The sequence below is a fragment of the Chenopodium album genome, chromosome 3 (assembly GCF_948465745.1).
Source record: "Chenopodium album chromosome 3, dcCheAlbu1.1, whole genome shotgun sequence".
NCBI lineage: Eukaryota > Viridiplantae > Streptophyta > Magnoliopsida > Caryophyllales > Amaranthaceae > Chenopodium > Chenopodium album.
Window position 1 is genome coordinate 76251758 of NC_137836.1, and position 288358 is coordinate 76540115.

General features: G+C 36.8%; 17 protein-coding genes, 3 long non-coding RNA genes, 1 other non-coding gene and 3 pseudogenes across 28 annotated transcripts; 16 read left to right on the top strand and 8 right to left on the bottom strand.

Moving 5' to 3' along the window:
• Window positions 1–99439: 99439 nt before the first annotated feature.
• LOC145624243 (quinolinate synthase, chloroplastic-like) lies at window positions 99440–108483 on the bottom strand. Its single transcript, XM_081677250.1, has 7 exons — window positions 103768–108483; window positions 102399–102683; window positions 101791–102009; window positions 101384–101563; window positions 100356–100871; window positions 99940–100101; window positions 99440–99837 (listed from the first exon to the last, which is right to left on the bottom strand). The coding sequence occupies exons 1-7, from the start codon at window positions 104500–104502 to the stop codon at window positions 99772–99774; spliced, it is 2163 nt and encodes a 720-aa protein (XP_081533376.1). The 5' UTR covers window positions 104503–108483; the 3' UTR covers window positions 99440–99771.
• A 4074-nt stretch (window positions 108484–112557) lies between these two features.
• On the top strand, window positions 112558–112629 carry TRNAQ-CUG (transfer RNA glutamine (anticodon CUG)). Its single transcript has one exon. It is a non-coding gene; the product is annotated as a tRNA-Gln (tRNA).
• Window positions 112630–116022: 3393 nt separating this feature from the next.
• On the bottom strand, window positions 116023–119746 carry LOC145624244 (serine/threonine-protein kinase AFC2-like). 2 transcript variants are annotated; one of them, XM_081677251.1, is made up of 12 exons: window positions 119531–119746; window positions 118675–118864; window positions 118363–118389; window positions 118126–118279; window positions 117963–118011; window positions 117756–117870; window positions 117458–117549; window positions 117151–117307; window positions 116998–117062; window positions 116813–116910; window positions 116587–116689; window positions 116023–116487 (listed from the first exon to the last, which is right to left on the bottom strand). In XM_081677251.1, exons 1-12 carry the CDS (start codon window positions 119630–119632, stop codon window positions 116341–116343), a joined length of 1299 nt encoding a protein of 432 aa, XP_081533377.1. In that variant the 5' UTR covers window positions 119633–119746; the 3' UTR covers window positions 116023–116340. The 2 variants fall into 2 exon arrangements, with proteins under 2 accessions (XP_081533377.1, XP_081533378.1); XM_081677252.1 differs by lacking the exon at window positions 118675–118864 and having other exon boundaries at window positions 119531–119718.
• Window positions 119747–121459: 1713 nt separating this feature from the next.
• On the top strand, window positions 121460–128924 carry LOC145617360 (uncharacterized). 2 transcript variants are annotated; one of them, XR_014107717.1, is made up of 8 exons: window positions 121460–121602; window positions 123370–123564; window positions 125633–125803; window positions 125948–126043; window positions 126175–126549; window positions 126682–126735; window positions 127213–127250; window positions 128667–128924. It is a non-coding gene; the product is annotated as an uncharacterized LOC145617360 (long non-coding RNA). The 2 variants fall into 2 exon arrangements; XR_014107718.1 differs by lacking the exons at window positions 121460–121602; window positions 123370–123564 and adding an exon at window positions 124617–124643.
• A 10737-nt stretch (window positions 128925–139661) lies between these two features.
• On the top strand, window positions 139662–141734 carry LOC145624247 (cytochrome P450 736A117-like). Its single transcript, XM_081677254.1, has 2 exons — window positions 139662–140762; window positions 140963–141734. Exons 1-2 carry the CDS (start codon window positions 139821–139823, stop codon window positions 141572–141574), a joined length of 1554 nt encoding a protein of 517 aa, XP_081533380.1. The 5' UTR covers window positions 139662–139820; the 3' UTR covers window positions 141575–141734.
• On the bottom strand, window positions 141437–163455 carry LOC145624252 (uncharacterized). 3 transcript variants are annotated; one of them, XR_014110406.1, is made up of 10 exons: window positions 163318–163455; window positions 163088–163208; window positions 155062–155450; window positions 154815–154961; window positions 153875–153974; window positions 150731–150802; window positions 145352–145789; window positions 144252–144395; window positions 143221–143313; window positions 141437–141570 (listed from the first exon to the last, which is right to left on the bottom strand). It is a non-coding gene; the product is annotated as an uncharacterized LOC145624252 (long non-coding RNA). The 3 variants fall into 3 exon arrangements; XR_014110408.1 differs by lacking the exons at window positions 153875–153974; window positions 154815–154961; window positions 155062–155450; window positions 163088–163208; window positions 163318–163455 and adding an exon at window positions 151322–152844; XR_014110407.1 differs by lacking the exons at window positions 153875–153974; window positions 154815–154961; window positions 155062–155450; window positions 163088–163208; window positions 163318–163455 and adding an exon at window positions 151109–151290.
• On the top strand, window positions 143901–145972 carry LOC145624246 (cytochrome P450 736A117-like). The gene is made up of 2 exons (XM_081677253.1): window positions 143901–145069; window positions 145187–145972. Exons 1-2 carry the CDS (start codon window positions 144101–144103, stop codon window positions 145799–145801), a joined length of 1584 nt encoding a protein of 527 aa, XP_081533379.1. The 5' UTR covers window positions 143901–144100; the 3' UTR covers window positions 145802–145972.
• Window positions 147988–149794, top strand: LOC145624248 (cytochrome P450 736A117-like). Its single transcript, XM_081677255.1, has 2 exons — window positions 147988–148964; window positions 149082–149794. Exons 1-2 carry the CDS (start codon window positions 148020–148022, stop codon window positions 149685–149687), a joined length of 1551 nt encoding a protein of 516 aa, XP_081533381.1. The 5' UTR covers window positions 147988–148019; the 3' UTR covers window positions 149688–149794.
• LOC145624249 (cytochrome P450 736A117-like) lies at window positions 162008–166626 on the top strand. 2 transcript variants are annotated; one of them, XM_081677257.1, is made up of 3 exons: window positions 162008–162928; window positions 163119–163655; window positions 166424–166626. In XM_081677257.1, the coding sequence occupies exons 1-3, from the start codon at window positions 162029–162031 to the stop codon at window positions 166472–166474; spliced, it is 1488 nt and encodes a 495-aa protein (XP_081533383.1). In that variant the 5' UTR covers window positions 162008–162028; the 3' UTR covers window positions 166475–166626. The 2 variants fall into 2 exon arrangements, with proteins under 2 accessions (XP_081533383.1, XP_081533382.1); XM_081677256.1 differs by lacking the exon at window positions 166424–166626 and having other exon boundaries at window positions 163119–163927.
• A 16-nt stretch (window positions 166627–166642) lies between these two features.
• Window positions 166643–172335, bottom strand: LOC145624253 (uncharacterized). Its single transcript, XR_014110409.1, has 3 exons — window positions 172192–172335; window positions 172029–172088; window positions 166643–166775 (listed from the first exon to the last, which is right to left on the bottom strand). It is a non-coding gene; the product is annotated as an uncharacterized LOC145624253 (long non-coding RNA).
• Window positions 172336–174128: 1793 nt separating this feature from the next.
• Window positions 174129–175139, top strand: LOC145624250 (chlorophyll a-b binding protein, chloroplastic-like). Its single transcript, XM_081677258.1, has one exon. The coding sequence runs from the start codon at window positions 174201–174203 to the stop codon at window positions 175005–175007; it is 807 nt and encodes a 268-aa protein (XP_081533384.1). The 5' UTR covers window positions 174129–174200; the 3' UTR covers window positions 175008–175139.
• Window positions 174751–177648, bottom strand: LOC145624251 (uncharacterized; annotated as a pseudogene). Its single transcript, XR_014110405.1, has 4 exons — window positions 177336–177648; window positions 176587–176622; window positions 175592–176199; window positions 174751–175509 (listed from the first exon to the last, which is right to left on the bottom strand). The product of XR_014110405.1 is annotated as an uncharacterized LOC145624251 (transcript).
• Window positions 177649–178949: 1301 nt separating this feature from the next.
• Window positions 178950–181771, bottom strand: LOC145617371 (uncharacterized). The gene is made up of 6 exons (XM_081672065.1): window positions 181407–181771; window positions 180745–180780; window positions 179891–180092; window positions 179510–179588; window positions 179288–179405; window positions 178950–179175 (listed from the first exon to the last, which is right to left on the bottom strand). The coding sequence occupies exons 1-6, from the start codon at window positions 181598–181600 to the stop codon at window positions 179151–179153; spliced, it is 654 nt and encodes a 217-aa protein (XP_081528191.1). The 5' UTR covers window positions 181601–181771; the 3' UTR covers window positions 178950–179150.
• A 945-nt stretch (window positions 181772–182716) lies between these two features.
• Window positions 182717–184215, top strand: LOC145617380 (uncharacterized). The gene has a single exon (XM_081672077.1). It carries the CDS (start codon window positions 182950–182952, stop codon window positions 183907–183909), a length of 960 nt encoding a protein of 319 aa, XP_081528203.1. The 5' UTR covers window positions 182717–182949; the 3' UTR covers window positions 183910–184215.
• A 569-nt stretch (window positions 184216–184784) lies between these two features.
• LOC145624254 (protein NRT1/ PTR FAMILY 5.9-like) lies at window positions 184785–189189 on the bottom strand. The gene is made up of 4 exons (XM_081677259.1): window positions 188974–189189; window positions 188437–188654; window positions 185830–186350; window positions 184785–185662 (listed from the first exon to the last, which is right to left on the bottom strand). The coding sequence occupies exons 1-4, from the start codon at window positions 189026–189028 to the stop codon at window positions 184861–184863; spliced, it is 1596 nt and encodes a 531-aa protein (XP_081533385.1). The 5' UTR covers window positions 189029–189189; the 3' UTR covers window positions 184785–184860.
• A 6940-nt stretch (window positions 189190–196129) lies between these two features.
• Window positions 196130–200373, top strand: LOC145624256 (ferredoxin-thioredoxin reductase catalytic chain, chloroplastic-like). The gene is made up of 6 exons (XM_081677260.1): window positions 196130–196382; window positions 197357–197469; window positions 198127–198176; window positions 198266–198337; window positions 199888–199948; window positions 200059–200373. Exons 1-6 carry the CDS (start codon window positions 196286–196288, stop codon window positions 200101–200103), a joined length of 438 nt encoding a protein of 145 aa, XP_081533386.1. The 5' UTR covers window positions 196130–196285; the 3' UTR covers window positions 200104–200373.
• A 1690-nt stretch (window positions 200374–202063) lies between these two features.
• LOC145617397 (uncharacterized) lies at window positions 202064–205432 on the top strand. Of its 2 annotated transcripts, none has more exons than XM_081672099.1 (6): window positions 202064–202143; window positions 202584–202630; window positions 202712–203249; window positions 203530–203610; window positions 203780–203842; window positions 205351–205432. In XM_081672099.1, exons 1-4 carry the CDS (start codon window positions 202130–202132, stop codon window positions 203561–203563), a joined length of 633 nt encoding a protein of 210 aa, XP_081528225.1. In that variant the 5' UTR covers window positions 202064–202129; the 3' UTR covers window positions 203564–203610; window positions 203780–203842; window positions 205351–205432. The 2 variants fall into 2 exon arrangements, with proteins under 2 accessions (XP_081528225.1, XP_081528234.1); XM_081672108.1 differs by having other exon boundaries at window positions 203784–203842.
• A 1667-nt stretch (window positions 205433–207099) lies between these two features.
• Window positions 207100–209003, top strand: LOC145617389 (cytochrome P450 736A117-like). Its single transcript, XM_081672087.1, has 2 exons — window positions 207100–208037; window positions 208284–209003. Exons 1-2 carry the CDS (start codon window positions 207120–207122, stop codon window positions 208905–208907), a joined length of 1542 nt encoding a protein of 513 aa, XP_081528213.1. The 5' UTR covers window positions 207100–207119; the 3' UTR covers window positions 208908–209003.
• Window positions 209004–210425: 1422 nt separating this feature from the next.
• On the top strand, window positions 210426–213442 carry LOC145625412 (cytochrome P450 736A117 pseudogene; annotated as a pseudogene).
• Window positions 213443–233854: 20412 nt separating this feature from the next.
• LOC145617409 (cytochrome P450 736A117-like) lies at window positions 233855–235642 on the top strand. Its single transcript, XM_081672115.1, has 2 exons — window positions 233855–234703; window positions 234815–235642. Exons 1-2 carry the CDS (start codon window positions 233975–233977, stop codon window positions 235418–235420), a joined length of 1335 nt encoding a protein of 444 aa, XP_081528241.1. The 5' UTR covers window positions 233855–233974; the 3' UTR covers window positions 235421–235642.
• Window positions 235643–254120: 18478 nt separating this feature from the next.
• LOC145624257 (ubiquitin-NEDD8-like protein RUB2 pseudogene) lies at window positions 254121–254887 on the bottom strand (annotated as a pseudogene).
• A 10665-nt stretch (window positions 254888–265552) lies between these two features.
• Window positions 265553–268367, top strand: LOC145617419 (cytochrome P450 736A117-like). Its single transcript, XM_081672124.1, has 2 exons — window positions 265553–266506; window positions 267599–268367. Exons 1-2 carry the CDS (start codon window positions 265553–265555, stop codon window positions 268211–268213), a joined length of 1569 nt encoding a protein of 522 aa, XP_081528250.1. The 3' UTR covers window positions 268214–268367.
• A 3791-nt stretch (window positions 268368–272158) lies between these two features.
• On the top strand, window positions 272159–276224 carry LOC145625413 (uncharacterized). The gene is made up of 4 exons (XM_081678458.1): window positions 272159–272308; window positions 272405–273383; window positions 273675–274972; window positions 275064–276224. Exons 1-4 carry the CDS (start codon window positions 272159–272161, stop codon window positions 276222–276224), a joined length of 3588 nt encoding a protein of 1195 aa, XP_081534584.1.
• Window positions 276225–276848: 624 nt separating this feature from the next.
• On the top strand, window positions 276849–277505 carry LOC145625414 (uncharacterized). The gene has a single exon (XM_081678460.1). It carries the CDS (start codon window positions 276849–276851, stop codon window positions 277503–277505), a length of 657 nt encoding a protein of 218 aa, XP_081534586.1.
• The last annotated feature ends 10853 nt before the right edge of the window (window positions 277506–288358 follow it).

Below are 288358 nucleotides of genomic sequence, written 5' to 3' on the forward strand. Positions count from 1 at the left end.
CTTTTCGACGGAAAATTCCGCCGGAACTTTCCGACAAAAAATTCCGTCGGAATAATAATTAAAAAAAAAAAGTCCCAAACCCTATTTTTTTCCGCCTCTTTCCCCCAACTCTTAATATTTCCTCCTATTTCTTTTTCCACATCTCCTTCTCTCTCATTTCTCTCTCCTCATTTCTGGTTTTCTCCTCCTCTCTTTCAATGTCTTTCGCCTCTCCTCTTCCATTTCCTCTTCTCTCCTCTTCCATTTCCTCTTCTCTCCTCTCTTTCAATCTCTTTCGCCTCTTTCCCCCAACAACATCAACCCGCAACAACAACGACGACCGCCACAACATCAACCCGCAACAACAACGACGACCACCACAACTTCAACCCGCAACAACAACGACGCAACAATTACTAAGGTGACAAATACCGTCTCGAGCCACCCACTCTCAAGGTTTTTTTTTGTAGATCTAGTTTTAATTTAGGTTAGATTGTAGATCTAGTTAATTTTTTGTAATTGTTATGTAAATTTATGAATTTTATTAGATAATTGTAATAAAATTAATGTTTTTTTTTAAAACGAAATTCTGTTTGATTTATTTTGTGTGGAATTTTTCGATTTTGTTGTTAATTTTTCGATTTTGTTGTTAACTTTTAGATTTATGGGCTAATTTTTGTTTTTGGGTGTTAATTTTCGATTTTGGGGGATTTTGGTGGTGGTGTGTGGTGTTTAATTTACTGAGTTAGTGGTGGTGGTGTTTATTTTACTAGGTTGAGATTTAATTGTTTCTTTATTTTATTTTTTTTTGTTATTTTCGGGTTATGATTGTATGTTGTCGTTGGCGGTGGTGGTTTTTGGTGGGTGGTGGGGTGGTTAGGGGATGAATCTGGTGTGTAGGGGGTTCTGGTGGAGGTTTTGGTGGTTGGGTAGTGGGTGGTGGTGTGGGTTAGGGGGGCTGGTGGTGTGGGTTAGGGGGGCTGGTGGTGCGGTGTTTGGGTAAGGGGGGCTGGTGGTTGGGGTGATGGATGGTGGTGCGGTGTTTGGGTTAGGGGGGCTGGTGGTGTGGGGTGGTGGATGGTGGTGGGTAGGCTTTTTTTTTTGTTTTTTTTATACAGATTTCCGACGGAATTTTCGTCGAAAATTTCCGGCGGATTAAAGTCCGTTGGAAATTTCCGGCGGATTTTCCCAGCCCTAGAAATATCTTCCGGCGGACTGAATTTCGTCGGAATTTTCGTCGGAATAGTGTTTTCGACGGAAATTTCGTCGGAAAAAGCTGTTTTTCCTACGAATTATATTCCGACAACCCGTTCCGACGGAATTCCGTCGGAAACACTGTTTCTGACGGAAAACAGGGTGTTTCCGACGGAATTTTTTCGTCGTTATTTGGCTGTTTTCTTGTAGTGAGTCTCAGTGTTGTAACTCTCCCAAGGGACAAAAACACCCGAAACATTTGGCGTCGTCTGTGGGGAGAGTACCTCTGAAATGGCTTCACAAGTCCCTGTACCGAATCCTGAGGCCAATCGGCCTCCATAAGACATAGTGGTCCAGACAGACCATGACTCAGGGGACGACGCTGATGTCGAAACCTATGTGGATCCTAACGGGTCCCTCATCTCAAGACGCATCCGCAATAGGGAAAAGCGGGAGCGTCACACTGATCAGGCGGGGCCAAGCAAAACTGTTGGTCAGCCAAAAAATACCTCGGTGCGGACGGGTGATCCTTCCCAGGCGCCAGGATCGACTCCCGTCACTCGAGATGAACTCATGAAAATCCTGAGCAGTCTCAGAGGTGAAATCAAACAACTCGCCTCAAAGAAGTCTCCTAATCCTAGAAAGGAGCAGTCGGCCAAGAAACCAGCCCAGGCTGGAAAACAGAAGTCGGTCAGGGACCGTCAGCCGACTCCTCATCCTGCCCCTACGGAGAAGGCTCGGCCCCAATTTGACCTTACCAGGCTCCGTTTCCCAGAAACGGGCACAAGAAAAGCCATCCGGCACATACAGCCGGATGGTAGCAAGAAAACATTCTCTGATGCTCGACAATACATTGAGCAGAAGAAGACCCGGCTATCAGAGTCGGCTTCAACGTCGACTTATCATGATAGCTTTCGGAATACCTCTGTGAGGTGTTCCCAGTCTGTACACGAGACGCCAGCAAGCAGCCCAAGGGTTCAGTCTTGCCCTCATATGATCCAGTCAGCCCTTTACATGGCTCAACCATTGTACTAGGCGCCGGTTTTACCTTACATGCAGCCAGCCCTCTTTGGAGGACAGGAGGCATACGGCTATCAGCCGATGGACTGGCAGCTTAGGCTGCAACACCTTGGAGATCAACCCTCTACCTTCTCTAGGGAAATAACTGAAGTCGAACAGCCAACTAAAGTTAAAAATGTTCTGGTTGGAGCCTATGACGGGACCTCCAACCCAGAAGACCACCTGCTATCATACACCCACCTCATGTATTTACAGGGGTTGGATGATGTCGCATGGTGTCGTTGCTTTCCAGCCACCCTGAAGGGCATAGCCCAACAGTGGTTTGGCAATCTGCCGGCTGGTTACATTAATAGCTTCAAGACGCTTGCGTTCTTGTTCGCTTCAAACTTCTCTATGAACATCCCTGCCAAAAAGACAAGCCTTGACTTGGGCAATGTACAGCAGGGAGATAGAGAAGGCTTGCGCTCCTATGTCAGGCGGTTCAATCTGGTACGAATCTAGATTCATGGGCTGTCTGATGAGGTCGCCTTCACCGACTTCTTTAAGGGTCTGAAGGAAGGGTCTACTTTTAAGTACGAACTCGTCCGCAAACAAATCTTTACTCTACAAGGAGCCTTGCGAGAGGCGGAAGCCTATATACAGGCGACCGAACTCTGCTCCTCCAATAAACAGTCGAACCATAAGAAATCCGACCGACAGAAGGAGAGTCAGCCTGCTCAGCCGGCTCCTAAGCCAGAAGAGAGCAAAAAGAAAAAACAAGTCTGGGCCATTGATAACTCTGATCAACCGGTCCAAAAGAAGAAAAAAGAGTGGAAACCGTACGTCCCAAGGTACGAGTTCCACAAGGACTGCTGCTCCATCCTATTGGAAATTAAGGATCGGCTGACTCTTGAGAAGCCGACTCCTATGAAAGGTTCCGCTGAAAATCGGAACAAGAACAAGCATTGCCATTTCCATGAGGATGTCGGCCATGACACGAACGACTGCTTCAGTCTCAAGCAGGAGCTCGACTGTCTGGCCGACAAAGGACAGCTGAAGTCCTATGTGAAGTCCAAAGTGAATTCAAAGGCAAATCCGGGGCAGTCCAAGAAAAAGACTCCCCAGCCTGCTATGAGTGCCGAAACTGAAGAAGACCCGGTATACACCATAGCAGGCGGATTTGCCAGAGGTGGCCCGACCATCCGGGGCACCAAGGACCACCTGAGGAAGATGGTCAGCTCTGTTTAGGAAGGAGAGGCGGCAGGCACGTCCGCCTTCCCTAAAGTTGTCATCACTGAGGAGGACAGAGGCAAAGTCCGTCGGCCGCATGATGACCCTGTGGTCATTGAATGCAAGGTGGCCAACCAGCTGGTTGGTCGAATTCTGATTGACACAAGAAGCTCCTCAGACCTCATCAGCCTCAAATGCTTATCCAATCTCAAGTACAAACCGAATAGCATGATGGAGGTCTCCAATACCCTTGTTGGGTTTGGGGGAGGGCTTGTGCACCCAGTCGGACGCATTGATTTACCTGTCCGCCTGGGACGCAGGGGAGACGGTCGGCACATGACCATCCGTTTCCTAGTGGTTGAAGAGCTCACAGCTTACAACCTCATCTTTGGCCGCCCCACTCTAAATGAGTGTAAGGCCGTTATCATCCCTACTCTCATGCTGCTCAAGTATGAGAAGGATGATGGAACAGTCGGTTCCCTTAATGGGGACCAAAAGACGGCTCGAGAGTGTTATCTCTCGGACGTCAAGCCTGCGGCCGCAGCATCCTTCCCATTTGGCCTTGCCCTTTACATGGCCATCAAGAAGCTAAAACCCTACTTCTTGGCGCATGCGGTAGAGGTCTATACTGACCAACCAATCAAGCGGCCACTCACAAACTTGGAGTCTTCTAGACGAATGCTTAAATGGGCGATTGAAATGCAAGGATTAGAAATCACTTACGAACCAAGGAAGACAATAAAGGGGAAAGCATTCGCCGACTTTATTGTCGAAATGACAAGGCCGGTTGCACCGGACAATACTGACCAGGTTTGGAAAGTGTATGTGTACGGGAGCTCCACTGTGAACGGCTGTGGTGCGGGGATTATTTGTCAATCTCCTGGGGGAGATAAGTACGAATATGCACTACGGTTCAAGTTCCAGGTCTCTAAAAATGAGGCCGAGTATGAAGCCCTACTAGCCGGCATTCGGTATTGCAAGGCGACAGGGGCAAAGAAGATTGACGCCTGTTCTGATTCTCAACTAGTCGTACACCAGGTCAATGGAACGTACGAGGCCACTCACGCGGCCATAATAAAATATTTGCAGGTGGTCAAAAGTGAAGTTGGGACACTTGAGGAGTTCCATCTAACTCAGGTGCCCAGATCTTCAAACAATCAGGCGGATGCTCTGTCAAAACTAGCATCATCCGCCTCCTGTGAAACACCTCGGTCGGTTTTCTGAGAGGTCATGGAAAAGAGAAGTATATCTAATGAAGACCCCATTGGAATTCTCGACTGAAGCTCTACCTGGATGGACAACATCCGGGCTTACCTTGCAGATGGCACACTCCCTGATTCACACCAGGAGGCGGCTGTTCTGAAGAAGAAAGCGGCAAACTTCGAGCTGAGGCAAGGAGAACTCTTCAAAACTGGTTTTTTGAAACCCCTGTTGAATTGTGTTACCCCAGAGAAGGGTAAAGAGGTCCTCGAAGATTTACATGCGGGTTTCTGCGCCTCCCATATAGGCGGCAGGTCTCTAGCTACCAAGGCCAGGCGGCTCTATTTCTGGCCTACTCTAGAGTCAGATGCCATGGAAATGGTCAAAAAATGTAACAAGTGCCAAAAGTTTGGCAAGCTCATCCATCGTCCGGCCACAGACCTGACGGCCATCCACAGCCCAATACTGCATACCCTTTGCCAAATGGGGTATGGACATACTTGGGCCTTACACAACGGCACCAGGCGGCAAGCGCTACATATTGGTAGCTGTGGATTACTTTACCAAGTGGGTAGAGGCGGAGGCGGTCAAAAAAATCAAGAGAAAAGATGTCATTTCCTTCATCAAGAGGAATATTATCACTCGTTTCGGGGTGCCCATGTCTATGGTTTTTGACAATGGTCCTCAATTTGAGACACCTCAACTCAAGACTTGGTTGGGAGAACAAGGGGTCTCAAGCTTCTTTGCATCAGTCAGCCAGCCTCAAGCAAACGGCCAGGTCGAAGCCTTCAACAAGCTAATCTCAGACGGGATTAAAAAGAAAATTGAACGGGCTGGTGGTCTTTGGGCGGATGAATTACCACACGTCCTCTGGTCCATCAGAACGACTGCTAAAGGGGCAACTAGAGAAACCCCGTTCCTCATGGTGTATGGTGCAGAAGCTGTCCTGCCCATTGAACACTATGAGCCGACTCTTCGAGTCATGTTATATGACGAAGAAGTTAACTGGGAGGCCATGCGGCTGGCATTGGACTCACTTCCAGAGCGCAGGGGCAATGCTGCCTTGCGCCATGAGATTTACCGTCTGAGAATGACTCGGGCTTACAACAAAAGAGTACACAAGTGTCCTCTCAAAGTGAGGGACTTTGTGCTACGGAAAATGGAGGTAGTCGGTAGGGCGAATGGGCAGGGAAAGCTGACCCCAAATTGGGAAGGCCCGTACCGAATATATGAGGAAGTAAGAGACGGCACCTACCGCCTGGAAGAACCAGACGGCAGGAAGCTGCCTAGAACTTGGAATGTAGACAACTTGAAAAAGTACTATTTCTAAGTACGAATGTAAATACCTCAAATTTGTCATTTCAAATTTTGCTAATGAGATTATGCCTCCATTTCCCAACTTGTCTTTTAATTAGTGTTGCTGTACAAAATACAGGCGGCCAATATATTTAGTGAGCGTCTGTCCCAACAGCAGACGCCCCAATCTCTCTAAAGGAGCCGACTGCTTTAAAAGTAGTCATTCCTACGAAATTCTTTAAGTTTATGTTAACACTTAACGAATATTCGCTTAAATCTTTAAAAGGCCTAAGGTCAGGTAAAATCATTTTGAGGCCAATGGCCGGATAGTAGGAAAACAAATAGAGGCCGAATGGTCACAGTCTGCTCCAACATGAGTATGACCGTCTGCTCCAACATGAGTCAGATAACCGGCGACGTCCATTCGGGCGAATTCGTTGAGGAGAAGCATCTCCCATTTGGGTGGCACATTGCTCTACTAATATATCAAGCGGCCCTACCGAATGCTAAGGCAACATTCGCAGTCGCTTGATTTAATCGAACGTGAAATCTAAAAGGCCAGAATTTTCTAACTATTCTAGCACAGTCGGAAAAGGGTCACTGTTTCATAAGTAGAGGCTATTGAGGCTTTAGGCCGGATACGCCTGTTTTTGCTTTGGGGCAAGACAGGCGGAAAATTTTACTAATCTACAAGTCAAGTTAACTTACGAGGCCTTTGTCTAGATACGCCTGTTTTTGCCCAAACGCAGGACAGGCGGACGATTACTTGCGAAGAAAAACGAGCTAAAATACTTAGCAGGTTAAAAAAGAGACGTGGGTCGGATGCGCCTGTTCTTTGTGATGTGTCTATTTTATATAGTATTTTATCCCCGTCCCTTGGTCATAATTAGTAGTGTTTTTGGCTCTTTAGAGCCACTTTTATTACTAATTGGTGTTTTCTTGTGTTTTCGTAGATTTGGTTGACTTTTGCAGGGATTTATGCTTTTGGAGTATTTTCGCGAGATATTTTGGATCAATCACGAGCATTGGAGAAACACGACCAGATTCCATAGCCCAGGGCCGGTTAGAGCCATCGAACTGGTGATTAATGGCTCGGTATAGGTGATACCGGGGCATTTGGACCGAGTATTCAAGACCGGAAGAGGAAATCCAGATTAGCACGAAGAGTTGGAGCCCAATCGAAGTCCAAATAGTGGCCCAAATGAGCCGCCCGGCCAAAAAGGCTGGCGCCCGGAGGAACGCCCGGCCGGGCGGGAGAAGCTTAGGCTGGCGCCCGGTGACGCGCCCGGCCGGGCGCGTGATTAGTAGTAAGGATAAAAAGGCCGCCTCGCCCGATCGGGCGGTGCCTCGCCCGATCGGGCGCGTGTATTTATTAGTGGACGCTTAACGTCGTTTTAATTTGTTTTAGTTTAGGATTTTTGTACGGAGTATAAATACTCCTCCGTAATACGATTTTAGTATCTCTTCATCTCCTTTTTACTCTTTCTTTACTCTCTTAATTATTCTCTTAGATTTCTTTTCTCTTAAACCTTTGTTCTTAATTCTACTCTAAATTCCAGATTTATTTTGGTAACGATTTCTCTTCTCTTAATCTTAGTTATTTACTTTATTCTTTTTATCATGTCTTGCTTTATTACTTTGATTAATTTAGATTTAATTTTGTGTGAGTAGTTTTATTTCTAGGGTTTGTGGGGATCCATAAATAATATGAAGGGGTAATTTATTGTTATTAATTATCAATGCTAGATTAATTTCCTATTGATTGAATTAATGCTCTGTGACTAGATTAGGCCTGAGCTTTTATGCATGAGTTTGGCAATATTAATTCGAGACGACAGATGAGAATTAATGTTTAGGTCTAGTTTCAATAGGCAGGTTAATTTATAAATGGTTAAGTCGAGATTCGAAAGATGAGATTTAATACCGGTAAATTAATTGTGTGATTATAATACGTAGTGAAAGCCCTTTATAATCTAATTGATGTATGCATTGATGAATGATTATTATATTCTACCCTGGAATATTGTTTATTAGTGAACCTATGCCCTAGATCCTTTTATATATTATTTTCTCCCTATTCTTGATCTCTGTAGTTTAGTTTATTATTCAAATATAAAAATTGGTTACCTCATAATCTAGATTGTATTAGTTAATTAGGAATAGAAAGATCTATTTCTCTGTGGATTCGACCCTACTTCCCTATCTACATTAGTTAGAGGATTTAGGAATTACTTTTGATTTGGGGATACGACTTTACCCTGTCACTTTGCTCTAGGGGCAAGACAGGCGGGTTATTCTTCTTAAGTAAATTTTTTTAGCAAAGTCAAGAATTTTGTATTTCATTTGTGCAAATGGCCGAATGAAAACAATTATTCATTAGCTCCGGATGGCCGTCTGTCGTGTGGTTTGGGGCAATCACCATAGTGATTGATTGACTTAGAAACTATGCATACCCTTCTAAGTATCAATAGTTTCTAAGTCAATCAATCCATTCAACCGAAACCATTCGACATCCGTCCAGGGGCAAGAACATTCGCGTGGTATATAAGTTACAATACTTAGCCAAAAAACATGCAATGAAAAAACGACAATATGAATAACTTCAGCCAAACGGCCAAATGATTTCAAATTAAAAAATCCCAATCGCCACCAGACGACTGGGTAAGATTGTATGATGGCAAAGCCAGAGAAGAAATTGTTAATTTACCCGACCCCACGGTCGGTAAAGATACACAAATACTCGGCACGCAGGCCGGAAGATGAAATAATGGCCATTTGGCCGCAGAAGGAACTTATAAAAAGCTTAAGGGGCAGGGGAGTTATCAACATTGGCAGCCGCATCTTCACCTACCGGCTGCTCCGCATTTTCCTCGTCCCCCTCCTCGTCCCCAGAAGAGCCTGATGAGGAGCCGGCCTCTTCGCCATCAGCATCAGCCTTGTTCGCCTCCTCTTCAGCCCGGCGAAGGAGTTCAGCATTGAAATCCTCGTTTGCTTGATCAAACTTGGATTTCCAAATGCCAAAATCAGCACCCGGTTGTGCCGCCTCCCACGTCATCCGCATGATGGCCTCATAGTCTTCCATCATTTGTTTGACAAGAGCCTCCTTCTCCTCCTCAGCTCAGGACTGGAACTTGGCCTTCAGCTGCTTCTCCTGGTTCGCCAGGCGCCCCTCCAGGCGGCCAACCCGCTCCTTGGCCCTCTCGGCCTCTTTCTTGGCCTCTTGAAGAGGCTCAAGCTTTTCCTTAAGGCCTTTAATTTCGGCCTTAAGGTCATTAATTTTGGAGCGAGCCGAATCCAAGTCTTTCTTCACCTGCAGGTTGGCGTCCGCCTGGGAATACATCATATAAAGGGTCAGAAGCTCATTCTAAGCAATTTCAAATTAAGCTCGGTCTAAGGCGGACTCGGCTCGAGCTTTAGCGGCTGTTACCTCTTTAGACTTCTCCTGGATTGGCCTTCTTAGCCCCTGGACGCGTAGCATAGCCTGAAAATGAGAAAAGAGCCGAATGGTCAAGACTAGTCGGATATATGCTTAAATACTAAGAAAATTTAGCTAACTTTTTACCTCACAGAGGTTCCCCAAGATGGCATCCAAGTTGAAGGTGCCGACTCCTATTACGGACGCCTTGTCCTGTGGGTCAAGCGCCCTCAGCATGTCCTTGGCCATCTGGACGACATTCGGCCTTTGCACAAGAGCTGCAAAATTAAAAGTTAGTCAAAGAAATTCATAGAAATTATCTTGACATAGAAATTCAGTAAAGGCGCGGTTTATACCGTATTGCTGAGCCTCCTCCTCCTTCCCGTGATGCCTCTTCTCTCCTGCTGAGCCGACAGCAGTGTTGGGTTGCTTAAAGCCACCCTTCAATGCCTGAGTAGCATCCGGTTTGCCGACCCCCCCTGTCAGCTTCGAGAGTAGAGCCGTCCCCTCTCTTGGGCTTGTGAGCAACGTGCTTCCGGTTCTTGCCGGATGCACTCACATCACCAGCCCCAGTTTTTTGAATTTTGGGTTGGGATTGCTTGGCGGGAGAGGGCCTGATGGAACCACTCTGCATGAGCAAAAAAAAAGGCGTCAGAAAAACAGGCGGGAAAATTTAACCTTTGTTGAAAAATATACCAACTGTCATAAAAAGCTACCTTGGGAGTCCCGGCTGTTTTCTGCTCGTCACTCGCCCGATTAAGGACGTTTGTGCGGTATTTTGCTGCAGAGATAGCAGCCGACCTCCTTGTTGCCGAGAGCTTTTCCATTGCTTTGTCTGCACCAAAAGCAGGAGTTAGTCTTTATAAACGTACATTGAAAAACAATTTAAAGGTTGCATAAAATCAGACGACTGACTACCTCTCGGCATCTCAGAGTTTAGCCCACAAGCAGCCAAGAACACCCCATCTTCTAGCCACTTGTAAAGGGGAATGTAGCTCTGGGGGACGACTATTTTCTCCCCCTGCTTATTTGTCCGAACGGACACTTTGAACAAACCCCGGTCAAAAATTTCCTCCTGGGCCCGCCTAGGGAGAGGGGGCAAGGCGCTCTTGCCAGCCAGGAAGGGCGGATCCTTGTTCCACCGATTGTATTTTTGGTTCAGTCGGCTATCAGAGGAATGGACTATGTAGAACTTTGTTCTCCAGTCCTTCCATTTGTTCTCCTTGCCGACTGCCATCATGTACCCCTTGTAGGTGGACAAGGTGTACCAGCCTTCGCCGCCCTTGGCAGGCGCTCGGCTGAGATAATGCATGTGGGCGAATGCCTCAAAGCTGGGATCCACCTCCAGCATTTCACATGCGGCAACGTACCCGATGATATTGATCCATGAATTCGGGACAAGTTGCCAGATACCCAGTTGGTATCCGTCCAGTATGCTCTCCACGGCCGGATGGAGAGGGAAGCGTAGACCATCTTGAAGGACCGCCTCGTAGCAGCCGAAGGCTTGGTCCTTATAGCTGGCCAAGGTCGGCCAGGTTATCGTGTCATCCTTGTTGGGAATGGACAAGGAAAAGCCATGACCCATTACGATCTTGCGCTTGAAATTAGCAAGACCGGATGTCATAAAGGTCCGATTGCTTTGCGGAACATGGTGATAGTAGGGGGCGCGTTCCAAGCGCCTAGAAGCACTCGGCTCCGCCCAGCCTTCCCCCTTTTCCACTGACAAGGATTCCCTTGCAGTGCTTATTTTTGCTCGGGCCTCCTCTGAAGTAACGGAGGCATTATCAGAAGATGACGAGGCCGAATCGTCATCAGAACTCTCCCCAGAGCTAGGGGACTGCCGGATAGGGCCAGCAGGGTCCTCCCCAAGACTCTCCTCCGACGCCTGTTCTGAAGGCTCGGCCTGGTACACACTGTCGGCTTCCCGCAGTATAGTATCACTGGGGGTGCCGCTTGAAGAAGGGGAAGAGTAATAGCTTGGAGTTAGGGGAAGGTCAGAGGAAGGATTTGGGGGGTGCTCAGAAATTTCGCTGGCAGGCACCCTAATGGAGCCGTTAGAGTTGGGAGTCTCACTGTCTGAATGGTAAAAGGAACCATCCGGCCTATATCTCCTCGTTGTTTGCTTTGTTCGAGCCATCGTGTCCTGCAGATGCACAGACACTGTCGGATTTGGAGATGTACTTAAAGGAAAGTTCTCGAACGAGCATTCGGCACTCCTAGTTCTAGATTCAGCCGTCCCCGGTGACCGGCTGATCGCTAACCTAGGTCGTGCCGTGTACATTTGGGAAACCATTTGATAAATGAAAAATGCAAGAAAGAATAAAAGAAAAGAGCAGGCGGTTACCTTAGAAGAAGGTATTACGAGACGCCTGGTTGGCTGAAGCAGACGGACAGAAAGCCGAGTGTCAGATGCTTGACAAGGTTTAGGTCTTTGAGATTCTTTGAAAGTCAAAAGTCCAGAGATTCTCCAAGATTCGCAAAGGTGTGAAAACAAAAATTGAGTCAAACCCTCCTATTTATAGAAAGGGGAAACCCTAATTTTAACCCCCAAAAAAATGCAATTTGAAAATCCGTCCAGTCGGATAATGACACCTGTCACAGGTGCCATGTGCAATAATGCACGTGACCCCTGTGAGGGGCAAATGATTTGGGTATTTTTACCCGGCCAGGTGGCCCAATCAGAAACTGCCATGTGTCATTAGTAAAGGTGCCATTTGGACCTATGAGATGATGACACGTGGTGGGCGAACATCCTTCTGTCCTAAAAAGATTGATGATCCAGCATGGACCATTCAGATGGCGACGCGTGTCACCCTAAAAGATGCCCAAAAGCCTTGTGGGCTCAGTGACAAGTGTCACTCAGACATTGCCTCTGGAATGGCGGCCTTCAAGGGTCCAAACCTTGAGGCGCCGTTTTTCGGCGTGACCTAATCCCTAGGTCACCAGATCCTAGGGAGGGCACACTTTCCAAAAGGACCCTATAAAAAGGGACAGTTCCTAAATTTATGAAAGAATATATACACGTAATACGAGACAACACGTCACTTTCTCATTTATTACAAAGATGTCGTTTTTAAGGAACATACAACACTTTACCTGAGCTTGGAATCCGAGCAGATAACTTTATTTCCGCACGTTTTACTACTGAATACTTACTAACTTAATCTTCGGAGGCGGACCACCGACCATCCGGCGGTTCGTTTTCTTTGCAGGTACAGGGGTCCTTTGCTGAATCCAGTCTCAGTGTTGTAACTCTCCCAAGGGACAAAAACACCCGAAACAGGTGGTCCGCCTCCGAAGATTAAGTTAGTAAGTATTCGGAGTAAAACGTGCGGAAATAAATTTATCTGCTCGGATTCCAAGCTCAGGTTAGGTGTTGTCTGTTTCTTGAAAACGACAGCTCTATAATAAATGTGAAAGTGACGTGTTGTCTCGTATTGCGTGTGTTCCTGTCATAAATGAGAGAATTGTCCCTATTTATAGGGTCTCATGGAAAAGTGTGCCCTCCCTAGGATCTGGTGACCTAGGGATTAGGTCACGCCGCAAAGCGGCGCCTCAAGGTTTGGGCCCTTGAAGGCCGCCATTCCAGAAACAATGCCTGAGTGACATGTGTCACTGAGCCCAAAGGGTTTTTGGGCATTGCTTGGGGTGACACGTGTCGCCCTCTTAATGGTCCATGCTGGATCATCAGTTACCCCATAATGGTGGGATGGCTGCCTACCACGTGTCGTCATCTCAACGGTCCAGGTGGCACCTTTACCTATGACACGTGGCGGCTTCTGATTGGGCCACTTGGGCGGGTATAAAAATACCCAAATCATTTGCCCCTCATAGGGGTCACGTGCATTGCACATGAAACCTGTGAGAGGTGTCATCATCCGACTGGCCGGATTTTCAAATTACATTTCGGGGGGAAAAATTAGGTTTTACCCTTTTTATAAATAGAAGGATTTGACTTCCTTTTGGATTCAAATTTGCGTGAATCTTCAAGGTATCTTGAATCTTCTGACTTTCAAGGACTTTGACTTTCTAGAGCATCCGACAGCCAGCCCCCTTAGTTCACCTGCTTCATCAAGCGCCTAAGACCGACGTCTCTCGTTACCTTCTTCTAAGGTAACCGCCTGATCCCTTTTTCACTTATTTTTTGCATTTTTCTTTTATCGAAATGGTTTCCCAAACGCACACGACACGGCCTAGGTTAGCGATCAGCCGGTCACCGGGGACGGCTGAATCTAGAACTAGGAGTGTCGAATGCTCGTTCGAGAACTTTCCTTTAAGTACATCTCCAAATCCAACAGTGTCAGTGCCTCTGCAGGACACGATGGCCAAAACAAAGCAAACAACCAGGAGATATAGAGAGGATGGAAGCTTTTACCATTCGGACAGTGAGACTGTCAATTCCGATGGCTCTATTAGGGTGCCTGTCTCTGAGGTTAGCAGAGACCCGCCTAGCACCGTCAGCACTCCAAATGACTCGTTTTTGGAGGAGTGCGACGAGGAATTTGAGAACCCCGGGCCGAGTTGATTGGTGCCGGATGATGAGTTGGGGGAGGACACTGCTAGCAACAGCCGACAGTCCCCTAGCTCCGATGAGAGTTCTGATGACTCGGCGTCATCGTTTTCCAACTGCGTCCCCCTTGACTCAGAGGAGGCACAATCGAACTTAAAGGCTGCCAGAAAGTCCCTCTTTGTTGAAAAGGGAGAGGTTTGGTAAGAGTCGTCTGCTTCCAGGCGGTATGAACGTGCGCCCTACTATCTGCACGTTCGGGAAGGCAGGCGGAAGATCATGGCGGATGATCTTCCAAAATTTCTTTTTACTCATGTCATGGGGCATGGGTATCTTCTGTCTGTGCCGGATGGTGAAGACACGGTCACCTGGCCTGAGATGGCTGTTTATGGTGACCAGTGTTTCGGCTGCTACGAGGCGGCCATCCAGGCAGGACTTCGCTTTCCTCTCCATCCGGCCGTGGAGAGGATCTTGGACGGATACCAGCTGGGTATCTGAAAACTAGCCCCCAACTCTTGGGTAAATATCTTGGGCTACGTTGCCGCCTGCGAGATGCTGGAGGTGGATCCCAGCTTTGAGGCGTTTGCTTATATGCACTATCTAAGCAGGATGCCCAATCCAAGTGGTATCGGCTGGTTTACACTGACCAGCCATACCAAGTACATGTTGACGCTGGGGAAAGAGAACGAATGGAAGGACTGGCGGACCAATTTTTATATAGTCTGTTCCCCAGACGCCCAAAGGAACAAGAGGTACAACCGCTGGACTCAATATCCTCTCCTCCTGGCTAGGAAAAAGGCTCTTCCGCCTGTTCCCAAGCGGGCCCAAGGGGAGATCTTTGATCGGGGCCTCTTCTCTGTGGCCGTCCGGACGAACAATGAGACGGGGTTAAGGAGGTCACCCCCCATAGCTATATTCCCCGATTCGAGTGGCTCTGGGACGTACTTGGCTGCCTGTGGGCTAAGTACTGAGATGCCGAGAGGTAGCTGGCCGCATGATTTTATTACCTTTTGCTTACTTGTGACTATTTGTCTTTTTTGCTAACACTTTGTTTATTGTTGCAGATAAAGCAATGGCAAAGCTTCCGGCCCACAAGAAACCAGCCCTCTCCGCCGCCTTCTACCGCGCAAACATAAAACAGACGGATGAGCAGCCGCTAGGCGGCACTCCTAAGGTAATGAGTCTGCAAAGGCTTCCCTTAGTGAATTGTATTCTCATACTTTGTTTATGAAACTCATACTTGGACTTCTTTTCAGAGTACTTCATCAAAGCCCCCCCTTCCTCTCAGCCGGACCCCAAGCTGCGAAAGCAGGCGACTGGCGACGTCTCTCAGAGCCGGAGGAAACACGTCGCCAGCAAACCTGCCAAGAAGGGGACAGGCTCCTCTTCCCCCACCAAAACACCATCAAAGTCGGACGCTCTTCAACGAGTGTCGAAGAGTGGCAAAACGCCACTCACCACTGCTAGCGGCACAGCAGGCGGGAGTGAAGCTGCCAAGGGAGAGGGAGGTAAGCCATCCGACCATTCGACAATGCACTTCATAAAGGGCACAATATTCAGTTTCTGACTTAGCTGTATTTGTTTGATAGATGCCCCAGCGAGGCCAACTGTCCTCCAGATGGCCAGGCGGATGCTCAGGTCGCTTGACCCTGATCGGCACCCTGGATCTGGACGGCATTCTGGCGCTTCTTGGCAAGGTACAATACCTTACAACTTAACTTATGTACATATTTTTGTCGAATGGTTACTGACATGTTTCTTTGAACGGGGCGCTTGCAGGCTATGCTGCGCGTTAGCGGTCTCAAAGGGCCCTTCAACGAGAAGACCAGGGAGGTAAATGCAGCGAATGCTCGGGCCGCCTCTACTTTGGACAAAGCTCAGTTTAAGATTGCGCAAAATGAGATTCTGACACTTGATATGTTGTATTCTAGGCGTCTGCCAACCTGCAAGTTCAGCAGAACTTGGACGCGACCAAGCAGCGGGTGAGGGAGCTCCAGGACCAGGTCAAGGGCCTCAACGAACAGCTGGACAACCTCAAGGAGGCGGAGTCCAAAGCAACTAGCCTAGAGGCGACGGTCAAGAGACTCAAAGGTCGGATGAGCAACTAGGAGAAACAACTTTGGACCAAGTACAAGTCCTTAGTGGAGGAGGAGAAACAAATGATGGACGACAACGAAGTCATCATGCGTGCGGCCTGGGCGGCTGCTCAGCCGTCTGCCGATTATCAAACCTGGAAGGTCCAGTTTGATAAGGCTAATGACGAGTTCAATGCCCGTCTCCTTAGAGAGGCTCAAGAGGCGACCGAGAAGGATGCGGCAGCCAAGAGTGCCTCGGGGGAGTCTAGCTCGTCTGGCGGCTCGTCTGGGGACGAGGAGGAGGATGATCAGGAGGAGGGTGAGGAAAATAGAGAGCATGCACCGGAGGAAAACGCGGATGCCGATGCTGAGAAGCTCCCCTGATCTTTAAGCTTTACCTGTCTTTCTGCGGCCGAATGGCTATATATTTATCTTTCCGGCCTGTCCGCCGTGTATTTGTGTATCTTTACCGACCGAGGGGTCGGGTAAATTAACAATTTCTCTGGCTTTGCCAGCAAACAATCTTACCCAGTCGTCTGGTGACGATTGGGCTTTTTAATTCAAGGACTTTCGGTCGTTTAGCTGAAGTTAATTCATATTGTTGTCCTTTAAAAATTTTTCATTGCATGTTTTTTTTGGCTAAGTATTATAACCTGTATACCATGCGAATGATCTTGCCCCTGGACGGATGTCGAGTGGTTTCGGTTGATTGGATTAATTGACTTAGAAATTATTGATACTTGGAAGAGTATGCATGGTTTCTAAGTCAATCAATCACTATGGTGATTGCCCCAAACCACGCGACAGACGGCCATCCGGAGCTAATGAATAATTGTTTTCATTCGGCCATTGGCACAAACGAAATACAAAATTCTTGACTTAGCAAATTTTCTAAAAAGATAACCTCCGCCTATTTTGCCCACTTTTGGTTTCGTATTGTTTGCTCGATCCTACTTCCTGATTGAATTTTTTCTCACTTTTCTGAAACCCATATGTGTTCTACATATGGACATAACCCTCTGGGAATTAATGCTCTATCTACCCGATTGAACGCTCCTGGCAACAAAGGGTACATCTGAGATGTTGAATTTACCAAACCATGGAAGTGAGTTTTTTCCTAAAAACTCGCGGTGTCCCATCCACACGCGTTAACCCTTCACGGTTAAGCTTCTACGCGGTGCATCCGGACAATTAACCATGGACCCTATTGACTAAACCATATCCCGAACTTTAGAGAACTAGAGCCATGGTTAGGTTGCGAACTCATTGCATCATATTGTGCCTACTTGACTAATTGTGCATTATTTGTTGTGCATATATATTCTATGTTTCTCTTAACCGTTTGTTGATTTGTGTTGAGATTAAAATTAATGACTTAAAGAACTTTGCCTAATTAATTAATTAATTTGAGTCAACAAAGTTTTTTCGGAATTGACCTAGTACGACTTTAGGCATACCCCAGTTGACTAATAATACCGAAAACAGTCCCAGACCAAAGCTCCATGATTGGCGCCAAAGTCTGAGCTGCAGCGCCACATTATAGTGTGTAGCGCCAGACATTTACTAAATTGTCTGGCGCCAATCACCATATTGTGACGCCAGTCCTGTCGCTTGGCCGACAGTTCAGATTATTGGTCGTGTCATCACCTAATGTCTAATTAACCAGTTTGTTAATTAATTCGGTTAATTTCCGCTGTCAATAACACCTTGTCGAGTCATTAATCGAGTCTTGGTCACACAGTCTAGCCACATGGTCATGACACGAGTGTTAACGCACCATCTACACTCACTAGTCTTAGCACACACTTCAAGTATGCATCACCATGACCATGTCTTAGTTCCATGCATGAGTCGGTCTTTCCGTCATTTGAGTTGGGGGAGTACATTCGATTCCTAACTCTTCATATCCCTCCACCTAAATTTTCTTCACATTCTTCCATCTTTCTTCACTTCTTCCATCCATTGCATGTTGAATAAAGTTTGAGTCAAATAATTAACAATAAGTATCCCCAAATTCCTTTCCCCCAGTACTTGGTCGAGGAGAGAAGGGCGATTAATCAAGGACAACACCTTTGTTCAAGTCTTACTTTTTGATAAACCGATTCGTCAAAAGAGGAAGGCTAAGAAGATAATGGCAACTCAAGAAGAAGTCAATGATCTTAAGAATCAATTGGCTACTGTGACTGAGACACTGAAACTTCTCGCACTTAAGGTCGATGATCCCGTGAAGCAACAAAAGATGGATCTCGTGCAAGAGAGTCTAAGCAAGCTATCTAGTGACTATAAATTTCAGGGCATGACTTCACAAGGGGTCTCGCTGGACAAAGAAATTCTTCCGCATAAGTTCAACGCCACTGACATCCCTAAATTCAAGGCAACAGATAACCCTTACTTCCATCTAAGAGCTTTTGAAACTATAATGAACATTAAGGGTATCGATAAGAAGGTTTTCCCCTCTCTGTTCCCACTATATCTCGAAACCGTTTGTCAACAATGGGTCTTTTCTCTCGAGAAAGAAGAAACTTCTTCTTGGGAGTCGATAACAAACGCTTTCATAGATAGATATAAGTGCAACATCTAAGACGAGACAGACCACAGACAACTTGAGATGTTAAAACAAAAGGAAAACGAAGGGTTCACTTCTTTCTTCAATAAATGGAGGGAAAATTCTGCTAATATGGTCAAGGCTCCTACCAAAAAATAATCTGTGAGGATGTTTATCAAGAATCTCCAAGGGAAGTATTCAAAGCACTTAAAGTACAAACACAACTTGAATACTTTCAAAGCTGTCTATAATATAGGCATTGACATTGAAGATGACCTTCTGAAAGATAATAGTGCGAGAGGAAAAAAGAGCGACCATCCTTCTTCTTCCTCTAATGAGGTACATGCCACGAACGCCTCTAAACCACAAATCCAAAGATCAAAAAGGGTGTTCACTCCACTTGGTATAAGTTATGAAACGGCTTTTGAGAAGCTACATCACAAAGGACTAGTCATGCCCATGGGGCCCATCAAAGATCCGGTTCCAGAAGCTAGGCCACCTAAGTGGGACCCTAATAAGCACTGCAAATATCATCAAGGAAAGGGTCACGACACTGAAGAGTGTTGGAAACTCAAAGAAGCTATTCAAGATTTGATCGATAACAATGAAACTTCCGAGATTCTAGCCATCGAAGATGACCAAGCATCCTTTGATCCATCACTTCTTATCACACCTGTAGGAGAGCCTATGATCGAGACAACTTATATGACCTCTCTCGATGAAGTGGCCATAATTGAGGAGGATGAAAGTCTTTTCTTAGATAATACCAAGGAAGACTCGTCAAGTCTAAAAGAGGACATTCGAAAACTGCAAGATGTCATTGCCTTGCTCTTGAATGTGGTAGAAGGATTAGCAAATCGGGTGATGGCCATCGAACAAAATTCTCGCCAAGAGTTTAATGAAGAACTCAATGCTCCTAAGCCACAGGAAAAACGGACCATTGTAGAATACACACCAATAGGAATAACTTATAATGAAGCTTTTGACTGTCTTCACGATCAAGGTCTCATTCACTCCATTGGTCCCAGTCAAGACCCTCCATCTGAAAAACGTTCTCCTAATTGGGATCCAAATTCCTATTGTCGATACCATAAAGGTCGCGGTCACACTACTGAAAAGTGTCTCGCCCTCAAGGATCGTGTTCAAGACTTCATTGATTCAAATCTTCTTCATGTTCCTCCGCGCGACAAGAAGGCCAAGATTAGTAACAATGGTAACAGTGGCTGTAAAGGGAAGAAGAACGACTATCCTTCTTCTTCCGAAAACATCTACTCTAGTAATAGTGTTGGTACTTTCGACCTTAGTGAGATCCTAGCCATGGGTAATCGAAAGCAACCGAAAAGGGAATTTACCCCTATTGGAACTAGCTACGATGATGCTTTCAATCGACTCCATGCCAAGGGGATCATTACTCCCATAAGACCTATTAAAGATCCCCCACTTAAGAAAAGATTGCCTAGTTGGAATCCAGACGAACACTGCAAGTACCACCAAGGTAGGGGTCATACTACTGAGAGCTGTTGGAAGCTAAAGGAGGCTATCCAGCATTTGATTGATAATAACAAGCTTCCCATACCTCCAGTTAACAAGAAGAACGAGTGATGATAAAGGAAACAACACAAGACAAGAGGCGAGCTTCAACGACAAGATTTCATAACCTCTTTTTCTATTTCTTTTTCATTTTTTTTCCTTTCCTCAATAAGTCTAGCATAGGCACCTTTTCTTTTCCTTTAGATTATTTTTGTAGTCTTTTTTCTTTTTCCTTTAATAAAAATGAGCATTTATTTTCTTGCACATGATCATCACATTGCATTGCATCAATAAAAAAAAAATAATAATAATAATAAAAGAAAAAAAAAATCCATGTCGAGCTAAACACAAGGTATACCAATGATTTGAGGCACCCCTTGTAACCACATCATATCTCCTTTCGCCTTTCAAATATGCAATCCTTTCTTCATAAACCACTTTGAGCCTCGTCTAACGATAGACCTTTCTTTTTTCAACCTACATCTATCTAACCTTGGGATGGGATGGTGTGCAACTTATGCAATTCTAAAGGAAGCTTGAGTAATTCAAAAGATAGCGAAAATAGCAAAAAAATAAATAAAAGTGTACAAAAGGGTAAGTGTTCCAATGTCTTTGATGTGAAAATATCTTCGATAAGAATACGTCTCAGATTGCGTCTCTTATCGAGTGCTCGGTACCGTGCCTGAGAAACATGAATGCCAAGTGAGTGATAGACCGCATGATCGGGATTGCCCACACTTGCAAAAGTAAAATAAATGCTAAAGCAAAAAGAGCTCAAAAAGAATAGAAATTCAAGCATGAAAATACAAATATTCAAAAGCGAGGTTGCACACCTTGGGGGCTTATCTAGGGTCTTGAGCCTTTATCCCCTTCTTCTTTAAACCTTTAGCCTAACCACGTTACAACCCTTAAAAAGACCTTTTTTGAGGTATACACACTTGTGCGAGGTTTGGCTAGAGCTACGTTCGGCCTGATTCCTAACAGATACGTAGGCAACCTCACATCGAGGTGCGGCCGTAATAAACATGCATTCATATTCACATTCACACACTTGCACCATAATCATATCAAGGGATCTCCAATGCTCATCCCTATTTACTTAGAGCTAGACTTGGGGGCTTGATCCTTATATCATTAGCTTGCCTAGCTTAAGAGTCACTACCATTTGAATCTTCTAATAAATAATATCTTTTCACACACTTAGCCTTTGCGGCCTAACTTTATAATCACTTTCACACACCGCACACATACATGACCAAATATATTTCCTTTAGGAACCCTTTGTCATGAAATCTTAACGCTGAAGCATGCTTCGTCAAAATCACTCATAATTGTCATTGCATCACGAAGTATGAAGTGCTTAGCCTCCGTGCCTAAGTTACCCAAATGCTTTCATCATGGAGTCAACAGTTGAGATATCCAAGGATGAATTAATCCTTGAACCTTGAGAGATAGTATCAAACAACATTTGACTAAGCTCATTCAACATGCATCTTCAAAACTTTTGATTTTCTTTTTCACGTCTTTCTTTTTCGGGAGAAAGTCGGTACCCTCCACAAAATTGACGGAAATTTTTTGCTTTTTTGCATTTTTTCTAGTCGCACGATCACATTACAATGCACACACGAGTCATGTACTCATTGAGTCATGTCGTGCCATATCACTTTGATTTGAGTCTAACACACGTGTCATTACACTTCGAGTCGAGTCAACCTCGAGTCAGTCAATCAGCGAGTCAAGTTTATATCTTGAGTCGTGTCAAGTCGATGAGTCAAGCAACATTAAACCTTAGGTCAACCCTAAGATAATTAAAAAGATTGGCAAAGTTCTATAGTCAAAAATAAATACAGGTATAGCAGAACAGGGAAGACCCTATCATAGTGTTCGGCGACAAAATCAATTCTTGGCGCCAGAGATATCTTAGCAGCAACAGAGCTCGAAGCCTCTCAGAAAGGTGATTTTGACTTCATACAGCAATTTCGGGTTCCTTGGTACGCCAGTTCGCCCCTATAAGCAATTTGACATGATTAAGTAGTCAGTTTGATTACAATTGCAATAAGTGATCGACCTGATGAAAGATCATCTCGCTTAGATTAAAGCGCCTAAGATATGGCTCATCACGGAGACACCGACATACTGGTTTTAGCGGAATAAAGTTCAGGCGAGCTTTAGAGATCGACAAACGTTGGTCTTCGGAAATTTTTTCTTCAAGACATTATCGCAACAAACGTTCAAGTACTGAAGCTCTATTGTTCAGAGACGCGTGGACATTTCATTTAAGCTCTTTTGTTCAGAGACGCGTGGACATTTCATTCAAGCTCTTTTGCTCCAGAGACGCGTGGGCATATGTAGACACCCATTTGTGTCTCCCCAAAACCAAACCCAGTGATGAGTACCTTTCACGTCAAATCATAATCGAATGAAACGAAAGTGTGGAAAGGTCTGGTGTTGCGGAAAGTTTTATTTCTTTTCTTTTCTTTTCTCTCTGTTTTTGAAAACTTTATTTTGAGAAAACAGCCAATCCAGTTTGGTTGGTCCATGATATGGGTCTAATAGTGGTGTAGTTGGATGGGGTTTGCAAAGACCTTTCCAACGATATATTATAAGCCCAATTCCGATGAATATTGAGGAATTTATGGCCAATTTATTAAACTGGGCCCGGTTTGAGTTTTAAGTACGGCCCAATGATCTAGGGGAGGGCCTAATATGATTTATCATTCCTAATGCAATTAGGAATGGTTTTGGTCTTCTAGAATATTCTAGAAGGTTTTATCATTCTTAATTTAATTAGGACTCTTCAGAGTTTTAATTAGATCAAATAGCATTTTCAACTGAAATTATATTATTTTATCTTCCAGTACGGGAAATTTATCAGATTTTTGAAAACGCGTTGAATTCCGAATAGGCGTCCAACCCCAGGCCTTGGCGCCTGGAACCAGGATTGGCGCCAGACGCCAGCATTGGCGCCTGGCGCTAGCCACTGGTCCTGGCGCCAATGAGCCAGGGCTGGCGCCAAGTTAGTTTTGCGATCTTCATACTCTGTTTTGATAAATTATCTTTTTTGGATGATTTTCTCTATAAATATCGTATCGAAAACTCCGTTTTCAATCATCAAGAGTCACCAATTCTCTTTATTCATCAACATTTACCAACAATCATCAATTACCATTCATTAATTTTCTCTTCATTCATCTACATTATTCATCAATTTTCATTAACATAAATTCTTTAGCATTCTTTCTTCTTTGCTTTTTAATACAAAATTCCGCATTCACAAGATCTAGAAACACCTAGCCATATTCGAAGTTGCCTTCGCCCTAGACGTGAAAGGTTTAATTTCTGAGGGTTTGGTCCCAAATCTCTCTTTCAATTATTTAATTTAATTGTTTGATTATTATTTTCCTTGAAGTTACTAACGTGTGTATTTTGTTATTAGAAAGAGGTACGAGGCATCCACGTAAGTACTTTATTGGTTTTAATTGATATTATGATGTAGAAATCATTCTTAGGTTGTTATTATGATTCCTAATGTTATGTTAGGGCGTTTTGATCTTCCTAGTATCATGTCTAGGGTATATTTAATATTAAATATGATTGCTATGATGTCTTTTATTTTCTTCCTAATATTTATGATTGTTAGTATCATGTTAGGGTTAAAGCTTTGATTTTTATTGCTTAGTGACATGCTAGGGTTTGTTATTAATCTTGTTAGTATCATGCCTAGGATCTTGCTATTTTTATTATGCTTTAATATTAACATGAACATGATCATGAGCATGATTATGATTGATATTATTGTTATTGTTATTATTATTTTGATAATGATTATTTATTTATTATGTTGCTTGATGTATATTGTTATTGCTTGATCACCTTTGATGCATGTTTAAAGGGAATTGGTGTTTGCAACCACGCTTAATAAGATAATTAATAATCTTGTTTAGGGTTAATTGTGATTATAATTCAAGTGATCGCCAATAATAGATTTATTTGTGCATTATATTCAACCAACATAGATTAAACAGGTTTAGGGTTAATTCTATTGATTGCATGTTAATCAGAAAGCGCACATGAATACGAGCAGAATAAAGTAGAGGCCTATTATTAGGGCAGGTTCAATCTCTTTTAGGTTGGATTTGTACCATCATCCCCGAACCCTTATTTGGTTCATGACCTTATGGAGTTGACGATCTCTTGGATCGTTAAGGGGTGTAACCTTCACCTCGTGAACGGTTTACAAGTTCCTTAAAAACTTGTTGGCGACTCTTTTGCTCTATCTTCTTCCCTTTTGGACGCCACTGTACTTTAGTGTATGATCACAGTGGGGTTCAAGCTAGTGGGATTTTAAAGGCTTGAAATTATTCCCTACAGCATATCATTCAAGCTCTTTTGTTCAGAGACGCGTGGACATTTCATTCAAGCTCTTTTGTTCAGAGACGCGTGGACATTTCATTCAAGCTCTTTTGTTCAGAGACGCGTGGACATTTCATTCAAGCTCTTTTGTTCAGAGACGCGTGGACATTTTTTTCAAGCTCTTTTGTTCAGAGACGCGTGGACATTTCCTATTTTCAAGCTCTTTTGCTCAGAAACGCGTGGGCATCCTATTATCAAGCTCTTCGTTCAGAGACGCGTGGACACATCATTCAGAAGATCATATCAAAAAGAAGCTCTTTGTTCAGAGACGAGTGAACATCGAAACAGCAAGGTGGCGTTCCCTGGATTATGGAGAGTTGTCACAAACAACTGAGGATTGTTTCAAGAGAAGCAATCTTCGATAGTATTCCCTTGGACGCAGAATATTATCAATGCGGATGAGGATTGTTTCGAGAGAAATAATCTTCGATAATGTTCCCTAGGATGTGGAATATTATCATTGCGGAGGAGGATAGTTTCAGGCGAAGCAATCTTCTAATTTGGAAGCAGCGGGCGTAGCGGTTTTCAAGCGGGATGACGTTCTCTAGCTTGCAGGAGGTCATCAAAACAATCGGTTACTTTCAGAGACGTGTGCTCGACGGTGCAAGATACGCGTTTCTTAACTCTTTTATCTGTTTAACTAACGCTAGTTTTGCAGGTATCGGCGTTACAAGAGTGATTTAGGATCGCCAAACGTTCTGAGTCATTCTCCGTCCCTATCGATACTTTGGCTTTCATTTTCGAAACTCGCGTTTCTCCAAACTCAGTCAAAGTGGGGGCTTCTGTAGACACCCATTTGTGTCTTCCCAAAACCAAACCCGGTGATGAGTGCCTTTCACGTCGAATCATAATCGAATGAAACGAAAGTGTGGAAAGGTCTAGTGTTGCGGAAAGTTTTATTTCTTTTCTCTTCTCCCTGTTTTTGAAAACTTTATTATAAGAAAACAGCCAATCCAGTTTGGTTGGTCCATGATATGGTTCCAATAGTGGTGTAGTTGGATGGGGCTTGCAAAGACATTTCTAACGATATATTAAAAGCCCAATTCCGATGAATATTGAGGAAGTCATGGCCAATTTACTAAACTGGGCCCGGTTTGAGCTTTATGTACGGCCCAATGATCTAGGGGAGGGCCTAATATAATTTATCATTCCTAATGAAATTAGGAATGGTTTTAGTCTTCTAGAACATTCTAGAAGGTTCTTTTCATTCCTAATTCAATTAGGACTCTTCAGAGTTTTAATCAAGATCAAATAGCATTTTCGATGGAATTATATTATTTTATCTTCCAGTACAGGAAATTTATCAGATTTTCAAAAACGCGTTGAAAACCACTTTGGCGTCCAACCCCAGGCCTTGGCGCCTGGAACCAGGATTGGCGCCAGGCGCTAGCCACTGGTGCTGGCGCCAACTAGCCAGGGCTGGCACCAATGTTGATTTTCGATCTTCAGACTCTGTTTTGTTAAATTATCTTTTTTGGATGATTTTCTCTATAAATATCGTATCAAAAACTCCGTTTTCATTCATCAACTCTCTTTATTCACCAAATTTAATCTACAATTCATTCATCAATTCTTTTAATCCATTCTTTTAATTCCATTCAATCATTCATTCATCATCTTTCTTTCATCAATTCTCAATAATATTAATTCTTTAGAATAAAGATTCTTCCTTGTTTTTTTTAATAAATAATTCCGCATTCACAAGATCTAGAAACACCTAGCCATATTCGAAGTTGCCTTCGTCCTAGACGTGAAAGGTTTTAATTTCTGAGGGTTTGGTCCCAAATCTCTATTTCAATTATTTAATTTAATTGCTTTGATTATTATTTTCCTTGAAGTTACTAACGTGTGTATTTTGTAATTAGAAAGAGGTACGAGGCATCCAAGTAAGTACTTTAAGGGATTTTATTGATTAATTGATTTATGATGTAGATATCATGTTTAGATTGTTGTTATGATACTCCTAGTATCATGTCTAGGGTAATTTTAATATTAAATATGATTGCTATGATGCCTTTTATACTCTTCCTAATATTTATTCATGTTAGTATCATGTTAGGGCTAAAGATTTGATTTTTATTGCTTAGTGACATGCTAGGGTTTGTTATTAATCTTGTTAGTATCATGCCTAGGATCTTGCTAATTTTATTATGCTTTAATATTATCATGAATATGATTATGATTATAATTGTTATAATGATTATGAATATTATTATTTTGATGATTATTTTATTTATGATAATTATTTCAATTATTATTAATATGATGATTATTTTTATTTATGATTATTATTCATGATTATTGATTATTATTATGATGCTTGATGTTTATTGTTATTGCTTGATCACACCTTTTATGCATGTTAAAGGGAATTTGGTACTTGTAATCACGCTTAATAAGATATTAATAATCTTGTTAGGTTAACTTTGATTATAATTCAAGTGATCGCCAATAATAGTTTATTTGTGCATTAATATTCAACCAACATAGATTAAACAGGTTTAGGGTTAATCCTATTGATTGCATGTTAGTCAAAAAGCGCACATGAATACGAGCAGAATAAAGTAGTGGCCTATTATTAGGGTAGGTTCAATCTCTTTTAGGTTGGATTTGTACCATCATCCCCGAACCCTTATTTGGTTCATGACCTTATGGAGTTGACGATCTCTTGGATCATTAAGGGGTGTAACCTTCACCTCGTGAACGGTTTACAAGTTCCTTAAAAACTTGTTGGCGACTCTTTTGCTCTATCTTCTTCCCTTTTGGACGCCACTGTACTTTAGTGTATGATCACAGTGGGGTTCAAGCTACTGGGATTTTTAAGGCTTGAAATTATTCCCTACAATAGGTGTCGTCTCTTACTTCCTCATATTTTCGGTAGGGGCCTTCCCAATTTGGAGTTAGCTTTCCTTGCTCATTCACCCTACCGACTGCCTCCATTTTCCGTAGCACAAAGTCCCCCACTTTGAGAGGACGCTTGTGTACTCTTTTGTTGTAAGCCCACGTCATTGTCAGACGGTAAATCTCATGGCGCAAGGCAGTATTGCCCCTGCGCTCTGGAAATGAGTCCAATGACAGCCACATGGCCTCCCAGTTTACTTCTTCGCCATATAACATGACTCGAAGAGTAGTTTCATAGTGTTCAATGGGCAGGACACCTTTTGCACCATACACCATGAGGAATGGGGTTTCTCCAGTCGCCCCTTTAGCAGTCGTTCTAATGGACCAGAGGACGTGTGGTAATTCATCCGCCCAAAGGCCACCAGCCCGTTGAATTTTCTTTTTAATCCCGTCTAAGATTATCTTGTTGAAGGCTTCGACCTAGCCGTTTGCTTGAGGCCGACCGAATGATGCAAAGAAGCTTGAGACCCCTTGGTTTCCCAGCCAAGTCTTGAGTTGAGGCGTCTCAAATTGAGGACCATTGTCAAAAACCATAGACATGGGCACCCCGAAACGAGTGATAATATTCCTCCAGATGAAGGAAATGACATCTTTTGTCTTGATGTTTTTTACCGCCTCCGCCTCTACCCACTTGGTAAAGTAATCCACAGCTACCAATATGTAGCGCTTGCCGCCTGGTGCTACTGTGTAAGGCCCAAGTATGTCCATGCCCCATTTGGCAAAGGGTATTGGGCTGTGGATGGCCATCAGGTCTGTGGTCGGACGATGGATGAGCTTGCCAAACTTTTGGCACTTGTCACATTTTTTACCATTTCCATGGCATCCGACTCCAGAGTAGGCCAGAAATAGAGCCACCTGGCCTTGGCAGCTAAAGACTTGCCGCCTATATGGGAGGCGCAGAAACCCGCATGCAAATCTTCGAGGACCTCTTTACCCTTCTCTAGGGTAACACACTTCAACAGGGGTTTCAAGAAACCAGTTTTGAAGAGTTCTCCTTGTCCCAGCTCGAAGCTTGCCGCTTTCCTCTTCAGAACAGTCGCCTCCTGGGGTGAATCAGGGAGTGTGCCGTCTACAAGATAAGCCCGGATGCTGTCCATCCAGGTAGAGCTTCGGTCGAGAATTCCAATGGGGTCTTCATTAGATATACTTCTCTTTTCCATGACCTCCCAGAAAACCAACCGAGGTGTTTCGCAGGAGGCGGATGATGCTAGTTTTGACATAGCATCCGCCTGATTGTTTGAAGATCTGGGCACCTGAGTTAGATGGAACTCCTCAAGTGTCCCAACTTCACTTTTGACCGCCTGCAAATATTTTGTCATGGCCGGATGAGTGGCCTCGTACGTTCCATTGACCTGGATTACGACTAGTTGAGAATCAGAGCAGGCGTCAATGTTCTTTGCCCCTGCCGCCTTGCAATACCGAATGCCAGCTAGCAGGGCCTCATACTCGGCCTCATTATTAGAGACCTGAAACTTGAACCGTAGTGCATATTCGTACTTATCTCCCTCAGGAGATTGACAGATAATCCCTGCACCACAGCCGTTCGCAGTGGATCTCCCGTCCGCATACACTTTCCAAACCTGGTCAGTATTGTCCGGTGCAACCGGCATTGTCATTTCAACAATAAAGTCGGCGAATGCTTGCCCCCTTTATTGCCTTCCTTGGTTCGTAAGTGATTTCTAATCCTTGCATTTTAATCGCCCATTTAAGCATTCGTCCAGAAGACTCCAAGGTTGTGAGTGGCCGCTTGATCGGTTGGTCAGTATAGACCTCTACCGCATGCACCAAGAAGTAGGGTTTTAGCTTCTTGACGGCCATGTAAAGGGCAAGGCCAAAATTTTCAACCATGGGGTACCGAAGCTCTGCGTTTCTGAGAACATGGCTAATGAAATACACCGGGAGCTGGATGTCGTCTCTTTCAGCTAAGAGAACGGCGCTGAGGGCATGATCAGAGACGGCTAAATACATGAATAGATTCTCTTTGGGCAAAGGGCTAACAAGCCTCGGAAAATAGTGCAGATGAGTTTTCAGCTTTTGAAAGGCCGCCTCTGCATCATCCCCCCATTCAAAGTTGGTCTTCTTTTTTATTGCCTAGAAGAAGTAGAGAAACTTGTCGCCTGATCGACTGAGGAATCTCCCCAAGGCCGCCAGGCAACCTGTTAACTTTTGCACTTCCTTCACAGTACGGGGCGACTACTTGTCGATTACCGCCTGTATTTTCTCAGGGTTGGCCTCTATTCCCCTTTGGTCAATCAAAAATCCGAGAAAATTCCCAGACTCAACGCCAAAGACACACTTTTTTGGGTTTAGCATGACCTTGTGCCGCCTGAGTGTGGCGAATGTTTCTCGGAGATCAGCAAGATAATCCGCCTATTGTTTGGATTTGACTATCATGTCATCAATGTACGCCTCTACATTCCTTCCGATTTGATTAATGAAGACCTTATTAATCATTCGTTGGAAAGTAGCAGGCGCATTCTTCAAACCAAACGGCATCACCGAATAACAGAACAACCCCTGATCAGTGACGAATACCGTCTTTTCTTGATCTTTTTTCCACAGGGGGATCTGATGGAAACCTAAATAGGCGTCCATAAAACTCATCAGGGCATGTCCGGCTATTGAATCGACAAGACTGTCGATCTTAGGCCGTGGATAGCTATCTTTTGGACATGCCTTGTTGAGGTCTTTGTAATCAACACACATGCGCCAAGTTCCATTCGGCTTTTTTACTAACACCACGTTAGCTACCCACTTAGGGAAATTGCACGGCCGAATGAACTTGGCGTCCAACAGCTTTTTAACTTTGGCGGCTGCCGCCTGACTTCTTTCCTCGCCATGGTTTCTTTTCTTTTGCCGGATGGGCTTCTTTTTAGGATCCACGACGATTTTGTGGACAGCGAGATCCGGGATGATGCCTGGCATGCATTTCTTCCACTTCAAAGGCAAAGATGTCTTTGAATTCTCTCAACAGCTGGTGCAGGCTCTCACCCAGCTTAGCAAATGCAACCGTCCCCACCTTAACCGTCCGCTCTGGGCGACTGTCGTCAAGAGGGATATCAATGTGTTCGCCAGCAGGCTGGGGACGGAGATCATCCGACCGTTCCCCGTTCAGTGATTGCTATTGTTTTCCTTTTTTGACCACCACCAGCTGATCAGTCTTTCTTTTCTTTCCGGCTGGTGGGGCCGACTGTTCTTCCTCGACATCGTCGAGGTCGATCATTTTCTTGCCCCGACAACATGCTGCGGCTGCAGGCTTGACGTCCGAGAAATAACACTCTCGAGTCGTCTTTTGGTCCCCATTGAGGGAACCGACTGTTCCATCATCCTTCTCTTACTTGAGCAGCATGAGAGCAGGGATGATGACGGCCTTACACTCATTTAGAGTGGGTCGGCCAAAGATGAGGTTGTAAGCTGTGAGCTCTTCAACCACTAGGAAACGGATGGTCATGTGCGGATAGTTTTAATTTCTTTTCTCTTACTTCTCTCTGTTTTTGAAAACTTATTTTAAGAAAACAGCCAATCCATTTTGGTTGGTCCATGATATCGGTCCAATAGTAGTGTAGTTGGATGGGGCTTAACAAGAGATTTCCAACGATATATTATAGGCCCAATTCCCATGAATATTGAGGAAGTTATGGCCAATTTACCAAACTGGGCCCGGTTTGAGCCTTATATGCGGCCCAATGATCTAGGGGAGGGCCTAATATGATTTATCATTCCTAATGAAATTAGGAATGGTTTTAGTCTTCTAGATTATTCTAGAAGGTTCTTTTCATTCCTAATTTAATTAGCATTGATAAATTGACTTTTGTTGACTTTTCAGAGTTTTAATTAAAATCAAAGAGCATTTTCGAGGAAAATACGATTTTATCCTCCTGTACGGCAATTTTTATCTGATTTTAAGAAAACGCGTAATTTTTCAGATCAGCGCCAAACGCCAGCTGTAGCGCCTGGTGCTACGCTTGGCACCTGGCGCTAGTGTTGGCGCTGGTTCTGTTTTTTGTGCGCCAGACTCTGTTTTGATAATTTTATCTTTTTGGCTGATTTTCTTTATAAATAACGTACTAAAAACTCCGTTTTCGATAACCAGTTTTCAATTATAAACACCTACAACCAGTTTTCTCTCTAATCATTCACCAACTCTCATCAAGTTTCTCTTGATTACTTACTCTCTCTCTCTTTCTCTCTCTCTCTCTCTCTCTTCTAAACTAGCTTTTACATACAAAATTCCGCATTCATTAGATCTAGACACACCTAGCCATATTCGAAGTTGCCTTCGCTCTAGACGTGAAAGGTTTAATTTCTGAGGGTTTGGTCCCAAATCTCTCTTTCAGTTATTTAATTTAGTTATTGTTTGATTATTATTTCCCTTGAAGTTACTAACGTGCATATATTGTTATTAGAAAGAGGTACGAGGCATCAAAGTAAGTACTTTAATGGTTTTATTGATGTTATGATATAGAATCGTGTTTAGGTTGTTATTATAATTCCTAGTATCATGTCTAGGGTAATTTTAATATCAAGTATGATTATTAGTATGATGCTTCTTATTTTCTTCCTAATATTTATGATTGTTAGTATCATGTTAGGGTTAAAGCTTTGATTTTTATTGCTAGTGACATGCTAGGGTTTGTTATTAATCTTGTTAGTATCATGCCTAGGATCTTGCTATTATATATTATGCTTTATTATAATTATTATTATGATGATTATTATTATGGTTAATATTATTATTATGATGATGATTATGTTGCTTGATATATATTGTTATTGCTTGATCACACCTTTTATGCATGTTTAAAGGGAATTTTGTACTTGTAATCACGCTTAATAAGATAATTAATAATCTTGTTAGGGTTAATCTGATTATAATTCAAGTGATCGTCAATAATAGTTTATTTGTGCATTAATATTCAACCAACATAGATAAACAGGTTTAGGGTTAAACCTATTGATTGCATGTTAGTCAGAAAGCGCACATGAATACGATCAGAATAAAGTAGAGGCCTATTATTAGGGCAGGTTCAATCTCTTTTAGGTTGGATTTGTACCTTCATCCCCGAACCCTTTTTTGGTTCAAGACCTTATAGAGTTGACGATCTCTTGGATCGTTAAGGGATGTAACCTTCACCCTGTGAACGGTTTACAAGTTCCTTAAAAAACTTGTTGGCGACTCTTTAGCTCTATCTTCTTCCCTTTTGGACGCCACCGTACTTTAGTGTATGATCACACTGGGGTTCAAGCTAGGGGATTAACGCTTGAAATTATTCCCTACAGCAGGCTGGGGAGTCTTTTTCTTGGATTGCCCCGGATTTTCCTTTGAAGTCTCTTTGGACTTCACATAGGACTTCAGCTGTCCTTTGTCGGCCAGACGATCGAGCTCCCGCTTGAGACTGAAGCAGTCGTTCGTGTCATGGCCGACATCCTCATGGAAATGGCAATGCTTGTTTTTGTTCCGATTTTCAGCGGAACCCTTCATAGGGGTCGGCTTCTCAAGAGTCAACCGATCCTTAATTTCCAAGAGGATGGAGCAGCAGTCCTTGTGGAACTCGTACCTTGGAACGTACGGTTTCCACTCTTTTTACTTCTTTTGGGCCCGTTGATCAGAGTTATCAATGGCCCAGATTTGTTTTTTCTTTTTGCTCTCTTCTGGCTTAGGAGCTGCTGAGCAGGCCGACTCTCCTTCTGTCAGTCGGACTTCTTAGGGTCCGACTGCTTATTGGAGGAGCAAAGTTCGGTCGCTTGTATATAGGCTTCCGCCTCTCGTAAGGCTCCTTGTAGAGTAAACATGTGTTTGCGGACGAGTTCATACTTAAAAGTAGACCCGTCCTTCAGACCCTTAAAGAAGTCTGTGAAGGCAACCTCATCAGACAGTCCATGAATCTGGATTTGTACCAGCTTGAACCGCTTGACATAGGAACGCAGACCTTCTCTATCTCCCCGCTGTAGATTGCCCAAATCAAGGCTTGTCTTTTTGGCAGGGATGTTCATAGAGAAGTTTGAAGCGAACAAGAACGCAAGCGTCTTGAAGCTATTAATACAACTAGCCGGCAGATTGTCGAACCACTGTTGGGCTATGCCCTTCTGGGTGGCTGGAAAACAACGACACCATGCGGCATCATCCAACCCCTGTAAATACATGAGGTGGGTGTATGCTAGTAGGTGGTCTTCAGGGTTGGAGGTCCCATCATAGGTTCCAACCAGAACATTTTTAACCTTAGCCGGCTGTTCGACTTCGGTTATTTCCCTGGAGAAGGCAGAGGGTTGATCTCCAAGGTGTTGCAGCCTAAGCTTCCAGTCCATCGGCTGATAGCTGTATGCCGCCTGGCCTCCAAAGAGGGCCGGCTGTAAGTAAGGTAAAGCCGGCGACTGGTACAATGGCGGAGCCATGTACTAGGTCGACTGGATCACATGAGGACCAGACTGAACCCGTGGGCGGCTTGCTAGGGTCTCATGTACAGACTGGGAATACCTCACAGAGGTATTCCGAAAGCTATCATGGTAGGTCGACGTTGAAGCCGACTCTAATAGCTGGGTCTTCTTCTGCTCAATGTATTGTCGAGCATCAGAGAATGTTTTCTTGCTACCATCCGGCTGTATGTGTCGGATGGCCTTTCTTGTGCCCGTTTCTGGAAAACGTAGCCTGGTGAGGTCAAATTGGTGCCGAGCCTTCTCCGTAGGGGCAGGATGAGGAGTCGGCTAACGGTCCCTGACCGACTTCTGATCTGTTTGCCAGCTTGGGCTGGCTTCTTGGCCGACTGCTCCTTTCTAAGAGTAGGTGACTTCTTGGAGGCGAGTTGTTTGATTTCACCCCTAAGACTGCTCAGGAGTTTCATGAGTTCATCTCGAGTTACGGGAGTCGATCCTGCCGCCAGGGAAGGATCACCCGTCCGCACCGAGGTCTTTTCTGGCTGACCAGCAGTTTTGCTTGGCCCCGCCTTATCAGTGTCATGCTCCCGCTTTTCCCTATTGCGGATGCTTCTTGAGATGAGGGACCCGTTAGGATCCACATAGGTTTCGATGTCAGCGTCGTTCCCTGAGTCATGGTCCGTCTGGACCACTATGTCTTCTGGAGGCCGATTGGTCTCAGGATTCGGTACAGGGACTTGTGAAGCCATTTCAGAGGTACTCTCCCCACAGACGGCGCCAAATGTTTCGGGGGTTTTTGTCCTTTGGGAGAGTTACAACACTGAGACTGGATTCAGCAAAGGGCGCCTGTACCTGCAAAGCAAACGGACCGCCGGATGGTCGGTGGTCCGCCTCCGAAGATTAAGTTTGTAAGTATTCGGAGTAAAAACGTGCGGAAATAAAGTTATCTGCTCGGATTTGAAGCTCAGGTAAGGTGTTGTCTGTTTCTTGAAAACGACAGCTCTGTAATAAATGTGAAAGTGACGTGTTGTCTCGTATTACGTGTGTTCCTGTCACAAATGAGAGAATTGTCCCTATTTATAGGGTCTCATGGAAAAGTGTGCCCTCCCTAGGATCTGGTGACCTAGGGATTAGGTCACGCCGCAAAGCGGCGCCTCAAGGTTTGGGCCCTTGAAGGCCGCCATTCCAGAAACAATGCCTGAGTGACATGTGTCACTGAGCCCAAAGGGTTTTTGGGCATTGCTTGGGGTGACACGTGTCGCCCTCTTAATGGTCCATGCTGGATCATCAGTTACCCCATAAGGGTGGGATGGCTGCCTACCACGTGTCGTCATCTCAACGGTCCAGGTGGCACCTTTACCTATGACACGTGGCGGCTTCTGATTGGGCCACTTGGGCGGGTATAAAATACCCAAATCAGCAAATGAATCCATTGTTTTGAAAAAATTCATCTTTAACCAAAGGAAGCTCATCAATAAATAATTTTTTTGAGGGATGCGTAGTAGTTCAACAAAAAAAAAAACATGTTATTTTATGACATTTAGCACCATCACAACTCGTTTGGTAGATAATAATCAATGACGGTGGACCTGAGTAAATTTAAGTGTAATTTTGTAAATATCATCCTAATTCATGTATTATTGAACATCACCCCACTACGTGAAAAAAAGAAATTGGCACCGGTTCAAACCCGGCTTAAGTGCCAATGTGGGGGGGTGCCAATAAGAGGTTTAAAAAGGCACCGGTTCAAACCGGTGGCAAAAGTTGGAATTGGCACCGGTTAACCGGTGCCAAAAAATCTCAAAAAAAATTAATTCAATGACTTTGGCACCGGTTAACCGGTGCCAAAAGTGCCAACAAAATTAAATTTTTTTTTTGTGTCTTTTTTTGCTTAAAAATTAAATAAACTAAATTAAATAAGAACACAAAATATAAATCAAACATCACAATCAATATAAACGATTCTGTTTAATATATATATATAATCAATAAAATTTTACAGCATAGATCAATAAAAAAAAAATTACAACATATAAATCAAAAAAAAAAATTACAACATTTAAATAAAAAAAAAACTACAATATAAATAAAAAAAAAAATATTACAACATCACAATCTAAAAATCCCCATATTCTTGATTCTTCGATTATGTATAGCTGCGCCAATTAAAACATCAAAAATAAATTGATTAAAATGAATAAGTTGCGAAAAAAATAAAAAAAAAACCCAGAAAAAAAAATCGAATTACAATCGATTAAAAGGAAAAAAATTCGATTAAAATAAAAACAAAATCGAAAAAACCCATAAATCAAAAAATCAAAACAAAATCGAAAAAAATTGAAAAACCAAGAAATCGAAAAAATAAAAACAAAATCCCAGAAAAAAAATGAAAAAAACCCAGAAATCATAAAAAAAAAAAACAAAATCGAACAATTAAAAACCCCATAAATCAATTAAAATAATAACAAAAACAAATAAAAATTGAAATCGAAAAAACCCAGAAAAAATCGAAAATCAAAATCGAAAAACAAAAATCAAAAATCAAAATAAGAAAACAAAAGTAAAAATCGAAACACAAAAATCAAAAACGAAAAAAAAAACAAAAATCAAAATCGAAAAACAAAAATCAAAAATCAAAATCAGACAACAAAAGTAAAAATCGAAACACAAAAATCAAAATCGAAAAAAAAGAAAAACAAAAATGAAAATCGAAAAACAAAAATAAAAAATTGAAAAACCCAGAAATCGAAAAAATAAAAACAAAAACGAACAAATAAAAAACCCAGAAATCAATTAAAATAAAACAAAAACGAAAAAAAATTGAAATCGAAAAAACCCAGAAAAAATCGAAAATCAAAATCGAAAAACAAAATTCAAAAATCAAAATCAGAAAACAAAAACCCAGAAAAAATCGAAAATCAAAATCGAAAAACAAAAATCAAAATCAGACAACAAAAATCAAAATCAAAAGTCAAAAATCAAAATTTGAAAACAAAAATAAAAACCGAAAAAAAAAATCTAAATCGAAAAACACAAACCCAGAAATTGAAATCAAACTCGAAAAAAAAAATCAAAATCGAAAAACACAAACCCAGAAATTGAAATCAAACTCGAAAAAAAAACCCATATGTTGCATGTTGGTGGTCTTCAAATGAAAGAAAGAAAGGAGAAGGAGATAGAAAGAGAAATAGTAGGGAGAAGGAGATCGTGAAAGAGGAGGAGAGGAGAGAGAAAGAGGAGAAGAGGAGAGAGAGCGGCTGGCATGTAAAATTAGGGTTGGGGGTGATTATAAAGGGGGGGGGGGTTTTATTAAATAAAGGCGCCGGTTCAAACCGGTGGGCTTTATTTTTTGCCACCGGTTTGAAAAGAACCGGTGCCATATGTCTTGGTTCATTAGACCGACATGTTTTAAGGCTATTTTTGGCACCGGTTTGGACTGAACTGGTGCCAATTAGGGGGTGCCTTTTTGTATTTTTCTACTAGTGCCCCTAAAGTGGTAAAAACATGTTACAAAGTTTTATGAAGAAAAGGATATATTTTAGGGTGAATTATCATTAATATGGACAATGGCACAAGACTATCTTTACAAATTATTTCTCATTATCACCTAGTTACTGAACAAATTGCCAAGGTACTAAATCTGACAAAAGTGACACTAAATTTGACAAAAGTGACACTAAATCTGACAAAAATGTACCCGATATACAGTAAAAATACTGAAAACCGGGTGTATACAAAAATTTTCCTACAATTAAACGGAGTGACGGTAAAACAATGAGAATTAATAACTCTATCCAAATCTAAAAACTAAGAATGACTTATCCCCAAGTATGGATGGAGAGATCCTTGATATACTTCCTTTTTACACCACTCGAATGATACGACGGTACATACATTTGGAAGAATGGTTAGAGGGGAAGAAATAGACTAATTCACGAAGTAATGAGCTTATTTAGAGTTACTATTTCATACTAGTCTGACAATTATACAAAGTGTATTTGTTAGAAAGGAAGATCATTAATTAACTTGCATTTTCCGAGATCTTTAAGATATTATCACATGATTCTGTGTATTACCTTTATATTTAAATAAATTTGACACCTAAAAAATGACAAAATGTGTACGGTATTAGACTATTAGCAGATTGTTACTCATAAAGTCATAATACATGTTATAATCAGACTTAGAGCAAGTTTAGCCCTAAGACTTGAATGTAACATCATTTTTTATGGTCCCCATTAAAAATGATGTCATCAAATTCTTGTTAAGACTCACTAAGACTTACACAAATTTATCACTGTAGCCCTAAGACTTGAATATTTGACATATTATATGTAGAAAAGTGTAAAAAAAAAAATGGATAATAAAAATAAAAGTGAAGTGGATCCCAACCTCAAGTCTTAAGTTGAGTCTTGAAATTTCAAGACTCAACTTGAGACTTGCTTGAGATTTTTGAAGAAAAATGGGAAAAGTCTTAAGTATAAATCTTAAGACTAAAAATGATGATGTCACCCCAAGTCTTAAGACTTGGATGTGACATCAATTTTGGTGATCCTCATTGAAAATGATGTCATCAAATTCTTGTTAAGACTCACTAAGATTTACACAAATTTATCACTTTAGCCCTAAGACTTTAATATTTGACATATTATATGTAGAAAAGTATAAAAATAAAAAAAAATAAAAAAAAAGGATAATAAAAATAAAAGTGAAGTGGGTGAAGTGGGTCCCAATCTCAAATCTTAAGTTGAGTCTTGAAATTTCAAGACTCAACTTGAGACTTGCTTGAGATTTTTGAAGAAAAATGGGAAAAGTCTTAAGAATAAATCTTAAAACTCAATTTGATGATGTCACCCCAAGTCTTAAGACTTGGGGCTAAACTTGCTCTAAGGCTTTATTTAACAACATATATCGTACAAGATTACTACTCCCTCTATTCCTTTTGTTAGTTACATTTAAAATTTATCTATGAGAGAAATACGGTCAAAGCATAACCAATACAAAGGGACAGACGGAGTTACGGTCAAAGCATAACTCCGTCTGTCCCTTTGTATTGGATCACCAGCTCCATCCTAGGCACCATTCGCACTGGTAAACTGGTTATAGATAAAGCGGCATGTGTTGTGTGCAACTCGGCGAATTGTGGACAGCAACACCAGCTCCAACTCCCTCGCTCTAACACGATGTTTGGACGAACCATCATCGATTTCTCTGCGACTCTGCCCTACTGCGTGCCTACCAAAGCAACCATGCTTATTATATGTATATAGCAAATAACCCAATTTCTTCATTTCTTCCGTAGATAATCATTAAACCCATTCTTCCGTTTCTTTTTACTCGTATCACTTCTCACTTCACACTTGACAATGCATTTATTTCAATCTGTAATTATCAAGAAATAAAAGTTATAAAAATGTAATATTAAGTAAGTATAAATTGGGATGATTTACAAAAATATAGCTTTTAAGAAACTTATTTACGGTTTTGCATTGGAATGAAACTTATTTACGAAAATATAGTCCACGCAGGCTTTTGGAGATACATTTGAGGGGTAATTTTTTTCTTTAGAGACAAACCGCTACTTGAGGTAGCGGTTTATCATTAGTACTCTAAGTAAAGATACATTTAATCAATTTATGAAGGGTACTAAAACCGCTACTTGAGGTAGCGGTTTTACTTTGAAATATAAAAAAAATAAAATAAAAACTTATCCGAGCCTACGTGGACAGTAATTTCGTAATTAAGTTTCATTCCGATGCAAAAGTGTAAATAAGTTTTAAAATAACCATACTTTCGTAAATCATCCTATAAATTGAGCCTATTCCAACAAGATTCCACATAATTATATTTTTTCCTATAAATCTTCAAAACTAGTCAGAGTAGAACATGTGATTAGTGCATAAATTAAAGGCTGAACGTAAAAAAGAAACAAAGAAAGTTTAATAAATTGGGTGTGTTTTTAGGTTTTAGTTTTAGTTTTAGTTTAGGACTCGGCTTTTATAGAAATAAGAAGATAGGAAATTACATACAGTTTAACAACTGTACTGTTACTATAGTATTTTTGGTGTGATGAAATAAATTCAATTTAATCGTGATTCATGATATTTTTTGGGGGGACAAATTGTTCCATATTAAACAAGAAAAGAATTAAACCCACAAAACATCACTTAATAGTTAATACTATGGCCTGTTCTCTTCACCTTAATTTCGCTGAAGTGAAATTATTTTTACTGAACTGAAATTATTTTTACTGAACTTAAATTAATTTTACTGAACTTAAATTACTTTTGCTGAACTGAAATTATTCTATTATAATTATTTTTTAAGAAAACTGAATTTTACTGAACTGAACTTATTTTTACTGAACTGGAATTAATTTTACTAAACTCAACTTATTTTTACTGAAGTGAAATTATTTTTACTGAACTGAACTTATTTTTACTGAACTGGAATTAATTTTACTAAACTCAACTTATTTTTACTGAAGTGAAATTATTTTTTACTGAACTGAAATTATTTTTACTGAACTGAACTTATTTTTACTGAACTGGAATTATTTTTACTTACTATTATTTTTTTTAAGGTGAATAGAACAGGGCCTACCTCCGTTTCTTTTTAGTTAACAGTACACTATTTCTTTTTAGGAAGTTTTTTTTTAGTTGACAATTTTTTTTTGGTAAATTTTTTACCTTACATTTTCAAGCTACCCCGCTTGCTTTTTCATTTTCTCTCACTCTCTCTCCTCTCCTTAATATATGTGTCTAAATCAAACGCGTCAACTAAATAGAAATGGAGGAAGTATTGAATGAACCCATGAATCATGACTACAGATGTTAAGGTTGTTAGGGGTGTTCACGGTGCGGTTTGGATCATAAACCGCACCAAACCGCAAAAGTGCGGTTTGGTATTTTTTTCAAACCGCAACACAAGATGTGGTTTGGTGCGGTGCGGTTTGCAGTTTAACCGTATTTTATAAAAAATTGTATTTATTCTTTTTAAAACAAAACTTTTATTTTATATTATAATTATTATTTGATAATTTAAATATTAAACTCTTTTTATTAACCTTTAATTAACTAAGTCAAAAATTAGCTCATATATTTTAGTTCTTTTATATAATTTTAATGAAAATATAGTAAAAAAATCGCAAACCGCATTAAAGTGCGGTTTGGTCTCAAAATTTTTGGAAACTGCACCAAACCGCAAATCGCGGTTTGGTCATTTTAAAAAACCGCACCGCAATTTTCAAACCGCAAACCGCAAAATTGCGGTTTGGTTTGCGGTTTGGTACGGTCTAAACCGCACTCTGTACAGCCCTAAAGGTCGTAGATCGGACACGGTTACGTACACTTGGCTAGTAAGAGTTGGATTTCTTAGCTTACCTATTGATTTATGTCTTAAGTGTGCAAATGATTGACCTCCTAATTAATAACTTGACTCTAGCTAACAATAAAGTTTCATCTTTAATCATTTCCTCCATTAAGAATGAGGATGGGCTAGATTAATTAAGTTAGGGCATGTTTTGATTTACTGGACTGAATTGAGCTGAAATGAATTGTTTGTAAGAGAAAAAAATTAAAAACTTTACTGAATTGAAATTAAGCTAAAGAGAACATATCCTTAGTCTTTGATGAGTTATACTTTCACAACTTGTTTAGTAGAAGGAAATCAACGATCGTAACGTGCTATTAATGCATACTTTTGTAAGAGAATAAACTTTGATATAAATGATCCCTAAAAATGTAACAACTTGGTTAACCTCAAACACCAAAGTACAACGTACTACCAAAACATGAGGTACCTAATGTTTTAGAAGATATGTTTGAGTTAGAATTTCAAAGGAATTTGAGACTTATCAAGGTTAGACAATCACTTTGTAATAATAGTTTTCCAAGTTCTTTTGAAGGTGAAGGTTTAATTGTCTTTATCCTATGGCAAATGTTTCGGGGGTTTTTGTCACTTGGGAGAGTTACAACACTGAGACTAGATTCAGCAAAGGGCGCCTGTACCTGCAAAGCAAACGGACCGCCGGATGGTCGGTGGTGATTTTGGTATTTTTACCCGGCCAGGTGGCCCAATCATAAACTGCCATGTGTCATTAGTAAAGGTGTCATTTGGACCTATGAGATGATGACACGTGGTGGGCGAACATCCTTCTATCCTAAAAAGATTGATGATCCAGCATGGACCATTCAGATGGCGACGCGTGTCACCCTAAATGATTCCCAAAAGCCTTGTGGGCTCAGTGACAAGTGTCACTCAGACATTGCCTTTGGAATGGCGGCCTTCAAGGGCCCAAACCTTGAGGCGCCATTTTTCGGCGTGACCTAATCCCTAGGTCACCAGATCCTACGGAGGGCACACTTTCCAAAATGACCCTATAAATAGGGACAGTTCCTAAATTTATGAAAGAATATTTACACGTAATACGAGACAACACGTCACTTTCTCATTTATTACAGAGCTGTCGTTTTTAAGGAACAGACAGCACTTTACCTGAGCTTGGAATCCGAGCAGATAACTTTATTTCCGCACGTTTTACTACCGAATACTTACTAACTTAATCTTCGGAGGCGGACCACCGACCATCCGGCGGTCCGTTTGCTTTGCAGGTACAGGCGTCCTTTGCTGAATCCTATCACTACTAGAAAACAGGTAAATAGCGACGGACTGCTTCCGACGGACACATTTTTCCGTCGGAAAAGACGAAAATTCCGACGGATTTCTATTCCGTCGGATATTTCCGACGAATTTAAGAATTCCGTCGGAAATTTGCGACGGAAAATAATTCCGTCGGAATATATGTACTTTTCGACGAAAAATTCCGCCGGAACTTTCCGACGAAAAATTCCGTCGGAATAATAATTAAAAAAAAAAGTCCCAAACCCTATTTTTTCCGCCTCTTTCCCCCAACTCTTAATATTTCCTCCTCTTTCTTTTTCCACATCTCCTTCTCTCTCATTTCTCTCTCCTCATTTCTGGTTTTCTCCTCCTCTCTTTCAATCTCTTTCGCCTCTCCTCTTCCATTTCCTCTTCTCTCCTCTTCCATTTCCTCTTCTCTCCTCTCTTTCAATCTCTTTCGCCTCTTTCCCCCAACAACATCAACCCGCAACAACAACGACGACCGCCACAACATCAACCCGCAACAACAACGACGACCACCACAACTTCAACCCGCAACAACAACGACGCAACAATTACTAAGGCGACAAATACCGTCTCGAGCCACCCACTCTCAAGGTTTTTTTTTGTAGATCTAGTTTTAATTTAGGTTAGATTGTAGATCTAGTTAATTTTTTGTAATTGTTATGTAAATTTATGAAATTTATTAGATAATTGTAATAAAATTAATGTTTTTTTTAAAACGAAATTCTGTTTGATTTATTTTGTGTGGAATTTTTCGATTTTGTTGTTAATTTTTCGATTTTGTTGTTAACTTTTAGATTTATGGGCTAATTTTTGTTTTTGGGTGTTAATTTTCGATTTTGGGGGATTTTGGTGGTGGTGTGTGGTGTTTAATTTACTGAGTTAGTGGTGGTGGTGTTTAATTTACTAAGTTGAGATTTAATTGTTTCTTTATTTTATTTTTTTTTTGTTATTTTCGGGTTGTGATTGTATGTTGTCGTTGGCGGTGGTGGTTTTTGGTGGGTGGTGGGGTGGTTAGGGGATGAATCTGGTGTGTAGGGGGTTCTGGTGGAGGTTTTGGTGGTTGGGTAGTGGGTGGTGGTGTGGGTTAGGGGGGCTGGTGGTGCGGTGTTTGGGTAAGGGGGACTGGTGGTTGGGGTGATGGATGGTGGTGCGGTGTTTGGATTAGGGGGGCTGGTGGTGTGGGGTGGTGGATGGTGGTGCGGTGGTGGGTAGGCTTTTTTTTTTGTTTTTTTATACAGATTTCCGACGGAATTTTCGTCGAAAATTTCCGGCGGATTAAAGTCCGTTAGAAATTTCCGGCGGATTTTCCCAGCCCTAGAAATATCTTCCGGCGGACTGAATTTCGTCGGAATTTCCGTCGGAATAGTGTTTCCGACGGAAATTTCGTCGGAAAAAGCTGTTTTTCCTACGAATTATATTCCGACAACCCGTTCCGACGGAATTTTTCCGTCGTTATTTGGCTGTTTTCTTGTAGTGAGTCTCAGTGTTGTAACTCTCCCAAGGGACAAAAACACCCGAAACATTTGGCGCCGTCTGTGGGGAGAGTACCTCTGAAATGGCTTCACAAGTCCCTGTACCGAATCCTGAGGCCAATCGGCCTCCATAAGACATAGTGGTCCAGACAGACCATGACTCAGGGGACGACGCTAATGTCGAAACCTATGTGGATCCTAACGGGTCCCTCATCTCAAGACGCATCCGCAATAGGGGAAAGCGGGAGCGTCACACTGATCAGGCGGGGCCAAGCAAAACTGTTGGTCAGCCAAAAAATACCTCAGTGCGGACGGGTGATCCTTCCCAGGCGGCAGGATCGACTCCCGTCACTCGAGATGAACTCATGAAAATCCTGAGCAGTCTCAGAGGTGAAATCAAACAACTCGCCTCAAAGAAGTCTCCTAATCCTATAAAGGAGCAGTCGGCCAAGAAACCAGCCCAGGCTGGAAAACAGAAGTCGGTCAGGGACCGTCAGCCGACTCCTCATCCTGCCCCTACGGAGAAGGCTCGGCCCCAATTTGACCTTACCAGGCTCCGTTTCCCAGAAACGGGCACAAGAAAAGCCATCCGGCACATACAGCCGGATGGTAGCAAGAAAACATTCTCTGATGCTCGACAATACATTGAGCAGAAGAAGACCCAGCTATCAGAGTCGGCTTCAACGTTGACTTATCATGATAGCTTTCGGAATACCTCTGTGAGGTGTTCCCAGTCTGTACACGAGACGCCAGCAAGCAGCCCAAGGGTTCAGTCTGGCCCTCATATAATCCAGTCGGCCCTTTACATGGCTCAACCATTGTACTAGGCGCCGGTTTTACCTTACATGCAGCCAGCCCTCTTTGGAGGACAGGAGGCATACGGCTATCAGCCGATGGACTGGCAGCTTAGGCTGCAACACCTTGGAGATCAACCCTCTACCTTCTCTAGAGAAATAACTGAAGCCGAACAGCCGACTAAAGTTAAAAATGTTCTGGTTGGAGCCTATGACGGGACCTCCAACCCAGAAGACCACCTGCTATCATACACCCACCTCATGTATTTACAGGGGTTGGATGATGTCGCATGGTGTCGTTGCTTTCCAGCCACCCTGAAGGGCATAGCCCAATAGTTGTTTGGCAATCTGCCGGCTGGTTGCATTAATAGCTTCAAGACGCTTGCGTTCTTGTTCGCTTCAAACTTCTCTATGAACATCCCTGCCAAAAAGACAAGCCTTGACTTGGGCAATGTACAGCAGGGAGATAGAGAAGGCTTGCGCTCCTATGTCAGGCGGTTCAATCTGGTACGAATCTAGATTCATGGGCTGTCTGATGAGGTCGCCTTCACCAACTTCTTTAAGGGTCTGAAGGAAGGGTCTACTTTTAAGTACGAACTCGTCCGCAAACAAATATTTACTCTGCAAGGAGCCTTGCGAGAGGCGGAAGCCTATATACAGGCGACCGAACTCTGCTCCTCCAATAAGCAGTCGGACCATAAGAAATCCGACCGACAGAAGGAGAGTCAGCCTGCTCAGCCGGCTCCTAAGCCAGAAGAGAGCAAAAAGAAAAAACAAGTCTGGGCCATTGATAACTCTGATCAACCGGTCCAAAAGAAGAAAAAAGAGTGGAAACCGTACGTCCCAAGGTACGAGTTCTACAAGGACTGCTGCTCCATCCTATTGGAAATTAAGGATCGGCTGACTCTAGAAAAGCCGACTCCTATGAAAGGTTCCGCTGAAAATCGGAACAAGAACAAGCATTGCCATTTCCATGAGGATGTCGGCCATGACACGAACGACTGCTTCAGTCTCAAGCAGGAGCTCGACTGTCTGGCCGACAAAGGACAACTGAAGTCCTATGTGAAGTCCAAAGTGACTTTAAAGGCAAATCCGGGGCAGTCCAAGAAAAAGACTCCCCAGCCTGCTGTGAGTGCCGAAACTGATGAAGACCCGGTATACACCATAGCAGGCGGATTTTCCTGAGGTGGCCCGACCATCCGGGGCACCAAGGACCACCTGAGGAAGATGGTCAGCTCTGTTGAGGAAGGAGAGGCGGCAGGCACGTCCGCCTTCCCTAAAGTTGTCATCACTGAGGAGGACAGAGGCAAAGTCCGTCGGCCGCATGATGACCCTGTGGTCATTGAATGCAAGGTGGCCAACCAGCTGGTTGGTCGAATTCTGATTGACACAAGAAGCTCCTCAGACCTCATCAGCCTCAAATGCTTATCCAATCTCAAGTACAAACCGGATAGCATGATGGAGGTCTCCCATACCCTTGTTGGGTTTGGGGGAGGGCTTGTGCACCCAGTCGGACGCATTGATTTACCTGTCCGCCTGGGACGCAGGGGAGACGGTCGGCACATGACCATCCGTTTCCTAGTGGTTGAAGAGCTCACAGCTTACAACCTCATCTTTGGCCGCCCCACTCTAAATGAGTGTAAGGCCTTTATCATCCCTACTCTCATGCTGCTCAAGTATGAGAAGGATGATGGAACAGTCGGTTCCCTTAATGGGGACCAAAAGACGGCTCGAGAGTGTTATCTCTCGGACGTCAAGCCTGCGGCCGCAGCATCCTTCCCATTTGGCCTTGCCCTTTACATGGCCATCAAGAAGCTAAAACCCTACTTCTTGGCGCATGCGGTAGAGGTCTATACTGACCAACCAATCAAGCGACCACTCACAAACTTGGAGTCTTCTAGACGAATGCTTAAATGGGCGATTGAAATGCAAGGATTAGAAATCACTTACGAACCAAGGAAGACAATAAAGGGGAAAGCATTCGCCGACTTTATTGTCGAAATGACAAGGCCGGTTGCACCGGACAATACTGACCAGGTTTGGAAAGTGTATGTGTACGGGAGCTCCACTGTGAACGGCTGTGGTGCGGGGATTATTTGTCAATCTCCTGGGGGAGATAAGTATGAATATGCACTACGGTTCAAGTTCCAGGTCTCTAACAATGAGGCCGAGTATGAAGCCCTGCTAGCCGGCATTCGGTATTGCAAGGCGACAGGGGCAAAGAAGATTGACGCCTGTTCTGATTCTCAACTAGTCGTACACCAGGTCAATGGAACGTACGAGGCCACTCATACGGCCATAATAAAATATTTGCAGGCGGTCAAAAGTGAAGTTGGGACACTTGAGGAGTTCCATCTAACTCAGGTGCCCAGATCTTCAAACAATCAGGCGGATGCTCTGTCAAAACTAGCATCATCCGCCTCCTGTGAAACACCTCGGTCGGTTTTCTGAGAGGTCATGGAAAAGAGAAGTATATCTAATGAAGACCCCATTGGAATTCTCGACCGAAGCTCTACCTGGATGGACAGCATCCGGGCTTACCTTGCAGATGGCACACTCCCTGATTCACACCAGGAGGCGGCTGTTCTGAAGAAGAAAGCGGCAAACTTCGAGCTGAGGCAAGGAGAACTCTTCAAAACTGGTTTTTTGAAACCCCTGTTGAAGTGTGTTACCCCAGAGAAGGGTAAAGAGGTCCTCGAAGATTTACATGCGGGTTTCTGCGCCTCCCATATAGGCGGCAGGTCTCTAGCTACCAAGGCCAGGCGGCTCTATTTCTGGCCTACTCTAGAGTCAGATGCCATGGAAATGGTAAAAAAATGTAACAAGTGCCAAAAGTTTGGCAAGCTCATCCATCGTCCGGCCACAGACCTGACGGCCATCCACAGCCCAATACTGCACACCCTTTGCCAAATGGGGTATGGACATACTTGGGCCTTACACAACGGCACCAGGCGGCAAGCGCTACATATTGGTAGCTGTGGATTACTTTACCAAGTGGGTAGAGGCGGAGGCGGTCAAAAAAATCAAGACAAAAGATGTCATTTCCTTCATCAAGAGGAATATTATCACTCGTTTCGGGGTGCCCATGTCTATGGTTTTTGACAATGGTCCTCAATTTGAGACACCTCAACTCAAGACTTGGTTGGGAGAACAAGGGGTCTCAAGCTTCTTTGCATCAGTCAGCCGGCCTCAAGCAAACGGCCAGGTCGAAGCCTTCAACAAGCTAATATCAGACGGGATTAAAAAGAAAATTGAACGGGCTGGTGGTCTTTGGGCGGATGAATTACCACACGTCCTCTGGTCCATCAGAACGACTGCTAAAGGGGCAACTGGAGAAACCCCGTTCCTCATGGTGTATGGTGCAGAAGATGTCCTGCCCATTGAACACTATGAGCCGACTCTTCGAGTCATGTTATATGACGAAGAAGTTAACTGGGAGGCCATGCGGCTGGCATTGGACTCACTTCCAGAGCGCAGGGGCAATGCTGCCTTGCGCCATGAGATTTACCGTCTGAGAATGACTCGGGCTTACAACAAAAGAGTACACAAGCGTCCTCTCAAAGTGAGGGACTTTGTGCTACGGAAAATGGAGGTAGTCGGTAGGGCGAATGAGCAGGGAAAGCTGACCCCAAATTGGGAAGGCCCCTACCGAATATATGAGGAAGTAAGAGACGGCACCTACCGCCTGGAAGAACCAGACGGCAGGAAGCTGCCTAGAACTTGGAATGTAGACAACTTGAAAAAGTACTATTTCTAAGTACGAATGTAAATACCTCAAATTTGTCATTTCAAATTTTGCTAATGAGATTATGCCTCCATTTCCCAACTTGTCTTTTAATTAGTGTTGCTGTACAAAATACAGGCGGCCAATATATTTAGTGAGCGTCTGTCCCAACAGCAGACGCCCCAATCTCTCTAAAGGAGCCGACTGCTTTAAAAGTAGTCATTCCTACGAAATTCTTTAAGTTTATGTTAACACTTAACGAATATTCGCTTAAATCTTTAAAAGGCCTAAGGCCAGGTAAAATCATTTTGAGGCCAATGGCCGGATAATAGGAAAACAAATAGAGGCCGAATGGTCACAGTCTGCTCCAACATGAGTATGACCGTCTGCTCCAACATGAGTCAGATAACCGGCGACGTCCATTCGGGCGAATTCGTCGAGGAGAAGCATCTCCCATTTGGGTGGCACATTGCTCTACTAATATATCAAGCGGCCCTACCAAATGCTAAGGCAACACTCGCAGTCGCTTGATTTAATCGAACGCGAAATCTAAAAGGCCAGAATTTTCTAACTATTCTAGCACAGTCGGAAAAGGGTCACTGTTTCATAAGTAGAGGCTATTGAGGCTTTAGGCCGGATACGCCTGTTTTTGCTTTGGGGCAAGACAGGTGGAAAATTTTACTAATCTACAAGTCAAGTTAACTTACGAGGCCTTTGTCTAGATACGCCTGTTTTTGCCCAAACGCAGGACAGGCGAACGATTACTTGCGAAGAAAAACGAGCTAAAATACTTAGCAGGTTAAAAAAGAGACCTGTGGGTCGGATGCGCCTGTTCTTTGTGATGTGTCTTTTTTATATAGTATTTTATCCCCGTCCCTTGGTCATAATTAGTAGTGTTTTTGGCTCTTTAGAGCCACTTTTATTACTAATTGGTGTTTTCTTGTGTTTTCGTAGATTTGGTTGACTTTTGCAGGGATTTATGCTTTTGGAGTATTTTCCCGAGATATTTTGGATCAATCACGAGCATTGGAGAAACACGACTAGATTCCATAGCCCAGGGCCGGTTAGAGCCATCGAACCGGTGATTAATGGCTCGGTATAGGTGATACCGGGGCATTTGGACCGAGTATTCAAGACCGGAAGAGGAAATCCAGATTGGCACGAAGAGTTGGAGCCTAATCGAAGTCCAAATAGTGGCCCAAATGAGCCGCCCGGCCAAAAAGGCTGGCGCCCGGAGGAACGCCCGGCCGGGCGGGAGAAGCTTAGGCTGGCGCCCGGTGACGCGCCCGGCCGGGCGCGTGATTAGTAGTAAGGATAAAAAGGCCGCCTCGCCCGATCGGGCGGTGCCTCGCCCGATCGGGCGCGTGTATTTATTAGTGGACGCTTAACGTCGTTTTAATTTGTTTTAGTTTAGGATTTTTGTACGGAGTATAAATACTCCTCCGTAATACGATTTTAGTATCTCTTCATCTCCTTTTTACTCTTTCTTTACTCTCTTAATTATTCTCTTAGATTTCTTTTCTCTTAAACCTTTGTTCTTAATTCTACTATAAATTCCAGATTTATTTTGGTAACGATTTCTCTTCTCTTAATCTTAGTTATTTACTTTATTCTTTTTATCATGTCTTGCTTTATTACTTTGATTAATTTAGATTTAATTATGTGTGAGTAGTTTTATTTCTAGGGTTTGTGGGGATCCATAAATAATATGAAGGGGTAATTTATTGTTGTTAATTATCAATGCTAGATTAATTTCCTATTGATTGAATTAATGCTCTGTGACTAGATTAGGCCTGAGCTTTTATGCATGAGTTTGGCAATATTAATTCGAGATTCGACAGATGAGAATTAATGTTTAGGTCTAGTTTCAATAGGCAGGTTAATTTATAAATGGTTAAGTCGAGATTCGAAAGATGAGATTTAATACCGGTAAATTAATTGTGTGATTATAATACGTAGCGAAAGCCCTTTATAATCTGATTGATGTATGCATTGATGAATGATTATTATATTCTACCCTGGAATATTGTTTATTAGTGAACCTATGCCCTAGATCCTTTTATATATTATTTTCTCCCTATTCTTGATCTCTGTAGTTTAGTTTATTATTCAAATATAAAAATTGGTTACCTCATAATCTAGATTGTATTAGTTAATTAGGAATAGAAAGATCTATTTCTCTGTGGATTCGACCCTACTTCCCTATCTACATTAGTTAGAGGATTTAGGAATTACTTTTGATTTGGGGATACGACTTTACCCTGTCACTTTGCTCTAGGGGCAAGATAGGCGGGTTATTCTTCTTAAGTAAAATTTTTTAGCAAAGTCAAGAATTTTGTATTTCGTTTGTGCAAATGGCCGAATGAAAACAATTATTCATTAGCTCCGGATGGCCGTCTGTCGTGTGGTTTGGGGCAATCACCATAGTGATTGATTGACTTAGAAACTATGCATACCCATCTAAGTATCAATAGTTTCTAAGTCAATCAATCCATTCAACCGAAACCATTCGACATCCGTCCAGGGGCAAGAACATTCGCGTGGTATATAAGTTACAATACTTAGCCAAAAAACATGCAATGAAAAAATGACAATATGAATAACTTCAGCCAAACGGCCAAATGATTTCAAATTAAAAAAGCCCAATCGCCACCAGACGACTGGGTAAGATTGTATGATGGCAAAGCCAGAGAAGAAATTGTTAATTTACCCGACCCCACGGTCGGTAAAGATACACAAATACTCGGCACGCAGGCCGGAAGATGAAATAATGGCCATTCGGCCGCAGAAGGAACTTATAAAAAGCTTAAGGGGCAGGGGAGTTATCATATCAACATTGGCAGCCGCATCTTCACCTACCGGCTGCTCCGCATTTTCCTCGTCCCCCTCCTCGTCCCCAGAAGAGCCTGATGAGGAGCCGGCCTCTTCGCCATCAGCATCAGCCTTGTTCGCCTCCTCTTCAGCCTGGCGAAGGAGTTCAGCATTGAAATCCTCGTTTGCTTGATCAAACTTGGATTTCCAAATGCCAAAATTAGCACCCGGTTGTGCCGCCTCCCACGTCATCCGCATGATGGCCTCATAGTCTTCCATCATTTGTTTGACAAGAGCCTCCTTCTCCTCCTCAGCTCAGGACTGGAACTTGGCCTTCAGCTGCTTCTCCTGGTTCGCCAGGCGCCCCTCCAGGCGGCCAACCCGCTCCTTGGCCCTCTCGGCCTCTTTCTTGGCCTCTTGAAGAGGCTCAAGCTTTTCCTTAAGGCCTTTAATTTCGGCCTTAAGGTCATTAATTTTGGAGCGAGCCGAATCCAAGTCTTTCTTCACCTGCAGGTTGGCGTCCGCCTGGGAATACATCGTATCAAGGGTCAGAAGCTCATTCTGAGCAATTTCAAATTGAGCTCGGTCTAAGGCGGACTCGGATCGAGCTTTAGCGGCTGTTACCTCTTTAGACTTCTCCTGGATTGGCTTTCTTAGCCCCTGGACGCGTAGCATAGCCTGAAAATGAGAAAAGAGCCGAATGGTCAAGACTAGTCGGATATATGCTTAAATACTAAGAAAATTTAGCTAACTTTTTACCTCACAGAGGTTCCCCAAGATGGCATCCAAGTTGAGGGTGCCGACTCCTATTACGGACGCCTTGTCCTGTGGGTCAAGCGCCCTCAGCATGTCCTTGGCCATCTGGACGACATTCGGCCTTTGCACAGGAGCTGCAAAATTAAAAGTTAGTCAAAGAAGTTCATAGAAATTATCTTGACATAGAAATTCAGTAAAGGCGCGGTTTATACCGTATTGCTGAGCCTCCTCCTCCTTCCCGTGATGCCTCTTCTCTCCTGCTGAGCCGACAGCAGTGTTGGGTTGCTTAAAGCCACCCTTCAATGCCTGAGTAGCATCCGATTTGCCGACCCCCCCCCCCCCTGTCAGCTTCGAGAGTAGAGCCGTCCCCTCTCTTGGGCTTGTGAGCAACGTGCTTCCGGTTCTTGCCGGATGCACTCACATCACCAGCCCCAGTTTTTTGAATTTTGGGTTGGGATTGCTTGGCGGGAGAGGGCCTGATGGAACCACTCTGCATGAGCAAAAAAAAAAGGCGTCAGAAAAACAGGCGGGAAAATTTAACCTTTGTTGAAAAATATACCAACTGTCATAAAAAGCTACCTTGGGAGTCCCGGCTGTTTTCTGCTCGTCACTCGCCCGATTAAGGACGTTTGTGCGGTATTTTGCTGCAGAGATAGCAGCCGGCTTCCTTGTTGCCGAGAGCTTTTCCATTGCTTTGTCTGCACCAAAAGCAGGAGTTAGTCTTTATAAACGTACATTGAAAAACAATTTAAAGGTTGCATAAAATCAGACGACTGACTACCTCAAGGCATCTCAGAGCTTAGCCCACAAGCAGCCAAGAACACCCCATCTTCCAGCCACTTGTAAAGGGGAATGTAGCTCTGGGGGACGACTATTTTCTCCCCCTGCTCATTTGTCCGAACGGACACTTTGAACAAACCCCGGTCAAAAATTTCCTCTTGGGCCCGCCTAGGGAGAGGGGGCAAGGCGCTCTTGCCAGCCAGGAAAGGCGGATCCTTGTTCCACCGATTGTATTTTTGGTTCAGTCGGCTATCAGAGGAATGGACTATGTATAACTTTGTTCTCCAGTCCTTCCATTTGTTCTCCTTGCCGACTGCCATCATGTACCCCTTGCAGGTGGACAAGGTGTACCAGCCTTCGCCGCCCTTGGCAGGCGCTCGGCTGAGATAATGCATGTGGGCGAATGCCTCAAAGCTGGGATCCACCTCTAGCATTTCACATGCGGCAACGTACCCGATGATATTGATCCATGAATTCGGGACAAGTTGCCAGATACCCAGTTGGTATCCGTCCAGTATGCTCTCCACGGCCGGATGGAGAGGGAAGCGTAGACCATCTTGAAGGACCGCCTCGTAGCAGCCGAAGGCTTGGTCCTTATAGCTGGCCAGGGTCGGCCAGGTTATCGTGCCATCCTTGTTGGGAACGGACAAGGAAAAGCCATGACCCATTACGGTCTTGCGCTTGAAATTAGCAAGACCGGATGTCATAAAGGTCCGATTGCTTTGCGGAACATGGTGATAGTAGGGGGTGCGTTCCAAGCGCCTAGAAGCACTCGGCTCCGCCCAGCCTTCCCCCTTTTCCACTAACAAGGATTCCCTTGCAGTGCTTATTTTTGCTCGGGCCTCCTCTGAAGTAACGGAGGCATTATCAGAAGATGACGAGGCCGAATCGTCATCAGAACTCTCCCCAAAGCTAGGGGGCTGCCGGCTAGGGCCAACAGGGTCCTCCCCAAGACTCTCCTCCGACGCCTGTTCTGAAGGCTCGGCCTGATACACACTGTCGGCTTCCCGCAGTATAGTATCACTGGGGTTGCCGCTTGAAGAAGGGGAAGAGTAATAGCTTGGAGTTAGGGGAAGGTCAGAGGAAGGATTTGGGGGGTGCTCAGAAATTTCGCTGGCAGGCACCCTAATGGAGCCGTCAGAGTTGGGAGTCTCACTGTCCGAATGGTAAAAGGAACCATCCGACCTATATCTCCTCGTTGTTTGCTTTGTTCGAGCCATCGTGTCCTGCAGATGCACAGACACTGTCGGATTTGGAAATGTACTTAAAGGAAAGTTCTCGAACGAGCATTCGGCACTCCTAGTTCTAGATTCAGCCGTCCCCGGTGACCGGCTGATCGCTAACCTAGGTCGTGCCGTGTACATTTGGGAAACCATTTGATAAATGAAAAATGCAAGAAAGAATAAAAGAAAAGAGCGGGCGGTTACCTTAGAAGAAGGTATTACGAGACGCCTGGTTGGCTGAAGCAGACGGACAGAAAGCCGAGTGTCAGATGCTTGACAAGGTTTAGGTCTTTGAGATTCTTTGAAAGTCAAAAGTCCAGAGATTCTCCAAGATTCGCAAAGGTGTGAAAACAAAAATTGAGTCAAACCCTCCTATTTATAGAAAGGGGAAACCCTAATTTTAACCCCCAAAAAAATGCAATTTGAAAATCCGTCCAGTCGGATAATGACACCTGTCACAGGTGCCATGTGCAATAATGCACGTGACCCCTGTGAGGGGCAAATGATTTGGGTATTTTTACCCGGCCAGGTGGCCCAATCAGAAACTGCCATGTGTCATTAGTAAAGGTGCCATTTGGACCTATGAGATGATGACACGTGGTGGGCGAACATCCTTCTGTCCTAAAAAGATTGATGATCCAGCATGGACCATTCAGATGGCGACGCGTGTCACCCTAAACGATGCCCAAAAGCCTTGTGGGCTCAGTGACAAGTGTCACTCAGACATTGCCTCTGGAATGGCGGCCTTCAAGGGCCCAAACCTTGAGGCGCCGTTTTTCGGCGTGACCTAATCCCTAGGTCACCAGATCCTAGGGAGGGCACACTTTCCAAAAGGACCCTATAAAAAGGGACAGTTCCTAAATTTATGAAAGAATATATACACGTAATACGAGACAACACGTCACTTTCTCATTTATTACAGAGATGTCGTTTTTAAGGAACATACAACACTTTACCTGAGCTTGGAATCCGAGCAGATAACTTTATTTCCGCACGTTTTACTACTGAATACTTACTAACTTAATCTTCGGAGGCGGACCACCGACCATCCGACGGTTCATTTGCTTTGCAGGTACAGGCGTCCTTTGCTGAATCCAGTCTCAGTGTTGTAACTCTCCCAAGGGACAAAAACACCCGAAACAGGTGGTCCGCCTCCGAAGATTAAGTTAGTAAGTATTCGGAGTAAAACGTGCGGAAATAAAGTTATCTGCTCGGATTCCAAGCTCAGGTAAGGTGTTGTCTGTTTCTTGAAAACGACAGCTCTATAATAAATGTGAAAGTGATGTGTTGTCTCGTATTGCGTGTGTTCCTGTCATAAATGAGAGAATTGTCCCTATTTATAGGGTCTCATGGAAAAGTGTGCCCTCCCTAGGATCTGGTGACCTAGGGATTAGATCACGCCGCAAAGCGGCGCCTCAAGGTTTGGGCCCTTGAAGGCCGCCATTCCAGAAACAATGCCTGAGTGACATGTGTCACTGAGCCCAAAGGGTTTTTGGGCATTGCTTAGGGTGACACGTGTCGCCCTCTTAATGTTCCATGCTGGATCATCAATTACCCCAGAATGGTGGGATGGCTGCCTACCACGTGTCGTCATCTCAACGGTCCAGGTGGCACCTTTACCTATGACACGTGGCGGCTTTTGATTGGGCCACTTGGGCGGGTATAAAAATACCCAAATCATTTGCCCCTCATAGGGGTCACGTGCATTGCACATGACACCTGTGAGAGGTGTCATCATCCGACTGGCCGGATTTTCAAATTACATTTCGGGGGGAAAAATTAGGTTTTACCCTTTTTATAAATAGAAGGGTTTGACTTCCTTTTGGATTCAAATTTGCGTGAATCTTCAAGGTATCTTGTATCTTCTGACTTTCAAGGACTTTGACTTTCTAGAGCATCCGACAGCCATCCCCCTTAGTTCACCTGCTTCATCAAGCGCCTAAGACCGACGTCTCTCGTTACCTTCTTCTAAGGTAACCGCCTGATCCCTTTTTCACTTATTTTTTGCATTTTTCTTTTATCGAAATGGTTTCCCAAACGCACACGGCACGGCCTAGGTTAGCGATTAGCCGGTCACCGGGGACGGCTGAATCTAGAACTAGGAGTGCCGAATGCTCGTTCGAGAACTTTCCTTTAAGTACATCTCCAAATCCGACAGTGTCAGTGCCTCTGCAGGACACGATGGCCAAAACAAAGCAAACAACCAGGAGATATAGAGAGGATGTAAGCTTTTACCATTCGGACAGTGAGACTGTCAATTCCGATGGCTCCATTAGGGTGCCTGTCTCTGAGGTTAGCAGAGACCCGCCTAGCACCGTCAGCACTCCAAATGACTCGTTTTTGGAGGAGTGCGACGAGGAATTTGAGAACCCCGGGCCGAGTTGATCGGTGCCGGATGATGAGTTGGGGGAGGACACTGCTAGCAACAGTCGACAGTCCCCTAGCTCCGATGAGAGTTCTGATGACTCGGCGTCATCGTTTTCCAACTACGTCCCCCTTGACTCAGAGGAGGCACAATCGAACTTAAAGGCTGCCAGAGAGTCCCTCTCCGTTGAAAAGGGAGAGGGTTGGGCAGAGTCGTCTGCTTCCAGGCGGTATGAACGTGCGCCCTACTATCTGCACGTTCGGGAAGGCAGGCGGAAGATCATGGCGGATGATCTTCCAAAATTTCTTTCTACTCATGTCATGGGGCATGGGTATCTTCTGTCTGTGCCGGATGGTGAAGACACGGTCACCTGGCCTGAGATGGCTGTTTATGGTGACCAGTGTTTCGGCTGCTACGAGGCGGCCATCCAGGCAGGACTTCGCTTTCCTCTCCATCCGGCCGTGGAGAGGATCTTGGACGGATACTAGCTGGGTATCTGACAACTAGCCCCTAACTCTTGGGTAAATATCTTGGGCTACGTTGCCGCCTGCAAGATGCTGGAGGTGGATCCCAGCTTTGAGGCGTTTGCTTATATGCACTATCTGAGCAGGATGCCCAATCCAAGTGGTATCGGCTGGTTTACACTGACCAGCCATACCAAGTACATGATGACGCTGGGGAAAGAGAACGAATGGAAGGACTGGCGGACCAATTTTTATAGTCTTTTCCCCAGACGCCCAAAGGAACAAGCGGTACAACCGCTGGACTCAATATCCTCTCCTCCTGGCTAGGAAAAAGGCTCTTCCGCCTGTTCCCAAGCGGGCCCAAGGGGAGATCTTTGACCGGGGCCTCTTCTCTGTGGCCGTCCGGACGAACAATGAGACGGGGTTAAGGAGGTCACCCCCCAGAGCTATATTCCCAGATTCGAGTGGCTCTAGGACGTACTTGGCTGCCTGTGGGCTAAGTACTGAGATGCCGAGAGGTAGCTGGCCGCATGATTTTATTACCTTTTGCTTACTTGTGACTATTTGTCTTTTTTGCTAACACTTTGTTTCTTGTTGCAGATAAAGCAATGGCAAAGCTTCCGGCCTACAAGAAACCAGCCCTCTCCGCCGCCTTCTACCGCGCAAACATAAAACAGACGGATGAGCAGCCGCTAGGCGGCACTCCTAAGGTAATGAGTCTGCAAAGGCTTCCCTTAGTGAATTGTATTCTCATACTTTGTTTATGAAACTCATACTTGGACTTCTTTTCAGAGTACTTCATCAAAGCCCCCCCTTCCTCTCAACCGGACCCCAAGCTGCGAAAGCAGGCGGCTGGCGACGTCTCTCAGAGCCGGAGGAAACACGTCGCCAGCAAACCTGCCAAGAAGGGGACAGGCTCCTCTTCCCCCACCAAAACACCATCAAAGTCGGACGCTCTTCAACGAGTGTCGAAGAGTGGCAAAACGCCACTCACCACTGCTGGCGGCACAGCAGGCGGCAGTGAAGCTGCCAGGGGAGAGGGAGGTAAGCCATCCGACCATTCGACAATGCACTTCATAAAGGGCACAATATTCAGTTTCTGACTTAGCTGTATTTGTTTGATAGATGCCCCAGCGAGGCCAACTGTCCTCCAGATGGCCAGGCGGATGCTCGGGTCGCTTGACCCTGATCGGCACCCTGGATCTGGACGGCATTCTGGCGCTTCTTGGCAAGGTACAATTCCTTACAACTTAACTTATGTACATATTTTTGTCGAATGGTTACTGACATGTTTCTTTGATCGGGGCGCTTGCAGGCTATGCTGCGCGTTAGCGGTCTCAAAGGGCCCTTCAACGAGAAGACCAGGGAGGTAAAGGCAGCGAATGCTCGGGCCGCCTCTACTTTGGACAAAGCTCAGTTTAAGATTGCGCAAAATGAGATTCTGACACTTGATATGTTGTATTCCTAGGCGTCTGCCAACCTGCAAGTTCAGCAGAACTTGGACGCGGCCAAGCAGCGGGTGAGGGAGCTCCAGGACCAGGTCAAGGGCCTCAACGAACAGCTGGACAACCTCAAGGAGGCGGAGTCCAAAGCAACTAGCCTAGAGGCGACGGTCAAGAGACTCAAAGGTCGGATGAGCAACTAGGAGAAACAACTTTGGACCAAGTATAAGTCCTTAATGGAGGAGGAGAAACAAATGATGGACGACAACGAAGTCATCATGCGTGCGACCTGGGCGGCTGCTCAGCCGTCTGCCGATTATCAAACCTGGAAGGTCCAGTTTGATAAGGCTAATGACGAGTTCAATGCCCGTCTCCTTAGAGAGGCTCAAGAGGCGACCGAGAAGGATGCGGCAGCCAAGAGTGCCTCGGGGGAGTCTAGCTCGTCTAGCGGCTCGTCTGGGGACGAGGAGGAGGATGATCAGGAGGAGGGTGAGGAAAATAGAGAGCATGCACCGGAGGAAAACGCGGATGCCGATGCTGAGAAGCTCCCCTGATCTTTAAGCTTTACCTGTCTTTCTGCGGCCGAATGGCTATATATTTATCTTTCCGGCCTGTCCGCCGTGTATTTGTGTATCTTTACCGACCGAGGGGTCGGGTAAATTAACAATTTATCTGGCTTTGCCAGCAAACAATCTTACCCAGTCGTCTGGTGACGATTGGGCTTTTTAATTCAAGGACTTTCGGTCGTTTAGCTGAAGTTAATTCATATTGTTGTCCTTTAAAAAAATTTTATTGCATGTTTTTTTTTGGCTAAGTATTATAACCTGTATACCATGCGAATGATCTTGCCCCTGGACGGATGTCGAGTGGTTTCGGTTGATTGGATTGATTGACTTAGAAATTATTGATACTTGGAAGAGTATGCATGGTTTCTAAGTCAATCAATCACTATGGTGATTGCCCCAAACCACGCGACAGACGGCCATCCGGAGCTAATGAATAATTGTTTTCATTCGGCCATTGGCACAAACGAAATACAAAATTCTTGACTTAGCAAATTTGCTAAAAAGATAACCTCCGCCTATTTTGCCCCAAGAGCTAAAACAGGCGCATCCGGCCATAGGCCTCGTCGAGATAAGATGATAAGTCTTAACTTAGCTTAATTTTTCTTAAGAAGAATAATCCGCCTGTCTTGCCCCAAGAGCAAAGAGATTGGGGCATCTGCTGTTGGGACAGACGCTTTTAAAATACATTGGCCATCTGTATTTTGTACAGGCGACACTAATAAAAAAAGAAGTTGGGAAATGAAGGCATATTCTCATTAACAAAATTTGAAATGACAAAATTTGAGGTATTTACATTCGTACTTAGAAATAGTACTTTTTCAAGTTATCTACATTCCAAGTTCTAGGCAGCTGCCTACCGTCTGGTTCTTCCAGGCGATAGGTGTAGACACCCATTTGTGTCTCCCCAAAACCAAACCCGGTGATGAGTGCCTTTCACGTCGAATCATAATCGAATGAAACGAAAGTGTGGAAAGGTACTTGTAATCACGCTTAATAAGATATTAATAATCTTGTTAGGTTAACTTTGATTATAATTCAAGTGATCGCCAATAATAGTTTATTTGTGCATTAATATTCAACCAACATAGATTAAACAAGTTTAGGGTTAATCCTATTGATTGCATGTTAGTCAAAAAGCGCACATGAATACGAGCAGAATAAAGTAGAGGCCTATTATTAGGGCAGGTTCAATCTCTTTTAGGTTGGATTTGTACCATCATCCCCGAACCCTTATTTGGTTCATGACCTTATGGAGTTGACGATCTCTTGGATCGTTAAGGGGTGTAACCTTCACCTCGTGAACGGTTTACAAGTTCCTTAAAAACTTGTTGGCGACTCTTTTGCTCTATCTTCTTCCCTTTTGGACGCCACCGTACTTTAGTGTATGATCACAGTGGGGTTCAAGCAAGTGGGATTTTTAAGGCTTGAAATTCTTCCCTACAGTTTTTGGCGACTCCACTGGGGAGGATTTCTATTTTAATTCCTGAATTTGTTTCGGCAATAATTTAGAATGAGTGGATGAGACTCGAAAAGTTCTAAGTATTTCATGTGCGTAATTTTGATTAACATTATTGTCATATGCATAAAAAGGTTCTCATTGGAAAGACCATCCGTAATGAGTCAAAAACATAGGATATTACACGTAGGAAATTTGAGAAATGTCTTTCACAACTAGGATTGAAATAACACCGCGCGAAACTGAATGATTTTATTGAGCACAGAAAGCTGCTGAGGCATGTGGGAAGTAGCGTCAGGGGCCAGAGCTTGGCGCCAAACTTTTAGCCGTAGCGCCAGACGCCAATATTGGCGCCAGGCGCTACAGTTAAAAGCTGGCGCCAGTCTCTGTTTGCTGGCGCCAATTTCCCCCAATACCGAGCCAGAAATATGCGTTCTAATTTCGACCGGTTTTTCGTATTGTTTGCTCGATCCTACTTCCTAATTGAATTTTTTCTCACTTTTTTGAAACCCATATGTGTTCTACATATGGACATAACCCTCTGGGAATTAATGCTCTATCTACCCGATTGAACGCTCCTGGCAACAAAGGGTACATCTGAGATGTTGAATTTACCAAACCATGGAAGTGAGTTTTTTCCTAAAAACTCGCGGTGTCCCATCCACACGCGTTAACCCTTCACGGTTAGGCTTCTACGCGGTGCATCCGGACAATTAACCATGGACCCTATTGACTAAACCATATCCCGAACTTTAGAGAACTAGAGCCATGGTTAGGTTGCGAACTCATTGCATCATATTGTGCCTACTTGACTAATTGTGCATTATTTGTTGTGCATATATATTCTATGTTTCTCTTAACCGTTTGTTGATTTGTGTTGAGATTAAAATTAATGACTTAAAGAACTTTGCCTAATTAATTAATTAATTAATTAATTTGAGTCAACAAAGTTTTTTCGGAATTGACCTAGTATGACTTTAGGCATACCCCAGTTGACTAATAATACCGAAAACAGTCCCAGATCAAAGCTCCATGATTGGCGCCAAAGTCTGAGCTGCAGCGCCACATTATAGTGTGTAGCGCCAGACATTTACTAAATTGTCTGGCGCCAATCACCATATTGTGACGCCAGTCCTGTCGCTTGGCCGACAGTTCGGATTATTGGTCGTGTCATCACCTAATGTCTAATTAACCAGTTTGCTAATTAATTCGGTTAATTTCCGCTGTCAATAACACCTTGTCGAGTCATTAATCGAGTCTTGGTCACACAGTCTAGCCACATGGTCATGACACGAGTGTTAACGCACCATCTACACTCACTAGTCTTAGCACACACTTCAAGTATGCATCACCATGACCATGTCTTAGTTCCATGCATGAGTCGATCTTTCCGTCATTTGAGTTGGGGGAGTACATTCTATTCCTAACTCTTCATATCCCTCCACCTAAATTTTCTTCACATTCTTCCATCTTTCTTCACTTCTTCCATCCATTGCATGTTAAATAAAGTTTGAGTCAAATAATTAACAATAAGTATCCCCAAATTCCTTTCCCCCAGTACTTGGTCGAGGAGAGAAGGGCGATTAATCAAGGACAACACCTTTGTTCAAGTCTTACTTTTTGATAAACCGATTCGTCAAAAGAGGAAGGCTAAGAAGATAATGGCAACTCAAGAAGAAGTCAATGATCTTAAGAACCAATTGGCTACTGTGACTGAGACACTGAAACTTCTCGCACTTAAGGTCGATGATCCCGTGAAGCAACAAAATATGGATCTCGTGCAAGAGAGTCTAAGCAAGCTATCTAGTGACTATAAATTTCAGGGCATGAGTTCACAAGGGGTCTCGCTGGACAAAGAACTTCTTCCGCATAAGTTCAACGCCACTGATATCCCTAAATTCAAGGCAACAGATAACCCTTACTTCCATCTAAGAGCTTTTGAAACTATAATGAACATTAAGGGTATCGATAAGAAGGTTTTCCCCTCTCTGTTCCCACTATCTCTCGAAACCGTTTGTCAACAATGGGTCTTTTCTCTCGAGAAAGAAGAAACTTCTTCTTAGGAGTCGATAACAAACGCTTTCATAGATAGATATAAGTGCAACATCCAAGACGAGACAGACCACAGACAACTTGAGATGTTAAAACAAAAGGAAAACGAAGGGTTCACTTCTTTCTTCAATAAATGGAGGGAAACTTCTGCTAATATGGTCAAGACTCCTACCGAAAAAGAATCTGTGAGGATGTTTATCAAGAATCTCCAAGGGAAGTATTCAAAGCACTTAAAGTACCAACACAACTTGAATACTTTCAAAGTTGTCTATAATATAGGCATTGACATTGAAGATGACCTTCTGAAAGATAATAGTGCGAGAGGAAAAAAGAGCGACCATCCTTCTTCTTCCTCTAATGAGGTACATGCCACGAACGCCTCTAAACCACGAATCCAGAGATCAAAAAGGGTGTTCACTCCACTTGGTATAAGTTATGAAACGGCTTTTGAGAAGCTACATCACAAAGGACTAGTCATGCCCATGGGGCCCATCAAAGATCCGGTTCCAGAAGCTAGGCCACCTAAGTGGGACCCTAATAAGCACTGCAAATATCATCAAGGAAAGGGTCACGACACTGAAGAGTGTTGGAAACTCAAAGAAGCTATTCAAGATCTGATCGATAACAATGAAACTTCCGAGATTCTAGCCATCGAAGATGACCAAGCATCCTTTGATCCATCACTTCTTATCACACCTATAGGAGAGCCTATGATCGAGACAACTTATATGACCTCTCTCGATGAAGTGGCCATAATTGAGGAGGATGAAAGTCTTTTCTTAGATAATACCAAGGAAGACTCATCAAGTCTAAAAGAGGACATTCGAAAACTGCAAGATGTCATTGCCATGCTCTTGAATGTGGTAGAAGGATTAGCAAATCGGGTGATGGCCATCGAACAAAATTCTCGCCAAGAGTTTAATGAAGAACTCAATGCTCCTAAGCCACAGGAAAAACGGACCATTGTAGAATACACACCAATAGGAATAACTTACAATGAAGCTTTTGACTGTCTTCACGATCAAGGTCTCATTCACTCCATTAGTCCCAGTCAAGACCCTCCATCTGAAAAACGTTCTCCTAATTGGGATCCAAATTCCTATTGTCGATACCATAAAGGTCGCGGTCACACTACTGAAAAGTGTCTCGCCCTCAAGGATCGTGTTCAAGACTTCATTGATTCAAATCTTCTTCATGTTCCTCCGCGCGACAAGAAGGCCAAGATTAGTAACAATGGTAACAGTGGCTGTAAAGGGAAGAAGAACGACTATCCTTCTTCTTCCGAAAACATCTACTCTAGTAATAGTGTTGGTACTTTCGACCTTAGTGAGATCCTAGCCATGGGTAATCGAAAGCAACCGAAAAGGGAATTTACCCCTATTGGAACTAGCTACGATGATGCTTTCAATCGACTCCATGCCAAGGGGATCATTACTCCCATATGACCTATTAAAGATCCCCCACTTAAGAAAAGATTGCCTAGTTGGAATCCAGACGAACACTGCAAGTACCACCAAGGTAGGGGTCATACTACTGAGAGCTGTTGGAAGCTAAAGGAGGCTATCCAGCATTTGATTGATAATAACAAGCTTCCCATACCTCCAGTTAACAAGAAGAACGAGTGATGATAAAGGAAACAACACAAGACAAGAGGCGAGCTTCAACGACAAGATTTCATAACCTCTTTTTCTATTTCTTTTTCATTTTTTTTCCTTTCCTCAATAAGTCTAGCATAGGCACTTTTTCTTTTCCTTTAGATTATTTTTGTAGTCTTTTTTCTTTTTCCTTTAATAAAAATGAGCATTTATTTTCTTGCACATGATCATCACATTGCATTGCATCAATAAAAAAAAATAATAAAAAAAATAATAAAAGAAAAAAAAATCCATGTCGAGCTAAACACAAGGTATACCAATGATTTGAGGCACCCCTTGTAGCCACATCATATCTCCTTTCGCCTTTCAAATATGCAATCCTTTCTTCATAAACCACTTTGAGCCTCGTCTAACAATAGACCTTTCATTTTTCAACCTACATCTATCTAACCTTGGGATGGGATGGTGTGCAACTTATGCAATTCTAAAGGAAGCTTGAGTAATTCAAAAGATAGCAAAAATAGCAAAAAAATAAATAAAAGTGTACAAAAGGGTAAGTGTTCCAATGTCTTTGATGTGAAAATATCTTCGATAAGAATACGTCTCAGATTGCGTCTCTTATCGAGTGCTCGGTACCGTGCCTGAGAAACATGAATGCCAAGTGAGTGATAGACCGCGTGATCGGGATTGCCCACACTTGCAAAAGTAAAATAAATGCTAAAGCAAAAAGAGCTAAAAAAGAATAGAAATTCAAGCATGAAAATACAAATATTCAAAAGCGAGGTTGCACACCTTGGGGGCTTATCTAGGGTCTTGAGCCTTTATCCCCTTCTTCTTTAAACCTTTAGCCTAACCACGTTACAACCCTTAAAAAGACCTTTTTTGAGGTATACACACTTGTGCGAGGTTTGGCTAGAGCTACGTTCGGCCTGATTCCTAACGGATACGTAGGCAACCTCACATCGAGGTGCGGCCGTAATAAACATGCATTCATATTCACATTCACACACTTGCACCATAATCATATCAAGGGATCTTCAATGCTCATCCATATTTACTTAGAGCTAGACTTGGGGGCTTGATCCTTATATCATTAGCTTGCCTAGCTTAAGAGTCACTACCATTTGACTCTTCTAATAAATAATATCTTTTAACACACTTAGCCTTTGCGGCCTAACTTTATAATCACTTTCACACACCGCACACATACATGACCAAATATATTTCCTTTAGGAACCCTTTGTCATGAAATCTTAACGCTGAAGCATGCTTCGTCAAAATCACTCATAATTGTCATTGCATCACGAAGTATGAAGTGCTTAGCCTCCGTGCCTAAGTTACCCAAATGCTTTCATCATGGAGTCAACAGTTGAGATAGCCAAGGATGAATTAATCCTTGAACCTTGAGAGATAGTATCAAACAACATTTGACTAAGCTCATTCAACATGCATCTTCAAAACTTTTGATTTTCTTTTTCACGTCTTTCTTTTTCGGGAGAAAGTCGGTACCCTCCACAAAATTGACGGAAAATTTTTGCTTTTTTGCATTTTTTCTAGTCGCACGATCACATTACAATGCACACACGAGTCATGTACTCATTGAGTCATGTCGTGCCATATCACTTTGATTTGAGTCTAACACACGTGTCATTACACTTCGAGTCGAGTCAACCTCGAGTCAGTCAATCAGCGAGTCAAGTTTATATCTTGAGTCGTGTCAAGTCGATGAGTCAAGCAACATTAAACTTTAGGTCAACCCTAAGATAATTAAAAAAGATTGGCAAAGTTTTATAGTCAAAAATAAATACAGGTATAGCAGAACAGGGAAGACCCTATCACAGCGTTCGGCGACAAAATCAATTCTTGGCGCCAGAGATATCTTAGCAACAACAGAGCTCGAAGCCTCTCAGAAAGGTGATTTTGACTTCATACAGCAATTTCGGGTTCCTTGGTACGCCAGTTCGCCCCTATAAGCAATTTGACATGATTAAGTAGTCAGTTTGATTACAATTGCAATAAGTGATCGACCTGATGAAAGATCGTCTCGCTTAGATTAAAGCGCCTAAGATATGGCTCATCACGGAGACACCGACATACTGGTTTTAGCGGAATAAAGTTCAGGCGAGCTTTAGAGATCGACAAATGTTGGTCTTCGGAAATTCTTTCTTCAAGACAATATCGCAACAAACGTTCAAGTACTGAAGCTCTATTGTTCAGAGACGCGTGGACATTTCATTTAAGCTCTTTTGTTCAGAGACGCGTGGACATTTCATTCAAGCTCTTTTGCTCCAGAGACGCGTGGGCATATGTAGACACCCATTTATGTCTCCCTAAAACCAAACCCAGTGATGAGTACCTTTCACGTCGAATCATAATCGAATGAAACGAAAGTGTGGAAAGGTCTGGTGTTGCGGAAAGTTTTATTTCTTTTCTTTTCTTTTCTCTCTGTTTTTGAAAACTTTATTTTGAGAAAACAGTCAATCCAGTTTGGTTGGTCCATGATATGGGTCCAATAGTGGTGTAGTTGGATGGGGTTTGCAAAGACCTTTCCAACGATATATTATAAGCCCAATTCCGATGAATATTGAGGAATTTATGGCCAATTTATTAAACCGGGCCCGGTTTGAGTTTTAAGTACGGCCCAATGATCTAGGGGAGGGCCTAATATGATTTATCATTCCTAATGCAATTAGGAATGGTTTTGGTCTTCTAGAACATTCTAGAAGGTTTTATCATTCTTAATTTAATTAGGACTCTTCAGAGTTTTAATTAGATCAAATAGCATTTTCGACTGAAATTATATTATTTTATCTTCCAGTACGGGAAATTTATCAGATTTTCAAAAACGCGTTGAATTCCGAATTGGCGTCCAACCCCAGGCCTTGGCGCCTGGAACCAGGATTGGCGCCAGACGCCAGCATTGGCGCCTGGCGCTAGCCACTGGTCCTGGCGCCAATGAGCCAGGGCTGGCGCCAAGTTAGTTTTGCGATCTTCATACTCTGTTTTGATAAATTATCTTTTTTGGATGATTTTCTCTATAAATATCGTATCGAAAACTCCGTTTTCAATCATCAAGAATCACCAATTCTCTTTATTCATCAACATTCATCAACATTCATCAACAATCATCAATTACCATTCATAATTTTCTCTTCATTCATCTACATTATTCATCAATTTTCATTAACATAAATTCTTTAGCATTCTTTCTTCTTTGCTTTTTAATACAAAATTCCGCATTCACAAGATCTAGAAACACCTAGCCATATTCGAAGTTGCCTTCGCCCTAGACGTGAAAGGTTTAATTTCTGAGGGTTTGGTCCCAAATCTCTCTTTCAATTATTTAATTTAATTGTTTGATTATTATTTTCCTTGAAGTTACTAACGTGTGTATTTTGTTATTAGAAAGAGGTACGAGGCATCCACGTAAGTACTTTATTGGTTTTAATTGATATTATGATGTAGAAATCATTCTTAGGTTGTTATTATGATTCCTAATGTTATGTTAGGGCGTTTTGATCTTCCTAGTATCATGTCTAGGGTATCTTTAATATTAAATATGATTGCTATGATGTCTTTTATTTTCTTCCTAATATTTATGATTGTTAGTATCATGTTAGGGTTAAAGCTTTGATTTTTATTGCTTAGTGACATGCTAGCGTTTGTTATTAATCTTGTTAGTATCATGCCTAGGATCTTGCTATTTTTATTATGCTTTAATATTAACATGAACATGATCATGAGCATGATTATGATTGATATTATTGTTATTGTTATTATTATTTTGATAATGATTATTTATTTATTATGTTGCTTGATGTATATTGTTATTGCTTGATCACCTTTGATGCATGTTTAAAGGGAATTGGTGTTTGCAACCACGCTTAATAAGATAATTAATAATCTTGTTTAGGGTTAATTGTGATTATAATTCAAGTGATCGCCAATAATAGATTTATTTGTGCATTATATTCAACCAACATAGATTAAACAGGTTTAGGGTTAATCCTATTGATTGCATGTTAATCAGAAAGCGCACATGAATACGAGCAGAATAAAGTAGAGGCCTATTATTAGGGCAGGTTCAATCTCTTTTAGGTTGGATTTGTACCATCATCCCCGAACCCTTATTTGGTTCATGACCTTATGGATTTGACGATCTCTTGGATCGTTAAGGGGTGTAACCTTCACCTCGTGAACGGTTTACAAGTTCCTTAAAAACTTGTTGGCGACTCTTTTGCTCTATCTTCTTCCCTTTTGGACGCCACCGTACTTTAGTGTATGATCACAGTGGGGTTCAAGCTAGTGGGATTTTAAAGGCTTGAAATTATTCCCTACAGCATATCATTCAAGCTCTTTTGTTCAGAGACGCGTGGACATTTCATTCAAGCTCTTTTGTTCAGAGACGCATGGACATTTCATTCAAGCTCTTTTGTTCAGAGACGCGTGGACATTTCATTCAAGCTCTTTTGTTCAGAGACGCGTGGACATTTTTTTCAAGCTCTTTTGTTCAGAGACGCGTGGACATTTCCTATTTTCAAGCTCTTTTGCTCAGAAACGCGTGGGCATCCTATTATCAAGCTCTTCGTTCAGAGACGCGTGGACATATCATTCAGAAGATCATATCAAAAAGAAGCTCTTTGTTCAGAGACGAGTGAACATCGAAACAGCAAGGTGGCGTTCCCTGGATTATGGAGAGTTGTCACAAACAACTGAGGATTGTTTAAAGAGAAGCAATCTTCGATAGTATTCCCTTGGACGCAGAATATTATCAATGCGGATGAGGATTGTTTCGAGAGAAATAATCTTCGATAATGTTCCCTAGGATGTGGAATATTATCATTGCGGAGGAGGATAGTTTCAGGCAAAGCAATCTTCTAATTTGGAAGCAGTTACGGGCGTAGCGGTTTTAAAGCGGGATGGCATTCTCTAGCTTGCAGGAGGTCATCAAAACAATCGGTTACTTTCAGAGACGTGTGCTCGACGGTGCAAGATACGCGTTTCTTAACTCTTTTATCTGTTTAACTAACGCTAGTTTTGCAGGTATCGGCGTTACAAGAGTGATTTAGGATCACAGAACGTTCTGAGTCATTCTCCGTCCCTATCGATACTTTGGCTTTCGTTTTCGAAACTCGCGTTTCTCCAAACTCAGTCAAAGTGGGGGCTTCTGTAGACACCCATTTGTGTCTCCCCAAAACCAAACCCGGTGATGAGTGCCTTTCACGTCGAATCATAATCGAATGAAACGAAAGTGTGGAAAGGTCTAGTGTTGCGGAAAATTTTATTTCTTTTCTTTTCTCCCTATTTTTGAAAACTTTATTATAAGAAAACAGCCAATCCAGTTTGGTTGGTCCATGATATGGGTTCAATAGTGGTGTAGTTGGATGGGGCTTTCAAAGACCTTTCCAACGATATATTATAAGCCCAATTCCGATGAATATTGAGGAAGTCATGGCCAATTTACTAAACTGGGCCCGGGTTGAGCTTTATGTACGGCCCAATGATCTAGGGGAGGGCCTAATATAATTTATCATTCCTAATGCAATTAGGAATGGTTTTAGTCTTCTAGAACATTCTAGAAGGTTCTTTTCATTCCTAATTCAATTAGGACTCTTCAGAGTTTTAATCAAGATCAAATAGCATTTTCGATGGAATTATATTATTTTATCTTCCAGTACAGGAAATTTATCAGATTTTCAAAAACGCGTTGAAAACCACTTTGGCGTCCAACCCCAGGCCTTGGCGCCTGGAACCAGGATTGGCGCCAGGCGCTAGCCACTGGTGCTGGCGCCAACTAGCCAGGGCTGGCGCCAATGTTGATTTTCGAACTTCAGACTCTGTTTTGTTAAATTATCTTTTTTGGATGATTTTCTCTATAAATATCGTATCAAAAACTCCGTTTTCATTCATCAACTCTCTTTATTCACCAACTTTAATCTACAATTCATTCATCAATTCTTTTAATCCATTCTTTTAATTCCATTCAATCATTCATTCATCATCTTTCTTTCATCAATTCTCAATAATATTAATTCTTTAGAATAAAGATTCTTCCTTGTTTTTTTTTAATAAATAATTCCGCATTCACAAGATCTAGAAACACCTAGCCATATTCGAAGTTGCCTTCGTCCTAGACGTGAAAGGTTTTAATTTCTGAGGGTTTGGTCCCAAATCTCTATTTCAATTATTTAATTTAATTGCTTTGATTATTATTTTCCTTGAAGTTACTAACGTGTGTATTTTGTAATTAGAAAGAGGTACGAGGCATCCAAGTAAGTACTTTAAGGGATTTTATTGATTAATTGATTTATGATGTAGATATCATGTTTAGATTGTTGTTATGATACTCCTAGTATCATGTCTAGGGTAATTTTAATATTAAATATGATTGCTATGATGCCTTTTATACTCTTCCTAATATTTATTCATGTTAGTATCATGTTAGGGCTAAAGATTTGATTTTTATTGCTTAGTGACATGCTAGGGTTTGTTATTAATCTTGTTAGTATCATGCCTAGGATCTTGCTCATTTTATTATGCTTTAATATTATCATGAATATGATTATGATTATAATTGTTATAATGATTATGAATATTATTATTTTGATGATTATTTTATTTATGATAATTATTTCAATTATTATTAATATGATGATTATTTTTATTTATGATTATTATTCATGATTATTGATTATTATTATGATGCTTGATGTTTATTGTTATTGCTTGATCACACCTTTTATGCATGTTAAAGGGAATTTGGTACTTGTAATCACGCTTAATAAGATATTAATAATCTTGTTAGGTTAACTTTGATTATAATTCAAGTGATCGCCAATAATAGTTTATTTGTGCATTAATATTCAACCAACATAGATTAAACAGGTTTAGGGTTAATCCTATTGATTGCATGTTAGTCAAAAAGCGCACATGAATACGAGCAGAATAAAGTAGTGGCCTATTATTAGGGCAGGTTCAATCTCTTTTAGGTTGGATTTGTACCATCATCCCCGAACCCTTATTTGGTTCATGACCTTATGGAGTTAACGATCTCATGGATCGTTAAGGGGTGTAACCTTCACCTCGTGAACGGTTTACAAGTTCCTTAAAAACTTGTTGGCGACTCTTTTGCTCTATCTTCTTCCCTTTTGGACGCCACCGTACTTTAGTGTATGATCACAGTGGGGTTCAAGCTAGTGGGATTTTTAAGGCTTGAAATTATTCCCTACAATAGGTGTCGTCTCTTACTTCCTCATATATTCGGTAGGGGCCTTCCCAATTTGGGGTTAGCTTTCCCTGCTCATTCACCCTACCGACTGCCTCCATTTTCCGTAGCACAAAGTCCCCCACTTTGAGAGGACGCTTGTGTACTCTTTTGTTGTAAGCCCACGTCATTGTCAGACGGTAAATCTCATGGCGCAAGGCAGTATTGCCCCTGCGCTCTGGAAATGAGTCCAATGCCAGCCACATGGCCTCCCAGTTTACTTCTTCGCCATATAACATGACTCGAAGAGTAGTTTCATAGTGTTCAATGGGCAGGACAGCTTTTGCACCATACACCATGAGGAATGGGGTTTCTACAGTCGCCCCTTTAGCAGTCGTTCTAATGGACCAGAGGACGTGTGGTAATTCATCCGCCCAAAGGCCACCAGCCCGTTCAATTTTCTTTTTAATCCCGTCTAAGATTAGCTTGTTGAAGGCTTCGACCTAGCCGTTTGCTTGAGGCCGACCGAATGATGCAAAGAAGCTTGAGACCCCTTGGTCTCCCAGCCAAGTCTTGAGTTGAGGCGTCTCAAATTGAGGACCATTGTCAAAAACCATAGACATGGGCACCCCGAAACGAGTGATAATATTCCTCCAGATGAAGGAAATAACATCTTTTGTCTTGATGTTTTTGACCGCCTCCGCCTCTACCCACTTGGTAAAGTAATCCACAGCTACCAATATGTAGCGCTTGCCGCCTGGTGCTGCTGTGTAAGGCCCAAGTATGTCCATGCCCCAATTGGAAAAGGGTATTGGGTTGTGGATGGCCGTCAGGTCTGTGGCCGGACGATGGATGAGCTTGCCAAACTTTTGGCACTTGTCACATTTTTTACCATTTCCATGGCATCCGACTCCAGAGTAGGCCAGAAATAGAGCCACCTGGCCTTGGCAGCTAAAGACTTGCCGCCTATATGGGAGGCGCAGAAACACGCATGCAAATCTTCGAGGACCTCTTTACCCTTCTCTAGGGTAACACACTTCAACAGGGGTTTCAAGAAACCAGTTTTGAAGAGTTCTCCTTGTCCCAGCTCATAGCTTGCCGCTTTCCTCTTCAGAACAGTCGCCTCCTGGGGTGAATCAGGGAGCGTGCCGTCTACAAGATAAGCCCGGATGTTGTCCATCCAGGTAGAGCTTCGGTCGAGAATTCCAATGGGGTCTTCATTAGATATACTTCTCTTTTCCATGACCTCCCAGAAAACCGACCGAGGTGTTTCACAGGAGGCGGATGATGCTAGTTTTGACATAGCATCCGCCTGATTGTTTGAAGATCTGGGCACCTGAGTTAGATGGAACTCCTCAAGTGTCCCAACTTCACTTTTGACCGCCTGCAAATATTTTATCATGGCCGGATGAGTGGCCTCGTACGTTCCATTGACCTGGATTACGACTAGTTGAGAATCAGAGCAGGCGTCAATGTTCTTTGCCCCTGCCGCCTTGCAATACCGAATGCCAGCTAGCAGGGCCTCATACTCGGCCTCATTATTAGAGACCTGAAACTTGAACCGTAGTGCATATTCGTACTTATCTCCCTCAGGAGATTGACAGATAATCCCTGCACCACAGCCGTTCGCAGTGGATCTCCCGTCCGCATACACTTTCCAAACCTGGTCAGTATTGTCCGGTGCAACCGGCATTGTCATTTCAACAATAAAGTCGGCGAATGCTTCCCCCTTTATTGCCTTCCTTGGTTCGTAAGTGATTTCTAATCCTTGCATTTCAATCGCCCATTTAAGCATTCGTCCAGAAGACTCCAAGGTTGTGAGTGGCCGCTTGATCGGTTGGTCAGTATAGACCTCTACCGCATGCACCAAGAAGTAGGGTTTTAGCTTCTTGACGGCCATGTAAAGGGCAAGGCCAAAATTTTCAACCATGGGGTACCGAAGCTCTGTGTTTCTGAGAACATGGCTAATAAAATACACCGGGAGCTGGATGTCGTCTCTTTCAGCTAAGAGAACGGCGCTGAGGGCATGATCAGAGACGGCTAAATACATGAATAGATTCTCTTTGGGCAAAGGGCTAACAAGCCTCGGCAAATAGTGCAGATGAGTTTTTAGCTTTTGAAAGGCCGCCTCTGCATCATCCCCCCATTCAAAGTTGGTCTTCTTTTTGATTGCCTGGAAGAAGTAGAGACACTTGTCGCCTGATCGACTGAGGAATCTCCCCAAGGCCGCCAGGCAACCTGTTAACTTTTGCACTTCCTTCACAGTACGGGGCGACTGCTTGTCGATTACCGCCTGTATTTTCTCAGGGTTGGCCTCTATTCCCCTTTGGTCAATCAAAAATCCGAGAAACTTCCCAGACTCAACGCCAAAGACACACTTTTTTGGGTTTAGCATGACCTTGTGCCGCCTGAGTGTGGAGAATGTTTCTCGGAGATCAGCAAGATGATCCGCCTATTGTTTGGATTTGACTATCATGTCATCAATGTACGCCTCTACATTCCTTCCGATTTGATTAATGAAGACCTTATTAATCATTCGTTGGAAAGTAGCAGGCGCATTCTTCAAACCAAACGGCATCACCGAATAACAGAACAACCCCTGATCAGTGATGAATGTCGTCTTTTCTTGATCTTTTTTCCACAGGGGGATCTGATGGAAACCTAAATAGGCGTCCATAAAACTCATCAGGGCATGTCCGGCTGTTGAATCGACAAGACTGTCGATCTTAGGCAGTGGATAGCTATCTTTTGGACATGCCTTGTTGAGGTCTGTGTAATCAACACACATGCGCCAAGTTCCATTCGGCTTTTTTACTAACACCACGTTAGCTACCCACTTAGGGAAATTGCACGGCCGAATGAACTTGGCGTCCAACAGCTTTTTAACTTTGGCGGCTGCCGCCTGACTTCTTTCCTCGCCATGGTTTCTTTTCTTTTGCCGGATGGGCTTCTTTTTAGGATCCACGACGAGTTTGTGGACAGCGAGATCCGGGATGATGCCTGGCATGCATTTCTTCCACTTCAAAGGCAAAGATGTCTTTGAATTCTCTCAACAGCTGGTGCAGGCTCTCACCCAGCTTAGCAAATGCAACCGTCCCCACCTTAACCGTCCGCTCTGGGCGACTGTCGTCAAGAGGGATATCAATGTGTTCACCAGCAGGCTGGGACGGAGATCATCCGACCGTTCCCCGGTCAGTGATTGCTATTGTTTTTCTTTTTTGACCACCACCAGCTGATCAGTCTTTCTTTTTTTTCCGGCTGGTGGAGCCGACTGTTCTTCCTCGACATCGTCGAGGTCGATCATTTGCTTGCCCCGGCAACATGCTGCGGCCGCGGGCTTGACGTCCGAGAGATAACACTCTCGAGTCGTCTTTTGGTCCCCATTGAGGGAACCGACTGTTCCATCATCCTTCTCTTACTTGAGCAGCATGAGAGCAGGGATGATGACGGCCTTACACTCATTTAGAGTGGGTCGGCCAAAGATGAGGTTGTAAGCTGTGAGCTCTTCAACCACTAGGAAACGGATGGTCATGTGCGGATAGTTTTAATTTCTTTTCTCTTACTTCTCTCTGTTTTTGAAAACTTATTTTAAGAAAACAGCCAATCCAGTTTGGTTGGTCCATGATATCGGTCCAATAGTAGTGTAGTTGGATGGGGCTTAACAAGATATTTCCAACGATATATTATAGGCCCAATTCCGATGAATATTGAGGACGTTATGGCCAATTTACCAAACTGGGCCCGGTTTGAGCCTTATATGCGGCCCAATGATCTAGGGGAGGGCCTAATATGATTTATCATTCCTAATGAAATTAGGAATGGTTTTTGTCTTCTAGATTCTTCTAGAAGGTTCTTTTCATTCCTAATTTAATTAGCATTGATAAATTGACTTTTGTTGACTTTTCAGAGTTTTAATTAAAATCAAAGAGCATTTTCGAGGAAAATACGATTTTATCCTCCTGTACGGCAATTTTTATCTGATTTTAAGAAAACGTGTAATTTTTCAGATCAGCGCCAAACGCCAGCTGTAGCGCCTGGCGCTACGCTTGGCACCTGGCGCCAGTGTTGGCGCTGGTTCTGTTTTTTGTGCGCCAGACTCTGTTTTGATAATTTTATCTTTTTGGCTGATTTTCTTTATAAATAACGTACTAAAAACTCCGTTTTCGATAACCAGTTTTCAATTATAAACACCTACAACCAGTTTTCTCTCTAATCATTCACCAACTCTCATCAAGTTTCTCTTGATTACTTACTCTTTCTCTCTCTCTCTCTCTCTCTCTCTCTCTCTCTCTCTCTCTCTCTCTCTCTCTCTCTTTTCTAAACTAGCTTTTACATACAAAATTCCGCATTCATTAGATCTAGACACACCTAGCCATATTCGAAGTTGCCTTCGCTCTAGACGTGAAAGGTTTAATTTCTGAGGGTTTGGTCCCAAATCTCTCTTTCAGTTATTTAATTTAGTTATTGTTTGATTATTATTTTCCTTGAAGTTACTAACGTGCATATATTGTTATTAGAAAGAGGTACGAGGCATCAAAGTAAGTACTTTAATGGTTTTATTGATGTTATGATATAGAATCGTGTTTAGGTTGTTATTATAATTCCTAGTATCATGTCTAGGGTAATTTTAATATCAAGTATGATTATTAGTATGATGCTTCTTATTTTCTTCCTAATATTTATGATTGTTAGTATCATGTTAGGGTTAAAGCTTTGATTTTTATTGCTAGTGACATGCTAGGGTTTGTTATTAATCTTGTTAGTATCATGCCTAGGATCTTGCTATTATATATTATGCTTTATTATAATTATTATTATGATGATTATTATTATGGTTAATATTATTATTATGATGATGATTATGTTGCTTGATATATATTGTTATTGCTTGATCACACCTTTTATGCATGTTTGAAGGGAATTTTGTACTTGTAATCACGCTTAATAAGATAATTAATAATCTTGTTAGGGTTAATCTGATTATAATTCAAGTGATCGTCAATAATAGTTTATTTGTGCATTAATATTCAACCAACATAGATAAACAGGTTTAGGGTTAAACCTATTGATTGCATGTTAGTCAGAAAGCGCACATGAATACGATCAGAATAAAGTAGAGGCCTATTATTAGGGCAGGTTCAATCTCTTTTAAGTTGGATTTGTACCTTCATCCCCGAACCCTTTTTTGGTTCAAGACCTTATAGAGTTGACGATCTCTTGGATCGTTAAGGGATGTAACCTTCACCCTGTGAACGGTTTACAAGTTCCTTAAAAAACTTGTTGGCGACTCTTTAGCTCTATCTTCTTCCCTTTTGGACGCCACCGTACTTTAGTGTATGATCACAGTGGGGTTCAAGCTAGGGGATTAACGCTTGAAATTATTCCCTACAGCAGGCTGGGGAGTCTTTTTCTTGGATTGCCCCGGATTTTCCTTTGAAGTCTCTTTGGACTTCACATAGGACTTCAGCTGTCCTTTGTCGGCCAGACGATCGAGCTCCCGCTTGAGACTGAAGCAGTCGTTCGTGTCATGGCCGACATCCTCATGGAAATGGAAACGCTTGTTTTTGTTCCGATTTTCAGCGGAACCCTTCATAGGGGTCGGCTTCTAAAGAGTCAACCGATCCTTAATTTCCAAGAGGATGGAGCAGCAGTCTTTGTGGAACTCGTACCTTGGAACGTACGGTTTCCACTCTTTTTTCTTCTTTTAGGCCCGTTGATCAGAGTTATCAATGGCCCAGATTTGTTTTTTCTTTTTGCTCTCTTCTGGCTTAGGAGCTGCTGAGCAGGCCGACTCTCCTTCTGTCAGTCGGACTTCTTAGGGTCCGACTGCTTATTGGAGGAGCAAAGTTCGGTCGCCTGTATATAGGCTTCCGCCTCTCGTAAGGCTCCTTGTAGAGTAAAAATGTGTTTGCGGACGAGTTCATACTTAAAAGTAGACCCGTCCTTCAGACCCTTAAAGAAGTCTGTGAAGGCGACCTCATCAGACAGTCCATGAATCTGGATTTGTACCAGCTTGAACCGCTTGACATAGGAACGCAGTCCTTCTCTATCTCCCCGCTGTAGATTGCCCAAATCAAGGCTTGTCTTTTTGGCAGGGATGTTCATAGAGAAGTTTGAAGCGAACAAGAACGCAAGCGTCTTGAAGCTATTAATACAACCAGCCGGCAGATTGTCGAACCACTGTTGGGCTATGCCCTTCAGGGTGGCTGGAAAACAACGACACCATGCGGCATCATCCAACCCCTGTAAATACATGAGGTGGGTGTATGCTAGTAGGTGGTCTTCTGGGTTGGAGGTCCCATCATAGGTTCCAACCAGAACATTTTTAACCTTAGCCGGCTGTTCGACTTCGGTTATTTCCCTGGAGAAGGTAGAGGGTTGATCTCCAAGGTGTTGCAGCCTAAGCTGCCAGTCCATCGGCTGATAGCCGTATGCCTCCTGTCCTCCAAAGAGGGTTGGCTGCATGTAAGGTAAAACCGGCGCCTAGTACAATGGTTGAGCCATGTAAAGGGCCGACTGGATCATATGAGGGCCAGACTGAACCCTTGGGCTGCTTGCTGGCGTCTCGTGTACAGACTAGGAACACCTCACAGAGGTATTCCGAAAGCTATCATGATAAGTCGACGTTGAAGCCGACTCTGATAGCTGGGTAGTCTTCTGCTCAATGTATTGTCGAGCATCAGAGAATGTTTTCTTGCTACCATCCGGCTGTATGTGCCGGATGGCTTTTCTTGTGCCCGTTTCTGGGAAACGGAGCCTGGTAAGGTCAAATTGGGGTCGAGCCTTCTCCGTAGGGGCAGGATGAGGAGTCGGCTAACGGTCCCTGACCGACTTCTGATCTGTTTGCCAGCTTGGGCTGGCTTCTTGGCCGACTGCTCCTTTCTAGGAGTAGGCGACTTCTTGGAGGCGAGTTGTTTGATTTCACCCCTAAGACTGCTCAGGAGTTTCATGAGTTCATCTCGAGTTACGGGAGTCGATCCTGCCGCCAGGGAAGGATCACCCGTCCGCACCGAGGTCTTTTCTGGCTGACCAGCAGTTTTGCTTGGCCCCGCCTTATCAGTGTCATGCTCCCGCTTTTCCCTATTGCGGATGCGTCTTGAGATGAGGGACCCGTTAGGATCCACATAGGTTTCGATGTCAGCATCGTTCCCTAAGTCATGGTCCGTCTGGACCACTATGTCTTCTGGAGGCCGATTGGTCTCAGGATTCAGTACAGGGACTTGTGAAGCCATTTCAGAGGTACTCTCCCCACAGACGGCGCCAAATGTTTCGGGGGTTTTTGTCCCTTGGGAGAGTTACAACACTGAGACTGGATTCAGCAAAGGGCGCCTGTACCTGCAAAGCAAACGGACCGCCGGATGGTCGGTGGTCCGCCTCCGAAGATTAAGTTTGTAAGTATTCGGAGTAAAAATGTGCGGAAATAAAGTTATCTGCTCGGATTTGAAGCTCAGGTAAGGTGTTGTCTGTTTCTTAAAAACGACAGCTCTCTAATAAATGTGAAAGTGACGTGTTGTCTCGTATTACGTGTGTTCCTGTCACAAATGAGAGAATTGTCCCTATTTATAGGGTCTCATGGAAAAGTGTGCCCTCCCTAGGATCTGGTGACCTAAGGATTAGGTCACGCCGCAAAGCGGCGCCTCAAGGTTTGGGCCTGTAGACACCCATTTGTGTCTCCCCAAAACCAAACCCAGTGATGAGTACCTTTCACGTCGAATCATGATCGAATGAAACGAAAGTGTGGAAAGGTCTAGTGTTGCGGAAAGTTTTATTTCTTTTCCTTTCTCTTCTCTCTGTTTTTGAAAACTTTATTTTAAGAAAACAGCCAATCCAGTTTGGTTGGTCCATGATAAGGGTCCAATAGTGGTGTAGTTGGATAGGGCTTGCAAAGACCTTTCCAACGATATATTATAAGCCCAATTTCGATGAATATTGAGGAAGTTATGGCCAATTTACTGAACTGGGCCCGGTTTGAGTTTTAAGTACGGCCCAATGATCTAGGGGAGGGCCTAATATGATTTATCATTCCTAATGTAATTAGGAATGGTTTTGGTCTTCTAGAACATTCTAGAAGGTCTTATCATTCTTAATTCAATTAGGATTCTTTAGAGTTTTAATTAGATCAAATAGCATTTTCGACGGAAATTATATTATTTTATCTTCCAGTACGGTAAAATTATCATAGTTTCGAAAACGTGTTAAAAGCCGGTTTGGCGTCCAACCCCAGGCCTTGGCGCCTGAAACCAGGATTGGCGCCAGACGCCAGCCATTGGCGCCTGGCGCTAGCCACTGGTCCTGGCGCCAATGAGCCAGGGCTGGCGCCAAGTTGTTTCTGTGATCTTCAGACTCTGTTTTGATAAATTATCTTTTTTGGCCGATTTTCTTTATAAATATCGTATCAAAAACTCCGTTTTCATGGACGAATTCTTCTTATTCTTAAGTCTTCATCAACTATCTTCATCATCTACATCTATCATTTACCAATTCTCTCTATTCTTAAGTCTTCACCAACTCTCATCAAGATTTTCTTGATTATTCTTTCTCTCTCTCTTTTCTAAACTAGCCTTTTCTCAAATACAAAATTCCGCATTCACAAGATCTAGAAACACCTAACCATATTCGAAGTTGCCTTCGCCCTAGACGTGAAAGGTTTTAATTTCTGAGGGTTTGGTCCCAAATCTCTCTTTCAATTATTTAATTTAATTGTTTTGTTTATTATTTTCCTTGAAGTTACTAACGTGTGTATTTTGTAATTAGAAAGAGGTACGAGGCATCCAAGTAAGTGCTTTAATTGATTTATTGATATTATGATGTAGAAATCATGTTTATATTGTTGTTATGATTCCTAGTATCATGTCTAGGGTATTTTTAATATTAAATATGATTGCTATGATGCCTTTTATTCTCTTCCTAATATTTATTCATGTTAGTATCATGTTAGGGTTAAAGATTTGATTTTTATTGCTTAGTGACATGCTAGGGTTTGTTATTAATCTTGTTAGTATCATGCCTAGGATCTTGCTATTTTTATTATGCTTTGATATTAACATGAATATGATTATGATTATAATTGTTATAATGATTATGAATATTATTATTTTGATGATTATTTTATTTATGATAATTATTTCAATTATTATTAATATGATGATTATTTTCTTTTATGATCGTTATCATGATTATTTCAATTATAATTTATTTTTATGATGATGATATTCATTATTATGTTGCTTGATGATTTATTTATTTATTGCTTGATCACATTTATTGTATGTTAAAGGGAATTGGTACTTGCAATCACGCTTAATAAGATAATTAATAATCTTGTTAGGTTAATTGTGATTATAATTCAAGTGATCGCCAATAATAGTTTATTTGTGCATTAAATTCAACCAACATAGATTAAACAGGTTTAGGGTTAATCCTATTGATTGTATGTTAGTCAGAAAGCGCACATGAATACGAGCAGAATAAAGTAGAGGCCTATTATTAGGGCAGGTTCAATCTCTTTTAGGTTGGATTTGTACCTTCATCCCCGAACCCTATTTTGGTTCATGACCTTATGGAGTTGACGATCTCTTGGATCGTTAAGGGGTGTAACCTTCACCTCGTGAACGGTTTACAAGTTCCTTAAAAACTTGTTGGCGACTCTTTTGCTCTATCTTCTTCCCTTTTGGACGCCACCGTACTTTAGTGTATGATCACAGTGGGGTTCAAGCTAGTGGGATTTTAAAGGCTTGAAACTATTCCCTACAGTTTTTGGCGACTCCACTGGGGAGGATTTCTATTTTAATTCCTGAATTTGTTTCGGCAATGATTTAGAATGAGTGGATGAGACTCGAAAAGTTCTAAGTATTTCATGTGCGTAATTTTGATTAACATTGTGGCATATGCATAAAAAGGTTCTCATTGGAAAGACCATCCGTAATGAGTCAAAAACATAGGATTTTACACGTAAGAAATTTGAGAAATGTCTTTCACAACTAGGACTGAAATAACACCGCGCGAAACTGGATGATTTTATTGAGCACAGAAAGCTGCTGAGGCATGTGGGAAGTAGCGTCAGGGGCCAGAGCTTGGCGCCAAACTTTTAGCCGTAGCGCCAGACGCCAGTATTGGCGCCAGGCGCTACAGTTAAAAGTTGGAGCCAGTCTCTGTTTGCTGGCGCCAATTTCCCCCAATACCGAGCCAGAAATATGCGTTCTAATTTCGACCGGTTTTTCGTATTGTTTGCTCGATCCTACTTCCTGATTGAATTTTTTTCTCACTTTTCTGAAACCCATATGTGTTCTACATATGGACATAACCCTCTGGGAATTCATGCTCTATCTACCTGATTGAACGCTCCTGGCAACAAAGGGTACATCTGAGATGTTGAATTCACCAAACCATGGAAGTGAGTTTTTTCTAAAAACTCGCGGTGTCCTATCCACACTCGTTAACCCTTCACAGTTAGGCTTCTACGCGGTGCATCTGGACAATTAACCATGGACCCTATTTGACTAAACCATATCCCGAACTTTAGAGAACTAGAGCCATGGTTAGGTTGCGAACTCATTGCATCATATTGTGCCTACTTGATTAATTGTGCATTATTTGTTGTGCATACTCTATGTGGTTTTTTCCTAACCATTTGTTTGACTTGTGTCAAAGCTTAATAAACTGATTAATGACTAAAGGACTTTGTTTAATTAATTAAATAATTAATTTGAGCTAATAAATAAACATAAAATCGAGTCATAGTTCCTTTAAGTCAACCCGGATTTTTATTCCCGTATACTGCACAAACGTCAACTTGTTTTGGTCATATCTGGAGTTCTAGAAATAACTACGAGTCGTACAACCTATGGATCTGTATCCCCGAGTTTTATCTTTAATTTGGCGTTGGTTTCATCCCAATCAGAGTCGCAGATCAAAAGTTATGACTAAAATACCACAGTCTGTCCAGTTTAATGCATATACGTGAAGTCTTAACTTAGTCTTTGCTTGAGTCTAGTCACATAGTCTAGCCACATGGTCATGACACGAGCCTTAACATGTCATCTACACTCACTAATCTTAGCACACACTTTGAGTACACATCACCATGACCATGTCGTAGGTCCATGCATGAGTCGGTCTTTCCGTCATTTGAGTTGGGGGGTACATTCTATTCCTAATTCTTCATATCCCTCTCTTCACATTCTTCCATCTTTATTCACCTCCTCCATCCATTGCATGTTGAATAAATTTTGAGTCAAATAATTAACAATAAGTATCCCCAAATTCCTTTCCCACAGTACTTGGTCGAGGAGAGAAGGGCGATTAATCAAGGACAACTTCTTTATTTAATTCTCGCTTTTTGATAAACCGATTCGTCAAAAGAGGAAGGCTAAGAAGATAATGACAACTCAAGAAGAAGTCAATGAGCTTAGGAACCAATTGGTTACCATGACTGAAACACTGAAACTACTCACCCTCAAAGTTGATGATCCCGTGAAGCAACAACGGATGGACCTCATGCAAGAAAGCTTGAGCAAGCTATCTAGTGACTACAAATTTCAGGGCATGAGTTCGCAAGGGGTCTCGCTGGACAAGGAACTTCTTCCGCATAAGTTCAACGCCACTGACATCCCTAAATTCAAGGCAACAGATAACCCTTACTTCCATCTAAGAGCTTTTGAAACTATAATGAGCATTAAGGGTATCGATAAGAAGGTTTTCCCCTCTCTGTTCCCACTATCTCTTGAAACCGTTTGCCAACAATGGTTCTTCTCCCTTGACAAGGAGAAAACCTCTACCTGGGAATTGATATTGAACGCTTTCGTCGGTAGGTACAAGTGCAATACCCAAGTTGAAACCGACCATAGACAACTTGAGATGCTAAGACAAAAAGAGAATGAAGGCTTTACTTCTTTCTTTAATAAGTGGAGGGAAACTTCCGCCAAGATGATTGAGGTCCCCACTGAAAAAGAATCTGTGAGGATGTTTATCAAGAATCTCCAAGAAAAGTATTCAAAGCACTTAAAATATCAACACAACTTGAATACTTTCAAGGCCGTCTATGACATAGGTATCGAGATCAAAGATGACCTCGCAAAGCAAAAAGCTACTAACAATAGCAACCACGGTGGCTGGAAAGGAAAGAAGAGCGACAATCCTTCTTCTTCCGAAAACGCCCACTCTAGTAATAATGTTAGTACCTTTGACCATAATGATGTCTTGGCCATGGACAATCAAGGATCTAAAAGGAAATCCAGGCGAGAGTTCACATCCATTGGAATGACCTACGATGCTGCTTTCGATCGTCTCTATGATCGAGGATTAATCAAACCTATTGGCCCTACCGAGGATCCAACACCAGAAAATCGATCTTCGAGATGGAATCCAAATTCCTATTGCAAGTACCATCGAGGAAACGGTCATACCACTGATGAATGCTACAGGTTTCAAAATCTCATTCAAGACCTCATAGAAGCAAACAAGGTCCCATTGCCTCTAGCTAGCGAGAAGACTGGGTGATGATGAAGCGAATGACACAAGACAAGAGGCGAGCTGCAACGAAAAGATTTCATGACCTCTTTTTCTATTTCTTTTTCATTTTTTCCTTTCCCCAATAAGTCTAGCATAGGCACCTTTTCTTTTCCTTTAGATTATTTTTGTAGTTTTTCTTTTCTTTTCCCTTTTTAATAAAATGAGCATTTATTTCCTTATATATGATCATTTCATTATATTGCATCAAATATAAAAATAAAAAAAAATAAATAAAAAAAAAAAAAAACCATTTCGAGCTAAACACAAGGTATACCAATGATTTGAAGCACCCCTTGTAGCCACATCATATCTCCTTTCGCCCTTCAATTATACAATCCTTTCTTCATAAACCACTTTGAGCCTCGTCTAACGATAGACCCTTCTTTTTTCAACCTACATCTACCTAACCTTGGGATGGGATGGTGTGCAACTTATGCAATTCTAAAGAAAGCTTGAGCAAATTCAAAAGAAAGCAATAGCAAAAAAATAAGCAATAATAAAAAAAACGAAAACAAGTGTACAAAAGGGCAAGTGTTCCAATGTCTATGATGTGAAAGTATCTTCGATAAGAACACGTCTCAGATTGCGTCTCTTATCGAGTGCTCGGTACCGTGCCTGAGAAACATGAATGCCAAGTGAGTGATAGACCGCATGATCGAGATTGCCCACACTTATTAAAATAAAATAAATGCTAAAGCAAAAGAAAGAGCTAAAAAAAAGAAGAGTAGAAAACCTCAAGCATAAAAATACAAATATTCAAAAGCAAGGTTGCACACCTTTGGGGCTTATCTAGGGTCTTGAGCCTTTATCCCCTTCTTCTTTAAACCTTTAGCCTAACCACGTTACAACCCTTAAAAAGACCTTTTTGAGGTATACACACTTGTGCGAGGTTTGGCTAGAGCTACGTTCGGCCTGATTCCTTACGGATACGTAGGCAACCTCACATCGAGGTGCGGCCGTAATAAACATGCATTCATATTCACATTCACACACTTACACCATGATCATATCAAGGAATTCCCTATGTTCATCCCTTTTCATTTAGAGCTAGACTTGGGGGCTTGATCCCTATATTATTAGCTTACCTAGCCTAAGAGTCACCACCATTTGACTCTTTTCAATATATTTTTCCACACACTTAGCTCTTGCGGCCTAGTCTTAGTGTCACTATCACACACTGCACAGATACATGACCAAATATATTTCCCTTAGGAACCCTTTGTCATGAAATCTTAACATAACGATGAAGCATTGCCTTGTCACATCACTCATCACTCATAATTGTCATTACATAGAAGTATGAAGTGCTTAGCCTCCGTGCCTAAGTTATCCAAATACTTTCATCATGGAGTCAACAGTTGAGATAGCCTAGGATGAATTAATATTTGAACCTTGAGAGATAGTATCAAACAACATTTGACTAAGCTCATTCAACATGCATCTTCAAACTTCACTTTCGATTCTTTTTCGCGTCTTTCTTTTTCGGGAGAAAGTCGGTACCCTCCATAAAAATGACGGAAATTTTTTGCTTTTTGCATTTTTCGAGTCGCACGATCACATTACAATGCACACACGAGTCATGTACACATTGAGTCATGTCGTGCCATATCACTTTGATTTGAGTCTAACACATGTGTCATTACACTTTGAGTCGAGTCAACCTCGAGTCAGTCAAACATATCGAGTCAAGTTTATACCTTGAGTTGTGTCGAGTCAATGAGTCAAGCAACATTAAGCCTTAGGTCAACCCTAAGATAATTAAAAAATATTGGCAAATTTCTATAGTCAAAAAATAAATACAGGTGCAGCAGAATAGGGAAGACACTACTCCAATTCTTGGCGCCAGAGATATCTCAGCAACGACAGAGCTCGAAGCCTCTCAAAAAGGTGATTTCGACTTAATGCAGCAATTTCGGGTTCCTTGGTACGCCAGTTAGCCCCTATAAGCAATTTGACATGATTAAGTAGTCGGTTTGATTACAATTGCAATAAGTGATCGACCTGACGAAAAATCGTCTCACTTAGCTTAAGCGCCTAAAACACTGGCTCATTACAATCGGTTCAAAAGCAAGCACTTAAACGACAATATTTCCAAATATGGATTGTCGCGCATTCTTATTAAACGACAAAGTTTTCCAAAAATTGGATTGTCATCCCCAACTGACAATATTTCCAAAAATGGATTGTCGTGCATCTTCTTCAACGACAATTTTTCCAAGATTGGATTGTCATCTCTGGCAAAGTTTCCAAGCGTGGATTGTCGTGCTCCTTCTTTGTTTGGCAAGTTTTTCCAAGTTCGGATTGTCATACATTCATAGATCGCTGGCAAGTTTTCCGAGATTGGATTGTCATACACCCAGTTCCCTATAGCAAAATTTCCCAAAGGATTGTTGTAGGTTTCTATTCATCATAAATATCGACAAAAGTTCCTCAACGTGGATTGTCATTCATTTCAGTAAGTGGCAAATTTTCCCGAAGTGGATTGTCGGTCGACTCTTTTTTGCAAATGTTCCAAGACGCGGATTGTCAATAGTGACAATATTTTCCTAAAAGGATTGTCGCATAGCGTTGGCAAATTTCCAAGGTGGATTGCTTTCAAGAGTTATATTCCAAGATGTGGATTGTCGATCGTAGCAAAGTTTTTATGAAAGATTGTTACGAAGCATTGGCAACTTTTCCAAAAATTGGATTTTGGCAAATTTTCCGAGATACGGATTGTCGCTTCATCGTGACAACATTTCCAAGGATGGATTGTTACGTGGCATTGACAACTTTCCCTAAATCGGATTGTCATACATCATACAAGAGTTGTGTTGGCAACTATTCCCAAAGAAAAGAGGATTGTCATCACAGCAAAAGCACCGACATACTGGTTCACAAGCAGCAAAGCACCGACGTACTGGCATAGCATCATTAAGGATTAAAAAGCAGTGATCTTTTCGAAGACTATCACAGCGGGCAAAAGAAGCTCTTTGTTCAGAGACGAGTGAACATCGAAACAGCAAGGTGGCGTTCCCTGGATTATGGAGAGTTGTCACAAACAACTGAGGATTGTTTCAAGAGAAATAATCTTCGATGGTATTCCCTTGGGCGTGGAATATTATCACAGCGGAGAGGATCGTTTCGGGCGAAGCAATCTTCTAATTTGGAAGCAGTTACAAGGCGTAGCGGTTTTCAAGCGGGATGGCATTCTCTAGCTTGCAGGAGGTCATCAAAACAATCGGTTACTTTCAAAGACGTGTGCTCGACGGTGCAAGATACGCGTTTCTTAATTCTTTTATCTGTTTAACTAACATTGTTTTGCAGGTATTGGCGTTATAAGATTGATTTAGGATCGCAGAACGTTCTGAATCATTCTCCGTCCCTATCGCTACTTTGACTTTCGTTTTCGAAACTTGCGTTTCTCCAAACTCAGTCAAAGTGGGGGCTTCTGTAGACACCCATTTGTGTCTCCCCAAAACCAAACCCAGTGATGAGTACCTTTCACGTCGAATCATGATCGAATGAAACGAAAGTGTGGAAAGGTCTAGTGTTGCGGAAAGTTTTATTTCTTTTCCTTTCTCTTCTCTCTGTTTTTGAAAACTTTATTTTAAGAAAACAGCCAATCCAGTTTGGTTGGTCCATGATAAGGGTCCAATAGTGGTGTAGTTGGATAGGGCTTGCAAAGACCTTTCCAACGATATATTATAAGCCCAATTTCGATGAATATTGAGGAAGTTATGGCCAATTTACTGAACTGGGCCCGGTTTGAGTTTTAAGTACGGCCCAATGATCTAGGGGAGGGCCTAATATGATTTATCATTCCTAATGTAATTAGGAATGGTTTTGGTCTTCTAGAACATTCTAGAAGGTCTTATCATTCTTAATTCAATTAGGATTCTTTAGAGTTTTAATTAGATCAAATAGCATTTTCGACGGAAATTATATTATTTTATCTTCCAGTACGGTAAAATTATCATAGTTTCGAAAACGTGTTAAAAGCCGGTTTGGCGTCCAACCCCAGGCCTTGGCGCCTGAAACCAGGATTGGCGCCAGACGCCAGCCATTGGCGCCTGGCGCTAGCCACTGGTCCTGGCGCCAATGAGCCAGGGCTGGCGCCAAGTTGTTTCTGTGATCTTCAGACTCTGTTTTGATAAATTATCTTTTTTGGCCGATTTTCTTTATAAATATCGTATCAAAAACTCCGTTTTCATGGACGAATTCTTCTTATTCTTAAGTCTTCATCAACTATCTTCATCATCTACATCTATCATTTACCAATTCTCTCTATTCTTAAGTCTTCACCAACTCTCATCAAGATTTTCTTGATTATTCTTTCTCTCTCTCTTTTCTAAACTAGCCTTTTCTCAAATACAAAATTCCGCATTCACAAGATCTAGAAACACCTAACCATATTCGAAGTTGCCTTCGCCCTAGACGTGAAAGGTTTTAATTTCTGAGGGTTTGGTCCCAAATCTCTCTTTCAATTATTTAATTTAATTGTTTTGTTTATTATTTTCCTTGAAGTTACTAACGTGTGTATTTTGTAATTAGAAAGAGGTACGAGGCATCCAAGTAAGTGCTTTAATTGATTTATTGATATTATGATGTAGAAATCATGTTTATATTGTTGTTATGATTCCTAGTATCATGTCTAGGGTATTTTTAATATTAAATATGATTGCTATGATGCCTTTTATTCTCTTCCTAATATTTATTCATGTTAGTATCATGTTAGGGTTAAAGATTTGATTTTTATTGCTTAGTGACATGCTAGGGTTTGTTATTAATCTTGTTAGTATCATGCCTAGGATCTTGCTATTTTTATTATGCTTTGATATTAACATGAATATGATTATGATTATAATTGTTATAATGATTATGAATATTATTATTTTGATGATTATTTTATTTATGATAATTATTTCAATTATTATTAATATGATGATTATTTTCTTTTATGATCGTTATCATGATTATTTCAATTATAATTTATTTTTATGATGATGATATTCATTATTATGTTGCTTGATGATTTATTTATTTATTGCTTGATCACATTTATTGTATGTTAAAGGGAATTGGTACTTGCAATCACGCTTAATAAGATAATTAATAATCTTGTTAGGTTAATTGTGATTATAATTCAAGTGATCGCCAATAATAGTTTATTTGTGCATTAAATTCAACCAACATAGATTAAACAGGTTTAGGGTTAATCCTATTGATTGTATGTTAGTCAGAAAGCGCACATGAATACGAGCAGAATAAAGTAGAGGCCTATTATTAGGGCAGGTTCAATCTCTTTTAGGTTGGATTTGTACCTTCATCCCCGAACCCTATTTTGGTTCATGACCTTATGGAGTTGACGATCTCTTGGATCGTTAAGGGGTGTAACCTTCACCTCGTGAACGGTTTACAAGTTCCTTAAAAACTTGTTGGCGACTCTTTTGCTCTATCTTCTTCCCTTTTGGACGCCACCGTACTTTAGTGTATGATCACAGTGGGGTTCAAGCTAGTGGGATTTTAAAGGCTTGAAACTATTCCCTACAGGGCCCTTGAAGGCCGCCATTCCAGAAACAATGCCTGAGTGACATGTGTCACTGAGCCCAAAGGGTTTTTGGGCATTGCTTGGGGTGACACGTGTCGCCCTCTTAATGGTCCATGCTGGATCATCAATTACCCCATAATGGTGGGATGGCTGCCTACCACGTGTCGTCATCTCAACGGTCCAGGTGGCACCTTTACCTATGACACGTGGCGGCTTCTGATTGGGCCACTTGGGCGGGTATAAAATACCCAAATCAGCAAATGAATCCATTGTTTTGAAAAAATTCATCTTTAACCAAAGGAAGCTCAACAATAAATAATTTTTTTGAGGGATGCGTAGTAGTTCAACCAAAAAAAAACATGTTATTTTATGACATTTAGCACCATCACAACTCGTTTGGTAGATAATAATCAATGACGGTGGACCTGAGTAAATTTAAGTGTAATGTTGTAAATATCATCCTAATTCATGTATTATTGAACATCACCCCACTACGTGAAAAAAAGAAATTGGCACCGGTTCAAACCCGGCTTAAGTGCCAATGTGGGGGGTGCCAATAAGAGGTTTAAAAAGGCACCGGTTCAAACCGGTGGCAAAAGTTGGAATTGGCACCGGTTAACCGGTGCCAAAAAATCTCAAAAAAAATTAATTCAATGACTTTGGCACCGGTTAACCGGTGCCAAAAGTGCCAACAAAATTAAATTTTTTTTTTGTGTCTTTTTTTGCTTAAAAATTAAATAAACTAAATTAAATAAGAACACAAAATATAAATCAAACATCACAATCAATATAAACGATTCTGTTTAATATATATATATAATCAATAAAATTTTACAGCATAGATCAATAAAAAAAAAATTACAACATATAAATCAAAAAAAAAATTACAACATTTAAATAAAAAAAAAACTACAATATAAATCAAAAAAAAAAATATTACAACATCACAATCTAAAAATCCCCATATTCTTGATTCTTCGATTATGTATACCTGCGCCAATTAAAACATCAAAAATAAATTGATTAAAATGAATAAGTTGCGAAAAAAAATAAAAAAAAAAAAACCCAGAAAAAAAAAATCGAATTACAATCGATTAAAAGGAAAAAAAAATCGATTAAAATAAAAACAAAATCGAAAAAACCCATAAATCAAAAAATCAAAACAAAATCGAAAAAAATTGAAAAACAAAGAAATCGAAAAAATAAAAACAAAATCCTAGAAAAAAAAATGAAAAAAACCCAGAAATCATAAAAATAAAAACAAAATCGAACAATTAAAAACCCCATAAATCAATTAAAATAATAACAAAAACAAAGAAAATTTGAAATCGAAAAAACCCAGAAAAAATCGAAAATCAAAATCGAAAAACAAAAATCAAAAATCAAAATAAGAAAACAAAAGTAAAAATCGAAACACAAAAATCAAAAACGAAAAAAAAAACAAAAATCAAAATCGAAAAACAAAAATCAAAAATCAAAATCAGACAACAAAAGTAAAAATCGAAACACAAAAATCAAAATCGAAACAAAAGAAAAACAAAAATGAAAATCGAAAAACAAAAATAAAAAATTGAAAAACCCAGAAATCGAAAAAATAAAAACAAAAACGAACAAATAAAAAACCCAGAAATAAATTAAAATAAAACAAAAACGAAAAAAAAATTGAAATCGAAAAAACCCAGAAAAAATCGAAAATCAAAATCGAAAAACAAAATTCAAAAATCAAAATCAGAAAACAAAAACCCAGAAAAAATCGAAAATCAAAATCGAAAAACAAAAATCAAAATTAGACAACAAAAATCAAAATCAAAAGTCAAAAATCAAAATCAGAAAACAAAAATAAAAACCGAAAAAAAAATCTAAATCGAAAAACACAAACCCAGAAATTGAAATCAAACTCGAAAAAAAAAATCTAAATCGAAAAACACAAACCCAGAAATTGAAATCAAACTCGAAAAAAAAAAAACCCATATGTTGCATGTTGGTGGTCTTCAAATGAAAGAAAGAAAGGAGAAGGAGATAGAAAGAGAAATAGTAGGGAGAAGGAGATCGTGAAAGAGGAGGAGAGGAGAGAGAAAGAGGAGAAGAGGAGAGAGAGCGGCTGGCATGTAAAATTAGGGTTGGGGGTGATTATAAAGGGGCGGGTTTTTTTATTAAATAAAGGCGCCGGTTCAAACCGGTGGGCTTTATTTTTTGCCACCGGTTTGAAAAGAACCGGTGCCATATGTCTTGGTTCATTAGACCGACATGTTTTAAGGCTATTTTTGGCACCGGTTTGGACTGAACTGGTGCCAATTAGGGGGTGCCTTTTTGTATTTTTCTACTAGTGCCCCTAAAGTGGTAAAAACATGTTACAAAGTTTTATGAAGAAAAGGATATATTTTAGGGTGAATTATCATTAATATGGACAATGGCACAAGACTATCTTTACAAATTATTTCTCATTATCACCTAGTTACTGAACAAATTGCCAAGGTACTAAATCTGACAAAAGTGACACTAAATTTGACAAAAGTGACACTAAATCTGACAAAAATGTACCCGATGTACAGTAAAAATACTGAAAACCGAGTGTATACAAAAAATTTCCTACAATTAAACGGAGTGACGGTAAAACAATGAGAATTAATAACTCTATCCAAATCTAAAAACTAAGAATGACTTATCCCCAAGTATGGATGGAGAGATCCTTGATATACTTCCTTTTTACACCACTCGATGATACGACGGTACATACATTTGGAAGAATGGTTAGAGGGGAAGAAATAGACTAATTCACGAAGTAATGAGCTTATTTAGAGTTACTATTTCATACTAGTCTGACAATTATACAAAGTGTATTTGTTAGAAAGGAAGATCATTAATTAACTTGCATTTTCCGAGATCTTTAAGATATTATCACATGATTCTGTGTATTACCTTTATATTTAAATAAATTTGACACCTAAAAAATGACAAAATGTGTACGGTATTAGACTATTAGCAGATTGTTACTCATAAAGTCATAATACATGTTATAATCAGACTTAGAGCAAGTTTAGCCCCAAGACTTGAATGTAACATCATTTTTTATGGTCCCCATTAAAAATGATGTCATCAAATTCTTGTTAAGACTCACTAAGACTTACACAAATTTATCACTGTAACCCTAAGACTTGAATATTTGACATATTATATGTAGAAAAGTGTAAAAAAAAAATGGATAATAAAAATAAAAGTGAAGTGGATCCCAACCTCAAGTCTTAAGTTGAGTCTTGAAATTTCAAGACTCAACTTGAGACTTGCTTGAGATTTTTGAAGAAAAATGGGAAAAGTCTTAAGTATAAATCTTAAGACTAAAAATGATGATGTCACCCCAAGTCTTAAGACTTGGATGTGACATCAATTTTGGTGATCCTCATTGAAAATGATGTCATCAAATTCTTGTTAAGACTCACTAAGATTTACACAAATTTATCACTTTAGCCCTAAGACTTTAATATTTGACATATTATATGTAGAAAAGTGTAAAAATAAAAAAAAGGATAATAAAAATAAAAGTGAAGTGGGTGAAGTGGGTCCCAATCACAAATCTTAAGTTGAGTCTTGAAATTTCAAGACTCAACTTGAGACTTGCTTGAGATTTTTGAAGAAAGATGGGAAAAGTCTTAAGAATAAATCTTAAGACTCAATTTGATGATGTCACCCCAAGTCTTAAGACTTGGGGCTAAACTTGCTCTAAGGCTTTATTTAACAACATATATCGTACAAGATTACTACTCCCTCTATTCCTTTTGTTAGTTACATTTAAAATTCATCTATGAGAGAAATACGGTCAAAGCATAACCAATACAAAGGGACAGACGGAGTTATGGTCAAAGCATAACTCCGTCTGTCCCTTTGTATTGGATCACCAGCTCCATCCTAGGCACCATTCGCACTGGTAAACTGGTTATAGATAAAGCGGCATGTGTTGTGTGCAACTCGGCGAATTGTGGACAGCAACACCAGCTCCAACTCCCTCGCTCTAGCACGATGTTTGGACGAACCATCATCGATTTCTCTGCGACTCTGCCCTACTGCGTGCCTACCAAAGCAACCATGCTTATTATATGTATATAGCAGATAACCCAATTTCTTCATTTCTTCCGTAGATAATCATTAAACCCATTCTTCCGTTTCTTTTTACTCGTATCACTTCTCACTTCACACTTGACAATGCATTTATTTCAATCTGTAATTATCAAGAAATAAAAGTTATAAAAATGTAATATTAAGTAGGTATAAATTGGGATGATTTACAAAAATATAGCTTTTAAGAAACTTATTTACGGTTTTGCATTGGAATGAAACTTATTTACGAAAATATAGTCCACGTAGGCTTTTGGAGATACATTTGGGGGGTAATTTTTTTCTTTAGAGACAAACCGCTACTTGAGGTAGCGGTTTATCATTAGTACTCTAAGTAAAGATACATTTAATCAATTTATGAAGGGTACTAAAACCGCTACTTGAGGTAGCGGTTTTACTTTGAAATATAAAAAAAATAAAATAAAAACTTATCCGAGCCTACGTGGACAGTAATTTCGTAATTAAGTTTCATTCCGATGCAAAAGTGTAAATAAGTTTTAAAATAACCATACTTTTGTAAATCATCCTATAAATTGAGCCTATTCCAACAAGATTCCATATGATTATATTTTTTCCTATAAATCTTCAAAACTAGTCAGAGTAGAACATGTGATTAGTGCATAAATTAAAGGCTGAACGTAAAAAAGAAACAAAGAAAGTTTAATAAATTGGGTGTGTTTTTAGGTTTTAGTTTTAGTTTAGGACTCGGCTTTTATAGAAATAAGAAGATAGGAAATTACATACAGTTTAACAACTGTACTGTTACTACAGTATTTTTGGTGTGATGAAATAAATTCAATTTAATCGTGATTCATGATATTTTTTGGGGGGACAAATTGTTCCATATTAAACAAGAAAAGAATTAAACCCACAAAACATCACTTAATAGTTAATAGTATGGCCTGTTCTCTTCACCTTAATTTTGCTGAAGTAAAATTATTTTTACTGAACTGAAATTATTTTTACTGAACTTAAATTAATTTTACTGAAACTTTTGCTGAACTGAAATTATTCTATTATAATTCTTTTTTAAGAAAACTGAATTTTACTGAACTGAACTTATTTTTACTGAACTGGAATTAATTTTACTAAACTCAACTTATTTTTACTGAAGTGAAATTATTTTTACTGAACTGAAATTATTTTTACTGAACTGAACTTATTTTTACTGAACTGAAATTATTTTTACTTAATATTATTTTTTTTAAGGTGAATAGAACAGGGCCTACCTCCGTTTCTTTTTAGTTAACAGTACACTATTTCTTTTTAGGAAGTTTTTTTTTAGTTGACAATTTTTTTTTGGTAAATTTTTTACCTTACATTTTCAAGCTACCCCGCTTGCTTTTTCATTTTCTCTCACTCTCTCTCCTCTCCTTAATATATGTGTCTAAATCAAACGCGTCAACTAAATAGAAATGGAGGAAGTATTAAATGAACCCATGAATCATGACTACAGATGTTAAGGTTGTTAGGGGTGTTCACGGTGCGGTTTGGATCATAAACCGCACCAAACCGCAAAAGTGTGGTTTGGTATTTTTTTCAAACCGCACCAAACCGCAACAAAAGATGTGGTTTGGTGCGGTGCGGTTTGCAGTTTAACCGTATTTTATAAAAAATTGTATTTATTCTTTTTAAAACAAAACTTTTATTTTATATTATAATTATTATTTGATAATTTAAATATTAAACTCTTTTTATTAACCTTTAATTAACTAAGTCAAAAATTAGCTCATATATTTTAGTTCTTTTATATATTTTTAATGAAAATATAGTATAAAAATCGCAAACCGCATTAAAGTGCGGTTTGCGGTGCGGTTTGGTCTCAAAAATTTTGGAGATCGCACTAAACCGCAAATCGTGGTTTGGTCATTTTAAAAAACCGCACCGCAATTTTCAAACCGCATCGAACCGCAAATTTGCGGTTTGGTTTGTGGTTTGATGCGGTCTAAACCGCACTCTGTACAGCCCTAAAGGTCGTAGATCGAACACGGTTACGTACACTTGGCTAGTAAGAGTTGGCTTTCTTAGCTTACCTATTGATTTATGTCTTAAATGTGCAAATGATTGACCTCCTAATTAATAACTTGACTCTAACAATAAAGTTTCATCTTTAATCATTTCCTCCATTAAGAATGATGATGAGCTAGATTAAGTTAGGGCATGTTTTGATTTACTGGATTGAATTGAGCTGAACTGAATTATACTTTCACAGCTTGTTTAGTAGAAGGAAATCAACGATTGTAACGTGCTATTAATGCATACTTTTGTAAGATAATAAACTTTGATATAAATTATCCCCAAAATTGTAACAACTTGGTTGACCTTAAACACCAAAGTAGAACGTACTACCAAAACATGAGGTACCTAATGTTTTAGAAGATATGTTTGAGTTAGAATTTCAAAGGAATTTGAGACTCGTCAAGGTTAAATTAGACAATCACTTTGTAATAATAGTTTTCCAAGTTCTTTTGAAGGTGAAGGTTTAATTGTCTTTATCCTATGGGCAACTGAATCCATTGTTTTGAAAAAATTCATCTTTAACCAAAGGAAGCTCAATAAATAAATTTTTTGAGGGATCCGTAGTAGTTCAACCAAAGTCTTCTCTCGAGGGAAGACAAAAAAATACTCACGGTCCAATTGTGACTATTCGTACAGTTACTCAGTTAGATAATGAAATTTACATGTTACTATACCTTTTATCTTTAGTCCAACCCCATAGTTGAGAACGTTTTCACTTAAAAGTCCATCTAGCACATTTATAGTATTATCTCCGTCCTCCTAACAATTGCATTGCAATCTTAATTTCCTAAAGAAAAGTTAGAAAGTTTGTTTCGAAAGCATGTTCATCAAACACAAGGTAAAACAAATTCAAAACCACAAAGACACGGCATAATTTAGTACATAAAACAGAATTAGTCTTGTGTAGTATACATGTGTAGTATATTCCACAAGACAAGACAAGACAATCCAGGCTTATAAGCTAGGAGTTTATTTTACTACTCCAATATAGTACGAGTAGTAATTTAGTACACAATAAACACACATATACATAGTCATGCATCATTCTTAGGAACAAGTACCATAAAAAGCACCATCGCACGTCAGTCCTGGACAACAATTCCAAGTTAGACCGCAAGAATCACCAACTCCTGGACACCATTCGCACCTGTTATAGATAAGGCGGCATGCTTGGTGTTCGCAGCACTCAGTACTACCACTACCAGCTGTACAGGATCCACCAGCCGGTGTGCAACTCAGGGAATTGTCGACAGCAGCTCCAGCTCCCTCTAGCATGATGTTTGAAACAAGTGAGAGCAAGAACTGCTGATCACGATAATTGGACAAACCATCATTGATTTCACGGCTGGCAGTTGTGCTACTGCCTGCCATGACAATCACGCTAATAAGTAGCAGATAACTCCATTTCATCTTTTCCATGGATGATTAAGTAATATTTGTTTGTGTGTAGTTTTTAGCTTGTCCCTCATCAGTTTTTATAGGGATAGGGAGATAAGAGCACTACTACTCAGCTCTATGATTTCTTGCAACTGTATCCACAGTGTGATGAAATATAATTAATTATAATTAGTGCATGACTAGACCAATAATTTGATTTAATCGCGATTCATGATATTTATATTGTGTGAACACAAACTGCCCAATTTTAAAGTTTGAAAAGTCCCAAAACATATCATGTTTGTTTTTGACATTTAGCACCATCACAACTCGTTTGGTAGATAATAATCAATGACGGTGGACCTGAGTAAATTTAAGTGTAATTTTGTAAATATCATCATAATTCATGTATTATTGAACATCACTCCTAAAGTGCTAAAAAAATGTTACAAAGTTTTATGAAGAAAATAAAGGGTATATTTTAGGGTGAATTATCATTAATATGGACAATGGCACAAGACTATCTTTACAAATTTATTTCTCATTATCCCCTAGTTACATAACAGATTGCCAAGGTACTAACGAGTTAAAAACCTGAAAGTACCTCATGTGAAAAATTGATCTTCCATTCACTATATGAGAGCTAAATCTTCCAGCTTCATAAGCAGAGAGAGCATGCCTATCATTTGGCAGGTTTTCGCAAACTTTAAGAAGGGCGCTTAGAGAATTCATCTGGCAGGGCAGATCAGGTTAAAAATGTTAGTCCTGTAAGCTAACTTCTGATGAAACATAGCTAGAGTAAACTACCCCAGAAGGAAAAGAATTACAAAAAGATCTCAGCCAAAATGATCACAAATTTTATCTTACACGGTTCAATCAATCAAAACCTTAATCCCATTAATGGAATCAGCTACATAAACCAAAATTGTGATATGCTAGTTGTGAGTTTGTAATATGAAAGCACATAAACACGAAAGAAAATGATGTTAAAAAAAAAAAAAAAAAAAAAAATTGATGAGAAATCAAAAAGAGGATTTATTGTCAAAAACTACATTCTTTAAATCGAAATAGGCATGTAGCTTAGTTTTGAAACCCCCCCCCCCCCCCCCCCAAAAGGAAAGTAGGCATGTAGAAAAGGGACGGAGAGAGTACATTGTATCATACCTTTTTTTCTTTAGTCCAATCCCATAGTGTACAATGTTTTCATATAAAAGTCCATCAACCACATTCATAGAATTATCTCCGTTACTATTGTATGCCTAAGGACAATTTAGAAAGTTTGTTTCGAATGCATGCTTAAACGCGAGGTAAAACAAATTCAATCTCAGGGTTTTCAACCCGGATATGCCTGTTACACAGTCAGTTGGGTTGCACGTTTCAAACGTCATGCAATCTCATACCCTCTTTATGGATATGGATACTACTACGACAATTCCCCCATCTTCCACTATTCTTTGAGGGTTTGCCCCCGCCAGGGTTTCATATGGCCCAGTTAGGGGCTTCTCATACACCCTCTCTCTTCGTTCAGATTCAGATAGACGGGGCATGGTACAAGGACACTCGGCATGCAGGTATGGGGTGGTGTATTGATAATGCCGATCCGTTGGATGACAGGATTATTGGCGGGAGTAATTTCGGACTTTGCGCTTCCTCCCTTCATTCGGAAGCCTTAGCTTGTTTGTATCCCCTACAGTGGGCTTCAGACCGTCACATTCGATCGCCCCGACTTTTTACGGATTCTTATAATCTTGTTTCCCTCTTGCGGGGCAATGGCCGGGGGGATATTTGAATTCTTTGGCTACTACAGCAGATACAGCGTTTAGGCTCTACCTTCCAACATTGCGAGATCTACAAGGCTGAGAGGCAACGTGTTCACCGGGCCCACCTAATTGCAGGAGAAGTTGTTGTCCTTTTTATTTGCTTTAATAGTACTGTGTTGTAGTTTTTTCTGTCTTTTATCCTTTGTAAAAAATAAAAAAAAATAAAAAAAAAAATCAAATCAAATAAAACACAAAGACACGGCATAATTCATTAATTTAGTACATTAATAGTACGATTGGACAAACCATCATCGATTTCACGACTGGCAGTTGTACTACTGCCTGCCATGACAATCACGCTAATAAAGCTCCATGATTCACAGTGTGATGAAATGATTAGTTTGTAAATAGTGTCTGATTAGTCCAATGATTTGAATTAATCGATCATTATTCACGATATATTATGTAAAAACAAAGTGTCAAACTTTATGTTTGAAAAGTCCCAAATAAATATCGCGTAATTTTACAATACTTATGACTCATTTGGTAGATGAAAATCAATGACGGTTGGGTCCCAAAGAAACATCGCGTTAAATTACAATACTTGGCACCTTTACGGCTCATTTGGTAGATGAAAAACAATGACGGTAACCAGTATAGATTTAAGTGTAGTTTTGTAAATATCATCCTAACCAATGTACATGGCAATATGATACATCCCCATACCAGGAACAGTATTTTTCATGTATTTTCATCACCGTTGATTATCTCCCCTAAAATGGTACGGAGTAATAACATGATGTAAAATTTTACCAAGAAATATAGAGATATTTAAGGGTGAATTATCATTGACATGGACAGAACCAGACTTTTTTACAAATTTATTCTCAATTACACCTACCTACTGAACAGACCACCAAGATATTTATGGAGGAAAAAAATGGAAAAATATTAACCTAAAATGATAATTTGGACAATTTTAAGATAAACTTTGATATGAATGATCCCAAATTGGAACAGCTTTATTGACCTCTGCACCATAGTAGAACAACCAAAATATAAAGTACCCAAAGTGAATTTCCTGTCTCTATTGTTGGGTGATAACTTTCCTCAGCATTAGAACCTTTGGGGAAAATGCCCAGATTTGTGTATTTGATAATTCAGAAATGAGTTTAATCATATGTACAACACATCGCCCGGTATATCTCTCACTAGAATTCTAAGATTGAACTATTATAATTAAGGTATTAAGGTAACAACAATCAACACAAGTACCAACCCAAAAGGAAGAGGGGGTAGGGTTAGGAAACCAAGCAACAAGAGATTACTCTTTTGCAGCATGATTAGGGAAGGTGCGTTGAATATAAATCATCTGACAAAATTGCATGTAAAGCTCATCCATTTGAGCAGCAGAAACTATCTGACAGCCACCGTACATGACAAAGTTCATCAGATTTTATGATGCTGGCATCCCATTCACACAGACCTGATGAATTAGCTTCTTTGGCAGTTCTCGGTGTGCCTGTAGATACAACAGAATAAATCCAAACCAAACCTATTCAGATATGAATATTAAGAAATGTTAACATCCTGAAAATTTGAACAAATTCTACGAGAGAAAAACCTGAAAGTGCCTCATGTGAAGAATTGGTTCACATCCAACGTCAGCTATTGATCTTCCATTCACTGTCTCAGAACTAAATCTTCCAGCTTCATAAGCAGAGAGAACATGCCTATCATTTGGCAGGTTTTGGCAAACTTTAAGAAGGGCGCTGAGAGAATTCATCTGGCAAAGCAAGGGAACCGACCAGATTAGATTTTAAAATGTTTGTCCTGTAAGCTAACTTCAGATGAAACCCAGAAGAAAAAGAATCACAGAAAGGTCTCAGCCAAAAGAATCACAAGTTTTATCTTACACAGTAGACCCCCGTAGATATTATCAGAAATACAACCAGCTTAAGCAGAAAATAGCAGTTCAAAGAAAATTTGCGGTAGTATTGCAAACCAAAACATCAGTAAAAGGATTGATAAGCTGCTAACCTTCATGTATGGACAGGATGCACAACCCCCATGGATCGAGCACCCTTCACCGCTTGTAACTCCAGGTACAACAGTAAGATTTACTGGATCTTCAACTCCTGTTGAGTTAGAGCTGCCACATGAAGTATCTTTTGTGTTTGATACTGAATCTGATGATACAGGAAAAACTATCTCAACATTAATATCAGCTCTCTTCGGAGAAAGTTTTGGGGACGTCAACATCTCACGCACTGTAGCAGCAATGGAAGTAATCATTCCTGATTCTGTCCCCAGGACAAATTGAAGATTGTCATCAATATTTCTATCCAGAGCCTCTTGTAGTCTCTGTTTTATGAAATCTAATATGTTCTGGGTGGAGCCAACTACCCCCATTCCTCGTCTTTTGGCTTCCATAGCCAAAGAGAACATTTCTCCAGGGACCTCAAAATGGGCAGTAAGGAATGCATCACAGTACATCTCATTTATCTTCTCTACAACATCATGTCCAAAAAGGTCATGTACAATGCATGTACCATCCTGGTGCAGAAATGTTGTCATAGATTAATAAAAGGCAACCGCTTGTACTACATTCATAGAATATTCATACAAAATTGTAATTTGCAGATATGCTAATAGTGTGTTTGTAATATAATACAGAGTATTCTCGGATTCATTAGATCTCTGTCTAAATTTGATAGAGGGACATATCTATCATTGGATTGATTTTTTTTTTTTTTGGGTGTTTATAGAGCCAAGGGCGACTAATGAGAATCGATTCTAGGATCACCTAGAACCGGGAGAGGAGCTCTAACCACTTGAGCTATTCCTCACTCTCTACCATTGGATTGATCGTATAGGGGTTAAAATTGTTAATTTCAATGGAGCAGCAACATGAAAATGTTCGATGTATCATACATAACAGATTAATAGCTTACACCTAAGAAATTCAGAAATTAAATCATCAGCATTATGTCTTATAAAAGGCCCACAAAGTATAACAAGCACCTCTTTTCAAAAAAAAAAAAAAAAAAAAAAAGTATAACAAGCACCTGGAAGTATTGTAAGCGTGGAAGCAAAGATCTGATTGAGTTTCTGTTATGTTGTGGATGTACTGCTGAAATTTCTTCATCTGACATCAAGGCCATTTGCTGAAACAACTCTGCAATATTGGCACCCATGTAGGAATCCGGTCCATAATACACCGTCAGGTCAGGAATCTGTGCAAATGCCTAAGAAAGAGAAAAGGAGATGTGGAATAAGAAACCCAGAACTGCAATTAGAATCCACATAAATAAAGGGAGAAAAGGGATCAATAAACTTTACATGCGTAAAAGGGGAAGTCCAATTAGGCTACCTTGGAAGTATAGAATAGAGAACCAGCAAAAACATATGCAAAAGTAAAGAGAAACAAGCAGCACTGCAGCAGTAGTAATGATTATTTAGCATTTAGGCCAACCTGCAAAATTGTTTGCACCACATTGGAAGATGTACATGTTATTGTTGGCACAAGTTCATGAGCATGAGCCTTTGTCTCCAATGAAGTATTAATATAGATCACATGCAATGAAGGTGGCGACAAAGAGGCAATCTCAAGATATTTCATGTATTCTGTTGTAGCTGCAGCATCAGCCAATGAGCAACCAATTCGTTCATCAGACATCCTGTAAACACCAACCTGCACAAAGCATTCACCATCAAGTTATATTGTTGGACGCATATTGACAGCAAACTCTTGTGTAAAACAAACTGCAATATACTTAATTAAGGTTTTGTACATAAGAAAATCATTATTTTAACATGAAATATATAAATGCATTTGAGTGGAGTTGAAATTGAACAATGCAGCTACAAGAAGACAAGGAGCTGATCAAATTCTGAAAACCACAGCACTAATAACAAGGTCATTAACAATGTTTTTTTGGCAGGCTAAGGTTACGCCAATTTTCTACTATGCCATTACCCTCTCATTTTTCAGCACATTAATACTTAGCTTTGACATAAAACAGTCTCCTGTGGTAACTAGAATAAAAGACTATTTGACAAGACAGCACTTGTCAGATTTACCTTGTTATAGCCAGCTTGATCGAGGATTGCACGAACATTTTCTGACATGAAATCTACACCAAGAACAGCAATAAATTGGCATCCAGCTTTAGCCATATTGACAGCTCTATCAGCCATAACCAATGAGTCTGATATATGGATGTGCGGCCACTGCTTTTGGGCTGCAGTTAAGACACCTTGGACCTCAGGATCCATGTAGAAATGTGCAACAATGCCAATGTTCTTTTCTTTGAGATGTTTGACAAGATCATTGACTTGTGATTCATCAGGGAACAAATATCTTGCCTGAAATCAATTCAAATCAATAGTATCATAATTATGCTAGAAATACATGTAGAAGATAGATGCAAAGAATTAAGGACAGCAGCAGATCAACCTAAAGAGTAATGAATTATAAAGTCATTCAAGAAGCGAAAAAGAGGAGTCTTTCATGCATTATTGGAATTTCGTCATTCTTCAACTGATATCCTTATAAGGAGACATAACTTGACCCTCCACATGAGAACCAAAATAAATACAGCAGTATACAATCACAATATTCTGACTATAACCAAATTTCTCTAAATCAGCTTAAAAACCAAACTCAAATCACTGAATTGTTAATTGCCTTAATATAATCAGACGAAAGGTTAACCAATCCTTCAGGCAAATTTTCCAATCTATCTAGTTGCCTAATTCGACTATGTGTGTCTCTCAATCTGCTCCACAAATTCAAATATGTGCATAAAAATATGCAGTTTCTGATGAAAATTTATGCCTACACAAGTACACACATAAGTGAGCGAGCACCTGTGTCTTCTTTTTTTCATCATACAAACATAATCTAGTCATCAACTCACCATGCTTCAATAAATACCAGCACATAAGATCAACAAACTGATAATGAACCGACTCTAAACAACAGCAGATCAGCATAATAAACTAGTTATACCGAGTCTAATTTCACAAACCCAAAAAATATTTAGTCTTTAAAATTCAAAATTCCACTGTCAAACAATCAACTAAATCAGCAGCTTTCCACCAATTAAACCACTCATACTGATAATTCTAATTCCTAAAAACCCGAAAACTATTGTCTTCATAATCCTAAATACAAAAGATCAACCAAAGCAGCAGCATGCCAGCATTCCACCAACTATACTATTCAAATACACCAAATAAATTAAAAAAAAAAATTTAAAAAAAAAAAAAAAAAACAAACAAATCTTGATTGCACACTGGAATTACCTCTACTACATCACTAAAATATAAGCGCATGACAACTAGTTTAGTTGGTAAAAGCATTTGGGAATTACACCAAAAAGACTACGTCTTACTGATCAAATCCCGTCTACATCATTTAAAACAAAAGCGTTATTGAAAAGATTACCTGCGTTTCAGCAAAGCTACCTTTAGCAGCAATCCCATCAGCAGAAATAACCATAGAAGGAAAAGGTTCACCAAAAACCTTCCCATCTTTTTCAGCAACAAGAAATTTAGTCTTCTTCTGCATACTAATCAAAACATTATACCAAGTATTAGCCCTAGAATTAACACCCCCAGAAATTCCCCCAAAATTCAACAACCCTAAATCTTCAATCTTAAAATTCAATACTTCCTCAGGAAAAGCACCATCCAAAACCCAGATTAAACACCCACAAAACCCTCTACTCAGCTCAGAATCACTATCCGCCATGAATCTCATTCTCCCTTCTTCGTCAAGCTTCGCGTCAACCCAGACTTGTGTCGTGCACCCCATCACACGATTCTTCGCCGTCCGATTCTCCTCATCTAACGGCGGAAACTTCGCCGCGTAAGTCAGCAAATGCTTCACCCGGTCAACGGGGTCAGTCAACGGAAGAAATTCTGCAATTAACCTATCAAGTTTCGATGCAGCGAGGTCGGAGGTTTCCGGCACCGGAGTCGAGGTAATTGCGGCGGCGCAAACAAAGGATGAAGGGGAAGAATTAGGGTTTATGGTGGTGTTGAGGAGAGAGAAATTGAGGGTAGAATTGGAAAAGGGAAAGCGAGTGATTGTAATGGAGGAAGAAGAAGGGGGTTTGAGAGAAGGGATTGAAGAGAAGAAGCGTGAGGAAGAAGAAGAAGAAGTGGCAGGAGAATTCATGGTTGAAGGTTGGGAGGAGAGAGAAAACCTTGAAAAGCGGGAAAAATGGCAGAAAAAATGGAGATGAAAACAGAGGAAGACGATTATAAATGGAGGAGGGTATGGTGTATGGTGTTGTGTTGTGTAGGTGTGAGGTGAGGAATTCAAGACAAACGCGCGAAAAGGAATGAATGAATGTTCCACTGTCCCCACTTCTATGGGCACTTTATTTCACTTTTCTAATAATTTTATTTTTATTTTTATTTTATTTTTATACTAAGATAGGACAAGTTTCGATTTATTGAACTAATTGTGTTGAAATGAAATGAATTGTTTATGAGAGAAAGAAATTTTTTATTCTCGTCATTTATCGTCAGGGTCTGTTCACATTTACTCAATTTCAGTTCAGTTCAATTAATCTCAGCTCCAATCAATTCTATTCCGTTCAGTTCAACTCCAAACAGATCAGTGCAATTCAGCTCCTAATTTCCCTCCCTCATAAAATATTCATTTCAGCTCAGTTCAATTCAGTTCAGCTCCAATTAGTTTAGTTCAGTTCAATTCAATAAATGTGAACATGTCCATAGTTAAGAAGAAGACATAAAGAGAAAATTTGTTTTTTTAAATGGCAAAGTAATCATATGAGCAAAAAATCAATGGCCCAAAATGGAATAAAATAAATTTGTTAAGAACAAAACAAAAAAACAAAGGGACATAGGCCGTCGCGGCTAGAGCTGTCAATTCAGGTAAATGGGTCGGGTAAGAGTGGGTTGGGTCAACTCGGGTCGGATCAATTCGGTAAATTCCATAACCTATACAGGTCAGGTTTGGGTTGGGTCATGCTTGAGTTGGGTCACTTCGGGTCATACTTCTTATCGGGTTTGGGTCGGGTTTAGGTCGGGTTAATAAAAGGTCGGGTTACATCATTCGGGTCTGGTGAACAATAGGTCGGGTTTAATTCGGGTTAAAACGGGTTAGGGTAATTCTTGGTTTTGGTTCCATTCAATAATTTGCGGGTTAGAATCAGGTCGGGTCATTCTCGGGTTTGAGTCGGGTTCAATTCAAGTCAATAATTTGCGGATTATAATCAGGTCGGGTCATTCTCGGGTTCTAGTCGGATTCAATTCAAGTCAATAATTTGCGGGTTATAATCAAGTTGAGTCATTTCCAAGTCGGGTCATTCTCGGATTCAAGTCAAGTTATGTTCAAGTCAATAATTTGTAGGTTACCATCAGGTCGGGTCATTTACAATTTAGGTCATATTCGGGTTCAACTAACTATAAATAGATAAGGAATCTAAAAGATTCAAATACTTGTTCCCTCGAGAGTCGACTTTAGGGTTTCTCTTGGGAGGGTTTGCGATCTAGCTCTTTGCTAGTTTTTGCTTCTATTTCGAAGATTTTGGCTCGTTGATTCGGGTTTTCTCACTCTACTATGGCATCGAACAATAGAGATAGCGGTGAACAATCTGTAGAGAAGGCGCATGAATCGCATGAAAAACAGAACGAGGAGATTGATTGGGTCGAGGATGGAGGTGTCGAGGAGGAGGACCAGATTGAACTTGCGGTGGTTGGGAGAATTTGGACATCCCGTAATGTTAATACCAATGCACTTATCAATACGATGAAGAGGGTGTGGAACCCTAAGCATGGGTGTGAAGCGAATGTGATTGGGGAAAAGACTTTCTTTTTCCAATTTCATCATTGGAAGGACAAACAATTTGTTATGGACTCACAGCCTTGGCACTTTGATCATCACGTACTAATTCTTGACAATGTTGACGGTAACACTAAACCCTCTGAAATCTCTCTGAATAAAGTTCCCTTTTGGGTGCGAATTTATGATTTACCTTTTAAAGGTAGGAATAATGAAAATAATGCAAAAAGATTAGGTGATAAAATCGGAACTTTTGTTTCGCTGGACAACTCTGATGCAATTGGTATCAATAACTCGCTGAGGATGAAAGTCCTCATTGATGTAGAGAAACCATTGATAAATAAGGTTGAGATTCGAACAGGAAGAGGTAGTATTGAAGTCCCTGTGAAATATGAGAAACTGCCAGTTTTCTGTTATGTTTGTGGAATGCTAGGGCATGGTGAAAAAGATTGTGATGAAGTGTCAGTCACAAGGAAATTTAGTGAAAAATTGAGGGTCTCAACTCCCTGGAAAGTTGCAAAAATTGAAGAAAAAGATGAAGATATGTCTGCTGGCTCGGCTTCTAAGAGGCTTTTTGTCACAAAAAAACATACCTTCCCAAAGAAAACTGAAGAGGAGCTTGGTGAGGTAGTGGAAAAGCTGCAAGGACTCTCTCTCACGATTGAACAAAGCCCAAAAGAGGATGAGGTTGCCAGTCATGTGGTCGAAGCACAGCCGCAACTTGAAGACTTGGATCCTGGTATGCAGGACTGCTCTGCAATAAGTGATGAGAATAGGGAAACTGTGGTAGTTTCCCAAGTAGAAAAAGGGAACGTAGGGGAGGGGCAGACTCCTAGCCTTAATAGTAGGGGTGTGGGGGCAGCCTTGGTAAAGGAGGGCAAAAAGAAGTGGAAGAAGATTGCTAGAAGTGGTGTGGGTGGAGCTACTGATCCAGAGTGCTTAATTACAAGGGGTAAGAGAAATAGTGAAGGGGCTCTTGAGAATAAAGAGGAGGGTCATATTCACAAAAAGATCATTTACACGAATGTTTCAAGTGGTGTGGGGCCATTGGCGGAGGTTGGGGACGACCAACCCCGCCAAACCCAATGAGTATTCTAGCTTGGAACTGTCGGGGAATGGGCAATCCCCGATCAGTTCGACGGCTTCGTATATGGAGCCACAAATATAGCCCGGGGTTACTTTTTCTGTCTGAGACTATGGTGGAAAAAACGGTGGTGGAGAATTTTAAAGGCACTCTTGGTTTTTCTGGAGCGTTTGGTGTTTCAAGTAGGGGGAAGTCAGGTGGATTATGTCTCTATTGGAGGGATAATGTGGATTTTCGTTTGATCTCTTACTCTCATAACCACATATGTGGTGATGTGTGGTGTAATGGGAGTTTTTCGTGGCGTTTTGCTGGGGTTTATGGCTGGCCAAAATCTGAAGATAAACACCGCACTTGGAACTTGATTCGATAGCTGTGTGAGGATGATGTCCCCTTAATCTTAGGGGGGGATTTTAATGAAATTTTGACATATGCTGAAAGAGAGGGTGGAGCTCAAGGTGAACGAAGAGAGATGGAGTTTTTCAGGGAGGTGTTGGAGGAATGTTGCTTGAAGGACATGGGGTTTAGCGGAGCTTGGTATACTTGGGAAAGGGGGAGGAATCCTACAACAAGAATCCGTGAAAGGCTTGATAGATTTCTAGGGTCGGTTTCGTGGTGTAACAAGTTCCCGAGCGCAAATGTGGAGCATCTCTTGAGATATAAATCTGACCATACCCCCATTTTGCTACGAGCTCCCTTTCTAATGAACTTTCAAAGGTGAGTGAGTTAATCAATTTTGAGAATATGGAGTGGAATTTTGACTTACTGACTGAGGCGTTTAATGAAAGAGATAAACGCTGCATTCTATCTATACCTCTCAGCTCGAGGATTCCCCGAGATGAATTGTCTTGGGCTTTCTCCAAAACGGGGTTATACTCTGTTAAGTCAGCATACTTGCTTGGGAAAGGATGTAATTTGGACGATTTTCATCGTGCGTGGGTTGACATTTGGAGAATGAATGTCTTTCCAAAAACCCGCAACTTTCTGTGGAGATTTTGCACCGAAACACTCCCTGTGCGTGCTCTACTTAAATACAGGCACCTCACTAATGATGATAGCTGCCCTTGGTGTAGTATTGAGGTAGAATCTTGGAGGCACGCTTTAATTTCTTTGACTGTGAGAGGGTCAAGGAGATTTGGCAAGAGCTGGATTGTGTTGTGATGCTTAATCATGAGCAAGTAGAGAATGCGTGTGATTTAATTGAGAGCTGGAAAGATCTTCAACCTGACATTGTGGTTCGTGGTGCTTATCTGATGTGGGGCATCTGGCAGGACAGAAATCAGAGGGTCTTTCAAAATGCAACCCCATCTCTAAATTTGTTGGCTGCCCGTGTTACTCGCTGGGTGGAGGAAACCAACAGGTACGCTGCTGCTATCTACAAGCCCCCCATTATTGCAACGGTACCCAGCCCATCTAGATGGATTCCCCCTCCTGCTGGAACTATCAAGATAAATACGGATGCCTCTCTTGCAGTTGAAGGATGGGTGGGGTTGGGTGTGGTCGCTCGTGATCATAATGGTGAGGTCATTTTTGCTGCGACTAGGCGTGTGAAGGCATGGTGGCAGGTGGATATAGCTGAAGCAAAAGCTATTTGGTTGGCTATAAGGCTGGGTAGAAGATTTGGATGTGATGATGTGATAATTGAATCTGATTGTCAAGTTATTGTGAACAGGTTAACCAAGGGTGATGCGTATCTCACGGACTTGGATGCTGTGCTTAGTGATATAATGTCACAGAGTACTTCTTTCTCAAGACTGATTTGGAAGCATGTCAAACGAGAAGGGAACACAGTAGCTCATACTCTAGCTAGTTATATTCCTTTCGAAACAGAACAGATTTGGGAGAGTTGTGTTCCCACTAATGTAGCCCCTTATGTACTCATGGATTCTCTTGTTATTAATGGTTAATCTCTTTGCTTGCCCTAAAAAAAAAATAGATAATTATCATTTTTATCAAGCTAATTATTTCCTTTGACTATAATATATATGATATTATACTAGGGAAATAAAGTCTATAATTTAGGAAGATAATTATCTCCTTTGACCATACAACAAATATATACTTTATTTAACTCTTAAATTTGAGGATGATGCTCTTTCCTTTTGCTGGCATGGACCGATTTGGTCTCCCTAGATAAAATGCTTGATCAACAATAATAAAGGTAGTCTAAATTGCATTTAAGGTGATTTGAAATCGGGTCAAGAACAATTTGGGTTGAATTTAGGTCGGGTCAATAACAAGTCGTGTTGATTTCGAGTCGGGTTAGTAACCAATCGGGTTGAATTTTTGGGTCGAGTTAGTAATAGGTCTGATAAAATTTGGGTCGGGTCAATAACAAGTCGGGTTGAATTTGGGTCAGGTTAATTACAAGTCGGGTTGATTTCGGGTCGGGTTTGTAACAGGTTGGGTTAAATTCATGTTGGGTTAGGAACGGGTTGGGTTGAATTCAAGCCAGGTTAGTAACAAGTCGTGTTAAATTCGGGTTTTGACGGGTTAAAACGGGTTTGGGTTAATTTCGGTTCAAGTCGGGTTCGGTTCAGGTCAATAATTTACGGGTTACATTCGGGTCGAGTCATCTCCAGGTCAGTTCATGTTCGGGTTTGGGTCTCACATACTCGGGTCAACTCGGGTCTAGGGTTGGTTTCAGGTCGGATCAGGTCAGGTTTGGGTCACCATTTTTTTCGGGTTCAGATGGGTCAATTAATAATCGTGTGCGAGTCGGTATTTCGGGTCGGGTCAACTTTTGACAGCTCTAGTCCCGGCTAATTATTAGTTGGAACCTAGTTGTATTGGAGTAATAGTTTAATTAGCTAAAAATGGAGAACAAATAGGAATTGACAAGTAAAAATAGAATTCAAGTATCTTGTAACATATGCCTTCATTAGAGTGAGGCAAAAAAAAAAAAAAAAAAAAAAAAAAAAAGTGAGACAAACGAATATGAGCTTTTCAAATTTCATTGGGTTGGTGGCTGTGGACCCCTTGATCAATTACGGCATATTGTATTGCGCATCGCCTGTGGAAAACTGGAAAACTTTGAGGGAAAAAGGGCATCTTTGAATTGAATGTATATGGTAGAATGGCTTATTTCATGGTTAGATTCTCTTCCATCAACAAACAAAATCTTAAATATGCTATTTTAGTGTAATATTAGGTCTTTGTATAGACTACATTGAATACATCGACTCTTTTTAAGTATTTTTTTTTTAATTTTTTTTTTAAAATAATAATATTTCATTGTTTTGGCTAAATATCGATTTAAAATTTGAACGGATTATTCATCGCCTTGATTTTACCATCTTGGCTATCTATTTAAGTGTAAATGACGTCTTTGTATATAATACATTCAATACATTGACTCTCTCAACTCTTTTTAAAAAATGTTTCATTGCTTTGGCTAAATATTAATTTAAAAATTGAACAGATTATACATCGCCTTGGTTTTACTATCTTGACTATCTACTCTTGACTCTCTTAGTCTTTTTTTATAATGTTTCATTGTTTTGGCTAAATGCCTAAAAATCAATTTAAAATTTGAGCAAGTTATTTATCGCCTTGGTTGTATGATCTTCACTATCCAAGTATTTCTCCTTGTAAGTGATGTTTGTCCGTAATCTTCTTCAATGACCAAATTTCATATTTAAGTCTAATAAGGCAATCTTAAGGGCAGATTGCCTTAATTTTGTGTACCCTCCCTTAATTGAAAAAATAAAGCAAGAATTATACAAAATACATACTCCATACGGAGTATCTATTTTACTGTTTTGATAACCAACTTTATCAAATATTCAAAACCTAATCAATACCAATAAGTCTTTCACCTTAGCATAAATTCTAACCAACTTAAATGTCCAAAATACATAATTTGCTAAAATGAACGTCTTCACATGAACTCTAAAATGATTCAAATAAATTTTTAGCCGTGCCCACTTAATCCCCTATATAACACATGCGTCTTTTTATGTACTAATTGAGGTATACATGTGTAATTTTCTAAATGCAAGTTGCAAACATTAATTAAACAGCTCACCAAAAGTACTGAATAAATTACCACGCCTTTTCAATATATTTACATAAATGGCATCAAATTAATAAAAATTCGTTTATTTGGCAAATAAACTTGTATTTGCCCATAAATTTTACTACAAAATATGTAGAATTCAAAACAAAATCTTAGGGTCTGTTCTCTTACGTTGAAATTCAGTTCAGTTCAACTCAGTTCAGTTCAGTTCAGTTCAGTTCAGCTCCGAATTTCCTTCTCTTATAAAATATTCATTTCAGTTTAGTTTAGTTCAGCTCAGTTCAGTTTAGTTCAGCTGAGTTCAGTCAATGAGAACAGACCCTTAATTGTTCTGGACTAATAATTTTGTGTTTGTTCCTATTATGAGCCTTTTCACATATACTGAGAGCTAAGCTGAATTGAACTTAACTAATTGGAGTTGAACTGAACTGAATATTTTATAAGAGAAGGAAATTAAGAGCTGAATTGAAATGAACTAAACTAAACTGAAATTAAGTTGAAGTGATCAAGCTATAAATGGTGAATAAAGTTAATTAGTTGTGCAAAATCCCATTGGCCAATTTATTCTTTGAGATTATGTTGAAGGACCGCCAAGATAAAACTAATGCTCCCGTTTCAATCAGAAGTTGTCTAAATAGAATCAAGTAACTCACCACAAACAAAAGGTATTCAAGTAGTACTACAAAATTCTTCTTATAGTCAACCTAAAAGTATTTTTCTATTTATAAAATTTGTTTAAAATTCATTCTTTTTTCATAAATATCGGACCCCCCACAATAGGGTTGCAAAGAATTTGAGATGTGATAAATTGGGGGCAAATGAACCAATAAACATCCTTTCAAGTATAAATTGAGCCATTTGAATCTTATGGACATAATTGGATAGCTTGTCAATAGACAATAAGATTATAAGAGCTCAGCTTGTTCACTTACATAAACTCTTTTTTGTTGTTTTCAATAGTTGTCTCCAACACCTTTTTTTTTTTTCTTTTTTTTTTATTTTTTTATTTTTAGGGGTTCAAATTTCATAATTTTACCACAAATTCTTTATCAATTTATAAAAAAAAATACTGTAATCAACAAAGATCCACTACTTACATACGAAGTATTACTTATTCTTTTGTATTACTTGTAAGAACTATTCCTAAATCGGTTAACCTTAAGAACCACTTACTACATATATTTTTCCCGTTGGTTGCCGCTTACTTAATACTTACTACTTCTCTAAACACTGTAACAAACAAACAACCCTTCACTGATATTGAGAACATAGTACGAGGTCAATTATTCTTAAGCATCTACTGTAAAATTTACCACAAATTGGTTCTATGGTCTAGTGGTCAGGACATTGGACTCTGAATCCAGTAACCCGAGTTCAAATCTCGGTAGAACCTTATATTTTAATAGTTGTTCTGTTATTTTTGCATAGCTTTTTGGAGAAATTTTGTGCTTCAAGTATAGCTGATCTGATGAATATTTTTCCTTTCTACCAGAGAATATAATGAATTGTATTTTAAAGAAGACTGTTTTTATTCCATGGATTATAGCTAAAGATCCTATATTCCCCACTTTGATCGAATATTAATAATTTTTAAAAATGAAATCGGGATGAACAACAATCAAGAATCAATTATGACCAAATCATATTACTCGAAAATGTTCTAGTAGTAATAAATAACTAATGGTTTTTGAAGTAATAATAATACTTGTAAGTTGTAAGCTACAAAGATTTATTTTTTTGGTTCGAGCTTGTAATAGGATTTTAAATAATTTAATTCTATATCGTTCTACAGAGCTAACAAAACCTAAAACTACTTGCACAATGTGAGGGATTGAGGGAATATTTACTGCAAAGACTTTCAACTATGGTTGACATTTGTGCTTATCTCAAGCTCCCCACAAATGAAAAATGAAACGCTTGCTCGAAAACTACTAAAGCATAACAAAGCCCTATATACTAAAGCGCTTTTATTACAGAATATATCCATTGCTAAGTTTATTCTTATGATCTTATCTAGCTTGATTGTTACGAGCATTAGGCCCTACTCTTTCTTAGAGCAACCAAGGCATTGAGGAACAGTTTTGATTACATATAACACACATTAGACGAAACTATCATAGTTTTATCTTAATATAACAAAACTGATTGATTTGTATTACAACATTGGTTAGCAGGAAGTTATTGGGAGAGTCTACAGTACATAACAAATATTGATATGTATTGTAAATGTTATGTACTGCTATGTATTATTAAATTATATATATATAGACAAATAAATTTTAAAAAAATAACACCCAATTGAGGATTCAGTTTCCATTGTTCCCTGCTCTCTCATTCAAACCTCTGTCAAATTAACACCCAATTGAGGATTCAATTGAAAATCTGAGTTCGAAATTGCCCAAAATATCAAATTAGGAATAATTTGTAGAAAATTATATCCCATGATTACAAACTTTTTGTATATATGGTCATGTGCATAATTGCTCAAAAAATAAATAAATAAATAAATAAATAAATAAATTATACGACAAATTAATTGTTTGATGGTGATTTAAAAAAAAAAAAAAATCAATAATAGATTTTCATGACTAGTGATGAATTGCAGCATGGAGTCGGTAGCCGGTGACTAAGAGCTAGCAGAGCAATGTGGAGATTAGAGATGGCGGTTAGGCTTTTTTCTAGGGCTTTGTGTTTTTGATTTTTTGATTTGGCTATAGCTTTTTTTTTTTTTTTTTTCTCTATTTTTTTTAAAAAAAAAAATTTTGTAAAAAGTTTAAGGTGTATGTGTGCCAATGATTTAAAACACCACCAAAACTAATTTTGCCAACGAATTTGAAGATTGTACAAATTTTGGTGGAAATTACATTAGATCAATAAATAACTAGATTAAGTAAGATGTGAGTCAGGTATAAAAATATACTTCGTAATAAGAAAATATGATGAAGTTCATAGTTTATCGAAAAATAAAACATGTAAAATGACACAATTACTAGTCTCAGTAAAAGAACTCAAATTTAGACCACTCGCTAGTCATAACTATGTAAGAAAAAACATGTTTGTGTGTGGTCTTAACAAGACTAACGTTGTATAAATTTTACAATACGAAATTAAAGATACGGATGATTAAAAAAAAAAGTGCAATTGATTAGTGAGAAAAGATAAATGAGTACCAAAAAAAACATAGGAAGTAATTTTTTTAATCTTTTATAAGTCAAGGCAAAGATCTTCATAAAATATACTTCATAGTAACCTATTCAAAGAAACAAATAGGGATCAAGGGATGTCTATTAAACAAAGCACTCCTTAAACAACTCATTCAAAACCCGTTTGTTAGTTGATAAACAAAAATTCAAGTTATTTAATAAACAAGTTCATCTAGAACAACTTGGTATTCGATTTTCTTAGGCTCACAAACATCAATTCGTTCGTGATTATTTATAAGCCCATTAGTTTGTGTTTTTTATTGGCTCATTTAAAATTGTTTAAAACTCAAATTTTAGAGAAGTCTATATTCAAAATATTTTGTCGCTATTCAGCAATAATTTATAATTTTGTTGCCAAACTTTGTTGCTAAAATGCTCTCGTTTTTGTAGTGAATAATAACTTTGGTGGATCTAATACAGTGAGAAGGATTTAAAATTGATAAGAATTTTAAAATATAAGTAGTCCTACGAATAATCTACGTAGGTTGTATGATGTAAAATAAATCAAACAAGTATTTGATATTGCTTTTTGAAGGTAATTAGAGAGGAAAAAATGGATCTAATAAATTGCAAAGGATTCGAAATTGATAAGTTTATAATTAATATAGGCCAACGAGTAATTTAAAAAGGTTGTATGATGTAAAATAAATCAAATATGTATTTTATATTTCTTTTAGAAGGTGGTCTAGAGGGAAAAAATTTAAAAATATGAGAAGGGGAAAAAAATTAAAAATATGAGAAGGGACTACATTAATTATATAGTTATCAATTTTCAAAAAAAATATATGAGAAGGGAAAAAAATTTTAAAAAATGAGAAGGGACTGCATTAATTATATAGTTATCAATTTTGGAAAAAAATATGTGAGAAGGGAAAAATATATATATATATGGTGAGCACAAAGATTTGATCCTTAAACCACTAATCAAAACAATAATACAATTCACCATCTTAGCTAGAGTCAAACTATGATAAAGAGATACAAAAAATATATAATAAATTTAATTAAATTTAATAGTGGTACATTGTGGTAAATTACTTTAGTGGTACATAGCGGTACGCGTCATTTACTGTAGAATTTTCGGAAGTTATTAGTGATAAACACACGGTAGAACGTCCGATTAACAACTGCAAATGCAGCAGCTAGAAGTAGTAAGTTAATAACTATGATTAGAATCTTAAATAAAGAGATTCTTTGAATACATTTTCACAAAATCATCTCCAATCAAAAGTTATTAAGAGCGCCTAGCATATAATTTTCGGGCAACCTAAAGCTAAGCATATACTGCAATTTTCAACCAACATTGCATAGTTCATAGTTGCATGTACATTGCAAGTTTGCAACAAGGGGCCTTCCAATGTACAATGCCAAGTATAGACAATAACATCTGCATATTGACTCATTTTTGTTAATGTCGTTGGGTTAACCGGTGAATACTCATTTGCAAGAGACTGCTTTGATTAGAAACAATTTGACATATTAGCAGCAATCCAAGAAATACTAGAAGAGCCTGAAGAGGTTAACATCAACTTTGATCTCCATGAGATGAACATTTAAAAATAAAAATATGGGGCGATACAAAATGCAGATATTAAGGGAATTTTTATTTCAAATACCAAACTCCAGTGTTGTTATATAAAGAAAATCAATACAACAATACTCTTTACAGCTCTGTGACCAAAAAAAGTATATACACTTTTGAGACATGTGCCTCAAGGATAGGTTAGAAATAATTTAGAATACAAACTCGACCAGCACAAGCAGAACTTGTAATCCATCATGTGGCAACTTTTACAATATAAGAGTTGGGCACAAGAATTATAAACATCTTCTTCACCACTTTCTTGACGGATAACAAGTTCCCTCTTCTTTAAACTAGATGGCACCCAGATTTGTACATTTCACCGCCTGAGATTATCACGAGAAAAGAATGGATGTCGGAGAGCTTCACGAGCTGTGAGCCTCTCCAACGGATCGTATCTAAGCAGACCTTGTAGAAGGTGTATGAAATCACCACCAGAATGATCCACATGCTGCATTACAAGGTTCTGAAACAGAAACAAAAATTAACGATATCATCAACACATCACAAGAGATAAACAGGTAAAAAACATTGCGTCATCATGCAATAATCGACAAGTTAATACCTGGAGCCGTAGAAGCTTTGAAACTGCCCTAACACTCTCCCGAGAAGCTGCACCTTCTGGCCAGTCCAATCTACCTCTTCTAACATACTTCTCAGCATGCCGACTGCGAATATAATAAGCAGAGTTAAATATATTCAAGTAGAACACATCACCACTGTACCCCACATTATCATTGTACTCCACCCCACTACTACTATATTTATTCCCCAAAATGATTAGTACTTACTCTAATCTCTTAAGCATATGCTGTGGCAATGGACCGAGCACCCTCTCCATCATTGCAAGATGTTCCAAATTTTCATGTGTCTGGAACAAGGCTTCCCCCTATAATTAAAAAAAGGAATACAAGGTCAAGATATTTCATAAAAAAAATTAAAGGATCCATAATTATCATCAAGAAGGCAGACTTACAGAACAGAGTTCCACAAGGATACAACCGACGCTCCAAACATCACATGGGTAACTCCAACCAAGGCCTACATATTTCAAAAAGTATCTCAGTAACACAAGTAAAATCACACAGGATTAGGGCAAACATTCAGTACAATGTAACAAGAACTGTACCAAGAATAACTTCAGGAGCCCTATAATGTCGAGTTGACACTATATAATTCTGATCTGCACGTTCATATGTAGTGCTTCCAAAATCAATGACTTTTATAGCACTTGACTTGGGCACTCTCTTGTAATATGAGCTATCCTTGGGTGATCGAGAAGAACCCTGCATTCAATGTCAAAGATTATTAAGAACTAAGTAGGTGCAAGGGCAGCAGAGATAACATGTACAAAACATCACATCAAAATGCAATACACAACAACAGAAACACTAAAGGTTAACCAATGCAACACAAAAGGTAGCCGAAAACCAGACCTTGTAATCAGGGACCTTAACATAGTCTGGTGAGACTAATAGCACATTCTCAGGCTTCAAATCAGTGTGTATAAGATGAAGGTCATGCATAACTGCAACATTTTCCAAAAAGCTCAATGTCATGAACCAAACAAAACCCAGACATGACAGTTAATGATTTCTTATGATGTCTTCCCCGAGAAGATAACAAATTTATAATCTTGGGAAAGGGAAATCAAAGATGTGCCTAAGGAACTAGATGCCGGTAAGATAACAACAAAATCAGTATAACTAAGGGAAGATATATTTTAGTACACACATGCTACACACTCCAACAGTTGTCTTCCAATCTCACGGACATGATCAATGGGAAAGGTGCGGTAATTGTTTTTGCGAAGGAAATCGTATAAGCTTGGTCCAAGCTTCTCAAAGACCTGTTAAGACCATTTCAATTCACCAATGATTTCTTAACCCCAAAACTTATGTGTAATTGGGGAAACCCATTCTAAATCAACTATATACTTACAATACAGATATGGTTACGATAGTCAAACCAGTTCCGTAATTGCACACAACTGCAAGGAACAAAACAATTTAACCACTGCAGTCAAACTTAAAAAGCCTCTGTGGCAGTGCCATCAATGGCAGCAAGCACAGAGGTGCAAATGCAAAACAGAAATATAACTCACCGATTGCCTCCTTTATCATGTTTACCAAGCTGTTGCAAAACATCAATTTCAATCATTGCTGCCTCACGGTACTTTTTAATGCCACGTACAATCTTTATTGCCACCATTTCTTTCCTCTCACGATCCCAGCACTCCAATACCCTACCAAAGGTACCTGAGGCCAAATGTGATTCGCATAAGATTCCATAACACAAAGATCACTAACCTTAATTAATAAACCTTTCACTTTATACATACCTTCACCCATTTTGCTGTGGACCTTATCTGAAAAGACATAAAAGAAGTAATCAATACCATGTACCAATATAAATCTGAACCACCCTGCTATACTAGTCTACATGAGTATACTGCTAAATGCTTAATGTTTTTAAAGTTGCATCAATATTAGGACTAAAGTATGGAATACCCCCAGCCAAATTGAATGCAACCTTTAACTTTATTAATTCGTAACTATATATTAATGATGAATGACCATCATATCTACTTAGGACAAGCAAACCAGTAACACAAAAGTAAAAGAACAGTTTTAACAATGGAGAGTGTATTTACAGCGAGAAGTTAAATCATCTCCAAGCTCAAACATGTAATGTCCATCTTTGTCATCTTCCCTCCACGGGGGAGAACCATTTCTTGCCACTCCCTTGCTAAACAGGGGACTAGAATGTTCCGAAAGTGCAGCTGACGGTGCAAAGCTTGAAACATTCCCAATCTCTTGCCCACAAAATATACCTATTGGAGCCTACACACAGCCATTCATCCATGTTTCGCTCAAGTTAACACAAAAACAAAACCCTATCATCTTTTATTTTCTGGGTATTTTTGTTTCATTACTTCACTTCAAATATTTTTCCCATATATCATTGTTCATAACACTTGAAATCAAATTAAAAAACCAACTTTATAAAATAAATCTTAGCTATCAATTTTAAACAGATCCCATCAACAATTTGAAATAAGAAAACATTAATTTGACTAACATCTCCTCAAGCGTGAAATAAAAATCAGAAATTTAACTTTTCTTTCAAAGTCATCAAAGAAAAATAAAACGTTTGCATAAAATTTAAATTCAACAAAATCTACCAATCCATGATTTCAAAAGCTACAAATCATGTAAATTCTTGAAATAACATGTAACAAAAACTTCAATTTCATTACAATACCAAAACTTTGAGAAATCAAACAATCATAAATAGTCAAAAGATGATTAACAAACATAAAACAACAGATCTGAACAAATATAATTGAATCAATACAATAAACCACCAAGAATCAACCAAATTAAAATCAGATCAAAATCACAAATAAAATTCAATAAATTCAGCCAATTCGAATCAAATATCACCAGATCTAGCCAAAAAAATACCGAAAACAATAAAATTAAAATAAAAAAGAAAAGATCGTATACCTTGGTAGTTTGAGGAGCAACATCCCATCCCAGACGAGGTCGCTTCCTGGGACGACGATCAAGATGAGTCATAGGAAACTCGGTAACTCGTTCAGTTTCCATTGCAAAAAGCTTCGAAATCGATGAGAGAGAAAGTCGATTGAAGAGAGAGAAATAGAGAATTTGAGGAGAGAGAAAGTTAAGAATTGGGGAAAATTTTGAGGTGAGAAAAAACCCTAACCTAACACAGATGAAGATTATAGGGGAATCCGATGAGATTGGTAAGGCGGTTGAGAGATGAAATCGGGGACGTACACGTGGATGGTTTTATTACTGTTGGATTTATTAAATTGACTTTTTCTGGATTTTGTGTATTTCACGTTGTGTTGTTGCTTTTGTAATTGTGATTAAATAATTGTGATTAAAGGTGTTGTTAACTAGGGTTGGAATTAGGTTCGCATATTCGGTATGTTGTTCCAACTCTAGTTAAGGTCATTAAGGATTTAAGGAGTTGGTTGGACTTGTTGAGGCAACTTATGGATCAAAAAGTATGGGCTGGGCTAGCAGATCTTGTGCTTAAGCGGGTCGGGTTGGATTGTGTTGAAAATGAGCAAGGTTCTTACTTCCTCTGTTTTTTTTTACTTGACCTGTTTCTTTTATCACGCTTGTCAATGCAAAACTTTAACGATCAATAACTTAAAATCTCCATAAGTAAAATTTATAAAAGTTACTACCTCCGTTACAGGTTATGTGCAACGATTTGACATAAAGCAGAGAGGGAAAATGTCTAATCGTTGCACATAACCTGTAACGGAGGTAGTATATATTATGATAGTACTTATTGAGACGAATCCAAAAAGATCATACATGAATATATTTTTCCTTACATATTATTCACAAAAGACGGTCAAATGAGGGATGATGAATAGTGTAAAAGTCAAAGCGGGTCAAGTAATAAAGAACGGAGGAAGTATGTTATTCCTTCTCTATCTCCAAGGGGGTGTTTGGATTTAGAATTAAGATGGAATTAAGGTGGTATCGGGTTGTTGTGACAAAAAAAAAAAAAAAGTGGTATCGGGTTGCAACTTGATATTTAATACTAATTCCTATGCGTGGTTCAATTCTGGAATGAAATCTCTCACTATTCCCTCCTTTTATTTGATACCTAAGAGAATGGAATGAGTCAAACCCACCTCCCCCAAGGTTTCTAAACCCCGTATCTCATGGGTTTGAGGTATGTGCAATAGTAGAAAAAATGATATTTGTAACACCCTATTAGTAACTGGCGTAGTTATGCTAGTTACAAAAGCATCAATTGTAACCGGCCAAGATAATGCCAGTTACAAATTTCATGACCTTAGTAACCGACGTAGTAAATGTCAGTTACTAATATGTGGTTTATCATTGTTTGAAGTATTATTAGTAACTAACTAAATAAATGCCAGTTATAAATATTAAGTCAAATAAACTTTGATTAAAAAGTTTGTAACTAGCTTACAAATGCCAGTTATAAATATTAGGTCAAAGAAACTTTGACCAAAGCGTTTGTAACTAGCTTACAAATGACAGTTACAAATATTAAGTCAAAGAAATTTTGATCAAAAAGTTTGTAACTAACTTATAAACATCAGTTACAAATATTAATTACTGAAAATAATTTTATTTAAAAAAAGGAAACAGTTTCTCATTAGAATTTTTTTTAAGGAAATATTTTAATTTTAACCCATATAAAACTCCAAGTACCCTTACTATTGCACAATTATTGTTTCTTATGAATAAGGAAATGACGCCTTTACCCTTTGCCCCCTTTACTAAATTGCCCAATTTACCTAGGGTAGTTTTGTCTTTTTGGTCTTTCATGTGTGGCTTGTTCCTGGTTTTCTTTCATCGTCCTCTTTGCCTCATTATTTCTCTTTGTTGTTTTTCTCATTTCCCTCAATCTTTTCTCATTTTCCCCAATTTTCTTCCTCAAATCGCCAAAAAATGGCATCAATCACCAACCCCTTCCCCCTTTTCCCATGGCTGACGCTAGAATTTTTAGTTCGTCGAAGCAATTTGCGAGCTTTCCCTCAGCCATTGAAGCGGTTGCTCAAGTAAGCATTTTTTTTCCTTTTTTATTGTTGTAATTATCGAATACCAATTTCTCAATATAATCTATGGTTCATTATAAATATAATTGTCAGTTAGGCTCCTAAATTTGCTTTCTTTCCACATTCTCCGGATGATGAATTTGAATCGTTTAAAGTACTCAAATTTAACTTGATTTTGTGGGATTTTTGAGAATTGGGATAATTTATTATTTTTCAATCAACTTGGTAGCAACTTTAGGGTTTAGTTTTGCTTTTCTCTTCTCTTTCTTGAAATTCTCCCCCAAATTGTTTGATGAAATCTCGGATATGAGCATCCACCATTGAATTGTACCTATGAGTCCTCGATTGAAGCGATTTTTGATATATTTATCTTCCTTTTAAACAGCTTATGAGCTGAAGATGTTTTCTTTTGTGATCATCGAATATCAAATTCACAATCTAGGTATTCCTCAAGAAAATAAAAATTGTTGTTGTTGTCAATTACTTGATTAATTTTTAATCAAATTGGATTATTAAAAACCAAGATAAAATTAGGTTTTGATGAATAATTTCAATTTTATATAATTGGAAATGTGTTCGTTGGGTGAAATGTCGACCTTGTAAAGTGTTGTAATTGTTAAAGTTTACTCTTCCAGTTTTCCCTTATTTTTGGGCTGCATTCAATGAAGTTTCCTGTTGCTATGTTTTATTAGAGGTACCAATTAATTTGTTTGTTCAATTTCAATAAACTTCTCTGGGTCAGTACTAAAGCAGGATGTATCATTAATAAGAACCTATTATACTTTGTGTGAATGTGTGTGACTCTGTGTGTGTAAAAGTTAACAAAACATGGTATCAAATACTCTTACGTGCATGTGTGTGACTTTGTGTGTAAATAAATGATTAGCTAGATTATACTTTTCATCCTAGTTCCAAGCCTTGTTACTGACCAACCTAAACATATCATGCTGCGATTCAACCTCAGAGAGCTAGGAGACTTGGAATTTATCAGCAAAGTAGGATATATTGGTTTCAACGCCATTGTTTCAGACTATCACGCTTTTAACATCTAGCCTTTTAGCTTCGTTTCCTCTCTTATTTTGATATTTTGAGTTTAGAACCAGAAATTATTTGGAATATACATTTGTAATCCCGAACATAAAATAGCTTCTGCTTGTTACAGGATATATTGTTACAGATGAATGTAGCACATTTGCTGCTAGGTATGTCTAAGCATACTGCAGGCATACATATAGTACTTACAGTAGATACAATTACTTCATTTTATGTCATTGATTTTACATGTATGGATAATGTTCAAGAATTTACACAAATTAAATTGTTTGAAGTTCATGGGTCGATATTCTGAATCATTATCAAAGAGGCAGAGACTATATTATATACTAGCATATTGGATTAAGTATATTTGATTAAGTAATAGCAAACAATTTGGCTTGTGAGAAATACTCTAAGAAATATATGAATCCAGGATTTGAAGTTGTTAATATGTATCTGGCTTGTGAAAAATGACAACGTGGAGAAATTGATAAGTCAAAGAAATTTATTCAGAATTTGAAGTCAAAGTTTGTAAGTGTGACTATGAATTCCTCATCATAGCACTACATAGTACTTCCTCTAGACATGAAGTTTGTTATCCTAGAACACATAAATACAGGTACATATAGGTCTCAACTTTGCAATTATAATTAAAAGACTGAGAAAATTCATGTTGTATAGTTTTGGTTGCAATGCCAAAGCCACTTATGTTTCTTTTTGTAATTTGACAATCAGCATTCATCAGGGGTTTTTGCCCATGCTTCTGGAGTGGAGAAACCTCTTTATAATTGCTTAGATTCACCGGAGAAGACTTATGGACATATGCAAGGTCACAGATTTACAGTGTGGGTTTATTGAGTTTCTTCTGCTCTACTCCTCAGATTGGTTTTGATACTTGGCTTGTGAAATTTGACAAGTGGGAATCATTAGGTGATAAATCACTCTCTTTTTTTTTTTTTTTTTTTTTTTTGTCCTGCTTGTAATGATAGATAAATTCTATTGTTCTTGCTTAACAAAACTTCCCTGTCATAAACCACAATTAAACTGTGGTTAATTAGGATTCTAGGAGATTAAAAAATAACTAGTATGAATTAGGTTGTACAACAATAAGGATTTTGGCAGTTTTATGCAATAGGAAGCCATTAATTTAGGATTATGTGGTTAATTAGGATTTTGGAAGTTTTATACAATAGAAGGCCATTAATTTAGTTGCTGCAGAGTACACCATATGTTCGATAAAATGTCTAGGTGAATCTCGTTGGAACAGTTTAGAGGTCTGACTTCACTGGGCTCGTTCTCCTTCGTTACAGATGATTTTTAGATGATTCTTTTTTTGAATTTGGGTGATTTTTTGTCTACTCTTTTCCTGTAAAATTTCAGAATTTTATGAGTATGGTTGCTATTAAACTGGTTTGTTTTCTGAAAACTGGTCAATTTTGGTTCTATTTGGTTATTGCTTCTGTTTTAGTGCATTTTTCTGAGAGCTATGTTGAGATTTTTTCTTGGATATTCCTGTGTGGTTTAGGGTGTTTTAAGACTGTTTTACTCGTATAAATTTCATCCTTGCTACTGCTATATTTTGTGTGGTTTTTTGCTCTAATTTGTGTACATATTTTGTGTTTAAAACATGGGTGAAGAGGCTATAAACAAACTTATGTAAAATTTCTTGAGAAATTTGCTATAGTGGAGGAAAAGTTGATGGATAGATCGGAGTCTAGGTTTGATGCCTTTGCTAGGTTGTTACAAGTTCATAAGAAGAAAAAAATGGAAAGATAATGATGATGAGTATTCAAGTATTCTTTGCATAATCTGAGTGACATATCTATAACTATTAAAAGTGAGAAGTTTGCAAGTTGAAAAACTCCTTAGTAATAGTGTGGTGACTCTTTTGCCCCTCAAAAAGTACAAATACATTTTTGCCCTTATTTCCTTTTTTGCTTGTTGATGATCTGTTAACTCCCAGCCTTCTGCCTGCCAAATTGCTTAGCTGGTTCTTCTCTCTCCTCAAGGTGAGTTCTTTGATTTTCCCTAAATTATTCAATCAATCAATCAATCAATCAAAGCCTTAATCCCAAAAGTGGGGTCGGCTAACATGAACCAAATTTGATTATTCCGTGTAGTCATCAAAATAAATCTTTCTCCTCCATCCCTTACGATCCAAAACTTCATCCTCACGTAAATCCATGCACTTCATATCCTTCCTCACTCCTTCCAACCAAGTCATCTTTGGTCTCCCTCTTCCTCGTTTAATCCCTCCATGGTCCCACTCTTCCACTCTTCGCACCGGTGCACCCTCGGGTCTCCGTCTTACATGTCCAAACCAACGCAGACGATTTTCCCTTAATTTATCTACAATGCCCGCCACACCTACCTTCTTGCGAATAACCTCATTTCTGATTCTATCTCTTAAAGTGTTTCCACACATCCACCTTAACATGCGCATTTCCGTAACCTCCATCTTTTTAATATGCTCTTTCTTAGAAGCCCAACATTCTGTACCATAGAGCAACACTGGTCTTATGGCAGTCCTGTAGAATTTTCCCTTCAACTTTAAGGGAATGCTGCGGTCGCATAACACTCCCGTGGCCGCTCTCCATTTAAGCCACCCTGACTTAATCCTGTGGGTCACGTCTTGATCAATGTCACCATTCTTCTGGATGATCGACCCTAGGTACTTAAAACATTCACTCATGGTCAAATCCTTTCCATCCAAACTCACCACTTCATTGCTTGTCCCCCTCTGAGTGCCAAAACGACATACCAAATATTCAGTCTTACTCCGACTTAGCTTAAACCCTCTAGATTCCAACCTTTGCCTCCATTGCTCCAACTTGACATTAACCCCATCCTTAGTCTCTCCAACATTTTCCCTAAATTATTGAATTGTAAAATTTTGATCTGTTTCAGTTCTTTTTGCTTTTGATTTTCTGCTCGCTTTTGCTCTTGTGAAATTCGTTGTTTCTTTCAATTTTCATTTTTGATTTTCGTTTTTGAATAGTGAATTGTAGCTACGAGACTCTTCTAATGGAAGCGGCTTTGACCTCGGTTCTTCCGCCGTCGACCGTAGCTTTCCGGCTTAGTAAGAACTAAGAAGTATAGAATTAATTAGCCGATTTTACTTGCGGGTCTCACCGAGGTTGATCTTATGCGGGATGCTGAATTAGGGGAGGTAAATGCTTCTTCAATTTTATTTTTATTGTTTGTTGTAATTTCAACTAAAATCTTAATTTTAAAATAATTGATGTTGATTTTTGTAGTTGTTTTCTCGTTCATACAATTTTTCTTTTTTTTTTTTCTTTCTTGTTTTCTTAAGATTTATTGATGGAGCGTCAGATCTGCTATTTCCAGATCTGCAAACTTCGCCTGCAATTCACGATCGGATCACCGGTTTAATCCCGGCGATTATAGCGTCAGTGAGCTCTCTTTAATATCCATTTCCTCAATTTTGTTTATTTCTTTTTTCTGAAATCGCAAATAATATTAGATTAAACGATCTTTTTATCACAAAGCCATTGACCATTGGGAACAATTCTGATATAGCCGAGGTTATCGCGGTGATGTTGTAGCGGTTCAAGCTGAGAAAGCTGTTTGCAATTTGGTTCTTCTCTCTCCTCAAGGTGAGTTCTTTGATTTTCCCTTAATTAACGAAGTTAGTTTTTGGTTTCAATTTCGTCGATTTATGTGAATTTATGTGGATGCTGCTTGTTCTTGTTGATTGAATCTGTTTCTGAAGCGGCTTTTAGGTTTTCACCCTCCATAGAAATAGCTTTTGTGGTTAAATTATTTTCTTTTCATTATTAAATCATCGAATATGCGGCTTTCTTATTTTTCTTTATAGAAGCAGCTTCCGAGCTTTTTCCGTTCCTCCATTAAAGCAAATTCTGAGCTTTCCCCTTTATAGAAGCAGCTTATAAGGTAATGTGTTTTTATTAATATTTGTGGGTTGAATATTTTAGGGTTCAATTTGATCGAAAATTACCCACCCTTGCCTTCTCTTTTTTGTTTTTTTTTTTTTAATTTTTTTTTTTTTACTTTTGAATATTTTAGGGTTCAATAGAAGGGATTAGAAGGCAATGGCTACGTACGGGGGAAACTATATAGGTAATCCAACTTAATTTTTGCTCTGCTTCAACCAATGAGCCTGGAATCCTTCACTTGTTTTTGCAGAAAATCCAAAGTTCATGCTTTTCTGATGAAAATTTAAGTTTTAAAGCTTTCCTTCTAATCCCTGTTCAAAAAAAAAAAAAAAAAAGCTTTCCTTCTAATCCCTTCTATTCTCCGTTCTGAATTTGATATTTTTGTTTTCAATTTCTTATGTAGTTTTGACCTAATTCTATTTTTGATGTATTATTTTCTGTTCTAGCTTTTCAATTATGTTATTCATTTCAATTGTGTCCTAATCCCGTTGGAATTGACAATATGATTTCAGGTTAATTTGGTTGAGTTCATACAAAATAAGTTTTCAATTTTGTTATATTCCTCAATTATATCGCTATTTTGGTCAATAATATGTAGATTTTAATTTGAGATTAATAGAAAGGAATTTAATTTCTTTTTTTTTTTTGGTTAAAATTGCAGAGGTGGAGACGTTGAGTCAAGGAAAGCAAAAGGAGAAGGTGAACGCAAAATTGATTTTGGTTTTTTTTTTTTTTTTTTTTTTTTTTTTTATAATTTTTGGTTTTAAAAAAAAAAAACCTAAATGGATTATAATTTTAATTATTTACGCAATCTTGTATGATGCATATGCTTACATTCTATGATTTAAATTCTTTCTTGTGGCTCTGTGTGTTGTTGGCTTGTTGCTAGCAAATACGGAGTATATATTGTGGTCCATCTGAAGTGAAGTATCATAGGCTTTTGTGTTATGACATATGATTAGAATAATGGGAACTGAGTAAGCAAATTAGAAGTTAATATCAATATTATTAGTTGCTTGACACAGTAGGACTCAAGAAAATTTAAATGTTTTATCACTTTATGTTGATATTGTAAATCTAGCATTATCTTGGGATTGGATTAGCTTTAGAGGTTGAAGCTTAATTATACTCATTTTTTTTATGTAGTCATGTGTCTGCTTTGTGGTTGACACATTAAGAGTATGTTGTGTGTTTGGACCAGATAGACGTGCTTTTATGTAGTCATGTGTCTGCTTTGTGGTGGGCTTTATTGTGTCATAGCGAGCTGGGCTTATGATGTTGGGTGACTGGGGGTGTAAGGATGGCGCAGAGCAGCAAGAGTGGATAAATGAAACGTAATTTAACTTCATTCTCAAGGTTTGATGCTTTGTCTTCACCTTGGCATTAGGTAATTTGCTTTTCAAATCTCTGCTATGTTTGGGCATTTATGATGCTATAATTTATGTCGATTCCAATAAAGTTTATGGAAAACCTATTAGCTCAAATGGTAGAGCAATGTGCTATTGCACGTATGTGTAGGTTCGAGTCCTACATAGGTTGGAACTATATATATATATAGTGATTTAACAGTTTGGACTTTGGAGAGTTCCATGCATGACATACCCATTTTTAGATGTATAATTGCATAATAGTATAATACGGACTACATCACAATCTTGATGGGTTAAATAGGAACTGGGGTGTACTCGGTTAGGGGTGTACTCGGTTAGGGGTTACTCGAGAGGTTTAGTCATACTATTTTCTTAGGGAACTTAGAATAATTGTACTATAAAACATACTAACAGATGGGTAAATAAATTGTTATCTTGCAAGTAATTTACAGGCTACCTTTGTTGGCATTTTTGAAATTTTGAGCTTGTTAGGAATTGGTTACACGGGGGTAATCTCAGCACCCATTAGCTAATTTCAGAGGATTGCAATATTATTAATCTACTCAAATCATTTTTAATCACAATTGAGCTTTTTTTTTTTTTTTTTTTTTTGGGGGGTATTATTATGAAGTGGTTTGCATACTGTAATTTAGTCTTCAAGCCTGACCGGTAAATCTCTGATTAGATTGAATTAAATCTTATGCCAAATATCACATTGTACTTAATCATTTACATTATGTTTCAGGGAAGCTTTCTACAGAAAATCAAAGATACCGCAAGAAAACAATTGGAAATAGGTAAAACAAATCAACAAGAAAAGTTAGCAAGAAATTTGGGGATGTATGCCAAAAAGAGTTGAACAGAGATTATGTAATTTTTATTTTTGAAATGGAAAATCTAACTACTCTTTTGTACTCATATTCCTATAACATTAAGTAAACTCTTGTAATTTACCCTCTATCCATCGGATCAAAAGACGCACTTTTGTACCTATATTATTCTAAAACCCTTTGTTTTAATTTGAGCATCATAGCATAATAGTATATACCAATATTAGTTCATGCTTATTTCTTGAGTAATGAATCATGATCTTACAAAGTTAATTTTGCCAACTTTCATGCCTTATTTTACTAATAATATGCATCATGGGAACACAATATAATAAATTGATCGAGCATAGCGGTGAGCCAGTGATGGAACCAGATAATCTATACACTTATACTAACCCATGAATCTATGATACAATTACCAAAACTTGAGCTATGAAATCACTAACAAACATTGATATCTTCATTATTTCATGAGTAAGTGATGTTTTATGTGTATACAACCACAATGAGAGGAGAGAAAGATGAAGATAGAGGAGGAGAGGAAGGGGAGAAGGAGCAAAAGGGAAAGGGAGGTAGAGAAACAAGGGCCAAAATAGAGAGAATCATTGAGAGTGAGAGAGAGAGAGAGAGGGAGGGAGGGAGGGAGAGGGAACTAGGAAAACAAAGGGTTTGAAAAAAGAAACAAAGAAGGGCTAAGAGATAGGGTAGACCGAAAGATAGAGATACCAGTTCAAAAGAGATAAGGGGTAGGCTAGAAGAAGGAATAAAGGCGGGAGAAAAAAAAAGTTAGAAAAAATGGGAGAGATAGAAATATGGGTTATGAAGGAAAGAGGATGAGATAAAAAAAGGCTAAAAAGAAAAATATAGGGATAGGAAAAATACAAGGGGGTTGGAAGAGAAATAAAGAGAGTGATAAATAGAGAATAGGACTAATGGAAAAGGACAAAGAAAGAGTTTATGATATAATAATAAAGAGCGAAAGAGAAGGCTCGAGGAAGAGAGAAGGAGTAAGTGCGACCTATAATTTTCAATTATTGTTTTTATATTTTCTCGCCTATTTGAACTCAATTATGTCACAACATATATTATCACACAACAATTTTTTGGTGCAGCAAGCCACACCGTGTGGCAGGGGTTACCCGAGTTATTTTGTTAGGGGTTATCCGAGTTATGCAGTTAGGGGTTACTCGAGTTACTCGGTTAGGGGTTACTTATGGGCTTTTGATAGGGGTTATTCGAAAGGTTCATTCGGTTAAGGGTTACTTGAGGGATTACTCAATCAAGGGTTACTCGAATTACTCAGTCAAGGGTTACTCGAGGAGTTACTCGGTCATAGGTTACTCGAGTTACTCGGTCAGGGGAACTCGAGTTACTAGGTAAGGGGTTATTTAAGGAGTTCGGTCAGGAGTTACTTGAGTAATTCGGTAAGGGCTACTTAAGAGTTTGGTCAGGGGTTACTCGGTCAGCGTTCACATGAGGGTTCATTCAGGGGTTACTTGAAGAATTAGTCAGTCCGAGGTTTGTCGGTCAGGGGTTACTTAAGATGGAGGAGGAGAGGAAGGGGATAAGGAGAGAAAGGAAAAAGGAAGTAGAGAAACAAGGGCCAAAATAGAGAGAATCATCGACAGAGAGAGAAAGGGGACTAGAAAAGCGAAGGGTGAAAAGAGAGAGACAAAGAGGGTCTAAGAGATAGGGTAGACCGAATGATAGATATACCAGTTTAGAAGAGATAAGGGCCGGGGTAGGCTAGAAGAAAGGATAAACGCGGGAGAAAAAAAATTTAGAAAAAATGGGAGAGATAGAAATATGTGTTATGAAGGAAAGAGGATGAGATAGAGAGAGGCAAAAAAAATATAGGGGTAGGAGAAATGCAAGGGGGTTGGAAGAGAAATAAAGAGAATGATAAATAGAGAACGAACTGAGAGAAAAGGACAGAGAAAGAGTATATGATATATTAATAAAGAGCAAAGGAGAAGGCTTGAGGGAGAGAGAGGGAGTAAGTGCGACCTATAATTTTCGATTATTGTTTTATCTTTTCTCGCTTATTTGATCTCAATTATGTCACAACATATATTATCACACAACAAATTTTTGGTGCAGCAAGCTACACCGTGTGGCAGGATTTACTCGAGCTATTTTCTTAGGGGTTATCCGAGTTATGCAGTTAGGGGTTACTCGAGTTACTCGGTCAGGGGTTTCTTGTGGGGTTTAGATAGGGGTTACTCGAGAGGTTCATTCGGTTAAGGGTTATTTGAGGGATTACTCAATCAGGGGTTACTCGAATTACTCAGTCAAGGGTTACTCGAGAAGTTACTTGGTCATGGGTTACTCGAGTTACTCGGTCAGGGGTTAATCGAGTTACAAGGTAAGGGGTTATTTAAGGAGTTCGATCAGGGGTTACTTGAGTAATTTGGTTAGGGTTACTTAAAGAGTTCGGTTAGGGGTTACTCGGTCAGCGGTTACTTGAGGGTTTATTCAGGGGTTACTTGAAGAATTACTGAGTCCGAGGTTTGTCGGTCAGGGGTTACTTAAGATAGAGGAGGAGAGGAAGGGGTAAAGGAGAGAAAGGGAAAAGGAGGTAGAGAAACAAGGGCCAAAATAGAGAGAATCATCGAGAGAGAGAAAGGGAACTAGGAAAGAGAAGGGTTTGAAGAGAGAGACATAGAGGGTTAAGAAATAGGGTAGGCCAAAAGATAGAGATACCAATTCAAAAGAGATAAGGGGTAGGCTAGAAGGGATAAAGGTCGGGTGAAAAAAAAGTTAGAAAAATGGGATAGATAGAAATATGGGTTATGAAGGAAAGATGATGAGATAGAGAGAGGAAGAGAAAGAGAAAAATTGGAGCATCGACCATACAAAAAACACAATTTAACCCAAATCTATATGCTCATTGATCAGATCCGGCTAAAACAATTCATAAATTGCAAATATAAATTTATCAATTTAAACATGTATAAAATTTACAAACAAATAGTAGATATCAAGTACAAATGTATCAATTTAAATATGTATATTATCAATTTGAACATGTATAAAATTTTAAGATAAGCTAGGTGAGGCCTAATTCAACTTACAAATCAATATCTTAATAGATGGGCCATAAATTATCTTTTGTTAATTTGGTACAACAACAAAAACCACTCCATTCCCATAAAAAAGAACGACCCATAATTAAAATTCATGTTACGACATTACTAATCCATAAATAACAATAACATTGTATTTGTTGATGCAACAAATATTATGTCAAAATACAACAAATTAATTACACATTTACCTTATGAGCTATGCAAATTTATTCCGATTCGCCAAATGGAGCGCGCGCATCGCACACGTGGGGGTCGATAACTAGTAATACTAAGTATTCTTAGCAGATTTTTGAGAAATGGATACCTTTTTTTTTTTCATTTTTTAAAGATGCATGTACAAAGAATAAGCAGAGAAATTCAAATATCAGACTTGGAATAGCAAGTATATATATAGGTGCTTTTATTGTGTTTTCTACCATTTCTGTTATGTAAATTTAATAACTTTCTTGGTATGGTAGTACTTTATATGATTGTACTTCATACTATATGCAAAAGAAAATCCACCATGTTGGCATAATACCTAATAAAATAAAATTTGACGTGTGCTAGTGCCAATACATGTTTTTTTGAAACACTTCGCGATGCTGAAGCTGTTAGTGTTGATCTCCTTTTTCCAATGGCTTACAATCGAACTTTAATTTAAGTTATACTCTTTAAATTTTCATTTTCAGGACATGAAATGTCGATTCCAATTCGACAGGCTAGTTGATCAAGGTGGTGCATTCTGTCTAGTAAGTTTCCGAGCAATGGTCAGCTCTGATTTTTCATGCAATTAAAACTTAATACGGAGAGACAAAATTGTCAAATGTGAACAACAGTCAGAGATATGTGAGAGACAATTAAATTGGGGCTTTTGAGAGATATACCTGTAATTATAAGTACATTATTTTCTTAATGTAGACTTGATGATGTATATGTAATAATTTTTAATTAAATTGTGCCTTAAATGGTTTAGTGGCCGAGATTGATAATCTTTGTATTTATCATAAAAGTGAATTAATATAAATATTTTTGGTGTTTCACATATTTGGAGTATGTGTTTTGTTGGTCGAATTGTAACAGGTTTTAACCCATTTGATGATGGGTTGTTCGGTAGGATATACTACCAAGCTTGTTATATTCAAATTATAGAATATTAAAAAAAATTAAAAACTTTTCGTAACTAGCGTTAGGATATGTCAGTTACAAATAATACCCTATTTGTAACCGGCATAACTTAACGCCAGTTACAAATATTATGCTTTCTAACTTAGAAAACAGACTATTTGTAACTGGCATTTGGTTAAGCCAGTTACGAATAGTACATTGTTTGTAACTAACATTAGCCGGTTACGAATAATTTTCACTAGTTGTAATGGTGGCATTCGCAACCAACAATGCCAGTTACAAAAAGTCAATTTCGCCAATTACAAATAGCATTTTTTCTACTAGTGGTGTTTAAAATTCATACTTTTAACAACCAAACATATGGTATGAGTTTTAGTCATTCTAGCTAAACTCATACCTCATACCTATATTTCGTGAACCAAACGCCCCCTAAAAACACTAAACATAAAGGTGTCTATTCTTTTTTTGAATTTGCCTCAAAGAGTATTTCCATATTCACTAGTAGAATAAACGTAATAGGAAGTGGTTCAAACCCCCTATTGGGAAGCGGTTTTGAATCGCATGCCATTGGGGGGCTTGCCATTGGCCTTTTAAATGGCAAGCGGTTCAGAACCGCTTGCCATTTGTAGTGAAAGGGCAGCGATTTTGGCGTCAAACCGCTGCCCATTAAGGGTATAAAAAATAATTTTTTTTTAGTTTTTTCAATTAATTTGAAACACAAACATAATATATGCAAAAACATTAATATTTAATTATTATTAATTAATTGTTGTAATATTACATTTTCATAAAAAAAAATACAAGTATTAAAATGGATGCTGCTCTTGTTCACCAGCCGCGCGCACCACCAGCCGCCGCCACCAACCACCTTAACCCGTATCACCACCACCACCCTATCTCGATTCACCGTATCTGCCAAACAATAAATTGAAAAAATAAACAACAATAATTAACTTAATTTCAGATCTTTTGTGTAAAAAAAAAAATCAGATCTTAAATTATAAACAACAAAATTTTAAAGCTAAAAACTCAAAAATTATACACAAACATACCAGGTTCAGATCTTAAATTATAAACAACAAAATTTTAAAGCTAAAAACTCGAAAATTATACACAAACATACCGGGTTCATATCTTAAATTATACCCAAACATAATATATGCAAAAACTCAAAAATTAGCTAAAAAATTTAATGAAATACCGGAAAATCAAGTGAGATATGACTTGAGAAGCAGTAATCTGAACCCTAACGCCGAGCCGGAAAACTGAACCCAAACGTTTTCTTCATTCTTGTCGCTGGGTACTCGGTGTTCGTCGCTCTTCGTTGTGGTGAGGCGTGAGAAAGGAAAGAAGGGAGGCTGAGAAAGGAGATAAAAGAAGAAAGAGATGGAGATGGAGGATGGAGGGGAGATAGAGGAGAGATAACTGAGGCGTGATGGAGGGGAGAAAGAGGAGAGAGAGCATGAAAATTAGAGGAGAGAGAAAAAAATGAGGGGATAGAGAGGAGAGAGAGCGTGAAAATGAGGTGAAAGGGGACGGAGGAGAGAGAAGATGAGGTGCCGCGTGAGTGGGTTTTAATTTTCTAGGGTTTTTTTGACTAAATGGCAAGCGGTTCAATGCTCAAACCGCTTGCCATTTACATTTTGGTAAGCGGTTCATCCAAAACCGCTTGCCATTGGCATTTTGACAAGCGGTTCATCCAAAATCGCTTGCCATTTACATTTTTGGCAAGCGGAATTCAATAACCGCTTGCCATTTGTGGCTGCCCATTAAGTTTATTCTACTAGTGATTCTAGCATTAGCATTTTTTTCTTTTAAATTTACAAAGCATTATATCACAACTCGTTTTGTGCGCGGCTGGCTACACCATGTGGCCACTTATAAAAGAATAAAATAGCCTCTACAACACTGACCGAGTAACCTGTGTATACTAATCGAGTACCCCTATAACGTCGTCAAAGTAACCTTTGTAACACTGACTGTGTAACCTCTATAACACTAACAAGGTAACCTCAACTTGGCCATACGGTGTATGTGGTCAGCCACATATAAGAATTTGTGTTCCAAATATAAGAGATTAACTTAAAACTGGTGTAAATAGAGCCACAATGACATACTTCCTCTGTTTCTATTTAGTTGACGCATTTGATTTAGGCACATATATTAAGGAGAGGAGAGAGAATGAAAAAGCAAGTGGGGTACCTTGTAAATGCAAGGTAAAAAATTTACCCTAAAAGGAAACGTGTCAACTAAAAAAAACCTTCCTAAAAAGGAATATGTGTCAACTAAAAAGAAACAGAGGTAGTATGATGTAACAATTTAGTTAAAATAAGGGGTCAATAATTCTATTTCAGGGCCAAATCTGTTATGGCTATCTAAGTTTTTTTTTTTTTTTTTTTTTATTTATTTATTTTTATATATGTTTAGAAAGCCATAAGGACGGATTTTGAGAATCAACATAGGATCCCCTTGATTTGTGAGAAAAACTTTAACCAACTAACACTAGTAGAAAAATGTAAAAGAGCACCGGTTCAAAACCCTTTCCCCCTATAGCACCGGTTTTGAACCGGTGTTCATTTGAGGGATGCCAAAAGTGAGAGTTTGAACCGGTGGCAATACCACAATTATTGGCTCCGGTCCGGTTCTGAACCGATGGGGATAACACAGTTATTAGCATTGGTTTTGTTCAAAATCGGTGCCAAAAATGCCTTAAAAAAACATTTTTTTATATATATATTTTATAAATAAGTTATTCCTCACATTCATAAGGCTATTTAAGTTCAGTTTATAAATAAGTTATTATAATAATGTCTAATAAGTTCAAATAAGTTAGAATAACTTAGATAAATATCATCCAATTAACTTCTACTTTTAAGTACACTTCCTTAGTTCCTTCCAATATTTTAAACCAAGTTAAATAGACATTGACCTTATTTCTTTTATTGACGTGGAAATAAATTTACCCCCTTTGTACCTTAAAGAGTGCATCTATTTGACCGACATATTGATACATTTTATTTTATATTAGTAAAATTAATACAAAGTTGATATTTATAGAAATATAAATTGTGACTAATCTAGTAAAGCTTTATTCAATAACATTATGTTGGTACTCTATATAATAGTATAATACTTCCGCTGTTCTATTAATATTGCAACAAGGAGGAAATTACGCATCCCTATGCACATTTTATATGCAAAATATCTATAAATGTGTAAGAGTAAAAATTATAAAAAATTGAGATCGTGAAAGTATTTTATGAGACGAATCCAACAAGATCCCACATGACTATATTTTGCTTAACGTATAAATCATATTATATAGTCAAACAAGAGTGATGAATAGTGCAAAAAGTCCATTGTTGCAATATTAACAAAACGGAGGAAGTATAAATTAAGCCAAAGTTATAGTTGGTATGTGAACTACATTAATGAAACCAATACATTTATTCGGATACGGTGAGAGTATTATTTTCTTATATTTTATTTGACTATTTTCTTATATTTTATTTGACTAGAGTGGCTAATGCGTGTTATTGGGGAACTTTTTCAGCGGTTGACTACTTTAATGGAAAACTAGCCTTCTGGCCCGTGCAATGTACGGTTTATTTATCGGTACACTACATAAATATTTATTTATTTAATATATTTATATTGGCAAATGAATAGTTTATAGAGGAGAAGAAGAGGTGAAAATTAAATGCAATTGTAGTAGAAATTAAACTGGAGAAAAGTGAACCAAACAACATTCAATCATTCATACATGTATTGAATTAAAGTTTTTTTTTTCATATGAGAAAAAGGGATTAAAAAAAAAAGATTAAATGAAGTGACATGTGGTATTGGAGAAAAAAAAAATGAAATGTACATGTGGCATTATAGGGATGATGGTTTTTGTTTTTAAATACTAAGGGCCTGTTCTCTTCCGTTGAAATTCAGTTCAGTTCAGTTCAGCTCTTAATTTACGTCTAATGATATTGCTAATGATATAAATCCAAATTTCATTCTTTTAACCTCTTATTACAACGACGACGACAATAATAATAATCAATAAGTAATAAATAATAATAATAATAATAATAATAATCATCAATAAATAATAATAATAATAATAATAATAATAATAATAATAATAATAATAATAATAATAATAATAACAATAATAATATTAATAACAATAATAATTGAAATAATAATACTAATAATAATAATCAATAAATAATAATAATAATCATCAATAAATAATAATAATAATAATAACAATAATAATAATAATAATAATAATAATCAATAAATAATAATAATAATAATAATAATCATCATCATCAATAATTAATAATAATAATAATAATAATAATAATAATAATAATAATAATAATAATAATAATAATAATATGTACATTTGTATATACACATATGTATAGTAATAAATAATCAATAAATAATCAAAGATCACTAATCCGTAGTTAAAAATCACTAATTAATAAGTTCAGTTCAGTTCAGTTCAGTTCAGCTCAGCACAGTTCAGTTCAACTGAGTTCAGTCAATCGAAACAGGCCCTAATATAGAAGTATAGATATGTAAACAAATATATTAGGGATATAAATGTGCACAAACAGTTCTAAATAATAAAAATAAAAATAAAAATAAAACAATTAACATTAATGAATGGGTAAAAAAAAAAAATTGTACACATTAATAAGTATTAGCATGTAAATGCACATTTTAAAGGTATAATTGACATCACATTGTTTATAAGATTTGGAGACGATATGCAAGAAAGGTAAGTGGTAACGACTAAGGAGGATAAAAAAATGATACGCAGACGTCATAAGATTTGGAGTAGGAATTAGCGAATTACGGAGTATAATAATATGAGAAATTCCTAATACGTTGCACTAATACGGGAGTCCCACTTTTAAGGGTTGATTCCACTAATTTTGCCAAATTCTAATGAAGTGAATGACTTTATAATCTTTATTTATCTGGTTCTTTCCTGTAACTTCGCTCAAAGTTCTACCAAAGGAAGAAAGAAAAGTGTATGCAATTAACGAGTATTATTGAGGAAGGATAACTTGTAGAAATAAGCTAAACTTATAGGGATCATATATGCTCATAAATCGAAGGCACCATGACATGCAGATAAGTTTAAACCGTCCAAAAAAACTGAGGTAACAACTTTGATAAGAATAATTACATAAAATTTGTGGTTGCTATAAAGCAAAGTGTCAATTTTTGACGAGATTTTGCCTATCCAGATTATAAGTCTCACACAAAAAATCGACCGCCAAAAAAAAAAAAAAAAAAAAAACCAAGAAAAAAAGACTAATGTTGTAATTGTGGATTAGGTATATAAATGGAAATAAATAATTTAAAATACGAGATTAAACATAATTGTGTTTTTTTTATAGATTAATGGAAATTTAAAAGTAAATTTTGGACATTAGATTGACCTTTCTTGTAATATAATAATAAAGAGAATTAGGGTCTGCTCACATTTACTTAATTTCAGTTCAGTTCAGTTCAGCTCCAATCAGTTCAATTCAGTTCAGTTCAGTTCCAATCAGTTCAGTTCAGTTCAGTTCAGTTCTTAATTTCCCTCTCTCATAAAATATTCATTTCAGTTTAGTTTAGTTTAGTTTAGTTCAGTTCAGCTCCAATCAGTTCAGTTCAATTCAGCTCCAATCAGTTCAGTTCAGTTCAGTTCAGTAAATGTGAACAGACCCTTACTGTATAAAGGATGAGAAAATTATTTTATTTTGGGTTTCTAAATCCATATTTTGGAGTAAAGTATAATCAAATCAATCTTCAAGAGTAATAGAGAATAGACACACATTTGAGTGATCAATATCTATCCTACATGGAAAAAAGAAGACTAACATCATCAATATTGGACTAATCCATGTCCACTTTGTAACATAGCATGTAGTTGACTTTTCTGTAACACGAGTTTATACTTAGCCTAATAAAGATTTTTAATCAATGAAACTTGATACTAGTACGTGTACTCGTAGTACATTTAAAATTAATCTCAGATATCATACGTCACTTACACAACATGTCCTCTTCGACTTTTTGGTATATAGGGAGTCACAAACGATAATAATATAGACGGCATGAGGATTCATCATTTCATCACACATCATTAATGATGATATTTTTTATTTTGAAGGGAAATCATTAATGATGATAATAATACAAGACAAACAGATGGAGTTTGGTTGTTGAGGTCAAAATCCAACAACTAACATATCAATGAAGAAGAGATAATGTTGTTTGAAGTATCATACGAATTACCCGGTTCATTGTCGGTATTTTTTATGTTATTAATCTCAGCAGAGTTCTACACTCTTTGAAGTCAAAAAATTGTTTTAAAGGAGGTTGTCCGCTTGTTGGTTCCGAACTTGCGGTCACTTCAGCTCTAGAGTCATACCATGTTTGATGTATTCACACTTAATTTTGTATCGTAACGTGAAACGTGGAGATCGAACAAGCAAGAGTACAACACTATATGATTTCGGGTGTTCCGAATGGCCACAATCATAGACTTTCAAGCATAGCATTTATGGCAGATTCTATGAAGAAAATTTGTAGCTTCATTTTGGTGTGCTAACAAAGACGGCACATTGTAATTATGTACCATTAATTAGTCGGTTTGTATGTATGTAATAGTGAAAATTAGCCTATAAATAGCACTACAATACTACGTAAATCAACCAAATCAACAAGAGTTGTGTATCTTGAGTTTGTGTAACAACGCTTCGAGTTTAGTAGTGTATATCTATATCCCTTTGTCTCTAGGAGACTAAAGTGTTATAGAGCTGTATCGTCGAAGTAGCCAACCAGCGTTGTCAATTTATTAGTGTTGTAAAAATGTTAGAGAAAGTACTTAACGAGTCATTTTACATGCATCCCTTCTCATTTTCTTTCCCTTCTTTGATCTTGTTCCTTTTATTCCTATACAAATGGCTATCAACAACCTCTTCGAAAATTCATAACTTACCTCCATCTCCACCAAAAGTGCCAATCCTAGGACATCTTCCTAAGCTAGGTGAGCTCCCTCACCGTACTCTCAAATCTTGGTCTGAGCGATATGGTGAGCTTATGTTGATCTACTTAGGGAGCAAGCCTACCCTTGTAGTCTCATCTGCAAGGGTAGCGAAAGAGATCATGAAAACACACGATGCTTCGATATCCAATCGAGGTAAGTTTAGTATAAATGATAAAGTGTTGTACAATAGCAGGGATGTTGCTGCTTCCTCTTATGGAGAGTATTGGAGGCAGATGAAGAGTATATTTGTGCTCCAACTTTTGAGCAACAGAAGAGTTCGGTCTTTCAAGGGTATACGAGAGGAAGAAACCGCTTTGCTGATGGAGAAGATTCAGCAAAGTAATGGATCAGTTGTAAACTTGAGCGCGATGTTTATGGGGTTGACGAATGATGTGGTATGCAGGGTTGCATTTGGGAAAAAGTATGACACCGAAAATCATCAACAAGGTGGTGTTGATTTTAAGTTGGTCTTAAAGGAGTTTGTGGAGTTGCTTGGGACTTTTAATATTGGAGATTTTATACCTTGGTTGGCTTGGGTGAATAGATTCAATGGTTTGAATTCAAAAGCGGAGAGAGTTGCAAAAACTTTTGATTTGCTATTGGAAGAGATACTTACAGAGCACACTGATCGATTCAATCGAGCAGGAGATTATAATGATGATGAGAATGGAGTAAAGGATTTTATCGACGTTTTACTTCATGTGCAGAAGAATAATTCAACCGGTTTTCCTCTTGAAAGAGAGAGCATCAAAGCTTTGGTAATGGTAAGTTTTGTAGCCTCTAGTATAACAACTTTTCGTCGTATTGATTTGTAAGTGTAGAGTATAAAACATATTCCCGGGACTCAACCATATGCCTCTTTAATTTCCTCAGTTATACTTGCATAGTTGCATCACCAATTTAAGGGAAAAAAAAGACTGCAAGAATTCCTTATGTTCTGAAATTATATGTACAATCCATGCAGGACGCCTTTGCAGCAGGAACAGATACGACATACACGGTGCTAGAATGGGCGATGACAGAGCTCTTACGAAAACCAAGAATCATGGAAGAAGTACAAAAAGAGGTAAGAGAAATTGGTGGAAGTAAAGATTACATAGCAGACGAAGATTTGGAGAAAATGAAGTACTTGAAAGCAGTGATCAAGGAGACTCTACGAGTGTATCCACCAATTCCGTTGCTGGTTCCTCGAGAATCAACCCAAGACGTAAAGATAGATGGTTACGACATTGCTGCCAGGACTCTTGTTTTTGTTAATGCTTGGGCAGTACAGAGAGACCCTGCTACATGGGAAGAGCCAGAGGAGTTTCATCCTGAAAGGTTTTTGAACACTTCAACAGAATTAAAACGACAGGACTTTGAGCTGATTCCATTTGGGGGTGGCAGAAGGATGTGCCCAGGAATGACATTCGCGTTAGCTAATAACGAGCTTGTGCTAGCAAATCTTGTGCACAAGTTCGATTGGGCGTTACCTGCTGGGATCAGTGCCGAAACACTTGACATGTCTGAATGTACTGGTCTCACTATACATAGGAAGACTCCTCTTCTTGCTGTTGCTACTCCACATGTTTTCTAGTATGAAGAGAAAGTGAACCATTAGTTTATCATTAGTCTCTAATAGACTACTACAAATATAGCTGTTTTTAAATCACCTGAAGGTTGCAAAAGTCCTAGTAATACTAATACAGGAATGTATAATAGTACTTTGAATATGGATATTTCCAATGTTTAGAAAACTTGAGGAATCAAATATAAGTATCTCTAGCTTGATTAATGATTATGTCATTGTAATTTTGTACTTCGTATTATTATTACTTTAATTTATGTAAATTAGATGCATATTCGAAGGTGATACTGCACTAATTACTACGGACATTTGTACATGTCCGCAGTACATAAGAAATTCCATAAAATATTTTAGACAAATTGAATCTCGTTACCTCAACATGTTATTCAATCTACAGCAAACGGGGCGTTAATGTTTCAGGCTAAGTTAATTCTAAGGTGAGAATCATGAGAAGCTCGCTTCCACAAACAATTAATGATCGAGTATTCGAGTGACTTCTAATCCAGCTCAATGATTGGTTCATAAATTACATGTAGAAAAATCAAATTTAAATGACAGATTAACAGGGAGATTAGGAGAGGAAGATTTTAAGGCACTGTTGTAGATTTGGTTGTTCAAGTCAAAATTTGTAAGGATCCACATACATTAATAGCCAAGGATATGAACATGGGGGTTGATGACTTTATGCACCAAAAATTTAACATAGAATGATCAACATAATCTTAACTTTTTCCTATATTCAATTAACATAGTGTGATGACTCATGAGATTGCAATACCACATAATCTTCTCATTCTGTCTCCTCAACCATACACTAGTACATGATATAATATGGTTTAGCATTGACCAAAACAATTTTATTTATTAAAACTCCGGCCAGTCCACTATTTGACCTAAAAGAGATCTCATAAAAATTGATTACTAGGAAATTCTAATGGAATGGAGGGAGTATAGGCAAGAACGGGCCAATATTCGTATAGTATTTAATGCTAATACGAGTACTTCTTAATAATATAAGGATTTAGTGTTTCCTCAATTACTCTCTATGTGTGGCCACATGTGTAAGCACGAATTCGATTAAAGATATTCGATATCCGATATTGAATATCTAAACTTCAAGAACATCTTCCCAATTCAGCAAGACATTCTCCCTCAAAATACTATCAGTGAAGCAAAACCTTGACTTAATGTGACCTTTCCTTTTCTTTTGCAACCTTGACTTAATGTCACCAACTCATCACTCTTTTCTCCAACATTTTACATTTACCCCATCCACTTTATCAGGTGAAGCAAAAGAGGAAAATAAAAAATATGCAAAGCATGGCAAAAATAGGTCACACATATTTGGCCCTAGCACCAAGCCTATTTGACAACGGTGTCATGCCAACAACCAACATTGTGTAAAATTTGAATAGTCAATAATAAACACTAACTTGAATGTTGTAGCTCGTAAGGATGTACAATGAGGTATTTAAGTTAAATGAAACTTTTATTAGGGGTGAACGGTGAAGGGAGTAATACTTAAGTTATTAATGAGTAAAGACGAAACTTAAGAAAAATTCACGTTTTAACGTATACTTGAGGGTGAAGATACTTTACCGCGAACATTCACATAAGACAACCCACACAATTGTAAAAAAACTTATTCTTGTTACCTCATCTTATTATTCTGTACCAGACCATATATCATGGCAAACTACATAGTATCTTGATAGATCGGCGAATGACAACGCCACCAAAGACAGGACCTGAGAAAACAGAGCAGCAGGATATAAGCTTTCAGGCTAAGAATGAATCGTTTAGAGAGATTGTACATGGACACATATCAAACAGAGGAGAGGATATCATGCATGTGGCAATAGCAACTTTCCTTGACCATCAAAACTACACAATATGACATATCACAACATTACAACAGTGACCGCAAAGATGATGTCGTTAAGATGTCAATGCCAACCACATAGTCATACCGCAATAAATAAAAGTTGTGGCTACACTTAGCTTACATGATACAAGTCATATACCTATCACTAAATAAGTAAAAAGATTTGAAATCTATTACTGTCTATTTTAGAATAACTAACATTTAAACGGACATTCGGACATACTTGTATATGCATAAGTTTGACCATTAATAAATGTACAAATATGCTAGTAAAAATTAGCACTATGATTTTATGTCATTTATGACTATATAATAATTTTGATTTAGTAATACAGTCAAACTATGCTAGTTATTCTGAAACAGATAGCGTAACTTGTATCCAAAATGCAGGGTAGAATTAGGTTTGCAAGATACAGTCAATTTAAACATGTGACAAAATTACATAGTTTGCTAACAAATATGCAGAGCAACAGAGAGTGAGGGATAGCTCAAGTGGTTAGAGCTTCCCTCCCGGTTTCAGGAGATCCTGGGATATGCAGGGCAACATGATATCAAACTGATACTATCCATCGTTATCTATTTATGGCTACTTAAAGTCCAAGTATATCCTTAAGAAAACATTACACAAAAAAAAATTTCCACTTTAGAAAATGAGGAATATATGTAGTGCTCCAGAAATAGCAAAGAAAATACTGAGCTCGATTTATATGCATCCCATCTCATTTCTTCTCCCTTCCCTGTTGTTCTTACTCTTCCTATACAAATGGCTCTCAACCGTTTTTTCAAAAACAAAAAACTTACCGCCATCTCCGCCAAGATTGCCAATCTTAGGACATCTTCACAAGCTAGGCATTCTCCCTCATCGCTCTCTACGATACTTGTCTGAGCGATATGGTGAGCTTATGATGATCTATTTGGGGAGCAAACCTACACTTGTAGTCTCGTCTGCAAGGGTAGCGAAAGAAATCATGAAAACACATGATGCTGCAGTCTCCAGCAGAATTAAGTCAAGCACATATGAAAAGCTGCTTTACAATTGCAGGGATGTAGCTTCTGCCCCTTACGGAGAACATTGGAGGCAGAAGAAGAGTATTTTCACGCTTCACCTTTTGAGCAGCAGAAGAGTTCGGTCTTTCAGGAGTGTCAGAGAGGAAGAAGTAGCTTTGTTAATCAAAGAAATTCAGCAAAAAAATGGTTCAGTTGTGAATTTGAGTGAATTGTTAGAGTTCTTCACCAATGATGTGATATGCAGGGTTGCGTTTGGAGGAAAATACAGTGGAAATAAGGAAAATGGTGTTGATTTTAAGGTGGTCTTAAAAGAATTTGAGGAGCTGTTAGGGATATTCAATGTTGGGGATTTCATACCCTGGTTGGCTTGGGTGAATAGACTCAATGGTGTAGATAAAAGATTGAAGAAAGTTGCAAAAGGCTTTGATATGATACTGGAAAAGATACTTACAGAGCACGAGCATTCTGATCGACTTAATCGAGCAGGAACTTTTGGTGATGGTAAAAATGAGAACCAAGGTATGGATTTTGTAGATGTTTTACTTGAAATTCAGAAGGAAAATTCAGCTGGTTTTCCTCTTGAAAGAGATAGCATCAAAGCTATGATATTGGTAAGTACACTTGACCCTCTACTAAAATTTCTTCTTTCATACGAACAAAAAACAGATAATAAGATTATGGTAGAGTCTTGACGTTCTAAGATGTTGTCACCAAATTGTTTCATGTAGGATGCATTTGCAGCAGGAACTGATACGTCTTACACTGTGCTAGAATGGACAATGGCAGAGATCTTAAGTAATCCCAAGATACAGGATGAATTGCAAAAAGAGGTAAGAGGAATTGCAGGGGACAAAGATCACATAGTGGAAGATGATATAGAGAAGATGATTTACTTGAAAGCGGTGATCAAAGAGGCTCTACGACTGCATCCACCTGCTCCGGTACTGGTGCCTCGTGAATCAACCGAAGATATCAAAATAGATGGTTATGACATTGCTGCAAGGACTCTTGTTTTTGTTAATGCTTGGGCAATCCAGAGAGACCCTCTTACATGGAACGATCCTGAGGAGTTCCGTCCTGAGAGGTTCTTGAATTCTTCTCTAGACTACAAAGGCCAAGACTTCGAGCTGCTTCCATTTGGAGGGGGTAGAAGGATTTGTCCAGGAATATCATTTGCAATAACTAATATCGAGCTCATGTTAGCAAACCTTATTCACAAGTTCAAGTGGACGTTGCCTGCAGGAGGCAATGGCAAAATGTTTGACATGTCTGAAGGCCCTGGTCTCACTACACACAAGAAAACTCCTCTTCTTGCTGTTGCTACTCCACACCTTTACCAGTAGACAGTCCATATGCAACCGTCAGTTAAATGGCTAAAATAAAATTTAGCAGCTTTTCCTATCATCTGTAAAAATTAACAAAGTGTAAACTAGCGTAAACCATAAAAATTCTATGCGCCCTGCAGCCTGCAGGTTCTCCTTACGTTAACATCAGTCTATAACATTCTCCAATTTCTCTAATTGTAAAGACGTCATCACGTCAAGCTACAAGCAAGACAACTTTTCCTTACAATATCTTGAGTGCCTTAGTAGAAATATGAAGACACTATGTAACATGCTAGATTTTAACATGTATTACAGTTGCTAAAGATGGGGCACGAACGTAAACAGAGAAGAGAAGCAAGAATAGGGTGAGTATTGCTCATTTACTGACACTAGTCACAACTTAAGATCTTATATGAGATATACTTGCTAGTAACATCAACATATGCTAGCTTCATGTTAGAGAAGATGTTACTAGCTCCAAGTTTAACAACTACCGTAATTGCAACTAAAAAAAAGATGTTACAAGTAATATACCTTGGGTAAATTAGGCTAACATGAACACTTAACAATTAGAGGAGTTCGTTTTCTAAATTTCAATTACAACTCTCCAAACCTTCTATTCTAAAAATCTCTGCAGGCCTTTTTTTTTTTACCTCTCCAATTACAATTACAGCCTCAGCTAAATACAAATTACCCAAAAAAACTTCCCCACAATTTACACTTTTATTGTCAAGCCTAAGATAGGTTTTTTTTTTTTTTTTTTTTTTTCTGTTATAATTATTCTATATAGTTAATTATAAAGGAGTCGGTTTTTTTTTTTGTTTTTACAAATTAGAACATACTCTCAGTTACGTGTAGTTCTACATGCAACTGAAAATGTTTTGGTATTGTGATAAATGCACATACGTATAGAACAAATTCTCATAACATTATAATAAAAGCACAAATATTAATATAAAACAACATTTGTAATAATTAAAAGCACATAGGACACTTGAAAACGAATAAAGACATTAAAAATCATTAACTTCCTTGATAAATTTCCTTAACATTTACGGAGTACAAAACATAAAGCACATTGTTAGATAATAAAGACAAAAACCCAATTGCATGTAAATTTACATCCAACCACGTTTAACTTAACCAATTAGTCATTTCCTACCTTTTAATTACAAGGCTCCAAAACAGCCTCATAACTAACACAAATTCTTATGTGGGTTGGCAAAATTGTATAACCAACTATTATGGGGTTACTTTTACCCGGTCAGCGTTACGGATTACTTTGTCAGTGTTATAGGAATTACTCAATCAATATTGTAAGAGTTTTTCACTTAGTGTTATAGGGGACACTTTGTTTTTTTTACAAGCGGCCACATAATGTAATCAGCTGCATACAAGATGCGATATAAATCTAAATGCTATCTCTTAAAAATTTAATATAAATTAACAAAAAAATCTCATATATTGTAGCTATCCACATCTTTACCAAGGATTAGAAAATAAATTTGATAATCTCTAGTATTTATGGATCAACTAGTTACCAAATTTGTCATAACCATTGACAAAAATGTTTGGACGTGTGATCCACGCATTAAGGTTGCCAATATATTACTTTGTACAAAAGGGCATATCATGAAAAATAATTTAGACAAGGACTTTAAGCCAATGAAATAATTTGTACTTATTTCGTTCAGCAATGTTGGACTTTAAGAATCTCCATCCTAGGAACAACATTGGCCTTCAATATCTTAAGCAACATACTCCTATATTTTACTTTTTAAGCATTGAATTTTACAATCTTCAATGCACATCTTTGACCACCATAATCTAGCTATTCAATAATATATGAGTAACAATTCACAAATTTGATATTTAAGAATATATATTTAGCTGAATTTAACAAGATTTCACATGATACGGTTTTAATATTTATAATAATGAATATTTATAATTTTATGGTCAAATTTATAAAGGTTGACCATAGAAATTAAGGTGTAAATGGTAAAAAGTAACAGAGGGAGTAGTGACCTATTCTTTTGTAATTTTTCCATACAACAATGAGTTTGTCTAGCTACAAACTCAAGAGAGTATGAAGACAAACCTCTTATTGTTGCCCTAATATGCCAAAATTTAATGACGTGGGGAAAGCCATGCAAGGTCACCTTAATGGCCGTATAAATCATTGAGATAGCCATCAACACACAAAGCATTGAGTAAACTTGTAGAGCTCAAGAATATGTCTATTGTTCTTCAAATGTTTGAAAAATTCCTTAATTCAATTCACATTCATCCCCTCTTATTCCTTCTCCCCTCACTCTTCTTCATAATCTTCCTCTACAAATGGCTCTCCACCAACTCTTCAAATTTAAACTTACCACCATCTCCACCAAAATTGCCAATTCTAGGACATCTTCACCAACTAGGCGTGTACCTTCACCGCTCTCTCCGGGCTTTGTCTGACCGGTATGGTGAGCTTATGCTCATCTACTTAGGCATAAAACCTACACTTATAGTCTCGTCAGCAAGGGTAGCAAAAGAAATCATGAAATCACATGATGCTGTATTTTCCAACAGGCCTAAGTCTAGCATTAGTGATAAGCTGCTTTACAACAGCATGGATATTGCTGCTTCCCCTTATGGAGAATATTGGAGACAAATGAAGAGTATATGTGTGCTTCAGCTTTTGAGCAACAGAAGAGTTCGGTCATTCAGAGGTATAAGAGATGAAGAAACAGCTCTGTTTATGCAAAAGATTCAGCAAAATAGCGCATCAGTTGTAAATCTAAGTGATATGTTTGTGGTCTTGATGAATGATGTAGTATGCAGGGTTGCATTTGGAAGAAAATATGGAGGAAATCAGCAAAAAGATATTGATTTCAAGGAGGTCTTAAAGGAGTTTGCGGAGCTGCTAGGAGTATTTGATATTGGAGATTTTATACCCTGGTTGGCTTGGGTGAATAGATTCAATGGTATGAATAAACGATTAGAAGAAGTTGCAAAAAGTTTTGATTTGCTATTGGAAGATATACTCAACGAGCACTTGGATCGACTAGATAGTACAGGAAATTACAAAGTGAACGATAATGAAACTAAGGATTTTGTAGACGTTTTACTTGAAGTTCAGAAGGAAAATTCAGCTGGTATTTCTCTTGAAAGAGAGAGCATCAAAGCTCTGATACTGGTAAGTACATTCTTGCTTTTACTCTTTACTAACAGTACAACTTTACCTTTCACCAAAATAAGAAACAGAGATAATAAAGATTATGCATGAGTCTCAATGTTGATCCTTTTTATGCAGGATGCTTTTGCAGCAGGAACTGATACGACTTACACTGTATTAGAATGGGCAATGACAGAGCTCTTGAGAAATCCTAGAGTAATGGAAGAACTGCAAAAAGAAGTAAGAGGAATTGGTAACAAAGATCATATAACTGAGGATGATTTGGAGAAAATGAAGTACTTAGAAGCAGTGATCAAGGAGACTCTACGGCTGCATCCACCAATTCCATTACTGGTGCCTCGTGAATCAACCCAAGATGCACGGATAAATGGTTATTACATTGCTGCTAGGACTCTTGTTTTTGTTAATGTTTGGGCAATCCAGAGAGATCCGATTATTTGGCAAGAACCTGAGGAGTTTCGTCCAGAGAGATTCTTGCAGTCTTCGATAGATTTCAAAGGGCAGGATTTTGAGCTAATTCCATTTGGAGGGGGAAGAAGGATTTGCCCAGGAATATCATTTACGATAGCTAATATCAAGCTAGTGTTAGCAAACCTTGTGCACAAGTTTGATTGGAAGTTGCCTGTTGGAGTCAAAGGTGAAACAATGGATATGTCTGAGAGCACTGGCCTCACTATACATAGAAAAACTCCTCTTCTAGCTGTTGCTTCTCCACATCTTTAGCAATGAATTATAAATGCTCCTAAATTGAGAAAAGGGAGTTAACTAGCCTAGTTGATCTCTATATTGTAACAGGTTAAAATAAAAGGCAAAATAATAGCAGTTCTCCATTATATTTTAGTAAGCATATAACTGCAAAACATCAATACTTCATACTTCCTTCGTCCCATAAAATTCTTCCCACTTCTACTTTATTTCTTTCTTTTCAATAATACCAATACATATTTTTTTTACCCAAGTTGGCAACTTTTTGGGACCACTTTTCTTTTTACATTCTATTTCTCTCCTTAAAAAGTAAACACATGAAGCAATTTACATCAGTGATTTTTTATTTTTTTTTATTTTTTTTATCATTTTGTGGAGGATGATAAAAATCACCCGAAATTATTACAAGAAGCTGTTCCGTGCCAAAATTTTCCAGCTCTCAAATTGTCATGACAAATCATTGCCATAATTTGACACTATCTGAATTTGTAAGAAATAAATTAAAAGGGCAAAGAGTGATGTCCTACTCTCCATAATAATTCTAAAGAATAGACGTCCTACTCTCCATAATAATTCTAAAGAATAGACACATTATCACAACAACAGCCACACAGAAATTTTCCCTAAAGATCCACAACCTTTCTTTTGTTTGGTTAGGTTAAGCGAGTAGGGACTTTGAACTCGCGACTTTGATAATAAACCTAATCTCAGCCTTTCTCAGGGACTTTAAAAAGAGCCTCTCTTGGGTAAGGCATTGAGCCACGCAGTTGATTTCACCCACAGGCTCCACTCTCCCTGTCCTCGAATAATCAAGCTAACCTATGGTAACCTTATACACTGCTTTACCTAGAAAGAAAAACTTACGGAGTACTATTGTTAATTCGTCAACAAAATGCAACTAGGGTAATCATGAAGACCCAGTATTATGACTGCGGAGATATGGCAATAACGCCATCTATTCTATGGTGAGTGTTTAAACTTCTATGGTCAAAATCTGTTATCATATAGTATATATACAAAGTATTTGATATTGAGTATAGAGATTTACTGAAAACATATACCTTCCGAGAATTTGGTCTTTCAACATAATTTATTGTCCACTGCCATATAAATTCCTCGTGTGTGTAAAGGTCCTGTATATCCAAAAAAGCCACTGGTGATAAGAGACGGGACAAAGACTTCATGAGTGAAATTGTCACCAATGTTTTCAAGAAAAAATAACACCAGATAAACTTATTAATCAAATATTCTCAGAATTAAGCCAAAATACATGCACTTGCAATGATCTTATAGACATTTAAATAAACTTCAAGCAGGGCACGTTTGATGCTGGGACAAACACATTTTGCACAGGGCTACAATGATCAATGACAGTGTAAAACACAGCCACACCTACAAGATGTAAAAGAGTAAGCAATATTTAATTGAAAGACACTCACAATTAGAAGTAGTCCAACAAATTCAAGCCACCCCTTCCTTCTGTCTCCTAATTCAGACCATAGCCTCTAAGCTACTTTGTAACCAATAATATTTCTAATAAGATGAAGGACATGGAAACTAACTTCTTGCTGTCTTATTGAACATTGACAACCAAAAATAGAGTTCAACACTGGTCTAAGGAAGGTAAAATGCACATAATTTTTGAAGTTTACCCAGTGAAGGTGCAGTGGGCCAGTGGCTAAATACATACACATTCTAAGAGAGAGCAATTTTGGTAGTAGCAGAACCAGCACTCCTACACAGTAGCATCAGTAACCCAGTATCAATTGGTAATAAAAGAATTTCAGTAGTGAATGAAAGCAACGAAAATTCTGAAGCAATTGAAAACAGCAGCAACTAGAGTAGTCGCCAGATAGTCATGAAATATAAACATACTAGAATGACTAACTACCAATGAAAGCCAAAAGACAGATCTCCAAAATAGGTTCTGACTTCCTAGAGAATTATTCTCTTTTCAGGTGCTGCTGCTTCCTCAATTTGCACCAAACATATCCTTTTTGTTACATAGTTACATCTACTCACTGTGCCTTCAAGTTTCTATAACATGCACAAACCACTGCCTTCAATTTTGTGTAAGATGCACAAACCACTTAAGCCTCAATTTACCCATCGCAACATAATCCCTAGTCTAATCAACCACAAACTTTTAAGTATACATACCCTACTATCAACTATAATTAACTTCTCAACTTGCAGACGTTCACCATATTTTTGTCAATATGTAGTAGTGAATTTTTCTAGAATATCTGATAGACAGGAATTCTGGAACAATTTTTGGCTTGAAGCAGACTGTACTCATGTACAAGCCCAACCTTTCCAAGATGACAAATTGCATTGTATCAATGCCTTCTTACACTTGACTAATTGGTCATTCACTCAGGAAGTATGTTGGAATGACTTGAAAATCAATTGAGTGTTCACGTATAAGCTAAGGAATGAATTGCTTATCTTAAGCAAGGAAGAATTGAATGGGTCAACTTTAAATAAGCATATCACTGAATCTACTAAAATTTTTAAGATGATTCAAGTTGGAGGTGAGAAATTGTGTCAAGAGATTGCCAACGACTGGACATAAGCTTAATCACTACAAGAAAAGGTTTGATTTCTGACGGATAGGTTCCGACGGACATGAAAAATTTCGGAAAATACAAAATTTTCGACGGATTTAAAAATTTCCGTCGGAAATTTCTGACAGAATTTAAATCCATCGAAAATTACTAACGGATTTTGATTTCATTGGAAATTTCCTACGGATTATTTTCATTGAAAACAAATAGTTTCCTACGGAATAGTCGGAAATTTCCAACGGAATTAACATTAAAAAAACCCCTAATTAGTCAGCTGCCCCCCTTCCCCCTTTCATTTCCTATTACCTCTTTAGTACATTGGAAAATATTTTCATACGACAGACTTCTCGATAAGAAACAAGGAAGCTATGGCTGTTTTACGATGAGTTGTCTGAATTGACTACTAGAACAGACGGTTGGTATCCAAAAGTGGTCAATAGCTTTTAAATTGATATGTCTAGGTTAGCACGTTCATGTCATCTTCCACACGTACATGTAAACCAATTACCCTGTAATTTAAATACCCATATAGGATTATATGTTATTTATCCACATATTGAGAAGAACATTGAAAGCTAAGGGCTTGTTTTGTATCCTTTTTAATAAAAAAAAAAATCAAAAGCGGAAAACAAGAAAAAGGTGTTTTCACTATTCTGTTGTTAGTTTGCAAAATTACCTTGATTTTAATAAGTTTGACTAGTTTTAAATTCATTATAAAACATATATATGTTTTCGAAAAACAAAAAAACCAAAAACCGTAGCGATACCAAACGAACCCTACATTTTTTGTTTTGTAACCCTTTTGCTTTAGAATGGAGATTAGTGAGAAATTACTCTTGTGAACACTTATTGAAATCAATACAAATGTCTTCTTTTAGGTAGGTTTTATAGTCTTCAAGTGGTTTGATTGAATGACTTTCCCACCTTCCAAACTCTTATCTCTTTAACTCTCTTATTTCTTATTCAACCAATTTGTTCTTTGCTAATCACTTCAATTATAAACCATCTGCTCTAATAAGTTATGTGTAGTTTGACAGCTTTTAATAATTTAGCTGATTAGCTCTACTGGATGGCTTCAATCAACATAGCTTGATTGATGCCATTTTCAAGAAAATTAGCAAAGACTTGTATCACCAATTTTCTCACTAGAGTGAACATAAATATAAAACAAATAATAAATTGGAGAAAGTCATCAAGAATTGAACATATATGGGATGGCACACGGAAATGCATGACTTCTAAATGGTCCTACAAAGATAAGAAAATCTTGATAATATATTCATTAATTAATGTTATCTTCAAGTATATTAAGTCAAATTTGATCCTACAAAGATAAGAAAATCTTGATAATATATTCATCACATAAGCTACTTTGGAGTTTTAGATCTAAATGGTGTAAAAAAAAAATGCCATTTCACACTAACGTCAATTTAATGATCAGATAAAAGCTTGAAAAAGGAATTAAATAAGAATTTCCCACAATCTTATTGAAAAAAAGGATAACTCAAGTTTGGTTGAAATTTTTACTTTGTAGATCAAAAAGTCAAACACAATCCTAACAGCAAGCAACCATGATCCAAGTTTAGAAGCTAATTCAGCTGAGACGAAAAAGAATAGCTTATATTATGAACTGCTCACCTTTGAAGATCATACACTCCTTGGACCATGTCAAGGCAAAACAGTCACATTAGCCCTTTTTGTTCACATCCTTTCATCTCCTCAGATAATGCGATTTGTTCTGCATATTAACACAGTTACAGATGTTCAAATTAATATTTGTTTGTAAGGTTATGAAATCTTATGATGCACTTAAGTAGAAGAGTGATTCCATATCCAGTCTCCTGTTTTATAACCCTGACATTAACTACAATGCATCCCTTCATTCCACTTCTCCAAAATATAATACATATCCGTGTCTGATGAGTCGGAGCAATACAGAATTTTCTTCCCATGTAATAAACAAGACGAGAAAAATATCATAGGGTTACCACACAAACAAAAGGTGTAATGGCATAAAAAATTGTATCATCTATTCTGAATTTAGCAGTCACATAACTGGTTCAATGCCAGATAAAGAGAGTAAAAGATACACGACAAACTAGCTCAGATGACAAAAACAACATTGATAATGAGATATTTTTGTAAATTAAATAATTAATATTGCTTCCATCCCTTGTTGCTTAGAAACAAAAATCAAGCTAATTCTTTAATCCATATTACACATCATTTGTCAAAACCTACACTTGCTAATTGATTAAACTACTAAACACGCCTAAAAAGAACTGCTACGATAGTCATACCTTGAAAAAGACTATTAAGATTATCCATATGTCAGCAAAAAAAAAAAAGAAAAAAAACCCAGATTGCCTATGGTATACAGTAATTACAGTCTATGGTAAAAAAAAAAAAAAAAAAAAAAATCTAACTAATAAAATTAACCTATTTACAAATGCCTATGGTAGACAGGTTATTTTACTTTTCAAGAGAGAAAAATGCAAAATTATCACAAATCTAGCCAAAGCCAAACAAAGCGTACAAAAGCTTAAAGTGCAACATAAAGTTATAATTAACAAAGTACCTCAACAATTTTCTGGCATAAGCTTGGGATATTCATGTAACTCCTCAACTCAAAGTACTGTTCACTTTTGTATTCAATGGAGGATATGATACACTGCTAGAGTGGGCAATGAAAAAGTTTCTGAGACATCCCCAAGTTATGAATTTACTGCAAAATGAGGTACGGGGAGTTGTTAGACAAAAAACAATGGTGCCTAAAGACGATATGAAAGAGATGAAGTACTTGAAAGCATTAATCAAGGAGGTACTTAGGCTAGTCCTCCACTCCCATTGCTGGTGTTTCGAGAGCCCTCACAGGAATAAAATAATAAATGGTTATGACATTGCTGCAAGGACACAAGTAATAATCAGGGCATGTGCAATACAGAGAGACCCGATAGATTGGGAAATCCTGTGGAATTCAATCCAGAGAGAAGAATTTCCAGTTGATTCCGTTTAAAGCATGAGAAGAGGTTGCCCAGGGGCACCCTTTGCTCTAATCACTTGCTGAGATAGCATTAGCAAATGTTGTTTACTCTTTTGATTGGAAATCAGCCAATGGAGTAGAAAATGAAGTGTTTCATGTGCCTGAAAGCCGGGGTGTGAAAATCAACAGACGGTATCCTCTTATAGCCATTGCAACTCCGTATTCTTGCAGCTAAATAACATCCCAGGCAATCAACATTGTTAATCAAGAATAAACATTTGAATCATCAAATGCAAAAGACATAAGACTCAGTTGTATATCTAACATCCAACAATGTTGTTAATGTTTATGTACTCAGTATAATGTGACAAGTTGTTTATAATCAGCCTCATTCTATGGCATATAGCAATAATGAGTGACCATGCAAGAATGGAATGTGAATTTCAGTACAAGGAAAATCAGCCTCTTACTGGAAAAATAAAAAATGCTTTTGAAAAGAGCTGCTAACTATGTTTAATGTCATTTAGCTTAATTTTCCTACATTTTCAACAAGAACCCAACTATTCTCCGCCAAAAAAAAAAAAAAAAAAAAAAAAAAAAAAAAAAAAAAAAAAAAAATCACTAAATTTTTTTGATGTTGAAATATATATATATAAAGAATAGAAGAAATAAAAAATTGTGGTGCTCTATTTACTACCTAGCCAGCTTCCCAGACTCCCAGTACTAGTTATCCAAGAACAATTAGTACACAACCAATGAATTTATCTCACAAAACTCCCTCTGCTCCTAAAAAGATGTCCCTAATGCAAAAACTTTGATCATGCAATGCTAATTTTTTTTAAAAAAAAAGTTAAAAATTATAATAATAACATTGCCTTTTTTGGTTAAAAAAATATGAACATCTTTAAGAAACGAAAAAGAGTAATAGAATATAATCATTATCACACTGCTAGCCAGATCATAGTTGATTACTTGACACTCAGGTCATGACTAACATGCCTAGCACGATGTTACTCCAACTCTTCAAATCACCAACACTGATTCCTACACACTCATACTAGACCAAAATTCAGCAACATTTTCATTAAGCGGTCATGTCTGACACTTGGACATCAAAATAACATTAAGTCCTAAGTTTAACACGCCTAGCCGAATCAAAATAACATAGCCTAGACATCATAATAAAATACAAGTACATTAAAGTTTTTAATATCAAATTAAAGAGATTACATCAAGTTACTGTATGATCACAACAAGGATAACCTAACACTCTTCTGAAATAATTTCAATCAAACCTACCGAATTTGGAATTACAATCATCAAATTATTTAAAATTAGAACTAAAAAGCACAGTAAATTGACATGAACCTACCAATTCAAGTAGTTAATCGGTTCAGTCCAAAATTAGCAATGCCCAGATCTTGAAAATCTGATAAACATCATGAATGGATGATTTGAATGAAGAAGCAAATTAAACTCGTATATGAAAACATCGCTCATTACTTAATCTCAAAGTGCCAAACTTTTTTGATCTTGAATTCTTAGAATTGGGGGAAGTGAATAATAATGAGAAAATGACCAATTGTTTGCTCCATGGTTAAATTAAGTGGAATTAAGTTTGGTGGAATAGAATTGATGAGAGAGAAAAAAGGTAGAAATATTTATAGTATGTTACTACTCTCTTCACCCCAAAATACATGTGATGCTGGATTTTTTTCACTATTTATGTATTACCTTTGAACATGATATTTTACTAACATAATAAAAACATATTTTATCAAAAAACATGTTAGATACTAATATAAAGTTATATAATATAGCTTTAAAAATAATTTTCATTGATATTTAATTATATAAAATAAAGTCAAACTAGTACATTGGCATGTGTGAATGTTAACTATGTCACACATTTTGAGACGGATGGAGTACAATCTTTGATATTGGGTAACTTAATGGGACTTAAAAAGAAAAGGAACAGGCCTTACCAAGAAAACCAAAACGATATCATGAAAGAAACAAATACTTTGTGTAAGAAAATAGCGTAGAAAAATATGGAGTATTTAGAAAATACTACTCGTACAACCAAATTAATCTGACAGAGTACAACCAATTCAACTCTTACAAGAACATAAAATTTAGAACTTTACAGCAGAGGATACACTGTAATAAGAAAGAATACATGTGAGAATCAAAACTGTAACACCAACGCCAATGCAAGCTAAGTATTACTCCCTCCATCCCCTTTTTTTGCTCCATCCCACAAATCTACTTTATAAGAAAGATAGTGGGGGTGGTTCCTAGTCAATATTAGTGAGTAATAACCATGGCCCAAAATGGAATGGGCAATTAATAATGGACATCTACTTCTGGCAAATGGAGCAAGCAAAAAGGGATGGGGGGAGTAATCTATAAGGAGAAGGCCAGTTTGTGCCTGCATTTATAACGAGTGGCGTATGAGTTCATAGAAATTGTAGAAACATACAACTGAATTATGTTTCAGAAGTTTTACTCACATTTTCCAGTTCAAGTACTGATCAACAGTAAGAGGTTTTAGACCTCCAAACCAGTTAAGCATAAATATATTTTCAATATCTGGTCTGAAGACCTGGAAGTTGTGGCTCTCTGGCCACTCTGATCAAAACAAAAACACTTACTTCTTCAGCCTTTACAATAAAAAATCAGTCAGACTTTGGGAATAAGATTATAAGGGCGTGTAGTAGACAAGAAAATATGTTAAGGTTACCCACACATAATTCAGGTGTAATGGTATATTGGCATCCAAAAAATGTACTATCTTATTCTGAATTTAGCGATCACATAACTGGTTCAATATAGATAAAGAGGGTAAAAATTCCGATGCCATATGAATGAAGAGAGTAAAAGTTACAAGACAAACTAGCTCAGATGTGATGCAATTAAATTTCTTGTATAGACATAGTCCACCAACTGCAGAAAACGATCACAATAATAAGATAGATAGTGAGACATTTTTGTGAATTTATATTGCTTCCATTTCTTATTACTTATAAAAAATATCCAACCAAATATTTAATCCATATTACACATCATTTGTCAAAACCTACGCTTGCTAATTGAATAAACTATTAAACACACCTAAAAAGAACTCCTTCAATAGTCATACCTTGGAAAAGACACCTGTGATTAATATGCTAGCAAAAGAAACAAATCTAGAAGCACCAGAACATGGCATAGAGTATATCTAGTCTATGGTAAAATATAGATAAGTTAGATGAAAAAGAAAATACTTTTTATACGCTAAATATGTGAAGGAAAAAAAAAAAAAATGGATGCATGAACTACAATATCTATACGCTTAGTTTTAAAAAGTGCGCCTTAGACATCTTCTATATGCTAATCTTTGCAGTTTGTTACAATTCCTTCTCTCAGCTAAACTAGAAAAAAGACGAAAATTTTATTTACGTGTGTTAAGTTAATGCAATTATGCTTATACTCATATAAAACAAATTATCAGTCTTGATCTCGGCCTCTCAGCCCATCACTATCATTTAAACAATTTTTTTTTTCCATATACAGCCCAGGCAAGTTGCAGCTAGGTGTGAAGCGCAAGAAATGGCATATCCTAGGTTCCTAACTAATATAATAATTTTAAACTAATTACAGATGTTAATCATCATTAAAAACTACTCCTTCGTCCGGAAATAAAGTCACCTTGGACTGCTAGCCTCTACTCATGTCCTAGCTTGTCTCACAGCAAAAAATTGCTTCTCTCTTTCCTTTTACTTTCTGACTCTCCTCAAGTTGGCTTCTACTAAGCCTCTTATGAATCATTGTCATTACCCTTTTTAGCATCATTAACCATAAATATAAAACAAATAACTAACTGCAATAAGTCATCAAGAACTCAACAAGTATCGTACGGCACACGGAAAGATATGTTCTACGCACTTGAACCCAACATATAAGCTCAACTACAAACTTCAAATATTCAGCAATTTTATACTAGCACTCCTTCACCACATATATTGCTCCCATATTCCTTTTAAGATGTCTCATTGACTTTGCCTCACCAATTTTCTTTTTCATTAACTTCAACCAACTAAAACTTAATAAAATAACAATTCTACTATGAGGCAAATCTAAAGGGATCAAGGGATTATAAAACAGAAATATAGAACCACATATTATTCATCAATTGATGTTCTTTTCAATCAATCAATCAATCAATCAAAGCCTTAATCCCAAAAGTGGGGTCGGCTAACATGAACCAAATTTGATTATTCCGTGTAGTCATCAACATAAATCTTTCTCCTCCATCCCTTACGATCCAAAACTTCATCCTCACGTAAATCCATGCACTTCATATCCTTCCTCACTCCTTCCAACCAAGTCATCTTTGGTCTCCCTCTTCCTCGTTTAATCCCTCCATGGTCCCACTCTTCCACTCTTCGCACCGGTGCACCCTCGGGTCTCCGTCTTACATGTCCAAACCAACGCAGACGATTTTCCCTTAATTTATCTACAATGCCCGCCACACCTACTTTCTTGCGAATAACCTCATTTCTGATTCTATCTCTTAAAGTGTTTCCACACATCCACCTTAACATGCGCATTTCCGTAACCTCCATCTTTTTAATATGCTCTTTCTTAGAAGCCCAACATTCTGTACCATAGAGCAACACTGGTCTTATGGCAGTCCTGTAGAATTTTCCCTTCAACTTTAAGGGAATGCTGCGGTCGCATAACACTCCCGTGGCCGCTCTCCATTTAAGCCACCCTGACTTAATCCTGTGGGTCACGTCTTGATCAATGTCACCATTCTTCTGGATGATCGACCCTAGGTACTTAAAACATTCACTCATGGTCAAATCCTTTCCATCCAAACTCACCACTTCATTGCTTGTCCCCCTCTGAGTGCCAAAACGACATACCAAATATTCAGTCTTACTCCGACTTAGCTTAAACCCTCTAGATTCCAACCTTTGCCTCCATTGCTCCAACTTGACATTAACCCCATCCTTAGTCTCATCCACCAAAACGATATCATCTGCGAACAACATACACCATGGAACCTCATCTTGAATTGGTCTAGTTACTTCATCTAGAACCGTTGCAAAAAGAAAAGGGCTTAATGCAGACCCTTGATGCAATCCGATTGTAATAGGGAAATCTTTTGTCAACCCTCCGCATGTCCTCACATTTGTTGACACATCCCGATACATATCCTTAACTAGGTCTACATACCTTCGTGGGATACCTTTCTTCAACATTGCCCACCAAAGTATCTCTCTTGGCACCTTGTCATATGCCTTCTCTAAATCAATAAAGACCATATGAAGATCTTTCTTCTTTACCCTATAAAACTCCATCATTTGTTAGCTAAAAATAAATTAATCCTATTATTCATCATTATATGTACTTTTCAAGGATAAGTTGAACCGACATGATTCTACATAGAGCCAAAAATATATGATTATATATATTCATCATATAAGCCATTATAGAGTTTCTTAGCTAAATAATTTCAATTAATTCTGTCCATACTAAAATCAAGATATATATGATAATTTAAATTCCCAAAAAGAACAGGTAAAGGATTTGCCGTCTTCATATATATATATATATATATATATATATATATATATATATATATATATATATATATATATATATATATATATATATATATATATATAAGAATACGTGTTTGGTTGAGATTTATGTATGATGAATAAAAAAAAGTCAAATACAATCCTAACAGCAAGCAAGCCTTGCTTGCCTAATCCAAAAAAAACTAACTATTACCCAAATGTATAATCCATCCAAACCCTTCACATTTAGAAGATCATACACTCCTTGGACCACATCAAAGAAATTCAATCACGTTAGACTTTTTTGTCCTTGTCCTTACTTTATGCTATTAGATTTGCATAATTACAACCATGTATAGAAAATGTAATCTCTCCATTCCAAAGTTAGTTTGCCATAACGCTATACGTAATGAACAATATATCCTTTGATCAATTAAAATTAACTTGAATAGCTTATTCTACTCTCATTTCCACCCACTCTTACTTGCCATCACTACCACTTAAGCCACCACCACCACTAAAAGTCTAACGACCACCACCACTAACAAGGAGTACCATCACCTTCTAACACCTAAGCCACCAACACTTAAATCACCATCCCCTCATCAACACTTTCTACGAACTTAATATCTAATGCAATCTAACTTTTTGGTTGTTGGAGATTAGTTTGCTACCAATGAGGTGACAATGGACCACGTATATCTGGGAGGCTTTGGGTGAGAAAGAAGAATTTTTTCGTCGGCCAGGAGATATTTTTTTTTTCGTCGCCAAAAGGAATGGTCCCACTGATTTTTATATTTACATATGGGTCCACTTATTTTCATACTCACTTGTATTTTTTAAATGCATCATTTGGATTTCTACACTATTTATATATTACTTTTTATTTAATTTGATATCTAGATGTTTTGGTTGGATGAATTGATTAACTTTTTTTAAGATGGGAAGGGATATGATTTTGGCAAGATAAAAGTACAAATCAATAATGAAACTACAACCAAAATAGTAACTTAGAGTTCTTCAAACAATATATAAATAAAACTATAAAAGTTGTTGACATATTCGTTTCTAGAAACTGATTGCTCCATAATGATTTTTAAAATCTTAAAGATATCCTTACTAACACGATTGTCACGTACACCTTCAAGCTCCTAAACTTCTGTTTTGCATTCCTACTATAAATTGAAGCTACAAGTTAAAGCTTCATATTGCTCCAAGTGAAACAGAACACTAGAAGAAATGTCTAATATTCTTCAGTTCTTAGAGAATATTTGTTTCCAACCCCTCTCCCTAACGTTCATACTCTTCTTGATCTTCCTTTACAAATGGCTAAATAATAATCCTATGCAAAGCAGAAATCAGCCACCCTCCCCGAGAAAGTTGCCCATCTTAGGCAACCTTCACCAACTTGGCAAATTCCCACATCGTTCATTGTACTCTTTGTCCAAGAGATATGGAGAAGTGATGTTGATTCACCTAGGTAGCACACCTTCCTTTGTTGTCTCATCTGCAAGCACAGCTTGCGAGATCTTGAAGACCCATGATGCCATCTTCTCTAATAGACCTAAATCACGCATCACGAGCAAGATAATCTATGATGGCAAAGACATAGTCTTTTCACCTTATGGGGAATATTGGAGACGGATAAGGAGCATTTGTGTCCTACAGATGCTCAGTAACAAAAAGGTTCAATCCTTCCGAAGAGTAAGAGAAGAAGAAGTCACTCTAGTGATTGAAAAAATCAAGAGATCAGAACAATCACCAGTGAACTTGAGTGAGATTTTTATAGCATACACAAGTAGTGTGTTGTGTAGGACAGCCTATGGAAAGAAGTATGCTGGAGAAGTGGGAACCAATTTTAAGCTTCTTCTGAAGGAGTTTGTAGAGGTCATGGCAGTATTCAGTATGGGAGATTTCATACCCTGGCTTGGCTGGATTGATCAACTCACTGGTTTGAACAATCGGGTGGACAAAGTCGCGAAAGAGTTTGATAAATTTCTTCAACATGTAGTCCAAGAGCATCTAGATCGAAAGGTTGAAAAGGATGAAAGTGAACAAGATTTTGTGGACATTTTGCTGGATGTTCAGAAGGAAAACACAGCTGCTCTTTCCATGGACAACATCAAAGCCATTGTACTGGTAAGAATTTCTACTACTTCCTTAATTTTCACTTTAATTAATTATTGTACAACAGAAGTCCAATAGTGATCACCAATAAAAATTTCCACATAAATTTGCAAAGCAGATAATCAAAATAAAGTACCACAACTATTTCAGCTTAAGCTTGTTAAAACTTACAAAGTCAAAACTGGTTATGCATTTGATGAAGGATATGTTTGCTGCTGGGTCCGACACCTCATACACACTACTGGAGTGGGCAATGACAGAGCTGCTGAGACATCCCCAAGTCATGAAAAAACTGCAAGATGAGGTAAGGGGAGTTGTTAGAGAAAAAACAATGGTATCAGAAGATGATTTAGAAAAGATGAAGTACTTGAAAGTAGTGATCAAGGAAGTATTTCGCCTACATCCTCCACTCCCATTGCTGCTGTTTCGGTATCCCTCCCAGGATGCCAAAATAAATGGGTATGACATTGCTGCGGGGACACAAGTAATCATCAATGCATGGGCAATACAGAGAGACCCAAATTATTGGGCAGAGCCTGAGCAGTTCCGTCCAGAGAGGTTCCTGAACTCTTCAGTAGACTTCAAGGGACAGGATTTCCAGTTGATTCCCTTTGGAGCTGGCAGAAGAGGTTGCCCAGGGATACCCTTTGCTTCATTCAAAATTGAGCTCATGCTAGCAAATCTTCTCTACTCATTTGATTGGAAATCAGCCAATGGAGCAGAAGATGAGGCTCCTGAAGTACCTGAAAACCCAGGCATAACAATCAATAGACGGGATCCTCTTATGGCCATTGCAACTTTATATTCTTGCAGCTGAGAACATGCTGCACATATTAAAAAAAAGAATCGACATTTGAATCACAGATGCTCAAGGCAGTAGACCAACAGTATCAATAATCCAACAATAACAATTCCATGTCCGAGTTTATTTATGTCCTACTCGTATTTATTTTAATCCTGTTCATGATTATGTTCTTTAGTATAAAGTTTCTGATGTCCCTTAATTAAGCTATGATGAAACCTCTTCAAAGCATTAGGGTAATAATTATGTTGGTGTCGTATTTAAAAAAATAAAAATAAATGACTTCACCCAGTCAATTCCTTAGCTGATTCCTCCTGATCTCAAGCTACCTTTTAGAGATAGTGACTTTGGAAGAAAAGGAGGTGCCTTTCCATAAGCTTCCCCACTCCAAATGTGCCTGTATTTAGATTCTCTATTGAATTCAATTCCCTGGAAACAACAATTGGTACAATATTCAATGTTGCAAACCAATAAGCATCTCAGTTTTTACATATCAACCAATCAAGCTTAACCCACCCGATAAAGTGTAGGTAAACATATTTCCATTCTTGATGATGACAGGTTCCCAAGCAAGAAGTCAAACTAAGTTTGAGATCATTATTTATCATGTGGAGTTTTTTACTCAGATTGTACAAACCAAAGTTGTCAAGTTCATTAGTCCCCTTTGTGAACAACAATCTGATATAATGTACAAATTGGTACAATATGATACATGTTACAAATTTGGGCTATTCTAAAACTTCATGAAACACAATACATTTCTGGTAGCACTTAGAACATAACAGAACATACCACAAACTTCATGAAACTATTTAAGTTCCTGTAGTACATGTCCTACATAGCAGAACATAACGCATTTCTGGTAGCAATTAGACAAATTGACAATAATTAATTAAATGTCAATTTCATGAAACATGTCATTATTAAATAGATAAGTAGCTTAGAGTAAGATGACCCACACGTTTATAACCAACAACCATGTACTATGGTCTATGAGATAAGATAATGTGTTTTGAGGTAGAGAACTCTCAGGAAATGAACCACAAGAAATTTACAACTCGAATCACATCACTAACTAGTGTAGTAATACTCAGTTGTTTGTTTTCCCTTTCCCTGTTCTTAAAATCCTTACCTGAACAACTATTATGCCACCACTCATTCCTCCCTCTACTCCTTCCTGTAAAAGTTAAATCTCAAGCCAGATCGATTTCTAATATCCCGACAAACATTGAAACAAGTGAACAACATCTAGTGCTCCCCATAGTACTCAGTTTCTGCATTTTACCTGACATACCTAGGTAGGATTTTTGACACATAAGGACACTAGTTTAGACAATTGAAAGAGTTGCCTCTTCATCTTGGATTAAAATGCAGAACGTTTCATAAAATAGATGATATCAGGATACATATCCAAATAAAAGTGATTCCAATCTGGATTCTGGATACATACACTGGTATGGACACTTCAATACATACAATGGAATAAACACTAGAATGTGACTAACAAATTCCATCGGGTTCCTGAACCTTTTCTTCCTTTGATTCCTTCTATTAGTTCTATATTATAATAACGGGCTTACAGCTATCACACAAGGTGAAACAGAACACTCAAAAAAATGTCTACTGTTATTCAATTCTTAAATAACCTTAGTTTCCATCCCCTCTCCCTCCGGTTCTTTCTCTTCTTAATCATCACCTATAGATTTCTTAATAAAAATACTGGCTGAAGCAGATAACTGCTACCCTCCCCAACAAATTATCCCGTCTTTAGTAACCTTCACCAACTTGGCAAATTCCCACACTACTCTACACTCTTTGTCCAAGCAACATGAAGAAGTGATGTTGATCCACATCAGAAGCACTACCTCCTTTTTTTGTCTTGTCATAGCACACAAGATCATGAGGACGTATGAGTCATGATATCATCTTCTCCAATAGACCTCAATTACACATTACAAGAGCAAGATCATCTATGATGAAAGAGACAAAGTCTTTTCACCTTATGGGGAATATTGGAGGCAGGTAAAGAGCATATCTGTCCAACAGCCCTCGAGTAACAAAAATGTTCAATCTATTAAGAAGGTTAGAAATGACAAAGTCAGTCTAGTGGGCTGAAATGATCAGAGCATTTCCCTATTACTTAAGTGAGAATTTGAAGATGCTCTCAAGCAATGTGTTCTGTAAGGCAGCCTTTGGAAAGAAGCATAACAGAGAAGTGGCAGCTTTTGAAAGAGTTTGTTGAGGTCATGGCAGTGTTCAGTATGGGAATTTTCATACCCTGGCTTGGCTGGATTGGTCGACTCAGTGGTATGGACAGTTGAATGGATATAATAGGCATAGACTTTGATAAGTACCTTGAATATGTTATCTAAGTGCATGGATCGTAAGACTGAAAACGAAGAGAATGAAAAGGACTTTGTAGGTATTTTGTTAAATGTTCAGAAGGAAATACAGTTGCTTTTCACATGGACAGCATCAAAGCCATTATAATGGTAACGATACCTAGTACACACTTGTCAGCCCACACATAAACCCTTAAAATCTGAAGACAAGGTCAAATTTCAATGACTATAATAAAAGTTCAAAATAACATGTCTCTTTAAAAGACAGGTAATTTTACTTATCAAGAGAGAAAAAATATCACATATTTAGCCAAACAAAGCGTACAAAAACTTTAAGTGCAACACATAGTTTTAAATAAGAAGGTACCTCAGCTATTTCTGGCAAAAACTTGTGATATTCATACAAAATTGTGAAATCACTTTTGTATTCAATGAAGGATATGTTTGCAGCTGGGTCCGATAAAACTTATACACTACTAGAGTGGGCAATGACAAAGCTGTTGAGACGTCCCCAAGTTATGAAGGAACTGCAAAGTGAGGTACCAGGAGTTGTAAGACCAAAAACAAAAAAAAAAAAATGGAGCCTGAAGATGATCTGGAAGAGATGAAGTACTTAACAGCAGTGATCATGAAGGTACTTAGGCTGCATCCTCCACTCCCATTGCTGGTGCTTCGAGAGCCTCACAGGATGTCAATATAAATGGTTATGACACCGCTGCAAGAACACAAGTATAAATCAATGCATGAGAAATACCGAGAGACACAATATATTGGGAAAATCCTCAGGAATTCTGTCCAGAGAAGAATCAATATTTTAATAATCAGATATTCAGATGCAAAAGACATAGGACACAATTGTATCTAAAATCCAACAATCCTGTTAATGTTTATGTACTCAGAATAATGTGACATGTTGATTATAATCAGCCTCATTCTATGGCATATAGCAATATTTGCAAGAATGGAATATGAACTTTAATACAAGAAAAATCAGCCTCTTATTTGAAAAATTAACAATGCTTTTTACAAGAGCTGCTAAGTATGTTCAAGTCATATAGCTCGATTTTCCTACATTTTCACCAAGAAACCAACTTTTCTCCACACACACACACACACACACACACACACACACACACACACAAAAAAAAAGAAAAAAAAATTCACCAAAAACTTCTCTACAACACTTTGATGATGTTAGGAATTTAATTAGTAAAAAAATTTGAACAGAAGAAATAAGGATTGTGGTGCTCTATTTACTACCTAGCCAAGTTCCTAGAACTAATCATTTAGCATTCAGTTATCCAAGTACAATTAGTACACAACCAGTGAATTTATCTCATTGAACTCCCTCCGTTCCTAAAAGATTTCCCTAATCTATATTTACCTAACTGTCAATGCAAAAAACTTTGATCTCGCAATGCTAAATAAATTAATACTCAACCTTTTTTTTCATAAGGAAATAATCAACCAAACTTCGAATTTTTTACTTAGAGATTCCAAATATGTAGTATGAACATCTTTAAAAAATGAAAAGAGTAATGGAATATAATAATAATTATCAGCTAGCCGAATCAGAGTTGATACTTTAGCCGAATCAGAGTTGATACTTGACACTTAGGTAATGACGGACATGCCTAACACGGTGTTACTCAAACTCTTCAAATTGCCACACTAGTCACTTCACACTCGGGAATAGGCATGACATATGGACACTTCATGCTAGACCAAAATTAGCATAATGTTCATAAAATGGTCACGTCTGCACTTGGACACGGTGCAAGTTTAAAACTCTTGGCCGAATCGGAATAACATAATTTAAACATCATTATATCTATAAACCTATACTAAAGGCGAAACTTGCAATGACACTTGGCACAATATCATTACATCTTTTCCCGCCAATTTCATTAATTCCTAAATTATTATTAATATATTATATTTTATTATATAATTATTTCCTTATTTAATTATTAAAGTTTATTATATTCTTATATATTATTATTATTATTATTATAATTATTATAATATATTATTTATGTATACATTAGTAAATATATATACATAGTAAATATATCAAAATACTCTATTATTGTATATATTTTGGTTCTATTTTATATTACAAAGCATGTACTCATATTCTTTGATACTTATCAATAAGGATTCTTTACCTTTCTTTTATATCTCCATTCAACTATGGAAAATACTCCAATATTCATCAGTTTTTTTGGTTATAGATTATTACAATAATTAGTAAATATATCAACCATATCATTCACAAAACAGAAATAATATGAAAAGGTAATATAAAATCTTTTCAAACTTCCAATTTTATTTTATACTCCACAATACTATCTAAATATCATTGCAGTTTTCAATATCAATATTATGCATGATTGAGGAGAGTTACGAGTAAATAATGTGAAAAGGTAGTATAGAATCTTTTCAAACTTCCAATATTTTTTTATACTCCACAAAACTAGCTAAATATAGTTGCAAATTTCCATTAAATATCAATTTTATGCATGATTGAGGAGAGTTACGAGTAAAAAAATGTTAAAAGGTAGTATAAAATCTTTTCAAACTTCCAATATATTTTTATACTCAACAATACTATCTAAATATAGTTGCAATTTCCATTAAATATCAATTTATGCATGATTGATAATGGATACGAGTAAAAAATTTTAATTTTACATATTTACATAAGATCTATTCCCTATATATAAATCATATATAATCATTGATCATGATTAATTTGAGTTTTAAATCATTATTATACTGCTCAACCACTATTATTATATTGTTTAACCATAATTTTAATTCATTCATGGCTGAAAATTTAGTATTCATCAAGGACATAAGTCCTACTACTGAGAATGTAACCTTGCGAGTTAGAGTCATCCATTTATGGGCACTATCATTCTCCAATCCTGCTGATATCTATTCTATTGAGATGGTGTTATTGGATGAAAAGGTATTGTTGTTTTAATTATTAAAAAAAATAACCTACAATTGACCAACTCTATTTCTACATGTACTATATTTTGTTATTACATTAATTTATAACTTTTAATCTTTTTATGTGCTAGGATGACAAAATACATGCTATAATTAAAAAGCATCTATTGTCAACGTTCCACCATCAACTAAACGAAGGCGAGATATGTAAGATATCAAATTTTTCTGTTGGAAAAAGTAGTGGGGAATACAAGCCTACTAATCATGCATATAAGATAAATTTTCAACGTTCTACTAACGTTATTGCCTTTGCTGGAGCGAACATAAATGCATACGGTTTCGAATTGGTGCCTTTTGATGCAATTCTTTCAAATAATCTGGACAGCAACTGTTTAGTGGATATGATATAATTTTTTAAAAAAGAATTTTAATGTATAGTGTGATCATTGTTATTTTTTTTCTTTTTTTTTTGTTGGAATATGTTCTAACAAAAATTTTAAAAATATGTTCTTCGTATAATAGATGTCATTGGCTATATTTCTGGAATTTTAAGTACTAATGATTATTCAAAGGATGGCAAAAGAATGAAGGTGACCACTATCCAATTAGAAGACCTGCAGTAAGTACATTTAACCATTAAAATATTCAAAAATTAATAAAGAATGGAAATATTGAATTAATGATATTTCTGTTTATTAAATTCAGAAATAATGTTTTAAGATGCACTTTATGGAATCGATATGCTGATCAATTACAAGATTATTTATCTGAGCATCAGGCCGTCAAGTTATCATCTTATTACGGTTTGTGAAAATCAAGACTTGGCAAGGTATGTAAAGTTGCGGGTTTTGGTTTTGACATCAATATTATTAGTACTATCTATTATATTTATGTTTATTAAATTTTATATAATAACAGGTACTACTATGCTATCAACTTCCCTATTTGCGACTAAACTCTATTTAAATTCTGATATTGATGAGCTGAATGAGTTTAAGAATAGGTACATGATTTTTTTTATTTATTTTAGATATGCATACTATTCTTGAAAGAGTATATATATATCTCACAAAATATATATATATATATATATATATATATATATATATATATATATATATATATATATATATATATATATATATATATATATATATATATATTGATTACTTATACAACAAAATATTTTATTGATTGTTACATTAATTTTGCAGATTTGACAAGGGTGGAAAGACTTCTTCGGAATTGGTGACTGACATAAGTAGTTATATCTCACAAAAAAATGAGAGTGACTTTTTAAACAAATCTGAAAGAAAAACAATTGATGAGATCCGTTATACACAAGAGGCAAGTGGTTACTACTACTATTTTATTTTACAATTATGATGCAAAAATCATATTGTTTAAAATTACAGCTATCAAATTAATATGAAAAAATTTTATTATTATAAATATTATTTTATAATTATTTATTTATTTATTTATTTATATTTGTAGGTGTGTGTTTGTGTCACATTAGCTACAATTGACTCCATTGAAATTGAAAATGGATGGTTCTACCTTGCCTGTAAGAAAGATTTTAAGAAGGTTAAAGAGATAAATGTTGAAGGGCTAACAAAGTTTTTGTGTGAAAAGTGCAATACTTATGTTGAACCTGTTCCAAGATTCAAAGTCCAGATTAGGGTAGTTGATGATTCTGGAAGTGCTTCATTTGTTATTTTTTATCGTGAATTGGTGCATCTTCTAGGTAAATCTGTTTTATACCTACGAGAAAAACAAACAAAGGTATGATAAAAATATTTTAATTTTTTAGTAAATTGAATTAAATTTGTGATTAATAATGCCAATTCTGATATCTTGAATTGGGGATGATGCAGGATGGAGATAATATGGATTTGATTCCTAAAGTTTTGAATGAACTCTTAGAAAGGAAATGTTTGTTTAAGATAAAAGTTTCAGAATATAATATTCGACAAGATTGTCCCTTATTCACAGTTATGAAGATGTCTGAGGATGAAAACTTAATAAAATCATTTGAGGAGTCGGACAATGCTTATAAGGTTGTTACTTAGTTTCGACTTAAGGTTTATTATGATTAATAATTAAAATTCGTTTTATTATTATTATTATGATTCACATTATCTAGCTTTATGATTAATAATTAAAATATTTTAAGATAATGCAAATATTCCACAATAGACAATACTATATAATATGTGCATTATACGATAAGTAACAATTAAAAGTCTTATTCAATGGTAAAAAATTTAAAAAATGGTTAAATTTAGGTCCGTGCAAAATATTATTCACTTATAAAACATTATTGTCTAAATTATTTTGTCCTTATAAATAAAATATATGTCCCCACCACGACCTTATATATGGATCTAAAAGTTTAACTATAGAAATGTTGGATGGTATTTATAAAAAAAATCAATATCAAAGAACATTCTTGAGACGATATCTTTAGACTCATTAGTTTATATATGTATTAATGTATATAATTATAAAAATGGCTAAACATTTACAAATTTAACTTCCAATTCTCCGTAAAAAAAAAAAATTAACAATACCGATTATAAAAAGGTTATCTTATATTATGACCATTAATAATAATAATAATAATAATAATAATAATAATAATAATAATAATAATAATAGTAATAATAATAATAATTCAATTTTATCCGTGCATGGCACGGGTCTTACACTAGTATATATATATATATATATATAAAAAAAATAAAAAATAAAAAATAAAAAAAAAATCATGTAGTAATAAAAATATCACAACATCACATTTCAGCTGTAAAGGCTCCCAATCAATATTATAATTCCAATAATTTAATATCAAATTAAAGAGATTACATCAAATTACTGTATGATCAAAACAAGGATAACCTAACACTCTTCCTAAACAATTTCAATCAAACCAACCAAATTTTGCATAAAAATAATCAAATTATATAAAATTAGAACTGAAAATTACAGTAAATTGACATGAACCTACCCATAATTCAAGTAGTTAATGGATTGAGTCCAAAATTAGCAATCCCCAGATCTTGTAAAACTGATAAACATCATGAATGAAGAAGTAAATTAAACTCGTATACCAAAATATAGCTCGTAATGTGATCTAAAAGTGCCAAACTTTTTTGATCTTGAATTCTTACAATTGGGGGAAACAAGTGAGTAATAAATCAATAATTGTTTGTAAATACTCCCTTTATTCCCAATTGTTTGCCATAATTTGATGGATTAGAATTGATGATATGATGAGAGAAAAAAATGATGGGCCTAAATTTTTTTGAAGGGTAAAAAATGTTGGGCCTAAATTTTTTTTAAAAGGGTAAAGTAGTAGTTTACATATTTATGATATGTTATGGAGTATATTTTTTGAGTACATTATATTTTAGGGTGTGTTTTATTCATTTGATTTTTATTTAAGTGAATTTAAAGTTAATTAAATTTATCTTTCTTTTTTTTTAGAAAAAACCAAACTTATTTGAACTTATTTTGTTGTAATTTAAATTTGGATAATCCTTATCATAACTTATTTATATTGAACTGAATTTATTTTTAACTTATGTGAACGTATTAGACATGAAATAAGTGAAAATAAAGTGAATAAATGAGGCCCTTATTTGTGAACACAATTTTTTATATGCGATTGGCCACACTGTGTGGCAGGGGTTATTTGCAGAGGGATACTCGTTTGGTCAGGGTTTACTTGAAAGAGTTATTTATTCAGGAGTTACTCGGGATTACTTATTCAGAGGTTACTCGTTTGGTTAGAGGTAAATTATTCAGGGGTTACTTATCTAAGAGTTACTCGGTCAGATAGAGATTATTCTCATACTGAAAACGCGCTAAACGACTGAGTAAGTAACCCCTACAACTCTACAAGTAACCATTGAATAACTAACTACTACAAGTAATCCCTACCACTTTAATCACTTTGATACTATTTATATACTTCACTTTAACTAATGTTTTTACTTTATACTTCGTATATAAGATCAAACATAGTCATTAACTCATAAGGTACTTGTTTGAAACTTGAATCATCATAACGTATATTTCTCAAATGTCAACTTTAAATGATTATATTTATTGCTAATAAAGATAATATTGGTCAAAGTGGGAAAATGTGCATACCAATCAAAATGGGCACTTAAAAAAATAGATAGAGTATCTTTTTCCCCTCTTTCTCTAACATGGAACAACCGATTTGAACACATAGTTCAAAGTTCAATAGTTAACCTTTTAATATAATCGTGAAATCTGATAGATAATAGGTTTATATTATCTTGTGAATATTCTGTAAAAGATATATCTTGTGTAGTTTAGGTTATCTCAAAATTAGATTGTAAACCCTATATATATTGAATGAATGAGAAGCCTCCACTGAGGAGAATTACACTATTCCACTATTCCACATGGTATCAGAGTCAGCGTGACACAAAGGTCACGGGTTCAAATCTCATCCACCCCTCCTTCAAAGTGGAATTAATTCGCACCAGGTATGAGTGGGCTTGTGTTGCATCCTTCATATAAGGGGGAGCGATAGAGTATAAAATATATTTCTGGGCCTCAACCATTAGTTTAAGCTTTTAGTTGAGATGGTGCACTAATAACATGGTGGAGAATTACACTATTCTACAAATCAAAGGTTTGATTCTTGTATAAAACCACCGTATAATATTTGCTCTAGTATACTTTGCAATCATTTATTGAATTAAAACTATGTTCCAAAAAAGAGCCATACTTGTAATAAATTAGAATGAAGTGAGTGTAGGACTAGAAGACAACAACTTTGCTTAATCACCTTGATGAAACTCGGCTCCTTGAGTAGTTGGTCGTAACTTATGAAAATCCAAACACAAACAGATTTCTAGATTATTATTGCAATCCCAAAATCTCCACGTGTCTTCCTCATATTGGTCAACATTCAAAAGTTTTACAAAAATCTTCCAAATCCATGGTTTAGACAATGCCAACTATAAACAACACCAAAAAATCTTCCCAAACAAATAAGAAACTAGATAAAGATATCCCTTTAGATAACAATAATACCCCACATTTTCCTATTATATTAAACCAACCTAAACTTCATAACTTCTAATATTCCATCATCAAACACAAACTCATTACTACAAAACATTATTACACTCTCTCTATTATGGCTTCCTCCACTATGGCTCTATCATCACCTTCTCTCGCCGGGAAGGCATTAAAGCTCGGCCCAACCGCCTCAGAAATCCTCGGCGAGGGAAGGATCACCATGAGAAAGACAGCCGGAAAGCCCAAGACAGTATCATCAAGCAGTAGTCCATGGTACGGTCCAGACCGTGTTAAGTACCTAGGCCCGTTCTCGGGCGAGGCACCATCTTACCTTACTGGTGAATTTCCTGGTGATTACGGTTGGGATACTGCTGGTCTTTCAGCTGACCCTGAAACCTTTGCTAAGAACCGTGAGCTTGAAGTAATCCACTGTAGATGGGCCATGTTGGGTGCATTGGGCTGTGTTTTTCCCGAGCTATTGGCCCGAAATGGGGTTAAGTTTGGTGAGGCCGTTTGGTTCAAGGCTGGTTCACAAATATTTAGTGAAGGTGGGCTGGACTATTTGGGTAACCCAAGTTTGATTCATGCCCAAAGTATTCTTGCTATTTGGGCCTGCCAGGTTATCTTGATGGGTGCTGTTGAGGGGTACCGGGTCGCGGGTGGCCCACTTGGTGAAGTGGTTGACCCGCTTTACCCGGGTGGTAGCTTTGACCCGTTGGGGTTGGCGGATGACCCGGAAGCCTTCGCCGAGTTGAAGGTTAAGGAGATTAAGAACGGTAGGTTGGCTATGTTTTCTATGTTTGGGTTCTTTGTACAAGCTATTGTTACCGGTAAGGGTCCGTTGGAGAACCTGGCTGACCATCTCGCCGACCCGGTTAATAACAATGCTTGGTCTTATGCTACAAACTTTGTTCCTGGTAAATGAAGTGGTTGTTACTTGTTAGGAGTTTAGGGATGATAAAAACGGTAGTGTTTGTATGAGTTTTGAACTTCTTGTGCTTCAATGTAAATTGTGTTTATTGATTCAGATTAATTAATGAATGAATATATTTAATAATTATTATGTGACAATTTATAATACGAAGTATGTTTTTATTTTCAACAAGATACGCGGACAATCAAACACAAATTTATTGAGTTCTACGACTTCAATGAAGGGTGTACATAATTTAGGAGCAAGGAAAGCAACTAAGACATAAAAAGAAGGGGATCATAGTGTTAAGAAAGCAAATTAATCAGCAATTACCACTTTGACAGTGTAAATCCAATTCAACTCTTACAAGAACATGAATATTAAGCACCTTACAATAGAGAATACTCTGATACATTTTGCAGAACTGTGATAAGATAGAATACAGTTGAGAATCAGAAATGTAACACCAACGCGAATGCAAGCATTACTCTATAGGGAGAATTCCAATTTGTGCCTGCATACATAACGAGTGGCGGATGAGTTCACAAAAATGAAGTACAAACATACAACTCAATCATGTTAGAAGTTAAACTCACATTATTTTCCAATTCAGATATTGATCAACAGTAAGAGGTTTTAGACCTCCAAACCAGTTAAGCATAAATATATTTTCGATATCTAGTTTGAAGATCTGGAAGTTGTGGCTCTCCGGCCAATCTGTTCAAAACATTAAGCACTCGTGTTAGCCTTTACAAGAAAACACAATTATCGAATAGGATAATAAGGGTGTGTCATGTGTGGTAGAGGGGATGTACTTACATATCATCTCAGGATGCTTAGTGAATAAGGCAGACCTTGCATATTCAGCTTCTTTCGAGTCTGCATCAACTAGTTTCAACTGTAAAACCACAGGTCCAGTATGAACAAGTGGTGTATGCAGCAGAACATCATCTACGATAAAAATTAAAATGCACTCTACTATTCTGTATCAGAAAAGCGTACCTTTCCTGTAAGAGTAATTTTTGCACAGGTGGGATTTTCAGGATCAGTATTTCCACAAGTCCCAATTGGGTATTCGCTTACTGTTAATGAAGACCGTTGGTCCTTCAGAGCATTCGCAGTGGTGGGATCATATTTTGCCAAGTAGAAGTATGGTATGCCTGTACTTTTACCGGGTAGTCCATCACTAATCGAAACCACATTGCTACATGAACAATTGTAGGTCCATTATTTTTATAATCAACAAGGATGATAATTTACAAAATCAAGCATCTAATATTGAGTTTTTGTGCCTTATCAATTTGTAATAGAATAATATATCTTCCAATAACAGAGGAAAAACATCAATTACAACAACGTGATTTTGTGATAATTAGGCTAAAGAAATGTCCATCATATATATTGTACACCAGGGTGTATTGACGGTATTGTCACAAAAGGGAATTTTCTTTGCCCACTTACTCAAGTAGAAGAGCTCTAAATGTTTAAATAACAAAATTTGTGTATGGTTTACATCATACATGTTACATCTGGGTGTATAATAGACACCTTAAAGAGGGAAAGAGCAAAAAGATGGGACGATAGAGATTACCCAAAAGGAGATCCTCCTAAATCGGCGGAAATGGTACTACAAAAACATGAAAACAACACGTTAGCTTCACTTTCAATAGATTCTTGACATACTTCAACTTAAAGAAAACAAAGGTAAGATAAAACAAACACTTTTGATACTATCAAATGAGCAAACATATTTTGCATCCCAATCTAAAGGATCAAAATTCAACGCTTGATCAGCTTAAAAAAAAAAAAAAAAAAAAAAAAAGTCAACGCTTGATCATATTTTTTTAAAAAAGTCAAACCCTTTCAACTAACTCCAAACTCATTCTCTCTAGTCATGTTTAGAACATTTGGATTTACCTCATTCATTTGTTCTATTACATTCACAAACAGTAACAATTTTTAAATTTATGAAAAAAAAAATTTGTGCATCAAATTGGTTAAAAACTAGATTAATTAAAAGATTGGGAGCTTTATAGTTTGGCTAATGTCCATCCAAAAAGGCTCAGATAAGTAGAGATGGATCATCTAATTAACACGGGAACAATCTAATACACCGGCATATAAAACACAAAAGATCTGCCTAATATTGTAGTAGTGAACAAATTGACAAAACACTATTAAAGCACACATAAAATATGAGAAAACAGATTGAATAAGATCCAAAATGATAGGCAGTAGAAACTGACATCTAAATGAGTCAGATTGCAATCAGAAAACATATACAAAGTAGGAACATTATACTAGGTGAATCTATTGAAAGAATGAAAGTGAGAAATTTACTTGAGGACACCCCAAGAGTTTTGGGATACCAACCAACGAGCGTAGGCAGCAATGTCAGTGTGGTCGGGTTTGTAGACAGAAAGCTTCAGCAAACGTCCATCAGCACTTACACTCAAATGCAACACAAAAATCAAATATGTTAGCAGAATATTTACTCTGAAAATTGGAGATGTTCTTGTTATTCTCTTTTTCATCTCCATTTTATTTTTCTGATAGCAATACAAGATAGAGGATACTCTCACAGGATACAGTACTATTGCTTCCTATAAAAATAACGTTTTGATGGATAATAGTTTCCTTTTTAAGTAACATTAAATCTTATGGTCTTTAAGTACATATATCTAGCTGTTCATGTGATTTGGTTGCAACTTGCAAGACTTGCTATTTGACATCTACTGAGATTAAAATATTCTAGCAAAATTCAAATGCAATGCAAGAACTTACTTCTTCCCATATTGGTTCGGAAACTAATAAGGGCATAGTTTTAGAAGATAAGTTGTGATTAAGTTATAAGTCTTACGACTCAGTAAGGATTATACTGGCTGCTCATATTGGACCAACTTGACTGCTAAATCTGCTCACTCTTTCCGAACCAAATGGGGAACCGACATCAAAATTCATGTAAGGATGGCTCAACAGTTTCGGGAAACAACTATGGACTCTTCCCGAAAAGGAAACATTTAGTCTAGAAGATTATGCAAAGTGTTCTGCCAGTCACAGTTAATCTTAGGAAGCAGAATATCCTGGTAACATGCCATTTCTGCAGTCAGTTTACAGAAGATGAGAAACATCTTTTAGGGACTGAACAATGTCAAGACATTGGAGATCCTCATTTCTTAATGTTATTTTGAAATACAGTATTACAGTCTTTATTTCAGGCCAGATACGAAATTGAATGAGTTTATTTCGCAAGGAAGACAGGCCTAATAGCTCAAAGAGCATTAGAATCTGAAAGTTTGAAACAGTCTCCCAGCCTCTGTAGATTTGTTGAAAATTATAAAAAGAGTTATGGAGTATTTTGTAGGTTTAAGGGTACTTCTGAGAATCCCAGGTAGTAAGAGCTCAATTGATAGCTTGAGAAATCAAAATGTACCATCTTCAGCACCGAGGAACTCAGTAGAAGATTGTAACCAGGAAAAACCTAGTGTTATACTAACAGGGTCTTCTCGACTACAATACTTGCTGATGGATCATGGGAAAGAAATAAAAGAAACTGGCTATTGGCCGGGTTCTACTTGAGAATGGGAATATGAATGAGATTGACAAAGAAACTCAATGTCTAATTGCTGCAACACAGCTTCAGACAGAATAATTATTTGCTGTTCTTAAGAGACTACTGAAATGGAAAGGAGGATGTCAAGATATGCTCAGATTGCAGTTTCTAGACTTTTAGATGTTGCTAAAAACATGCAATCAAGTCCGATGGAAAACATTAGCATTATCAGAGATTGCTAGTATAGCTAGTAGCATAGAATTTTATTGCAATTTGATCTGCTGTTTTATGTTGTTGTTCTTGCTGTCAAAAAAATGTGCAAACCTTAAACGTCACTTATTTAGAAATAGAAGAAGTGATTAAAGTATATACCAATTGCCATTATATTGCTGTATACCCAATTTAGTACCTACATGAACTTGATAGTGTATACCACTTTCATAATGTACATACATATTAGCAGGTTACAAATTACAACAGACAGTATAGATTGATATACATGTTGCATAGTAACTTTGATCAGAAACAATGTGTTCTATACCCCTGACATTTACAATTGAAACAACATGCCTGAATCAGAAACGGAATTGCAACGCATGAATTTACATAGAGTTTGCTAATTTGTTCCTGCACATACAAAACAACTAAATGAGATTTATGCAGTTCAACTAATTAGAGCTTCATATACACGAAGTACTTGTATATTTATTCAGAATCATGATTGAGCAAATTCACTCACGTTTTCCATTGTAAATATTGATCAACAGTAAGAGGTTTTGGACCTCCAAACCAGTTAATCATAAATATATTTTCAATATCTAGCTTGAAGACTTGGAAGTTGTGACTCTCCGGCCAACCTATTCAAACACAAATCACTGTGTTAGCATCAAAATATTACCCAGCCCATGGATAAATAAAATTTCATTTACCTCAAATAGGGAGTAGATAATAGAAAGATTACCTTTCATCTCAGCATGCTTGGCGAACAAGGCAGACCTTGCAAATTCTGCTTCTTTGGAGTTTGCATCAACCAGTTTCAACTGAAAAAGATCACGAAGGCAGTAAATCATACGAAGTATAAGTCTGTACACATATTTCTGATCAATACTGCTAATGACCAATACTGCTAATAATTACATACGGAGTATTAGACTAATATCCTAATAAGTCTCACACAAGTCCACATGTAATTTACTAATTGTAAACATAGTATGGCCTTTCAGATTGAACCGCTGCCAAGTTTCGAAGCCAGATTTGAAGCAAAAAATCTACAACATTACATACAATCTTATAGATGAATTCACCAAATGCTAAAACCACGAATTACTGAAGAAAAGCACACCTTTCCAGTAAGTGTAATTTTTGCACAAGTGGGATTTTCAGGATCTGTTTTTCCACAAGTCCCAATTGGGTATTCGCTGATTGCCAATGAGGATCTTTGGTCCTTCAGAGCATTTGCTGCGGTTGGATCAAGGGTTGTCAAGTAAAAATATGGTACACCTGCACCTTTGCCTGGCTTCCCATCACTAAACGAAACCACATTCCTACATGCAGATTCCAGACACATCATAATGTCAATCAATTGATATGATTCCTAAAATCAATTCAGAAAGAGTCTGTGGGGTTCACAGATTGTAATATAACAATAGCTTTCATCTCCTTAAGGATGTATTTGTAAGTTGTAAGGACAAAGACCCTCTCAGCAGTTTAACTACTAGAAGATTAATTGGGGTAAATATTACGTGAAAACAGAAATTTGCTAATGTGTCTCAAGAACTACTAGAAGATCAATGAAGACATTATTGTCAGCCGTGCCTCAAGAACATACGGCACTAATGTGGCAAGCATAAGACTCAGCAATTTAATTGATCATGCATAGGTAAAACCTCAAAAACTTGATATGTGGTCCTGCGGATTGTGGAACATATATTGAAATTGATAGACAGACGACATTGATGCCATCACATCGGAAGCACTGAAGGCTCAATCAAACCAATTGTAACAAGAACACCAACCAAATGAATGCCATGACATTGAAAGACTATCAAAATCAAACATACAAACAATGCAATATCTGTGATGAGTAAACGTGACACCGATACACAGAACCCAACTTCAGCACTAAGACCCGACACAAATTCAACAACCATGAAGTGCAAGAGAAAAGAATAACAAAGTTGGGGAAAGAGTGAATACCCAAAAGGTGCTCCTCCCAAATCTGGCGAAATGGTACTGCAAAACAAATGATGAAAATGTTAGTTTAAAGCCTGAACAGATTACTTTCACCTTGAATTGAACACATAAACACATTATATATAAAACCAAAAGATAATACTTTTCAGTGTTGAATTCGAAGAACGAAAAAAATTACATTTGATTTATCAAGGCCAGCAAAACAAGTTAGATGGTTCACTTCAATCATTGTGATGAATGATGATTGAATTAAAAGGATGTAACTACTACTTTAGTAAGATGAACGCTAATATTCAAAGTTCGTATTCGGGTGGATGTCTACTAACTTAGTTGGTCAACGTGTTCGAAGACATTGAATTGAATCCAACTATATTACAGTCACTCCCTCTACACACTACAATCCAAAAAAAACCAGCTTCCCCAAAATCGGTCAACACCAATCTAAGTAATTTGATTCAATTCTTTCGTATGATTATATCAATGTCCTTAATCTAAACAAACCCATGTAGAATACAATGATTGAATAAAAACCCAAATAATCAAGGACACAAAATTTAAGGGGTTTTCAATTAAACAATTGCAATCAAACAAAAATTGTAAACATCCCAGTAATCAATTAACAAGAAAAATTGGAACTTGATAGAAAAGAAGAGAAAGAAATATACTTGAGAACACCCCAAGAATTCTGGGAAACCAACCAACGAGCGTAAGCAGCAGCATCATTGGGGTTTGGTTTGGAGAGAGGAAATAAAACCCGCCCTTCAACACTAAACTGGAAGAGTAACACCATCAACATCAAATATGAGAAGAGTGAGGTTACTTTGAAGATTGGAAAATTTGTCATTTTCATGGGTTCCATTGATAATGAAGGAAGAAGGAGATTGGATTACTTTGTTTTTGTTTTAAAGAGATGGATTGCTTTTATATTAAAAAGGAATATGATTAAGGTGAGAGTAAGAAAGATGATGATAGGAGTTGCCTAATTGAGTGAAATTGGTAAAAGTTTTGACATTGCGTTGAAGTGTGCTTTTTCGTGATGTAATTGTAAATCTATTTTGATTTTTGATAAGTTTGATGATAAGAGATTGTTATTTGGTGCCTAATTGAGGGTTTAAAGCAAAAACTTTTAATTCGTGTATGACATGCAAATTGGTAGATAATAATAGATAACGGCAATAACATTTAATTAAAATTTGATTTTAATTAAAAATATCATGCTACTAGTTGCTTATTTGATTGAAAAGGGCATTATGTTGAAGTGTGATCTTGCGTGATGTGATTGCAGTTTAGTGGATAACAAAGATATTATTTTCTTGAACGCTTAAATTAATGAATAAAAGAGAAACTACTATCCTTAAAACTTTCCCAATGAAGAAAAACAATTCTTGTAACCAATTACTTCGTATTTCATAAGTTATGTAATACATTATGAATGAAGTCACATTAGAGTATACACTATAGCTAGCCAAACCATTTTGCTCATCTCAATTTTACTATAAAGACATGTGCACTTAAGACATTTAAATCGATACATGTCATGTATATGTATGTTGATTCGCACTTGGGCAAATAATACCACCACTTGACTCTAATGCCAATTACTGAATAGTTAATACTTAATAAGTTAAAGTTCATTATCGTATTGAGCCAATTTGAAAAGGCAATCCGTTTCTACACTAGAAAAAGGTTAAATCCCATATTTCGGATTTATAGTAGTATTAATCGAGTAATTTGATACTTGTAGGATCAACCCTCAAGAGACTATTTGAGGAGGGAATTTCGAAATCCATTACCTTTCCGGCTTTCCCCCGCTCTCATAAGGCCTAGCTTGTTAACCCGAACACCTATGAGAGATTCTGATCTAATAAAGCCTTACCGAGTACTCCGTACTTTTCCAAAAAAAAAAAAAAAAAAAAAAAAAAAAAAAAAAAAAAAAAAAAAAGTACTCCATACTTATTACCGAGTTTATAAGTCAATTTTGTCAAAACCGGACACATGAATTGAAGCAACTGAAAATTCTTCTACAGCAGCGTACCGTGTAACGGCCGGTGACCTTTTCAACTTAACGACCACTCTGCTGTCTCTGCATTTTACCACCCTCTCTCCTTTGACCAACCTCTTCATCTTCATCTTCATCTTCATCTTCATCTTCTTTGCAGATCATTTGCAGAAGAACAACTCCAATTCCCAGAAAACCATCAAACTACAATGGGGTTATTTTCAATGGCATTTGCTGGTGGCAGTTTCATCCTTCTCGGAGCTTGGGAATCTCTCTCCTCTTCTTCCCAATCACCGCAACAACCACCCAATAACCACCGTCGATTCTCCACAATCTCCCTAATCTCCGCTGCATCTCTCTCGCTTCTCTTCATCATCAACTCTCTTCTCTCCTTCTTCGACGCTATTTCTTCCTCTGACAAAATCGGTTCTACCCTCCAACTTCAGGTACTCGCGATTTCATCCCTTTTCTTCATGTTTTCTCTTCTGGGTATTTGTAATTTCTTCTCTAAATCGCTCAATTTCCCTTTTCCTTTACTCAATTTGATCCTTCTATTTGCTTTTCTCGAAGAATTTCTACTTTTTCATCTCCATTTGAAGGATTCTGATGGAATTGAGAATCGTTACTATGATTTAATGCTTGTTCCGATTGCAATTTGTGTGTTTTCTACTATGATTGAATTGATTTCCCCAAATTCTGGAATCCCTAAATTGGGTCGTGGGTTAGGGTTAATCTTGAAGGGAACTTGGATTTTGCAAATGGGGTTTTCGTTTTTTTCGGATTTGATTGCGAATAATTGTGCTTTGCATTATAAGAGTAGAGGGAATTACACGATTAATTGTAATGGTCATATGGATACTCATCGTGGTGGGGCAATTGCTGTGCTTTTGTTCAATTGTCATCTTGCTTTCCTTGTTACTTTGATTTGTGTGGTGTATTCATGTTTTGGAAGAAGGTTTGTTGCCGAGGGTAGTTACTCGAGTTACCGGCCTCTCGGTGTTGAGGTGCTAAGGGTGGAGAATCAAGGGACTTTTACTTTGGATTCGGATTCCGATGATGGTGGCAATGATATGGTTAAACAGGAAGATGGTAGTGCAGGGTTGAGAAGGGAGAATGGTGGTGCTGTGGAGTTGGGTGTTAATGGTCATGGCTCTCATTCAGTGAGTTAGGTAACTTGGTGTTTGACTGCTTGTATGAGTAAACGAAAAGAATTTCTTCCTTTGATGCGAAAGATAGAAGATTACATGTAGATTACAAAGGGAGTTGCAAGGATTAGGAAAGGGAATTATGCCTTCGAATTCGAGGAAAATAGCTGTGGTTATTCATCTTTGTATCAGGTGATCATAGTTATGAGTTTTATGAAGTATTCAATTTCATTCTTTGTTAGTGCTTTTGGAGCTTTTTCAGCCATAAAATGTGTTGTTTGTATATTATGAACAAAGAAAGCTTAATTCTTGTGGCATAATTCTTGTTTAGTGTGTATAGCTGTTCAATTCAACGATTACTTTGTCTTTTCATGCTTGGTTCATCATCAGCGAAACATTTTTTTTATGTTTTGTTTTATGATATGGAATATGTGGAAAGATCACAATGTTTGATGTTATTCCCTTGCGCGTAAGAACATATTTGCCATTTTCCCCCCTGCTGTAATTGTTGCTTTGGGTAGCTTGACTCTCTTTTATAAGCCTGAGCTTTGGGTGACTTGCCAATCTTATAATGTGAATTAAATCACAGCTAATCATCTTGCTATTTTCGTGCAATGATGGATGGTGTCACGGCACTATAATTTTGAGCAGTGTTGATGTTACGATACACCTGTTACATGTAACCTCTGATTCCATCTGTGCCTGCTGTTCTGTTAACCCAATTGCCTTGTCTTCCAGCAAGCATTGCTTAAGAAATTTTAGTCTTGCACTTTCATGTGCTCACAGTTTCTCACAACACCACTGTTTCTGTTATTAGTTTCCTGTTTATTCCAATCACCTGTCCGTCTGATATGGAGGATTATATTTGGTAACAAGAACAGCTTAGAGCGAGAGAAAAGTTGATAAACCAGAACTTTATAAACTGTTTTCATCAATCAAGTCACTACTACTCTAGTGTATTTATAAACCGAAACTTTATACATCATTTTCATCACCCAAATCACTCCTACTCTTGTGAAATCTACACAAAATTATATACACCAGCAAACTGAATGTACTTAATATAGCTAGTAGCCAATAGTACTTATCCAGCCTTGCTTTCGACATATCATCTGAGAACCAACTCTGCTTTCCTCCCCTTGTACTGAAGATCTCGATCAAAGATATCATCATAGCACTAAGGAAACTGCCTACTCCGAACACACTAGTATACAGGGCTATTCCCATTGTCCTCATTTTAACAGGGACTTCACCATAAAAGAACTCTTGCATTCCCACAACAGTGAAGATGTCTGATATGCCTAGTAATATGTATTGTGGTAGCAACCAAAATATAGTCAAGGATGGAGTTCTGAGTCTCTTCTCTTCTACCAAGGCAGCAATCACCATGGCAATGATAGAAAGGACCATTCCTGCTCCCATTCTCTGCAGGACGGTTATTCCCTTCTCATTTCTGGTGATGACTTGTGTACATGGAACGAGAATCTTGTCGTACAAGGGCATCAGGAGAATAATTGAGACAGTAATGGCTCCTTGGAGAGTCGCTGGTGGTATCTTGAACTTGGTGCCTATGTTTCGTTTCATTGTCATGCCCTGTTTGGTGAAGAATGTGGCTGGTTGTTGGAAGATCACAGCAAACAGCAGCAACATGGTCCAAATAGGTAAGAGCCTTAGTGATACCTTAATATTGTCAGAAAGGTGAATTCTTTTACTGGGTTTCTCATCAACTTCCTTGGTTCCTACTAACTTTTGGCTTGAGATTTGGTTTTCCTGCAGCCTTTAAGATATAGAGGAAAAAGACCATTACTGTTAGAAATTCTGTTTTGTTGAAAGGTAAAATGAAAGATGCTTTGATTTATCAAATGCGAGTACCTATAAATTACAAAGTAAAAATATTTTTGATTATTCAAGTTGATGCATTCTAATGAAATAGAAGAAACTTACTCTAACTCTGGAACATCGACTTTGCGATGGGATTCACCAATGCCACAGTTGAACATCCTTGATATAGCAGCTTTTAGACCATCAACCGTAGTCTTGAACGGATTAGGATTATCAACCTTGTGATCATTAGTGAAATTAAATGTATAGCTTCTGGTGCCACTGGAAAACAAGATGATAGACGCGATCATGGCTAAGGTAGGAACTGCAAAGCCTAGAGACCAGCCTAAAGTGTCTTGGATATATGACATTACAGAGACTCCCAAGAGGCTGCCGCTGCAAACACCAAAGTACCACCAAGTGAAGAATAGGGTCCTTTTACTGGATTTTTTAAGGTCTGTTTGATCAGTGGGCAAGTCTTCTTCCTCTCCGAGTTGATCCGCTCCAAAGGCTTGCAAGGAAGGGTTGTAGCCTCCTTGGCCGAGTGATATTAAACAGAGTGACCAAAACATGAATGCGTTGGAGATATTCTTGTTCACTGGCCATGCCCATTCGAATGTAGTTGATGTTAATGCTGCAAGGCCCTTTAAGTAGGGGCAAAGGAGTAGTAATAAGTAAAGGCTTAACAAGACAAAAAGGAAAAAAAAAAAAAAAAAAAAAAAAAAAAAAAAAAAAAAAAGATGAGGGGGTTGGTTTGGAAGTGAAGCAACTCCAAGCAAGAGATGTGAATAGTAGCTTTTTTTTTTTTTTTTTTTTTTTTTTGAAATGGAATTCTTGATAATTAAAAGTGGATTTTAAGCCGAATCAATACTAACTCACAGGTTGTATTACTTCAAATAAATTTTTTTTATTAAGGTGATTGTTCGTTGGTCGAATCTGCGATGTATTTAGATTTAAGGTGTAATATACTTGTGCTAGAATTTTTTACAAAGACGTTTGAGGAGTATTTAATTAGAATAATTGGAAGACGCTCTATAATTGTGAAATGAAAAATGAAATCGAATGAGAATTAATAGGGAAATGATTTTGACACTCCAATTGATTTTGACACCTTCATTATGAGTGACACAATTTTGTGCTCTACTTATGGAGAGTAACAAAATCATCTTCCAAACTTCTGCTATGGGCCTATGGTATGTAACAGAGTATATGGTAAAAGCTAAAAACAACTTAATTCCTTATACTCGTACAACACATAAATACATAATAATATTTGTTCAAATAAATGACAAAAAGATTGTTGTCGCAAGATATCAACTTGGTTTTTTTTAGGGTTTTTTTGTTTTTTTTTTTAATAAATTTTATTTATTGAAAGCAACTAGTTTGATTGGTTGGTCTCTACTCTCTAGGGTACTACTCAATATTGGTATCAAATTCTATCTACATTATGCCTTTTATACTTTTATAGCACTATATGTACCCATAAAAAAGTTGGTAGAACACATTTGCAATTCATCAGGGTAACAAATGAAAGTGCATTTTGCCGTGGAAACCACCAAGGCACCAACATCTGACATTCTGTATGATGTATTGATGTGAAATTGTGAATCCATACATTTATTTTAATTTTATATTTTTAGGTAACACCTTTGTACGGAGTAGTATTATTATAGAGGAGATTTCTTATCATAATTGAAAAATGTTTAACTTCTAAATAAATATGGTAGGTTGATAGGATTTCACTCAAAATCTTCTCCAATACACATGGAAGTACTCTATATTTGTATTGCATTCAATTCACTCAGACAAAACCTATAAATTTACATGGGTGTTTGTTTAATTAGTAACTATCACAACCACAAAATAGCCAAGTGAATTCAACGACTAAGGCAAAATATGAGTGGCATTTCATAAATCCTCAAGGCTTATCTGTTACATACAACTACAAGCGAATCCAAGAGAACATTTGACATTGTATTATCAAAAAATTTCTCGCCAAAGTTACTTTCTAAAAAATAAATCATTGTTATATAAAAATAATGTTTGCATCTTTAATTATGAGTTTTTTTTATATAAAATTTAAAGTGAACTTGCTAAAATATCAACTTGCACATTATAACTATAACATATTTAAATATTTCCTTTCACATGTTTTTATTGTTTTTAATACTCATATTTCATGTGTTTTAATATCCGATAAATCGATTTATTATCTCTTATGTAATCATATTGCTATTATAATTATTCAACATCTATGCATTGCTTGTGGTCTAACCTAGTTAGTGACTAAACTTATATGTAGTATTGCGTCACTTTTAATTCATGACGACTTAAACAACTCTTAGCTCCCATCTACCCTACTATTGCCATATGGATGCGAACATGAGCCAAAAGTCCCAAGACGGCCAAGGGATTATGGTTGTATATGCTACCATCCTATAGCTACACTACACCTTTAGATCACAACTCACAAGGATTGTATATAGAGAGGGTAATAGAGCAGCAGACTATATATGTTAGTTCTTTATTTGGGCCATTTTATGCAAACTCACTAAAATATTGATCCGTTTATAGATAGTAAATTTTCATTTTTTCATTTATTCTGATAAGTTAGGATATAGTTTTGAGAGAAGATTATCTTAACTTCTTGTTCACCTTTCCATTAAAATTTTTTTTTAAAAAAATCACAGGATTGTATAGTTATACGTATAGTTATAGATGAGAACTTACCAGAATATAGAATAACGATGATACCAATATTGTTGAGTAGTGATCCCATAAAGAATCAGCAAGAGGAGCCACCAAGAGTGGCATAATAGATGTAAGCCCACACCAACTATTTACAGTTTTAGCTGCTGCTGAATTGCTCATATGTATAATATCTGTAAGATATGTCACCAAATTTGATGCTACCCCTTTGAATGCAAATCTCTCCATGCCCGCAATCACTGTAAACACGTACATGTGTACATATACATGCACATGCACATGCACGTTGTAATGAATCAAATAAGATAATACAATTACATTAACAAGCCAGGTCATATGATATTATCTAGATATGATTTGAGAACGTGAATAAATTGAAGACTACCCCGAATATTTCACAAATCATATATTACTCGTAAAACTAAACATTGTAACACACAAAGATTAATAATTTTGCATGCATTGTCCAAGTAAAATGTTATTTTTAATTGTAAAAATTGTGTTATATATTGAGATGAAAATAATGATGAGTAATAATGGATAGAGTAACTAACATACCTATAAGCATGATACATGGTTTGTTGAGGGCTCTAGATTTCTGTCTTCCTGCCATGTAGAAAGAGAAGTAAAGAAGAATAATATAACTACAATAATGTGGTAGAAATTACCAAAAACCTCCAATTAATAGCTAGCAATATCATCATTAATCTTTTCTGAATTTCATGAAAACAATTAAGACTCTTAAGCTTTGGTAGCCAAAGTTTCCATTATATATTTGTTGGGCGCACGTATACTGTACCCATTATTGATCATGAAGCACAATGTGTAAAGTTTTTTTGTTTCCTTATGTTTTAATGGGGTTATTAGACATGCCACTAATAATAAACTTTATGTACACATTTTTCTTTTCCATTTTTGGTGACATGGATACTTATTTTTGGGGGTGGGAAAGGGGTTCATGATGATATATATATGAGGACTGAGGAGGTATATATAAAAATAATATATTTATATAAACCAGTATAAAATCAAACAAGCTTCTAATTGCGATATATTGATATTGGAAATAAAAAATGAGAAACAAAATTATACAAATTGGATGAGATTATATGTTCTCTTTTATCTTCAAAAAATTCGAGATATAAATTTAGATAACTTTACATAAGGGTACGGTGATAATTGTTATGTTTTAATTAAAGCTATTTAACAAGCTAAGTTGAGTTCGGCCAGTTCACCATACAAATTACAAAAAAGTTCAAAAATGTTTATACATACATGTGAACATTAGGCGAAATTGTAACAACCTATATGTCTCTTTTTTTTTTTAAAGTTTGTTTGATGTTAAAAAAGAAAAACCCTATATGTTAGTTACTTTAACTAGCGTATTTCTCATATATAATTGTAACTAGTTATATGTTTCATTGTTCATGCACCACACGCAAGCGTGTGAGGTGTACTTGCCACCACATAATTTGTGTTTGCACCGGCGTGTGGCACAAGTTGAAGTGTGAGATGCACACACCAAGTCATGTGTTCCTAGGCTCCTCCACACTTCAATACATGTTGTTAGGTCATCATGGTTTCAATTCAACCTAAGTGAGAAAGTGTTTTAAGTTGTCATGGTATAGTAAAATATTTGCGTGCATGATCACATTGTCCACCTTGTAAACCTAAAAGATAATAAACAATTTGAAATGTGTTGTAAGAACCAAAGCTAATTGGCTTGTTTTTCTTATTAACTTGATAGTTGAATGACATTTCATTTCGCTTAATAAAAAAAAAAAAAAACCCTTATCTAACTTTTAATGTTGTTATTGTAAAATGATTATTGAACTTGGAAGAGTTGTAAGCTAACCCTTGATTTTTTTATGGTGAAAAGAAAAATGATTGAGTTCTTATATATTAAATAAAAGGATAAGGGTGAAAGATGAATAAAAGTAAAGGTGATATGCATGTTTTATGCATTCTTTTTTCCTAAAGAAAATTACTAATCTTGGATTATTATATCAAATAATGTGATACAATGCATATTGTAACGATTGACAATCATGATTGTGATTTTATTGAAGATTATTATCCTTAACAAAACTACCTTTCGATCTACCAATAATATCATCATAAAACATGAATGATAAGGATCGGAGTACATATTATCCTTCCAATTCTTGCTTGATAGCCTACATCACAACATTAACTATTTGATGCATAATAATATGTCGAACTCCAAGCCAGAAAAAAGACGATTAAAGTAGTTTATATATGTATCCACTACTTTGCATATATAGTGGTAAATTTTAATTTTGCATCTTTCAAGTATGAGGTAATAGGATCAAATTTAATGAGGATCTTTGACGGTGATACAATCCCTCCCGGTTGTTCTAAAGGATCTTTTTCACTAACTCGATCAGGACGGGGTAATCTGTTTAAATTTTGACTCAATAGGGTCTTCTTACCATAAAATAAAGAAATTTTACATATAACTTTCAATTGGTTTTCCTTTTCAAGACTAAATCCACAAATAAAGGAAGGTTAATTAGGAAAAGCAATAAAACAACTTTCAATCTTTCATATTCCATTGCATATATTGAACACAAGGCTAGGTTTTTATTTCGGACCCTAACATGTGGGGGTTTCATCAACTTGATATGTACGTCTTTCCTTTTGCTTTTAATTTGTCCACTACTCCACTTCATTGTTTTAGTGGACATTCTAATGAGTTTTTCCTCGTTAAAACTAGTGGGAAGATCGATGTAAAGAGTAGTTTACTTCATCCTTCTTACTTATACTTGAGTTTAAACAGTTACGTGTTACAGAAAATATTTGCAGACTATCCTAGACTCCTAGTAATTTGATCCGTGTAATGCACATTTGTAGCAAGTTTTTTTTTTTTGGTATTATTGATGGTTACATTGAACGACTACACATACACAAAAGTAGAAAAAATAATTAAGTAAAACAATCTAATTAATAATAGAGTATATAATGATGATTCATACATAGTATGGAGTAATAAGTAAGTTTAACAATAACTAAATTGTAATTTGGTCGTTAATCTTGTGCATTGTCTCGCGAGTTTCTCTCCATGTGATAAGATAATAGGTTTTTTCGCAGTGTAGTTGCTGAACATATGTGTTGAAATTATAATTACAGAGTTGAGAGAGGGAAAGAATCACATTAACAAGCTTGTATTCAATCCATTAGATAACGTATTATATAACAATATACATATAGTGCAAAACTAAGATATAGGTAAGGAACATGATCCCATGATCATTAGATTATGCTAACTTTAACCCACTAAATTCAATACCCATAAAATTCTACTAATAACACAAACTAATCACTTAATAGAGCTAGCATATTTCTATACATTAGGAGTTAGGTAACCAGTAATAATTTAAAGCAAATATTCCAACAATATATATAGTCATATATATATATATATATGCCGTATCAGAAAAGCTCAATCACAAAACTCTCAGTTTGATTGTCTTAACAAGGAAGTACATACGTACATAAGTACATTACTTGCTCACGAATTCACGATAATTTTTATCATTTATTTTACATTTTTACTGGTTATTAAGATATAATCGAATTACCAAAATATTTAAGAAATTTCAATTTTAAGTTTCGAGCTTTAAAGGGCATGTGGTCCATTAAGTGATAACATTACGTGTAACCTGCTACCTTAAAGCTTCTAAGAATAGCTTGTAGTATAAAACTATCCAACTAGTTTAATTTTGATTGATTGCACAAGTTAGAATATGACTTGAATATGTATATATGCATTATGAATGTTTAATTCACATGTTTTTTTTTTTTTTTTTTTTTTTTTTTTTTGTTTTTTGTTGTTGTTGTTGTTGTTGTTTTGTTATAAGTTATAACTTTTAAACGAACCATAAAAATATTGTGAATACATATATATTACAAATGAACGAGATGACCTTCAGCGTGTAATATGTACATATAAGTCATCAGTCATATAGACTCATAGCCACTAGATAAGACCTTATGGGTTATTATTTTCATATGTAATTATTTTCACATGTAAATAGGACAAAAAAAAAAAATGGAGAGACTACCTAGAGTTACACTATATTACGATTAAATTCTTTCTAATTATAGTAGTTTGTAGATTTCTCTAGGGAAGATACTCACTAATTATAACTCAAGTGTACTTTTGAAAATGTTACTAACAAACACATTGACTTTCAAAGTCAAACTTTTGCCATTAAATTAGAATAAAGGTAGCAATGATAACTTAATGAAGACTTAGTAATGACTAAGTAGCAATGAAGATACATTCTTTGTCTCCCATTAATCTTCAATCTAATGAAATCAATTAGTGGAAAATTAAGACAGTCTTACACATAATTATGTACAAATGCACTCATTCATTATATTCTTCTAGTTAATTCGTCCAATCATTACTTAGATTAGTGGCACATTAATTTTGTACCACTAGAATATTAAATACCCTTTATATTTCAAGAAAAGAATATACAGTAAAACATTTTCGTAGAGCAGACAAATATGTGGCAACTCAATCGAAATCAAGAAATTAATTGATTTTAATTGAAAGAACAAAGTATGCATAGAATGGTTTTTTTGCCGTTTTGATGCAAAATATGATAATCTTGACTCCACTTATAACTAATAAGATAAATCTTAGCTTGCTTTATTAGTTGATAGTTGAGTTATGTCGACATGTAGCGACAACTTTGCGTAACACCTCGACTTATTTTTTGCATACCATGGAAGTGGTTTCATGGAATGAAAGCAAATCATAACGAGAATCATATTATTATATTGCATTATTTATATAGTCTGGTCAACTTCCCAAGAAAATCTTGCTCATCTTGCTTTTAATTTGTTTTTAAAAGTATGTAGTGAGTAGTGACCTATATATATATAACTACTGTAGATGAGATACGATTTTAAATTTTGGGTAATTGTAATTAATCTAGTTGACATTTAAAATTCACGATTATGTTAGTAAGTAGTTAAATTATTAACATATACTTTGAACACAAAGAGTGATAGAGTTGTGTATTCCTTATGGAAGTCTATTATTATGATGAGGATGTGTATATTGTACTGTGCATCCAAGACAAATAATTAAGTTTTATCGCTATTAACCTTGTCATGCCAGAACACTAATTAATAAGATAACACACTAGCTACGTAAGAATATAAATCATACAATATATATAATCATTCATTTTATTAAGTAAAAATAATGCATATTAGACACATGTAAGCTATACACGTAGCTAGTCCTAGTACATAAATATTGGAGATTAACCTACCTATACTACATGTATTACAATATTAGTCTATTGTGATGCTAAAGATAAGCTAAAGTTTAAGACTTTAAAGTCTCTTTTAATTTTTAATATGAAGAAAAAAGTAATATTACGACATGCATAGAAACTCTTTTGGTATGACACAAGCAACAACGTAGTCGTCATAGCTTTTGAATAATTGGATTATTATTTGACCACCTTTCATTTCGATCTTCCTACAATGTAGCTTGACACATAATTGGAGATAATTCTCAAAAAAAAAAAAAAAAAAAAAAAAAAAAAGGTGCCCCTTAATTAGATAAAGAGTTGATGAGGACATTGTGAAAGAATAATCCACCAACAGTTAGATATGGGACAACTCCTTTATATCATGAAGCTCATCTTTTAGTCTTTAATTATTTACAAATTTTGTAATGTGATAATGATCGAGAAGTGTTATATTGAATCGGAATCGTGTACAGGTTAATTTGATGTACTCATCTTAGTAGGCTCCTACCTTTTCTATTGTACCAAATATTATTGTTTGATTAATAATTTAACTTTAAGTCTTTAAATATGTTAATTTGGAATTAGTCATTGAATGGTTTATAAAATCATGAAATGCACATTTCTTTTACATTGATGTATTGTGAACATTGCTTTTTCTTTGAAATAAAAAAAAGCAAGGCAAATGGTGAATTGTGTGGGTTGTTGAGACGGACAACACTCTACACTCGCATGTATGCACGTCATGTATCTTCTTTGCTATTTACTACACATAAATTGCTCCAATTTTGCTTACGTTGATCTTTAATTTGAGAATCTATCTTCACTTTTGTTTCTAAGTATTATTGCAATTTGACAATTTGTACACTTCATTAGGGCTGTACAGAGTGCGGTTTAGACCGCACCAAACCGCAAATTTGCGGTTTGGTGCGATTTGCGGTTTTTAAAAATGACCAAACCGCGATTTGCGGTTTGGTGCGGTTTCAAAAAATATTGAGATCAAACCGCACCGCAAACCGCACTTTAATACGGTTATGATTTTTATACTATATTTTCATTAAAATTATATTAAAGAACTAAATTATATGAGCTAATCATTAACTATTAGTTGATTAAAGATTAATTAAAAGAGTTTAATATTTGAATTATAAACTAATAATTAGAAAATAAAATAAAAGTTTTGTTTTTAAAAGAATAATTACAATTTTAATAAAATACGGTTAAACCGCAAACCGCATTTTGCGGTGCGATTGGTACGGTTTTTTTAAAAGTGCGGTTTGAAAAAATTATAAACCGCACTTTTGTGGTTTGGTGCGGTTTATGATCCAAACCGCACCGCGAACACCCCTACACTTCATTCTTTAATTTCTATTCAGTTTTGAAGTAAAAACAAAAAAACAAAGAACAAAGAAAGTATTAATTTAAGGTCCGTTAGATATCATTGTGCTTAGTATGTTGTTTTGAAGATAAAAATTAATAAAATCTGTTGAAATCATAATATTGTAATTTAGAAAACCAACAACTTTTTTTTTTGTTGATTTATTATTCTAAAAATATAGAAAACTAAAAGCGAAACAATTATCGACCCTTATTGAATTATTTAAATATTGCTAAATATTAGCTTGTTACAGCCCAAATTTATGTATTTACGGGTGCAGGGAAAACTTGGAGCCAAATAAAGAAAGAGGGCTATGATTCTATGAATAGCCAACTATTGGCCAAGGGATAAAATGAAACTGAGAAGGGGAAGAAAGGAAGATTGATAGAGCCTTAAGAGACGTCAATTTAGCTGTTCGGTTGGATCGGATTAAGTCTATTTACTTTTAAAGTCATGCTAAATTTTTGTGTCTATGCAAATCGGAATTAGAATTAAGTTTATTTCTGGGTGATCTCGGATTAAGGGTATGTTCTATTCAGCTTAATTTCATTTCAGTTCAGTTTAGCTCCAATCAGTTCATTTCAGTTCAGTTTCTAATTTCCTTCTCTCATAAACAATTCATTTAAGCGCTATTTAGTTTAGTTCAGCCTCAATCAGTTTAGTTCAATTCAATACAATTGTCTTTCAATGAATTGGAACAGACCCTAAGTTTGACACTTCTACTTTGCAAGTTTGCATAGAATTAAACAATTGTCATACATAGCAGAATTGAACTCTATTGGGTTTATATGAGGTAACATTTTCAGCATTTTCACTCATGAATATTTTTTTGGGCCAATCAAAGAGGCTAATTTACTTTTTTGTTCCTTTTGTTTTGGGCCCAAAAAAATACTTGAAACCCATAAAACAAAAGCCCAAAAATAACCAAGCCCAACTGAGTGGCTTCACTAATTTCCCTTTTAATAATAACCACAAATATATTATCACTGTCTCACTGATATTTTCCAACGAGTGGCGCGCAGTTTAATTTCTTCGATTTTCCTCATAAACAATCTTTTTTTATTTTTCCAAAATATTTTATCCAATTGAACAAACTCTTAAAAAATAAACCAATTTTCTCTCATTTTATTTTTCCAAATTATTGTTTATAATTATCCATAAAATAATCAGGGAAATTAAAAATAGTAAGTAAGCAACCATGAAAGCTCTTCAAGCTTCAACTGCATACAGCTTCCCCATTTCTTCTCCTGCTCCTTCTTCTTCTAGACGCTTCTCCCGTGTTATTCGTGCTCAAGGTTATTTTTTTATTTTTAATTATTGATTTTCTCTTTTGTTTAATTAATTTTTATAATTATTTTGTTTCTAGTAATTAATCATATTCACTTTGTTTAATATCCATCCGTCCCTGTTAATTTGCGCGATTAAAGCGATACAAATTTTGGTATTAATGAAACCCAGAAATGGTTTATTGTTTATACTTGAGGTTATTTTGTTAAGTTGTTGAGAAGGTTAGAAGAGTAATTATCAATTGAGTTTGTTTGTGGGTGTTGTTGTTTGCTGAATTTATTGTATTTTAGAAATTGTTAATCATTTTCGATTAGTTTGAATTTTATTTCATGGGTGATGGAAGATGAGTGATTCATGGAAAATTGAAATAAATTCTGGTTTTCGTTCTGATTGGTAAGACAATATATAAGGGTATGTCTGCAATAATATTAGTGTATGACTTATTTCATACTAAGAGAAACAAATGATGGGCAAATTGTATTTTGTGTGATAGATGAATAAGGGATGTATTAACTTTCTAGGCGTAAGCGCCTCATAGGCAAGTAAAGTCTAATGTTTCATGAGATTGATGATGTGATAATTGGGAATTGGAAATGAGACAATTAATCCTTCTTTTTCGGTATGCCATGGAACTTGAAGTTCCCTTGGACGCGTACATTTGAACAAGCAAGGGTGAATGGGAATATTGTTCGTGTAATACGGTGTATGTTATATGTTAGAAGTTGTATTATCTTTTTCTTGGAATCCTTAAGGTGGCTTCTACACTCAAGAGTGTGCAAGACAGTGAGAAAATGTCAAGATTAAGATCATGAGATCCTTAAACTGTACAAAGACATTAACAAGGATTGTGCATTTTGAGATGCTGTCAAGTTTTTTTTGAAAGATATTTGAAGATTACCTATTTTCAGTATTCTATCTTTCTGTTTTAGTTGATTCAGCATCTAGGTAGAATCACTTATTGACATCTCAACTTGTTTTTCAGTGGATCCTTCGGAGAAATCTATTGAAGTAATGAGGAAATTCTCTGAGCAGTTCTGTCGTAAATCTGATACTTACTTTTGTGTTGATAAAAGTGTCACTGCTGTTGTTATCAAGGTAAATGTTGCCTTCTTATATTCCATGTTTACTTTCTCTTGTTTATGTGGTGCTTCTTTCACAATTATATTTGTGTGGATGTTATATATTTAAGAAGATTATTATTACCCTATGGAAACCTTGTAAGAATTGGGTGGTAAATTTAATACGTAATATTTTGTTGAAGGTTTTAATATGGTAGGTAGAGCTTTGCTTCCAATATGAATGGATTGTCAATCAAAGATGCCATGTACTTATGTAGATTGTAGATTATGAGCCACTTCCAATAGAGTCAACTTTATGTGGAATATGAGAACATTCAAGGAAGCCATTAGCCACCTAATATAATTGTATTTCTTGTCAAGAAATGTAACTAGGGATCGTGAACTATATTTGGTGTTTCACTAAAGATCTGACTATTTTTTCGATGCTGCTTGGTGGTTGTACTTTAGATGAGCTACCTAAAGGATCATCATAGAAAAACAAGAATGTATGAATTTTTGTAGAAGTAAATCATACGAATTGGAGGAGTGTATGTCAAAAGGTTTGTTTCATCTATCTGGTCAGATATCTGTTGGGGACTAGAACAATTTCTGGTCTGATATGTAAAATGCTCCACAGACGGACTGCTTCATGTTCTGCAATTTTTATTTAACTTTCCTGTTTGGATATTTACAGGGATTAGCAGAACACAGGGACACATTAGGTGCCCCCCTATGTCCATGTCGGTGAGTACAGTTACTTTTCACGGAGCTTTCTTACTTTCTCACAAGATTGTTTACATTTTGATGTTACAAGTGATTCTACTGTGTCTCAGGTATTATGAGGACAAAGAAGCTGAAGCCAAGCAAGGTTTTTGGAATTGCCCATGTGTGCCTATGAGGGAGAGGTATGATTCTCCAAATCAACTTTTCTTGCAGATGATTTGCATACAGTGATGCCTGCTTAACCTTTGGAGCATACATATGATTCTGTCATCTCCATTAAGAGTTAATAATGCAGTAACTCAAGACACTTCAATTCTCATATTTTAGAGATACTGAAGTTGATAGTGGAGGGGTCATAGAAAGATTGTACTTGATAACTTAATTAGCACCAAAATACCAATTTGCATCTGTGCAATGCAGAGTGAAGGGATTCAATAAAATTTTACTGTCAAGTTTGTAGCTTAAGGACTTTAGGAGAGACTAAGCCTATAAACTGTTCAAGAGTTTGTAAGGATGTGATGAGTTCAGTTACATGCATGTGTATGGTGGTGACTCTAGTGCGTATGTCTCTCTGCTTTATTACTTTTGAGACTTTTGGAAGTAAGTTATTTAGTGTTGCGTTATGAAACCTCTATGGCTCCACCCTCCATTGAATGTTCTAGAAGTTCTGCATACCTCCAATCAGTGGCTGTTGTGTATTCATTTTGAGCTAAGAATTTCACGAATTGTATTGCTTTGAATAGGCAATATCTGTATGGTCTGATTATGATTCTTAATTTTGGTGAGTATTGTTAGTCTGTCTCTACTCTTAAGTGTGGTCATGGGAATTTGGGGACTGAAGGTGATTAATTAAGTCTACCAATGAGGTTTAAGTGAATTTTGCAGCATTCCTTTTAAAAATAGAATGCTGTAAGATGTCTACAAGGACCAACTTCACAATGACAGTGGACAATACCTTCAATTGATTTTAAATAGCAATAAAGTAGAAAGGAGAGAGATAATTATAGCTGTGTTGATTTATCATAGCCTGTTTTGTGAGAGAATCCACTACAGTCAGTTCTCTTCCTATTGCCTTCAAATCTCCTTGGAAAAAATTATGATGATGAACTTTACTCTTCCTTGTTTCCTAATTAAAAAGATTAACCTTCAGGGATCGGCTTCTACATATTCATCACTCGTGGCTTTATCTGATATGCTGCTGCTGTGTTTAAGTGGATAATGTCTCAAACAGTCAAACCAATTGTATCCCAAATTGTGCTATGGACTGATATGGATTTGAGTTGATGTTATGCTGTTGTACTGAGGGTGTGCATATACTGTTCGGAGACTGAAAAAGATAACTGAGTGGTAGAAACACGTGGCACTGAAAGTTATAATGCAAATGTAGAAATGTCTGATCATGGGTCTTCTTTTTGTGTCCTATTATTGAAGGGAATGAGGGCTGGGAAGCGATGATTTATGCCTTTTTGGTTTTAGTTGCTTGCGATTTACGTTCTCATGTTCATGTCTCTAACGTAGGATACAATAAGGAAAGACTAGCTTAAAGGCTGATTGCTGCTCAACTGGCCATTATGTTACTCTAGGTGGTGATGTTTATGTTTATGGTCACTCTCTGGGATTAGCCTTGTCATTCGATCATGTTAATTCCTCGGATTTTGTTTATTTTTGTTTATCTAACACAAGGAACTCATTGCTCATAGCTTATAAGTAACTGAACTGGACAATTTTACAGGAAAGAGTGCCACTGCATGCTATTCCTGACCCCTGACAATGATTTTGCTGGAAAGGATCAGGTTAGCCTAACATCCTAAATGCACGTTATTGTTCTTCCATGAAGGCATATATTTTCTGAATATGCTGGTCTTTATAAGTTTTCTTACGTATAATTTTGCCATGCTTGCAGACTATCACCTTGGATGAAATTCGGGAAGTGACTGCGAATGTGTGATCTTATATGAGCTGAAGCCTCTTATGCGTAGCCTCAGTAGGCCTGTACATTACGTATTATCACGAGGATGCCAATAACTGTTGTTCTGTTATGCTGTACTGCCTGTATATACTCTTATTTTGGAGAGCCTTGCCATCTCTAACTTTAAGCCTTGTCAAAGGTATATAGCCATACTCATGTATCTGAGTTTGTATTTCATTTTATGATATCATACCATATTATCATTGATAGAAAAGTTATACATCAATAATTCCAAAGTATATTTCTGAAGGGTTTCTGCATTTGGTAAAAATGTAGAAGTATTTCTCAACACTTGATGATCTAGCCAACAACAATATAATTGCCATTCTTATGGAGTATTGTCTTAAAATGGCATGTTATTGATTTATGGAATGATTTATCTGCATGTAGCCACAAATAGTTTTGATGCAAGACAGCAAGAGTTAGGAAAGAAAGAAATCAAAATCCTCTATTTCACAAATGTTTGTGTATTCTAAATTTCTAATAATGTTTTTCACTATTGTTTGTGTTATTGTGTATGTGTATATTTTTTTGGCTTGGGATGTACAGTGAAAATTTGGCATTGAGATGTATGAGGAAGCTCAAGTTAATCACTGGGATAGACAGAAAATTGTTTATCTCATGGAAGTTAGGTAAATAAATCAACAACTTTATCCAGTCATCATCAGTGTGGGATTCGCTTTTATGGAAAAAGTTATTGATTTGTTTGCGAAAATACATGTGATAAACAATTATTGTGTATCTCATAGAGGAACTTGTATTTACCCAAGATGTACCAAACACAGGAACACACAATACATCCATGATCATTCTTTGCTTCATGATTTTTAAGTATCTTCTTTAGGAGAAACAACAACAATATCTAAACCTAATCCCTATAACAAAATCGGTTATATAAACCAAGATCCTTCTTTCGATGCGCTTTTATCAATGCTCATTTCAACCCAAGTTATTCTTTATTGCCTTTAGCTAGTTCGTACATACTTTTTTAATACGGTTAATATCCTACTATCTCTAACGTCACGTCATCACATATACTTTTTCAATAAAATAACAATTGATGGAGTAACCAAACAACAACTTTTCTAAAAAAAACAAGTATTTGAAAGATATGCATCATTATGTACTCTGTATTATCTTATATTTTCAAAATACTAATTACTGAATACTAAGAGTCTGTTTTTTTCAGCTTATTTTCAGTTCTTATCTTAATTTCCTTCTCTCATAAAAATAAGTTTAATTCAACTCAGTTTCGTCAATACTAAGTACTGTACTCCGTATTAAGATCAAAATTATACAGAATAAATACCGTATAAGAAAAAATAAAATTTAAAAAAAATACTGTGTATAAAGAGACCTTGCGAAAAACGGTCCAAATGCCCCCAAACTCCAAAAGTAGTGAAGAGTGCATAAAATGGAAATACTGCAGAATTTCCGATGTGAACGTCATCTTTCAACTGAATTCTACACTCTAATTTGACGTTTTATCTTTCTCTCTGTTTTTACAACTATGTCAACGCCCCAATTCACCATCACCCTTGGCCGCTCTCGTAAGGTACTCTCTCTATTTTCACACATTCCTTTTAATGCTTTATTGTGTTCATCTTAATTCGATAATTTTGTAATTTTATAATTGTTTGGAAAATGTTATACATAGCCCTTAGGGCTACATATAAGCATTAAATTTACGCTTGAAAATTGTAAAAAGCTAAGAAATCGTCAAAATAAAAACACTAATAACACTGAGTTACGCGTGTTTTTGTCATGAATTCCTAATTTTATACAATTTCCAAGAGTATATTTAATGCTTATATATAGCTACATATAACATTACCCTTAATTTTATAATGTAATGTTCATTTACAATTCTTTAAGATGTTGAATAACCATGAGCAATCAAGTTTACAATTTGATCATAAATGATTTCATTTATCTCTGCTATACGCTTCTGTTTGGTTTTGCTAGTGCTATTAGTAATAACCACATATTTCAATCTCACAGAATTATGAAGGATACTAGGTGAATTTGTTTATATACTTTCGATTTTCGAATAGTTGAATTATTACATTTTTAATATACAAGAGATGTTCTAGTAGTTGGGGGCATCATTCCATAATTAATAGGTTGAAGGTTCAATTAATTTCTCGCCCCTGTCCCAAGCTAATTTCATATTTTAGCTCCAATGGTCAAGCTATTAGCTAGGAACCCTTGATAATCGCAAGCAAGTCCCTACATACTACAACCATAAGGGTTGCTCATATGGTTATTTACTCGAATGTGATTCTTTTAGTGTTTAAAAATTAATAAAGAAACCCTATTATCTCAGGACTTTAGTTTCATGCTTTCATTAAAAGTGGTGGTAATTAAAGCTAGTGAATGAGTGTGTTTCTGTTTGTTATGTGTGTAGTCTGTTAATTTCTGTTAGTTAATTGATACAGATTCTATTTTGTTACTTGCAGACTACGAGCTATTGCTAAAGAGAATGTGGATTGTGATGGCGAAATTGGTAACAATATACTAATATATGATGGCTTACAGAGAACATAAATCATCCACAAATGATTTTATTATCTTAACTGTCTTGAAGGTTTTCATCTTGAAAGAAATGATCTCCAACACAAATTGATTCGGAGGAGGCTATCCAGTAAAAATCGTGGTAATGAGCATAGGAGAAAATTTAAAGGAAGATTTTCTGGTGCACCTGCAAGGTCAGCCATAAGCTCTTATGAGCTGCAGCGTGGCCTTCAGTCTCAAAGCGATGGGCATTGTCAGAGAGATCCTTATAGAGAAGCTACTAGAGCCTTAGCTTACATGGGCTCATTGGAAACTCCTCCTCCTACTGTGACTAGAGATGATTTAAGACGAAGATCTCCTACAAGGTCCGCGTATAATTCTGGCTGTTTGTTGCCTCCAACTCATAAAACAGAATTACAAAAAGTAACATCTATAAGATCAATTGGGCCTCTAGGTAGTCAACATACTTATAGCCATATGTTTCCTGGACCTCCTAGATCAACTGTACCAGCACAGACGGTGACATTAATGGATCCAGAAAGGACTAGACCTATGGCTCATTGGCTCCTATTCCTTCACCAAGTGGGTTCCTGCCTAGAAGTTTGTCCATGGTATTACTTCACTCTTTTGCTTGCTTCAATTCTGTTTAAAACTTAAGGAAATCACTGAATGATAGGATGAACTTGTTTTGTGTTTCACACTTCTTCTATGTTTTGAAGTTAGGATTTCTGAAGCTGTTGGGATATGATTATTCAAACATTATGCAAATGGTTGTTTATTTTTTCTTAATTATTTGGGGGTGTGGTGAGCTTTATTCGCTTTCTGATCAGGTCAATGCTTAGGTTTGTGACTTTATGTTATTGCTCAAACTATTTCTGATCTTCTGTGCAGGTTGAGGCACCTGTTACTGTTGCAGGGTTGTTGAATTCACTTGGTTTGGGGAAATATACTATCCATTTTCAGGCCAAGGAGGTATTGCCAATAAACAACTAAGCAAAACTCCTAATACTCACCTCCTTCAGTATAACTCCATTATAGCTCCATTGAAGGAGGTGGTGTTTTTTTTTTTCTGCAGTTATTATCTGAACTTAACTGTACATACTGTGATACTGATGAGGATTGCATCCCACCTTATGTCCAGGTAGATATGTCAGCGTTGAAGCTAATGAGTGAAAAAGACCTGAAAGATCTGGGAATTCTGATGGTAATGTACTCAACTATCTTTTTAGCAAAATATGTACATGCAGTCACAAGTAATGATATTTTCTGTGAAAAAGACCTGAAAGATCTGGGAATTCCTGCTTTCCTTTTTCTTATTTATTTATTTATCCTTTTTCTTGAGTTTGTTACTTCTCCATCTCTACTATCTCAGCTTTACTTGCCGTCTTCTAATTGCTTGCTTCAATTGGCCCAACAAATGATAACATACTAATCAGATTCTTTGCAAAGCCTTAAGGACTAGTCCTAGCAAGATAATGACATTAGCCGATCAACCAAAGTCCAATATGAAAACTATGTTGAATTACAAAATAAACAACATATTTGTGACACCCTTGTGAGATTCTAGGCTTGTCCCTTCAAAGGACTGACCAGGAATTTTTTTTTCCCCGGTGAAATGCCCCATGTTCTGTTTTGATTTTCATTTTCTCTTCAAATGTATCATTTAGTTACAACTGAAATCCTGAGTGCGCAACATAAACATAAAATTCACTAAAATCAACCGAAGCAATATTATTGTCTTGTTTCTTTGATCCATCTTATTTGCAACATCTCCATTAATGATAAAAAACATCGTAATTACTACCAACATATAGATCTAGACAAGGTATCTTTAAGCAACTTTCTCAATTGAACTGACATATGGTGCTCAAATTTACCTTAGTGTTAATTAGATGCTTATCACTTATCATCATTCAGCAGTTCTTACTCTAGGAATATATCTCATGCTAATTTTCTTTCTTTCCCTTTGGTAAGGTTTTTGGGCTTCTAAGAAAGAGCATATTAAAAAGATGGAGGTTACGGAAATGCGCATGTTAAGGTGGATGTGTGGAAACACTTTAAGAGATAGAATCAGAAATGAGGTTATTCGCAAGAAAGTAGGTGTGGCGGGCATTGTAGATAAATTAAGGGAAAATCGTCTGCGTTGGTTTGGACATGTAAGACGGAGACCCGAGGGTGCACCGGTGCGAAGAGTGGAAGAGTGGGACCATGGAGGGATTAAACGAGGAAGAGGGAGACCAAAGATGACTTGGTTGGAAGGAGTGAGGAAGGATATGAAGTGCATGGATTTACGTGAGGATGAAGTTTTGGATCGTAAGGGATGGAGGAGAAAGATTTATGTTGATGACTACACGGAATAATCAAATTTGGTTCATGTTAGCCGACCCCACTTTTGGGATTAAGGCTTTGATTGATTGATTGATTGATTGATTGTGATGTCAAAACCTTTCTCCCTTGTGCTTTAAGCCCTCGCGAATATTTAGATTTGACAGTAAAAACTAAAAACCATTCTTCGTGAAATACTCCTTCTTAACTGTTTGCTACATATTAAAGTTTAGCATTTATCATATGACATTCTGGGATTTGATGATATGCAAATACTTGGTTGCAAAAGAATGTTATCACATCCCAATTCCGTTTCTCTGAGTGTATTAAATTTTATGATGTGGTTAATGGAAAGTTGTGTTCTTACATGTCCTGTTCTGTCAACAGGGTCCAAGGAAGAAAATCCTACAGGCTCTCTCAGCTTTACTTAGGAGGCAATTGCCCAGGCAACTTTAGTCGGATGAATTTGTATGTACCTTTTGCGTTCAGAAACTACAATAGTCTTATTGATGTTGCCATATGTTTTGACTTTGGAGTAGAGAAGTTGGTGTTTATCATTCTAAATTGTTATTCCAAAATATGAGTTAACTTTTTAGCAAGTAGTGATTTATGAATGAGAATTAAAGCTTCCTTCCTATTGTTTTCTTTTTTATTCATGTTGTATTGTTAGGCCAATATAGATATTCTGCCATCACTTGTCTTTCAAGCATCCCAATTTTTTTTGAGGCTTGCAACCTTGAATTCATCAGTCCTGCTTGTGTTGTGTCTTGTGTTACTTGTAAATCAAGTTCTTGCTCTTGCTCCAACAACCAAGAGACCCTTTTTCTGCTCAAGGCTAGTGACCTTGCCGGGCAAAACTGCACCGTACAATCCATTTCTAAAGCACTTAAAACTATGACACATGTATTGGCCTAATAGGGCATGTGAGGATGATTTGGAGAAACAGACGTCCTGTAATCGAGGATGAACTTAGGCTGCACCCTCCAGGACCGTGTTGGTCTTTCAATAGTCATTGGAGGACATCAAAATAAATTGGTTTGACAGTAATGTGGGAAATCAAGTGATTATCAATGCTTGGGCAATCAATAGAGATCCAATTATTTTGGGAAGAACCCCAGTTATTTTGTCCCTATAGATTTCTAAATAGTAGCTCATTTATTTTCAATGAGCAAGTTTGTCAATATACTCCTGTTGGAGCAGGCAGAGCCACCAAAAGGATATATATAGGAAGAGCATATACAATAATTGATGATGTGGTCTTGATTACAATAATGCAATGTATGATTATGACCGGAGATTTCTAGATGATATAGACTATAGAACACAAAAAGTTAGGCATGACTGAAATGTACTTGCTCTTGTATGGATATAATTTGCTATCATTTATTTCGTGTTTTTTGCCCGTATTCAACTTTGGTAATTATGAAGGCATGGCCAAGTTATGCTCTACCAATAATGCTGTTTTGAGTATCTAAATATCTAATTATGATTTGTGAGTTTACTGAATAAATTTGTTATTATCTGTTCTGTTCTGCAACACAGACCAAGGAAGAAAAGCCGTCTTTTGGGCTCTCTCAGCACAATCTGGACTTGACATGGCTCAAACATTAGGGTATTAGGATCATTTTATGTTTGTAAACAATGCAAATGTCAAATTTGGAAATATTGGATGTTTTCTTGCATTCCTTAGCAACCCTTCAGCCTTTAGTTTTTGTGGCATTGCCCTTGACTTCAATTCTCTGTTATAGGCACAATCACATTAGTAGTTGCGGAACTACTTTCACAGATATGCACATTATATAGTCCTGATTAGGCTCATTAACGCAAATTTAAGGCATGAATGATATACCAAGCCAAGCAAACCCATAACTGACCAGACCGACCTCTATTGACAGATTTCCATTTTTTTTTGTCTAATCTGTCAAGTTTTGGTCTCAGTACTGTTTTTTGTTTGGACCACCTTCTTCCGCGAATTGATTCTTCTGTGATGCTGATGGATCAACTACTGTATGAAGCATGACAGATTACACAACTACACTGTAAATGCATGGAACATTCATTATTTTGTACAATGTTCTATTTATAGTGGCTATAGAGTATACCCTCTTCATCTTTTAACTTACTGCAGTTAACTCCTAGAGTTTTACATAGAAACAATGTTGAATTGGCTTACAAATTTCTGGCAAACTTACTTTTTCTACCCTTTCTTGGTCCCTTTTGTATTCTTTGTAATTATTTTGTTCAATGTTCCATTTAAAGCTCTTGCCACTGGCAAAAACCTTCCACCCTCGCCCCCAAAGCTGCCAATCATAGGAAACCTTCATCAACTAAGTGCATCCCTTCACCGTGACTTTCTATCATTGTCTCGGCGTTATGGCAAGCTAATGTTGCTTCACTTTGGCAGCAGGCCTACTATAGTCGTCTCATCTGTAGATGCAGCTCGAGAAATCATGAAGACTCATGATGTGATCTTCTCGAACAGGCCTAAATCACGTGTTGCCATTAAATTCTTTTATGACTACAAGGATGTGGCTTTTGCTCCTTGCGGAGATTATTGGAGGCTGATGAAGAGTGTGTGCGTTATGCAGCTTTTGAGTAACAAAAAGGTTCAATCATTTCGAAACATAAGAGAAGAAGAAGCTGCTTTAATTGTTAGAATGATAAATGAATCCTGTTCTTCTGTGATTAATCTAAGTGAGATTATTGTGACGTATACGTATGATGTAATTTGCAGGGCAACATTTGGTAGGAAGTATAGTAGTAATCGTGGGAGAGGTGTTGATTTTAAGGAGCTGTTAAATGAAGCTATGGAACTTCTTGGGGTTTTTAGTTTGGGAGAGTTTATACCTTGGCTAAGTTGGGTTGATCGAGTAAAGGGTTTGGATGGTCGAGTGCAAAAGGTGGCAGATAAGTTGGATAAGTTCCTTGAAGCAGTTATTCAAGAACATACTTTAAACATTAGAGCTGAGTGTGACATAGAAGAGGATACAAAAAACTTTGTGGACATTTTGCTTGAATATCAGAATGAGAACAAGGATGCTATTTCAATAGACAGTATCAAAGCTGTTATATTGGTAAGCTAGTTCGATCTAGCTCATTATCGTATTAACCCTTAGATTATTTTTGCTGAATTGAAGTTATTTTACTGAACTGAAATTATTTCTAATGAACTTAAATTATTTTTACTAAACTGAAATTATATATAGTTCTTCTTTAAAGCTTTATTGAGCGGAACTTATTTTTGTTGAACTGAAATTATTTTTACTTAATTTTATTTTTCTAAGGTGAAGTGAACAGGGCCTAACTCTGTTTTGATGCAGGATATGTTTTTTGCAGGGACTGAAACAACATTCACACTAATAGAATGGATGATGAGTGAGCTGATTAGGCATCCCAGAGTTATGAAAAAACTTCGAGAAGAAATTAGGAACATTGTTGGAGGTAAAGATCGCAGAGTATGTGAGGATGATTTGGAGAAACTAATCTATCTAAAAGCAGTGATGAAGGAGGCACTGAGGCTACACCCTCCTGCCCCTTTGTTACTGTTTCGACAGCCATCGCAGGATGTCAAAATAAACGGGTTTGACATTACTGCAGGGACACAAGTAATTATCAATGCGTGGGCAATTCAGAGAGACCCAACTGTTTGGGAAGACCCTGAGGAATTTTTTCCTGAGAGGTTCGTAAACGAAACTACTACATATGATTTCAAGGGACAACATTATCAGTTTATCCCATTTGGGGCGGGTAGAAGAATGTGTCCTGGATCATCCTTTGCTGTGATCAATGCTGAGCTTGTCGCTGCAAATCTCGTGTATGAGTTTGATTGGAAGTTGCCTGATGGAGTAGAATGTGGGAAGCTAGATATGGCTGAAAGTGTTGGTATAACAACTCACAAGCGAGTTCCTCTTATGGTTATTGCAACTCCTTATTCCTGTGAATGAGGCAGTCCTGAGTGTAATTGAATCAAATAAACTTGGAATATAGCACATTTAAAAGGTTATTTGTTTGAATAAGTGTCAAAAGTACAAATATTGCAATATTTTAGTTTGTCTCAATTTATATACCCTCAAAAGGTATTTTTGAAAGGGGTCGTGAGGTTATATATAACAATTATTACATGTTTGTTAGATTTAAATCTCTTTTTATAAGTTGTATGTCTTTCAATGAATCGATCATATTTTTAAGGATTTCTTTTGTAAATTACCACCCCAAAATATACCACGTATTGAAATAATCACAATATAATCACCCATTTTTTTAAAATTAAAAATAACCACTCATATTTTACAAGACTTGTAGGTTTTACCACCTCGACTTATTTTCCGAGCATGGACCCCACATCAATTTAGGAATTCAAGACAATTTAAGGCTTTTGAAATCAAATGGAGGCAAATATGTAAATGAACAGTTTTAGGATATAAATGTTCATACACTATTCATAAGAGTTTTGTTAAACTTTTTCTAAGGTAGGGAAAACAATTAACATGAGTTAGTTTATTAAGCTATGAGTTGTAATTAACTCTGATCCTCTAATTAATATCAAGAGAAACGATAATGTAAGGGATTGTTTGGTTCACCTTATTTTCGCTTATATGATGAACTTATCTAATCTTGTTTGATATGATCTGATCTGGTCTAATTTGATCTGATTTGACTAAACTTTAACCTTAAATGTACGATAATCTATAAGGAAAAAATGTATCAAGTGGGATCTTGTTAGATTCGTAATAATATGTAATTTTCATAATTTTTTAATTACGAAATCAAAGATATCTAGCAATAAAAAACTGCACATAAAACGAGATAATCTAATATGAACTTTTTCTTCTAATCTAATTTGATCTGAACTTATTTTTTCTGATGTAATATAATCTCAGAAAAAATAAGGTGAACTAAATAATATCTAAGACTCTCATACTTTTGCCACTTTGTTAAACTTGTGATCCATCAAGACCAAAGGCCAAATAGGTGGAGTCCCACCATAGTTAAAAGAAATTAATTTATAATTGAAAAAAAATTGTTTTATAATAAAAGTAAATGCATGTAAAGTTTGTTAAACAAAATTCTGTTTTAAAAGTCAACATCAAAACAATGTCCATGCATGCATGCATACATTTGGCCATCAATAAATGGACCTCTTTGACTCTTATTTTTTTTCTTCTGAAGTTACCATGTAACTGAAATTTTGAAATTTGAAATATGCAATACTTCCTCTAGTTGTAACTTGTTCTTAGTCTACAATCACATTTTTCATACTGTATTCTCTTTAAATCTTTCAAATTCATTTGCATTCCTCATTGAGATTTAAAATCTTTTACATGCAGCGTGGTATATTTTATATCTTATATAATTAAGGTGCAACTCAACTCTACTATTGTTCATTTGATAATTTTTTTTTTGCTCATTTAAAAATCTTCGAATTTCCATCAAACATATAAATTCGTCGCACAAATTCAATAATGAGTTTGATTCTGCAATTCTTGCAACAACTCTTTTTCTACCCTTCAACCCTCCCTTTTTTATTCTTTGTACTTTTTTTATACAAGAGTCTTTTTGCTAGATCTGTCAATGCAAAACTTGAACCACCCTCGCCTCCAAAACTACCAATTATAGGTAACCTCCACCAAATAGGAGAGTTACCACACCAGTCATTTGCATCATTCTCTATGAAATATGGCAAGGTTATGTTGCTTCATTTCGGCAGCAAGCCTATACTCGTGGTATCGACACCAGAAGCTGCCTGCGAAATCATGAAAACTCAAGATTTGATCTTTTGCAACAGGCCTGAATTACGCATTCCTAGTAGATTATTCTACGGTTGTAGGGATGTGGGTTTTGCTCCTTACGGCGAACATTGGCGCAGGATGAAGAGTCTCTGCATTACACATCTGTTGTGTAACAAAAAAGTCCGATCTTATAGAAAAATGAGGGAAGAAGAAGTTGCTTTAATCGTCGATGAGATTAAGCAATCATCACAATTTTCATCAGTTGTGAAGTTGAGTGAAGTTATTAGTAAACAAACATATGGTTTAATAAGTAGGGTAACATTTGGGAGGAAGTATAGTAGTAATGATAATGAAGGAGGTTTCAATTTTAAGAAATTGTTGGATGAAACTGTTGTGTTACTTGGAGTTTTTACCGTGGGGGACTACATTCCTTGGCTTAGTTGGGTGGACAGAGTGACGGGGTTGGATGGTCGAGTCGAAAGGGTTGCACAAGAGTTTGATGAGTCGCTTGATAAGCTAATACAAGAACATCAAAATCTTCTAAGTAGTAAGAAAATGAAAAATGCTGAGTCTGATGACCAACAAAGAAAGGATGTTGCTAAAAACTGTATTGAGAGTTTGCTGGAGATTCACATGGAGGATGAGAATGCTGTCACAATGGATGATGTCAAAGCCAATATATTGGTAAGGATAATTTGATTTAACTTCTGTATTTGCAAATTTCTATACATACACAAAGTCTGTTTTATATTATTTGCTACTTTGTAGGTAGTTTTTTTTTTTTTTTTTTTGATATATAAATGAGGTTTCGGATGACTCATGACATTTTTGTAATTAAAGCATGTACGTATAGAACAGGTAAAGTTTACAATTGATTTCACAAAATCTCCAAAATGCCCTTGACCTTTCCTAAATTGAAATAAATATCCCTCTTATAGAAGAAATCTTGTTTATCAACTAGTCATGTTTAGTTGCATATGGGAATTAAATACTCATAGGAAGTTACAATTTCTTGGAGATACAAAAATCATATTAGGTTGACATAGAGGAAGTTACACTTACGAAATTCGGCAGTGTTTTAATAAGTGATACACTTTTTTTTTGGTAAAAAACTACATTAAAATATTATATCTCTCTCCTCTCATGGTCCCATCCAAACCCACTACTACTTTTTTTTATTATTATATCTCTCCTCTCACATTCATTATTTTTCAATAAATTATTAACCCTACTATCTTTCTTTTACAATTTTTTAATACTCCAACTACCCCACTTGGCCACTTACCTCTTATTTTATTTAAGTCAATTAAATTGCCTAAAACAATGAGCAACATTTATTACATTGATTTACTCGTGAATTGTCGATAAATTCTTAACTTAATACGGAAAGAAAGTGTATATATATATATATATATATATATATATATATATATATATATATATATATATATATATATATATATATATAATATAGTTTTGAGAGCCACATAGGATTTAATTTTCTTAGTGTGCCATGTAGGATTATAAATTTTAGTAGTAGCCAATTAAATAAGAGATTATTAAAAAAAATTTAAAAATTAAATAATTCAAATATCACATAAGCAAAATTGGCGAATTTGATTTTTAAATTTAAATCATAATTAAATAATTCAAATGTCACGTAAGCAAAATTGGCAAATGTAATTTTAAAATTTAAATTAATTAAATATTAAATATTATCTTTTGATATTAGGAGTTTTATCTAAATATATAACTAATTTTAGCACATTAATTAAAAAATTTATTTTAAAAAAAAAATTTAAACAAATTGTGTATTGCACATGCATTGCACGGACTTCATCTAGTGTTTATATACAACCCTATATATAGCATTACCCTAAATTAATTTTCATGTTTTGTTGAATTTCAATATCCTAATGAATTTCCACTTGGCACATTTTTAAATGTTAACCCAACACTTACCCATAAATACATTTCTCATGATTTTTTTTTTTTTTTCGGAACGGACATTTCTCAAGACTTTATACTTCATTACTTCTCCATTATTAAAGTGCAACCAAACAAGCCTAAGCGTTACATAATATTAATGTACAATTCATTAATGTGATTGTGTTTAATTTATGCAGGATTTGTTTGCTGCTGGCAACGATACAACTCGCACATTACTAGAATGGACAATGTCTGAGTTACTTAGACATCCCAAAGTCATGAAAAAATTACAAGAAGAACTAAGAATAATTATTGGAGACAAAATCAACAATTTAAAGGTAAACGAAGATGATTTGGAAAACTTACCATATCTAAAAGCAGTGATTAAGGAATCACTCAGACTACACCCTCCAGTTCCGTTGTTGGTGTTTCGACAGCCAATGCAGGATACCAAAATCAACGGTTTCGACATCAGTGCAGACACTCATGTGTACATAAACGCATGGGCTATACATAGGGACCCGACTTATTGGGAAGAACCAATGGAGTTTCGTCCCGAAAGGTTCTTAAACACTAGTACATTATCTTTCAAAAGACAAGATGATTTCAGGTACATTCCTTTTGGAGGTGGTAGAAGAATTTGTCCTGGGATTGATTTTGCTATGGTTAATGCTGAGCTTATGCTTGCGAATCTCGTCTACGAATTCGATTGGAAAGTGCCATCAGAATGTAGGGAGCTTGACATGACTGAGACTGTGGGAATCGCGGTTCACAAGCGCGATCCCCTCATGGTTATTGCAACTCCTTATTCAAGCTCATAAGCTAAATAATCTTCAATAAGTGCAATTTAATCAATTGTTAAGTGATATTGCAATGGTTTCCTGTATTTGGTGTTTTATGATTTGCAATAGTAACTGACTGAAATGTTTCTTTTTGATGTTGTGGCTGTTAATTAGTACAAAATCATGTTTGCAACATTTATATCTCTCTACCATTGTTACAAATCAATCCACTAATTGATGAATCCATTCCTAGCTAGTAGCTTCAATAGGTAGAATACCTAAGACCTAGGCCTAGACCTAATTTTGGGCAAAGCCTATGCAAAAACACAAACTTTTATGTGTGTCCAGTTGGTTGGACATACCGTGTGGTCAACCATTATGGATGTTACTTTGTCAAAACTACAGGGTTATTAAGTCGGTCAAAAGGTACTGGGTCGGTCAAGGGCTATTCACTCGATCGATTAGGGGTTACTCGGTCAAGGGTTACTCACTCGATTAAGGGTTATAAAGTCAGTCATGGGTTACTCGGTTAAGGGTCACTTGGTCGGTTAGAAGTTACTTGTTTGGTCATGGATTACTCGGTTATAGGTTACTCGTTAATCAAGGTTTATTTACTGTGTGTCAGCTGTCCACACAGGGTGGCCACCACACACAAAGTTGCTGATGCGAAAAAAAGTTGGCCCATTTTGGCTCTAAGCTTCTAGCTGAATTTGGACCAAGTTAATGCCAAAAATTTTGCTCGCAACCATTCCATTTTAGGCCAATATAGAAAGTTTATGGGCCATTTTTTATCGAGCTAAGATTGTTACTAAAATTTAAATTTTGGATTGCTCCAAACCTAAATAAATAAATCTATTAATTATTACTAAAATAGAAAATTGTTGACATCATCCTCTCCCCAAAATGTATATGTGTCGCTGTAGACACCCATTTGTGTCTCCCCAAAACCAAACCCAGTGATGAGTACCTTTCACGTCGAATCATAATCGAATGAAGCGAAAGTGTGGAAATTCTAGTGTTGCGGAAAGTTTTTATTTCTTTTCTCTTCTCTCTGTTTTTGAAAACTTTATTTTAAGAAAACAGCCAATCCAGTTTGGTTGGTCCATGATATGGGTCCAATAGTAGTGTAGTTGGATGGGGCTTGCAAAGACCTTTCCAACGATATATTATAAGCCCAATTCCGATGAATATTGAGGAAGTTATGGCCAATTTACTAAACTGGGCCCGGTTTGAGCTTTATGTGCGGCCCGATGATCTATGGGAGGGCCTAATATGATTTATCATTCCTAATGCAATTAGGAATGGTTTTAGTCTTCTAGATTCTTCTAGAAGGTTCTTTTCATTCCTAATTCAATTAGCATTGATAAATTGACTTTTGTTGACTTTTCAGAGTTTTAATCAAAATCAAATAGCATTTTCGAAGAAATTATATTATTTTATCCTCCACTACGGTAAACTTATCGGATTTTCGAAAACGCGTTGGAATCAAGCTTGGCGTCTGACCCCAGGCCTTGGCGCCTGGAACCAGGCCTGGCGCCTAGCGCTAGCCATTGGCGCCTGGCGCTAGTGCTGGTGCCTGGCGCCAGCTAGCCAGGGTTGGCGCCAGTTCTGTTTCCTGAGCGTCAGACTCTGTTGTGTTAAATTATCTTTTTTGGCTGATTTTCTCTATAAATATCGTATTAAAAACTCCGTTTTCATTCACCAATTATCATCATCTACATTCATTCATTCACCAATTCTCCTCATCAACAACCATTAATTCTTTAGCATTCTTTAAATCATTCATCTCTCTAAAACATTCAATTCTTTCTTTCTCTTCTTTGTTTTCACATACAAAATTCCGCATTCACAAGATCTAGAAACACCTAGCCATATTCGAAGTTGCCTTCGCCCTAGACGTGAAAGGTTTTAATTTCTGAGGGTTTGGTCCCAAATCTCTATTTCAATTATTTAATTTAATTGTTTATATTATTATTTTCCTTGAAGTTACTAACGTGTGTATTTTGTTATTAGAAAGAGGTACGAAGCATCAAAGTAAGTACTTTAATTGATTAATTGATATTATGATGTAGAAATCATGTTTATATTGTTGTTATGATATTCCTAGTATCATGTCTAGGTTAATTTTAATATTAAATATGATTGCTATGATGCTTTATTTTTATTCTCTTCCTAATATTTATGAATGTTAGTATCATGTTAGGGTTAAAGATTTGATTTTTATTGTTTAGTGACATGCTAGGGTTTGTTATTAATCTTGTTAGTATCATGCCTAGGATCTTGCAATTATTATGCTTTAATATTAACATGAACATGATAATTATTATAATTTTTATAATTTTTATTATTATTATTATTATTATTATTATTATGATTATTATTATTATTATTATTATTATTATTATTATTATTATTATTATTATTATTATTATTATTATTATTATTTTGATGATGATTATTTTATGATGATTATAATTTTTATTCATGATATTATGATTATTATTATTGCTTGATATTTATTCTTTAGGAAAATTTGTCAAAAATAACACCACCTTTAAGTGGTCTTCCAGGAATAACACCACCTTTTGATTATCCTAGAATAACACCACCTTTCATGTCATTCTTCCCTAAATGGTACAAATAAATGGGTAACCGGTTTTTGCAGGTTAAAGTGCTGACATGGCTTGGTTTTTGGGGTAAAGTCAAGCATTGACTTCAATTTCCCCTCCCCTAAGCCTACGTGTAATTAATTTCTCCAACCACCCTCTGTTTCCCTCTTAATTTCATTTCCCTCTCAATTTCACTCTCTCTCCATGTCCTTTCTCTGAAATACTGAAGCAAGCAAATTGAATTGCAGATCAAATTAATTGCGGAAAGGAACTCCATTGATTGAGTACGATTGTGGTGCAGATTGAAGGAATAAAAGTTTCAATCTTTTGTGGAAATGCCTAAAAAAAAGGTACGTTTTGGTTGCTAAAACTCTGTGAAATTGATTGTGATTGTTTGAATTAGGAAATTCGTGCATTTATATTTCAATTTAAAGTGATTTGTCATGTAATTTAGTTAGTTTACTTGATTATAATTATGCTGGGTAATTATTGGAGTTAAGGGGGTTAGGAAATTTGTAGGGAATGCTTGTTGCGATGACTGTTTTTTGATTAGTTATGTTATTGTTAATTGATTAGGGTTTTGGTGAAGTATTGATGTGATGAATGTGTTGTTGTTTGTAGCCTAATTGTGCTGTGTAATTATAGGTTGCAAAGAGTAAACAATTTGACAGTTTGACTGTCAAATTCTGGCATGGGGGTGAGTTTGAATTGGGTAAGAATGGTGAATTGGAGTATAATGGTGGTGAGTGTACTAATTTTGTTATAGACCCAGATGAACTCTGTTATTGGGAGTTGCTTGAGTTTGGCAAGCAAAGTGGACTTGATTGGGTAAATCAGTTGTTTTATCAAATACCTGGAATGAATGTGGATAAAGGTTTGAGAGTAATACATGGAGATTCAGAGTGTAAAGTGATGAGTGAGTTAGGTGTTAAACATAGGGGTATTGTTGTGTATGCAGTGCAGTATGATTATGACACCCTTCATGCACATGTCCAACCTAGTCAGATTGAGGATACACAACCTGTTCAAAATGAAAGTGGTGTTAGCAGATCACCTCAATCCAAAACAGAAGACAAACCACTTGATATCCCCCCACCTAAAGTGAACAAAAGGAAAAAAATGACACCTAAGAAGGGACCACAGACAAAGATGGTCACTTCCCCAAATACTAGTCCTGGTCAAAAGAAAGATGTTGCCACATCATCACCAAAAGCATCCACCACATAAGCATTTAAAAAAGCTTCCTACCTTCCCCAAAAACCACCTACATCTTCATCACAACACACTTACCCAACCACCACAATTAAACAAGCAGAAACTGAACCCCCCTTACCCTCTTCTCAATTTCCTAGCTTTAGCCAAAATGAGTTTCCAAACCTTTCTCAATTCCTATCTGTAGAGTTTGTGTCAACTGCTGAGTTACCTAATGTTGACACAAATTTTGTGCATGACTATGATTGGGAAGATAGTAGGCCAGACAGCCCTTTGAGATGGAATGATCTAATAGGTTTTGATGGTGAGTCTAGTGATGATGGAGATCCAACATATGAGCCTGAGGATGAGGGAGAAAGTGGTGGAGACAAAGAAGAGGAGGGTTTAGAAGATGAAGGTGCTTTTACAGTGGGTCTTGAAGATCTAGATGGTGAGGCAGCTGAAGATATAGAAGATTTTCAATACATTGAAGCAGAAACTGATGAGAGTGATGATGAGCTAAGGGAAGCAAGGAATAGAGTGAAGGATTGCAACTCTAGGATACTTCAAGTAGCTGAACAATTGGAAAAAGAAGTCTGTGAGGGAAAGGTTGCTGATGAAAGTGGTGTTGGCAAAGCAAAAGCAGCAGAAGGAGGTTTGAGAAGTGACTGTGATGAGGATGAAGACATTGACACCCCAACTGGTAGTGATGATGAGGTAGATGGTGTTAAGGGAGAGTTAGTGAGGCCTGATGGTGATTTCAGCAAGTTTAAATGGAAGGTAGGTCAAAGGTTTGCAAATAGTTCAGACTTTAAGGATGTTATAACTAAGTATGCAGTCATGCAAGGGAGGGATTTGAAATACACTGTTAGTTGGAAAGGCAAGCAGAGGTTGGGTGTGAAATGTGTTGGAGATTGCCCCTTTTATGTGTACTGTTCCATGCATTCAAGGGATTCAACATGGCTGGTGAAGACTTCAATTGATTCACATACATGCCATAGGAATATGAGTAAGAATAGGCAACTCAAAACCATTTGGGTGGCAAGTCAGTTGCTAGAGGTTTTCAGAGCTAGGCCACATTGGCCAGCTAAAGAGATTGTGGAAACTGTAAGAAGAGCTTACAGAATGATTGTGTCTAGAGACTTTGCATACAAAGTCAAGTATAGGGCTCACAGAATGTTGCATGGCTCTATGAAAGAGCATTACATGAAGGTTGAGAGGCACTTGAAGGCATTGCAAACTGAGAGTCCAGAGACTGTGTTGGAGTTGGTAGTTGCTCCACAACCTAACACTTCTACCCCAATGTTTCAAAGACTCTTTACATGTTTTGATGGTGTTAAAGAGGGTTGGAAAACAGGATGTAGGAGAGTGATATGTGTTGATGCAGCTTTTCTAAAGACTTTCTTAGGGGGTCAGATTTTGAGTGTTGTTTCTAGGGACCCTAATGAGCAAATGTATCCTATTTGTTGGGCTGTGGTGGAGGGAGAGAACAACCTTTCATGGGAATGGTTCTTCAACCATCTCAAATCTTGCTTAGACCTAGGAGATGGTGAAGGCATTGCTGTGATTTCTGATGAGCATCAGGTAAAAGTTTCTGCTTCTCTCCTTTACTTGGTATTTGATTTCAATGGTAAATGTTATGCTCATTTTTTGGTGTGGTTTTGTTGTTACTGTAGGCTATACTAAGTGCAGTTGCTGTAGTGCTCCCAAAGGCAGAGCATAGGCACTGTGCCAGACATATTTATGCCCTATGGCACAGGACCTATAAAGGAGATGAGATGAAGCTGCAGTTTTGGAAGGCAGCCAAATGCTACAATGAAGCTGATTTCAATGAGGCAATAGAAAAATTGAGTGAAATGAATCCAGAAGCTGCTCTTGCATTTAAGAGGTATAATCCTAGCTTCTTTTGTAGAGCATTCATGAAGCCATGCATAAAAACTGATGCTATCACAAACAATATGGCAGAAACATTCAATGCTTACATCATTAATGCTAGGACTAAGCACTTAATTTTCATGTTAGAGGATATTAGGGTAGCATTGATGTAGAGGTTAGTGAAAAAAAGACAAGAAATGGACCCCTCACCAATCAAGATTGGTCCTGGGAGGCCTAGAAAGAACAGGATTAAACATCCTCTAGAGAATCCTAAGAAGCCAGGTTCTTTGAGTAGATCAGGCATAGAAATGACTTGCTCCATTTGCAACAAGAAGGGGCACAATAAGAGAGGATGCCAAGAGAAAGACTCTGAGCCAACACAGCCACCTGCAAAGAAGCCCAAGGGAAGACCAAGAGGTGCAACTTCAACTCCTCAACCAACACAACAACAATCCCAGTTAGCTTCAAGTTCACACTAGGCGAAAATAGCATTTGTCCACCGGTTCAAAACCCCCCATTGCCACCGGTTTTGAACCGGTGGGCATTTGGGGGGTGGCAATAGTCAGATGCAAAGCCACCGGTTCAAAACCGGTGGCAAAAACCCATTCCCGCTTTTTTAAAAGGGGTTTTTGGCACCGGTTCTTGTTCAAAACCGGTGCCAATAATGGCCAAAAAAAATAATTTTTTTTTTTTTTTTTTTTTTTTTTTTGCATTTTTTTCAATTAAATTATATATAAACACTAACATATATATAAACATACATATTTTCATTAAAAAAAGATTGTAACATTACAATTTTGGTCCAAAAAAATAAAATAAAATACAAGTCATTGTTAAATACAAGTCACACCAAATCACCAATGTAACACCTGGCGAGGCAGCAACTGCAGCAACGAGCCTTGGCGAGGCAGCAGCAGCCTTGCGTATAGATAACATCTTCCAACAGCCACCTGCATCAACAAACAAAGATAAGAGATCTCGAAGTGTGTATTAATCAAAGACAACAAGCAGAGCAATACTACCTTAAATTCAACCATATATACAAGCAGGGCAGCAGTAGCTGCAACCTTTCGAGGCCAGCAGCAGCAGCCTCAGCAGGGCTGCAGTAGCTGCAACCTTGCCAGGCTAGCTGCAGCAGCAGGCTCGGCAGGGCAGCAGTAGCTGCAACCTTTCCAGGCCAGCTACAACGGTAGCCTCGGCAGGGCGACAGTAGCTAAGTCAGCAAATTCACCAAATGATTTACGTATAGCGAATTCAGCAAAATAATTTTTATTTATTTATTTTTTTAACCAAAAACTGAAGTAGCAAGAATTAGTATCTTATCTCAAATTACAGTAATTTCTACAAAACTTAATAGAAAAATCAACAGAGCTAACATAATTTCAAAATGCATCATTAACACATGTAAATAACAATAAGATGATAGCCCAAATTGAATGTGATATTGGCATTTACTCAACTCAAATTATACCAAAGCATAACCAATTCAATTTCAAGAGAGCCAAATTACACCAAGCATAACAATTCAATGTGATACTGGCTCCCTTTCTACTCAAATTACCACCCCCAAACAATATAATCAAAACCTATTTTAAAATCCACTTTGAAATTAGTTCCATTCTACTCAAATTACACCAAAGCAAATCAATCCCACTTCAACATGTACAATCATAGAATTAATAACCCAACAATCATAGAATTAGCACCAAAGCAAAGCAATACAGCAAGCTAAGCCCAATTGACAAATCTGCAACATCATCAATCAAAACAACAGGGGTATTTGTAACCTTAATTCCTCTTTCTTTAAAAATAGAATTAATAGTCCTAACATAAAGAAAAGAAACAAACCAATATTCACCATATGTTAACCAAATTCGCTTAAGCTATAAGTGTCTCAAAGAAAATCAAGAAGACAACAGCAAAGAGATTTGATATTGTTTTAAGCTACTTGTATAGATTAACAACAAAATCATTGTTATCAGGAAAATTTTAAAGGGACCAAGCTCATTCACAATATGTTAACCAAATAATACAAAATAATTGCTTCAATGACATTACTGCAGTTTCATGATTCTCATCAAGTAGCTCCTACCATTGGCTAATAGTCCAATTTATTTATGCATTTCTAATTAGTGGACAAAACATGAAGAACTATTTGATACCTAACTAAGGAAAAGAGAGTAAAGTTATTGTGCAAACCTTGAGCTGTGCCTTGCCAGGAGCAGATATTGCAGGTCTTTCAGGCTCTTTATAATCAAGAGGAGGGGCAAAGTCCACCTCACAGTCTATCTCGATTATACTGATTGCATGAGAGGGCTTTGTTTCAAAAATGTCAACGTAATACTTCTTGTTGTTATATGCCACCATGATGCTGTCTGGAGAGGTCAAGCATGAATAATTTCTCAAAGTAGTCTCCAAACTGCACAAGGAGATAAGTGCAACACATTCAAGCAAGCAATAATTTGAGTAAAGAAGCATATGGATGCATGAAACTAAAAAGAATCAATATAGCATTCTACTGACATGCTCAACCTCAATCTGCCAATTACATTCTCAATCTGCCAATATTCTAATATTACTTCAACTTCCTACAGCTTCGGTAGAGAATTGGCTCCAATATCCACCACAATCAAATTTCAATATCCAAATCAGATATGATAGAAACTGAAACTATTCAATTAATCATTAAAGCTTCAATTGTTCACCCTATCAAATTAATGATCTAAGATAGTTTCTACCAATACTCCACTTCGATATGCATGCTCAATCCAATGACAATGAAGCCAATTTCACAATAAATCAAACAATATAAGATTTCCACCTTCAAATAAATGCAAGCAGCATAAAGATTATATCTTTAAATAGACATACTAACCAAATTTCATACAAAAAAATGTACAGAAACAACAGCTTAATTCAGAATATTATTCAGAACATTTCAAATAAAATTCAAAAAAGGCAAAGTTAATAAATATACCTTCAAAATCTTTATCATCTTCAATAGGAGATGAGATCGAAAGCAATTTAAAAATAAAACAACCCAGAAATCACCTAAAATCCAAGAAAATCAATTAAAACCTATCTAACCCAGAATAATCAATTGCTCAAAGCAATTTCGAAAATCAATTATATTAAACCCTAAAAAGTACAAAATCGAATTAAAACCTAACCTCGATAAATACCCAGAAATTGTTGTTGATGTTGATGTAGATCGAACAAGAAGGGGATGAGATCGAAGGTGGTATTCAATTAATTGTACGAGAATCGGGGAAGAACGAAAGAGAAAAAGAGAGAGAAGGAGATGAGAACGAAGGAGAAGAACAGGAGAAAGAAGGAGATGAGATCGAAAGAGAAAGAAGGAGACGAACAGAGAAGGAGAGAGAAAGAGAAGTAAAGCGGCTGAGGAGAGTAGGGTTTATTTGGATATTCATGGGGCGGTTTTTTTTATAAAAAAAAAATAGTAAAGCCACCGGTTTGAACCGGTGGGTTTAGTATTTTACCCACCGGTTCTCTTTGAACCGGTGGCAATTCCCTTCCCTCATTTTTTCCCACTTTTTTTCCCCACCGGTGGCCTTAGGGCGGTGCCAATTTCTTTTTTTCACCTAGTGTCAAGTCCTGCTACAGGACCTACTCCAACAGCAACATCTGCCCATCACAACACTTCATCACAACCCAGTCAGTTAGGAAGGGGTGGAAGGATGATTCTGTCTGGTGAGGGGGCTAGAGGTGTGTCTCAAACCATAACTAGATCAAGGGGAAGAGCAGGGGGAGACTCCCAGTCTGCTGAAGCACCTGTTGCAGGACAGGGGAGAGCCAGAGGAAGGGGAGCTACACCAGTTCTAGATGAAGGAAGAGGAAGGGCTAGGGGTAGAGGAAGATCAAAGACACCAATTGGTTTTGGTGTGTTATTTGGTGATGATGGAAACCCATTGGTAAGCTTCTTTGTTTTCTAATTCTTTTGGTTTTTTTTTTAAATAACCATTAATTTTCCTTATTTCTCAGGTACCAGCAACAAGATCAAGGCAAAGATCTATTTCTGAGCTATGATGCAGGTTTTCAGATCAAATTGTGCAGCCTGAAGTGTGTTCAGTTGTTGTGTACTTGCAATGATGTGTACTTGTTTTTTTTGGATTCAAGGAACTTTGATTAATGTAATTATTCAGTTAGACAATGATGTTGCTATTTTCATGTGTATGTGCACTACAAGTGCTGGTAAACAATGGATTCAAGTGCCTATTTTGATGTGTTTTGGCACACTATTATGATATGTATGATGAAGGATTTAGATACTATCATTTTGTGCAAAATTTGTCATTCTGATATGTATGAGGCAAAATTTTGTGCCATTTCTGTCTTACTATCACTTTATTGTAGGACAATTATTCTAATATGGTATGTCAAAACAGGTGTGCAAATGTAAACAAACACTACCCAAATTCCATATATTATTCAACATAGCAAAATCCATTACAACCCTTACTTATGAGTCAAACTAATTATGGAAAAAAACAACAACAAAAAACATCCAAGAAATCAATAATGCCAAGTACAAACTTTTTTCAGTCCTACTAATGTTCTGCCTCCCAATCCTCAATTCAATGACTTCATTCTTCAGCTCTTTTAATTCTTCCTCCAAATTAGCTTTCTTCAACTGCAATTTCTTAATTTTTTCATCTCTGAAACTTTGTTCAAGCTCTAACTCGAATATGATTGTATCCTTTTCCAACAACTTGAACTGGTACTCTTCAACATCACTGTGCTGATTTACCCATTTGAAGAAATCACATTGAGTATCCTACACAAATTAGAAAAACATTAGGAAAATAAGGCTACCAATTGCAACAATTCAATATTAATTTGTAACTTACTGGCCACATAATACACCCATAGAATTTCATCCCAAAATTAGGGCCCTTCCTTACTGTCTTAATCAGAGCTTCCATCCCACAATTGCAGCGAACTTGCGCATTCACAACCCTTCTATTGCTTGAGGATGAACCTGATGCGTGTGAATTAGACCTCCTTGCAGCCATTCTCAGTTGATAATGAAAGGAATGAGAAAGAAGAACCAGGGGAGATTACAGAAGATCGAAGAGAACGAAAGAAAGAACAGGGAAGGGGGTTAATTTATAAAAAAGGTGGAAATAACCTAACGGTTATAATCCACGTAGGCTTAGGGGAGGGGAAATTGAAGTCAATGCTTGACTTTACCCCCAAAAACCAAGCCATGTCAGCACTTTAACCTGCAAAAACCGGTTACCCATTTATTTGTACCATTTAGGGAAGAATGACATGAAAGGTGGTGTTATTCTAGGATAATCAAAAGGTGGTGTTATTCCTGGAAGACCACTTAAAGGTGGTGTTATTTTTGACAAATTTTCCTATTCTTTATTGCTTGATCACCTTTATTGCATGTTTAAAGGGAATTTTTACTTGTAATCACGCTTAATAAGATATTAATAATCTTGTTAGGGTTAATTGTGATTATAATTCAAGTGATCGCCAATAATAGTTTATTTGTGCATTAATATTCAACCAACATAGATTAAACAGGTTTAGGGTTAACCTATTGATTGCATGTTAATCAGAAAGCGCACATGAATACGATCAGAATAAAGTAGAGGCCTATTATTAGGGCAGGTTTTATCTCTTTTAGGTTGGATTTGTACCTTCATCCCCAAACCCTTATTTGGTTCTAGACCTTATGGAGTTGACGATCTCTTGGATCGTTAAGGGGTGTAACCTTCACCTCGTGAACGGTTTACAAGTTCCTTAAAAAACTTGTTGGCGACTCTTTTGCTCTATCTTCTTCCCTTTTGGACGCCACCGTACTTTAGTGTATGATCACAGTGGGGTTCAAGCTAGTGGGATTAAGGCTTGAAATTATTCCCTACAGTCGCTGTCTCATAAATAAATTTCCCACCAAACGCACTTATGATGTCATATACTTTTTTGTTTTTTTAAGGAATTAATTTTTTTTTAATTTATTCTTTCATTTCAAAATTGATATTGAACTTAAACCTTTTAGATAACCATTAACTACGAAGTTTCTTTTTTTTCTTTTTTTTTTAATACTAGCATAGTGCTTGTGCAGTGTACGGTTTTTAAATTAAATTATTAATTATATATGATAGAAACAAAGATAATTCAGTCAGTAAAAAGGGGCTAATTTACTAATGGTCGATACAAAAGTAATGGATTGTAATTTAAACAGTATTATACTACATCCGGATCGTATTATATGCAACTTTGGAATTTTTTATATCTCACAAATAATACCCCAAAGTTGCATATAATACGATCCGGAGGTAGTATGTTATTTAAATTTTTTAAAATTTTATAATGTTATTTTATAAATTGAAAAATAAATGAATAATGCTCCACATAACTATACAAGAGAAGTAGACTAATTTATTTCTAACTCCGTACAAAAAAATATTAAAATTTTCTTGTCATATAATTCGCTTTACCAACTATAACCTAATACGAAGTACATGTTTTACCTGTCGCATTCACCAAATCTATTCACACGATATTAACCATATATTTGACCCAATAGTATTGTATATGATATGTGGAGTAATATTTATAGTTAGGAATTTATAGATATGGATAATATTTTAATTTAGATTTGTGAAATATGTGAATAAAACATCAGTATATGATTTGGTGAATATTGTACATAATTTATAATAGATAGTTGACGACATTGACAAAAATAAAAATAAAAAATATTTAAAAAAGGGAGGGGGAGTTCTGGAGGGAAAATACAACACCAGGAAGTAACATGTGTCATTCTTGGTGTCCTTTTTAATATTATGTTATAGATTGATTGGCTAAGGATTGTGCAAGCAAATTAGCTATGAAGTCATATACTAATAATATGGATGTTTGTTACAGTATACTATACAAAATATACTAATGTTGTCGGTAGGTGTTATCATTGTTTTGTGTTAGAAAATAATGGTGTAATTGTGTTTGATTAATTCGAAACAAGTCAATGAAATTAAGAACGAGAAAAACAATAAAGAAGATAAACAAACAACACAAGGATTTACGTGGTTCGGTCAAAATAGACCTACATCTACGGGTGGGGGATTCGAGAGCTTCTTCACTATAATGGAGAAAGAAACAAGAGAATAATACAAGGAGTCTTAAATCTAATGGCTCAAAAAAGGTATGATCTAATTGATCAACTAAAGGGTCCTTTTATAACACAAGGAAACCCTAATAAAACCCTAAGATTGTTCCCCAAGTACACTCAAATAGCCGTCATAGAAAAGATATAATTTTAGGAAATATTCCATAAATTATCCTAGAATAACCTAACTACCGAGCTATAGCTCGGAAGCTAGCTCATGCCTGCCGCAAGTCCTCATAGGGCCGAGCTATAGCTCACTCGCATAGAGCTATAGCTCGCAGCCTCGTTGCAAATTTCCAGCTTCGTCAGGTTTTTGTAAAACGGTCATAACTTTCTCGTTTCTTATTGAAATTGGGCATATGACCTATCGTTGGAAATCTCTTAAACCAAGCTATCACCTCCAACTTGAATCACCTCAAAATCAGTTGTAGTTTGAGAGATATAATCGTTCAAAGTCAGCCCTACTAGATTTCGAGTCACAATTTAACAATCTCCACCTTGACTTGAAATCGACCAAAAACAAGGTAACTCCACCTTGAACCAAAAACCAAGAAGTAATGCTCATAATAAAACATAAAACCTCCACCTTAAACAAAACTCCATAAGCCTACTCACATTAGGCTATCACCAAACGGACATCTTCCATAACTTGTGAACCGGTGCGTCTCCGAACACAAAATTCCGTACACAAAACCATCACATGGCCTAGATTGAGAGTATAATGTCCCGACGCCAAACATGCTTATCAAAATTGACTAAGACTGTGGGAATGTGGGGAGCTTGACATGACTGAGACTGCGGGAATCGCGGTTCACAAGCGCGATCCCCTCATGGTTATTGCAACTCCTTATTCAAGCTCATAAGCTAAATAATATTCATTCAATAAGTGCAATTTAATCGATAGTAAAGTGATATTGCAATGGTTTCCTGTATTTGGTGTTTTATGATTTGCAATAGCAACTGAATGAAATGCTTCTTTTTGATGTTATGGTTGTTATTATGTAGTACAAAATCATGTTTGCAGCATTTATATCTCTCATACTATCATTGTCACAAATCAATATTCCACTAATTGATGAATCCATTCCTAGCTAGTAGCTTCAATAGAACGAATACCTAAGAACTAGAGGCTAGACCTAGACCTAATCATGGGCAAAGCTTAGTAGCTTACGCAAAAACACAAAGTTTTATGTGGCTGGTCACACTGTGTGGTCAATCATTATGGGTGTTACTTTGTCAGTACTATAGGGTTACTAAGTTAGTCAGAAGCTATTGGGTCAGTCATCAGGGGCTATTCAATCGGTCAGGGGTAACTTGGTCAAGGGGTATGCCCTCGATTAAGGGTTCTTAAGTCGGTCAGGGATGTACTTGGTCAAGGGTCACTTGGCGGTTAGGGTTACTTGTTCGGTTAGAGATTACTCGGGGTTATGTAGTGTTTGTCAGCTGTCCACACGATGTGGCCACCACACACAAAAGTTGCTGATGCAAAAAAAATTGGCCCATTTTGGCTCAAAGCTTCTAGCTGAATTGGGACCAAGTTTGTGCCAAAAATTTTGCTCGCAACCATTCCATTTTAGGCCAATATAGAAAGTTTTTTGGGCCATTTTCGGTCAAGTTAAGATTGTTACTAAAATTTAAATTTTGGATTGCTCCAAACCCCAAATAAATAATAACCAAGCCTATAGGCCCAAAAAATCTTTTTCAAGCTAGGCTGCTTTTGATTAGCTCTACCTAGACTAATAGATGCAATACAATCATAAAACATGATACTCCGTATAATGCATGGTTGAAATCACTTTAGAAGTAAACATCGCGCTAAACTTTGTAGAGATTATGCTTAAATATCAGCAGGTAAACAAGGATGCTCAATATTCAATACCAAAGCTGTTAAATTAGCAAGAAAGTACTAATTCAATTTCATAAATTATACTACGTATTACCTAATTTTACTACATCCAATAATGGTACTTATACATATATAGCCAGAATTGACACAATCTTCACACATAGAATATATATGATAATAAGTGAGTTAATTATTAGGTATCCTAGAAAAACTGCAATAAGTAGCTCCAAGAAAAGGCAGTCGTACAATCATACGGTATTTTTGAGGATAGTACTAGTTCAAGTTACTACAAGGAATGAAGGAACTATTCCATTTTTGAAGGGGAAAAAGAAGAATATACTACCTCCGTTTCGTATTATTTGCAATGATTAGATACTTTCTCCTTACACATTATGTCAAATCACTACAAATGATATGAAACGGGAGTAGTATATATGTCCTTGGATGTCATTTGTCGTAGTTAATGTCGAGCTCGTGCGAATCATGTCTATAAGTTCGATGGAAGTTGCTTGTTTGGAGTAGACTGTGTGACATTAACCATGGTTGAAAACGTTGCTATCAATAATGCTCACAAGCGACTAAGCGAGCTCCTCTTTTGTTTATAGCCGCTCGCTACTCTTTCAAAGAATGCCGTATTTGGTGTAATTTCATTTAAGTCGGATAAAACACTTAAACACGTTATTCATGTTAAGGCATTATTCATTTTACCATATTTTTGTTGAACTAAATTAATTTTTATTAAATTGAAATTATTTATACCAAACTTAAATTATTTTATTAAAGTGAAATTGTTTTTGTTGAACTGAATCACTTTTAACAATTCTCTATCATATTTCTTCTTTTAAATTCTAATTTTTACTAAATTAAAATTATTTAGGCGGAATTATTTTTTTTTAAGTGAAGTGAACTGAGCCTAGTAATTAAAATAGTTTTGTAATTTTATGTTTTATTTAATACTCTTATTGAATTAGTAAAAAAAAAACAGATTTTCTTTGCATATAATATACTATTGAAGTGTTAGAACGGCATTAAGTTATACTCCGTAGTATGTAAATATGTATACCTTAATAAGAAAAGCATTACAATTTTATTTTTTTAAATAGAGAAAAGCGTTACAATTAATATGGAATAAAAAAAAAAAAAAATGAGTTTTTAGTAAAAAAAAATAATTAAAAAGTTACAAAATGTGTAAGTGTATTGTACTTGTAATAATTTACGTTTGTCTTGGCTGTTAAAAAATCATTGTTTAAGCATGAATGTCACATAAATCAAACTCGACAAATATGAATGTAACCTAAATCAAACTTGATTTAAGACGATAATGACAACCAAAATGAGACGATTAGGAGGACTCCTAAGTGAACATATATATTGTCATTATATCATGACTACTTCTTGGATACCTGCCACGTTATTCAACTAGTAGATAGCATGGAGGTGTCCACCACGTTCGTTTTTTTTTTTTATTTTTTTTTTTGTTTCCAACTTTTGATTTACAATTGTCGATCTCATGTACATTTGTTTCATCTCTTATCTATTATTCTTTTTTATTCCTTTTTTGATAAGGCTCACTCGCCTCTGACTTAATTAATACTTCCTCCTTTTCTATTTAGTTGACGCGTTTGATTTAAGTACATATATTAAGGAGAGGGGATAGAGTGAGAGAGAATAAAAAAACAAGCGAGGTAGCTTGTAAATGCAAGGTAAAAAATTTATCCCAGAAGATTACGTGTCAACTAAAACAAATTTTCGAAAAAGGAATACGTGTCAACTAAAAAGAAACGGACGTAGTATTTGACTCACGTTCAAATTTAAATAGATACATTGAGATTATACTATTATGTAGGTCGAAGTTTTTGGTTGTAGAAGATCGATGAAGTAAAGAGATATTATGAAAAGGTGCTAAATATAAGCTAAGAAATGGCACAAGTTTAAAAAGACAAACGAAAAAGAATGGGCAAATACAAGTTTATCTGCTAGATAAATAATTTTTTGTTAATCTGATGGCATTTTTGTAAATATATTGAAAAAACGTGATCATTTATTTAGTACTTGGTGAAATGTCCAATTACTATTTACAACTTGCTTTTACTGTTTGGTGAGGAAATTACACATGTACCCCACAATTAGTACATAAAAAGATACATGTACCCCTTCACTAATACTTAAAAAGATGATTATACTCCCAAATTTATCTGGGAAATTAAATGAGTACAACTCAAAAAGAAGATTGTAACAATGGTTAAGAAACGGAGATCGAGTACATGTGTTAATCTAGCAAATATATACTAGTAGTATATCTTTCAATTTTAGATTTCTAGGGCCCCAAAATATTAACAGCCTTCAACAAAATGCATAGCACGTCGGCATATTGTGATTCACGTACCATGGGTCCATGGCTGGTTTGTTTTTATCAATGAGACTATGGGACCTTGTGTACCTTCTAAAATTTTGTGGCATAAATTACTTATATTGATTTTCAAGTATATTTTAGAAGTTAAGTCGTACGTTCAAGTGTTAAATTTTACTTTACACTTTATATGAATTGAAGTATAAATCTAACCGTTGATTTTTACATTTACATAGCAATAACACAAAGTATTAATGCTTGATATATATCAACTTATCTTCATTAAGAGAATAGCATACGAAATTTCGTGATTTAGAGGCTAAGACGTTAATGTTATGTATGAACCTGACACCTAAATTTCTTTAGGAAGAAGTATTATTTTTTTAAAAAAATGTATTTTCTTTTTTTTTTTTTTATTAAAACTTATAATTATTTAATTTTCACACTTATCGATTTATATATAATTTCATCCATTATACCTAAAAAAGGCAATTAAACTACGCAAAATCAATTATTAGATATAAATTAATGCTTAATTATACTCCCTCCGTTCCCGAAAAAACAACCCTTTTGGGTTGATTTTGCGGGTATTAAGAATGTTAAATAAAAAGAAATATAAGTGTATTGGAAAAATAATTTACATGGGGTTTGTAAAAAACTAGAGAGAGAAAATATTAAAAGTATATGAAAAACAAAATTTTATATGGGGAAACTAATTTTACACAAATATTGTTATAAATTGGTGAGTATTTTCATACAAACGAGTCAATCATTTTGGGCCTAAAATTAGGCGCAAAAAAAAAAAAGTCGAACTTTGGGGACGGGGGAGTAATAACTAACACAAACTTGCATGTATACATGAATCTCACATTCTTGAACTTATTATTGAACTTAATTCGATCATGCATTCTTTCAAAAAAAATTTAAAAAAAAAAATATTAAAAAAAAAAAAAACTAAACTTAACTCATGCATAGTTCACTATAATCACGAACTGACACAACCTTGTATATATAATTCACATTATTAGACATGAATTAAGGCTTAACCGCTTAAGTATATATATATGATGAGCTTATTAATAACTTTGCCTTTAAAATAGAAACTGAGATAAAATTGATAAAATCTTGTTGGAAGCTCTTGAGTGAAATACAAAGAAAGGTGAGAGGAAATAAAAGAGGTAGTCCCACTTTGATAATTTACCAAAGTTTTATGTCGTTTATTCATTGGAGTAGTTTTGTACTACTTGTTTGAGAAGCGGTAAGTGGGTTATGGATATATCTCTTAATACCCATTATTATTGACGGTTTATTGTTATTAGAATATTGTATCTATTACAATATTCATGGTCTATTCATTTGAATCAAGTTATTGACAATGTCTTTAATATGGGAGTTATGCTCATCAATGACGGTTGTTATGGCCCCTTAATTATCGCATTAAAAAGGAGTAACTCCTCTTAATTGTTGCAGTCTTTTCCCTTTGATGTTGCTGCCACTTTCTTCATCTATTGCTATATATTTTCCATATCCAAGTTCAAATTGAGATATACAAAAATCAGAAATAGATCTCTTTGATCTTCTCTTTAAAAATACTCCTTTGGTTTTTGGGCAAGTATTCTGAGTTCCAGTCGGGTTTGTGAGTGCACACAAATTCCGGCGCCGTGCTTATCCTGAAGGGCGACCGCTTGATGTCTACTGCACCGGGGTAGCGCGGAATCGTCTTTTAGGTCAGTGGTTCACCACGACGCGGCAATTGTCAATTTGGTCTACACAACATTGAGATAAGTATCTTCCGTTTAATTGCTTATTTTCTAACAAATCTCACACTATGTGTCAACAAACTCAATTTTATATTAGTTGACACATTTTATTAAGGCATGTTTGTCAATGCATACTTTCAAATATAAATTGCGTATATGTAAAATATAAAAAATTTTGATATTAAAAAACTAGATGTTGAGACGAAGCTAACAAGACCTCACATGACTATGTTTTTATCTACACTAAGGCCTCGTTCACTTCACCTTATTTTTGCTGAACTGAAATTATTTTTACTGAACTGAAACTATTTTTACTAAACTAAAATTAATTTTACTGAATTAAAATTAATTTTGTTGAACTGAAATTATTTAAACTGATTTTCTATTATACTTCTTTAAATTTACTGAATTTTACTGAACTTAACTTATTTTTACTGAACTGAAATTGTTTTTTTTTTTTTTTAAGGTTAAGTAAACAGGGCTTAAATCACAAAACAAAGTCAAAATAAATCATGTGATGAATAGTATACAAAATCAAAGCGTGTCAACTAAAAAAACGAAAGTAGTATAATATAGCTTTCCTTGATTAATAATGCATGGATATCAAACTAGAGGGATTTTAAAGGGAGGAATGTTAGGCATGTAAAAATGCATAACAATGGGTATTCATGTAATTATACATATGTACAAACGAATACATATATTGGTATCATTGGATGATCAAATTGTACCACTGAAGATATTGTGATACTATATATGCACATAATGGTATAATATATGCATTCAGTTGTACAAAATTTATGCATAAATAATATCACTGAAGATTCAATGGTATCATATAAATTTTCAGTGGAACAATCAATATGTAGTCCCCCCCATCACGTGATACAATCCGACCAAAAAGTAGGTGGGGTCCACCTACAGACCTCTCTCTTCCTATCCTCTCCTCTTTTCTCTCTCTACCATGTGTTTTTAAAATATTTTAATAAATGTTAGGTATTTACAAATGCATAACATTCCCCCATTTTCACTTTCTCATCAAACTAATATGTAGCAGAGAATTAAAGAAATATGTGGCAATATACAATTGAAACATTATGTGAAAAAAGTAATCAATAATTTGGCCCCTTGAGCTTCTTACATAAACCTCATCCATATAAAGTACCTAGTACAGTAGTACTTGTCCAACGATATCCTGCCATTTATTAAATTTTTTAACCATAAATAAGACTATTTGTGTGAGAATGTGGGATACTATAATTGGAAGATATATTGTGTGGAATTCATAATTAAAAGGTACCCTAAAGGCCTAAAAGAACAAAAAACTCAAAACTAAATAAAACCAAAAAAAAAAAGTGTAACAGGACAATTTTTTGAAACTACCTTTTCCAGTTAATTTTCTAGTAGCTGCTGAAATGCTTAGGACCCTTCATCCTTAATCCTTAACTCCTTATATATATAGTTGTATAATTTCATATTGTTCAATTAAAATATTTAGCTTGGTCTATTAGTTCACTTACAAAAAAAAAAAAATGTCTATTACTCTAGCAGAAAAATACATTGAAACCATATTTATTTTGTTACTACAATCGTTACAAAAACTTAATTTCAACCCTTTCTATTCCATCCCATTGTTACTCTTTGTAATACTTTTCTACAAAAACCTTTTAACAAGTCCGACATCTAAAAAAAATTCCCCACCATCTCCACCAAAGCTTCCGATCATAGGAAACCTTCATCAACTAAATCCATTGCTTCACCGGTCACTTCATTCATTGTCACGACGATATGGCAACCTTATGTTGCTACATTTTGGTGGTAAGCCTACCTTAGTCGTTTCATCGGTAGATGCTGCCCGCGAAATCATGAAAACTCATGACATAATTTTCTCAAACAGACCGAAATCACGGGTTGCCAGCAGTTTTTTTTATGACTGCAAGGATGTGGCCTTTTCGCCATATGGGGAGTATTGGAAGCAGATGAGGAGTATTTGCGCGTTACAATTATTAAGTAGCAAAAGAGTCTCATCTTTTAGAAAAATTAGAGAGGAAGAAGTTGCATTAGTTATTGAAAAGATAAAAAAGTCTCAATCTTCGGTTGTAAATTTGACTGATGTTTTAATGTCATTTACAAATGATGTAATAAGCAGGGCCGCTTTTGGCATGAAGTGTAACAGCAACAGCAACAGCGAGGGTGGTATGAATTTTAAGGAGCTCTTATTCGAAGCAATCGAGTTGCTTCAGGATTTTTGTTTAGGAGACTTTGTACCTTGGCTTAGTTGGGTGGATCGAGTACGGGGTCTAGAAGGTCGAGTGCAAAAGGTCGCGAAAGGGTTGGATGAGTTTCTTGATACAGTAGTACAGGAACATCAGAATCGTCTGAAGGAAAACACTGATGCAGAGTCTGAAGAAGGGAAGAATGCAGGGAACTTTGTTGATTTTTTGCTTGAATATCGAAAGGAGAACAAGAATAATGCATTTCTATCAGACGATATCAAAGCTATCACAAGAATGAAAGCCATCACTCTGGTAAGTACTTGTATGTTTTTATTGCAAATCGTCTAGATTTAACTGTACGTCTGTACTAGAATGTGACAACTTTTTTCGAACATCTTAAAATAACAAGTTTTTTTTATGCAGGATGTATTTGCTGCTGGGACAGAACCAATTTACGCGCTTATAGAATGGACAATGTGTGAGCTAATTAGGCATCCCAAAATTATGAAAGAGCTACAAAAAGAGGTAAGAAAAATCCCAGGCCCGAAGGTAACCGAAGATGATCTAGGGAAACTAGTTTATCTAAAGGCTGTGATCAAGGAAGCACTTAGGCTGCACCCTCCTGCTCCTTTGTTGCTCTTTCGAGAGCCGTCCCAAGATGTCAAACTATTTGGTTATGACATCGATGCAGGGACACAAGTTATTATCAATGCATGGGCGATCCAGAGAGACATTAATTTTTGGAACGAACCAGAGGAATTTCGCCCTGAAAGGTTCCTAGATGGTAATAAATTTGATTTCAAAGGGCCAGAAATGCAATATATTCCATTTGGAGGTGGTAGAAGAATTTGTCCTGGGATATCATTTACCATTGTTAATGCTGAGCTTATTATTGCTAATCTCATCTACGAATTCGATTGGAAAGTGCCTAATGGAGTAAATGAATTAGATGTGGCTGAAAGTGTTGGTTTCACAGTTCACAAGCTAGTTCCTCTTAAGGTTGTTGCAACTCCTTCAACTTGCAAATAGCACAATATTGGATGTTATCGAATCAAAACTACTACCTCCGGTTTAAATTACTTGCAATTTTGAGGTATTATTTATAAAATGTAAAATATTTAAAAATTGCGAATAATTTGAATCAGAAGCAGTAGAAGTAAAGTATGTTTTCATTAAGTCTAGTAATTGTCACATTTTGTTGCAAATAATGTCGTCAATAAAGTGATTCTATTTGTAACCAATAAGAATAATACCATCGATTAGTAAGATTGAGTCATAAATTCTTAAGATAGTACATATTTGTACCAATAATGATAGCTTTATCAGCTTAGATAGTAAAATGGAATCCTAAATTTTTAAGATTGTACATATTTGTTTGAATTCAAGTTTAATAGAATAGCTTAGAATATTATTGTAATTTATTTGGTGTGTACGTAGTAGGGGTGAGCAAAAATTCAGGGTACCCTGATATGGAACCGGAACCTGTTCGGAACCGCAGGTTCCAAACCCGGAACCTGTTGATCAGGTTCCGGTTCCGGGTAATAAAATTAGGAACCTGTTGCAACAGGTTCCGGTTCCGGGTAATAATATTTTGGATCTAGAACTTGTAGGGTACCCTGTTAGTACAGGTTCCCTATAGGGTACATGAAACCGGAACCTATATGGTATTAAAAATTCTAGACAATTAGTGTTGGTTTGTTATATTTGAAGTACTATACTAAAGTTGTAAGCTTTTATTGTGATCATCTATTTTAAAAAAAAAAAATTTGTCACAATTTATCAAGTAACTATTAAACTTACTTTGACAGACAGGGTACCCTGTTTAGGAACCGGAACCTGCAGGTTCAGGTTCCGGTTCTCAATTCTTAGGAACCTGTTGCAACAGGTTCCGGTTCCGGTTCCTATTTTTAGGAACCTGTTGCAACAGGTTACGGTTCCGGGTCCTGATATTTTTACAGGGTACCCTGCTACGCTCACCCCTAGTACGTAATTAGTAATTAAAGTGTTTAAATTTGAAATTTAAGTTGTGCATGTATTATTATCAAAAATTAAATATTATAAATATTGTTTTTTCACAAAATCCATGAATTTTTAATGTTATACTTCCTCCGTTCTTTTATTATTGCATCACTTGCCTTTTTAGGAAGTTTCACAAATATTGCACCATTTTCTCTTTAGGAAAAAAATTATCTACAACATACCCTTTCTTTTTCACACTTACTTTTTAATTTATCAATATATATGTCACATGGGCAATTTTGTATTTTTACCTTTCTCTCTCTTGCTTTTTTCCACTATCAAAATATTTGTACCCAACTTTTATGGTGCAATAATAAAAAAAACGGAGGAAGTATATGAGTATATCTTAAAATTAAAAAACAGTGATAGCAATAATTGTATGGTGAGTATCATGCATACGTCTCTATGGGGGATGATGGACCGCTACCCGGTATAGGCTACCCCGCCCAATACCAAGTGACGTCAGTTTTTTTTTTTTTTTTTTTTTGGTATCTTTTATTTAGGATAAATAACAGTACTTAATGACTTAATAACAGTATTTGATAAATTAATAACAATACCTTAATTTAAAATAACAGTTTTTAATAATACATTGATTTTTACTATAATTCGATCTGATAATTACTTTAAATGACTTTTAACGGTACTAGTTATCACAACTCTACTATTTATACATCAAAATAAATTATTTTAACAGTTTAAAAGTCCACCATGCTTCGCAATAATAGTTATTTAACTAGAGAGTTTTGACCAATACCTGAACTTAGTCGACAATGGAACCTCCGGCGTTCTGAGCTTCCGGCTTTATCAAGGTAGCTAACCCCAACCCTGTCTTCCTTAGATCAGGCTCAGCACAGATCTAATTCGTTTCCTACCTTAGACCGTAATCTCTAATTAGACAATCCTTATTGTGTTTATGATGGAACTAAATAGACAGATAACTCATTTGATATATAAGGTTCAAGGGGATAACATTCCCTTCTTGAACAAAACTTTTATTTAATTTGAAAAGATTACAACACTCATATATTACAACAAACACACAAACTGAAAGCTTAAACAGACATAAGCTGAACTAGAGTTTTTCTCTACTTTAAGAGAGATGGAGAACCAATCTGTCTCTTAAGGTGAGTATTTTTGTCTAGAGGACTCTCTAATGCTTTTAGAGCAATTCTCTAGCTAACTCTTCCAACTCTGCCTTCACTTCTTGACCTAAGTCCCTTTATATAGGGAAGCAAACTTACATAGGATTCTTATCCTGACTCAGCAAGCAATTCTACACCATTGCTTTTTTACAAAGACACTTTAAGACAGAAACAATTAACCAAACGTGGCTAAAGTAAAGATGCCTTGAATTATTGCTGGTGTGGGCTCATGCATTCATAATTTCATCCATCATCATTTCTTGTAGGCCTCCGATCCCTCACTATCTTTACTGTCTTCGTAAATAGGATTCTCTCTACAAAGGTCTACGACACATTTGGCTGCATACTCTTCATCCCAACTCATGAATGCTTCAAACAGATACTCATAGCCTTCAAATGACAGAAACTTTCCTCTTTCGATATCTTCTAAATATTTGTAGATTGACTCGGTATTGTTTATGCCATCTACTAAATATTCTTTCATCTCGTTAGGCGCCACAATTGTTGTGTTACCCACACGAAATATGACAAGAGGAATTTCTTTCCTTTTTATAAAATCGTTAAGATATTGTGAAATGTAGAAAAATTTCAATGCTCTTGCTTCAGTTGGATTTCTAACCGTCTTCTAACGAATTAGTATGGGATCTTTGCAATACCTCACTCCCCCAAATACTATTAAGTAATGCGGGGGACTAACTTTTCCTTCTTTAACTTCGATATTAGCACATTGTACCTTTACGCTTAACCGAAATTCGTCTTTTTTGTCATCACAATATTTTCGAACCTTGTTGAATGCATACTGCTGGAACTTTGTAAATCTTGGAAAGAAAGAGTCATTAGGAGTAGGGAATTCATAGAAATCATGTACCATTCCATAATCCCAAGCCTTGTAATGTATACTAATGAACGGAGCATTTTTATTAAGAGGATATGGGTAGATTCGCAATGATGCAACTTTAGAGTTTTTGGGAAACTCTACTCTTTCTCCCCATAGATCTTGAAGATCAAAGAATTTACTGGACCTTGTAGCCACCAACTCGTACCATGTCCTAAAATCATTATCTCTTATTTTGTTTAATATTGTATCTCGTACATCAGGAATGAGCTGAAATAACATAATTGTTATCTCGAACATCAATATCCTTTGGACTGCCCGATGGCAACCCTTAATTAAACCATCTCGCGAACGTTGTTTTGCTGATATGATCAAGCCTTGCATTAAGGCCCAATTGGAGGGTGAAACCCGCTCCATTGCCTTCTCGGTCTCATCAATGAGAGTTTTCCTCTCTACATCCATCTTTTGAAGTTGGTATGCAGTAGGTTTTTGTGTAGTCTTGAGCTTCTTGGACGACATTAGCTAATTCTCTGGTCAAGCTGTCTGCCAAAGAATTCTTTGTTCCCTGTATATGTTCAACAGTAAAAGATAATTGGTTAAGCCATAATTGCCAACGCAGGAGTCTCCCTTGCGCTTGCATATTAGACAAATTCTTTTTAACAAAACCGAGTATGCCTTTGCAATCTGTTCTTATTAAGAACTGTTTAGGGGTTAAGAAGATTAAAAACTTCTCGATCCCTCTAATAACTGCAAGTATTTCCTTTTGCATTGTAGGATAGTTTAACTCAGCTTTGTTAAAACTTCCACTGCTATATCTGCAAAGTCATTCTCCTTCTTTTATTTTTAACACAGCACTGCTCCAGTGCTCATTACTAGCATCTGTTTCAAGGATTAAATCATCTTCACTAGTAGGTAGTGTTAGTACAGGAAGGTCTTTACACATAGCTTTTAAATCTTGAACAATTTTGGAATCACTTTCCTTCCAGTTCCAAGTTATTTCTTTCTTGAGTTTTTTCTATAATGGCTTCCTTAATAAAGCAAGATTTTCTATAAAATCAGAAGCATAGGTTAAACATCCTAGAAACCTTTCTAGTTGCTTTCTATCTTCAATTTTATCAGGAAATTTTTCAATCTTTTCTAAAATATGTTTTTGCAATATTATTTGTCCTGCTTTAATTTCTAATCCAAGAAACTCAATTTCTTGTTTAGCATAAACACATTTATCCTTTCCAAGGATTATACCATGCTCTGCACATTTTTGAGTTACTGCTTTAAGATCATTCTTATGTTGTTCTAAATCTTTTGAGAATATTAGAATATCATCTATATAGACCAAACAACAATGATTAAGTTCTCTAAAAATATTATCCATTCTTCTCTGAAATATTTGTGGAGCATTTTTTAATCCAAAAGGCATTACTAGCCATTCATAATGCCCTTGAGGGGCACTAAATGCAGTTAAAGGAATGTTTTCTTCTTCCATTTTAATTTGCCAGTAGCCACTCTTACAATCCATTTTAGAAAACCATGTGGCTCCTTGTATTCTATTAAATAACACAGTTTTATTAGGAATATAATAGCCATCAAAAACAATATTATCATTTAGTTGTTTATAATTAATAACCATTCTAGCTTTACCTCTTTTTTCTTCTGCATGATTTCTTACCATGAATGTTGGACTATTATGAGGACTTTTGCTATTCCTAATTAGCTTTTTATTAAGCAATTCTTTTATTTGTTCATCAAACTCCTGAATATCTTGGTAGGTATAAACCATTTGTCTCACTCTAATAATCTTATTGGGATTTGTTAGAGTTATCTTAGCAAATGCTTTATCCTTTTCCCAATGTTCTAAAGGATTTGTTGAATATAATTTTTCGCATAGTTTTTCTTGTTGCTTATTTCTCTGATATATTAATGATGAATCACACTCAGAAATTCTAAGTGCAACCTCTCGTTGTGTAGGAGTAACCCTATCACCACGCTGGATGCGCGTAAATTCCATTGTCTGATGAGTATATGCCTTTGTTATTTTCTGTATGGGAAAAGAATGACCATTAATAGTAAAGATTATTTTATCAATAGTTTGAGTGCATGGGGAGTATAATCTTTGAAAATTATTTCTTATTATCATATCATGACTAGGTTGATTAGTTGCCCATAAAATGGGAATAACACATTGAACTCCTCCAATTTCTATTTTTAAATCTTCAATTATCTCTGTATGCATCATGACACTATTATTAGCAATTCTAACTTGCATAGGATTTTTGGCCTTTTCCACAAGAATTCTGGAAATAATGATTTCTTTCCAAAACATGTAGAACAACCACTATCAATATATGCACATAATCTATATTTATTGTAGTCCTCAATGCATATATCAATTGGAATATAAATGCTATTAGGATTAGTACTGGATATTTCATTACAAGCTTCCATTTGCATATTAACTTCATCCTCATATATTGGTTCACTTACAGTTTTGGTTTTATATCCAATTACCTTCCTTTTATCAATAGAATTATTTGGATCTTCATTTAACTCGAAATTAGAACATGATCCCATATCAATGCTATGCCTTGCCGGTTGTTTTAAGGCTTTTTTGCTTTCATATTTTTCATTTAGTTTCTTTAGTAGAACTAATATTTCTTCTTCATCCTCTTCTGGCTTTTCATCACCTTTTTTTTCATTTTTATTATTGTTGAATTTTGTCTACTTAGACTTGGTGTTCTAAAACTCAGATTTCTCTGTAATTTAGGCTTTGTATTCATTCTAATATGAAGTAGTCCTGATTCATCAATTAACATCTTACTTGATCTATTACTAACTGCAGGGTTCATAAAGAATTCTTCCCAAGTTTTTTCAATTTCAATTTCATTAGGATTTACCTTTATAGGTGTAGTTTTTTTCTTAGGACCTCCTCCTTGCTCATATTTCTGAGCATCGACTATTTGTTTCTTAAAAGATGAGTCTATAGTGTTTACCAACTTATAAACCACCTTCCATCTTAATTGGATGGGTCGTGTTCCTTTATGCATTTTCACTCCTTCTGTTAATAGCTTGATAGCTAAGAACTTTGACGCAAAGGAATCCTCTAAGCTCACATAATATCTAGGTTCACATATATAGCTTACCGTTCCTTGACTTAAGTTACATGTGATACCACTAATTATTTGATCATAAAATTCTTTATGTCTAATATCACAAATAAAACTCAAGCATTTAACATCCTTGCCAAAATCTTGCAAAGGAGTTATGTATACTTGTACTGCACCAATACAAATATAGCTATAATTTCCCTTTTCTTTATGTTTTTTAATACTTTTCCAGTTTATGATATTAATTTCGGCTGCTTTTTGTTCACAATCTTCGATTACTATACTTCCTTCCATTTCTTCACATACATATTTAGTTATAGTCTTAAAGAAAGAAGTTTTAAATATTTTATCTTTAGTAATTTGGGGAAAATTCCAGCTTTCTTTGTTTACTTGATCTAGGTCATTATCTTCAAATGAATACTCAGCTCTTTTTAGTTGACCTATTTTCATTTTGCTTTTATCTTCCTCATTGTCATCTGATTCTGAATTTTCTAATTCTTCTCCTTCCATCATGTTATTTATTTCTTCATAATTTTCATCTTCAAACTCATCGTTAACTTCAAGTTCTTCATTATACTCATTTTCCTCTTCTATGATCTCTACTATTCCTTTATTGTTATTTAAAGCCAATTCTAAAGCCTCGTCTTCTGGTATTTCTATGTAATCCCAACTTCCTAAGGCTTCCATTAGTTTATGATTAGCTTTCTTACATTCATTAGCATAATGTCCTAGTTCTCCACAAGACCAACACTTGCATGTTTTCTTTTTCTCAGGACAATATATTGCCTTTCTGAAAAACCTACTTGGCTTTCTATATTTATGTTTATAATACTTCTTCTTATAGGTTTCTCCTCTTGATCGGTCAAATTTATTTTTCTTATAGCTCTTTCTTTTATTATAGTTTTTTCTTTCGCATCCATAGTTATTTGGGAAATCCCAACAAGTGAGAAATTGTCTCTTCATTTGTTGAGTTCCTGCAACCTCTCTACACTTCTTTTCAATCCACTTTCTAAGGAAAGCAATTCTATTACCTAAGGCATCCCTAGCTAAAAATTTCTCTCTCCATTCTTGATATTTTTCACTAATCTCTTCATTAAGAGGACTGGGTAATTTGTCGTAAAACATTTCAAGATTTGTTTCATTTTCACCAATTTTATAATAATATGTTTCAAATTCCATAATATAATCATCAACATATTTCATATTACAGATGGATAAATTACTTAACTTTCTTTGATATTCCATTCGTTTCTCATTAGGATCGGCTCTAGGACTAATGAACTCTAACTCAATATATTGACATAACTGCCTAAACATTCTTGTAGGTGATTCACTAGCTCTTAATGCAGTCTTTACTTCTTCATCTATTCCATCGTACCAATCTTCTACACAGCCGTAGAGACTATGTTCAATATAATTTAAGAAATTTTCTGAAGTCCATTCAGTATTTAAATTAAGTACACTACTCACACTTTTCTTTCCATTGATCTAAAACATCTTGTCTATCTCTTACACCGTTTAGTTTAAGTTTATAACCAGTTTGACTAATGGGTTCAAGCGTCACTTCTTCTTGTTTAGGTATATGAGTAGGCATAACCTTGACACTAAACCGGGTAGTCTTCCCTGGTATGTATCTTGGTCGTGTGCAACTTCCTTCTCCTTGGTACCTAGGTCTTTGGATAACATTGTTTACATTAATAATTTCTTCTCCAACATCATTATTATCCATTACTCTTTTTCCTAGTTTGTTTTCGATCTTTCGTTGAACAATTTCTATGGGTAGAAAGTCAAGATCATTTAACTTCATTAATCTCATTTGTTGATATAAATCTTCCTCTAAAGTAGCATAATTATTTTCCTCTATTTCATTATCAGAAGCAATCCTTTTTTTAGAAATTAAATTCATGATTTCGTTAAGCTTATTAGGGTCTTCTTCTTTGTCGAATAGGCCTTGTAATTCATTTAGTGTTTTCTCCTGAAGATGAGGGCTCATGTTTAGTTTCTTTATTCTTTTCTTGGTTACTAGTCGGTCTTTTAGGGAGTGTTACAGTAAAATTTTTATTTTTATCTAGGTTTTGAAAAGGATATTTATATTTACATGGGACGATTTTATCTTTATTAGGTGATACTTCTTTTCCAAGTTGATGCCTAACTTCGTTTGTTAAAGCAAGTTGAACCTGTTTAACCTGTTCGTTTAGATCGCTTACTTTTTTATTAATATCGGTTGTGGTTATTGATATCTTATTTTCGATATTAATACAACGAGCATGTATGTTATCAACTTCCGATCTTAATTCGCCAATTTGATCTACTATATAATTAAGGATTGGGCCAAAATTATTAGTATTTATTTTCAGGAATATGATAATAATGCTTAAAATCAGGTTTCTTACACTCTGTAGAGGGCCTAGTATTCTCCAGTTTTACTTAATTATTTATAACTTAATTTAATTAGCTTTTAACCGTTATGGCTCTGATACCAAATTACGCAGCTTAACAGTTTCTAATTTAGAATAACTGTATTGTCTTTCTTAATAATAGATTTCACTTATATAATAACTGTATTTAAATATAATACTTAATTTTTAGCACAAATACTTATTCTTTTAATATAAGTACTGCTGAAAAGATCAAAATAACACCTCGAAAACAATATTAAAGAAACATATAACAGTATTAAATTTTATTTTAACAGGCTAGAACATAAAATAACAGTATTAGAATAGGAAATAACTTTTTTCCAACACTTAGCGAATTTTTTTTTTTTTCTCAACGGTGGTATGGACTTTCCTAGTCCCTACCTGGTAGTGGGCAATAGTTTCTCCGTCTCTATTTTCTTATTTGCACACATGATAAAATGTTTCAATTGTTAATTTACTTTTCTTGTAAAGCATGATACTACGGACATGTTCTCTTTTTAGTTCAGTTCAGCTCCAATAAGTTCAGTTTAGTTTTAAATTTCCTTCTCTCATAATATATTCGGTTTAGTTCAGTTCAGTTCATCTCCAATAAATTTAATTCAGTTCAGTCAATCAGAACAGACCCTACTTGTTTACTTATTTTTCAAAAAAAAAAAAAAAAATTGATGAGCTATAATTAATATTGTAAGAATTTCATATTATTAATAAAGTACGTGTACGATAATCATGTGTTTTAGTTGTTGATGAGCTATCATGAATTATTAGCTCGACGCCTGGACCCAAGTTGGGTTTCTCAAGTAAAAAGTGTAAACTACATTAATTAGCACTGCGTACATTGTTTGAATTCGTAACTCCTATAATTTACACAAATTTTTAAATGCGGTCTGTCGTGTGACAGGAGTTACTTGAGTTTCTCGGTCAAAGGTTACTTGAGTCCGGGATTACTTGAGTTTCTTGATCTGGGATTACTCGAGTTTTCGAGGTTACTTGAGTTTCTCGGTCAAGAGTTACTCGAGTTTTTCGGTCATGGGTTACTTGATTTACCGAGGTTACTCGAGTCACAATTTTTTGTATGCAGCCTAACCGAGAAATTCAAGTAACCGCTGATTGGGAAACTCGAGTAACCCCTGACCGAGTAACCCTTGAGTGGGTAACCCTAAACCGAGTAACCTGTGTTCGAACCCCTCAAGTAACTCCTAACCAAGTAACTCAAGTAACCACTGACTGAAAAACTCAGATAACTCCTAACAAAAAAAACTCGGGTAACCTCTGCCGCATGGTGTGACCTGCTGCACCAAAAAGTTGTTAAGTTGCAAGAATTTGAAAATTATTATATACATGGGTGTATGGTGCAATTAAGAGTATTATTTGCTCATTTTATTGATTATTGTAATCATCTTTAAAATGAGCAAACAACACACTCTTGTGCATCTGGATGTACATAACAAACTCTTGTGATAATTAAATACCTTAATAATTCTTTTACGCTCTCCGTATTTACAAAAGTGTGCTCCATCAATTTTTTTTTTTTTTATTTTTTATTTTTACCGAAGTGCTCGATCAAATACCTAAGTCTATAAAAGATATCACAAAGTACTACAGAGTTCTTGACAATGAAATTCTCTTTTAATCTAAGGGAATTCTCAATAGTGACTCCCAACTTTAATTACGCACACATAGTGACCCTCTTAAAAGTCAATTATACCAAATGACCTTATTTAAGAATTTTATCCCAAATATGACATTAATGAGTGTTTTTTTTAAGTAAAAAATTAAACTATGATTAGATTTTTTAAAAAAAAAATGGAAAAAAACAAAATAAAAAAGCCCACCCAGCCGCCGCCACCACCTTCACCTTCAACCAACCGACGTTGCAACCACCTTCACCTGCAACCAGCCACCACCACTACGACCTTGAGCCTCATCCTTACCCCAAACCGACACCCCCACCAGACCCAGACTCGAAACCTCCTTCAGACCCTAAACCATACGGGACTTGGACCACCGCTCTTCCTCCCACCATAACCCACGACCCTCCCTTTCTATCTCCTCTGACTCTCTGACCTCTCCGTCAACAGCAACCTATTTCAGTTTCATCACCACCCACCCAAATCTGAAAGTGATTTCAGTTCGGGTGTTTTTGGTTCAACTATTGGTGGGTGAGGGGGGAAGGTAGGGGCGAAAATGGGACGGGGGAAGGGGAGGGGACCGAAAACGGGGTGGTGGCAGGGACTAGTGGACTACTAACTGGGTTTAAGTTTTGGCTAAAGAGGCATGGTGGGGTTAGGGTTTCGGTGGAGGTGGTAGGGGTGGCTAGGTTGGTGTTTGGGTAAGTTATCTTTTTTTTTTTTAATGAAATAAACCTAACTATATTTAACTTAAACTAACTTTTATATAAATAAGATTTTGAGTAGGATAAATTCTTTAAAAAAAAGTTCATTTTCTATAATTGATTTTCAAGAGGGTAACCATGTGTACTTAAAGATGGCACTGGGTCGGGCCGAGCCGAATCCCAACACAACCCAACACAAAAAAGCATGGTACGGGCAAGAAAAAAGCATGGTACGGGCACGAAAAAAGCATGACCAATTCAACACGATACCGTGCGTGCCGTGGGCCGCCTTTATTTTGAAGAAGCACAATAAGGCACGACACAGTCAGACCTGACATGACGAAGCATGCTAAAGTCAATGCAATTATGCTTAGGCACACAAGCCCAGCACGGCACGATGGCATGTGGCCTTGGGCTGTTTACAAGCCAACCTTTTGGAAACTTCGATCCGACACAAAACTTGTGAATCGAGCCATGGGTCGGTCCCATCTAACCCCAAAGCACGTGATCCTAGCACAACCTGACACGGCGCAAAGCCATCTTTATGTGTGCGTAGCAATAGCAGAAGTTGAAGGTCACCATTAAGAATTTCGCTTTAATCTATTTTTGTTCATATCATTTTTCCCATTTCCCTTACTATTCAGATTCCTTAATTAACTTATGGGTTGTATCATAGATCTTTTTCAAATTTAATTTATATATTTGATAAACTAAAAAAATCAATCACTAAATGGATAATCATCACAAAATGACTCAGTTAAGTAATAATTGAAAATCACTACTCCCTCCGTCCCTAAATTACATTCCTCTTTCTAGCATTTATTCCTCACTAAATGCTAGAAAGAGCAATGTAATTTAGGGACGGAGGGAGTACTATTAATCACTAACCAGTCATCATACAATCCATTAAATCATTGATTAACAATTTAACATATTAATATGACAGTTATGAACCAGTAGGCAACAAAACCATAACCTGGTTTCATTTTCAAAGCTATTAATGGTGATAATTATTGTTTTATTGCCAACTGGTTTATAATTGTAATAATTGAAAAAATCAAAAATAAACATGAGTCAATATCTTGTCTCAGATAAGTAGATTACTTAGTCGAAGGCATCTATCAGACTATCACAGATTCATAGGATGTCTGGCTGGCAAATGCCCGGAAGTGGTAAGGGGATGGGATTCGTGCTTGATATGAATTGAACCTCGCACCTCAACGAACTCAGCCCAAAATAATACATGTATAGTAAAATTATTAGAATACCCCATTATGAGATTTTATTTTTTTTTTTTTTTTTTATACGGTAAGTTCAACTGAGCCCCAACCGAAGGCTCCTATCACAGGATGCCTGGCTGCCAATGCCCAGAAAGGATAGGGAATGGAATTTATGTCTAATGAGAATTGAACCTCACACCTCAAAAATGCAAGACGACCTCCGGGCCACTGCTCCTCCAAGAGGTCTTTTTCCCCCTTGTGAGATATGCAGATCAGCACATGTCTCATTGTTAGACAATAAGACTTCCTCCTTTAATTACAGTGCATCGTATTAGAAATTTCTCATTGATGGCCTAGAATACTTTGACTTTCATCATTGGTATAGTAGAGTAGCAGATTTTATTTTATTTTTTTTTATCATCATTGGTAACCTTAAATTCCTATATTTTATCGACCTCCGAAACAATCTTTCAATCGTACGGGGTCTTGTCGGCTTATTCCATACTATGGACCTACAATATTTGGTAGTAGGGAGGAGATGGGGTCTTTGTGACTTATTCCATCTGAACCTAATTAAATCCTAGAAACGACCCTCTTTATATAGAGGGTCATAGAGTAGTAAACAATATATCTATCAAATATTTTACGAGATCTTGAAGATAATATCTTATATTTTTTTGATATTATCTTATTATTTACAAATATTTGACACCTAATAATTAACAAAATTTCAGTGTCAAATGCCCCCCTCGAAACCTGTTGTGGAGATTTGATATCGGATGCTACTTGGTTTCGAAATTTTCTTGTAGAATTTGAAAGCAGATTTGGTATGCCCTCATTAAATCTACGAGTTTTGAAACTTGAAGATTGGAGATGAAGAGCGAAAATTGTCCCATTGAGCGTGCCAATTTGTTAACCATAAAAATTCAAACCTGTAATATATGAATAAAGAGGTAGAAAAATATACGGGAACAATTATTTCATTGATAATTTGTGGGTTACAACTCTCGTAGATCTCTTGATGCCTCTCTCCAAAGGGCTGGGATTTTAATATTTGTTTATAGTACGGGGCCTTGTCAACTTAATCCATACTATGTACCTACAATGTTTGGTAGTAGGGAGGAAATGGGGTCTTTGTGACTTATTCCATCCGAGCCTAATTAAACCCTAGATTCGATTCGACCCTCTTTATATAGAGAGTCGTAGAGTAGTTAACAAGATATCTATCAAATATTATACGAGATCGTGAAGATAATATCTTATATTTTTTTTATATTATCTCCTTATTTACTTATATCCGACATCTAATAATTAACAAAATTTCGTTGACAACACTTACTTTTAAAGGCTTCCCTACAATTAGCAATTCTGATTATGTTAGCGACCGTATTGCATTTGTTGAATTGAGAGCGTTAAGGTCCGACCGTATGCTTGACAATTGCTGTAGATAATTGATTGATTGGATTGTTATTTATATTTGATATATTTAGAACTATAAACATGGTGAACCATAACCCAAGGTCTTTTTATTAATTGTTTTATTCTTATTTTAATTTAGATTACCTTTCTATCTGAATTTCGTGACTTGTTTAGTTTCTCCAATTTCTTAGAGGTTAGATTAAATCTCATCTCCATGTGGATTCAACCCTAATTACCCTACTACATTATTAGTTGGTTTTGTTAGGAATTTATTTTTGACAGGTGTACGACAACCTATCAATACCCTTCGGAAGTTCAATTGGGTGGGTGGAACCATCCAATTTGCCTTTAAACGGCTTATTTACCGGTTTATAACTTGCACCGATTTCATTAAATCAAGCCTACCACGAAACATTTATGACAACATATAATGATCATATATGGTTCCAAACGTCATTATATGACCCCGAGATGTATTCCTTAAAATCTCAAGGCTTTTCAACACCGTGCTCGAAATTTCCAAAATTTCTCAAAAAACGTGGATATAAGCCTTCAATTTTGGAATTTTTTGACTTTTTTCGCCCAAAAATAAAAATTGCCGAAATTTTTACGGTGGTCCCTATTACCCTCCGGGAGTCCAATTGAGTGGGTGGAACCATCCAATTTGCCTTTAAACTGCCAATTTACCGGTTTACAACTTTCACCGATTTCATTTACTCAAGCCTACCACTGCACGAAAATCGATGACAACATATAATGATCATATATGGTTCCAAACGACATTATATGACCCCATACGTATTCCCCAAAATCTCAAGACTTTTCGACACCGGGCCTCGAAACCTCTAAAATTGCTCAAAAAACGTGGACATTAACCTTTAATTTTTGACTTATTTTCGCCCGAAAATAAAAATTGCTGAAATGTTTACCATGGTCCTTAATACCCTCCGGTATTTCAATTGGGTGGGTGGAACCATCCAATTTGCCTTTAAACGACCAATTTACAAGTTTACAAATTGCACCGATTTCACTAACTCAAGCCTACCACGAACATTTATGACAACAAATAATGATCATATATGGTTCCAAACGGCATTATATGACCCCGAGATGTATCCCCAAAAATTTCAAGACTTTTCAAAACCGGGCCCCGAAACCTTCAAAATTTCTCAAAAAACGTGGATATAAGTCTTCAATTTTGTAATTTTTTGACTTTTTTTCGCCCGAAAAAAAAATTGCCGAAATGTTTACCATGGTCCCTAATATTATTCGGGAGTTCAATTGGGTTGGTGGAACCATCCAATTTTCCTTTAAACGACTAATTTACCGGTTTACAACTTGCATGGATTTCATTAACTCAAGCATACTACGAACATTTATGACAACATATAATGATCATATATGGTTCCAAACGGCATTATATGACCCCGAGAAGTATCCCCTCAAATATCAAGACTTTTCTACACTGGTTCCCGAAACCTCCAAAATTTTTCAAAAAACGTGGATATTAGCCTTTAATTTTGGAATTTTTTGACTTTTTTCGCCCGGAAATAAAAATTGCTGAAATGTTTACCATTGTCCCTAATACATTCCGGGAGTCCAATTGGGTGTGTGGAACCATCCAATTTGCTGTTAAACGGCCAATTTACTAGTTTACAACTTGCACCGATTTACCGGTTTTCAACGACCAATTTAATTAACTTGCACCGAACACGACTTGAACCGAAATTGACCCTAACCCATCAAAACCCGAATTTAACCCGACTTGTTACTAACCTGACCTGAATTCAGCCCGACTCGTTCCTAACCCGACCCGAATTTAACCCAACCTGTTACAAACCCGACCAGAAATCAACCCGATTTGTTATTAACCTGACCCAAATTCAATCCGACTTGTTATTGACCCTACCCAAATTTTAATATACCTATTACTTATCCGACCCAAAAATTCAACCCGATATGTTACTAACCCGACTCGAAATTAACACGGCTTGTTATTGACCTGACCTAAATTTAACCCAAATTGTTCCTGACCCGATTTCAAATCACGTTAAATGCAATTTAGACCACCTTATTATTGTTGATCAAAGCATTTTGTCTAGGAATACCAAGTCGGTCCAGGCCAGTAAAAGAAAGGAGCATCATCCTTAAATTTAAGAGTTAAATATAGTAGTTGTATATATTTGTTGTATGGTCAAAGGGGATAATTATCTTACTAAATAGTTCCCTAGTATATTGTCATATATATTATAGCCAAAGGAATAATTAGCTTGATAAAAATGATAATTATCTATTTATAGTTGAATCCGAATATGACCCGACTTGGAAATGACCCAACCTGATTGTAACCTGGAAATTATTGACTTGAACATAACCCGACTTGAATCTGAGAATGACCGTATTGATTTGAACCAAACCCGACTTGAACCCGAGAATGACCCCTTGAAAATGACCCTACCTAATTACAATCCGCAAATTATTGACTTGAACTGAACCCGACTCAAACCCGAGAATGACCCGACCTGATTCTAACCTGCAAATTATTGACTTGAACCGAACCCAAGAATTACCCTAGCCCGTTTTAACCCGTGAAAACCCGTGTAGGACCGATCATCGGTCTCCTCCTAGGGATTAAACCCGACCTATTGTTCACCCGACCCGAATCTAACCCGACCTGTTATTAACCCGACCTAAACCCGATAAGTATGACCCGACGTGACTCAACTCAAGCATAACCCAGCCCAAACCCGACCCGCATAGGCCATGGAATTAATCCGAATTGACCCGACCCGAGTTGACTCGACCCACTCTTACCCGACCCAAACCCGACCCGTTTACCCGAATTGACAACTCTATTGATAACTGTTGTCTAAAAAACCAAAAGAGGATTGCTGATTACCAAATATGTTAACAATTGCAGAGGATCGAGGGCCAAACTTCCCTCTTTCCCATTGTATGCCAATTAATGATGGGCCTCGAGGCCTACCGGTGGTGGAACCTGGATGTTATCCAAGCCAAACTTTTGAGAGACCAAGCCCAGTTATCCAAATCCAATGGCAGCCGAGCTGTTTCAAGATGGGCCGTGATTGGGGGTGGGCCAATTCTAACCCAGCCCACTCCCCATTCCTTATCCCATCCTTCGTCTATTGAAGAAGATGAGGAATCATTGAAGTATATTAAATTATTGACATGAACAGGCCGTGGTACCCTAAATTGGAGTGTGCTGTTTACTGAAAGTGCATGGTAAAGCAAAAGAGAGAAGACATTGAACTGGCTCTTGAGCAACTAATGCCATGGAATGCAGGAAAAAAAATCTCAATTCAATCACATATCACAGAATCACGACTAAAGCTCATACAGGATCAGAGCGACCTAGTTGAGGCCTTGAGGGTGGTCGAGCAGGATTGCTAGCCCATCTCTTGTTGAACCAAGCTCAACAAAATAATCATCATATTCATCAATATAGCATAAATAAGGATCATTTGTTTTTCACAAGCAAAAGAAAAAAAAAAAAAAAAAAAAAAAAAATCTTCAACTGAGCAACAAAAATTAGAAAATTGCCACCAAGCTGCTTACTGTAAGACTTCATAGCTCTAGTTTTCAAGTTTGATACCATAACTCAATGGTAATCTAATTTGCACAAACCATGTTTGGCAAAGATTGGTGGTATACTTGTTAAGTGCTACAACCAGCAAACTAGTTTGACATAGCCTAATAACAAATTTGTTGATTTACAGTTTCAAGTATGTGAATATCCTGGCTTATGTTCACAAGAGCCAAAGACCAGGTATCAAATTGCATATGAATCAACTATGAGTCCTTACTGAAGTGAATGATATAATACTTCAAGAAACACAACTAAATCAACAAGTCCTTACTGCATTTCATATTCACAGTTCACCTAAAGAATTCTTTGAAAAATGTCCGCTATTCCTGGTGCCTGGTGGCATTACCAATCACACAGGATCATTAGAAACTATCTAATTCATAGCTATAAACTGACCTAGAAGAGTAACAACTACCTTTTTACACCAACTGCATAATTCACCTCTATTTTGCTCCATGTTTAGCAGTCTCAATTGGAATCAAACTTAAAAGGAAAAACAAAATTACCAGAATCAGGGCAGTAGCTTCCTTCAATCTCACTGAATAGGCTCAACTGTTACACCAAACACGCAAATACAAAGCTTAGGGTGGATTCCTACATATCCATAACTAATTTACCATCGACAAGTCCATAAAGAATGTCCTGAAGTCTATCAGATGGACCTACAGAGCACCTTAAGCATCTCCTTAATCGTTACCAACAACAATTCCAATACCCCTCTGCCCCCTCTTTCTATATCCTAATCCCATGTCGCCGATCTCACCCTACAAACACACACACACACACACAAACACTAAATACGGCATCAAAGCCAACTTATTCATTCATTACCATTGACAAGTCTCTGCCCCTTCTTTCTATCCTACAAACAAACACACACCAAAGACGGCTTCAAAGCCAACTTAGCTACATCCAATCAAACACAATTTCAGACAATCAAATCAAACAACTACGAATAAACAAAATTGAATTATATCCCATCAAAATTAACACATTAAACCATTAAATAAGCCGAATGAAACCAATCACACAAGAATGCAAGATCGATATAAACCTTATAATTCATAGCTTGCTGACTGACCCTATGACTCCCTTCGTATACCAAACTCAAAATTCACCAATATCTATATTACTCCGTGTTTAGCAGCTCAATCTGTATGATTTTACTAAGACAAAACCTCCAGAATAGGAGTAATATAGCCTTCGATCTCACTGAAGGCTCAACTATTACACCAAATACACAAATCATCAAGCTTAAGGTAAATTCCGATACATAAATCGTTACCATCGACAAATACAAATGAAACCTAAGGTAGATAATCTTTCCTCCCTCTTTCTACCCTTATCCCCTGTTAGCCGTTGCATAACTCACCATACATACACAATCACAATCGAAACAGATTCGCAGACGGCTTCAGCATCTTATCAATACAACATAACATAACAAAACATCCCTAATTGAATATCCCACAGTATAAATATATAATCTCACTATACATATACAAACGCAAACTTCCAAATCCCAACAAACCCACTTTAAATCCCAATTAACAAGATTAAAGCAAATAAACATAAACTATAAATATACCAAATCAACAAGATTAAAGCAATAAACATCAACTATAACAAAATTGAACTAATAATAAACACATTAAACCATTAGATAAGCCGAAGCAGGTCAAATTCCCAGAATTTTTTAACAGTATTTCACCACAATAACATCATTAAAACCCTAAAAAAATCCCAGAAACTTCACATAAATTCATCCTTTAAACACAAAATTAAGCAATCAAACCACCACCTCTGAGCGCAAGAACAAGATGAAGAACAGAACCGCCTTCAATATTATAATCCTTAGCAGTCTTATCATCAGCAAGCTGTTTCCCAGCATAAATCAACCTCTGTTGAACAGGAGGAATCCCTTCTTTCTCTTCAACACGCTCCTTAATTCGATCAATCGTATCATTAGGCTCAATATCAATCTCAATTTCTTTCCCAGTTAGGGTTTTGACCTTAATCATGGTACCCCCACGAAGTCGAAGCACCAGATGAAGCGTCGATTCCTTCTGAATGTTGTAATCTGCAAGTGTTCTTCCATCTTCCAATTGTTTCCCAGCAAAGATTAAGCGTTGTTGATCTGGTGGGATGCCTTCTTTGTCTTGGATCTTGGTTTTGACATTGTCGATTGTGTCCGATGATTCGACTTCTAGGGTTATGGTTTTCCCAGTTAGGGTTTTCACGAAAATCTGCATCTTTGAGGAGTTTTAATGGAGGAGAGAGAAAATTGAATTGAATTGAGTGTTGGACGAAGAAGAAGAGGTGAAGTAGGGTTGGATTTATAGTTGTGAATTGAGAAGACTAATTGGGTTCGGAATTGGATGCGACTATGTGCGGTGCAGCTTTGATCGAATTGGATTCGGTATGGTGTGTACAATTTATTTTTTTTGTATATATAGGGTTGGTCAAAGGTTCTTCGTATTTGGTTCGGATTAGGTCGGTTTGGGTTCGACTAAGATAGTTTTTTTTTTTTTTTTTTTTTGGAAGGAATTTGATTTGCGCATATACACTATATATATACTATGTTGAGTTGAATAAGGATTTTATACTAGATTTCGGTTCTCTTTTGATTGGAAAGATTGACTAAAATCTGTCAAAATCGACAATTGTCTTTAAACTAATTTATACTACCTCCATTAATAGTTATGTGCAATTTTTGCCATTTTTATCTGCTAAGCATTATGTGCAACAAAAAAATTTATTTCCTCTTTTAATAAAAAAAAATTACTCAAATGTCATTTTTACCCTCATTTAAGAAATTAAAACACAATTACTAACTATAATCAGATTTAATTAATCACTAATTCTCACCCCAACCAACCCAATCTAATTTATCAACTCTTCATCTTCAATTCAAGAAACCCATCTTCATCTTCATCTTTCCCCATATTTTCTCTCTCCTCTTTCAATCAAATTATCTCTTTGAATTTTTTTTATAGATCTTCTTTCTCTCTCTTCAACATCAATAGTTTCTTAACATTTCTGGGATTTTGGGGTGGTTTTTGTTTAGAATTTCGTCGGGCTTTTGCGGTGGGATTTCATCGGGATGGTGGTGGTGGGTTTCGTGAGAAATGGTGGTGGTTTCGGGTGGGATTACGTTGGGTTTCGTGTTGGGATTTCGTGGGGTTGGTGGTGGTGGGTTTCGTGGGAAGTGGTGGTTTCGTGGGGTTGGTGGTGGTGGGTTTCGTGGGTAGTGGTTGTGGTTTCGTGGGAGTGTTGGTGGTGGGTTTCGTGGGGAGTGGTGGTGGTTTCGTGGGGGTGGTAGTGGTGGTGGTGGTGACGCCGCCGTTGAAGGCGGCAGTGGTGTTGATGAAGGTGGTATGGGTGGTGTTGGCTGGTCTTGGTGGTGGCAGTGGGTGTTTGATTATTATTTATCCCTACCTTAATTACATACCCTTAGAATACATTAATCATCATTATCAAATTTTGCATTGGCGACCGTGTTAAGCCCCAAAGTTGCACAAAACTATTAACGGAGGTAGTATATTGAAATATTACGGAGTGAATTTGTTACTTAAAATACAATGGTTAGGTTGCATTTCACCTTAGACAATGTGAAAGTCTAACTTTGAGTGTGCCTAGTAAGATGCAAGAGCCTCAGACTTTTTGTAGTTTAGTAAAGTTAAATTGGTTAACATAAACGAGGTAGTAATACAATATTAAAAATTACTCGTGTATCTTGTACCTATAGTAAACTGTAAATTTTAATCCAATTATTATTATTACTTTTGGTAAAGATTTGTATTTTTATCTTAGATATTATATTAAGATTTTTGTAAAACATATTTAATACGGAGTACAAATTCTTTTAGGGTATAACTTCATATAACATTAAAGTTTGTACTGTATTTTTCTCAACCAATAACAAAGAATACTATGGACTAAGTGTTGGCTCACATGATAAGTTTCTTACCTTATATCCTAGAAGTGTAAGGTTTAAATCCCCAAAAAAGGGTGTTTAGGTGTAGCCGTGTAGGACCCTTCCCTAATTCCCTGTGCTTTTAAGTGTCTGGTCCAATACAAAACTAGTTTTCATACTTTTTGGGTTTATTTATCCTTATTGTTGAATAGTCGAGCATTCTCGAGCATTCTAGACTCGTCCGTCCAGTTTATAAAGCCCAATAAATAAGTCTATTACAGCCCAATTGTCGTCCTAGATACAAAATAGTCCAAGTAAAATTGCTAGCTTAAGCTTAATGCATGTAGCAACAGCCTTATTTTGCCATAAAAGGCTGTGTTGCCTGTGTAAATTACCAAATTGGCAAAGTCTCATGTGATCACGAACGATATTAGCACCTCCGGCAATTAAATAGACGGGGATACTATTTAGCAGTCGTCCCATCTGAGTCCGGTAAGTTTTATATCGTGCAACGGAGGTAGTATAACATAATTAAATCACAATAGGAGGTTATTGTCCTTTTATATATCCGGTTGCATATAACATATACATATACATACAACCAGGGAGTGGGGAATAGCTCAAGTGGCTAGAGCCTTCCTCCCGATTCCAGGAATTCCTTGGATCAATTCTCACCTCTACCCTTGTGGTTCTCTAAACACAAAAAAAAAAAAAAACATATACATACAACCAGGTGTATTTTCAACGATACGTACTAATGTACTTATGTAGTATTTTACATATTAAGCTGTTCTACAGCATATTTCTTCTGAATATGGTAGTCTGAAAGTGTTCTTCTATCTTCCAAATGCTTTCCGGCGTTGTTGATCGGGTGAAATGCCTTCATTGTCTTGAATCAAGAAAATTTGATATTTTAATGCAGCTATTTTATGGATCGGAGATACATATTGAAGATTGTATGTTGGACAAAGAAAAGGATTTGGGTTTTTGGATTTATATTGGAGGGATTTTGTAAATTGATAAGATTAATTGGGTTTGGAATTAGATTCTGGAAGTAAGAAGGAATTTTTGGGAGTACCATTTGAGTATGTGGGGTGCAGCTTTAATTGAATTGGATTCCATATGGTATGGTGTACAATGTTCTTGTATTATCAATGGTTCTTCATTACTTCTTCGTACAATAGGTTCAGATCAGGTCAATTCGGTTTGGATTACAATAAAATTGTTGTATGTTAGACTTTAATTTGAGTATTCTCGTATATGCTCTCTACAAATGTTGAATTGAATACGGTTTATAGCTAGTACATGATATATATAAAATATATATGTGACTCAATCTTTAAATTCTATTCTAATAAAAGCTAACTTTAATTTGTATATTGAATTCAGTCTAATAATATAAAATCGATTTAATTCTAATAGCGAGAGAGTGACATTTGATATCACAACAAAAGGATGAAGATTAGTCTAACAAGCTACAAGGACCTAATCCTTAAACTTTTGTAAGTGATAAAAACGCTATTAAGGTGTATGGGGTGTTGGCCGACATTCTATTGAAAATAAAAACTACAAAATACATTTTTTTTCTATTTTTAAAATATACTTCTTTGGAGTAATTTATAGACCTTATGACCGAGTTAAAAAATAAAATTGATAGACCCCATGAACTATTTTCGAAATAATTTAGATAAAAAAAAATTAAAAAAAAAAACTATTTTCGAAATAATACTAGTATGACATTTATGTTTGTACTATATTAAGTAAAAAAGTTTACAAATCTATGTTAAACTAATTCTTACTCATCATATATCAATTTGAAATTTTGTATATAATATAGTGACTCTAAAAAGCAGAAACAAAAAAATCCTATCGACCAATATCAGCGTGTGATTGCTATAAAGTCAATCTTTTTTGTCAAAAAAAAAGTCAAACTTTGTAATTTGTTTCCAATTAGTCAATTACAATTTGGGGCCTTGAGGCACACAATTAGTCAAAGTTTTGGTTTTTTTTTTTTTTTTCTTGATTTCTAAATTATTGAGGTTTTAAGGCGTAAACTCATTTATAAAGTCTTTTAATTCCCAAAAGTCTATTATAGCCCAAAAATGTCCAAGGAAGTAAGAAACCAAATACGAAGTATTTGTATTTGTTAAAAAAAATCATAGTATTTCTCCCTCTTCTCTCTCCTCTCTCTTTTCTCTAGGCCAAAAGTAGTCTAGTTCATCCAGGCCCGTTTATGAGATTTTGGTGGCCTAGGGCGGACATATTAATTGAGGCCCTATGTAAGTATTAAAAATATTTGAGTTGGGTATGCAAAATGTATGATTTCACCCAATTTTAACTCCAAATTCTCATATCAAATTTTGAAAAATAAAAAATGTATTACGGACTTTACGGTACTGATAACTCTGTCACTCTGATAAAGTGATAAGTAGTTAATTTATCAAAATTCTCATACCAATTTATCTTATTTTGTTTTTATAAATGAAAATTTCAGATATAAAAATTCAAAAATGAAAGAAATAATAAAGATTGAACACAAACCTTACAAAATTAAACAATGTCATATCAATTCGGTGAAAGATAATCAAAGATGTGATACTTTTATCAAAAATTCAGATTGTTATGGTAGCACTCAAATATACAGAAATTAAGTAAATATTGTAAGAAGAAAAATAAATAAATAAACAAATTATATAGGTGAATTATGGACTTCAAATGATGCATAGATATAAATATAACTAGTAATATGCCCCAACGTAAAATATCATTGTTTATTGATTTTATTAGGGATTTTTGTATAGAAAAAAAAAAAATTTAAATTTTGGGTATTGGAAAAGTCTCAGTGGGATGTAATTGATGTCTTAGAGCATAGTTAGGAAAAAACTAAATATTGGGAACGAAAATCAAGGGAATTGAAGATTTGAAGTTTTTTATTTTATTTTTTTTATCATTATGGAAATTGTTAATCTAATCATATGGAGATCAAAGGTTCACTTTTTTTTGGAGGCCCTTTAATAACAAAAACAGAGCATTACAATATTAGGCCCAGGGCGGTTGCCCCACCTGCCCTGGTCCAGCGACGGCCCTGAGTTCATCGAAAATCAAATTATTTCCGACCTTTTTTCTTTAATTTAATTTAGGTTTTGCTTTGCTTTGTTCTCTAATTTGGATTCATATAGGTTTAGGGTTTGTCATTAAAATTAAGATCAGAACACCAGCGAAATTTGCAGGTGTCTCTAGTTAAGTGGTGGAGTGTGAGTTATACCAAATATGCAAATACAGTTATGATTTTGATTGTAAAAGTTACATTATTTTCTCTAAATAAGTGGTTTACAGTACATATCAATTGTATTATTATAGATGTTGTATGACTATTCATTAATGATACTACCTCTACTTCAATTTACTCGCAACAAAGGAATATTTAATGTCTCACAAATAATACCCCTTTGTTGCAAGTAAATTGAACCGGAAGTAGTATTATTTTCTTCCCTTCAAAAAAAGAAAAAGAAAAAGCGTTCTTGTATTTGTTAGCACTTAGCAAGCAGCCAAGTAGTGATAGTTTGGCCGCCGTTTAGGTAGATACCATTGGGATTTTAAATGGCATAGCTTTGGCCCACGAAATAAAGGTTCACTATGTGTTAGTACAAACCACTGATTATGCTAATCTGCTCACCTAGTCTAACATTTAGGTTTATAATTGGTGCTAATCATCAAATTACGGAGTACTTGGAAATAAAATGTGGCAAATTGGAAATGCCTTACGATTATTATACTGTAATACTGTATCTTTTACTAGAATTTGTCGAAGCTTGAAGAGAATCAAGTCAATCAACGATGTAGTCCTTCTTAAATTAACTTCATGTCTCACACCCTTGTTTGAGATGGAGCTAGAAGTCTAGCCATCTGTTCTATTTTTCTCTACTTGGGACAATGAACTAATGTAACATTAGTAAAATAATGATTAACAATATGAATGCAATCAACATCAAACAGTTAGTTTCCTTGTACATAAGTAACACCGGATGCATATTGGTTGTCCATGTAACAATATAATTAGCATCCAACCCGCAGATATCAAACCATAAAATCCGTAAGGATCGATTGGGGCACGGTCAAAGTCTTTCTATTTACCTTTAGAAAAAATACGATATGATTAGCATATGAGTGCTACGCCATTTCTCTTATCCATGCTAATAACCCAATGGCTACAACCTGTACCATTAACTTGGCATGAAAAGTTATGGGTATACTATACCCATCTTATGGATAAAACATGTTGAATTGAGAATCTCTCATGTGATCACGAATTGAAGAATACCAACTCCGACAAGTAGACCTTGAAAAAAATTAGCAGTCTTATCAGATACTCCGTATCAACGTGAACCAATCAAGAATTAATTGGTTGTGTTTTACCACCATCCACATATTTTTAACTAAGATATCAAATAATGTAATCGTTTCAAAGTACAAAAAGTCGTATTCATTACTATTTAATTTTGAATTCTGTTTAATTTTTTTTATGAATGCGGGTCCAACATAACGTATCAGATCATTTCCATTATGCGAGCTGTCACCTTATACTCCATAGTTGGTTTTTTTATTTTTTATTTTTTATTTTTTTAAACCTTATACTCCATAATTCCATAGTTTATACTCCTAGTATATAGATGCCATCTTTTCAATCAATAATACTACTCCCTCCGTGTTGTTTTTTTAAGTGTTACAGTTTGGTCGACACATAGTTTTTAGACAATTTAATTGACTAAAATAAAATAAGAGGTAAGTAGGGTAGTTGGAGTATTAAAAAATTGTAAAAGAAAGACAGTTGAGTAAATAGTTTATTGAAAAATAATGAATGTGAGAGGAAAGATATACGTAGTAATTAAAAAAGTACTAGTAGGTTTGAGTGAGAACCATGAGAGGAGAGAGATATAATATTTTAATGTAGAGATATAATATTTTAATGTAGCTTTTTGCCAAAAAAAGAAGTGTGACACTTATTAAAACACGACCGAATTTGGCAAGTGTAACACTTATTAAAACACGGAGGGAGGAGGGAGTACCTCCGTTTCATATTATTCGCAATAATTAGACATTTTTTCTCTTTACTTTTACTCTACTTTATATTAAATCGTAGCAAATAATATGAAACGGAGGAAGTATTAAAATTATTATTATTATTTTTGAATGGGATCAATTTTTATAATTGTATGCAAGTTGAAATTTAAATCTAAATCAGATATTTTTTTAGATCGATTTCAAATCGGGCCAGGTCTGATATGATTTTGACACTTCTATTACTCTATAAAAGTAATATTTTTATATAAAAATAGGATAAAATTAAATACACACAAACACTAATAATCTACTTCCTATGTTTTTTTTTTAACTTTACATAAGTATTATAAAAGTTATATCTTATATATAATTGCAGAGTCAGTGAATGAGGAGCCTCCAAAACCTCATCCCTCAACTCTCATGCATTTAGTTTTTTTTTTTTTTTTTTTCAAAGATAAAAATAACTACCAATCTCACTCTTTTTTTTAAATTTTTTTTTTTTTAAATCGATAACTACCCATTCTTTCCTTTTTGTTTTTTTTTCAAGAGACTACTAATAACATTTCACTTTTTTTTTTTTTTTTTTTTTTTTTTTTTTTTTTGGTATGTAGTATAACATATGACATGCATTAGCACGAGTATACAATCCCTTTATCAACAATTTACTATAGCACTCAAAATCCCCAACATTTCATTTTTTTTAAACACTACGGTACTAACATTTCACTTTGTTTTATGAGTATTTTTTTTGTACATAGTATATTATATGTCATACATTAGCACGAGTATACATTTCCTTTATCAACAATTCACTATAGTACTCTAAATCCCCAACCCTTCAATTATGCATTTTTTAGGGATTACCCTCCAAACATTTTCCACATCTTTAATCATAAAAAAAAAAAAAAAAAAAGTACAACACGTTTTTGTGCAACTGGCCTCAGCAAATAACTACTTGCAAGTTGCAACAGAACAATTTATGCAACTCCTAGAGTAAGACATTAACTCATATGACACTAACCGAGTAACACGAGTAACCCCTATAACACTGAACGGGTAACCTCATTTGAAAAAGTAAACCCCATAATAGCATTGCTTGGCCACCGACATACAAAAAAATAAAACCCTGTTTTTAGAGCTTCTAAGCAAAGCATAGAATATCATATTTCAACATAGCACAGCAAGTGTCAGTACATTATTAATAAGATTATTAATACTCAATACAACAGAGCTAATTAGGCTTCAACATAACCGACCAATCCAAAATCGACCATTACAACTCAAGTCTAAATTACAACATTAAAATCAACTTTCCATATTTTAAATATATTTTTTCTCATATATCCCGTGTATTCTGCACGGGTACACTCTAGTATTATGATAATACTTGTTGAGACAATTCTAACAAGATCTTATTGCACATAAATATGTTTTTCCTTATTTATAATTTACAAAAGATGGTAAAAGGAAAATCAATGAATAATGTAAATTAAAAATAAAAACGGATCAAATTAAAAAAAAAAAAAAATGGAAGAAGTCCTATACCCAATCAATAAAAGAGGCACGGGTTTGTCAGATTATAACACATTCCAAACTCAAAGTATTAGTCAAATATTCTAGAACTTGCTTAAATAATAAAATAATGAGTTAGAGTGTTTGTTATGGTGATTATTTGCCGACCATTTTTCATTATCTTAGAGAGAAATTTGGATTTTCTCCTTTTCAGTTGGTGTTTGTTACAATGATGTAGTGTAATTTCAATTATTGTGTCTTCAATTGTCATTTCAATCTGTAAAATTCATAAACATTTTATATTTATATATAATTATATTGAAAAGTAGACATTATATGATTATGTTTTTCCACAAATATAAAGTACTTGTATTATAATTATACAAATTTGAAGTGGAGATAGTGAAAAAGTTAAATTATTATTGTAATTAAAATATGGAAGAAGTATTTTTAGTTCATTTTGATAAACCTTTGGTAATTATATAACGGTAAAAGCTAACCTACATCCCAAAACACGTTAGATAAGACGACTAAAAGTATAAATATTAAAAAAAAAAAAATTAATCACATCAATTGACGCGTGATTTTATAATGTGTCCCAAATTTTATAGTATCATTTTAGAAAATATTTTAAATAGTTTTTTTTTTTTTTTTTTTTTTTTTTTTTTTTTTTTTTTGAGGCATTTAAATAGTTATCTAATGCATTGAGGATGCTCGTTAGTAAGATTCTTACATATATGATTTACTGAACTCCTCTTTCCATAGGCAAAGACAGGCAAAGTAAAGATTAACTTTGATGAATAAAAACAGGGCAATAAAGTAGAGTATGTGAATAGTTAGAGCATGAATATCAAAGAGGATATATGTCCTCTTGTATGGTACTTTTGCTGATTTGGAGTAATCCTCTTTGATGTTAGGTAGTATAGAGGATCCTCAAGGGGAAGAGGATTCTCATTCATCATCATCTGGTGAAGGATTATTCACCTCGTCCTTTGTGCCAAAGAGGATGGAGCAAATCAGCCAAAACCCACCGTTTGAGCAATTTTAATGGACAAACGACGACGTTTAGCTGATAAAAATAAAAAATTGAAAACTTACTGGCATATGACAGAAACTTCAAAGTAGCAAAAACAAGGGCAACGACTAGAATTTCAATTTGGCCTCCAATTGCTTGACAAGTGTCAACCTTTTATTTGTTTATTTTTAACAAAATTTTACTACCTCAAAATATGTATAATGGTAATTAGTGAAAAATGGTAACTTATTTTAAAAAACTGATTTCACCAACGGCTTTATTTTTTTTTTCTCTATAAAATGAACCTAATTTTGGCCATTTTTTATGCACTTTAATTTTTTTTTACCTTTTTTCACTCCTTCCTCCTTTTCCTCTTTTTTTATAATCGGTAAGGAAAAAGGAGGATATTTACTTATTTGTCTTTAATTTCTTGTATTTGTTGTACTTTAGTGTATCAATTAGTGTTTTTATTCCTAATTCCATGTGTTATTGTATCAAAATATTGGTAAAGTATGGTAATTTTTATTATGTATGCTAATTACGGAATACTAATTATTATTATTATTATTATTAATGTTGATGTTATTATTATTATTAGATCTTATCAATAACAAATAATGAATAATAATATGGTGGGGCCATATTTATAGTATAAAATATATCAAGAGGATACCCTTTGATGTGGGAAAAATAAATCGAAGAGGATGGAAGAGAGGAAAGAGATAGTGGAAAATGAGGTGGATGAAAGAGAGTGTGAGGTGTCAAAATAGGGTAAGGAGAGAGAATGAATGAGAGGATAAAACCATCCTCTCCAATATTCATGCTCTTAAAAACAGGGCAATAAAGTAGAGTATGTGAATAGCTATAAACAGGGCAATAAAAAGTATAATTTCCAAAAAAAGGTATTTAATATGAATATAGTGGCGAAAGAAGTGTTAGTGGAGCATTGAAAAAAGTAGGAGAGAGAATGGTCATGAAATTTTTTTGATCATTGGTGGAATTATAAATAGACAACAAAAAATGTTGTTGATAATATGAAAGTGGGTAGAGAGGGAATAAAAAAGTATTTTTTTTGCTCACTTTTGTTAATGCTCTAATAATGATACAAGCAATGTAATTGCTTTCAAAAAAAAAAAAAATACAAGCAATGTAATTAATAATATGAGTATTACTATAATAACGATAAGGCAAAAGCTAATGAGCGTCCCCGGGGCGTTAGATAAGAGAATTAAAGTGCAAAAATTAAGGTAAAATTATTAATTATACCGAACGATACGTGATTTTATCATGAATTCCTAACTTAATACCATTTCAACCAATATAATTTATCCTTATCTAACGCCCCGGGCGCTCTTTAGCATCTTAATGATAATACCGTCAATATTTGAGATTTGGATTTAGTTTCCATGATTAGGTCCAATCATACTACTATAATAATAAAATAATGATGATAATTACGAAGTACTCCATTATTTTAATATATTAGTGATAGAGAACCACCTTGCCAATAACCCCTATAAATAATTCCAAACTAAATAAAGAAAAATAAACTTGTAAACATGATTATGGCTCTTATACAATTCCTAGAGAAACTCCCAATCAATTCCCTCTCTTTAATCCTCTTGTTAAGCTTCTTAATCATCCTCTACAAATGGATATATTCAACTAATTACAATCATGCTAGCAACAAATTAAACAAACCACCCTCCCCACCAAAACTCCCTATCCTAGGAAACTTGCACCAACTTGGTAAACTACCTCACCACTCCTTAAGATCCTTATCACAGCAATATGGAGACCTTATGCTCCTTCACATCGGCAGCAAGGCGACAATCGTGGCGTCTTCAGCCGGTACAGCTAGGGAGATAATGAAGACTCATGACATAATATTTGCAAATAGACCAAGTTTAAAAGTTGCTAGAAAAATCATGTATGATGGTAAGGGCATAGCCTTTGCTAGCTATGGAGAGTACTGGAGGCAAATGAAGAGTATGTGCGTTCTTCATATGCTTAGTAACACAAAAGTCCGGTCTTTTCGACGTGTTAGGGAGGAAGAGGCTCAAGTAATAGTTAAAAAGATTAGTAATATGAGATTATTACAAGAAGAAGTGAACTTAAGTGATGTGTTAATTGGCTTAGCAAATGATGTGATATGCAGGGCAGCTTTTGGAAGGAAATATACAGGGGAAAAAGGTTGTGAAAATATTAAAGAGTTGTTAGGTGATTTTTCTGAGGCATTAGGAACGTTTTGTATGGAAGATTTCGTGCCGTGGTTGAGTTGGATTGATTGTTTGAGGGGTGTAAATCGTAAGGCAGATAAAGTTGCATTTGTTCTTGATGAGTTTATTGAAAAGATTGTTCAAGAACATATTGATCGACAAAATTTACAGACTGATGAAACAGATGAAGGTGATAAAGGAGAGAAAATGCAGGATTTTGTTGATATTTTGCTTGAAATTCAAGGAGAGAATTCAACTGTGCTTCCTAAAGAGAGTGTTAAAGCCATTCTATTGGTAAGATTACTAGCTAGTTCTTTTTGCCTCTTTTGGTTCAAATTTTACAAAAATTAAAAAAAGTTATTATTGATTGTTTAGACGGCCAAGTAAAACCAACGGAAAAAAAAATTGTTTGCATAAATATAGTTTAAAACAATTTAGGTACTCATATTGTTTCATAATATAGAGTATATTGTACAGATAGTTTTCAAATGGCTACAATAAAATTGTAGTCATAATACTAGATCAAATCTCAGCCATTCATTAGAATTTGACTAATCCTAACCTTTTATTGAGATGACTTTGTGATTTACAAAATAATTTAACAAAAAAAAAAAAAAAAAAATCTATCCTTCAATTACTGACTTAATGTACTTTAATCTGCTTTGCTCCATTATTTTATTCATTTGCGATTACTATATTATGAAAATAAATTTATAAATCACAAATCTTCGCACATGGGATGACCGGATGATGGAAGTTGGGTGATTTATTTTAAAGCATGATGAATGTTTAAATTGGGTGGGGGAAATCCAAGTACCCTTTGTTAATTGTTAATTACATAATTAGATTACCATGTTTACAACATGCTTATATGACTCATGACTGTATGCATATTTGATGGAGATGTAGAACCCCTAAATGGCGACAAAACATTTTTTCAAGTAAGAAATACAGTTTTTTTTTTTATTATTATTATTATTATTTATAATGTCAAAATACTACACTGACGGACTAGATTGATGCATAAAATTTAAAAGGCTAAGATTGGAAACAGTTTCAATGGCTACAATTTTATTGTAGCCATTGAAAAGTCCAGACACATACAGTTTCAAAGATTTAACTTTGAGTGATTATTTTACTAGTAATTGTTATAAATTGTGATATTACTTAAGAAAATAGACACATAAGGATATTACACATGATAAAATGTTGTAATATTATTAGCATATTTTTTAAAAAAAAATTAGAGGGCAAAAGTAAGGACCTTTTGCTAAAATTAAATGTCTTATTTACTAAAATTATGTATCAAAATAGCGACTTCTAAACCATAAATTCATCAATTATAAACCATTAATGTAAAAATCTATTTCACCTGATCCATTGCAGGATATGCTTTCTGCAGCAACAGACACAACATACACGCTGCTAGAATGGGCAATGGCAGAGCTACTGAAGCATCCTCGAGCAATGAAACAACTGCAAGACGAAGTGAGGGAATGTATCAGCCGCAGTGGAAAGAAAAGAGTCGACGAGGATGAAGTGAAAAACATGAAGTACTTAAAAGCTGTAATCAAAGAGACACTAAGGCTACATCCTCCACTTCCTTTGCTTGTGTTTCGCGAATCATCTCAAGATGTTAAGGTCAATGGCTATGACATTGCAGCCGGGACACAGGTCATCATCAATGCTTGGACAATCCAAAGAGACTCGGCTTCTTGGGATGAACCTGAGGAGTTTCTTCCAGAGAGGTTCTTGAATTCTTCAGTGGACTTCAGAGGACAAGACTTCGAATTCATCCCGTTTGGTGCAGGTAGACGAAGCTGTCCTGGGATATCGTTTGGAATTGTTGATGCAGAGCTTGTACTAGCAACTCTTGCTTACGAGTTTGATTGGAAGTTGCGTGAAGGCTATGCTTTTAACTTGTTTGAGGGATTGGGTGTTACAATTCGCAAGCGCGATCCTATTGTAGTCATTCCAATTCCTTATTCAAGCAAGTATTAACATACAAGTATTAGGATCAAATTTATCTTTCCTTGTATACATTAAGTCAATTTCATAAGACCTTAATAATTTGGTAATTAAGTTATTGCATAATTAACTACTACTTGATTGACTTTTCTTTACAAACATGATGCAGGAGATTGAATGTGCTAGTGTTAAATTAGTGAAGGACTGAAGGTATCTTTTTGAATTTGATAAAATCAGCATTTTGCATGTCTAGGTTTATAATATTTTTTTCCCCGCTAAGCCACAATAGCTATGTCATATTTATGCCACAACAATGAGTATATATTGATTAATTTTGGGCCTCAAAAAATATTAGGCCTTGAGCGAATGCGCAGGCCGCACATATTAAGGGCCGGGCCTGATTAGAGTGAATTAGATGAAAAGTTCAAACAGTCAAAACGTTTTATATTTAAATACGAATGGAGTAATAAAAGTAACGTTGGTACAAGAGACAAATAAATAAATAAATCCTACAAGTATTAAAAGAAAAACCAAAAAGAAGATAACAAATGCGATCATGTTTCACGAGATTGTAGTAGAAGCTGTAGGACATGGACAGAGGCATAATTAATGTATGTACGTACGTCAAGTACCGGTGTGTGGTGTAGGATCTTTAATTCTTTAGAATAGGTAGTAGGTGATGGGGCTCTATAAAAAAAAGGAATCCTCCTTCAGTATGAGATGTACACAAAACCTTAATTATAAGCAACAATCAACTTTACACATTTAGAAAAAGAAAAATGAAAAAATGGATGATAATTACAATGTTGGTCTCTATATTGTTAATGGTGGCTAACGCTACTAGCATGGCCGGCCGCCTCCATGCTGAATACTCCGATGACAAGCGGCTCGCAATATCGAACATCTTGCTCGAAGGTGCCGGAGTAGTTGTTGATGATAAGCTAAATTGCTTAAAAACAAACCAAAAGTGCAGCTCCGACAATGATCAATGTTGCCCTGGAAACGAGTGCGTAGCACATCCTACAAAGTGTCCATGGTGCATGGAATATACATGCACATGGTGCCCAACCCCTGGATATCAATGTGGTTTATTTAGCCCGTGTTGCCCCGGCTATACATGCACCGGAAATTTTAAAGGTCAATGCGTCAAAGCATAACGATACCGCCCCTATGGATTTGGATTCGGATGTGCACGCCCGTTCCGTACGTGTTTTAATGTGTGATGGTGGATTGTCTTTGTTTATACTTCCTCCGTTTTTATTTATTCGTTTTCGTATTTTATTTTTAAGGAGTTTATATGTTTTTGTATGGTTTGCTTATATTGTTCTTTGTGCTATTTGTTTAAGTACCAACGGTTTTCTAATTAAATAAATAATGGCGTGTTTTATTAATTGTTTGTCCTATTATTTTATTTTTTTAAATTTTTTTTGTCTAAACATATTTATTAGGTTTGTTCTGATTGACTGAACTGAGCTGAACTGAACTGAACTGAATTATTTATGAGAGAAGGAAATTAAGAACTGAACTGAATTGAACTTATTAGAAATGAACAAAAGTGAACTGAACTGAAAATAATCTAAAGACTACAGAGAATAGGCCCTAAATGATTTCCACTCCGTCGTGTATCTTTGCTCAATGACGATGATCAATGAATGTACGCCTATTTTTAAAATCAAGTAATCCATATAAGAATTCTTAATTAAGCATGACCAGACCATCCTCAAAAATAAAATATAATTTAGAAGAATCAAACTCCAATAAAGATATCTGATCGATGACGAGTTTTTTCCCAAGTTTAGAGCAAGGTGTTTTATTGAATGATATTGACTATTGACTATTGAGTACAGTTCTTAGCTCGATTGAAAGCAAGGTGTTAGTCATCTTAAAGAATAAATCACTTAAATATGTCCAAATATCACATCAATTTCTTGCATTTATAAAGACTTTTTGCATCATCTAACACCAATAAAACCCAAATATGGCATAAATCATATTTTTCCCCACCAATTTTATTTTAGGAAAAATAGATGTTTATAATCCCAATTCTTATTCCATTCTTTTTTAATAAACTCAACTTTGGTTTATTTTGAAATAATCGCAACTTTAGGCAGTTGTTTTCTTTCTTAAATCCCAAAGACCGGTTGAATCAATAATTGTTTCGTACAGGCGGGTGTAACATCCACATATTACACTACACCCACCAGAAGAACATTACCCTATGAATAAAAGATTATTACCAATAAATAAAAGAACATTACATATAAAATAAAAGAATATTACCTATTAGGCTATTACTAAAGAACATAATGACATTACAAAAAGAATGTGATAAAAACTTTATTAAAATTTCATGAAAAATTACACATTAACAGAAAAAAATCGTTACCAAAAATATCATTTTTCCAAAAATAGTTTTCGCTATCCAAAAATTCATTTTTCCATAATAATTTTAGTTTTCATTCTCTAAAATTATTTTCAACTAAATATAATTCAAGATTTAATTTTCAAATATATATAACATATACTTCTTTTGGTGTTTCACCTGGTTCACCATTTGGACTAATCCGGATTCAGGATCAGTTTTGGGTGGTTAGGTTCCAGTTCCCTCCTAATTGTTGTTGCGGGAAATTGAACACAAGTCCTCCCTATCAAGTGTAGTCCCAATCACCAATACACTAACATCCAATTGGTTATATAACATATATTAAAAGAACATAAGTTAAAATGTCAAGAATACATAATTCATACCTAAAGAACACATTGATCAAACACAAAGAACATACGATAATAAAAATAAAATAAATTAATATGATATATGATTATAAAAAAAATAGAATTTGTGCATCACTCGTCACCTCAAAGAATATATGACCCAAATTCAAAGAACATAATTTGGATTATTGAAACCCAAAAAATCATGTTTAATCAACATATATATTATGGTATGTTATTTGTATAAAAGAACAAAATATAAAGAACATAGTATCAAACATATATAGGTATGCTCTTTGTCAAGTATAAGGATGTTCTTTGTCAAACAACAATACCGTATGTTTTTTCCGCCTTTTGGGTGCACCATGGTCATGGTGCACCCTAATGTACTGTCCCATTTTCACAGTTGAATGAGTATATTTTTTTTTAATGACACATATTGCAAGTTAATTGGTTAAAAAATATTTTAATATATAAAAAAAATTCTCACCCAACCAAACCCCCCAGCCCCCCAAACAAACCGGCCACCTGCTAGCATAACCTCCGTTCCGTTGGCTCACTGCCACTCCCCCACCCTTGGCATCTCCCCTCCTGGTTGGTCGGTTCCCTTTAAACCACCACCACCCCCCCTCTCCGGAACCCCCACGCAACCACCCAGAAAACCCTTCTGTATGGGGAAATATTGACATAACGGTAATCGTCATAGGCCGATATGGTATGACAGACCGACATACTATTCGAATCCGGTCCATCAATAACTCTTGTTAATGTCGGCATTTCTGTATAAAGTATACATATCGGCATGGAAGTAGCTGACACGTGTCGTGCTCACGTTTGACACGTGGCAGAAATCATATTACTTGTTAAACTGCCACCTGTCACTTAGTTAACCTATAAATAATCTGATTTTACTTCAAAAAGAAGGTAGCATTTATTGCACTCTTTCTCTCACTACTCTCTCTCTCTCTCATTACTTTCTCTCTCTAAATCATCTTTTTCTATAAACACTTGCTGACTTAATCTTCGGAGTGGTTATCCCTGGATTCACCCCGGGGCTAGCTAATCTCTTCTTTGTGTGTAGGTTCTTATTTGGCCGATAGGAGCAAAACGGGTTATACACTCGAGCTTCGGATCTTGGATTTGGATTATCGGATTCCTGCAGAAACAGTTGGCGCTAGAAGGAGGGGAGCTACTTAATAGCTTCTATCGCCTGAAAGAGCCTCATACTTTCCGATAAAAAAATAAAAATAAAAAAAAAGAGAAAAAATGCCTAATCTAGAAATTCAGATTGAGGATGAAACTCATACTTTGGAGGGTAATGAATTCCATATGCCGTTAACCCCTGAAGGGCAGACTGGGACAGGTGCAGACCCTATGGCAGGGTTTACATCAGAAGAGTTGGAAACGACTGCTAGAGTAATGACCGCTATGAGTTAAAAAAGAAAAGAAATAGGGGCAACCCAAGATGGAGGAGGGATGCCTTTTACAGCTCATGGCAATCAATTTAACCAGACCGGAAGTTCGCAAAGACGCCGGCATGAAGGGTCATCGATAAGATCCCAGCAGACCCCTAGAGAATCAGAGGTTCAATCCTTAGGTCAAGATGAAAGTACAGGAATTTATCAGCAAGGAGCGGTGCGAAGAGTAGTTCAGTTGAGGGCATCACCCTTTGCACAAAGCATCCTTGATCAACCAATGGAAAAAATCAAAATGCCGACATGTCGGTATGATGGAAGGGGAGATACAGGTAGATACATGACCTCGTATGAGGGTCACATGATTTTATATACCAATTCTGATGCCGTTTGGTGTAAAGTATTTCCCACTACTCTAGTTGGAGCAGCAGCCGATTGGTTCAATAACCTTGAAAATGGAGCAATTCACAGTTTCCAGCAGTTAGCCGAAATGTTCGTGGGACAGTATGTCAGCAATAGTGTTCGGCAGAGAACTTCTGTAGAGTTAATGGCTGTTACTCAAAAGGCAGATGAATCTCTAAGGGATTATATAAGGAGGTTTAATAATGAAGCCAATACAATTCCAAGATTGCAGCAGGAGATAGCAGTCATGGCACTAATGAACGGTCTGAATGATTCAGAATTTAAAAGATACTTAACCCGAAAAAATCAGCCAACATTAGCTGCAGCTTTTAACAAAGCTCATGATTATATTAAGAGTGAGGAATTGATGAAAACAAGCAACCGAGTTAGTTCTACTGATAGAATTCACCCGGTGTCTGAAGGGGGGTCTTCGGGAATTGTAAGGCCGAGGAATCCAGCTGCAGCAAGAGGAGGAAACCGTCAAGAGGTCAGAGGAACTAAAGCACCAATGCGATATAATTCGTATACACCTCTGAATGCACCAAGGGCTGCAATATATTCTATAAATCAAAATCGAGAAGGATGGGTGAGGCCAATGCCGATGAAAGCGAAAGGAAGGGATACCAAGAAGTATTGTATGTTCCACCGAGATGTGGGGCATTACACTGAAGACTGTGTGCAGTTGAAGGATAATATTGAAGAATTAATAAGAAGGGGGCATCTTACTTAATATCGGTTACACTCTGGGGAAAGTCAACAACAACAATATCGGTAACCAGAACGCCAGCAGATAGACTACCGGCCAGAAAGACAAGGACAAGTGAACCGACAAGGTGAAGGCGGGCAACCACAATCGTCCACTGGAAAAAGAGTTGATGTAATAACCGGTGGACCAGTTCAAGGAGGAACCATAAGTGGAGCACGGAAGCACTTATCGGAACATCGGCACATTGTTAATGCATTAGATGTTGTTGATCGCCCACAGCCGTCTGAAATTCCAAATGTAACCTTTACCAAGGAGGATGCAAAAGGAATAGTTTTTCCTTATGATGATCCCCTTGTGTTAATAACAAAGATCAATGGAGCTGATGTGAAAAGAGTTCTAGTTGATGGAGGAAGTTCAGCAAATGTTCTGTTTATGCAAGCCTTTAATGAATTGATGATAGGCCGACAATATTTAACGCCGGTATCTTATCCGGTGGTTGGGTTTAACGGTTCTACGGTAAGGCCGGAAGGGAGCATAGTTCTCCCTATTAGGCTTGGAGATGGTATAACAGCAAGAGATGCGATGGCTGAATTTTTGGTAGTGGATGTACCATCGGCGTATAATGGAATTGTGGGAAGGCCAATAATTCATGACATACAGGCAGTAGTATCAACTTACCATCTAAATATTGCTTATGTGTCAAATAGAGGGGTTGTAGAAAAGGTATATGGTGGACAGGTGATGGCAAAGTCGTGTTATGTCACGACATTGAAAAATCCAGGGCAGAAAGGAGAAGTACCAAACAACTCGAAACGAGCAAGAGAGCCAACAATGCGAGATTTATCGATGAAGAATTTTGACTCTAGGCCAGAAACTGCGCCGAGGCCGTCACCAGGAGGTGAGACAGTACAGGTGGAGCTCCGACCGGGGAACCCAAGTCAGACAGTAAAGGTTGGGGCCGATATGGATGTTGAAATGAGGTGTAATCTGATCAGCCTATTGAGAGAAAATGCAGATGTGTTTGCCTTTTCAGCGAGCGATATGCCTGGCATACACCCAGAGGTGATGGAGCATAAGCTCAATGTGGATCGAAAGTTTAGACCGGTAAGGCAGAAGAAGCACAACTTCTCAACAGAGAAAATCGAAGCCATTCAAGCAGAAGTCAACAAGCTGTTAACGGCAGGATTTATAGAACCATGTACCTATCCAGAATGGTTGGCAAATGTCGTAATGGTTAGAAAGCCGACTGGGAAATGGCGGATGTGCGTGGACTTTACAGATTTGAATAAAGCTTGCCCAAAGGACTGTTATCCGTTGCCTCGGATAGACAGATTGGTAGATTCGACTTCTGGCCATGAAATGTTAAGCTTCTTAGATGCATTCTCCGGATATCATCAGGTTAGTCTTCATAAAGCTGATAGGCCTAAAACGGCTTTCATAACGGATGCCAGGGTATACTGCTACAAGGCAATGCCGTTTGGGCTAAAGAACGCTGGTGCAACATATCAAAAACTGGTTGATAAAATTTTTGCGAGTCAGAAGGGCCGTAATGTGGAAGTATGTAGATGATACAATAGTAAAAAGCAAGATAAAAAAAGATCACATAGAGGATTTGAAAGAAACTTTTGCAACTTTGCGGCAATATCAGATGAAGCTCAATCCAGAAAAATGTGTTTTTGGAGTTCGATCTGGAAAGTTTTTAGGATTTATGGTTAGTGAACGGGGCATTGATGCAAATCCTGATAAGGTTAACGCTCTTCTTGAAATGAAACAACCTAAGTCAATTCGAGACATTCAGAGATTAACAGGAAGAATGGCAACCTTAACGCGCTTCATTAGCAAATCAGCAGATAAAGCACTCCCGTTTTTTGTGGTTCTGCGACAAAACAAATCATTTGAATGGGGAAAAGATCAAGCTGATGCTTTAGAGATGGTAAGAAACCATCTGAAGTCTCTCCCAACAGTAGCACGACCGGAGCCGGGAGAATACTTACAGTTATATATATCGGCGTCACCAAAAACAGTGGCCTCAGTTCTGCTAGTTGAGAGGGCCAAACAACAAATGTCGATATACTTTGTCAGCCATGTCCTTAATGCTGCTGAACGACGATATCCAGTGATAGAGAAAATGGCCTTTGCTGTCGTTATTGCTGCTAGAAAATTACGACCTTATTTTGATGCACATTCGATAGAAATCCTTACGAATCATCCATTAGAAAAATCACTGCAAAAAATGGATACATCGGGAAGGTTATTGAAGTGGGCAGTTGAGTTGTCGGAGTATGAGCTGTATTACAAACCCCGGGTGTCAATAAAAGCACAGGCTTTATCAGATTTTGTTGTAGAAACCTCCTACAATGATGAGGAGGAAGAATTGGGGACGTGGCAGGTATCAGTAGATGGTTCAGCAACCTTAATGGGATCTGGAGCCGGTATTGTGATAACAGCCCCGAATGGAGAAATTTTTGAGTATGCCTTGAAGTTCAAATTCAAAGCAACAAATAATGAAGCTGAATACGAGGCAGCAATTGCGGGCATTCAGCTTTCTATAGCGGCAGATGCAAAAAGGTTAGTTCTCAAAACTGACTCACAATTGGTTTCCAGTCAGTTTCGTGGAGAATATGAAGCAAGAGAACTGGCGATGATAAAATATCTGGAAAAAATAAATGAGCTTACAGCCCAACTGCAGTATTTCGAAGTTCAATTGGTGCCGAGAGCACAAAATTCGCAGGCTGATGCTCTAGCAAGGCTAGCCAGTTCAAGTTTTAATGACTTGGAGAGAACTGTTATGGTAGAGGTTCTGAAGTAGAGAAGCATAGACGAGTCGGAAAAGGCTGTTCATTGTATTCAGCTAGGGAATCAATGGTATGACAAAATCCTAACATACTTGCTGGCAGGGGCTTTGCCGATAGAGAAAGAAGAAGCTCGAAAAATCAAGAAAGATAGCGTATGGTTCATAATATACCAGGGTCAACTTTATAAAAGAGGGTTCTCGCTCCCATTACAAAGGTGCATAACGGCAGAAGAATCTGCAAGGTTAATAGAAGAGATCCATGAAGGAACCTGCGGAAATCACCTAGGGGCACGAGCTCTTTCAAGGAAAATAATGAGAAGAGGATATTATTGGCCGGCAATGAATGAAGATGCTTCTTCTTATGTTAAAAAGTGTGAAAAATGTCAAAAGTTCGCACCTATTCTGAACCGGCCACCAAATGATTTGACACCGATATTGAATCCAGTACCGTTTGCACAATGGGGGATGGATATAGTTGGTCCCTTTCCGTAAGCAACTGGAGGTCGAAAATTCCTACTGGTGGGTGTAGATTACTTCACCAAATGGATCGAAGCAGAACCAGTAACTACAATATCGGCAGCAGAAGTCAGAAAGTTCATTTGGAAAAATATCTTTACAAGATTTGGCCTTCCGAGAGCAATGGTTTTTGACCATGGATCACAGTTTGATTGCAAGCCTGTTAAAACTTTGCTGAAAGTCAAATTTGCGTATGCAGCAGTTTGCCATCCACAATCAAACGGCCAAGCAGAAGCAGCTAATAAGCAGATAGTAATGGCAATAAAGAAAAAGATCGAAGATGCTAAAGGGTTATGGGCAGATTTAATTCCAGAGATCTTATGGGCAAATAGAACAACAGTTAAAGAAGCAACAGGAGAATCCCCTTTCCACTTGGTTTTTGGAACAGAAGCCGTTATACTCGCCGAGGTCGGTCTGCCGACATTCAGAATACAACATTACTGCGAAGAGCAAAATGATCTACTACTGCGACAACAGTTGGATTTTTTACCAGAAGTAAGGGAAAAAGCGGCAGTTAAATCAGCCGCATATAAAAACAGAATGTCAAGGGCCTATAATAAGAGAGTTAATCACCGACCACTAGTTGTCGGAGATTTAGTGTTAAGAAGAACCTCGGCAACAGGAAAGGGGAATGAAGATGGAAAGTTAACAGCTACCTGGGAAGGTCCATATCGAATAAGAGACATGGTAATGCAAGGATCATACTATCTGGAATCTGAAGACGGAAAGCCATTGAAGAATGTCTGGAATACCGCAGTTCTTAAAAAATACTATGTATAAAGTAAAAGTTGTGTAAAAATATTTTGTACGATAGTGATGATAAATAAAATCAGATGCGGTGATCTACTTTACAACTTGTGTACAAAGGCATCCTCCATTTAACAGACCACCGTTAATTGGGATGGACAGCCAAAAACCACTTCCGTGATGACAACGCTCTTGCAACCTGATCAGTTGTATTCGTTAAATCACGAGGTTGTTGGTTCAATATAATATCCCGGCCAAATCATTATACAGTATGCGCCGACATGAGGCGCAGCTAAAACATGATCGCCGATAAGGGTACTTGCGAAACTATTATATAGTTGCACAAGTGACCAGTGAGTTACAAAATATAAACTACTATCGTATACAAAAACATGTAAGTACATACATCATGAAAATGATGTCTGCACTAAGCGGGGAAGAATAAGGGGCTATACCGCACCCGATATTACAGTCTTAGTAAGGGACTATCTTTCATGTTGCAACAAAGGAAATATGAGGAGAGATATCCTTATGCTTATAAGTATAGCGTACGAATTGTGTAAAGTATATCGATTCTAAATTGAATAATTAAAACCAATAAAAGTTAAAACCGAGACAGTTATAGCATTTAAAAGAACTGCATAAAAGCGTAAATATACTAAGGATATACAGACATAGTGTTATAAAAAAAACGATGTTTTGGCAAAGCTAAAACAAGATCGACAGACATCACCACAAAAGGGTATATGCCGATAAAACAGCATTGTCAAAAGCAAGTTTTCTAAAAATACATAACCAAAATAGAAGTTACAGTGAGTAAGGCCCCATAACACAAGAGCCGCAAGATGATGATGGTGATGGCTGCCCGCCCCTTTAAGCCAATTTGTTTTCAGGCTCAGGAGAATCCAAAATCTTAGGGTCGGAAACGCCGATATCAGCAGGAGGAGCAAGATTAAAGATATCTACGTCTGAGAACTCCTGTTGTTCGAATCCAGAAGGTGTCTTGTGAGCATCATTATTAAATGTTGCTTCAATCTTTGCCCAGTCTTCTTGCTTCAGGCCGATAGCATGAGCAGCACACCTCTGAGCAGCAGTCCACCCACCATCAAAGCGATCTTGTAGTTTACTGCAAAACTCTACCGATGACAAATAACGGCTAACCGCCCTTTGCTGCACTCCAGATTTATCGGCTTCCATTTTTTGCAGTTGACCTTCCAAATTGCTGATTGTTGCCTTAGCATTAGAAAGATCACTCTTCACAATAGAAAGTTGATTTTTCACGGCGTTCTTATCTTCAAGCTGAGATTTAAGATCCTTTATCTCCTCTTCAAGATTTTTCATTTTTTCAACTTTCTCGCGCAGAGATGATAATTCGGCGTCATCTTTCGCTTTTATCAGCTTAATTCCATCAAGAGCCTTCTTGGCGTTCTTCAAAGATGTCTCCAGAGATTGTTGGTTAGACATGTTCTGATGATACTTATCCTGATAGAATCTATACATTTCAACCAACTCTGTTCCAGAAGCAACCGCCTATAAACATGCGAAGTATGAAAAATGTAAGCCATGTGTGTTAACGTAAAAATGGATATATATAATAAATTACAACTAGCCCCCTGGTGCATACCCTCATCAGATCATGCATATGTTGGGCTGCAACGGGGCCGATAAGTCCAGACGGCCTATCAACTGGAGTTGAAACATTTCGTAGAAGCCGATATCCCAAATTTCCACCCCGTAAAGGGTCATCAGTGAAAATGGATTCATTGCGGAAGACGTCCATTTCAGGCCGCCATTGATCGCGAGAACGACTTTCAGGAGCCTTTACTCTATCCAGAACCTCATCTGGAATCTTTCCTTCAACATGTTCGATCCATTGTCCACCCCGATAAGTAATACCGGGAATACTTATATCAGAATTGACAGGGCCAACCTGTTGAGGTTCAGCAGAAATGGGAACAATTTCCTAATAGAAAACAAGTTATTAAAAAATAATAAAAATAATAATAATGGTATGATAAGATTTTCTTTTTAGCCGTTATCATTAATAAATTTTTCTATACTAAGTTTATTACCTGTTGAGGAGGAGATACAGTAAGATCTTCAAACACCTTATCGGCATTTTCATTGGTTGTTTCCGTTGCCAAAATCGTTTTTTCAGGAACAGAAGTTTTAGGTGGCGAAGGGGCCTTTGGTTGTTCAGTGTCGGTCTTTGACCGCTTTGATGCCGGCTCATCTTCTTTTCTTGTAGAAACGGCAGCAACACTTCCACCGCGTCTGTTAGCCAATGAGGTCAGACGCCGATTTCTTCTCACATTCTCATCGGCCATTTCTTCTGTTCTTCTTTTAGGATTACGTGTAGGGGCACGTGAGCAAAAAGAAGTGAAAGTCTCTAATGCCGGTCTTGGAGATGGGGGACAACGGGACACCACTCTCTTGCCGTCAGGTGATAAACCGAGGGCTACCTTGTCCAATTTCTGTGGGCCTACATGTCCAAGATTATTAATAAGTATAAGCTGTTAAAAAGCATATCTGTATAAATAATACCAACAAAAGTATCATATTAATACGAAAGTACTAACAAAGTAAAGGATAACAATAATTTATAAGGTTAGTACCATAAGCATCAGTCCGACATAAACCGATATAAGATAGTGGTGCGTTGTTCAAAATGTACTTTACATTTGGCAACAACACTTTCGGAACAACACGAGTTTTCCCACCGATATTAGCCCTAACGACATCCAAATAATCACAGGCCTTCTATTCTTGAGGGCCAAGATCTCTCTCGGAAATATGGCCGAAACGGGGATGAGGCCGAAAGAAAGTTCTCCTGATAGGAAAATCTTCCGGAACACTCATGAAAAAGAACTTATCCTGCCAACCTTTACAGCATGACAACTTAGGATTTACAGTGAACTTGTGAGAGGCCGTATATAATGACCACCAACCTTCGGATTGTCCATCACGTTTCAAAGTTATTAACCTCCTAAACAAGTTCAAGGTTAACGGAAAATTTTTATACAACAAAACCCAAATCAGAGCAATAACGGCACGGATAGTAGGAGGAGTAACTTATACCAGGCATACATTCCATGCCTTAAAGATTTTAACGATAAAAGGATGAAGAGGAAATCGGAGGCCGAATTCAAAGTGTTTGGCATAAATAGCAATATGACCATCATGACAATCAAGAACAGTAGCAGAAGGTGGTGGAAGTGTTAGTTCATACCCATCAGGCAAACCGTAAAATCTTTTTGCCTTACGGCAATATTCCTTTTCTTCGGCCAGTTTCAGCCAAACCTTGCTAACACTAGCCTCAACAACCTTACTATTAGAGGGTAAGATAAGAGGTTGTCGGAAATCAGCCTCATCGGTTTCAGAATCATATTCCTCATCTAAACTTTCCTCATGGGTAACTTCAGCCATGAGATCAATCATTTCGGCTCTCTCAGGGCTTTCGGTGTTATCGCCCTGATTTACTTCTTCATCACTATCATCGTCATCATTTAACACAGATTTGATAGCGGAATCATGAACATGAGACTTCGAACCTTTTTCAGACTCAGAGCTAGAAGAACTTATAACTTGAGCTTGGCCAGGCCTTTTGCTAGGCTCAGGCCTAGAGCTTGGTCCAGCCTCAACACTAGGCCCCACTGCACCACCAGCAGTCTGAGATGGGTGGTCAGCTGACTTAGATCTCGGCATACTGGAGGCTCTGATATGAATATTCCCAACGTTAGTTCCGTATTGGTCAAAATCAGGTTTGTCGGCAAAACTCCGCAAGTGATATCGGATGCTAACAGGTTCAATTTCAAGAACCTCAACGTCCTCAGGAATGTTAGGGTTTGTAGGGCGTCTTGCCTTTTCACAATCCGCTAGTATTTTATGACGGTAAAACGCCTCCTTTTGCTCTTTCTCTGATAACAGCTGAAAAGGGTCGTCAATATTATCAGACAAAGATGAAACCCCACTTTTGTTATGGCCGAGATCTTTTCCCAAAGACTGCCTAATAAGACGCCGCCTAACAGTACTAAGGGTGGGTTGTTCTTCTTCAATATTGTTATTGGACATTTAATAAACCAACTAAAAACTAAAAAATGGGCAAACAGCGAATGTATTCCAAGACATGCAAATTGAAATTGAAATCTTTAAAATACCTTAAACTACTCGATGACAGCGGCGACGCAAAGAAAAATATTTGATGCTTCAACAATATGATAAGTCCAGCAAGGCCCAATTGCGGCTATCCCAAATAAAGATCGCAGCTTTCTTTGGTAAAATTCGCGAATTTTTGTGAAGGAAATGTGAAAATGTGAAAAGTAAAAAAAAAAAAAAGAGAAGAAAAAGAAGTTAAAAAGGAAGTTGAAAAGGTGACGTTTGATATGACACATGGTCAGAAATCTAACGGTTAGAGCAAAATGTTAATTTAAAAAATAAATCGTTAGATCGTCAACACGTGTCCTCTACTTATACAATTTTCCCGCCTGAAATTTAAAGCCACCTGTACATATACATTAAACTTCCAGCCTCATAATTAAAGTAAACCTTGTTTGCTAACGGCAAACAAGGATACTTGGGGGGAAAAATCGAAGTTTTTCGCTCCCAGCGTTAATATAATTAAAGTAAACCTTGTTTGCTAACGGCAAACAAGGTTACTTGGGAGGAAAAAAACGAAGTTTTTCGCTCCCAGCCTTAATATAATTAAAGTAAACCTTGTTTTCTAATGGCAAACAAGGTTACTTGTGAGAAAAAAAACGAAGTTTTTCGCTCCCAGCCTTAATGTAATTAAAGTAAACCTTGTTTGCTAACAGCAAACAAGGTTACTTGGGGAGTAAATCGAAGTTTTTCGCTATACATTTTTACGGAAAACATGATAAATCGGAAATAATTTAAATACCCACAATTTTTACTCCTCAATTGTACACACATATACCAGAAGTCATCCTAAATATTCATATACTCTCTAAATTAAAAAATGATCAACAGCGATCAAGAAAACACTACGTTACTAATAACAAGTGACAACGTTAGATCATCTGATCAAACGTCCTCACTCGGGGGGCTAGTTGTATGGGGAAATATTGACATAACGGTAATCGTCATAGGCCGATATGGTATGACAGACCGACATACTATTCGAATCCGGTCCATCAATAACTCTTGTTAATGTCGGCATTTCTGTATAAAGTATACATATCGGCATGGAAGTAGCTGACACGTGTCGTGCTCACGTTTGACACGTGGCAGAAATCATATTACTTGTTAAACTGCCACCTGTCACTTAGTTAACCTATAAATAATCTGATTTTACTTCAAAAAGAAGGTAGCATTTATTGCACTCTTTCTCTCACTACTCTATCTCTCTCTCATTACTTTCTCTCTCTAAATCATCTTTTTCTATAAACACTTGCTGACTTAATCTTCGGAGTGGTTACCCCTGGATTCACCCCGGGGCTAGCTAATCTCTTCTTTGTGTGTAGGTTCTTATTTGGCCGATAGGAGCAGAACGGGTTATACACTCGAGCTTCGGATCTTGGATTTGGATTATCGGATTCTTGCAGAAACACCTTCCACTCCGAAAACCTATATCTTTTTAATTTATACTTCCTCTGTCCTTTTATTAGAGTTCCATTTCTCCTTATTATGTGAGTAATAAATATAAGAAATGAGACTCTAATAAAAGGATTGGGGGAGTATTTAACATTAAGTAAATATAGATTAAAAAATATAATTGAACATATCTAGTAACTTTATAGAATATTATGATTGAACATATGTAGTTTGATTCTACCAAGATCATAAGTAATAGGATTGTGAAACAAGTTAAATAAAGTATGCCTTAAGGGTCAAATTTGTACATCGATGAACATAGTGTTTTTTTTAGGAGAATTAACATGCTTTAGCTGAATGAACAGAACTAGAGGAAGTAGTAAATACAAAGTATATCAGAAACAAAATTGGAAGTAGTAGAAGTTTAATTTTACTCGAGTAGAGATTTATTACAAGAAAAAAAAAGATACTCTGGTAGATAAGTGAATTAGTACAAGAAGAAAGTAATCTCATAGTGACCAGACGAGTTCATCACCTACTCCACCAAACTTGCTTTGAAAACTTGGTGAAACAAATGGGAATGTGGGCCATATATAGACAGAGGCATAATATATGGACATACGTCATATATGTTTGTGTGTGTATGGTGTATCTTTAAATTGATCACGTGCTTGTCATTCGAAGAGTCGATGTCACCTTTTTTTTCTATACTTTCTTTTTTTGGAAACAAAAAAAATGAGAGGGATTTTGTGTGAGGCTAGTCATATCGTGTGGTCGGAGTTACTTAAATTACTCGTTCTAAGTAATCTCTGATTGATTAATTCCTGATCAAACCCCTTGAGTAACCCTGACCAGTACCCCCTCGAGTAACCCCTGATCGAGTAGTAACCCCTCGAGTAACCCCTAATCGAGTAACCCTTGACTGAACCTAGTAACCCCAGGCCGAGTAACCTCTGACCGAACCTCTCAAGTGACCCTTGATCGAGTAACCCCTAACTAAATCTCTCAAATAACATCTAATCGAACCCTTTAAGTAACTCCTGACCGAGTAACTCTAATAACCCCTAACCGAATAACTCAAGTAACCTGATGATACACATATAAAAATTTACCAAAAAGAAATTTTTCAGCTATCACTAAGTTGGTCAGTTGCATTCTAATCTTTACAGCCTGCCTTTACTTTCCTTTTGGCCAATTACAGGGCTGTGATTCAACCTAATTTTCTCTGTCATCCGAGTTTTAATAAGTAGTAGTACAGAGTATTTGTTACGATTTATGTATATATATACCTTTGTAACACGCTAGCTTTTAAACAAAGTATTATTAACCCCAACCCTTTGCTAACTTATTTTGATAACTTGCTAGTGTTAATGTACGAGATACTGTTATTAGTAAGGGGAATTGGTGAAATATAAATCAGCCCGTTTGGAGTGCGGCTGACCACATCGTGTGATCGCTTGTAAATGAACAAAGTAACCCCTAAAACATTAACTGGGTAATTCCTGTTGGCCTGCTAACTTATTTTGATAACTTGCTTGTGCTAATGTACGAGATACTGTTATTAGTAAGGGGAATTGGTGAAACATAAATCAGTCCGTCTTAAGTGCGGCTAACCACATCGTGTGATCGCTTGTAAATGAACAAAGTAACCCCTAAAACATTAACTGGGTAATTCCTGTAACACTGACCGAGTAGCTCATATAACGCTAACGAAGTAACCACTATAATACTAACGAAGTAACCCATGATCACTGACCGAATAACCCCTATTACACTAACAAAGTAACCCTTATTATGAGCAATATACAAGAACTTGTTAATATTAATTTGATTTCCTGAATATAATTAATTAAATATGAATAGATGCAATGTATGAGACGTTGTTAAATAGGTTTATTCAAAGTATATTCTTGTAATGTTTTAGATGGAGTGTTTAGAATTGGATGAGATTTTGATTTTGTTTGGATGATGTTGATGATATATTCAGAAGTAATTTTTATTTTTATATCTTGTTTCTAACTACTCGTAGTTTATCTCTTTACAATATCAGCGCGTTTCTGATGCGGTTGATCGCACGGTGCAACAAGGTGCCATATCAGTAATCCTTATATAGTAATCCCTCAAATAACCCTTGACTAATTTAGTAATCCCTAACCAAGTAACCCCTGATTGACCTGATAATCTTAGTAACCCCTGACTACCTGGTAACCCCTAGTAACCCCCAACCTAGTAACCCCTAGTAATCCCTGACTGACCTGGTAACCCCTAGTAACCCCAACCTAGTAATCCCTGACCGACCTAGTAACCCCTAACCTAGTAACCCTAACTGGCCTAGTAACCCCAAGTAACCCCTAACCGACCTAGTAACCCTTAGTAACCCCCTACCTAGTAACCCCGACCTAGTAACCCCTAGTAGCCCCCGACCTAGTAACCATTAACCCACACCCAAACCCACAGTAACCACCACCAACACCAACCTTTCTCAACCGCCGTCCTCAAAACCTTGAACTCCACCACACCAGCACCAACTACCGTACCACTAACAACCATTAAAATTGTTTTAAAAAATATTAATAAAAAATCGCCCAAAAAGTATCAAATTCTTCGAAAATTTTGGAGTATAACTTACCTTTGCATTTGAGAACAAATTTCTGTACGAGTTTATTGTTCTTTACCTCATTCCATTCAAAATTTCTTCAATTTGTTATTTTGTCATAATAGGGTTCGTAGTTGCAAAAATTCTAATCAAATTGGTCACTTCAACTTGTTTATATGTAAGTTTGACTAAAATTTGTTGAATTTGAGAAAAAGTAGAACAAAATTGCTTGAATTTTGGAGCATGAAGTTACAATGGATTTTAGAGAAAAATTGATGGTTTTAAGAGAGAGAAGATGATGGGAGTGTGAAAAGTTTTTGAGGAGAGAGAAAATCAAGATGTCTATTTTTTTTAGCTTGGAGAAGAAGAAAAGAGGAGAGAGAAAGTGGAGAGAGAAAAAGAATTAAAAAAAATTGTGGCTGGCCGCACGGTATGGCCAGCCACATATGAAACTTTGTGTTACAATATAAGGCTGGATTGTAGGTTTCATTGTACTCTTCGATTTCATGGAGTTCCTAAATTCACCCATCCGTGTAGTTATTTCTTAAAAGTATATAATGAAAAGTTATAAAAATAACATAATTATCAACTCTAAGAATGGTAAAGTTCATTATTTATACACAAATATGACAATATGATAGAAACAATACATATTCCGTAAATTATCATTATGAATCAACCCGGCCTAAAACCAATAAAAGTTGTGTAAAGATTATGAAACCCTACCAAATATTGAATTCATACCCAAAAACACTGCACACCTTTGAACTTTTAATTACTAGTTAGAACATGATATGTAGATACATTGTTACCAATGACCTCATATTGAATTGCGCTTACATCAATAGATCCCTATTGGAGGTAGTTATTGGGCAGGTAGCCCACCTTGCCCAATGATAATAGAGTCAGGGCCAAACTTAAAAGGCTTTTAATGGACAAGGCCTTTAATGGACATGGTTAATATAAGGCTAAAATGTTTTTCCAATTTAATTGATAAAGAAAATAGATAATGTAAAAAAAGGAAATTTTGCAAAAAAAACCACCTTTTAAATCTTTTTTTTGCATTTAACCACCTTTTAAAAAAAATTGCAAATAACAACCAATTTTAAAAATTTTGTTGCAACTTACCACCAATTCAATGTAAAACAATTGATAAATTTGGCTAAAAAAGTGATAATTTGCAACAAAATTTTTAAAATTGGTGGTCTTTTGCAACAATTTTTTTAAAAGGTGGTTATATGGAAAAAAAAAATTAAAAGGTGGTTTTTTGTAAAATTTCCTAAAAATAATTACATAGATAAATTTATATTCATATATACTTAATAATGGCTTTGTCCAATATTTTTTTAATTAATATTTTGTAGGCCCGCCCATTATCAACCCGCTATTGACCCACGACCCGCATTGGCCCGACCCAATATTGACCCTATAAAATGTGACCCTCTTTGACCCGATCTTGACCCAACCCGCCCAATAACCAGGTCTAATCCCTATACACCGAATGGAAATTCTCTATCAATTGTTTAGGGACGTTAAAAAAGTATTGTACTCTTAGCTTAAAGAATTGCACCAAGTAGCAGTGCTAGAAGAAGGCAACATTGAACATAGTGCTGCACTGCTACTTGGCTATAATTTGAACTTTGTGTGTGTAATTAGATGGCATTGATCACTTGAAAGTTTACTCAACTATCTGAAGGATTGTGTGCCGAACTAAAGCTAATCAAACCTCTGAAGCTATATGTCATAAGCCGAGAATAATTTCTATGTGACGAATGTCAACTATCTTAGTTGTTATAAAAAAAAAAAATGTATCATCAAGGATTATTGGTCTAGATTTCGGGTTGAACCCAAACAGCTTAGTGCATAAGCAAAATTAAGAATGGTCTAAAACGCAGTTGGTAATCCCTCCTTGTCACAAGTACACCAGACTCAAGCAACCTTATGACTAGAGATGTCAAAATCACACCTAACCCGACCTGATCTAAAAAATATTCGATTCAGGTTTGGTTTCACGTGGACATATTTATTTAGCATGACTCAACTTTAAAATTGACCTGACCTAACCCAGGCGACCTTATCAAACCCGATCCGATCATTCGAATTGACACCTATGCCTGTGACTACATACTTGTTGTTTGTTGGGACCTAATTCTTCCGTCTGTTACTTTTATGATTTGTTAAACTCAAGAATATTGTGGAGGAAACGACTTAAGCTTTGTATTGATAATAAACACACATATATATACACACAATACATTAGGAAACCTAATAAGCCTAAAACTCCTAATAAGATAAACTTAACATAAATACAATATTAACATATTAACATAAATAAACCAAGCCGGCTCTAATACTCCCTCTCAAGTTGGAGCATGCAAATCACGAATGCCCAACTTGCGTAAAAGAAAACCAAATTGATGTCGTCCAAGAGCTTTGGTTAAAATATCTGCCAACTGATGACCTATCGGAACATAGGAGGTAGAAATATTACCGTTTATCAACTCATCACGAACAAAATGACAGTCTACCTCAATATGTTTCGTACGTTCATGAAATACCGGATTTTTGGCTATATGCAAAGCCGACTGATTATCACAAAACAACTGCATAGGTTAGAATGCTTAACACCAAGAACAAACAACATTTTCAACCATTTCAACTCACGAAAAGTAAAAGTCATAGACTTGTATTCGGCTTCAGACGAGGATGTGGCCACAGTAGGCTGTTTCTAATATGACTT

Coding starts and splice junctions, on each gene's coding strand:
- LOC145624243 (XM_081677250.1), bottom strand. CDS start 104,502: ATGAATTCTCCTGCCACTTCTTCTTCTTCTTCCTCACGCTTCTTCTCT. Junction 102,010..102,398: donor ATCAAGCTGGCTATAACAAG/GTAAATCTGACA, acceptor TGCTTTGTGCAG/GTTGGTGTTTACAGGATGTC. Junction 100,102..100,355: donor CATCCTGTCCATACATGAAG/GTTAGCAGCTTA, acceptor TTGCTTTGCCAG/ATGAATTCTCTCAGCGCCCT.
- LOC145624244 (XM_081677251.1), bottom strand. CDS start 119,632: ATGGAAACTGAACGAGTTACCGAGTTTCCTATGACTCATCTTGATCGT. Junction 118,280..118,362: donor CCACAGCAAAATGGGTGAAG/GTATGTATAAAG, acceptor ATTTGGCCTCAG/GTACCTTTGGTAGGGTATTG. Junction 116,488..116,586: donor CAAAGCTTCTACGGCTCCAG/GTATTAACTTGT, acceptor TTTCTGTTTCAG/AACCTTGTAATGCAGCATGT.
- LOC145624247 (XM_081677254.1), top strand. CDS start 139,821: ATGTTAGAGAAAGTACTTAACGAGTCATTTTACATGCATCCCTTCTCA. Junction 140,763..140,962: donor GCATCAAAGCTTTGGTAATG/GTAAGTTTTGTA, acceptor CAATCCATGCAG/GACGCCTTTGCAGCAGGAAC.
- LOC145624246 (XM_081677253.1), top strand. CDS start 144,101: ATGAGGAATATATGTAGTGCTCCAGAAATAGCAAAGAAAATACTGAGC. Junction 145,070..145,186: donor GCATCAAAGCTATGATATTG/GTAAGTACACTT, acceptor TGTTTCATGTAG/GATGCATTTGCAGCAGGAAC.
- LOC145624248 (XM_081677255.1), top strand. CDS start 148,020: ATGTCTATTGTTCTTCAAATGTTTGAAAAATTCCTTAATTCAATTCAC. Junction 148,965..149,081: donor GCATCAAAGCTCTGATACTG/GTAAGTACATTC, acceptor CTTTTTATGCAG/GATGCTTTTGCAGCAGGAAC.
- LOC145624249 (XM_081677256.1), top strand. CDS start 162,029: ATGTCTAATATTCTTCAGTTCTTAGAGAATATTTGTTTCCAACCCCTC. Junction 162,929..163,118: donor ACATCAAAGCCATTGTACTG/GTAAGAATTTCT, acceptor CATTTGATGAAG/GATATGTTTGCTGCTGGGTC.
- LOC145624250 (XM_081677258.1), top strand. CDS start 174,201: ATGGCTTCCTCCACTATGGCTCTATCATCACCTTCTCTCGCCGGGAAG.
- LOC145617371 (XM_081672065.1), bottom strand. CDS start 181,600: ATGGAACCCATGAAAATGACAAATTTTCCAATCTTCAAAGTAACCTCA. Junction 179,589..179,890: donor AAATTACACTTACTGGAAAG/GTGTGCTTTTCT, acceptor GATCTTTTTCAG/TTGAAACTGGTTGATGCAAA. Junction 179,176..179,287: donor CAATATTTACAATGGAAAAC/GTGAGTGAATTT, acceptor TTGTATGTGCAG/GAACAAATTAGCAAACTCTA.
- LOC145617380 (XM_081672077.1), top strand. CDS start 182,950: ATGGGGTTATTTTCAATGGCATTTGCTGGTGGCAGTTTCATCCTTCTC.
- LOC145624254 (XM_081677259.1), bottom strand. CDS start 189,028: ATGGCAGGAAGACAGAAATCTAGAGCCCTCAACAAACCATGTATCATG. Junction 188,655..188,973: donor ACCATGTATCATGCTTATAG/GTATGTTAGTTA, acceptor ACGTGTTTACAG/TGATTGCGGGCATGGAGAGA. Junction 185,663..185,829: donor GTCGATGTTCCAGAGTTAGA/GTAAGTTTCTTC, acceptor TATATCTTAAAG/GCTGCAGGAAAACCAAATCT.
- LOC145624256 (XM_081677260.1), top strand. CDS start 196,286: ATGAAAGCTCTTCAAGCTTCAACTGCATACAGCTTCCCCATTTCTTCT. Junction 198,177..198,265: donor GCCCCCCTATGTCCATGTCG/GTGAGTACAGTT, acceptor ACTGTGTCTCAG/GTATTATGAGGACAAAGAAG. Junction 199,949..200,058: donor ATTTTGCTGGAAAGGATCAG/GTTAGCCTAACA, acceptor CCATGCTTGCAG/ACTATCACCTTGGATGAAAT.
- LOC145617397 (XM_081672099.1), top strand. Junction 202,631..202,711: donor GGATTGTGATGGCGAAATTG/GTAACAATATAC, acceptor ACTGTCTTGAAG/GTTTTCATCTTGAAAGAAAT. Junction 203,250..203,529: donor TGCCTAGAAGTTTGTCCATG/GTATTACTTCAC, acceptor TCTTCTGTGCAG/GTTGAGGCACCTGTTACTGT.
- LOC145617389 (XM_081672087.1), top strand. CDS start 207,120: ATGTTGAATTGGCTTACAAATTTCTGGCAAACTTACTTTTTCTACCCT. Junction 208,038..208,283: donor GTATCAAAGCTGTTATATTG/GTAAGCTAGTTC, acceptor GTTTTGATGCAG/GATATGTTTTTTGCAGGGAC.
- LOC145617409 (XM_081672115.1), top strand. CDS start 233,975: ATGTTGCTACATTTTGGTGGTAAGCCTACCTTAGTCGTTTCATCGGTA. Junction 234,704..234,814: donor GAATGAAAGCCATCACTCTG/GTAAGTACTTGT, acceptor TTTTTTATGCAG/GATGTATTTGCTGCTGGGAC.
- LOC145617419 (XM_081672124.1), top strand. CDS start 265,553: ATGATTATGGCTCTTATACAATTCCTAGAGAAACTCCCAATCAATTCC. Junction 266,507..267,598: donor GTGTTAAAGCCATTCTATTG/GTAAGATTACTA, acceptor GATCCATTGCAG/GATATGCTTTCTGCAGCAAC.
- LOC145625413 (XM_081678458.1), top strand. CDS start 272,159: ATGCCTAATCTAGAAATTCAGATTGAGGATGAAACTCATACTTTGGAG. Junction 272,309..272,404: donor AGTTGGAAACGACTGCTAGA/GTAATGACCGCT, acceptor CAATTTAACCAG/ACCGGAAGTTCGCAAAGACG. Junction 273,384..273,674: donor GGGGCATTACACTGAAGACT/GTGTGCAGTTGA, acceptor TTAATGCATTAG/ATGTTGTTGATCGCCCACAG.
- LOC145625414 (XM_081678460.1), top strand. CDS start 276,849: ATGGTTTTTGACCATGGATCACAGTTTGATTGCAAGCCTGTTAAAACT.